Here is a 263,681-nt window from a genome sequence, read left to right as displayed (position 1 = left end):
CGAACTCCTGACCTCGTGATCTGGCTGCCTCGGCCTCCCAAAGTGCTGGTATTACAGGCGCGAGCCACCGTGCCTGGCCAGATATATATATATATATTTAAATGGTGTACTCACATGCATCAGAACACATGAACAACAGTACTGGCAACACATTGTAACAGCCACAGACCAGGAACCAACAACATGCTCATCAAGAGTACAATGTCGTATAGTCATATAATGGAATACTATGCAAAAATGAAACATATGAACTAAAGCTCATACACTAGTAAGTGTAGTTAAAAGAAAATCATGGCTGGGCACAGTGGCTCATATTTGTAATCACAGCACTTTAGGAGGACAAGGCAGGAGGATCACATGAGGCCAGGAGTTTGAGACCAGCCTGGGCAACATAGCTAGATCCCAACTCTAAAAAAATACAAAAATTAGTTGGACGTGGTGACATGTGCCTGTAATCCCAGGTACTCGGGAAGCTGAGGTTGGAGGATCACTTGAGCTCAGGAAGTCAAGGCTACAATGAGCCATGATCACATCACTGCGCTCCAGCCTGGGCAACAGAGTGAGAGCCTGTCTCAAAAAAATATGAAAAAAGAAAGACATGGCCAGGTGCAGTGGCCCACACCTGTAATCCTAGCACTTTGGGAGGCCGAGGCGGGCAGATCACCTGAGGTCAGGAGTTTGAGACCAGCCTGGCCAACATGGTGAAACCCCGTCTCTACTAAAAATGCAAAAATGAGCTGGGCGTGGTGGCGGGCACCTGTAATCCCAGCTTCTTGGGAGGCTGAGGTAGGAGAACTGCTTGAACCCAGGAAATGGAGGAGGTTGCAGTGAGCCGAGATCATGCTACTGCACTCCAACCTGGGCGACAGAGCGAGACTCCGTCTCAAAAAAAAAAAAAACGAAAAAGAAAAACATTTGTTTCCTCTACTCACACTTTTGACACCAAATGTATGAGGTTTTCCTTCACACTAAGCAATCCTCCAACCCTGGTGACAACAGATGAGTAAACTACAATTCAATTATGACACTAAGTACCCTGAGCTAGTGGACACCCCACAGGTTAAGGGCTCAGTCCCACAAGACTGCTCCCCTACTTCAGATGCCAGTCACAAGTCCCAGGTTATCACCTGAGCTTCTGACAAACTGGCTATAAATCAGGGGTTCCCGCAACCCCACATGTTTGACAATTTGCTATAATGGCTCATAGAATGCAGGGAACACATTACTTATGTTTACTGGTTTATTATAAAGGATATTACAAATGATCTAGGTGAGGAGGTACATAGGGTGAGGTCTGGAAGGGTTCTGAGCATGGGAGCTGATCTTCCCATGGAGTTTGGGGTCTGCTACCCTCTTGCATGTGGATGCATCCTTTTTCAGCAACCCTGAAACTCTCTGAGCCACTTTAGTTAGGGCTTTTATAGATGCTTCATTGCATAGGCCCAGTTGATTAAATCATTGGTCACCAGTGATTGACTCAACCTCTAGCCCTTCTCCCATTCCCAGAGGTGTGGGCGGCTGAAAGCGCCAATCCTCTAATCACATGCTTGGCTTCCCTGATGTCCATTTAATGCTGTGATGAAGGAAAAGCTGAGGATAGGTAATTTATAAGGAAAAGAGGTTGACTTGGCTCATGTTTCTGCAGGCTGTGCAAGAAGGATTGCACCAGCATCTGCTTCTGGTGAGGGCCTCAGGCTGCTTCCAGTAATGGCAGAAGCTGAAGGGGAGCCATTGCGCAGAGATCACAGGGTGAGAGAGGAAGCAGGAGGCCGGGAGGGGCCCATCCCTTCCTAACAATCAGCTCTTGTGGGAATCAACAGAGTGAGAAGTCACTCATTACTGAGAGGATGGCACCAAGCCATTCATAAGAAATCCACCCCCATCACCCAAACACCTCCTGTAGGCCCCACCTCTAACACTGGGAATTACATTTCAACATAAGATTTGGAGGGTCAGATATTCAAACCATAGCACATGGCAACCAGCCCCCACCCTCCAAGAGTCAGCTTATTAGCATAAACTCCGATTTGGTTGAAAGGATTTGTCATGAAAAACAAAAGACATGGCTAGGCGTGGTGGCTCACACCAGTAATCCTAGCACTTTGGTAGGCCGAGGTGGGTGGATCATCTGTAGTTAGGAGTTCAAGACCAGCCTGGCCAACATGGTGAAACCCTGTGTCTACTAAAAATACAAGAAGTAGCTGAGTGTGGTGGCACATGCCTGTAATCCCAGCTACTTGGGAGGCTGAGGCAGGAGAATCACATGAACCTGGGAGGCGGAGGTTGCAGTGAGCCAAGATGGCACCACAGCACTTGAGCCTGGGAACAGAGGGAGACTCCATCTCAGGAAAAAAAAAAAAAAAAAAAAAAAAAGACATTCCTTTCACCCTTCACCTTTATCACTTAGGAATTAAAAGAATTATGGGCTCTCTGGCCAGGAGCTGGAGATAAAGACGAAGGTACATACTTATTATATCACAATACCACCGTTGTATAAACAAAGTGCTGAGCAAAAGAAACCACAGTATATAATTCTATGTACATAGAGTTTAGTAACAGGCAAAATTACAGCCTATTGTTTTTATTTAATGATAAAACTAAACAAATAAAGAAAATCGTTACCGTAGAACTCAGACTAGTAAGTACCTCTAGGGGTGGAGAGGAGGTTATGGTTGAGAAGGGACACGTGTAGGGATCCTAGGGTGCTTGCAATGTTTGATTTTCTGCCTTGGATCACAGTGACACCGGTGTTCACTAGATCAGTAACACAGGGAAAAACATGGAATTCTGTGTTCCCAAGTTTCATGTAAGTCGAATGTACTCCAGGTAAAGGTTTTATGCTAGGTTGATTTGAAAGTGATCACTTTTCTAGAAAATTACATAAAAGCTGTACTTCACTAAAAACAATTATCTGTTACTAAAAAAAAATCTATAACTCACTTCTCATAAAGGCTATTTGAAATTCTGTAAGGGAAGAAATGCGACTTTAGCTTTATGAAGGCAGCTTGCTTCTTTCTGTCTAAACACTCTGGAGACAAATGTTGAAATATATTGGCCAAACACAATGTGTAGCTTGGTCTCCTCCACAGAAACAGATAGTTTTTAATGACTGCATGATATTTCTTTTAGATATTGTGCTTTATATAGTAGTTAACAGTTATATAGCAGTTACAGGCTCACTACTGTAATCCCAGCACTTTGGGAGGCCAAGGAGGGAGGATTACTTGAGCCCAGGAGTTTGAGACCAGCCTGGGCAACCCCATTGCTACAAAAAAAATTAGCTGGGCATGGTGGCATGTGCCTGTGGTCCCAGCTACTCAGGAGGTTGAGGCAGGAGGCTCACTTGAACCCAGGAAGTTGATGTTGCAGTAAGCCATGATTGTGCCACTGCACTCCAGCCTGGGCAACAGAGGGAGACCCTGGATCTAAAAAATAATAATGTTGGCCAAGCACAATGGCTCACACCTATAATCCCAGCACTTTGGGAGGCTGAGGTAGGTGGATCACGAGGTTGGGAGTTTGAGACCAGCCTGGTCGAGATGGTGAAAACCCATCTCTACTAAAAATACAAAAATTAGCAGGGCATGGTGGCAGGCACCTGTAATCCCAGCTACTTGGGAGGCTGAGGCAGTAGAATGGTTTGAACCTGGGAGGCAGAGGTTGCAGTGAGCTGAGATCGTACCATTGCACTCCAGCCTGGGCGAGAGGGTGAGACTCCATATAGAATAATAATAATAATAATGTTAATAATAAAAAATAATCTATTGTTGAATGTTTAACATTGTTTCGAATTTCTCACTTGGAATGTTCCATTCATGAATCTCTTCACAGTAATAAATGTATCTAATAAACATTCATTTTGCGAGCATTGTGGACTACTATTCTCAACAGTGGTGATATAGCAGTGAAAACAAAACTTATAACAACAACAACAACAACAACAAAAATTCGGGGAAGTCCTCATTGAGGAGGTGACAGTCAAATAAAGGTTTGAGGGAGATGAAGGAGCAAGCCCATGTGGATATCTTCTAGACCATTCCTGGCAGAAGTCCAAAGATACTGACCCAGGGAGAGCCTGGTGCATCTGTGGATCTAGGCAGCCAGTGTAGCTGGAATGGAGTGACCAGATGGGAGGGTGGGAGGAGGTGAGGTCAGATATGGAGGTGAAGCACATCACAGGGTCTTACTGCCACCCAGGCTGGAGTGTAGTGGCACAATCATAGCTCACTGCAGCCTGGAACTCCTGGGCTCAAGCAATCTTCCCACTTCAGCCTCCCAAGAAGGTGGAACTACAGGTGTGTGCCATCATGCCTGGCTGAATTTTTTTTTTTTTTTTAATTTTTGTAAAGATGGAATCTTGCTATGTTGCCCAGACTGGTTTCAATTTTTGTAAAGACAGAATCTTGCTATGTTGCCCAGGCTGGGCTCAAGCAGTCCTCCTGACTTGGCCTCCCAAAGTGCTGGGATTACAGGCTCACGCCATTGTGCCTGCCCTGACATAAATTTTGAAATCAGCAAGTATAAGCCCTTCATATTTACTTTTTATCATGGAAAATTTCAATGCAGACAGATATAGGGGAAATAATTCAATAAACCCTCATATCCTCTCAGCCAAGTACCAAAACAATCATCGACTCAAGGATATTGATTTCAATACTTTTCTCTATCTCTCTCTTTTTCTTTTTCTTTTTTTTTTTTTTTTTTTGAGACACATTCTTGCTCTGTCGTCCAGGTTGGAGTGCAGTGATGCAATCTTGGCTCACTGCAACCTCTGCCTCCTAGGTTCAAGTGCTTCTCCTGCCTCAGCCTCCCAAGTAGCTGGGATTACAGGCGTGAGCCATCAGACCTGGCTAATTTTTGTATTTTTAGTAGAGACAGGGTTTCACTATATTGGCCATTTCTCAAATGGCTAACCTCAAATGATCCACCTGTCTCGGCCTCCCAAAGTGCTGGGATTACAGGCGTGAGCCACTGCGCTTGGCCCCAATACTCTTCTCTTAATCTCTCACCCTACAGAAATATTTTGAAGCAAATTCAAGACATCATATAACATCATTATAATATAAAAAATATAACTGTATCATTATCCTGCCTACAAAATTGACAATAAAGATTTCTGTGGCTCATGCCTGTAATCCTAGCATTTTGGGGGGCTGAGGCAGGCAGATCACCTGAAGTCAGGAGTTCGAGACCAACCTGACTAACATGGTGAAACCCCGTCTCTACTAAAAATACAAAAAATTAGCTGGGCATGGTGGCGTGCACCTATAATCCCAGCGACTCAGGAAGCTGAGGCAAGAGAATCGCTTGAACCCGGGTGATGGAGGTTGCAGTGAGCAGAGATGGCACCACTGCACTCCAGCCTGGGCAGCAGAGCAAGACTCCGTCTCAAAAAAAAAAAGAAAAAAAGAAAAAAAAAGTTTTCTGCTACTACCAAGATGGAGTAACAGGGATCTCCCACCTGAAACAACTAAGACAACAGGACCAAAAACACGAGACAACAGTTCTCATCAGGACATCAGGAAAGTAAGAACCATAAACTCTAAGCAATGTGAAACCTGGCCAGGCACGGTGGCTCACACCTATAATCCCAGGACTTTGGGAGGCTGAGGCGGGTGGATCACGAGGTCAGAAGATCGAAATCATCCTGGCCAACATGGTGAAACCCCGTCTGTACTAAAAATACAAAAATTAGCTGGGCGTGGTTGCGTGCATCTGTAGTCCCAGCTACTCAGGAGGCTGAGGCAGGAAAATTGCTTGAACCCGGGAGGCAGAGGTTGTAGTGAGCCAAGATTATGCCACTGCACTCCAGCCTGGGCAACAGCGCAAGACTTTGTCTCAAAAAAAAAAAAAAAAAAAAGAATCCTGAAATTGCCTTAACTTATAGCTTATGATAACTTTCTAGGGGCTGGGTGTAGCCCTTATACCTCTAATTTCAGCATTTTAGGAGATTAGATCTCTCTAATCTCCTGAATTGCCTGAGATCAGGAGTTTGAGACCAGCCCAGACAACATAGCAAGACCCTGTCTCAAAAAAAAAAAACTAGTTGGACTTGGTGATGTGCACCTGTAGTCCCAACTTCTTGGGAGGCTTAGGTGGGAGGATCGCTTGGACCCAGGAGTTCGAGGTTGCAAGGAGCTATGATCGCACCGCTGTACTTCAGCCTGGGTGACAGAGTGAGACCCTGCTGCTAAAAAAAAAATTAAGTAATTAAAAATGTGCAGGCCATGGCTGGGCACAGGGGCTCATACCTGTAATCCTAGCACTTTGGGAGGCCAAGACGGGCAAATCACTTGAGGCCAAGAGTTTGAGACCAGCCTGGCCAACATGATGAAACCCTGTCTCTACTAAAAAAAATACAAAAATCAGCCAGATATGGTGGTGCATGCCTGTAGTTCCAGCTACTCGGGAGGCTGAGGCAGGAGAATCACTTGAACCCAGGAGGCAGAGGTTGCAGTAAGCTGAGATCGCACCACTTTACTCAAGCCTGGGCAACAGAGTGAGACTCTGTCTTAAAAAAAAAAAAAAATGTGCAGGCCATGATGTAGAGAGGCAGAGCACAATGGCCCCTCCAGAACTGAAGAGGCAGCGCTGGACAATTGAGGAAGCCAGTGTGGCTGCTTTTTACGGGGCAGGATACCTGAAGGAGACAGTTACAGAGAGAAAATTCTGAAGACCTGCTGAGGGTCGCCCTCAAGTATTCAGTTGCATAACGATCAGTGTATGTATTGGAAGAATAACCAAGGATGGAGAAAGGATCACACAAAGGATTAGATGAGGGAATTCCTGAAGCTCACACACGGTCACGGATACTGCCTGTTCAGATGGATTGCTTGGGCCCAGGAGTTTGAGGCTGCAGTGAGCTATGATCATGCCACAGCACTCCAGCCTGGGTGGCAGAGCAAGACTCTGTCTTTAAAATAACAACAACAACAACAACAACAACAACAACAACAACAAAAATACTGCTTGTTTTTAGTTTTTACCACCTACAGTGAGAAATCTTAAAATTCACAGGGTATCAGGTAGAGTACGCAACAGGGTCTTCCCTTAGTTGTGGGGTGAAATTATCCCAAATGTAGACATGGTTGGGCAAGACCCAAAGGGATCAATCTGCTTCCAATTAACTTAACTGTACCCTGTTAAAAAGTTCAATAATTATTTTAGAAATAGAAAGATATTCATCATCCAGTAAAATAAAGTTCACAATGTCTGGCATCCAATTTAAAGTTTCCAGGCACACATAGAAGTAGGAAAATTTGACTCATTATGAAGAGGAAAAAATTCTATCTCTCAAAACCAACCCTGAACTGACACAAACATTACAATCAACAGACATGGGCACTAAGACAGTTGTAACTGTGTTCTTATGATCAAGAAGCTAGCAGAAATATTCCACATGTTAAGCAGAGAGATGGAAGATGTCAATACAAAAATAAATTTAACCTCTAGAGATTCAAAAATACACGGGATGGCATTAGCAGCACATTAGACATTCTAGACAAAAAGATTCATGAATTTGAAGATACTAATAGAAATTATCCAAAATGAAACTGAGAGAAAAGATTGGAAAGAGATCCACAGAGCATCCGTGAGCTGTCAGACACCCTTAGCTCAGTAATATCTGTGTAACTAGAGTTCTCAGAGAGGAGTAGAAGGATAGAAAATAATATTTGGAGACATAATGGCTACAGTTTTTCCAAAGTGGAGAAAAATTATAAAACTACAAAGAAAGCCCAAAGAAGCCCAAGCACAAGAAATGTTCAAAAAATACATGACAAATCAAAATCAAATTGCTCAAAAGCAGTGATAAAGAGAAAATCTTAAAATCCACCAAAAAAGAAGACACATTAGGTATAGAAGAACAAACCTGGCTGGGCGGTGGCTCATGCCTGTAATCCCAGCATTTTGGGAGGCCGAGGCGGGTGGATCACCCGAGGTCAGGAGTTTGAGACCAGCCTGACCATTATGGTGAAACCCCGTCTCCACTAAAAACACAAAAATTAGGCTGAGCGCAGTGGTCATGCCTGTAATCTCAGCACTTTGGGAGGCTGAGGTGGGTGGATCACCTGAGGTCAGGAGTTCGAGACCAGCCTGACCAACATGGAGAAACCCCATCTCTACTAAAAATACAAAAAAAAAAAAAAAAATTAACCCGGTGTGGTGGCGCATGCCTGTAATCCAGCTACTCTGCAGGTTGAGGCAGGAGAATCGCTTGAACCCAGGAGGTGGAGGATGCGGTAAGCCAAGATCACGCATTGCACTCCAGCTTGGGCAACAAGAGCGAAACTCCATCTCGGAAAGAAAAAAAAATTAGCCAGGCATATTGGTGGGTGCCTGTAATTCCAGCTACTGGGGAGACTGAGGCAGGAGAATTGCTTGAACCCAGAAGGTGGAGGTTGCAGTGAGCTGAGATCACGCCATTGCACTCCAGCCTGAGCAACAGAGTAAGACTCCATCACAAAAAAACAAAACAAACAAACAAACAAAAAAACCTACAGATGACAGCAGATTCTCACTGGCAGCTGCAGTGGGCAGTCTCACAGATGGTCCCTAAGGAGCCTCTTGGAATTCATACCCGTGTAAAGTCCCCTCCACTCGAGTGTGGGTTGACTTCATGACCAGCTTCTAATGAATAGAATATGGCAAAAGTGGCCAGACCTGTAGACCCTACTACTTGGGAGGCTGATGTGGGAGGATCACTTGATCCCAGGAGTTTGAGGCTGCAAGGAGTTATGATCATGCCTTGAACTCCGGTCTGGGTGACAGAGTGAGACTCTGTCTCAAAATAGAAAAAAAAAAAAATAGCGACAGTGATAGCACGCCACCCTGAGATTGCAAGACTGTGACTTCCACCATGTTTGCCCCGCTGCTCCTGCCCTTACGTCTCTAGGAGCCCTCATTTTGAGGGAAGCAAATGGCCATGTTGTGAACTGCACTATGCAGAGGCCAATGTGGCAGGAAACTGTCATATCTGGCCAGTAGTTGGTAAGGACCTGAAGTGTGCCAACAGTGATGTAAGTGAACTTGGAAGCAGATCTTCCCTTCGCCCAGCTTTTTTTTTTGGCAGGGTCTCCCTCTGTCGCTCAGGCTGGAGTGCACTGGTGCGATCTCAGCTCACTGCTGCCTCTGCCTCTTGGGTTCAAGTGATCCTCCTGCCTCAGCCTCCCCAGTAGCTGAGACTATAGGCATGCACCATCATGCCTGGTTTTTAAATTTTTTATAGAGATAGGGTTTTTGCTATGTTGCCCAGGCTGGTCTCAAACTCCTGGGCTCGAGACATCTCCCACCTTGGCCTCCTAAAGTGCTGGGACTGGCCTGGCACAGTGGCTCACGCCTGTAATCCCAGCACGTTGGGAAGCCGAGGTGGGTGGATCACCTGAGGTCAGGAGTTAGAGACCAGCCAGACCAACATGGTGAAACCCCACCTATACTAAAAATACAAAATTAGCTGGACATGGAGGTGGGTGCCTGTAATCCCAGCTACTTGGGAGGCTGCGGCAGGAGAATCGCTTGGACCCAGGAGGCGGAGGTCACAGTGAGCCGAGATGGTGCCACTGCACTCCAGCCCGGGCAACAAGAATGAAACTCCGTCTCAAAAAAAACAAATACAGTGCTGGAATTAGAGGAGTGAGCCATTCTACCTGGCTTTTTGTTTTTGTTTTTTTGTTTGTTTTTTCTGTAATCCCAGCTACTTGGGAGGCTGCGGCAGGAGAATCGCTTGGACCCAGGAGGCGGAGGTCACAGTGAGCTGAGATGGTGCCACTGCACTCCAGCCCAGGCAACAAGAATGAAACTCCGTCTCAAAAAAATAAATACAGTGCTGGAATTAGAGGAGTGAGCCATTCTACCTGGCTTTTTGTTTTTGTTTTTTTGTTTGTTTGTTTTTTCCTTATCAAAAGTCAGTAATATTTTTGTGTATTTCGTCCTAAGAGGTTTTTCTACACATATTTTTACATTGTGATAATTAGATTTTATATACAATTTTGCATCCTACTTGTCACTTGACATATCCTCATGTTATTTATTGTAAATGCAACATCCCATCTGGAGGAACATTCCAAATTTTATTTAACTATTTATTGCTGGACATGGAGATTATTTTTTATTTTTCTCTATGTAATGTGGCATGCCCCTTTATGCATACAAGACCTTTCTGCAGGTAGGATTACTTCTTTGGGCTAGTGAAATTTTTTTAAGGCTTTGACACATATTGCCAAATTCCTTTTTCAAAGAGGCTGTACCAAGGCACACTCTGGCAGTTGTGTTGAACATGCCTGGTACCAAAGTTGTAGACACCCTTGCAGGAGTATGGGAGTGTGAGTGAAGGTAATTTGCTTAACTCATCTCGTATTCTATTTAACGTCTTCCCTCATTCTGGTTTTTTGTTTTTTGTGTTTTTTTTTGAGACCGCATCTTCCTCTGTTGCCCACGCTATAGTGCAATGGCACGATCTCTGCTCACTGCAACCTCCGCCTCTGGGGTTCAAGTATTTCTTCCTGCCTCAGCCTCCCAAGTAGCTGTGATTACAGGCGTCTGTTACCATGCCTGGCTAATTTTTTGTATTTTTAGTAGAGACGGGGTTTCACCACGTTGGCCAGGCTGGTCTCGAACTCCTGACTTCAGGTGATCCGCCTGCCTTGGCCTCCCAAAAGTGCTGGGATTACAGGTGTGAGCCACCATGCCCAGCCAGTCTTCCCTCATTCTTATGTGATATTTTAATGACAGTATAACACATATATAGAAAAATACAAATTGTAAGTCAACAGCTACACAAATGATCACAAACAAGACACTCTCATGACACCCTCTGCACCAAATTACAGAATATTCCCACCGACCAAGCTGTCCTTGTGTCCCCTCCCAGGCACTCCCCCAAGGGTAATTATGTTTTGCTCGTTTTTGAACTTTATATGTATAGGCCATGCTGCATCCATTTTTGTGTCTGGCTTTTGTTCAATACTATATCTACGAGAATTACCAGTGTTGTATGTAACAGCAGTTCATTTGCTGTCACTGCTGAGTAGCGTTCTATTTTATGGATGTGCCACAACCTCTTTATCCATTTTACTTTAATGGATATGTGAGTGGTCTCCAGTTTTGACCCTTATATACAGTGCTACCGTGAACATGCTAATGTATGAGCTTTAGTGAACACACGCGTGCTTTTCTGTTGGGCATATATGTAGGAGTGGAGTGGCTGGGTCATGGGATATATGTGTTTTCAGGTTCCTGCTCCAATTTTTAATGGATCATCTTCAGTTGAAAGGAGACGGAGCTTCAGCAGCAATGATCGCATTGAGGAGTTGGGAATTCTGATCCCCAAGGCTTACGACCTATGGGGGAGGGTAGGGGTCTGGGAGTGGGTGGCAGCTGACAAGTATTATCTGTCCCTAGCCCCATGCTAGTTGCTAGGGGGGAAGCGATGGGAAGAGAGTCCCTTCTAGGAATTCACCTGAGAAAATAAGATCCTAGTCTAGTTTTGAGATGACTACAGCCAGGACAGGCATCTGGATTGCAGCTTTGTGAGAAAGTTTGAGCTGGAGGGACCAGCTGAGCAGCGTCTGCATTCCCAAGCCACAGAAACTGTAAGCCAATAAATGTGTGTTCTTTTATGTGGTCAACTTGGGGATTAATTTCTTTTTTGTTGTTGTGTTTTTTGAGACGGAGTCTCCCTCTGTCCCCCAGGCTGGAGTGCAGCGGCATGATATCGGCTCACTGCAACCTCTGCCTCCCGGGTTAAAGCAATTCTCCTGCCTCAGCCTCCCAAGTAGCTGGGACTACAGGCGCCCGCCACCATACCTGGCTAATATTTTGTGTTTTTAGTAGAGACGGGGTTTCATCATGTTGGCCAGGATGGTCCTGGGCTCCTGACCTCGTGATCCACCCGCCTCGGCCTCCCAAAGTGCTGGGATAACAGGAGTGAGCCACCGCGCCTGGCCGCAATTTCTTTCATAGCAATAGACAAGAAACACAGAGGACCGGGCGCGGTGGCTCACTACTGTAATCCCGGCATTTTGGGAGGCCAAGGCAGGTGGATCTCCTGAGGTCAGGGGTTTGAAACCAGCCTGGCCAACATGGCAAAACCCTGTCTCTACCAAAAATACAAAATTAGTCAGGCATGGTGGCGCATGCCTGTAATCTCAGCTACTCGGGAGGCTGAGGCAGGAAAATCACTTGAACCCAGGAGGAGGTTGCAGTGAGCTAAGATCACGCCACTGCACTCCAGCCTGGGCGACAGGTTGAGACTCCGTCTGAAAAAAAAAAAAAAGAAAGAAGGAAAGAAAGAAAAACGAAATATAGAAAAAATGCAAGGCGGAGGAAACTAGAGCAACCCCTTTAAACAACTGAAAGAAAACCCCCAGTGAAAATGTGTTTCAAAAATGGTGGCAAAGTACTTTTCAAGTTATAGAAAAGCTGAAGGAATTCATCATTAGTAGACTTTCAGTACGAAACACGTTAAGGGACATCCTTCAAGCAGAAGGAAAATGATATGAAACAGAAATCTGGATCTACACAAAAGAAGGGCAACAGAAATGGTAACTATATTGTAAAATATAATATTTTTATTCTTATGCAGTCCTCTTTAAAAGATTAGTGACTGCTTAAAGCAAAACAAAAGTGTATTATGGGTTTAAATAACAGTTGTAGATTCAAAATATAGTAGCATAAAGCATGGGCAGGAAGAATGAAGATATACTGTTGGAGGCTCTTACACTACACTTGAAGGGGTACAATATCACTTGAAAGCAAACTGTGGTAAGTTAAACATGTAAACTATAAACCGTAAAGCAACCACTAAAACAACACAACAAAGAGTTATCACAAATATATCAACAAAGGAGATAAAATGGAATACTAAAAAATACTCAATTATTCCAAAAGAAGGCAAAAAAGGAAAAAAGGAACAATGAACAGATAGAACAAATAGAAAACAAATAGCAAGATGGCAGATTTAAACTGGCGATACAAACAATTGTATTAAAGGTAAATGGCCTAACACACGGATGTGAGTTGGATCTGTGTCCTTGACCAAATCTCATACTGAATTGTAATCCCCAGTCTCACAGGTGGGGCCTAGAAGGAAGTGATTGGCTCTTGGGGGTGAATTTCTCGCGAATGGTTTAGCACCATCCCCCTTGGTACTGTCCTCCAGGTAGACAGTGAGTTCTTGTGAGATATGATCACTTAAAAGTGGGTAGCATGGGGCCAAGTGCAGTGGCTCACCCCTGTAATCCCAGTACTTTGGAAGGCCTTGGTGGGCAGATCACCTGAGGCCAAGAGTTCGAGACCAGCCTGGTCAACATGGTGAAAACCTGTCTCTACTAAAAATACAAAAATTAGCCAGACATGGTGGTGGGCGCCTGTAAACCAAGCTACTTGGGAGGCTGAGGCAGGAGAATTGCTTGAACCCGGGAGGTTGCAGTGAGCTAAAATTGTGCCACTGTACTCCAGCCTGGGCGACAGAGCAAAACTCCGTCTAAAAAGAAAGAAAAAAGAAAAGAAAATATTCTGAACTGAATAAAAAGAAAAACGTAGTATGTAAAAATTTGCAAGATTTAGGTAAGGTAGTACTGAGAGGGTGTTTTGTTTTGTTCTGTTTTGTTTTGAGACTGAGTCTTGCTCTGTAGCCCAGGTTGGAGTGCAGTGGCACAATCTTGGCTCACTGAAAATTCTGCCTCCTGGGTTCAAATGATTCTCCTGCCTCAGCCTCCTGAGTAGCTGAGAGTACAGGTGCCCACCATCACGCCCAGCTAATTTTTGTGTTTTTAGAAGAGACAGGGTTTCACCATGTTGGCCAGGATGGTCTCGATCTCTTGACCTCGTGATCTGCCCGCCACAGCCTCCCAAAGTGCTGGGATTACAGGCGTGAGACACTGCGACCGGCCCAAAATTTCAACTTTTTAAAAATACAAGTTGATGAGCTGGTTATAAAATTCATATGGCAAAGAATCCAAATAACAAAAACAAGTTTGAAAAGGAAAAGAAATTGGAGGACTCACACTATGTGAGTTCAACATTTCTTGTAAAGCTACCACAATCAAGGTAGGGTGTTACTGGTGTCAAGATACAAATATAGATCAATGGAACCAAAAAGGAATCCAGAAATAAATAGACTTACACATTATACTCAATTGACTTCCAACAAACATGTACAATGCGGTTCAGTGGAACAAATTTCCACTTTTCAACAAATGGTGCTGGAACAGTTTATATACCCACACACAAAATAAAAAGAAAGCAAAGAAACTTCAATCCATATTTTACACTACATACCAAAATTAAGCCGAAATGGATAATAAACCTAAATGTAATATATAACATTATGAAACTTCTAAAAAAAAAAAAGCACACACACACACAAAAAGGAAATCTTTGTGACCTTAGGTTAGAAAAAGATTTGTTAGATCCAAGACAAAAATTAAGAAATTCTGCACTTTGAAAGACACACTACTAAGAAAATAGACAGCCAAGCAACAGACTGGGAGAAAATATATTGCACATCAATTATCTAATAAGGTGTTTTTTTTTTTTTTTTTTTTTTTTTTTTTTTTTCTGAGATGGAATGTTGCTCTGTCGCCCAGAGCTGGAGTGCAATGCCATGATCTCAGCTCACTGTAATGTCCACCTCCTGGGTTCAAGCAATTCTCCTGCCTCAGTCTCCTGAGTAGCTGGGATTACAGGCATGTGCCACCATGCCTAGCTGATTTTGTATTTTTAGTAGAGACAGGATTTCACCATGTTGGGCAGGCTGGTCTCTAACTCCTGACCTCATGATCTGCCCACCTCGGCCACCAAAAGTGCTAGGATTATAGGCATGAGCCACCACATCCAGCCATAAAGAACTTTCATCTAGAATACATACAGAACTTTCAAAATCAATAATAGAAAAATAAACCCAATAAAAATGGGAAACAATTTGAACAATAATTCCATCAAAATATATATGTATGGCAAGTAAGAACATGAAATGTTCATCAAGAGGGATGAACATTAATACCACAAGATATCATTATATGCCATTAGAGTGGCCAAAATGAAACAGACTGACCAAATCAAAACCACAGTAATACCAGTTCACACCTGCTGGAATGACTAGAATAAAACAGATGGACCCAAGTATCGGCAAGGATGTGAGGGAGCTGAAAGTCTCCTACACTGCTGTTGGGAATGTAAAATATACAACCAGTTCATAATATAGTTTGGCAGTTTGTTAAAAATGGCCGATGTGGTGGCTCATGCCTGTAATCCCAGCACTTCAGGAGGCCAAGGTGCATGGATTACCTGAAGTCAGGAGTTTGAGACCAGCCTGGCCAACATAGTAAAACTCTGTCTCTACTAAAAAATTATAACTTAGCCAGGTGTGGTAGCGGCCTCCTGTTATCCCAGCTATTCAGGAGGCTGAGGCAGGAGAATCGCTTGAACCCGGGAAGGGGAGGTTGCAGTGAGCCAAGATCTCACCACTACACTCCAGCCTGGGTGACATAGTTAAGCACAGGCTGGGCACAGTGGCTGAGGCCTGTAATCCCAGAATTTTGGGAGGCTGAGGCGGGTGTATCATGAGATCAGGAGATCAAGACCATTCTGGCTAACATGGTGAAACCCCTTCTCTACTGAAAATACAAAAATTAGCTGGGCTTGGTGGCACATGCCTGTAATCCCAGCTATTTGGGAGGCTGAGGCAGGAGAATCACTTGAACCCGGGAGGCAGAGGTTACAATGAGCCGAGATCGCACCACTGCACCTCAGCCTGGGGACAGAGTGAGACTCCGTCTCAAAATAAACAAATAAATAAAAAATAAAAAATAAAAAATTAAGCATATGACCTACCTATTCCACTCCTAGGTGTTTACCCAAGAGAAATGAAAGCAAATGTTCACAGGAATGCTTGTAAACAAACATTTAAAGTGACTTATTTGTAACAGCCCCTAAACTGGAAACAACTCAAATGTCTACCGCAGGCAAATGCATAGGTTGTGCATTCATAGTAACACCCATATAATGGGTCCTACTCAGCAGTTAAAAGAAATGAACTATGGGTGCATATGGCATGGATACGTTTCTTTTTTCTTTTTTTTTTGGGACGGAGTCTTGCTCTGCCGCTCAGGCTGGAGTGCAGTGGCGCGATCTCGGCTCACTGCAAGCCCCGCCTCCCGGGTTCACACCATTCTCCTGCCTCATCCTCCTGAGCAGCTGGGACTACAGGTGCCCGACACCATGCCCGGCTAATTTTTTGTATTTTTAGTAGAGACAGGGTTTCACCGTGTTAGCCAGGATGGTCTCGATCTCCTGACCTCGTGATCCGCCCTCCTCGGCCTCCCAAATTGCTGGGATTACAGGCGTGAGCCACCACGCCTGGCTGCTCGCATGGATAAATTTCAAAATAATTATGTTGAGTAAAAGAAAACTCAGGCAAAATGAGTACGTACTATATGATTCCATTTACATAACATTATAGACTATGCCAAATAATCTAGTGACAGAAAGCAGAATCATTGTCGAGAAATGGGGGTGAGTATGTGGGAGCTTGGAGGGACTAGAGGAATGACAAAGGGGCCTGAGCAAACCTTAACTGGGAGTATGAACAGTTCATCACCACACACACATGTGTATTCATATTTTGGACAATATCCTTAAAATATAGTCCCCCAAGCTGGGTGCGGTGGCTCACCTGTAATCCCAGGACTTTGGAAAGTTGAGGCAGGCAGATCCCTTGAGTTTAAGAGTTTTGAGACCAGCCTGGGCAACATGGGGAGACCCCATCTCTACTAAAAATACAAACATTAGCCGGGAGTGGTGGCACATGCCTGTAATCTCAGCTATTTGGGAGGCTGAGGCAGGAGAATCTCTTGAACCTGGGAGGTGGAGGTTGCAGTGAGCCAAGATCATGCCACTGCACTCCAGCCTGGGCAACAGAATGAGATCCTGTCTCAAAAAAAAAAAAAAAAAAAAAGGCGGGGGGTGGGCCACGCAGTGACTCAAGCCTGTAATCCCAGAGGTGGGCGGATCATGAGGTCAGGAGATGGAGACCATCCTGGCTAACATGGTGAAACCCGTCTCTACTAAAAATACAAAAAAATTAGTTGGGCGTGGTGGCAGGCACCAGTATTCCCAGCTACTTGGGAGGCTGAGGCAGGAGAATGGTGTGAACCCACGAGGTGGAGCTTGCAGTGAGCCGAGATCACACCACTGCACTACAGCCTGGGCAACAGAGCAAGACTCTGTCTTGGAAAATAAATAAATAAATAAATAAATAAATAAATAAATAAATAAGCTGGCAGGAGGATTGCTTGGGCCCAAGAATTTGAAGTTACAGTGAGCATTGTTTGTGCCACTGCACTCTAGCTTGGGTGACAGAATGAGACCCTGTCTTATGAATAAATAAAGTCCCTCAAATTAGGCACCAGGGTACTTAATATTTTATATATAACTTTTTTTTTTTTTTTTGAGACTGAGTCTCACGCTCACCCAAGCTGGGGTTCAATGGCGTAGTCTCGGCTCACTGCAACCTCTGCCTCCTGGTTTCAAGTGGTTCTCCCACCTCAGCCTCCCAAGTAGCTGGGACTACAGGTGCGTGCCACCACACCCAGCTAAGTTTTGTATTTTTAATAGAGACAGGGTTTCACTATGTTGGCCAGGTTAGCCTCGAACTCCTGACCTTGTGATCCACCTGCCTCGGCCTCTCAAAGTGCTAGGATTACAGGCACGAGCCACCGTGCCCGGCCGACATTATATATATAACTTTTTTATAGCTTATGTTACGTGCAGTTAGATACCTACCAAAAGAAGTATGAGTGTTAGTTGTGGCTTCGAACCTACCAGATTTCAGTGTGAACAAATTCAGTTTCTACCTCAGGTTTTGTTCACACTGAAGTCATGTACCTGACTGTTGTGTACCGTGAACATGCTTGGCATAGAAATCAGAAAATAGGGAAAGAGTTCACTTCAGAAGTATGGTCCTCATAACAGACATTTTCCTTCGAGTCCAGAGTGGCAGCTGTGTAACCTGGTCATCCTACCACTGAGAATTGCAGTGTGTTCTGTCACCCCATGGACCTGGTCTTGTCCACGACAGTTTTGACAAATAAGAGACGTGATGCCATGTGGTTTCCAAGGCTGGGTATAAGAAGCTGCAAAGCATTCACCTGGGTCTCTTAGGACTCTTGCTCTAGGGGAAGTTGGCTGCGTGGAATAACTCACCTAGTCATTTTGTGAGAAAATCTAAACAAGTCCTAGCATGAGCTGTGTGGAAATCTCCAATGCGCCTTGGAGGTGCCATCCATATCAGCCTGGGTGCCAGGCATGTGGGAGAGCAAGTTTTCAGATGACTCTGGCCTCACACGTCATCTAACCTAACCACACCCAAATGGGAGATCACATCTGAGAACAGCGGAGCCTGAGCTTGTCTCCAGACTCAGGAGGGATAATAGGTTGTCTGAAGACCCTAGGTTTTGGAGTGGTTTGTGATACAGCAATAGATAATCAGAACAGTAGCAAAAATATATTTAAGGCAAACCTGGCAGGCCTTTGGCTGGGGAACACTTATTTTTACATGGTTTTGCTCTGTTGCCCAGGCTGGAGTGCAGTGGCATGATCTTGGCTTACTTACACCCTCGACCTCCTGGGCTCAAGTGATCCTCCTGCTGAGTAGCTGGGACTACAGTTGTGCATCACCATAACTTCCATTGTGAACTTTAATGCTTAATTAATATGGGTATCTCCAAGCAAATGAGGAAAGAAAACTTGTATTTATTTTTCTGACATTAAAATGGGTACTATTTTGGCTAAATGTATACTAGTTTTATTTTGCTGCTAACTTCACTTTGGAACTAACAAGTTGATATTTAATGTAAATATAATCAACTTCCATTCTGCTACTACCATTTTAAAGAACACCAAAGATGCCAGATTTCAATGATTAGGAGATAGCTGGGGGAAAAGGATAAATTGTAAGGATCTAAGAAGGCAGGAAAAGTGCATTTATTGCCTAAATAGGGTGTCAACAATGCTTTACGTTGTGACATTAAGTTTTCACAAAGAATACCATACTCTGGCAAAATCAATCATGGCAATGTGCTAGCTCTAGAGAGAAGCAGTCATGTTTCATTTTTATCCTCAAAGGCTAATCAGCTTACAAACATAAAATACCAGCCTAAATCAACATGAAATCTACCACCAGTACTGGAAAAAACCCAAAGAATACTTCTGACTTACGCTCACTGCAACCTCTGCCTCCTGGGTTCAGCAATTCTCCTGCCTCAGCCTCCCAAGTAGTTGGGACTACAGGTGCATGCCACCACGCCCAGCTAATTTTTGGATTATTTATTTACTTACTTGCTTATTTATTTATTTATTGAGATGGAGTCTCGCTCTGTTACCTAGGCTGGAGTGCAGTGGCACTCTCGAGCAATCTCGGCTCACTGCAACCTCTGTCTCCTGGGCTTAAGCAATTCTCCTACCTCAGCCTCCTGAGTATCTGGGATTACAGATGTGTGTCACCAAGCCTGGCTAATTTTTGCATTTTTAGTAGAGACGGGGTTTCACCACATTGGCCAGGCTGGTCTTGAACTCCTGACCTCAGGTAGTCCGGCAGCCTCGGCCTCCCAAAGCGTTGGGATTACAGGCATGAGCCACTGTACCCGGCCAATTTTTGTATTTTTCGTAGAGATGGGGTTTCACTGTGTTGGCCAGGCTGGTCTTGAACTCTTGACCTCAGGTGATCTGCCTGCCTTGGCTTCCCAAAGTGCTGGGATTACAGGCATGTGCCACTGCTCCCAGCCAGTGACATAATCTTTAAATTGATAGGACACAATGGCAAGTGTCAAAAGAAAGTGGAAGAATATCACCAATTATGAAGTACATTTGTCAGAGTTTAAGAGCAGAAAAAAGAAATCTAAGCTGAATTTTTATACAAGTCTTTATTTACAACTTGTTTAACAACTGTACACTTTTTGCAGCCTTGAAAACATTTTTGTACTTGAATGGGAAAATATAGTTTGACCAAATCTTAACTTTATTCTTCATATACATATACATATCTTATATGCATACATATAAACACATACATATAGTTAATACCATAACAAGTTGGCAGTCGTAAAATTAAAATGAGTAAGTGATATCAAAAGGAAATACAAGATTTCAAAAACACTAAAAATCCATCTTCTGGTGGTTTCCTGGACTTTATGGTTTTGTGATTTCAGTTGAAATTTCTTACTGAGGCTCTTTAAGAAGTCATTCACCTCAGAAAAACAGCAAGAAAACCCACCAACCTCAACACATAGTAAATGGTTGGAAAACTCAGTAAACAGGTGGAAAAATGCTTGGACATCATTATGTACAACATTGCTAAATCTGTATTTCATTTTTGAAGTGAGAAGTTCCAAGACCGATGTGGACATCGTTTTTGGATTATAATGACAAAGAATGAAATTGTGAAAATGTAAATTCAATACTCAATCAGAAAGAAGAATATACCTAGCAATATCCTTTTTGCAAAGACTAAAATGCAAGGTGGATTACTACAATGTCAAATATGAAACTAACAACAATTCACAGAACAATCAATAGTACTTAAGACATGAATATAAGGCTTCAGAGGTGGGGCTGTACTCAATACAGTTCCAGCTCCAATGTACTAAGGTTTCGTCCAGCTCATCTAAAAAGTTTTAAAAATAATACAAGGGGGAAAAAAAGCCTCTTTCTATCCCCAAATTTTTTGATATAATTTATTAATCAAACTAAGGCAAATTATTATTAGATATGTTTAAATTTTACTATTAAATAATAAAAAACTGAGTGTTCTAAATGGTGGGCAATTGTTAAAACATGAAAACTGCAAAACAAGATAAACCTAGAAATTATTTTCTAAGTACAAAGCATTCTGAATTACACAGAACCTGTAAACAGCAAAGTTCATGACAGCGATGATATTTTAGTGCATTTGAATTATAAATAACTAAGGCTGTTAAAAAATAAAAGATTTGGGCCAGGCGCAGTGGCTCACGCCTGTAATCCCAGCACTTTGGGAGGCCAAGGCGGGCAGATCACGAGGTCAGGAGATCGAGATCATCCTGGCCAACAAGGTGAAACCCCGTCTCTATTAAAAATACAAAAGTTGGCCGGGTGCGGTGGCTCAAGCCTGTAATCCCAGCACTCTGGGAGGCCGAGACGGGCGGATCACGAGGTCAGGAGATCGAGACCATCCTGGCTAACACGGTGAAACCCCGTCTCTACTAAAAAAATACAAAAAAACTAGCCGGGCGAGATGATGGGCGCCTGTAGTCCCAGCTACTCGGGAGGCTGAGGCAGGAGAATGGCGTGAACCCGGAAGGCGGAGCTTGCAGTGAGCTGAGATCCGACCACTGCACTCCAGCCTGGGCGACACAGCGAGACTCTGTCTCAAAAAAAAAAAAAAAATACAAAAGTTAGCTGGGTGTGGTGGCGTGTGCCTGTAGTCCCAGCTACTTGGGAGGCTGAGGCAGGAGAACTGCTTGAACCCAGGAGCGGAGGTTGCAGTGAGGCAAGATCGTGCCACTGCTCCAGCCTGGCGACAGAGCAAGACTCCGTCTCAAAAAAAAAAAAACAACAAAACATAAAATAAATAAAAGATTGCTGTTAAAAATATTAAAAGGCCCCAAATCACTGATTGGCATTTGTGTACAGTCATTTCTTGTATTTAGAGTAAAATGCTATTTCTTATTTCAAACATACTGAAAACGTCTCTTAACTAATATGAATCGCTACAGAAACATACTAAAGTAGGTCACCAAGAAGATAATAAACTGAAGTCACACCACTTACTCATTTGTACTTGAACTACAATAAGAATTTCATCATAACTTGCTTGACACTGCTGGATCAAGTCTGTTGCTTGACTACAAAAATTTAAAGAGAAAGAGGAAAGCATCAAGCCTTCCTAACAAAATAATTCTAAGCACCAAGCTGACTCAAAAGGATTATGGTTAGTCCCTTATTTCCATTAAAAAATTTAGACATATTACTATAGATCCATCTGGTTATGTTAAGCACTTTAGTAACAGGCCAAGTAAATTAATACATATTTTTAAATGTTTTCATTAGCTAAGTCACTGGAATAGTAAATGCCTCATACATAAAACTTAATTTGATTCATAATGTAAGTTAATAAGAGGAGGAAGTTATGAAGATAAACAAAAAAATTGCATCTTGATGTTCCTTTGAGGTGGACTTCCAGGAGAAATGTTTAAGGGACAGAAACAAAAAAAACTATTGGCAATGTTTATTAGATCTATATAAATTTAAAAGGAAGGATATCATCATGAAATGTATCAATCTTTATTTGAAATAAGCATTCATATCAATTTGCTTGATAAATGTTAACTATATAACATCAATTTATATTGTATATTTTTTAGAGACAGGGGTCTTGCTTTGCCACCCAGGCTGGAGTGCAGTGGTGTGATCGGACCTCACTGCAGCCTGAACCTCCTGGGCTTAAGCAATCCTCCTGCCTCAACCTCTGGAGTAGCTGGGACTACAGGCATGAGCTACCATGCCCAGCTAATATCAATTTAAAAAGAGTACATAAAAAGGGAAAAAACACTGAAGATATTAAGAAATGATTTATAAAATGATTTTATCACTTGAAAAATAAAGTATTGAGAATCTGTTCTTAGAAAAATATACACTGAAGACTAGCTTAAAGGAATGGGGTTTTGATTTTTCCCAAGGTCTTTAAAAAGGATTGGTATTAATTTTTATAAGAGAAAAACTTTCTCTAAGTATGGTGGTAAAATCTCAGAGTTGTCATAAGTTACTTCACTGCCTTTATTTTGTCCTTATTTTCTCTCTGGGCATTAAAAGTACTGTTGAATGGCATTTTCGGCAATACTGGAAATGTTCTATACCTGTACTGTCTGACAGGTGACCACTATCCACATGTGACTTTGGAACATCTGAAATGTGGCTAGGCCACTAAGAAACTATAGTTTTAATTTTACTTAATTTTAACTGCCACATATGGCTACTGAATTACCTATAATCTACTCTTGTCTAGGTTAATAAGAAGACAATGGAAATTAAGATACTTAGAGACTTAATCATTCAACAATTAATTAGTGGAAGATATTCAGAACACTGTATTTTGTCCTTATGTGTTATGTTTCACTTTTAACTTTTTAATTTGGGAGAGAAAAAAAGCAGTCCTTTCCCTCAAAGGCCAGGGTCTAGACTTCTCTATTCTAGCATTGCTCTCTTCTAGATGAGCTTCTTATGCAAAGCACGTCAGTAAAACAGGGGATAAGGTAGAAGAGAAACGTTTTGTACTATAAAAGCACGTCTCTCATCTACAAACAGAACAAAACAAATGATAGAATGTTCTTATGAGCAAATCTCTCTATTCTTTGGCAGTAATTGTGTCCATATTTATGTAATGTAATAAACAAATATTTCAGTATTTTTGAACTATGATTTGAATATTAATATACTCAAGTTACAAACGGAGAAGTCCTGGCTCCTAAAGAAAGTCTCTTGGTAGAACAAGCTGAAAACTTTGCTATATATGAATGTAAGAAAATGGCCAAGTTCACTGGGCGTGGTGGCTCAGGCCTATAATCCCAGCACTTTGGGTGGCTGAGGTGGGTGGATTACCTGAGGTCAGGAGTTCAAAACCAGCCTAGCCAATATTGCAAAACCCTGTCTCTACTAAAAATACAAAAATTAGTTGGGCATGGTGGCGGGCACCTGTAATCCTAGCTACTCAGGAGGCTGAGGTGGGAGAATTACTTGAACCCAGGAGGTGGAGGCTGCAGTGAGCCGAGATTGTGCCATTGCACTCCAGCCTGGGCAACAGAGTGAGACTCCAACTCAAAAGAAAAAAAAAGAAAAAAGAAAACAGCCAAGTTCATAAAACCTATCTGTTACAGGGGAACTCAGAATGCTTTTGCAGCCTGCCATCTTTAGTGCCTGCCTTTCCAGTCACCTCTTCTCCACCATTTTCCTGATCCTCCGACTTGACAGCTCCTGGAACCTGGCTTTCCTGTCTTTAGGTACATGCAGTCACGGAGGCACTGCTGAAGTTAGGGGCAATCTGCAGGTTTGTATTTCAGGAGGCAGGCAAACCAAAGGTAAGAACATCTTCTGACTAACTGTAAGATGGGATAATTTTTATGAATACAACTTCAGAAACCGTCAATTTTCAAGGGTGTTTGCATTTGAAAGGATCTGGCTTCTAAGTATTACATTATAAAAGAATCTTCTTAAAGAGACATGTAAAAAGTAACTCATGTCCAGTAGCTCCAACCCAGCTTCCAACAGATTTCTAGACTTACACCTTTAGATTCCTGACTCTAAGATAATAGAAAATGCCAGAAAGGTAGAGGGGAGGAGGGAAAATAATGATCTAATATTAGTAAAGTGCTACAAATTTTGCAGTAAAATATACTACATAAATGACTAGAAGTAACAGTAAATAATATTAAGATACTATATAAAGACTATATATTCAGACACTAAATAAAATAAACACACTATAGAATGTACATGGAGTAATCACTACCCATGGGTTGACAAATATATCAGAATAAACACAAGTCCTTTTTATTAATTTTACAACATAACTGCTAAAGTAATTATTTTCCTTCATCAAGTTAGTTACCACTCAAGTGATAATGCCTACCTGGAAGTCTCCCATGTTAAAGCCTCAACATGCTTTGGTAGTTTTCTTTTTCTCATGTAGGAGTTGCTTTTCTCATGATACCTAAATCCTCCTCTAAGCTCTAAGTAGATATAATTCAGATTTGATAGTCCCATGGGCCCAAACTTTGAGGCTGTGAACACCTCTGATTTCACCTTTATCAGGTACATAATGGCGCAATGTTGAGTATACTTTAAAAATGTCTACTTTTGCCTTCTTTTAAAACAAAACTGTGTGGGGCTACTGTGTGTAAATAAGAGGGACATAAAATTGAGCCTATGGCTTGCAAACTAGATAAGGCAGATCTAGATAACACCAAGTTGCTCACGATCTTCAGTCACCACAGATTTCTTCGCATCTCATCAAATCACAGTATCCTTAGCGACCTAAAATCACTTTCTGAGCTTTAGTAATAGCCAAACAGTCTCAAAATGAAAAAAAGTGTTTTTCCCTTTACTAATAAACATATACAACTATATTATGTGCCTAGTTAATACTCAATGAAGGCAAGGACCATTAGAAAATAAATTAGATATTTGTTTACTCTTTTACTGAATAATCATGTAATACAGAGGATTTTAGGCAAACTATTGCTTTGGGAACATCTGTTTAGATAATCCAAGTTTTCATTATATTAGGACTTCTCTCTGCCTGCATATTTGTTTATAATTAAGCTATTTCTTATCCCAATGATCCATTCCACTTCCTAGGAATGAATTTGCCTTAATAGCCTTCCATTACGTTCTTAGGTTTCTATTGTCATGCAAACACACACAGCATGCAAACCAAGTCTTACAGAGTATTACTGGAAATTATAAGAAAACAGAAAACTTCTGAAGAGACATCAAGTAATTCCTGATCTATATCTATATATTTATCTATCATAGGAAAACATTTATAACCACAATCACCAAAACTCATACACTTGCCATAATTAGGTTCAGGTCTCTTGTTTCTCAAACGAACATCCTTTTCTCTATCATTTCAGTGCAATGTGGAGAATCCAAGGATGCTCATGTTTTAAGTCAACATTAATTAAATATGTTTTATAAGTTTCTATAGTCATAAATATAATACATGTGAATTGGTTCGATAAAAGGCTATTTAAAAAATAAAATCATCTACATATACTTCCCCAGAAAATCATCAGTGATTTAAAAGAGATGGATGCCACGCCATTTGTGCTGCCTCTTGTTTTCTAGAAAGGAAGCTAAATATTAATACTTCGGTAATTTGAGGGATTGGGTGGAAATTAGCTCTGTTAGTGGCATATTATGTTTTTTAGGCTTCTGGGAACTGAACAGCATTTGCTGCAAAACTTTAGACCACTTCTGTGCTAAAACTGGACAATAAAACATTTTCAGCAAAAGGAACATATACCAATTATTATTTAAATATTCTTTATAGATAGAAAGTAAAAATTAGATGACAGATGCATTGAGAATAGCCTTCCTCATAGAAAAAACTTCATGATATATAACATTCAAAGCATTATTATAGCTATCAAGAATAAGCCCTGAAACCTCTAAATGTAACGAAACTAGGTTGGATAATTACCAAAAGAAACTGCCATTCTGACAGAATTGTAGGAAGAGAGATTATCCTTATTGAATGGAAAATTCTTCTAATTTATAAAAATGAAAAAATAGAAAAATGATAAAATAATTTTTGAAGATTCTGACATCCCATTTTATTTTGCTCAGAATAGTCTTTCATCCTACTGTTTGGTATCACACAGGCTTCACTGTTAAGAAGTACAATGCTACATCAGTTTGATGGCCACTGCTAGGCAAAGAATCCCTTCATAATATAAGAATAAAAACTCAAAATATTCTTCTACAGTTTCATGAATAGACAACAAAAAGCACTTTGTCTTCATGTTGTTATTTTGCCCTCAGCAAAAAGCAAGATACCAAGCACTTTCCTCTCACTTTAGAAACAGAGATGTTCTTATCCACATGGCTGTAAACTAGCTGGGTTTCCACTAGCTGTGGGTTGTGGATGCTTTTTCAGATAAATCACACACGATCCAACTGGGGATAACTGGAGTTATCCTGGAGTCAGACATTTGGATAATAGAAGACTAAATGCAGAGTTAAGATAATTTTTAAAAGTAATTTAGATTTTTGTTTCAAGATGATTATTGTATTGGGATAAAGACTTCCAAGTTTTTAACATGCTATTATCATTAAAACAAGAGGTGAATTTTTGTGAGGGAGCAGGAGAGGCTGAAAAATATTTCAAACGATTACTTAGCTAACAAGAATAAACCAAACTGCTACTTTTCAAAAGGGGATAGGAGGCTGGCGCAGTAACTCATGCCTGTAATCCCCGCACTTTGGGAGGCCAAGATGGGCGGATCACCTGAGATCAGGAGTTGGAGACCAGCCGGGCCAACATGGTGAAACCCCATCTCTTTGTATTTTGTAAAAATATAAAAATTAGCTAGGCGTGGTGGCAGATGCCTGTAATCCCAGCTACAAGGGAGGATGAGGCAGGAGAATCGCTTGAACCTGGGAGGCAGAGGTTGCAGTGAGCCAGGATTGTACCACTGCACTCCAGCCGGGGGGAGGGGAGGGAAGGGGAGGGGAGTGGAGAGAAGTGGAGGGGAGAGAAGGGGAGGGGAGGGGAGGGGAGGGGAGGGGAAGGGAGGAAAAAGGAAGGAAGGAAGGAAGGAAGGAAACAAAAAGAAAAGAAACGAGAAAAGAAAAGAAAGGAAGAAAGGAAGGAAGGAAGGAAGGAAGGAAGGAAGGAAGGAAGGAAGGAAGGAAGGGGAGACAGTAAAATGGCTCATCAATAAAATATGTATTTTCTTCAATCTAGCTCATCTTTCACTTAACAATCACTCACTACTGATCTATTTGCCCAGCATGGATTTTCATTCTTCTGTGAGAACTGCTGGAATATACAGATTGATGTTTCTTTCCTTTTTTCTTTTTTTTTTCTTTTGAGTCTCACTCTGTGGCCCAGGCTGGAGTGCAGTGGCACAATCTCGGCTTACTGCAACCTCCACCTCCTGGGTTCACGTGATTCTCCTGCCTCAGCCCCTCGAGTAGCTGGGATCACAGGTGCCTGCCACCATGCCTGGCTAATATTGTATTTTTAGTAGAGATGGGGTTTCACCATGTTAGCCGGGCTTGTCTTGAACTCCTGACCTCGGTGATCCGCCCGCCTTGGCCTCCCAAAGTGCTGGGATTACAGGTGTAAGCCACCGCAACTAGCCACAGGCTGATGTTTCTGACTGGATAACATTTAGCTTAATTTTGTACAGTTGAGCTTTTATTATACTAACAATAAAACCTCAACAAAATTACAGACAGCAAGTTCATCCTTATTATAGTCTAATAATCTAATTAAAACCATTATATCAGGTTAAGGATGTCTAATAGAAATGTCAATCTTGGTAAATTTCGGAACACAGGGTCTTTAGGGACTTCTTTTTCTGCATTACTATCAAATAGACAAATGGTAAAAGATATAACAGAGTTTTTCAAAGTTCTTTAAAAATATGTACAATTGTACACTTGATTCTCTTTTCAGATATTATACACTACTATATTTTCTGGATTACAAACTTTAAAAATACACACTGTGGAACATAAATGCTAGGTTTTAATATTCTTTAGTTCTTTTCTCACCCTGGTTAGAAGGAAAACAGAAAGTCATCTTCCTGTTTATAAGACTTCAGACACTGTGGTGACAGCGTGCTGCAACCCAACACAGCAACCCTGCAGTTGCTCCATGCTGGTGCCTGGACAAGCTCCACTGCACGAGCCAACGTGGCCCCAGGAAGGTGCTGTATGCGGGAGTTTGTAAAAATACAGCACAGCATCACTCATGATGAGGCAAAGTTCCTAGTGTCTTTAAAAAATTTCCAGATAGACGATACAACATCGCAAATCTCCTGAGGAATCATTAATCATTACTAGAGAAACAGAATGTCATAAACCCTGTCCAAAGCCGGACACCCGACATGGAGTTGCCACCATTACAGTTAAATTTTATTCTTGGCTTTCTCATACCTAAAGTATATTCAGAAGCTATTTTTTTTTTTTTACAAAAGCCTGTTTTGTTTTTAAACATCATAAAATGTTTAGAAATATAATTTCTCCTATGTAATGAAACTAATATACTAAATTTTATAGGTACAGTAAAGGAGAATGAAAATTATAAATGTAGGCTGGGCGGCCGGGTGCGGTGGCTCATGCCTGTAATCCCAGCACTTTGGGAGGCTGAGGCGGGTGGATCACGAGGTCAGGAGATGGAGACCATCCTGGCTAACATGGTGAAACCCCGTCTCTACTAAAAAATACAAAAAATTAGCCGGGTGTGGTGGCCTGTAGTCCCAGTTACTCAGGAGGCTGAGGCAGAGAATGGTGTGAACCCAGGAGGTAGAGCTTGCAGTAAGCGGAGATGGCACCACTGCACTCCAGCCTGGGGAACAGAGCCAGACTTAGTCTCAAAAAAAAAAAGATAAGAAAATTATAAACGTTAACATCAAAATAATAGCATACAATAGATGCTGAAGAAAAGTCAGAAGTACAACTGGGTGCGGTGCCTCGTGCCTGTAATCTCAGCACTTTGGGAGGCCAAGGTGGGTAGATCACGGGAGACCGGCCTGGCCAACATGGTGAAACACCATCTTTACTAAATTACAAAAATTAGCCGGGCATGGTGGTAGGCACCTGTAATCCCAACTACTCTGGAGACTGAGGCAGGAGAATTGCTTGAACCCGTGAGGCAGAGGCTGCGGTGAGCCGAGATCGCGCCATGGCACTACAGCCTGGGTGAGGAGCAAGGCTCCGTTTCAAGGGAGCGGGGTGGGGGAATTCAGAAGTAAAACTCCCCTCTAAAGGCCTGGCACCTTTCCAACCCAGTTAGAGAAAAAAATATCTGGGTAGGTGGATGGGTAGGAGATTAGGACTGGGCCTGTAAATAGAAAATGAAAATGAAAACCTCTCATCTCACAGAACAAAATTCATTCAGTGAGTAGTTCACAGACTTTTTTTTTTTTTTTTCTTCTTGAGTCGGAGTTTCGCTCTTGTCACCAGGCTGGGGTGCAATGGCGCCATCTTGTTTCACTGCAACCTCCGCCTCCCAGGTTCAAGCAATTCTCCTGCCTCACCCTCCCAAGTAGCTGGGACTACAGGCACACACCACACCTGGCCAATTTTTTGTATTTTTAGTAGAGACAGAGTTTCACCATGTTGGACAGGCTGGTCTGGAAATCCTGACCTCAGGTGATGCGCCCGTCTCGGCCTCCCAAAATGCTGGGATTACAGGCATGAGACACTGCACCTGGCTCTTGTTTTCATCCATCATATTCTGCAGGTACAATTTTCCCAAAATTTTAACTTACCAAGGTTAGTGCTCACATCCCAATTTGCTTTATTGATTGATTGATTGATTGATTGAGACGGAGTCTCATTCTGTCGCCCAGGCTAGAGTGCAGTGGTGCGATCTCAGCTCACTGCAGTCTCTGGCTCCCACGTTCAAGTGACTCTCCTGCCTCAGCTTCCCAAGTAGCTGGGATTACAGGCACGTGCCACCACGCCCAGCTAATTTTTGTAATTTAGTAGAGATGGGGTTTCACCATGTTGGACAGGCTGGTCTCACACTCCTGACCTCAAGTGATCCACTCCCGCCCAGGTCTCCCAAATAGTGGGATTACAGGCTTGAGGCACCATGTCTGGTCCCAATTTGCCTTAAAATTAGTTGGATCCTCAGGCTATTTGTGAAATACAGGTAGGGGTAAGAACAGTCTGAAAGTTTTTAATCTTTTACTTTGGAAACTTTCCAGTTGATCAGGTCTGCGTAGCCTCCTGAAGCCCTACAGCAGTTCTACTCATGGCTACCTCCGTTTATCCCTAACTCTTGCTGCTTTGTGGTCTCGTCAGGCAGAAGCATTCATGCTGTGTTCAGACTTCTGCACTTAACGTAAAAAATTAGCCATAATGTATGGCTCCACTTCTGTGTATACTCAAATCTTTCTTCAACTACGGCTTCTGAGGACAAACAAATACTACTGATTTTTGGGTCATCTTTCTTATTAAAAAGTAAGAAAGAATTTAAAAATCAAACACTTGAATATAGTTTCTAAAAATTCTTAATTACATTTAACTTGATTTGAGGTTACTTGTATTTAACATAAAGAACTAAATGAAACCTGAACTTCCAAATAGCAAGTACATGAGAAAACATCCTCCTATATTAAGTAACCTATCTAAAAATAAACAAAAAATACCATGACCTAATTTCAGAAACTTTTTGCTTTAAAAAAATGGGCTATGTTGCAAGAAAAAAGACTTAAATATAATTTGGGACCAAATACATAAGTCAATATGGAAAGTTAGAGGGCATTTCATTTTTAAATGAATATTTCGCACTTACATAGCACCTTATATATACAAAGTGCTTTACAATGATTACTTGACAGCCCATTCATCGATGTAAATAAATGTGGTTTACAATCTGTTAACAAATGTAAGCACTTTGAGGCAACCAAATACCCAAGAAAATCTATTTAGTAACAAATTCCTGGACTAGCAGATAGATGTGAGAAAAAACGTAAAGAGATCTGTCATAATATAAAATACAAGAAGTTACTAATGTTAATGACTGATATTAAGATGTCAAGTGTTAGGAATTATTAAAAAATGGAAGGGTTTATATTAAAGAATAAGTAAAACACATGGGGCATAAGTCAACAAACAGCCCAAAAATAAGACTACCAATAACTTGTACATATATGAAAGAAAACTCTTTTAGATGTGGAGAGCAACTGAAGGTATGTCAACCACATTGCTAGAAAATGATCCTCAGTTACTAAGATATTCCAAAACAACAACAAGAAATTAATGCAGTGCCTGATTTTTTTCTTTTGTAATTTATCCCAAAATAACCTCACCAATACATTCACTTCTGCCAGCAAACAAGATAGCAGGAAATAATGAAATTTTATGTATTTATGTTTTAAAAATAGTCTCCAAATCTTTGGACAAATTTAATTTCCTATAAAACAATGTGAAAACTCGTTTTTTCCTCAAATAATTCTACCAGGTGCCTTAGGGAAGATGTGATTAGCACCTCTGCCAATGTATTTATGTCTTTGCAAAAAGAACACTTGTCAACCATTTTGTATAGTAAATATGCAAGTTATTTGAACTGTACTTGGAAAACAATTGAAAACACAGATTAATACATCATAAAAAGATTAATTCCCTTTAAACAAAGACATTCTTATAAAGCATGGTAACACACAGGCACAATAAAGAATATAAATTGTATTATCAATTATTGGCAGAAAATCTAATTTATTACAAATCCTACACCTTTGAGGAAGAGGACATTTTCATACAAAGAAAAGTATTACACTATTATACAACATTTTTAATTGAACATGTACAAATTTTTGGCACATTAAAAAGAACTGAAAGGACTACAAAATAAAAACCAAACAAACTAAAACAAAGATATGGGAGAGAGAAAAAGTCCTCAAAATGAGAAACACTAAGTATTGACACAGAAGAGAAACAAAAAGTAAGCTGGCTGAGTTTCCTGAAATGTTGTTGTGTGTAACAGAAGTATGCTGTGGGTGCAGGGGTCTGTGTTTGAGCAGCAGGACTTCTCTACCTTGCTGTGGCCGGCTGCACGTGGCCTGGGTACGATCTTCTGCTGCTGGTCGCTTGCCTCTGCCTTGCCAGAAACGACTGCCCTGAGCCTGTGCTTGCCAGTCTGTCTTCAGCTGCCTTTTTATGCAGAGTCATTCCCTGCAACATTAAAATAAAAAAAGGAATCAATGAAAAAATAGTGGAACATACTTTCACAAAATAAAATTTCATCATGCAAAATTTGTTACACTGTATCATAAAGCACAATTAGGAATGTTAATACTACTCACTATAGATTAAAATCTCATAGAGGCATTTTAGTTCCCACAGTTAGGCACAAATTTTCTTTTGGAAAAATTCAGGCTTAATTGTCTGATTTTACAACAAACAATACAGGAGATGATAGAGACAGACATTACCCACACTCAATCATACTTCCTTTCAAATTAAATGTAAAAAGTGATTTTTTTCCAAGGAAAAGAGCATGATTGGTAGCAGTTGATTCACTCCGGTGGTGGAAATCACAGGGTTTATTTAGAATGAAAAACACAAATGCTTGTGTTGTTTCTTTAGGTGGAAAGCCACACTAGGTACTGTACATACCACCATGCTGTTTTTCTTCACTTCAAGGCAGACTTGTATTCTCAAACAAATTAAGAAAACTTCCTTACAGTCCACAACAGAGGGCCCAAACGAGAGAAGGGGGTCTTTCTTGAAGACAGGAGAAGGATCGCCTACTAGCTTAGAAGGGAGAGGAGGCAACTGCTGGACCTAAAGCACTTTAACAGGAGGGAGGAAACCTGCAGGGCACTCCCTGACTGTGGAGGAATGACAAGAATATGATAATAACACTACTTACTAAAGGCAGAAGTCTATGAGTAGATCAGGAAAAAAGCAGTTTTTTGGTACTCATTTAATAAGACAATGAAGAATCCTAGCCAGAGAAACATTAAGAACTGAGAGATGGCCAGGGTAGTGGCTCATGCCTGTAACCCCAGCACTTTGGGAGGCTAAGCTGGGAAGATCACTTGAGGCTAGAAGCTCAAGACCAGCCTTAGCAAAATAGTGAGAAACCCCCTCTCTAAAATAATAAAAAAAAAATTAGCTGGGCATGATGGCATGCCCATAGTCCCAACTACTTGGAAGGCTGAGGTGGGAGGATTGCTTGAGCCCAGGAGGTTGAGGCTGCAGTGAGCCGTGATTACACCACCGTACTGCAGCATGGGAACAGTGCAAGACCTTGGCTCAAAAACGGTAACAACAACAAAAATGAAAGAGCTGTTGTTTAATCTCACTAATGACTGAATGCAAGTAAACTGCTGGGCATAAGTAGAAGCTGGCAGCAAGGAAGAAAAAAGCAATCAAGAAGATTGCATTATTTTATCTTTTTTCATTTTTTTTTTTAGACGGAGTCTTGCCATGTTGCCCAGGCTGGTCTCGAACTCCTGGGTTCAAAAGATCCTCCCACCTTGGCGACTCAAAGTACTGGAATTGCAGGCGTGAGCCCATGCGCCCAACCTCAGCTTTGCATTTTTAATACAATTTCAGTCTATCCTATCAATCCAAATACATAATATTTTCCAAATAAGAAAAATCTAAAACATGTTTTTAAACTCAATTTGAAATCAGAGCACTTAAAGTTTTGAATAAAATTGACAAATGTTTATTGGTAATCTTTAACTTATACATTTGGCTACATATATTAAAATTTATATTTTATTTAAATATTCTGATTTTTCCACTTTCACATTTCAAGCAATTTATCCAAATTCTTCACACAGGTTAAAGACCTCAATCTATTGCAAGGGCATTCCCTGAGCTACTTAATATCTCTTCCCTGCACTCATCATTTCCATTTCCATTTAAAGTTACCTGAGATGCAGAACTTTCTGAATGTAAGCATGATGGTTTACTTATCTGAACGTAACTTCTGGGAGTCTATTTGGATTTATTCCTTCACTCTCTAAGTTAAAAATTAAGACTATTCTGGCCGGGTGCGGTGGCTCACGCCTGTAATCCCAGCACTTTAGGAGGCTGAGGAGGGTGGATCATGAAGTCAGGAGATCGAGACCATCATGGCTAACACGGTGAAATCCCGTTTCTACTAAACAAAATACCAAAAATTAGCCAGGCGTGGTGGTGGGCGCCTGTAGTCCCAGCTACTCCGGAGGCTGAGGCAAGAGAATGGCATGAACCTGGGAAGCGGAGCTTACAGTGAGCCGAGATCATGCCACTGCACTCCAGCCTGGGCGACAGAGCGAGACTCCATTCAAAAAAAAAAAAAAAATTAGGACTATTCTTTAGTATCACTTCACAGAATAAATCAATCTGGTTCCATAAGAAACACAATATGTGAAGTCATAAAAATCAATCCAGAATATGAAACTATTGGGCTCGGCGGGGTGGCTCATGCCCGTAATTCAGCACTTTTGGGAGGTTGAGACGGGTGAATCACAAGGTCAGGAATTCAAGAACAGCCTGGCCAAGATGGTAAAACCCTGTTTCTACTAAAAATATAAAAATTAGCAGGGCGTGATGGCAGTCACTTGTAATCCCAGCTACTCAGGAGGCTAAGGCAGAGACTTGCTTGAACACGGGAGGCAGAGGTTGCAGTGAGCCAAGATTGTACCACTGCACTCCAGCCTGGGCGACAGAGTGAGACCCTGTCTCAAAACATAGTAATAGTAATATGAAATTATTAATAAGGCCTGAAATGCAGAGCTCCCAGATTGCTAACACTAAGGTTCCAGGAGGACAGGGAAGAGACAAAATAGTTTAAAAGTCAGGACTAATTCCCAGAGAATGTCCTTAAATATATAGTTTTATTTTTTCTATTTTTTGAATTTTAATTTTCAAGAAATCTGTATCTGTTTGTTTTCTGAGATGGAGTCTCGCTCTGTCGTCAAGGCTGGAGGGCAGTGGTGTGATCTTGGTTCACTGCAACCGCCGCCTCCCGGATTCTCCTGCCTCAGCCTCCGGAGTAGCTGGGATTACAGGCACCCACCACCACACCCTGCTAATTTCTGTATTTTTAGTAGAGATGAGGTTTCACCATGTTGGCCAGGCTCGTCTCCAACTCCTGACCTTAGGTGACCCGCCCACCTTGGCCTCCCAAAGTGTTGGGATTACAGGTATGAGCCACCGTGCATGACCTATATTTGTCAATAATAGTATTCTAACTCTGATATGATTTCCTCTTTGGTTTTTAAATTGCAATAAAATCTTTGATATGCAGTTTTTGTTTTTTAGTTTTTGTTTTTTTTGAGACAGGGTCTTAGTCTGTCACCCAGGCTGGAGTAAAGTGGTGCAATCCCAACTTCTGCCTCCTGGTTTAAGCAATTCTCGTGCCTCAGCCTCCTGAGTAGCTGGGACTAGAGGCGCGTGCCACCATGCCTGGTTAATTTTTGTATTTTTAGTACAGACGGGGTTTCACCATGTTGTGGCCAGGTTGGTCTCAAATTCCTGACCTCAGGCGATCTGCCTGCCTCAGACTCCCAAAGTGTCAGGATTACAGGCATTAGCCACTGCACCCAGCCACAGATATGCAGTTTTGACCAAGGCAAATACAGATGTGAAAATAATATATAATGAAATTTAATGAATTTTTGACAAAGATCAAATCACAGTGTTCAGAGGCCAGGGACACTAACCTTTAAGAGGCAGTATCAATTATAACTGTAAAACAAAAACAATGGTACTGTGCCAGTAACAGAGCTACAGGGTCACAGGGGGATGTTAAAAGGAATCTGGGGAGGGGGAAACTGGGCGCAGTGGCTCACGCCTGTAATCCCAGCATTTTGGGAGGCTGAGGCAGGTGGATCACAAGGTCAGGAGTTAGAGACCAGCCTGGCCAACATGGTGAAACCCCACCTCTACCAAAAATACAAAAATTATTCGGGCGTGGTGGCAGGCATCTGTAGTCCCAGCTACTTGGGAGGCTGAGGCAGAAGAATTGCTTGAACTCGGGAGGTGGAGGTTGCAGTGAGCTGAGATCACACCACTGCACTCCAGCCTAGGGTACAGAGTGAGACTCTATCTCAAAAATAAATAAATAAGTAAATAAATAAATAAATGGAATCTGGTCCCATTTCTTGTGTCAGACAACTTTTTTTTTTTTTTTTTTTAATGAGACAGAGTCTTGCTGTGTTACCCAGGCTGGAGTGCAATGGCACAATCTTGGCTCATAGCAACCTCTGCTTCTCAAGTTCAAGCGATTCTCCTCCCTCAGCCTCCCAAGTAGCTGGGATTATAGGCATGTGCCACCATGCCCAGGTAATTTTTGTATTTTTAGTAGAGATGGGGTTTCACCACGTTGTCCAGGCTGGTCTCAAACTTCTGACCTCATGATCCGCCCGCCTGGCCTCCCAAAATGCTGGGATTACAGGAGTGAGCCATCACGCCCAGCCAACTAACATTTTTTAAAGGCAGAAGTGGTCTTATTGGGAAGAACAAAAAACAAAAGGAAGACAGAAAGTCTTGGAAAAATACTGAAAGAAGTGCAGCACTCTTTAAAATCCATAAGTATTCACATCTCAACCAGGATGCTCATGAGCATTAGTTTTTGTGTTGGGATATTCAATTTCAAAATCTGCAGTGGTTCAGGGTCTAACAATGTGAACATTTTCCAAATCCCATGAGATAAACTACCCCCAATCAAATACCATCCTGCAAAGACACTGAAATAATCCCACAAAACAAAAACTATTGCATCTGTGTTTAGATAGTATTAATGTCCCTTCGCTTACAATAAAGTCTCTGAGGGACAGAAATTAGACTGACATTTATCTTTCTATCCTCTAGAAATAATGTTTTCAAAATGCTCTAACCCTGTTTACAGTGGTTCTCATATTTGCTTTTCAGTTCAGAAATAGCATTAAGATTCTGTTAGTGTATATTAGGATAGCAATTACTTTCAGATTCATTTGGTAGAGTGACTTCTACAGTAAAGGGAATATAATAAGTATTACATATTCATTGAACTTTTCTTTATGCTCCAAAGTACTATTTTCTTACCATATTGTACCAGGCACTAACAATATATTTCTCTTCCATCTCTCTTTGACTCTTTGTTTTCTCATATTCTTTCTAAAAAAAGCACATGTAAATATGTAAAGATATAAAATAACTCGATATAAATAAAATACTTAAGTTAATTGTTAAAACCCAGGGACACAATTGTAAAATATAACAAGGCTCCCAGAACATTAAAATCAAAACACAATTATTTTATTGTACAGTAGAGTAAATTACCTCTAATGAGTGGAACAGTCGATCTCGTTCCTGGAGCTGATTTTTAAGAGCTTGGATTTCTGGTGCTGCTCCTTGATTCTGTTTAGGATCTAAAGTACGAATAACCTGTAAAAAATAATAAAAGAAAAATTCAAAAAGTCTCAAACTTAAAGAACGTAACGTTTAAGAAAAGAATGACTATTTTTTTAAAATAAAAGGATAAACTTATGAAAAATCAAAGGTTATCTTACAAGGGTATTTTAAAAAGTAAATGTGGCCTGGAGTGGTGGCTCATGCCTGTAATGACAGCACTTTGGGAGGCTGAGGCAGGTGGATCACTTTAGTTCAGGACTTTGAGACAAGCCCAGGCAACATAGTAAGAACTGTCTCTATAAAAAGTATTTAAAAATTAGCTGGGTGTGGTGGTGCACCCCTATAGTCCCAGCTATTACTAAGGAGGCTGAGGCAGGAGGATAACTTGAGCCTGGGAGGCTGAGGCTGCAATGAGCTGAGATCAGGTCACTGCGCTCCGGCCCGGGCAACAGAGCAAGAATCTGTCTAAAAAAAATAAAAAGTAAATGTATAAAATAGTATTAATTGTTGTAACTTAAAGTAAAAATTTGTTATGGGTACATAATATTTGTGCAAACATAAAACTTTTTACTTATATAAAGAACCAATTATAAGAAGTAATTCTGGCTTAAAATTAATAAATGCAGTCATGTACCACATAATGATGTTTCAGTCAGTGATGAACCACATATATGATGGTGGTCCCATAACATTATAAAGGAGCTGAAAAAGTCCTATCACAAAAATAACTTACCATTGTGTATTTCCTTATACTATTCAGTACAGAAGCAATACTCCATACCATATAGCCTAGTTGTGTACTAAGCTATAGCATACAGGTTTGCATAAGTACACTCTACAATGTTAGCACAATGACAAAATCGCCTAAGGATGCATTTCTCAGAATGTGTCCCTGTTGTTAAATGATGTGTGTCTGTAAAGCAGACACTACTGACAGTGGTCTATTCTTTTCCTTTCCTCTGATCTGGTCTGCTAGCCTTCTGCCTCTAATCAGATAGGCACTTTGGGGGAGAGGGTCCTGACTGGTGTGTAAGCCTATCACTGTGGCCCCATTTCTTTCTCTGCCGGCAATCCTGTTTGGGCATGGATATTGGATGTGATTCTGGCTGGCCAACTAGAGGACTGCTGGGAAAGGTCTTTTTACTTCTCCACCCAATATTTTCATTTAGTTTTATTTTATTTTTAAAGACAGGGCCTTGCTCTGTCACCCAGGCTGGAGTGCAGTGATGTGATCACAGCCCACTGCAGCCTTGAACCACTGGGCTCAAGTGATTTTCCTGCCCCAGCCTTCTGAACAGCTAGGATTACAGGTGCATGCCACCATGACCAGCTAATTTTTTAAAACATTTTTTTGTAGAGATGGAGTCTGGGTATGTTGCCTAGACTGACTTGAAACTCCTGGGCTAAAGCAATCCTCCAGCCTTGACCTCCTACAGTGACAGGATTACAGACGTGAGCCACTGTGCCCAGCTCCCCTAATATTTTTACTATCAAAATGTGCAAGCCCATAGAAAACTTGAAAGGGAAGAAAAAAACCCATTTACCCTTAACCTAGACTCACCAATTGCTTCGTTGCCATATTTGATTTCTCTCCACACACACATGCTGTTACTTATTTGGGAGGCTATTTTAAAGTCTCCCAAATAAGTTATTCAGGTCTCATAACGCAGAACCTTTAAATACTTGAGCACAAATCTCCTTAGATTAAGAATATTAACCTACATAATCACAAACCATTATCTGTAAGAAAACTGACCCCCTTAACCCTCAATCCAGGACTCAGAGGTGAATGTCTTGATTCGGCAACTAGAAGGGGGCTCTTTTCAATTAGAATGGGTCCTGTGCTCTCCCACAATCCATGGCCTGTTCTTGTTTTCATGACAGTGACTTCCATTCCAAATTTTGGATTTACCTGATGGTTTCCTGAATATGTTATTTAGCTTGTTCCAATAAACCTTATTTTGCCTGTGAACTGGAAATAGAAGGTTGCTTAAATTCAGGTTAATTATTATTTACAACAATACTCCATCAGAAGGCACAGGATATCAGCTGTCCTATCACTAATTAGTGTTGTTAATTTTGATGACTAATAAGGTGGCAAGTGCCACTCATTTCCCACACAAAGTACATTTTCTTCTTGGTAATTAGTAAGTAATCCATGCAATGACCTATTTTGACCACTGCTTCTTGCTCAGGTTCTTTTTGTTATAAGATATGTTCTTCTCCTGAGAGTTTTCTGCATAAGAAGTTGCTGTAGTGTCCATCCATTATATTTGAGACTTCACTGAAATGTGATCAGAAGGTAGAGTGAGATGCCTACAAAATTCATACTTACACTTTTGGCTTTCTCTAAGTATTTTTTATATCGTTCTTCCATTTGCTTCATTTCTTCCTCTTTCTTTCGTAAAGCTTCCTGTAATTCTTCAATTTTTAAGGCTGCAGATGAAACATAGTAAAATATATACAGATTATAATATATATAGTTATAATATAAATACATTTATTTTAGATTACAACAATTTCAAAAATATTTTAATTGACTAATAACAAATAGTTAACAGCTTTGAGAGACTGGTCTATTTTTACACATAATTTTATTTTTAAAAAATTCAGATTTTTTTTTTTTAACAAAAATGTTTTCTTATAAATAAATAAAAACTCCAGTATGGAAGTACATAAATAAAGAATCCATGAAGGATGAATGGATAAACAAAATGTAATACATAGATATAACACATGCTTAGTTATGACACATGCTATGATATGGAGACATTATGTTAAGTGAAGTAAACCAGATACAAAAGGATAAATATTACAGGATTCTACTTATATGAGTGACCTAGAATAGTCAAATTCACAGAGACAGAAAATGGAATAGTGGTTACCAGGGGCTGGGAAGAGGGAGGAAGGGACAGTTATTGTTTAATGCATACAGAACTTCAGTTTGAGATGATACAGTTTTGTAGATAGGTAAAAGTAATAGTTGTGCTGTGTGAATGTCCTCAACGTTACTGGACTATACACTAAAAATGGCTTAAAATGGTGTGTTTTGTATATTTTACCACAATAAAAATAAGTCTATTCTCTCACCTCTTACCTCTTTATTAATACAAAAGAATTAACAAAACCAAGCTACCCACAGGAGTAAATATTTGGGAAGCACAAGTCTGGATGACTTACATGGAACTACATTATGAAAATATCTTAACATCATATAATATTCATTAGAATACAGAGTTAAGGAAAAATTCAAAGTACAATTAGAAAGTAAGACATTATAAAGATGATTATATACTCCCTATATATAAATAGAGCCTATTTCTTTCTTTCTTTCTTTTTTTTTTTGGAGACAGTCTCGCTGGAGTGCAGTGGCGAGATCTCGGCTCACTCCAACCTCTGTCTCCTGGGCTCAAGCGATTCTCCTGCCTCAGCCTTCCCAGTAGCTGGGATTACAGGTGTGTGCCACCACTCCTGGCTAATTTTTTGTATTTTTAGTAGAGACAGGCTTTTGTCATGTCGCCCAGGCTGGTCTCAAACTCCTGAGCTCAGGCAATCCACCCACCTCGGCTTCCCCAAAAAGTGCTAGGATTACAGGAGTGAGCCACCGCACTGGCCTTCTTTCTTTTTTTGTGAGACAGGGTCTTGCTGTGTTCCCCAGGCTGGTCTTGAACTCCTGGGCTCAAGCGATCCTCCTACCTTGGCCTGCCAAATTGCTAATTACAGGTGTGAGCCACCATACCCAGCCAATAGAGCCTATTTCTTAAATAAAAATTTAATATAGGCCAGGTGTGGTTGCTCACATCTATAATCCCAGTACTTTGGGAGACTGAGGTGGGCAGGTGACTTGAGCCCAGAAGTTCAAAACCAGCCTGGGCAACATGGCGAAATCCCATCTCTATAAAAAATTATAAAAATTAGCTGGGCAGGGTGGCTCTTGCCTGCATCCCAACTACTGGGGGACTGGTTAGGTAGAAGGATGGCTTGAGCATGGGAGGTCAAGACTGCAGTAAGCTGTGATCATGCCATTTACTCCAGTCTGGGCAACACAGCCAGACCCTGTCTCAAAAATAAATAAACAGTTTGGGCGCAGTGGCTCACGCCTGTAATCTCATCACTTTAGGAGGCCAAGGTGAGCGGATCACGAGGTCAAGAGATCAAAACCATCCTGGCTAACATGGTGAAACCCCATCTCTACTAAAAATATAAAAAATTAGCTGGGTGTGGTGGCGGGCGCTTGTAGTCCCAGCTACTTAGGAGGCTGAGGCAGGAGAATGGCAAGAACCCAGGAGGCAGAGCTTGCAGTGAGCCAAGATTGCGCCACTGTACTCCAGCCTGGGCGACAGTGAGACTCCATCTCAAAAAAAAAAAAAAATAAAAAATAAATAAAATAAAATAAAAATTATGTAAACTCACTATCACTATGGCAGTATACAGCAAGCCCATTTAAAAACTATCATAATTAGGAAAACTCACAGCTGTTGTTAAATCTTGGCTCGAGATCTTCAATAATGGCCCTCTTCTTCTGTAGTTCATTATTGGCTTCATGCAGCTTCTCTCTGTAACAAACAGGTAAATATCACTGACTACTGTTTCTGTAATTTTTTCCAGTTCAAATTAAAGATCTAAGTTCTTTATATTTGGATTACACTTGCATTGCACGCAAGTGATATGAAACAGATATGAAAAGACAAAACACAAATTTAATATATTTTAAAAATAAGTAAAAAATATTCCTCTGTTTGAAAAAGTAGTCATTTTAGTTTAGATAGACCTGCATAAAGAGAGGGTATAGATTTTTTCTAGGAATAAGAATATTGAAATAACTTTGCAAAGGTTTTACCATGCAAAATCTTGTTGCAAAAAAATGAAGTTCTAAAAATAAGAATTAACAAATAGTACATATCAATAAAAAAATGAACTAATGATATACGCAACCACATGAATAGATCTCACAGAATGTTGAACAAAGAAAGTCAAAGGGGTAACAATGTGCGATTCTGTTGGTATGTTAAAATGAGTGGAAGATGATACAGATCAGCTGTGTGGCTTGTTTTGCCTTCAATCTACTGGGAGGAAGAACGAAGAATCCTGGTAGGTTACTGGACATATTCCATATGTTGATCTGGGTCACCTAGGTTTGGGAGGCCTTGGCAGGCAGATCACTTGAGGTCAGGAGTTCAGGACCAGCCTGGCCAACAGGGCAAAACCCAGTCTTTGCTAAAGATAGAAAAATTGGCCAGGTAAATCCCAGCTACACAGGAGGGAGAATCGCTTGAACCTGGGAGGCGGAGGTTGCAGTGAGCCAAGATCGCGCCACTGCACTCCAGCCTGGATGACAGAGTGAGACTCTGTCTCAAAAAAAAAAAAAAAAAAAAAAAATCTAGGAACTTAAGATGTGTACTTCATATGTTATATTCCAATATAAAGGTATTTAAATAATTAACTGAAAGTGAGATTTTTCCCCTCGTATCTGTATAATATGTGTAATTTTCCCTTTATCATATTTAATATGGCACTATATAACGTAACTAGGAAAAAAGGCTGTAAAAATGGGAAGATATAGAAAATCACTAATTAAAAAAATACATCACTTTATGTCTTTCTGATCTTTTCCATGCATGAAATATGCTTTAATAAACCTTTTTCTTTCTCAGTAAATTTTTTGAGGATGTGACTTGTATGCATTTATGACCTATGACAAAGAACATATACAATATAACAGTTAAAATAATAATAAAACTAAGCCCAATGAATCACTACCATGTTAAAAAATAGACATTGGCTGGGCACAGTGATTCATGCCTATAATCCTAGCACTTTGGGAGGCCGAGGTGGGTAGACTGCCTGAGTTCAGGAGTTTGAGACCAGTCTGGGCAACATGGTGAAACCCCATCTCTACTAAAATACAAAAAATTAGCCAGGCATGGTGGTGTGTGCCTGTAGTCCCAGCTACTCAGGAGGCTAAGGTGGGAGAATTGCTTGAACCTGGGAGGCGGAGGTTGCAGTGAGCTGAGATTGCACGACTGCACTCCAGCCTGGGCAACAGAGTGAGACTCCATCTCAAAAAAATAAATAGGCCAGGTGCGGTGGCTCAGGCCTGTAATCCCAGCACTTTGGGAGGCCAAGGTGGGCAGATCATGACGTCAGGAGATCAAGACCATCCTGGCTAACAGGGTGAAATCCCATCTCTATTAAAAATACAAAAACTTAGCCGGGCGTGGTGGTGGGCGCCTGTAGTCCCAGCTACTCGGGAGGTTGAGGCAGGAGAATGGTGTGAACCCGGGAGGCGGAGCTTGCAGTGAGCTGAGATCATGCCACTGCACTCCAGCCTGGGGGACAGAGCAAGACTCCATCTCAAAAAAGATAAAGAAATAAATAGACCAGGTGCAGTGGCTCACATCTGTAATACCAGCACTTTGGGAAGCCAAGGCGGGTGGATCATAAGGTCAGGAGTTCAAGACCAGCCTGTCCAACATGGTGAAACTCTGTCTCTACTAAAAATACAAAAAGCCAGGCATGGTGGTGGGGGCCTGTAACCCCAGCTACTCGGGAGGCCGAGGCAGAGACTTGCTTGAACCCGGGAGGCAGAGGTTGCAGTGAGCCGAGATCATGCCACTGCAGTCCAGCCTGGGTGACAGAGTGAAATTCTGCCTCAAAAAATAAGTAAATAAATAAAATTTAAAAACATAAAAATAAAAATAAATAAAAATCATCCCAAAAACTTAGAAGTCATGCATGTCTCTATACTCTTCCCAGAGGTAATCAAAGTCAGAATTTGAATCATTCTCATGATTTTCATGATGGTTTTGTCTTTGTGCTATTCCTAAAAAATATATTGCTTAGGCTGGGTGCGGTGGCTCACGTCTGTAATCCCAGCACTTTGGGAGGCCGAGACGGGCGGATCACGAGGTCAGGAGATCGAGTCCATCCTGGCTAACACGGTGAAACCCCGTCTCTACTGAAAAATACAGAAAACCTAGCCGGGCGAGGTGGCGGGTGCCTGTGGTCCCAGCTACTCGGGAGGCTGAGGCAGGAGAATGGTGTGAACCCAGGAGGTGGAGCTTGCAGTGAGCTGAGATCGCGCCACTGCACTCCAGCCTTGGGGACAGAGCAAGACTCTGTCTCAAAAAAAAAAAAATTTAAATTGCACAAAATTTTATGTATATATATTTTTTATGAGCAAAAAAATTTTTAAATTGCACAAAATTGTGTGTGTGTGTGTGTATATATATATATTTTTTTTTTCTTTTTTTTTGAGATGGAGTCTTGCTCTGTCCCCAAGGCTGGAGTGCAGTGGTGCGATCTCAGCTCACTGCAAGCTCCGCCTCCTGGGTTTACGCCATTCTCCTGCCTCAGCCTCCCGAGTAGCTGGGACCACAGGCGCCTGCCACCTCGCCCGGCTAGGTTTTTTGTATTTTTCAGTAGAGACGGGGTTTCACCGTGTTAGCCAGGATGGTCTTGATCTCCTGACCTCGTGATCCGCCCGTCTTGGCCTCCCAAAGTGCTGGGATTACAGGCTTGAGTCACCGTGCCCGGCCGCAATTTAAATTTTATACATTAATCATTATGTATTATTCTGACTTGCATCTTTCACTAAACACTACGTTCTTGAGGTTCATCTGTGTTGATGTATTAGCCATGGTTTATTTTACATTTCCCCTATTGTCTGGTATTCTATTGTTTGAATATACCTCATTCAATCATTTTCCAATCGGTGAACATTTGCGTATTATTTTTACTTTTCTGTGATTACAATGTTCTTCTATACTTTCTTCTACACGCCTCCTAGTATGCACAGACAATATTTCTAGGAATCTAGGATATATATATAGTAGAACTGAGAGGTCACAGAATATGTGGCATGTTCAGGTTTACTAAGCAGACTGATGTATACTCCTACCAGCAGTGGATGAGAACTGCCATTGCTCAACATCTTCAATAATACTCAATATGTTGGATTTTTAAAATGATGTGTAAAATGGTCTCCATTGCAGTTTGTTTTTTTTTTTTTTTTTAGACGGAGTCTTGCTCTGCCACCCAGGTTGGAGTGTAGTTCCATGATCTCGGCTCATTGCAACCTCTGCCTCCCGGGTTCAAGCAATTATCCTGGCTCAGCCTTGCGAGTAGCTGGGATTAGAGGCATATGCCACCATGCCTGGCTATTTTTTGTATTTTTAGTAGAGATGAGGGTTCACCATGTTGTCCAGGCTGGTCTTGAACTCCTGACCCTGAGTGATCCACCTGCCTCGGCCTCCCAAAGTGCTGGGATTACAGGCGTGAGCCACCGCACCCGACTTTTGTCTTTTTCTTTTTTTTTTGAGACAGTCTCGCTCTGTTGCTCAGGCTCGAGTGCAGTGGTATGATCTCGGCTCACTGCAACCTCTGCCTCCTGGGTTCAAGCAATTCTACTGCCTCAGCCTCCTGAGTAGCTGGGATTACAGGTGCACGCCACCATGCCCTGCTCATTTTTGTATTTTTAGTAGAGACAGAGTTTCACCATGTTGGCCAGGCTGGTCTCAAACTCCTGACCTCAAGCGACTGACATGCCTTGGCCTCCCAAAGTGCTGGTATTACAGGCGTGAGCCACCATACCCAGCCCATTGTCACTTTAAATGTGCATGACGCTGGCCCTATTTGGAGATATCTGTGGCTCCTGTGGTGGGCTGAATTGTGTCTCCTAAAAAGAAAAATTGAAGTTTTAATTCCTAGGATATGTGAATGTAACAATATTTGGAAATTGGGTGTTTATAGATATAATTAGTTAAGATGAGGGCACACTGGATCAGGGAACGCCCTAAATCCAATGATTGGCATCCTTATCAGTAGGTCACGAGACACAGGCATACAAAGAATGACATGTGAAGGTGGAGAAAGAAACTGGAGTGATCTGTCTACAACCAAAAACATCAGGACTGCTGGCGGTTACCAGCAACAACAAGGAGCACAGAGCAGAATGTCCCTCCAAACCTCTAGAAGGAACCAGCCTGCTGCCACCTTGGTTCTTCTAGCCTCCAGAACTATGAGAGAATAAATTTATGTTGCCATAAACCATCCAGTGTATGGTAATTTGACATGGCAGCTATAGGAACTAACAGTCTCCATCTTCACTAATAAATCCTTTCTGATGAAGATTTTTCACCATGTAAATGACTGAGCACAGAATAATGGTCAGTTGGTAGTTTTATGAAATGACAGGCATTATATTTTTTGCCATAAAGGAATGAGAATTTTTTTTTAAAGGACAGAATTCAGTACTAAATTCTCATTGCAGGTAATCTCACGAAAGGCAAAAGTAATATTTTCTGTTCTAGTACATTAAGAATCTGCCCACTGCTAGAATTGCTAGCAAATCTGTTGCCAGGAGTATCTTGTGTCTCCCGTATTTACCATTTAAAACACAAAAACACCAACTGGATAGCATGAGGCAAATTGCCAGAGAAGAGAATTTCTTTCCCATCCTAGTAGAATAAATCCAAATTATCTTTGTGGTACTGAGGATGTCTGGTTTAGCACAGTGTAAAGTTGTAACACTTTAACGGGCTATCAATTCATAGTCACTAATTCAATGCTTGCCAGGAGTTTTGCTAGAAAAGGATGAGAAGGGGTGCAAGAAAAATTATGAAACATTTCTAATATGGTCAACCTCAGTTAGAGATAAAGAGAGAAGATTTCTTCTTCATGAAAAAACAAATGTGAATATTTTAAAATTTACTTTACCTTTTATACCAAAAAGTTCTTGTTTGTAACTCAAGGAAATATTTGAAAATCTACTGACAAGTTTTCACAGACTTTAAAAAATTTACTTAAGAAAGAATATTAGACTGCGTGTGGTGGCATGTACTTGTAATCCCAGCTACTCAGAAGGCTGTGGCAGGAGGATCACTTGAAACCAGGAGTTCAAGTCCAGCCTGGGCAACATAGTGACCCTGTCTCCTAAAGACCTTAGAGTCTCTTAAAGACAGGGTCTCTTTTTTAAAAGACCCTGTCTCTTAAAATTTTTTTTTTAAATAAATAGATTAAGCTGGCAATACTTTAGAGCTGGCAAGCTATAGTCCATGGGCCAAAACCAGCCTGCTGCCTGTTTGTATCTATAAAGTTTTACTACAACATGGTCACAACCATTAATTGATGTATTGTCTATGGTTGTTTTCAAGCTACAACTGCAGAGCTCAGTGGCTGTGACAGAGACCAGCTTTCAACTCCTAAAAAACAATTATTATCTGACCCTTATAGAAAGAGGTGTCTGACCCATGATCTAGAGTGTCTCAAACTCCTAACTATGATTATCACAAAGAGAGAAAACCCTAAAGTCTCATTTGAGAAGGCAGTTCTAAAGCAGTCATTATTCTGACCTGAGAACCTTGGGCGGGAGTGACCCTTCAGACTCTCTTAATATATATTATAATTTTCTATCTCTTCAAGGGCCACCTATGCCAACGCCTAGACACACCCATAACTACCTAACACAAAGCACGTCTGTTCCACTATAGAAGAATCAGCCTCAACAGCTTTTATACTTACAGATGTTCTTCAAGCTTCTTTTTTAGAAGGACTGACTAAAAATGAAAAACAAAGTTAGTTTATTACCTCATATTTTAACTAAAATAATATTTTTTTAAGTTAAAAGTACAATAGTCAGAATTTTGAGTGAGCTCTCAGTAATTTGTTTGGTCAAAGAGCTGAAAACACACAATGTACCCCAGTTTAAATCTCTTTAATAAAAGGAGACATGTAATTAGATTATAATTACATCCCCCTAAGGGATGACAATCAGTATGAAATACCCACAACTTGGATATATATATGAATTCTCTATTTATAATCAGGCAGATGAATAAAATAGGAATGAAAAAGCCACTTAATTATAGACCTAATATTCCTGGATTTGGTAGGCAGACAGGACCCTAGTAATAATAGATTTCCTTTAAGACACTTATCTGCTATTTTCCTTGAGTCATGATAAAGTATTGGGTCAGCTTCTATAAATACGTCTGACTTAATCAGTGACTTATGAAAATGCACAGGTTACAAATAATTTATGCAATGGTATGGGAATGTGAAGGATAGCATATGCACAACCTTTAATATGTTGGAGAATGTAGCTTTCACTGGGTAAAAAAAAAAAAAAAAAAAAAAAAAAAAAGGCTCCTGAAAAGCAGATCAAAATTGACCTAAAAATAAACAATAAAGACATTCTCTATAAGACCACTAAATTTCATAATTAAACTTACACAGTACATACTATTAATCAATTTTATGAAACATTTTGAGATAAATGGTTATATAATTAATTCAGTCAAAACCCAATTAATATAGGCTTATAAAACAAATTGTCCAATCAACGCCAGTGATGAGGGAAAAGGAACCCTCACACTAAGTTCTTTTGATAATAATTACCATAAATTTTTATTCATTTCCATTCTAACACAGCTCTGTAATACTTCAACTTTCACTTCTTTCCTCAATATGTTAACTATAGTTACCTCAGTAGATCCACATGTCCTCTATCACCGCTTTCCAAATATACAAAAAGATAACCCTGTTAACTTTATTTTATAAAAAATAAAAAAATAGAAACAGGGTCTCACTTTGTTGCCCAAGCTGGTCTCTAACTTGTGGGCTTCAGTGATCCTCCTCCCACCCTCGGCCTCCCAAAGTGCTGGGATTACAGGTGTGAGCCACTGCACCCGGCCAACTCTATTAACTTTCGATTACTGCTCATTCCTTCTTTAGCACAGGGGTAAAATGTAAATACTTTTTAGAAACTTTAATTCTGTGCTTATGATTTGATTAGAGTCTAGCAAAACTTTAACTCTGAGAAGATATATAATAAAATGGTTAAATGGGTGGTTAATATGCCAAACAATGCTCTAAATCGTGTCATAGACACTGTCATATGTAAACTTCACAGCCTGTGTAACAATAGCCCCACGTTACAGTTGAGGAAGGACAGGCTGGAGAACATTTAGTAGCTTTCAAGTGGCAGATCCAAAACGCAGGTCTGCCAGACCCCAGAGTCCATGCATGGCCTTCAACTCCATGCTTCCTATGCTGCAGTGCCTCTCCAAACTGAAGACTGTTCCTACCAAAGCACGGGGCAGAAGGAGGGTAGACTGTATCAAGATAATTTATATAAATGAATTAATTATAATAATGGGATGGAACAGGAGTGGAATGGGGAATAAAACCAAGAGCAGACTTCTTGTCGGTTGACTCTTTAAGAGTTCGATAACCTTTAAGTATCTTAATTGTAAAGGTCCTAAACCTACAAGGCAAGTAATCCAGATATTCATTTTGTACAAAACTACCTTAATAAAATTTTCCATACCATCAACTATGATGGCAGTCTAAATCCAAAAACTGCTCACTATATAAAAATGAAAAGGAAGCCATACTTACAATAGCCTTGAGCAGAAACCATGCCAAGAGACAGAGAGGACAAATTAGTATGAAGCAAACACAGCAGCCAAGAGAAGGAACGATTTAGTAATTCATGAACAGAAATAAAAGATATGCACTTTTTTTTTTTTTTTTTGAGATGGAGTCTCGCTCTGTTGCCCAGGCTGGAGTGCAGTGGCACAATCTCTGCTCACTGCAAGATCTGTCACCCGGGTTCACGCCATTCTCCTGCCTCAGCCTCCCGAGTAGCTGGGACTACAGGCACCCACCACTATGCCCGGCTAATTTTTTATGTATTTTTAGTAGAGACGGTGTTTCACCATGTTAATCAGGATGGTCTCAATCTCCTGACCTCATGATCCGCCTACCTCGGCCTCCCAAAGTGCTAGGATTACAGGTGTGAGCCACTGTGCCCAGCCCAAGATATGCACTTTTTTAAAAGAAATGTACATTTTTCTTTTTTCTACTGTCTCCTCATCCTGTCTTGTGTTCTAAAGTTTTATATATTGTGGCTAGCTCAAATTATCCATATGGCTGGATATAACAATGTTTTTCTGCTTCCATGCTAAAAACAAATTACATAAAAATAATAATAAAAATGTGCAACCCCTTCTACTCTGACTTAAGATTACATGAAAGGACTGTGCTTTTGATAACAGAAGCTGGCAGAAGTTATGTTGTTCTTCTCCAGAGAAGACCATTTCCTTTGGCAGGTTGCTTTATGTGTTGTACATTCCCGAGATGCAACACTCTTAAGTTAGAGAAAGAGAAAAGTAAGACAAAAACATAAAAATATTTGCTGGGGCAAGAACCATATATCCTGTACTGTACTATTTATTTCTCTAAGCCATTTGGAGGCACGGTTTCAGCTATCTGAATCTTTTCTACATATAGAAAAGAGCTCAGAGCAAAGTTCTGCTTAGTTTACAGTAAGACATTGGCATCTGGACAATCAAATAAATGGACGAGTTTATGTAAATAGTACTTGACACGGCTGGCATCTCACTTCTGAAATACGTTCTGTTAAAGTAATGGCCCACAGCATATTTAATTAGATTTGATTACCATAGTGATACCTAATCAAGCTATGCCAAATTATCTTTTGAAGAATAAATGCTTTTATGTTTTAATGTAAGAGAACCATGCACAATGGCCATCATTGTAACACTGAAGTTTAAGTTGATTCTGATATTTCACCATTTTTACTTCCCATGTACCACATGCCCTTCCCTCACTCCCATAACAAATCAATAAAAGTCTCCTCAGACTTTTAGAGACCAGAATGGATTTTACATTTATCTCAGTTTAAAGGACCTAGTGATTTCACTGAATTAAGAAATGTTGCCCCATTCAGTTCATCTCTAAGATACTTAATTAGGCTTAGTAATATTTTAATACACTCATGTAGTTTTGTTTCACCTCTTTGTGATTTAGCATTTTGAATAAAAACATGTTTTAAATTTTAATAAGGGCATACGGAAGTTTAAATGTTGGTGACAATTTTAGGAATCAGAAATCAATCTGGGAATCTAACAAGGACTGCCAACGCATTGATTAAGGGATGAGCTAACATCACTCATGTTAGAATGAAGAACATGTTACCAATATACACAAGATGATGTCTGGAGAAACTCATTAAGCTAGGCCATGGATGAGCTTTTTGTATCTAGTATTCACAAATTTTAAGTAACATACTTAACTCCCTTTCTTTGGTTCCTTTTGTTTTTATATCCTCTTATGTTAAAAAGGCCAAATGGAATTGGCTACATCTATAGTTTTGAAGTTAATCCTCCAAAATGACTCTATCAATGGAAACAAACATTTATGCTCAAATGCCAGAGTTTACAGCAAATTACACTGGTAACAGGAAAGAAACAAAACATCTGGTTGAAGCAAAGACTGATCACCAAAATTTTGTTTTTTCTCCTCTTTACATTATTTTTGAACACTCTTTAAGTCTTAGCTCTGTTGTTTACTGTTCATTGAACATAAAGGATTTGCAAAATTTGACTTACACTTTTGCCAGAGATAGACGACTATGTGCTACCTAAGTACTGTGATAGAAGGTTAAAACGCAGGTGTGAAGAAAGGCAGTCCTTGGCTGATACATTTACACTATTCTAGTGCAAGTGTGCAGAGTTGTGACAGAGATGCAGAGTGCTGGGGGATGTAAAAAAAGGGCCAGTGTTGGGGAACAGAAGGAGTAAGAGGGATTCAGAGATTTAGAGAAAATGCAATTCTAGGGACAGCAGTATTTTCTTAAAATCACTTTTATATTAAAAATTTCTACTTGAACATTCCAAATTCCCACTAGCAATTTTTTTTTGACCAAAGGGGAAAAACCCTATACTTCATCTTTGAACACTGAGTTGAGCATATTTAAAACATAAAGCCTCAATTAATTCCTCAGTTGGTAACTAGAAATGAATTTCTAATTCCCAGCAGAGTTAATCTGAAGAGACAGATCTGGTGCTTTTTATAAGGAATGTTAGTAAAAAGGAAAACACTGTTTCTTTTCTATAACCAATATAACACTAAATTATTTTGATAAAAAACATCAAATAAAAAATAAAAGTTATTTCTCAACATTGTGAAACTGACAGACCATGGTTGGTACATATTAAAACTTACATCTTCTGCTTTTGAGCCTTGATCCTGTAAAGATTTTTGTAATTCTTCAACTTGTGACTGTACTTCCAGAAGTCTTTGATTCACCAGCCTAGAAATGAAATGTACATTAATTTTCCAAGTAGTGACTTATGTATGCCTTTTTTCCTTAGGTTGTCATATCAGTTAGAAAGTATAATTAACAAAATAAAGTCTCATGTTATAGCAGTAGTAGTATAGTAGTGGCCTAATGTCATGAGTGGCAGCTTACTTTTCTGATTATTTTTGGTATTGCTTGAAATTTCGAATGATGACTTCTAACACAGTGTTTGGGTGGGCACATATTTTAGAACCAATGTAGTTATGCATATTTCTCTGAAATTCACTTCAATACATGTTTATGAAGACTATGTCTCAAGGACTGTGCTCAGCATTAGTATTAAAAGATCTCTGCACTCAGGCAGGGCATGGTGGCCCATGCCAGCACTTTGGGAGGCCGAGGTAGACAGACTGTATGAGCTCAGCAGTTTGAGACCAGCCTGGCCAACATGGTGAAACCCCATCTCTATCAAAAATACAAAAATCAGTCAGGCATGGTGGTGAGCACCTGTAAGTCCCAGCTACTTGTGGGGATGAGGTAGGAAGATTGCTTGAGCCCAGGAGGTCGAGGCTGAAGTGAGCTGTGTTCGTGCCACTGCACTCCAGTCTGGGCAACAGGGTGAGACCCTGCCTCACACACACACACACACACACACACACACACACACACACAAAAGATCCCTGCCCTCACGGAATTAAAGCCCAGTGGGGAGGAAAAAGTGTAAACAAATAAAATACAATCAGATAAAAACTTCCAAGTGGTACATAGATGCATATAAAACTGATAGTTGGTCAAAGAAACAGTAACTCTCTGGACGAGTTAAAATACACTGGACTTGAAATGAGACTAGAATAATAAATAAAACATCTGTGGGTTATGAGTGGAAAGGAGATTCAAGACAGAGGTCAGTATGTCCAAAGTATGCAGAAAAATAAGAAGATGCAGTGAATTCAGGAATGGTATGATGATGAGTATGTTATGAGAGGAAGAATGGCTGGAGAGAAACTGGGGAAAAGGAGATCAGCACAACCATGTATGGAATACAAAGTGTCTGCTGGGATTACCCTGTAATCAGCAAGCCTCAAGCTGAAACTGGAATAACTCAGACAACCTTAAATAATGCTGACTCCACAGTTTGACTTTCTTTTATCTTTTTCTTTTTTTCTTTTTTTTTTCCTTGAGATGGAGTCTCCCTCTGTCGCCCAGCCTGGAGTGCAATGGTGCAATCTCAGGTCACTGCAACCTCCGCCTCCCAGGCTCAACCAATCCTCATGCCTCAGCTCCCTGAGTAGTTGGGATTACAGATGCGCACCACCACGACTGGCTAATTTTTGTATTTTTAGTAGAGATAGGGTTTTACTATGTTGGTCAGGGTGGTCTCGAACTCCTGACCTCAGGTGATCCACCCACCTCAGCCTCACAAAGTGCTGGGATTACAGGTATAAGCCACCGCGCCCAGCCCATGGTTTGACTTTCATAAATTCTCTAGGTCATGATGCAACATTCAGGAGACTAGCTTACTTCCAAAGGTGTTGGGTGATACTGAAGTATTGCAAGAAGGGAAAACATGGTTAGACAGATCATACAGGTAGCATGTCAGACAGATCACTTTGGTTTTACAATGGAAGATATTATTTAAAATGTTCAAGAGCAGGCATGAAGATGAATGCTATTATTACTATTATTATTACTAAATATGCCTGAAATAGAAAAGGACAGAGGAGGAAATAGAAAGGGACAGAGGAGGAACTATCTTGAGAAAAGGCAAAAGAATACAAGGATTTTGGTATTCACTGAGAAGGTAAGACAAAAGGAACAGGATAAGAAAGAAATATAGGGATCTGATTTTACATTTGTTGAAAATGAAATGCCTAGAAATTTGTCAAACAGCTAGATACCTTAATCTAAAGCACAGAGAAACCTGAGTTGAACATACAGATTTGGGAGCCATTTGGAGTTAACTGAGGCCATGAGCAAAAATGATATTGTCTAGAAAGAGTGTGAAAAACAGTGTAAAAGACTAACAAAGATGGCCCATGGCGGATCAACCAAGGAGTAGAAAGAGGAACCTCACCCTGAAGAATATCAGAGAATGACAGAGAATATAAGAGAAGGCCATTATTGAAATAAAAAATTTGAAGAAGGGGGAACTGAATAACAACACTGAATATAGTAGAAAGATGAGGAAAGATAAAGTCTTGAGTGCTGCTACGGGATTGGCCATTTAAGAGATGACCAGTTATCTTAGTAAGGAATACTTTCGTGAAATGGTAGTAGTAGAAGCCAGACTGCTCCAAATTAAGGAGAAAACAAGACAACAAGTGTTTAGAATCCAAATAGCCAAAAAGTTTAATGAGAAATTTTTTTACTTAAATTACAAGACATTATAGGTTTATAATTTAGAAAGGATCACAATAAAAATGTAATTAAAGCTATAATAACTTTTTCACATCAAGGTAAAAAAATCTGAGTGGTTTTGAGTAACAAAAGGATAAATTATCTGAAAAATCCACATTCAATATGGGGACACAGGTCCATAAACACATTACTAGTAATACCGTAATACTGTTCAGTCTTTTCAGAAAGCAAAGTGGAAATATGTATCCAACTAAAAGATTATTTCAACTATCCATCTTAGTCATTTTTGAGATTATTTCATCAAACAATATTGTAAGCCTACTAGGTGGAAGCCATTGTAAACATCATAAAACACAACCCAGTGTGTATCAAGATGGTCTTTGGAATGGTTTAAAAACAGCTAAATTCTCTCAATGGGGAATAGGTGAGCAAAAATAATAGTGGAACTGTTAAAGTATGAAGTATGTAAGTAACATAAATATAAGTAAAATATTTATGAAAAAAGTACATCTATAAAATACTAAAAAAACTGAAATAATACCAAGCATCTTCTCTGAACACAGTAAAACTAGAAATCAGTAACAAAAGAAATTTTGGAAACTATACAAACACATGGAAATTCAACAATATGTTCCTGAATGACCAGTGGGTCAATGAAGAAATCAAGAAGGAAGCTGAAAAATTTATTGAAACAAATGATAATGGAAACACAACATACCAAAACTATGGGATACAGCAAAAGCCGTAGTAAGAGGGAAATTTATAGGCATAAGTATCTACATCAAAAAAGAGAAAAACTTCAAATAAACAACCTAACAATGCCACTTAAAGAACTAGAAAAGGAAAAGCAAACAAAACACAAAATTAGTAGAAGAAATAATAAAGATAAGAGCAGGGTGGGCGTGGTGGCTCACACCTGTAACCCTAGCACTTTGGGAGGCCAACGTGGTTGGATCACTTGAGGTTAGGAGTTTGAGACAAGCCTGGCCAACATGGTGAAACCCCATCTCAACTAAAAATACAAAAATTAGCCAGGGGTGGTGGTGCACGCCTGTAGTACCAGCTACTCTGGAGACTGAGGCAAGAGAATAGCTTGAACCCAGGAGGTGGAGGTTGCAGTGAGCCATCGTGCCACTACACTCCAGCATGGGTGACAGAGACTCTGTCTCTAAATAAATAAATAAATAAATAAATAAATAAATAAGGATCAGAGCAGAAATAAATGAATTTGAAATGAAGAAAACAATACAGAAGAGCAACAAAACAAAAACCAGTTTTTAAAAAAGATAAATTGACAAACCTTTAGCCAGACTAAGAAAAAAAGAGAGAAGACCCAAATAAATAAAATCAGAGATGAAAAATGAGACATCAAAACTGATACCAGAGAAATTCAAAGAATTACTGGTTATTATGAGCACCTATATGCCAAAAAATTGAAAAATCTAGAAGAAATGAATAAATTCCTAGACACATACAATCTACCAAGATTGAATCATGAAAAAATCCAAAACCTGAACAGACTAATAGCAAGTAACAAGATGGAAGCCATAATAAAAAGTCTCCCAATAAAGAAAGGCCCCAGATCCGATGACTTCACTGGCAAATTCTATAAAACATTTAAAGAAGAACTAATACCAATCCTACTCAAACTATTCTGAAAAATAGAGGAAGAAGGAATACCTCCAAGCTCATTCTATGTGGCAAGTATTATCCTGATACGAAAATGAGACAAAGATGCATCAAAAGAAAAAACAAACAAACAAACAAACAAACAAAACAAACTATAGGCCAGGCACAGTGGCTCACGCCTGTAATCCCAACACTTTGGGAGGCCAAGGCAGGTGGATCACTTGATGTCAAGAGTTTGAGACCAGCCTGGCCAACATGGTGAAAACCTGGCTCTACTAAGTTACTGCACTCCAGCTTGAGCGACAGCATAAGATCCTGTCTTAAAAAAATATATATACATATAAGTATAGGCCAATATAACTAATGAATATTGATGCAAAAATCCTCAATAAAATACTGCAAACCAAATTCAACAACACATTAAAAAGATCATTTATTATGACCAAATGGGATTGATCCCAGGTATGCAAGGATGGTTCAACATCCTCATACCAACTAATGTGACACATTATATCAACAGAATAAAGGACAAAAACCATACGATCATTTCAATTGATGTTGAAAAAGCATTTGATAAAATTCAACAATTTATATAAAAACTCTCAAACAACTGGGTATAAAAGGAACATACCTCAATATAATAAAAGTTACATATGAAAGACCCATAGCTAGTATCATACTGAATGAGGGAAAACTGAAAGTCTTTCCTCTAAGATCAGGAACAGGACAAGGATGCTCACTATCATCCTGTTATTCAACACAGTACCAGAAGTCCTAGCTAGAGCAATCAGACAAGAGAAAGAAATAAAGGGCATCTAATTAAGAAAGGAAGAAGTCAAATTACAAATCAACATACAAAAATCAGTAACATTTCTTTCTTTTTTTTTTTTGAGATGGGGTCTCACTCTGTGGCCAGGCTGCGGGGCAGTGGCATGATCTCGGCTCACTGCAACCTCCGCCTCCGGGGTTCAAGCAATTCTCCTGCCTCAACCCCCTGAGTAGCTGGGGCTACAGGCATGCACCACCACACCTGGCTAATTTTTGTATTTTTAGTAGAGCTGGGCTTCATCATGTTGGCCAGGATGGTCTCGATCCTCCCACCTCAGCCTCCCAAAGTGCTGGGATTACAGGCAAGAGCCACCGCACCTGGCCAAAAATCAGTAACATGTCTTTTTTTTTTTTTTTTTGAGACAGAGTCTCACTCTGTCACCCAGGCTGGAGTGCAGTGGCACGATCTCAGCTCACTACAAGCTGCACCTCCTGGGTTCATGCAATTCTCCTGCCTCAGCCTCCCGAGTAGCTGGGACTATAGGTGCCCGCCATCATGCCCGGCTAATTTTTTGTATTTTTAGTAGAGACAGGGTTTCACTGTGTTAGCTGGGATGGTCTCGATCTCCTAAACTCGTGATCCACCCGCCTCAGCCTCCCAAAGTACTGGGATTACAGGCATGAAACACCAGGCCCAGCCAAAAATCAGTAACATTTATATAGGCCAACAGCAAACAATCTGAAAAAGAAATCAAGAATCCCATTTATGATCACTACAGCTAAAATAAAATACCTAGGAATTAAGCAAAGAAGTGAATGATCTCTACAATTAAAACTGTAAAACACTGATGCAAGAAATTGAAGACACAAAAAAATGGAAAGATATTCTATGTTCATGAATTAGAAGAACCAGTATTGTTAAAATGTCCATGCTGGGTGCAGTGGCTCACATCGGTAATCCTAGCTCTTAGGGAGGCAGAGGTAGGATGATATAGCTTGAGCCCAGGAGTGTGAGACCTGCCTGGGCAATTTAGTGAGACCCAGTTCTCCACTGAAAGGAAAAAACAACAACAACAACAAAGTACTCAGTATGTCCAAGTGCCATACTTTGGCCTATTGTTGGCCAGGCATGGTGGCTCACGCCTGTAATCCCAGCACTTTGGAAGGCTGAGGTGGGTGGATCACCTGAGGTCAGGAGTTTGAGACCAGCCTGGCCAACAGGGCAAAACCCTGTCTCTACTAAAAACACAAAAATTAACTGGGCGTAGTGGCTCATGCCTATAGTCCCAACTACTCAGGAGGCTGAGGCAAGAGAATCGCTTGAACCTGGGAGGTGGAGGTTGCAAAGAGCTGAGATAGTGCCAGTGCACTCCAGCCTGGGCGACAGAGACAGACTCCAACCCCAAAACAACAACAACAACAACAACAACAACAAAATCCATATTACCCAAAGCTATCTATAGATTCAAAATAATCCCTATTAAAATACCAATGATATTCTTCACAGAAATAGAAAAAACAATCCTAAAATCTATACGGAACCACAAACTACCCAGAATAACCAAAGCTATTCTAAGCAAAAAGAACAAAACTGGAGGAATCATGTTACCTGAGTTCAAATTATACTACAGACCTATAGTAACCAAAACAGCACGGCACTTACATAAAAACAGACACACAGATCAGTGGAACAGAATAGAGAAGTCAGAGATAAATCTATACATCTACAGTGAACTTATTTTAACAAAGATGCCAAGAACTTAACTCTGGGGAAAGGGCAGTCTCTTCAATAAATGGTACTGGATATCATTATGCAAAATAATGAAACTAGACCCCCTATCTCTTGCAATATACAAAAATCCAATAAAAATGGATCAAAGATTTAAATCTAAGACCTGAAAATAATAAAATGAAACTGGAGAAACGCTCCCTGGACATTGGTGTGGACAAAGATTTCTTGAGTAATGCTCCATAAGTCCAGGGAACCAAAGCAAAAAGGAACAAATGGGATCATATCAAATTAAAAAGCTTCTGCACAGCAAAGGAAACCACCAACGAAGTGAGAGACATCCAACAGAATGGGTGAAAATACATGCAAACTCCCCATCTCACAAGGGATGACTAACCAGAATATATAAGGAGCTCAAACAACTCTACAGGAAAAACTCTAATAACCCAATTTTAAAAATAGGCACAAGGAGGGCCGGGCATGGTGTCTCATCCCTGTAATCCCAGCACTTTGGGAGGCTAAGGTTGGTGGATTGCTTGAGCCCAGGTGTTTAAGACTAGCCTGGGCAACATGGCAAAACCCCATCTCTACAAAAAAATAGAAAAAATTACCTGGGCATGGTGGCACATGCCTGTAATCTCAGTCACTTGGAAGATGAGGTGGGAGGATCACTTGAGCCCGGGCTGTCAAGGCAGCAGTGAGCTGTGATTGTGCCACTGTACTCCAGCCTGGGTGAAGGAGTGAGATCCTCAAAAAAAAAAAAAAAAGACAAAAGATCTAAACATATTTATTCTAAACAGATATTTATATCTCAAAAGAGGCTGGACATGGTGGTTCATGCCTATAATGCCAGCACTTTGGGATGCTGAGGTGGGAGGATCCCTTGAGTCCAGGAGTTTGAAACCAGCCTGGGCAACACAGGGAGATCCTGTCTCTCCAGAAAATTAAAAAATCAGCCAGGCATGGTGGTGTACACCTATAGTCCCAGCTACTCAGAGGCTGACATGGACGGATAGCTTGAGCCTGGGAGGTTGAGTGTGATCATACCACTGCGCTCCAGCCTGGGTGACAGAGTGAGATCCTGTCTCAAAAAAATAAAATAAAATAAAAAAATTAATAGGCACAGAAAATGTGGTATATGTAGATGCAGAACACAATGTAGCACTATTTAGCCATAAAAAAGAATGAAATCCTATCATTTGTAAAAACATGCATGAAACTGAAGGTCATTATGTTAAGTGAAATAACAGGCACAGGAAGACAAACTTCACATGCTCTCACTTATTTGTGGGAGCTAAAAATTAAAAAAATTAAATTCATGGAGCTTGAAAGTAGAAGGATGGTTACCAGAGGCTAAGAAGGGTAATGGGAAGAGGTTAATGGGCACATGAAAATAGAAAGAATGAATAAGACCTAGTATTTGCTAGCACAACAAAGTGACTATAGTAATAAATAATGTAATTGTACATTTAAAAATAACGAAAGTATAATGGGATTGTTCATAACATAAATGATAAATGCTTGAGAGGATGGATACACCGTTTACTCCAATATGATTATTATGCACTGCATGCCTGTATCAAACTATGTCATGTAACTCATAAATATATATACCTACTAGGTACCCACAAAAATAAAAAAAATAAAAAGTTCATCTACAAAATAAATGAGGATTATGATGCCTACCTCATGGGGTTGTTTAATAGACTAAAGTGTGCCTAGCAGAGCCCCTGCACATTGCAGGTATTCTATCAATGTGAATTGCCTCTACCTTCTTTCTCCCACACTTCAGGGATTGAGATAGTTAACATTTTAATCAAAGTCTAATTGCTGAATACATACAGCTGTGGGATGCAGGGACAGGGTGCACTTGAGATTATAGTACACTCTGAGAGGTACAGAAACAAGATCAGGTCTACTTTGGCAGAATTCCTGGGGAATCCTGATGTGGCTTCTCTCTCAACCCTCCACCCTCTTCTAATATTGTTTGAGGACTGGCAGGTATTACAGATATGCTAAAGTGCTCGCTCTTGGGAAAACTAATTGGAAAGGACTTTAGAGGTCTATGACAGACTTTGCTTTCTGACAGGTGATATACATGGGCAGTGAGCAAACTGTAACAGACTCAGTGGGACCCAATGTTGTAAACTAGTAGGATATTAAGCTAGAGTCAAGGTAATATAAATACTCATTAAATTCAGTAAGAACAAACTTAGGGTAAGTCACTTAGGACAAAAAACATCCTGTGAGAGGAAGACAGGAAAAGGAATAAATATTGTGCAAACATAGTACAAGATAAATTGGCAAGAAAGAGGGTATGGATTAGGTATGGAGGCTTTGGAGTCAGGCAGTCACGGTCTGAGTCTGAGTTCCCTCATCTGTAAAACTTTCATAAAGTAAGAAAGCATATTTAAGACACCTAGCACAATGCCTGAGACAAACAGGTGCTTAGTAAATATTACCTGTTATTATCATTATAGATCATAGTCAACCATAATCTAAGTTATTCATCATCGGTGTTGTAATTTAAGAAACAATCACAACACTAAGTTGTACCCAGCAGTAAGTCACACAGGAACTTGGGTGGTGATTAGTCATCCACAGACAAGGACACTGTATAAATGACAATTGGCTGTCCTGTCTCAGGGAAAAAGAGCAATAATTATAAAGCCTGTGAGAAACAATGCAAAGCAGTATGAAGAAAGTGTGGGTGTTTTCTCACTAAAAAAATATCAGGGTAGGGAGAGACTTTTCTGACTAAAATACAACCCAGAGGCAAAAGATGAATGAGGCGAACATCAAGACACTTGCACCAGAGGGACTGCCCGCCCGCCAGTTGCTCCTGCAATCTCCCCCGCTCCACTGTCTCCACTTCCCACTTTTTCTGAGTACTTTAAAAAATCCCTCATTCTCTAGACTCCTAAGAGTTGATGTAAAATTTTCTCCTTCTGTTTATGCTTGATGGTGCTCTTATAATCACTCTAGCATTTATACTGATTTACACTGTTTGTTGATTCTATCTTAGTAGCTTTAAAATGTAAAGCTACAGGAAGAAGGGTAGGATGTGTACAACTGTCACAGCAATTTTGCAGATTCTAAACTTTCAAAATAAGTCAGTTGTTCCTAAGATGAATTAGTTCCTTTTAGGGTCACAATAAATAACAGATTAGAAGAAAAATGCTTTGTCAATCCAATTACGAGGGAGCTACTGCTCTCCCCACACCAACAGAGCTCCAGCACACTCCTGTGGAAATGGTAAACTCTATTAGCCCGACAACAACTGTGAACTGAAATTCTGGTGAAAGACTGAATTATCAGATTTTTTAAAATCCTCTAGTTTTAATTAGTGATTAGAAAGGATAAATGGTAGAGCTGGTATCATTTTGCATGAAGAAGTAAAGAGGACACCATTCTAAAAAAGCCCAATGTTTTTTGGCAAGTCTGCCCAAAAGTGAAGAAATGGATTCAAGTTCTCTTAAAGGGAAAGAGAACAGCACATGGCCATTTTTCAAACTACAATTCAGATCTTTGTTGTTGGTTTTTTTGTTTTGTTTTGTGTGTGTGTGTGTTTTTTCTGTTTTTGAGACAGAGTTTTGCTCTATTGCTCAAGCTGGAGTGCAGTGGTGTGATCTTGGCTCACTGCAACCTCCACCTCCTGGGCTCAAATGATCCTTCTACCTCTGCCTCTTGAGTAGCTGGGACCACAGGCATGCACCACCATGCCTGGCTAATTTTTGCATTTTTTGTAGAGATGGAGTTTCATTCACCATGTTGCCCAGGCTGGTCTCGAACTCCTGAGCTCAAGCGATCTGCCCTCCTCGGCCTCCCAAAGTGCTGGGATTACAGGTGTGAGCCACCATGCCCTGCCAGTTCTTTGTTTAAGGGATTCAGAATCAAGGCAAATAGGGAAAACTTATAGCCAGATGCGGTCACCTATAATACTCTACCTATTCTCTGTCTCCAGTTCATTCTTGCGTAGATTTGCATCATCTAGAAGGCTCTGCAATAAGGCTATTTTTTCATTGTCCGAACCTTCTTGGTTAAGCTTTAACATCTTATTCTCATGCTGAAGACGAATAAGTTTCTCCCTGAATGAACAAAATAAAAACTAAATATTATATACACAGTCATTTGGTGCATCAATATACAACACAGGTATCAAATCCAGCTAAGCACTCTTACAAATTTAATACCAGAACAGAAATGAAAAATAAATAAAGTGCAACAAATTCAGCTATTATAGCTGGCAAAGACATTACATTTAAGGTTTTAAATATTTTCTTTATAGAAATAATACAGTCTCTAAATACAATGATTTGTAATAAATATGATTTCAAAATCCTATTTCTTCCCTGATTTAAATATTTAAACTATGAATGCATTTATTTATCTGTTATTTGATTCTTATTAGAGAACATAATCTCTAGTGCTATGCTCTTAAATTATCAACCATTTGGTGGCAAGATATTATATCCGACAAGAATCATTTCAAGACATTCAGACTACCAATTTCTGTAATATGTAAAATTAAATTCTTGAAACAAGCCAGATCATTACAATCAGGTTACCGGACTGCACTGTTTTGGACTCTGTATATGCCAAAAGCTTACATTAAGGGATATTAAAAACAGTATCCATACAGAACTTGCCACCATATTTACTGCAGGGACGATATAATTAAATGTTAGTTCATATGAAGACATACTTGTTGAAGATATAATTCCTTCTTTTCTTTACACAGGGTCATCTTTAGGGGGCCCCATGAAGACAGTATGAACAGATACCAAAGACTATGAAAAGCTGTGGAAAAGCTTCTTGTGGATAAAGAAAAATCAAAGTAAGAAAGAAACATGCACATACACGCAATGCTCTTATTTTATAAACATAATAAATCTTTTACTTTTGCTACTGAAAAGATGAACCAAATCTGTGATCTAATTCAAGCAACTATTTAGAATTTGATGTATTCTATTATGGGCAACAGGGACTTTCTTGTTTTTTTTTGAGATGGCCTCTCTGTCACCCAGGCTGAAGTGCAGTGGCACGATCTCGGCTCACTGCAACCCCCGCCTCCTGGGTTCAAGCAATTCTTCTGCCTCAGTATGGGCAATAGGGACTTTATATTTTCCAGAAAGTTACAAAGTAAACACACACTTTGTAAGGAAGACAAATGAAAAGAAAATATAAACCCTCCATAACTATAGTGCAAAATGACTACTGCCGAAATATAGCCTTCTAATTCTATGCACGTATACTCACATGCAAACATTTTTCAAACGGGATCACACAGTACAAATTACATTGGTACCTGCTATTTACACCTAAAATTTCACAATCTTTTTACATCATTAAATATACTTGGATATTTTAAATGACATAGCATTAAAATCGTTACTTATTTAATAAACACCCAATTATTGGGCATTCAGATTGCTACCAATTTTGAGCTTTAACAAGTTAATAAGATTAGCCTTATAAATATACTTTTCTGTATATCATTGGTTATTTCCTTTGGATTAACTCCCAGAAAAGTAATTTTTGGGTCAAAAGATAGGTGCACTTTTAGACTAACAGAGATTAGACATCCTGCCAATCTCCTCAAAAGAAAGGTTGTACCATTTTAACCTTTTGCCTTTGCCTTTAGTTTATGAGATTTCCAATTTCTCCACACTCTAACTCAATGAAAAGTATCAAATATTAACCCATCATCTAAAACATGTTGTAAAATTTTCATCCCAGTTTATCATTTTTCCTTGATAGTTCTCTTCTGGACACAGAGCATATTTTAATCTGTATCTAGTCATACTCAGAAAAGCCCTATTTGCTGAATCTTTATCATCACTGTTCTTTTTTTTTTTTTTTTTTTTGCAGACAGAATCTAGCTGTCACCCAGGCTGGGGTGCTGTGGCGCCATCTAGGCTCACTGCAACCCTGCCTCAGAGGTTCAAATGATTCTCGTGCCTCAGCCTCCTGAGTACCTGGGATTTCAGGCATGTGCTAGCATGCCCAGCTAATTTTTTTGTATTTTTAGTAGAGATGGGGTTTTGCCATGTTGGCCAGGATGGTCTCGAACTCCCAGCCTCAAGTGATCCACCTGCCCTGGCCTCCCAAAGCGCTGGCATTACACATGTAAGCCACCGCACCTGACCTATCATTGTTCCTAGTTTAAAAAACCAACTGTATTACCAATATGTTTCCTTAAAAATTGTGAGTTGTTTTGGACGTAACCACTTACTTATAAACGTTCATAAATATGTGTTCATTTATTCAACAAATCTTATTAGTTCAATTATAAAGTAGCATATCAGATGGCAAAAAAGAAAAAGGTACACAAGATACTTCCAGACTTGGTGCTGCCTTACACGCCTTTTGTTTGTACTTCTTCTTTTTTTTTTGAGATGGACTTTTGCTCTTGTTGCCCAGACTGGAGAGCAATGGTGCGATCTCGGCTCACTGCAACCTCTGCCTCCTGGGTTCAAGTGATTCTCCTACCTCACCCTCCTGAGTAGCTGAGATTACAGGCATGCATCACCAAACCCAGCTAATTTTGTACTTTTTTAGTAGAGACAGGGTTTCGCCATGTTGGTCAGGCTGGTCTTGAACTCTGACCTCAGGTGATCCACCCACCTTGACCTCCCAAGGTGCTAGGATTACAGTAGTGAGCCACTGCGCCTGGCCCGTTTGTCCTTCTTAAACAAATGTTAACCAACAACTACAAATTGTTTCCATTTATTCAACAAGTATTTGAAAGCTTATTTCAACTTTTACAGTGTATGAAACCCTTACACAAATGTTATTTAGTATCTACCAAGGAAGTTTATGAAGAAGCAAGGCCAGTGTCCATTTTAAAAAGGGGCAAATAGGCCCCAAAAAGGTAAAAAGCAATATTCAGAATTAATCAGTCTCCTTTTAATGGACATTTGGTGTCTCCCCCCCTTATTTTTCATTTTTATACATAAAGCTAGTTATGCATAAAAATAAATGAAACTGGCTGGGTGCGGTGGTTTACACCTGTAATCCCAGCACTTTGGGAGGGCAAGGCAGGCGGATTACTTCAGCTCAAGGAGTTCAAGACCAGCCTGGGAAACATGGCAAAACCCGGTCTCTACAAAAAATAGCCAGGCGTGGTGGCATGTGCCTGAGATCCTAGCTACTAAGCAGGCTGAGGTAGGAGGATTGCTTGAGCCCAGAAGGTCAAGGCTGCTAAGTAAGCTGTGACCACGCCACTGCACTCCAGCCTGGGTGACAGAGCAAGACCTTGCTTCTAAATAAATAAATAAATAAATAAATAAATAAATAAATGGAATTTAAAAAATGCTATGAATAAAAAATATAAGGTATGATTGAGGGAAGAGGAGTTTAAGATGGGGAGTCATTTCCTCCTGTCTATAGCATTATGTCTTTCCCAGACCTTTCCATGTGGTTAGCAGATAAATCTTTTTTTTTTTTTTTTTTTGAGACAGAGTCTTGCTCTGTCTCCCAGGCTGGAGTGCAGTGGCGCAACCTCAGCTCACTGCAAGCTCCGCCTCCTGGGTTCACATCATTTTCCTGCCTCAGCCTCCCGAGTACCTGGGATTACAGGTGCCTGCCACCACGCCTGGCTAATTTTTTGTATTTTTAGTAGAGACAGGGTTTCACCATGTTAGCTAGGATGGTCTCGATCTCCTGAACTTGTGATCCGCCCACCTCAGCCTCCCAAAGTGCTGAGATTACAGGTGTTAGCCACCAAGCCCAGCCGGTTAGCAGACAAATCTTAATAACTAATGATTTTGCATGCTGATAGCTAAGCACAACTATTGTCTACAGGCCAAATGTCTTCATTGCTTAATGTCTGCTGAGGATACTCAAGCTTAGGACATAATAATTGGCTTTGTATGTGTGAAAGATTGTCTTATTGAAGTGAGCAAATCAATTTTCCATAGGGCCAGCAGAAGAAAGATTCTAACATGTTGAAAACATAAAAATTTAACACTGAGTTCATGTTGAAAATGTTGGTTAGAAAGAATAAGGAAATGATCTTCTTCATATTGTAGAGAAGTACGTTTTCTCCAGGAATACTGTGCAGTGTAAATGTGAACACCACAATCTCCTTACCTGATTTCAGGTGTAACAATCTCTGCAGCTAGACTGTCTGAAGACTCCTGACTTCCAAGAGGCATTAACCCTGTAAATATACAAACATAAATATAAGGCTAATGGAAAACACAGTTATACAACTTTCGATATGAAACCCTACTTTGAGCATTAATTTTTAACAGCAAAAATAATTTTCAAGTAAAGGACCGTGTCACAGTGGTCTTAAAATATTATTAAGTGTGGTCTTAATAAAAATACCATTTTAAGTATTTTTAAGTATACAACAGAATGGCATTCAGTATATTCACAATGTTGTGTAACCATCACTGCTACGTATTTTCAAAACTTTTTCATCATCCAAATCACAAACTCTGTAACCATTAAGCAGTAATTCCCTATTCCTCCCTCCCCTATCCCCTGGTAACCTCTATTCTATTCTATTTTTTTTTTTTTTTTGAGACGGAGTCTCGCTCTGTTGCCCAGGCTGGAATGCAATGGCACGATCTCAGCTCACTGCAACCTCTGCCTCCTGGGGTCGGGCAATTCTTTTGTCTCAGCCTCCCGAGTAGCTGGGATTACAGGTGCCCACCCAACTAATTTTTTGTATTTCTAGAAGAGATGGGGTTTCACCATGTTGGCCAGGCTGGTCTTGAACTCCTGACTTCAGGTGATCCTCCCGCCAGAGCCTCCCAAAGTGCTGGGATTACAGGCGTGAGCCACTGTGCCCCGCCTTACTTTTTAAATGTAATGATGTGGCTGGGCACGGTGGCTCAAGCCTGTAATCCCAGCACTTTGGGAGGCCGAGACGGGCGGATCACGAGGTCAGGAGATCGAGACCAGCCTGGCTAACACGGTGAAACCCCGTCTCTACTAAAAATACAAAAAACTAGCCGGGCGAGGTGGTGGGCGCCTGTAGTCCCAGCTATTTGGGAGGCTGAGGCAGGAGAATGGCGTAAACCTGGGAGGCAGAGCTTGTAGTGAGCTGAGATCCGGCCACTGCACTCCAGCCTGGGTGACAGAGCGAGACTCTGTCTCAAAAAAAAAAAAAAAAAAAAAAAAATGTAATGATGTAACATACATATTACTCTCTGTCAGGTGTATAGAAAATATTCCTTATTATTATTATTATTTTTTTGAGATGGAGTCTCACTTTGTCACCCAGGCTGGAGTGTAGTGGCATGATCTTGGCTCACTGCAACCTCTGTCTCCTGGGTTCAAGCAATTCTCCTACCTCAGCCTGCTGAGTAGCTGGGATTACAGGCACCTGCCACCACACCCAGCTAGTTTTTGCATTTTTAGTAGAGACAGGGTTTCACCACGTTGGCCAGGCTGGTCTCGAACTCCTGACCTAAGGCAATCTGCCCACCTCAGTCTCCCAAAGTGCTGGGATTAAAGGTGTGAGCCACTACACCCGGCCACCTTATTCTTTTAAATGGCTCTACTGTATACAGTTGAACAAGAATACTATTCCTGTATTGCTGAACTTTCAGGCTGTTTCAAAATCTCACTATTAGAAACAATGCTTTAATTCATTAGGGTAAATTTAATTCGTAGAGCAAAAGTGCTAGGTCAAAGGATACATAAACAAAGAGGGTGTCCTAATCCTTTTTCTGTTGCTTATAACAGAACTGAAACTGAGTAATTTATAACAAACACTATTTTTGGCTGGCTGTGGTGACTCATGCCTGTAACCCCAGCACTTTGGGAGGCCGAGGTGGGTGGATCGATTGGGCTCAGGAGTTCGAGACCAGCCTGAGCAACATGGTGAGACCCCATCTCCACCAAAAATACAAAAAATTAGGTGAGCGCCATGGTGCATGCCTGTATTCCCAGCTACTTGGGAAGCTGAGGTGGGAGGATCACTTGAGCCCAGGAGGCAGAGGCCAGACCATGCCACTGCATCCCAGCTTGGGTAAACAAGTGAGACCTCATCTCAAAAAAAAAAAAAAAATTATTATTTACAATTCTAGAGGCTGAGAAGTCCAAGACTGAGGGGGCACATCTGGTAAGAGCCTGCCTGCTGGTGGGGACTCTACAGAGTCCCGAGGCAACACAGGGCATTACATAGTGAGGGGGTTGAGCATGCTCACTTGTTTGCTCAGGTCTCTCTTTCTTTTTATTGAGGAGTTTTACTCTTGTCACCCAGGCTGGAATACAGTAGCACGATCTTGGTTAACTGCAACCTCCGCCTCTCATGTTCAAGTGATTCTCCTGCCTCAGCCTCCCCAGTAACTGGGATTACAGATGCCCATCTCCACACCCAGCTAATCCTTGTATTTTTAGTAGAGACCAGTTTTTGCCATGTCAGCCAGGCTGGTCTCAAACTCCTGACCTCAGGAGATCCACCCGCCTCAGGCCTTTCAAAGTCCTGGGATTACAGGCATGAGCCACTGCACCAGGCCCTCTTTTTCTTATAAAGCAACCAGTACCACTCCCATGATGACGCATTACTCCATTAACGTATTAATCCATGGATGCATTAATCCATCCCTGAGGGCAGAGTCCTCATGCTTTAATCACCTCTTGAAGGCCCCACCTCTCAAAACTACCACATTGGGTATTAACTTTCAATATGAGTTTCAGAGGGGACATTCAAACTATGGCAGCAAGGTTAAAACATATAGGTTTATAGGTGCAAAGAAACAAATGTGACAGTTTACATGAAAGGGCTTATGGTTTCTTGATTATATCAGAGCTGAGAGAAAAAGGGTTAAACTTCAGGTGAGATTCTTGAAATTGCATAAAAACTCATGTAGAGGCTGGGTGCAGTGGCTCATACCTGTAATCCCAGCACATTGGGAGGTCAATGCAGGCAGATCACCTGAGGTCAGGAGTTCAAGACCAGCCTGGTCAACATGGTGACACCCTGTCTCTACTAAAAATACAAAAAATTAGCTGGGTATGGTGGCGGGCGCCTGTAATTCCAGCTACTCTGGAGGCTGAGGCAGGAGAATCACTTGAACCTGGGAGGCGGAGGCTGCAATGAGCCTAGATCACACCACTGTGCTCCAGGCTGGGCAAAAAGAGCAAAATTCCACCTCAAAAAAAAAAAAAAAAAAAAGAAAAAGAAAAAACAACACTCATGTGGAGATGCTTAGAGATATCTGAAAGAACTGTGAGGCAGCAATGAGGATGCAGTTATAATCACAAACGATATACTTTTGGTGAAAAAAAGAAAGATATATAATAATTTCCTTAAGTTGTCCTTGGTAATCTAGAATAGAGAAAAAAAATTTGGATATCTCAATTAGGGTTTTACAGCTTGGTCTAGAAACAGGTCAAGAGAATAAAGAAGGGGAGTGGTGGTAAGAACAAAATGAAAATGGTTTCTGTGCAGCTGGGTAAACTGGAAAATGAAGCAAGAAGACAGCTGATTAATAAGACAACAGAGAGAGAGCAAGGAGGTGAAATGAAAGAGAGGAGCAGGGAAAAAAGAATGTTGTAGTCAGAGGAAAAGAAAAATTCCAGTTCCAGGTAACTAAAAAGCCACAGGCTGGTTACTAGTCTGGGAGTGAACTGTGAAGCCAAACAAGCGATCCATCAGCCTCCACCATCCCCAGCTGATGACAAAGGAGTGGGAGGGGTAAACCTTGAGCTAAGTGTGGTTCTTTTCCTGGGAGAAAGAGCAGTTTTCTCCTTAGGATCTAAGTTCCTTAATGGATTGACACCTACTCAACTTTTCTTAGTTGAAAAAAAATCACTGCTTTAGGAAGTCTGATGTACTTAAAAGAAAATTATCATTTTCTTTTAGAGACAGGGTCTCGCTGTCACCCATGCTGGAGTGAAGTGGCACAGTTTTGGCTCACTGTAACCTCAAACTCCTGGGCTCAAGTGATCCTCCCATCCGAGCCTTCCAAGTAGCTGGGACTACAGGTATGAGCCATTGCACCTAGTCATTATTTTTATTTTTGTAATACATATTTAGAGACAGATGGAGTCTCAATGTGTTGGCCACGCTGAACTCAAGCTCCTGGACTCAAGAAATCTTCCTTCCTTGGCCTCCCAAAGTGCTGGGATTACAGGCACGAGCCACCATGCCTGGCCCATATTCTATTTAATATTTGAAATAATTGTGTTAAGTGTGCAACATTAAATTACCTGCCACTAGGTGTGATCTTAGGGCACCAGCAAAACTAGGTCACCCTGATTTGTCAAGAGTAAATGGTTATCTGGTCGGGCGCGGTGGCACACACCTGTAATCCCAGCACTTTGGGAGGCCATGGAGGGCAGATCACCTGAGGCCAAGAGTTCAAGATCAGCCTGGTCAACATGATGAAACTCTTTCTCTATTAAAAATGCAAAAAGTGGCTGGGTGCGGTGGCTCATGCCTGTAATCCCAGCACTTTGAGAGGCCGAGGCGGGTGGATCACCTGAGGCCAGGAGTTCAAGATCAGCCTGGTCAACATGATGAAACTCCTTCTCTATTAAAAATGCAAAAAGTGGCTGGGTGCGGTGGCTCATGCCTGTAATCCCAGCACTTTGAGAGGCCGAGGCGGGCGGATCACCTGAGGTCAGGAGTTCGAGACCAGCCTGGCCAACATGGTGAAACCCTGTCTTTACTAAATATACAAAATTTAGCTGGTCGTGGTGGCAGTTCACCTGTAATCCCAGGTACTCGGGAGGCTAAGGCAGGAGAATCGCTTGAAACTGGGAGGCGGAGGTTGCGCTGAGCTTAGATTGCGCCATTGTACTCCAGCCTGGGGGACAAGAGCAAGACTTCGTCTTAAAAACACTCCAGTCTGGGCGACAAGAGCGAGACTCCATCTCAAAAAAAGAAAAAAGAAAATAGTTATCTGATATCTTCTTAAGAAAGAGTATCAGAGTATTACAGCCAACTTTTCTGTATTACATTTAATACAGCACAACTTTTTCTATATTACATTTAATACTGTTTTCATTTAAAATTACATACTGGGGAGTGCTTTGCCTTACTAAGAGCATCTAAAACTCTTCATCTGGCTCTGGAGAAAGAAGTTATGATTCTCATTTTGCAGAACAAAACAAGTCTTGGAGAGTTTAGTTACTAGCTCAAGCTGCAGGGCAGAGACCATTATGATGGTATTCAACATTTATGACACCTTATGTTTATGATGGTACATACCAGTTTTCTTTTTAAAGTTGTGAATCTTTTTGGGCCTTCTTTAATGGTTAAGTGTTTTGGTTTTTTGGGGTTTTTTTGGAGACAGTCTCACTCTGTTGCCCAGGCTGAAGTGCAGTGGTGCTACTTCAGCTCACTGTGGCATCCACCTCCCGGGTTCAAGCAATTCTTGTGCCTCAGCCTCTTGAGTAGCTAGAATTACAGGCACGCACCACCATGCCTGGCTAATTTTTCTATTTTTAGTAGAGGCGGAGTTTTGCCATGTTGGCCAGGCTGGTCTCCAACTTCTGGCCTCAAGTGATCCACCTGCCTTGGCCTCCCAAAGTGCTGGGATCACAGGCGTCAGCCACTGTGCCCAGTCTAATGGTTAAGTGTTTTAATCAAATAAAGTATACCATAAAGTTAACCTAAATATGTTTTGGGATATCTCCACACATCTTTTTTTTTTTTTTCCTCTTAGTGATTGAAAGTTTGAATGATACGGAATCATCAGCCCACCTAAATGATTGAGCTTTGGGTCTTTTTGGGTCAACCAAGGGAAAGTGAGAAGGAAGTCAAGGAAGCCAAGAAACTACTCTCACGCCCTTCTGTGGTTGGTTGTATTTGCAAGACAGGGGGTCCCCAAGTGTCTTCACTTTTTGATCCTTAGCATGGTTCCCATTTTAGAAGCTGAAGTCCCAGACTCCTTTCTGCTTATATAAGGGGTGTCAGGCAACAGAGTGTTATTTAAGAAAATTTTTTCTGTAAGTCATTTCATTAATACTTCTTGAGGACTGTATGATCTCACACTGATAACAAAGGGGATGACAGAAAGGTGAGATACAAACATGTTCTCCCAACATGTCCCAACAGTGAGGAAATGAATTTTACCTTACATCTGCCTCCATTATTCTATGCCAGAGGGCCTAAAACATTGATGTGCACAAAAAACATCTGGGGCACTGTTTTAAATTTCACCTTTCTGAACCTTGTCCCCCGAGTCCCTGATTTGTAGGCATGAGTGGACCTGGGAATCTGCATCCCAGGTGATTCTAACATTATCCACCATGCTGTAAGAAACACTATTCTTTTTTGTTTTGTTTTGTTTTTCAAACAGAGTCTTGCTCTGTCCCCTAGGCTGGAGTGCAGTGGCACAATCTCAGCTCACTGCAAGCTCTGCCTCCCAGGTTCACGCCATTCTCCTGCCTCAGCCTCCCAAGTAGCTGGGACTACAGGTGCCTGCCACCATGCCCAGCTAATTTTTTGTATTTTTAGTAGAGATGGGGTTTCACCGTGTTAGCCAGGATGGTCTTGAACTCCTGACCTCGTGATCTGTCCACCTCAGCCTCTCAAAGTGCTGGGATTACAGGCATGAACCACCGTGCCTGGCCAAGAAACACCATTCTTACACAAACTTGATGAGGTTTAAAAAACTCAAGTTGCAATTAAGTCTTTGTTTCTGTCATCCTTGCCAAATTATCCTATTACTAAATTGGCCCTTTTCTTTTTCTTTTTTTTTTTGTTGCCCAGGCTGGAATGCAGTGGCGCAACCTCAGCTCACTGGAGTGACCTCAGCTCACTGGAGACTCTGCCTCCCAGGCTCAAGTGATCCCCCTGCCTTAGTCTCCTGAGTAGTTGGGCCCACAGGCACATGCCACCATGATCAGCTAATTTTTAAATTTTTTTTTGTGGGGGGGTGTCTTGCTATGTTGCCCAGGCTGCTCTTGAACTTGTAAGCTCAAGCCCTCTGTCCACCTCAGCCTCCCCAAGGGTTGGGATTACAGGTGTCACCACCATGCCTGGCCTAAATTTGTCCTTTTCTACAAAACACTGACAGCCCCTAACCTGAATAGCATTGCTGGATCTAAGCTTAAATTGTCTGCCCAAAGCAATTTACAACAAAGTAGGAATTAGATTTAAAACATCTTTTATGGCACTTGGATTAAAATATATATATATACACATCCACATATATACACACACATCTACATCTACATCTACATCTACATCTACATCTTGGCCAGGCGCGGTGACTCACACCTGTAATCTCAGCACTTTGGGAGGCTGAGGTGGGCGGATCACACAGTCAGGAGATTGAGACCATCCTGGCTAACACGGTGAAACCCTGTCTCTACTAAAAATACAAAAAATTAGCCGGGCGTGGTGGCACACCCCTGTAGTCCCAGCTACTAGGGAGGCTGTGGCAGGATAATCGCTTGAACCTGGGAGCCAAGATCTCGCCACTGCACTCCAGCCTGGCAACAGAGTGAGACTCCGTCTCAAAATATGTATCTATCTTAAGGGAAGTATTAAGAATACCTCTATTACACTACTTTTGTTTTTCCTTTGGAGAAATTAGCACGGCAGCATCGTCTAATTCAAAAGCTGTAGAAGTCAACATCCACTTTTTTTCATGGGCCTGTTAAAGCCCTATCATTCATTCTTGACTCATCCTATGTCTTTGGGAAGCCTTTCTGGGTAAACCTATCCACAAGGAAAATCCTTTATGTCACTACCAGCCCTTGCACACGTTTCAATTATAGCACTTATTATCTTGTACCACAATTGCCTAATTTATTTTTGTATCTCCAGCTCTAATACATACAGTGCCTGGCAAACAGCAGGCGCTAAATAATTGTGGGATGAATGAGTCCGCGGCAAGAGACTAGGCCGGGAGTTTTAAAAATCAATGCTGACTGAGAAATGAAGTACGGAAATGTCAAGGGCTGCAATAAAAATAATCCCTAACAGCACAGAATCCTCATTAAGGGAACACAGGTCAGGCACGTGTCCCAGCCCGTCGGCGCTGAGGGGTTGGTGGTGTCTTCATTGTTAGGAAACATGTGGGCTCTCTCCTCCCCGCAACCCCCCAAGAGCCCGGCCTCCCAGGTTCCCACTCTTTATGTGCGCCCCACCCGTGACCGACTCTCCCCAGGCCGCTGCTTGTCCTAGCCAGAGCCACCCCTTCCAGTCACTACGCCAAGGAGGGGCGTTCAGATCCTCCAGTGAGGGCCTAGGAGGCCTTTCATGGCCAATCAGTAGCCAGGCCCTGCAATTTGGGAGGGACTCGGCATCCACACGGACAGCTGGACTGCTGGGCGATTCCTTAGGGTGCTTGTTTTACACAAGGCTTAGAGGTCAAAAATAAGGGGACACAGTACTCTCAGAATGGAAGGGAGCCACACAGACTGTCTGGGTTGCCCATTTTCTAAGACGAACCAACTGCTTTTCAGATTCCTCTCCGCCTTTTACGCATTCCTCTGAAAAAAGCGGGTGTGACTGATTTGGCAATTGGCTCAGTGACTGAGGGTTCAGACCACCATTTGGACCAATAAGAAAAGGCAATCGCTGGAGCCTGGGCTTTGCGAAGAGGAGTGCAAGTGGGCCCAATGTTTCATTTTTATCTATTGGTACAATCATGTTCAAGTGAACCAAATAGTTTTATTTATACTATTAGAAATAAATCATCTGGCTGGGCGTGGTGGCTCACGCCTGTAATCCCAGCACTTTGGGAGCCAAGGCGGGTGGATCACCTGAGGTCAGGAGTTCCAGATCAGCCTGGCCAACATGGTGAAACCCTGTCTCTACTAAAAATACAAAAATTAGCCGGGCGTGTTGGTGTGCCTGTAATCCCAACTTTTGGAAGGCTGAGGCAGGAGAACCACTTGAATCCGGGAAGCAGAGGTTACAGCGAGCAGAGACTGTGCCATTGCACTCCAGCCTGGGCAATAAGAGTGAAACTCCATTTCAAAAAAAAAGAAAGAAAAGAAAAAAATGAAAGAAAGAAATCATCTGGTTTGTGCTCCCAAAACGTTTTTACCTTGAGTTGTGAGCTGCCCTTCTTGAGCTTGTACACAACGAAGCTCTTCAATGGTTTCCTTCAGAGAATCCCTTTCTGTTCTCAGTCTCTGGAGAGACACAAAAACATGAAGGGTTAGCTTCACGTTTTAAGAATTTATTCACCAGACGCCTTTGTCTTACCTAATAGAATGATAAACAATAGTGAACATGAACATGTTTTACCTTTTGCTTTTCTATGGAAAGATCATAGAAGGAAGAAAAGATTAAAACAATTTTTCCCATTTAACAATACTGGATATCTACTATGTGCAAGGCAATATGCTATCCACAGTTAAACAAAACTGTCTACTCCATCTTTAACAATTAGTAACTAATTTCTTTCTTTTTTTTTTTTTTTTGAGACGGAGTCTTGCTCTGTCGCCCAGGCTGGAGTGCAGTGGCGGGATCTCGGCTCACTGCAAGCTCCGCCTCCCGGGTTCACGCCATTCTCCTGCCTCAGCCTCCCGAGTAGCTGGGACTACAGGCGCCTGGCACCTCGCCTGGCTAGTTTTTTTTGTATTTTTTTAGTAGAGGCGGGGTTTCACCATATTAGCCAGGATGGTCTTGATCTCCTGACCTTGTGATCCGCCTGTCTCGGCCTCCCAAAGTGCTGGGATTACAGGCTTGAGCCACCGCACCCGGCCACTAATTTCTTAACATTCTTTTCACTAGACATAAAACATTGAAGAACAAAGACAATAAATATTCATAAATCATGAAAAAGTAGAAATATTTTTAAAAGATTTGAAATATGCTGAACAACAAAAAGTCCTCTATTAATCATACAGAAAACAAGAAAGCTACACAAACTTATAGAAAGTCATGAGCAGAACAATGTAAAGGAGACAACAGTGGTAGAAAAGATAACTATATAAAAAATAAATCTGAATGAAGTATTATAAAAATATTCTTTAGACTTTTTTTGCCTTATTTCTGAAACACAAATGGAATTCTCCTATAGCTTAAAAATAAACAGGATTTCTAATTTTTAAATTCATAAATAAATTAATGTGGCCAAACATGAATTAAACATAAATGCCTTAATTTTAGCAGCGCTCAAAACCAAAATGCCTAATACATATACTCACATCCTTTTCTTTTTGAAGACTGTCAACTTTTTCTTTTAGCCGCTTATATTCAAAATCTAGTTTATCTGCTTTCTTTGATTCTTCGGATAATCTATTTTGTAGTTCTACTACCTGATACAGAAAGATACCATTACTTATACATAATCTGAAACATTAGAAATTATCACTATTTTCTTCTATAGGTTTAAGAAAACCAAACCCTCTCCCACCAGTACTCAAATGCATATGATCCAGCAGTCTAACACAGTGGAGAGAACTAGGAATAAAAACCTGCCCAGTTACTATGGGTTCCCAACCAGAATCATCCAGTGTAACAATGTTCAAAATCATACAAGAATCTATAGGATTTTCATTTCCAGCAATAGAGATAACTGGTAGTCTGAAATTCTTTTTGTATAAAACAAAATAAATGCTGGAGTGGGGCAGGGGGATTCCAATTGCATAGCTAAGCTTACAAGAAAATAAGGGAAATCCTCAGAGGTTAAAACCAGAATGAGAAGTTCATGCAGATGCTCTGGGTACCATGAGGTGTCAATAGGAACCTAGAGCTTTAAAAGGAGATGAGTGGTTGTTAAACCACCCTGGGCTCTCAAAGGTAACAAATCAGCAAATAGGTGCATTAGGAAAAAAAAATTTCATCAGCTGGAAAAATAAACTGAGTGCTTTGGGATTAAAAAAGCATAACTTGGGGGTTAAGTGCAGTGGCTCACGCCTATAATCCCAGTACTTTGGGAAGCTGAGGTGGGAGGACGGCTTGAACCCAAAATTTGAGACCAGACAAGGCAACATAGTGAGACCCCGTCTCTATAATTTAAAAATTAGCTGGGTGTGGCAGCACATGTCTTAGTTCCTCAGGCGGCTGAGGTGGGACGATCACTTGAGCCCAGGAGTTCAAGATTGCAGTGAGCTATGACCATACCATTGCACTCCAGCCTAGGAAACAGAGTGAGATCCTATCTTAAAAAAAAAGTAAGAATAAAAGAAAAAAGGGTAACTTGGAAGTTTGTAATCACAGCCTGTTAATAATACGTGGACTTGTGTTTGAATTTTTACTACTTGCATTGTCTGGGAAAACCTAAGCCAAGCAATTAGAGGAGTATTAGTTGGTAATGCTGTGGAAAATCTGCCATAAACAAACACACATATTGACCACAGAAACAAAACCTCAACCCATGAGCCTCAGGATTCCCCAAGGTAAAGATGAGCTAATGAAAGAGCAAAATCCAAAATTATAAAGGCCATAAAGAAATATGTCACAATGAACAAGACTCTGTGGAAAACATTAACAGCAATAACAACCAAAACATAATAGAATAAGATCTCTAAGGATTTCAGATTGGAATTATCAGATACAAAATACACATACTTAAAAAAATAAAGAGAAAAATCTAAATTTTAAAAGCAGTAGGAGGCCAGGCACGGCAGCTCACACCTGTAAGCCTAGCACTTTGGGTGGCTGAGGCAGGCAGATTGCCTGAGCTCAGGAGTTTGAGATCACCCTGGCGGCAACATGGTGAAACCCTGTATCTACTAAAATATAAAAATTCAGCCGGGCTTGGTGATGCACTTCTGTAATCCCAGCTACTCGGAAGAGTGTGGCAGGAGAATTGCTTGAACCCGGGAGGTGGAGGTTGTAGTGAGCTGAGATTGCACCACTGCACTCCAACCTGGGCCACAGAGCCAGACTCTGCCTCAAAATAAATAAATAAATAAATAAAAATAAAATAAAAAACAAAAAGGAGTAAGAGACCATCAAAAATAACCAGGGAGATTTGAAAAAGCACACAAAGAAGGCTTGTAGACAAAATATTATCATTTAAAAAATGAAGTGGCCGGTCACGGTGGCTCACGCCTGTAATCCCAGCACTTTGGGAGGCCAAGGCAGGTGGATTACCGGAAGTCAGGAGTTCGAGACCAGCCTGGCCAACATAGTGACACCCCGCATCTACTAAAAATACACAAAAATTAGCCAGGCATGGTGGTGGGCGCCTGTAATCCCAGCTGCTCAGGAGGTTGAGGCAGGAGAATCACTTGAATGTGGGAGGTGGAGGTTGCAATAAGCAGAGATTGTGCCACTGCACTCCAGCCTGGATGACAGAGTAAGACTCTGTCTCAAAACAAAACAAAACAAAAAACCAAAAACAAACAAACAGACGAAAACAAACAAACAAAAAACATATAGCAAACTGTAATATACTGGCAAAATAAAACATTCTGTATGTAATCAACAAGGAATGCTTTCCCACCATTATTGTTTTTCCCTCCAAGTTGTACTGAAATCTGGGTATGCTGATTAAGAAGAAAAAAAAGGATATGGAATAGAAAGGGAGAAATTGGGCTGGGTGCAGTGGCTCACACCTATAATCCCAGCCCTTTGGGAGGCCGAGACAGGAGGATGTCTTGAGCCCGGGTATTTAAGACCAGCCTGGGCAACATGATGAAACCCCATCTCTACAAAAATTACAAAATTAGCTGAGTGTGGTGGCACACACTTGTGGTCCTAGCTACTTGGGAAGCTGAGATGGGAGGATCACCCGAGCCTGGGGAGGTCGAGGTTGCAGTGAACCATGGCTGCACTACTGCACTCTAGCCTGGGTGACAGAGTGAAACCCTGTCTCAGAAAAAAAAAAAAAAAAAAGACATAAATTCCTTTTATTTCTTTACTATATCCCTTCTGACAAGAGAATCTACAGACATTATCAGAAGTAATATGAGAATTTGGCAAGGTTGCAGAATCAACATATAAAAGTTAATTTCATTCATATAAATTAGTAATAAAGTGAAAATGGTATCTCTATCTAACTGCATTCAAAAAACAACCCAAAACACAAAGCACCTAACAGTAACTACAATGAAATATGCACAAAATCTTTAGAAGAACATTAATAAACTTAACCGAAAGACATGTAAGACCACGGAAAGGTCTCATGTTCAGACAGGAACAACTCTCCCCAAATTGATCAAGAGAGTCGAAGTAATTCCAATTCCCATGAGTTTGGAGTTTAAAGGGAAAGCAAAGGGCTGAGAACAGACTTCTGAAAAAGGACAAAATATGAGAGTCTGCACTACCACCTATCAAAATTGCTAAAAATCTGTAAAACTTGAGTGTGATATTGGTGTAGGAACAGATAAATATACCAAGGGAACAGAAGAAAGTGTCCAGAAACAACCCATAAACAACATGGATACTTTAGATATACAAGATAGAACTGCAGGTCATTGTGGAATAAAGGACTATTAAATAAATGGTGGTAGGCTGACTGGTTATCCACACAGACAAAAAGAGTCTCAAAGGGATCCCTACTTCACACCCTACACAAAAATTAATTCCAAGTGGATTAAATACCTAAATGTGCAAAACAAACTTTAAATCTTTGTAAAGAAAATAGAGAAGATTAGACTATAAACTTATGTAGGAAATAATTTCTTAAAATATAAAAAGTACAAATCATAAAAGTACTTGAAGTTCATTATGCTGAAATTATCAACCTCAAAAAAGTAAAAGGCCAAGTCATAGACCTATAGGAGATTAAGTAAAAATATATGCAAGTGATGAAGAATATCTAGAACATATAAACAACCTTTAGAAATCAGTAAATGATTTAATCTTTTAAATGGGTAAAAGATAAAAATAGGAAATTTACAAAAGAAATATGGTCAGTCAATATATTTGTAATCAGAGTAACACGAAGTATAATTAAAAGGAGACACCATTTTATACCTATGTAATTGGCAAATTTTACTTATTTTTTCTTTTCTCAAGACAAGGTCTTACATGTCCCATGTTGCCAGCAGAGTCACATGCAGCACAAAAGCAAAGCTGGAGTGCAGTGGTGCAATCATAGCTCACTGTAGCCTCTGAGGCCCGGGCTCAAGCGATCCTTCAACCTCAGCCTCCCAAGTAGCTGGTACCACAGGTTCATGCCACCATACCCAGCTAACTTAAAGTTATTTTTAGAGATGGGGTCTTGCTATGTTTCCCAGGCTGGTCTGGAACTCCTGGGCTCAAGCCATTCTCCTGCCTCAGCCTCCCAAAGTGTTGAGATTACAGGCGTGAGACACTGTGCCAGGCCAGCAAAATTTAAAGTTTGCCAATACTGTGTGTTGGTGATGATGTGAAGCAACAGTAATATAAACTGCTTGTTGGTAACACAATAACTTTAAGGAACAATCTGCTAATATCTAACTATATTGATGATACTCTTAGACAGAAATTCCATCAAGTTGTAAAACCTTCACACATGTATAGTAGAGGACCTGTACAATACTATTTATATGGCATTTCTTTTAATACAGGAAAAAAAGCTGAAACAGCCTGTAGGACTCTTAACAGGAAAATGGGTAAATTTTGGTACAGAGACTAACTGAAATACTATACAGCAGCGGAAATGAATGTTATAAAGCTATACCTATCGTGATAAACAAATCTCACTGAGCAAAAGAAAAAAAATTTATATAAAGTTTTGGAACATGTCAAAATGCTATAACTTTTTAGGGATAAATATATATATGTAGCAAAAGTATAGAGAGACAAATGGGAATGAAAGCTGCAGCATGGAGGCTGCCTGTAATGAGGAGGGGGAGAGAATGTTTTATTCAAGCATGAATATTTACTGAACTATGCTTTTACATTTGTGTATTTCTTAAGTATTACATAATAAATAAATAAATAAATAAAAATAAGTAAATAAAAATAAAAGTACCTGCTATGGAGAGTTTAAAGCTCTTTAAATATAAGATAAATATAAATAAATACAATAGGCCGTGCATGGTGGCTCACAGTGGCTCACACCTGTAATCCTAGCACTTTGGAAGGCCGAGGCTGGTGGATCACTTGAGCTCAGAAGTTCAAGACCAGCCTGGGCAACACAGTGAAACCCCGTCTCTACCAAAATACAAAAAATTAGCTAGGTATGGCGGCATGCGTCTGTAGTCCCAGCTACTCGGGAGGCTGAGGCAGAAGAATTGCTTGAACCTGGGAGGTGGAGGTTGCAGTGAGCTAAGATCACGCCACTGCACTCCAGGCTGGGTGACAGAGTGAGACTTAGTCTCCTAAAAAAAATAAATACAATAAAGAAAAGATAAAAAATAGAATACCATGAAAACAAGTCAGTAATTTTGGTAAGCTACATGCTATAACTGAGAGCTTGCCTGAAACCATCATCAAGATGCTGTGTTTCTTTTACCTGTCTCTTGTAGGTTTCAAGTTGACTTCGCGCTGCGTTGGCCTTTCTTAACTCTTCCTCTAGACTGACAGTGTTCTGCATATACACGGTATTCTTCTCTTCTAAGAGTTTAACCTGCCGCCTTAAATCACCAAGGTCTTCTAGCTTCTTTTTATAAGATTCTACTTGACCTTCTAGTTTAGACACTTTATCAGAAGAATGTCTAGAATTAGATGGGAAATTAAAAAATCAGAAACACATCCACACTTGTAAAATTGTTTCAGTATTAAGAAGGATTGCCAGGAAACACACATCTAATGAAATAAGACAAAAGTGATTCCAGGTTAATTTTCTGCACAGGTTAAAATATATGACCTAAGTTACAATTACATGTTTAATGGAGAATAATAATTTAAGAAACCAAGCAGGAGAGGGCAGCCAGCAGAGTCACATGTGGCACAAAAGAAAAGTAAGTTTAACAGTGTCCAAATAATCTGGCAATTATCAGTGACGATCGGAATAGCAGCTTCAGTGGGGCAGTGTGGGCAGATAGTAGGGTCGAGGAGAGAACGTCAGTTTTACCTTATGTAATCTAAGTTTGGTTCTGGTGGGAAGGAGAGAGTAATAACTCCCTCTCTTTTTAAGATTAAAGAGACCTAAATGTGCATGTGCATGTACAAAGGAGAGAGATCCAAAAGGCAAAAGAAATGAGGATTGATGTAACACAGTCCCTGTGTAGGCCAGAAAGGTGGAGGTCCAGAGCACTGAAGAAAGAATTAGCCCTGAACAGGAGGAAGAGTAACAGGTTTACACTCTCTAAAGAAAGGGTGGATGGGAACCCAGTGAAGTTTAGAGGTGCAGGAGACAAAAGACAGGGAGAGTCCGGCAGTTCATGGCCTCTTTCTTCCCTGCTATAGGAGACAAGGTCATCTATTGAGACTAAGGCATGGGAGGTGTGGGGGGAGGGCAGCCAGGGGAGTAGAATCCTGAAGAATCGGAATGGCTGTGAGTGAGACAATGAGCAGGGGGAGGGCGGGTCATTGGGAAGAACCCAGCTCAGAAGGAAGCCACCGACTGGCAGCAGCACAAAACTATCAATTACGCATTTCCCCTGTTCTCAGTATTCAAAGAGCAAAAGTAGAAAATGTAGATGGTTGAGATAATCAACAGAGGATAGGAGACTGTACAAGAAGAGGAGTGAAAAAATGAGGTGGCAGGGAGTGAGGCACCTCATGAGAGAACTGAAGGGATAACAACAAGGCCCAGCAAGAAAATGAGGCCTTGCGGGCGTGGCGAGAGAACAGTTCCAGAGCTGTGCAAGTAAGAAGTGATAGTCAGAATTTCTATTTTACAAACACTTGTGTATCACTTAATTGCCAGACACTGTTGCAAGTGTTTACAAATATAAATTCACTCAATTCCTCATATAAACCTGAGGTAGGCATGTGTATTGTTTCCATTTTGCAGATGAGCAAACGGCCATACAGAGGTTGCATGAGCAGTAGACCCGGGATCTCAGCCCAGGTAGCCTGGCTCTTAAGCTTGCTAGATGCTCAGAAACCCTAGAGTTTCTAACACTAGAGCCAAACTGTGCTGGGCAGTGAAGGTGAAGGTGAGGTTTTTACCTCAGCACGTCGATCTCATCTTTCAGAGACTGAGCTTCATCTGCCAAAGTGGTCAGTTCATCATTCTGTTGCCGAAGTTCAGAGATCTCCTTTTCTAACTCTTCACAGCGTATTCGATAATCATCTTTGGCTGCTTCTAGTCTGTAACCAATACATAATAGATCAAGAAAGCACTATTTACTGCCTCCTCATTCTCCTCAGAACAGTAAAAGAAAAATATAAAGCATGAGAATAAAGCCTTCTTGAATATGTCTCCCATGTTAGTGGCCACAAGCTGCATTCTCAAATATTAACTGTCATAAAAATGGACTCCACTGTCCCAAGTCTTGGGAACGGTGACAACTGGTTACTATTTCCCTACCAGAAGGCAAGACAACATGCAATGCTTTTCAGAACTGCAGATACAATTTATTTAAGGGCTTTTAAAATTATAAAATTAACACATATGGTCTGGCACAGTGACTTACAGTAATAAACCCATTATGTTAATAAAAACAACATACTGTTTACGAAAAATAACTATTTTCTAAAACAAAAAAGTGAGAAGAGTGGCACTGTTTTACATTTTTGTGATTCTATTATCTGTTTTAATAGAAGACAGCTGGGTTCTCATATTTGTTTCTACACTCATCTGTTGGTGACATGTTGTTTTTGGCTGAAGTATATGAAGAAAATCTAGCCTTGCAGACACATAGTTGGAAAACAGAGGGTCTTGCAGATTCTTCAAAATGGTCTCAGAGGACCTCCAGGAGCCTCGACCATTCTTTGAACTACTGATGTGGACCAAAGGGAATGGACTGTTTCTAAGGTTTCTAAGGAGCCTAAGAAAAGTTTATTACTTTTTCCTGTTAAGGTGAAAGAAAAAAAAAATCCAGAAACATTTCACTAAGGAATAACGAGAATAGTAGTTATGTTACCATACTCAGTTACTCAGTAAAGTAAAAATCTAATTGATGTTTAATTTCTCTGTTTTAACACTAGAAATCTATGGCTAGGTAAGAAACAAGTCATGATGCACTTTTTAGTAAACCGTAACAAAGTATTTTCTTCAGACTCTTAATAAGTCTTTCAATTTTGTGCTTCTGTCTTATCTTGCAGAACATATTTTCCTTTTTCTTCTTTTTCCTTTCACCACCCAAAGGTCAAAGGGCCCTTCTTCCTTTCTTTTGGACTTTTCTTCCCACAGAATATGTCTGAAATATTGTTCCTTTAAATCTTGCCTGTCCTTTTAAATCAGCTCACCCCTTTAAATAAGCCTATTTCTATAAACACACACATACACACACACACATATATATAGATTTCTATAAGTCTATAAATCCATCTGTCTTTTAAAAATCCCTGCCTGCAACTTTTCATGGCATCTGGCTCTTCCCGAAGATGTGCTTATTTTGAAACCCCTAATCTGTGGTTTATGGTCTACTCTGACCATTACTTTTCCAAACAAAAGTCATTTCAGATTTTCAGTGAAATTTAATCTTTCTGGTGATCATGCCAACTCGCCTGCAGGCCGCTTCACAAATGTTCTTCCTCAGTCTTTCTTGAAAGTTTCCTCAGTCACCTTTGTTTCCCAGAGGGGCAGGTGTGGGGTGGAGGGCTGGTGTCTGATTTCTTCCTGTCACTCAGTTATTCTGGCATTCTGTCTTCAAGTAATAAGGAAGGTGGCGCTCTGATAGAACATTTCCTAGATGTGAAGTAGTTTCATGTTGTATGAGGAGATTCTGAGAAGTTGTTCATTATGGAGCCTCAATGGTCTACAGTTTCCCAGAAGTCCTAACATTATAATCTTTTTTTTTTTTTTTTTTTTTTTGAGACAGTCTCGTTCTGTTACCCAGGCTGGGGGTGCAATGGCACGATCTCAGCTCACTGAAATCTCCACACCCCCAGTTCATGCAATTCTCATGTCAAGCCTCCCGAGTAGCTGGGATTACAGGCACCCGCCATCATGCCTGGCTAATTTTTGTATTTTTAGTAGAGATGGGGTTTCATCATGTTAGCCAGGCTGATTTTGAATCCCTGAACTCAAGCAATCAGCCCGCCTCAGCCTCCCAAAGTGCTGGGATTCCAGGCATGGGCCAATGTGCCTGGCCAATATATTCTTAACTTTAAATGACAGCTAACAAATTTTTAAAAATCAGATTTTAATGAGTTGTCTTTTACCTGAATGTTTCTTCTTGGAGCTGTTCTAATTGAGTCTGGAGCTGCAAATGCCTTCTTCCTGCTGGACTGTTAGGGTCTTCTATAGAATCAGATTGATTGAGTCTTTCCATTAATACCTGATTCTCTGCCAACAAACTACTTTTCTCTTCCTGCAATGCTGCAACCTGTTGGAATACAGGACGATGGCAGTTATTTCTTCTAATTACACTGGCATCAGCTCAATCACTTGTGAATTACCATTACAAATTAAAGCCTATATATATATTTTTTGAGGTGGAGTCTCGCTGTCACTCAGGCTGGAGTGCAGTGGCATGATCCCGGTTCACTGCAAGCTCCGCCTCCCAGGTTCATGTCATTTTCCTGCCTCAGCCTTCCGAGTAGCTGGGACTACAAGTGCCCACCACCATGCCTGGCTAATTTTTTGTGTTTTTAGTAAAGACGTGGTTTCACCGTGTCAGCCAGAATGGTCTTGATCTCCTGACCTCATGATCCGCCCGCCTCGGCCTCCCAAAGTTCTGGGATTACAGGCGTGAACCACCGCACCGGCCATTAAAGCCTATTTTTAAAGAAGTACAATCAATCTCCACTTAAAACATTTACATCATTTTGGAATACTGCACGTGCAGAGCAAGATATAAGAGTGACAATTCATTCCTACTTCGTATTTGAAAAAACACCTCACCAGACAAGATACAGAGATGGCAAATAAGCACACTAATAAATAATCATTAGCTATCAAGGAAATGCAAATTAAAATCACAATATTATATAACTACACTCCCACTAGAATAAACAAAATTAAAAAGACTGACTGTACCAAATATTGGCAAAGAAACTTGTGGTGAGAATATAACATGTTTCAAACACTTCGGAAAATAGTTTAGCAGTTTCTTAAATAATTAAACATGCAACAACCACATGACTGATTTAGCCATCCTACTCCTAGGTGTTTACTCAAGAGAAATAAAAGCATATGCCCACACGAAGACTTAGGAAGAATGTTCATAGCAGCTTCATTTATGATGGAGGAAAACTGGAAACAACCCAAACATCTGCCAACAAGCAAATGACTGAATGATTTGCAGTATATCATATAGGTTGAACATCCCAAATCTAAAAATCCAAACTGAGAAATGCTTCAAAATCTGAATGTTTCTGAGCACCTACATGATACTCAAAAGAAATGCTCATTCGAGCCATTTCAGCTTTTGGATTTTTGGATTTAGGACACTCAACCAGTAAGTATATAATGCAAATATCCCCAAATCCAAAAATATCACGAATTTCAGATATGGAATACTCAACCTGTATAAAAGAAAACTACTCAGCAATAAAAAATAATTAAGAATTTACAGCTACAATACAGATGAATCTCAAAATAATGTAAGAAGTCAGACAAAAGGCCGGGCACCGTGGCTCACGCCTGTAATCCCAGTACTTTGGGAGGCCGAGGCGGGTGAATCACCTGAGGTCAGGAGTTCGAGCAGCCTGGCCAACATGGTGAAACCCCATCTCTGCTAAAAATACAAAAATTAGCCAGGCATGGTGGCAAATGCCTGTAATCCCAGCTACTCAGGAGGCTGAGGCAAGAGAATCACTTGAACCTGGGAAGCAGAGGTTGCAGCGAGCTAAGATCTTGCCATTGCACTCCAGCCTAGGGGACAAGAGCAAGACTTAGTCTCAAAAAAAAAAACAAACAAAAAAAACACCATAAAAAAAGAAGTCAGACCAAAAAAAGTCAATATATATAGCAGAACTCCATTTTACACACAAACAACAGACAAAAAGAATCTAATTTTCAAAACAAACATGGCTGGCATGGTGGCTCATGCCTGTAATCCTTGTACTTTGGGAGACTGAGGGAGGAGAATTACTTGAGCTAGGAGTTGGAGAACAGCCTGGGCAACACAGTGAGACCCTGTCTCCACAAAAAATAAAAAATTAGCTGGGTGTGGTGGTGAATGCCTGTGGTCCCCACTACTTGGGAGGTTGAGGCAGGAGGATTGCTCGAGTCCAAGAGGTCGAGGCTGCAGTGAGCCGTGATCACACCACTGCACTCCATCCTGGACGACAGAGCAAGACTCTGTTTCAAAAACAAAACAAAACAAAACAAAACAAAAAAAAACAGGGCAGGTACAGTGGCTCATGCCTACAATCCAAGCACTTTGGGAGGCCAAGGTGGTACGACTGCTTGGGGCCAGGAGTTTGAGACCAGCCTGGTAGCATAACAAGATCCCATTTCCACCAAAAAAAAAAAAAAAACAACAACAACAAAAATTAAGCCAAGCCTGGTGGTACGTGCCTGTGGCCCCAGCTATTTGGAAGGCTAAGGTGGGAGGATCACTTGAGCCCAAGAAGTTGATTGCACCAAGCTGTGATCATGCCACTGCACTTCACCCTAAATGACAGACAGAGCATGACCCTGTCTCAAAAAACAAAATGATGAGCCAGACGTGGTGGTTCACACTTGTAATCCCAGCACTTTGGGAGATGGAGGTGGGCAGATCACTGGAGCTCAGGAGTTCAAGACCAGCCTGGGCAATATGGCGAAACCCCAACTGTACAAAACATAAAAAAATTAGCTGGGCGTCGTGGTGTGCGCTTGTAATCCCTGCTACTCAGGAGGCTGTGGTGGGAAGATTGCTTTAGCCCAGGAGGCGGAGGTTGCAGTGAGCCAAGATTGCACCACTGCACTCCAGCGTGGGTGACAGAGTGAGACCCTGTCTCAAAAAACAAAACGAAACATAAACATGATTATTTAAGAAAATAACAAAGCAAAGGGGCTTATAACGAACGAAAAGCTACAGTTTCCTATGGAGTTTTCCCACTCTCCAGAGAACAGTTTTTACTGTTCCTAATTTTACTGCTTTTGGTTGTTACTTTCCATATCTAAATAATGTTACACAATTATTTCTTGACTTATCAACCTTAGACATTACCTAGTGACTCTCTCCTCTGACATGTTTGATTACAGCAACTTGTGCCATTCCTTCCTACCATAAATATAATCACTATTCTCACTTCCTTCACTGATCACCTCTGCAACTTTAAACTACTTATTGATATTTCACTCAGTCACCCACCCACTCACTCATTCACTCACTCACCTACTATGAGCTAGGTATGGTATCCTTGCACTTTTCTAAGTGCAAGGGATATGGAGATGAAAAAAGGGAAGTTCTTACTCATGTGTTATATATTCGAAGCAAATTATAAGTAAAAACAAATCATTGCACAAGAAAGTAAATTAATAAATACATGTAAAAACTAGAAATAAAAAGTGCTATGCAGTGCTATGCAGAGTGATATGGTTTGGATATTTATCCTCTCCAAATCTCATGTTGAAATGTAGTCCCGAATGTTGGAGGTGGGGCCTGGTGGGAGATGTTTGGATCACAGCACTGGATCACTAATGAATGGCTTGGTAGTGTCCTCATAAGTGAGGGAATTCTTGCAAGACCTGGTTGTTTAAAAGCGTATGGCAACTTTCCACCCCTTGCTCCTGCTCTTGCCATGTGACACAGCTGCTTCCCCTTTGCCTTCTGCCATGATTGGAAGCTTCCTGAGGCCCTCACCAGAAGCAGATGCTGGAGCCATGCTGGAAAGCTTGCAGAACCGTGAGCCAATTAAACGTCTTTTTTCTTTATAAATTACCCAGCCTTGGGTATTTCTTTATAACAATACAGCCTAGTACACAGAGAATTAAAATAAGAACAACAAAAAAGACTGGTTGATTATTTGGGATTACTCAACATGGAAGGCCTTCCTGAAGAGACCTACTTTAGACCTACTTCAGTGCCTGATGCATTCCAGTGCCTGACATTTTATGACAAATAAATCAGGTGATTTTTGAGCTGAGGTTGGATGACAAGGAGCAGTTAGCCATGTAATGATTGTCTCCCTGTAGAAGTAGTTCTAGATGTCCTACTTGGTAAGATGAAAGCCATCATTTCTGGCTGTCCCTTTCCTTCATCACTCCTGTTTTACTTCTCAAACTCTGTCATTGGCATCTTAACTTTTACAATAATGTTTCTCTATAGGACAATTCTAAATGTTGAAAACCAATAAAGTTTACATTAAAGATTACATGCTTATGACTGTGTTGCTGTTTTCTCCACAGCAAAACATGCTGTAGGACTACCTCTTCTCTTCTCATAACCTCTCTGCAACACTATCATTCATTTTGCAATCTGTCCATACCTGAGATTGGCAAACTGTTCTGGTGTAAAGGACCATATTGTAAATGTTTTAGGCAAGTACTCCACTCTGTCATTGAAGCCTGAAAGGAGCCACAGACAATACATAAAGGAGCCATGATAAAATTGTATTTGTAAAAACAGAAAGCAAGCCGTAGTTTGCCAATCTCAGTATATAAATTTAATTTTATGTTACCAAAGATACTTATATTCTGCTTATAAAAATAATGTAATCTTATAACTCTTAGCATTTGTATATAAATTCTAAAATCTGAAATGCAATTAACAGCACTTACATTATGACTTTGTAAATATTATTTCCTAGATAACCCAACAAGTGTGATGTGATTACTTTCTTCAATATGCATCCAATGCAATGACCAACTCATATGCCTTTCAAAGCAAAATGCTTCTTCTATTACAAAAGTATTATGAACTCTACATATGCATAACCTAGCTTTAACAAGTACCAAAACATGGCCAACTATGTCTCCCATGTATGTCCCCCACTTTAGTCAAAGTAAATTCCAGACAAATAATCTTATTCTTGTATGTTATTTGTGAAAGGTATTCTCAACTTTAATTATGCTCTTGAATTTTTTTGTTTGGACAATTCTACTTAAAATTTTTTTTTTTCGAGACATAGTCTTGCTCTGTCACCCAGGCTGGAGTGCAGTGGCACAATCTTGCTCACTGCAACCTCTGCCTCCGAGGTTCAAGCAATTCTCCTGCCTCAGTCTCCCAGGTAGCTGGGATTACAGGCGCCCGCCACCACACCCGGCTAATTTTTTGTATTTTAGTAGAGATGGGTTTTCACCATGTTGGCCAGGCTGGTCTCGAATTCTTGAGCTCAAGTGACCCCCCACCTCAGCCTCTCAAAGTGCTGGGATTACAGGTGTAAGTCACTGCGCCCAGCCATTTTTTTCCCTAAAAAAGAGTTGCGTTATAGTTAAGATGTACTATATGGCAGTACACAGCACATTTGGTGGTACTAACAGTGGTATGTTTCAAAGAGGCAGTGCACAGAACAAATTTCCTACCTGCATATCCAATTCATGGCATCTTTGAGCAATTTCTTCCTTTGCTGACAAAGCTTCATTTAGTTCCTCTGTAGTTTTCTTAAGCTGGTTAGAAACAAAGAGATAAACATTTTAATATGAAGTGGTAACAATTACTTTGTATGTTCAACACAGAATTAAAACATTTCTCCCCTTTCTTTCTTGAAGAGGGAAGGGTACAGGAGGAAATCAAGAATCCTGTGGAAGAGTACAAAGACAGCACTTTTAACTTTAATTTCTTTTACTCTGTCTTGTCTTTTCCGTCCTTTGAATTTGGCTCATTCCCCATATCAAGTTTTTTTATGCATCTTTTTTGATCTAGACTACCTGGTTCTTGGTAAGGATAATTCTTTAATAACTGAGAAATTTTACCTTCGTAAAATACGTATGTGCTAGAGGAATAGGGATTTTAATTGTTAGAATATGCAGCTAGAACATTTCAACACAAGTGTTTTAGTCATATTAAAACCTTACGCTGAGGGTGGGCGAAGGAGAGTCATACCAAAATCTTATGGAAGGGCAAGGGGAGGGATAGCATTAGGACAAATACCTAATGAGTGCAGGCCTTAAAACCTACATGATGGGTTGATAGGTACAGCAAACCACCATGGCACACGTATACCTATGCAACAGACCTGCACATTCTGCTCAGGTATCTCAGAACTTAAAGTTAAAAAAAAAAAAACTATCAAAAACTCTCGTGAAAAGAGTTAGAATATGATGAAAATTTGCATCTCCTGAGATTAAGAAAACAAAAATATTTCTGAAGGAAAAAATCTTATGTTAATTTGTGTAGCACCATTAAAAAATTTATTTACTGTCAACATAAACCAAACATTCCTGAGTTGTATCTCATTACTATATAAACTCTTTAAGTTAGCAAAAGTATGAAAAAAATTGATTGAAAGAAAATTTTATTGTCTCTTCATTTCATGTGACCAAACCTCTGTGTAGTAGACAAAAAAAAAAAAAAAAAAAATTAAAGCTTGGGTGAAAATTGCAACATGTCCAAAGGTTTTTCTGCAAAACATTTTGAAACCATGGGGAGGGAGTGAAAGAAGACAAAGAAAACAAAGATTTCTATTCATGTATTGCGTGAGATGTACAAAACAGCTTGAACACAGAACTTGACAGTGTAATTAACACTTCATTAAGAAGTGATATTTAGACCAGGCGCGGCGGCTCACGCCTGTAATCCCAGCACTTTGGGAGGCTGAGGCTGGTGGATCACAAGGTCAGGAGATCAAGACCATCCTGGCTAACATGGTGAAATCCCATCTCTACTAAAAATAGAAAAAAAATTAGCTGGGCATGGAGGCAGGCGCCTTTAGTCCCAGCTACTGGGGAGGCTGAGGCAGGAGAATGGTGAAAACCCAGGAGGCGAAGCTTGCAGTGAGCCGAGATAGTGCCACTGCACTCTAGCCTGGGCGACAGACTGAGACTCTGTCTCAAAAAAAAAAAAAAAAAAAAAAGGAAGCGATATTTAAAAGTACAAAGTAACTTTTCTGTTAAAATCATAAAAATACATTGCAGGATTCCTTTAAAAATATAGTAGTTCTTCAGAGCATTTAATTATTCACTACTTCACAGAAATGAGGGGTGGGATCGAGAAGACATCTTCAACTGACAAAAGGAAATAAAAGGTAAGTATCTTTTGCATTAGATACAAATCATAAAAATAAATTCATGTCATTTTCCAGGAATCTGACATGTCATTTTTCAAGAAAATGACAACTGTATATTTCATTTTTCTAGCAAATGACATGAATTTATTCTTATGATTCATATAATCATAAGCTGTAACATCTATTGTGTTAAATGTGGCACATTGCTATCACTAACAGAAAAATAAAAATTCATGATTAGAAAACAGGAATCACAATAAACTAAAAAATTAACCTATTTCAAAGTAGGTTATGCAATGGCACTTTAATTGCAAATGCATTTTATTACAAATTACAAACTTAATTATAAATGTGTAAATTCCATTAGTAAAATAGCTTATGTACTTAAAATTTTAGGTAAAATATAAAGAATTATACCAATATAATCCAAAAGCAATTTTAACCCATTCTTCTCATTAACATCTGAAGCTTATCCTTTTCAACCTTTTCATGAATAAAAACAATGTAAAATTATATACCTGGCGATCAAGGTCAACATAGGCATCATTTCCAGCAGAGACAGGAGATTCTTTACTCATCAGCTGAAATCAAGATTTAAATGACTATAACTATAAGACAAAAAAGACATTCTACATAAAATACTTAACATAAGAAGATTAATACCCAGCCACTATAGAAATATAAAAATTAAAATGAAAACACACATGTAAAACACTTTGCATTACATTAAAGCTTCTGAGTCTGGAACTTTTTTTGTCCCCACTCCAGAATAATGCCTTCATTTAAAATTAGAGGGCTGGGAGGCAGAGGAGGGCAGATTATGAGGTCAGGAGTTCAAGACCAGCCTGACCAACATGGTGAAACCTGTCTCTATTAAAAATACAAAAATTAGCCAGGCATGGTGGCGCCCACTGGTAATCCTAGCTACTCAGGAGGCTGAGGCAGGAGAATCACTTAAACCTGGGAGGCGGAGGTTACAGTGAGCCGAGATGGCACCATTGCACTCCAGCCTGGGTGACAGGGCAAGATTCCTCTCAAAAAAATAAATAAATAAATAAATAAACAAATAAATAAAATTAGAGGGCTATCAGCACCATAAGACAGGGCAAGAAAAAAAGAAGTAAATAAAATAATAAATTGAATTAGAGATCTAAATCCTGACGCTCTTTTTCACTGCAAGCCTAGTAATAACAATCTAGTATTACTTATTCTTATCACAAAAACAAGTTATTAAGATTAAAATGTGGCTACATACTTAAAAATAGTGGCTTCTCACTAAAAATAGCAATACCATTTATTTCTAAAGAACAAATGTGGACAACATCAGTATTAGCAAAAATTACTGGCTAATGTTTAATGATAACACACACACACTGACGCCCTAACCCTTACGTTGCAAAGAGAGAAGATCCAGAGATCTTCTGGATCTCTGGGGAGAAGGGAACAGAATTCTGGTTATGACAACTGTCAGGGAGAGACTCAAATGGTCCCAGTCGCCTGTTGTTTCCTTCTTATATTCTGTTTTAAAGACAAAAGGGAGAGGGACAATCAGTAATGTGGGGATGTATAACTGGGTGTTGTGGTACACACCCTTTAGTTCCAGCTACTCGGGAGGCTGAGGTGGATGGAATGCTTGAGCCCAGGAGTTGGAGAATACAGTGAACTGTGATCACACCTGTGAATAGCCACTGCACTCTAGCCTGGGCGACGTACGGTTGAGATCTTGTGATTCCAGCAATAGCTCTCAATAAAAACCTAGGTATCCTACTTTGAGCACAACCATCTCTCATCGTAGGCCTCTCATTATATTTTATCTGTTCCTCAACATCAATAAGACTTCTGGGCCCCATCCCTCTTTACTTTCTCCTTGTCTTTCAGTCGTAGCCCACCGTTTCACTTTCTTCCTCACTTAGCTCAGACTTGATAGTGAATGTAGTTGATTTCTTCTGCTAACATTGTCTACCATTGTCCCCTCCCTATTTTCGATTCCTAGGTTCATCACTTGTTTAATCAATTATTTTCTCTAGATTTCATGTCTTTCTATGACTTTTGTCAATATTCTCTAATCTCCTCTGACCTCATTTTTTCTGTCAAAATCTCAATCCAAGATTAATCCAGCTACAACTGCCTATACGCTACCTACACCCTGACTGCTAAAGTCACCCCACGGTATAGATGGGGAACTGGTTCTAGGACTCAGGCATATATCAACATGCACACACACTCAAGTCCCACAGGCAGCCCTGCAGAACTTCCCTATGTGAAAAGCTGGTCTCTGTACATGTGAGTTTCACATCCTGCAAAGACAGTATATTCCATCTGTGTTTGGTTGTAAAAAAAACAAAAAAACAAAACTGCGCAAAAGTAGACCTGTGCAATCCAAACCTGCATAAAATAGACCCATGCTGTTTAAGGGTCAACTGCATTGAGAAGGTAAAAAAATTTAAAAACCACAAAACTGGTGTCATTATTAATAAAGTTTTCAATCTCAACTGGGGCTTCAATGCTACTCAAAAAGCATAGCTGTTTTCCCCAGCCAACAGCCTCATTTTCATCAGAGATTATTCCACACTGTTCCTGCTTCTCAAACCTCACCAACTCACCCACACTCATCATCAGACTATCTTGCCTTCAGATAAGAATTTCCAATACCCTAATTTACAAACTTAGTGACAGGCATGCCCACCCCTTCCTTTCTTCATTTCTGTTACAACACAAGGGCTCTTCTTCTCACCCAAGGCTAATCCCTGACTGTGCTTTCAACTCCATCTCTTCCAGCATCTCCTATGAGACTTATGCTTTGTGAGGCAAGAGACCATGTCTATCTTTTTCATGGTTGTATCCGTAGTGCTGACTACAGTGCTTGGTACATACTGGGTACTCAATAAGTATTTGCTAAATGAATATGCAAATAATAGACATATTAAAACTCTAATTGGGATTCTATTTTACATACAACTTTATATCTTGTTCTGGTCATTTGACATTTAAAATTTTTTCCTTCTGTTCTAAGATACCCTTTCACACATTTTTATCAACTATGTAATATTCCATCATATGGATGTACCACAATTGAAACACTAGCTTACCAATGGATATACATTGTTTTCACGTTTCTGTTAATATAGAATAGTTTGATAAACATTGTTGTGTCCAGTCTTGGTCTGAGTTTTTAAATAATTCCTTGGGATAGGTTCATAGAAAGTCACTTGGTCACAGATTTAATTTAAAAAAATTCCTGGTTATAGATATACCACCTGTTATTATAGAAAAAATTTAAAATATAGAAAAGGGTAAAGAAAATTCGGGATAGGTTCATAGAAAGAAAGTCACTTGGTCACAGATTTAATTTTAAAAACATTCCTGGTTATACATATACCACCTGTTATTACAGAAAAATTTAAAAATATAGAAAAGGGTAAAGAAAATTCAGCTATTTGGAGAGTTAACATTAAGTAAGTTTATTTGTTTTCCTTCATCTTAATTTTTAACAGAAATGGGATCATATTGTTCATGTGCTTTCTGTCTACCTTTTTAAACCTAGTATGCGTTTTCCCTTATGTCATTAAATATTTTTCAAAGATATGCTTCAATATCTATGCCAGTATATTGGTATACCATAATTTATTTATCCATTGTCCCACCGCTGGGTAGTTATTTCTAATGCTTTAGTACCAGTAAATAATACTGAAGCACACTATATTGAGGGGATATAGCACAATGGTTGTAGGTATGGGCTCTGCACTCAGACTGCTTAGACCTGAGTGCTATCTCAGTCACTACTTCCTGTGTGAACCTGAGCAAGTTATTCAAACTCTGTTTCTTTTTATAAAATGAAGACAATAATATACACCTCACAGGACTGTAGTGAATTTTCCTTTATACTGTGATAAATATACATGACAAAAATTGCCATTTTAACCATTTTAAGTATAAATTTGGAGGCATTAATTGCAAGTGTACAGAAATTTAAATGGGCTAACAAATGGAAATTGCTTAGTCACAGCCCAATCAAATGCTTGTTATGACCATTATGTATCTTTGTATTTTACTTTTTCTTTCTGAGATGGAGTCTCGCACTATCACCCAGGCTGGAGTGCAGTGGCGCAATCTCAGCTCACTACAACCTCCACCTCCCGGGTTCAAGCCATTCTCCAGCCTCCCGAGTAGCTGGGATCACAGGTATGTGCCACCACGCCCGGCTAATATTTGTATTTTGAGTAGAGACGGAGTTTCACTACGTTGGCCAGGCTGGTCTTGAACTCCTGACCTCGTGATCCACCCGCCTCGACCTCCCAAAGTGTTGGGATTTACAGGTGTCAGCCACCGCGCCTGGCCATATTTTACATTTTTTTTTTTTTTTTAGGATAAATTCCTAAAAGTGGAATTACAGGATCAACTACAGTAAAGCAGAATGGTTGGCGGTCCTCTTATTCTTTTCCCTGCTCTTGCTTAGTAACAGAAGCCTGGAATTTTGGTTGGGTCCATGACTATCTAGAATAAGGACCCCATTTCCCAGACTCCCCCATGTGGCTAGGTGGGTAATATCTGGCTAACAGGAGTGAGAATTCCTGCAAATTTACTTGCAGGAGGTGGATAAACCTTTCCTCAATCCTTTCTGCTGGCTGGAAATACAAATGTGAAAGCCAGCACTGAACCACTAGCTGGGAATCACGTATTAAGAACGGCACAGCAGCAAGATGGAAGAAAGCTGGGTTCCTGATGACTATAGAGCCTCCACACCAACCCAGGACCACTTGAGAACAAATTAAACTCGTATCTTGGTTGGGTAACTATAGTTTGGTATTTTAACATGACCAATCTAATCTTATATTATATAAAAGGGGATAACATTTTTAAAAGATACACCAGTTTGCATTCCTGCCATCTGGTGCTGACTACTGACTGCTAAACTAATGAACTCGTTAAAAGCTTTGCTGGGTAATAAAGAATTTCCCTAGAGATAGGAGTTGTCTTTGCTATTCGCAGTGGGCCCCTAGATAGTTTAAGCTAACGAGATGACTCCAGATAGGAGCTGGCCACTCCAGAAAGACCAATCATGTGATCAGAAGGCTGGGGCTTTGTTATCGGCCTGACCTCTGGGAAACAAAGGAGGCTGAAAATTGATTTGGACATCATGGTCACTGATTGAATCAAACATACACATGTAATGAAACTCCAACAAAGATTCTGGATATAAAGGCTCAGGTAAGCTTCTCTGGTTGGCAATACTCTGCATATTGCTACCATAGGGTGGGGGACAAAAGAAACTGCATTTGGGACCTTCCCTGACCTCACCCTATGCATTTTTTGGTTTAACAGAAACTTAATCCAGAAATGCATTTAATTTTATTTATATACACTTGCTGTAATAAAGCTGTTATCCTTCCTGACTTCTGTTAGTTGTTCCAGTAAATTACAGAATGCGTGGAGATAGTGGGAATCCTTGAATTTGTAGGCAGTTGGTCAGATGGCAGGGTGGACTGGAGACCCCTGAGCCTGGAGCTGGTGTCTGAACTGTGGGCAGTCTGTAGACAGTGATACCTTTAAATCTGTGAAGTTTGGCCTAACTTTGGGTAGTTGGTGTCAAAAGTCATTGGAAGATTTTTTAAGCACAACTTCATCTTAATTTGCATTTAATTGATTATTTTTCATGTTTTTCTTTTGTATTTTTTGCTTTTTTTTTTTTTTTTTGAGATGGAGTCTCACTCTGTCACCAGGCTGGAGGACAGTGGTGTGATCTCAGCTCATTCCAACCTCCGCCTCCTAGGTTCAAGCAACTTTCCTGCCTCAGCCTCCCGAGTAGCTGGGACTACAGGCATGTGCCACCACACCCAGATAATTTTTGTATTTTTAGTAGAGACGAGGTTTTACCATGTTGGCCAGGATGGTCTCAAACTCTTGACCTTGTGATCCGCCCGCCTTGGCCTCCCAAACTGCTGGGATTACAGGTGTGAGGCCATCGCACCCGGCCTGTCTTTTTGTATTTTTCAATGTTAGGTGCATATTCGTGTCCTGCATACACTTTGTGATTTCCCTTAAGGGTTTCTTCCACTGCTTTTATGATTAAAAACATTCTCACATCCTGAACTTGACCAGCTATTAATCTCTATTTTATTTTTACTTTTACAGTTTTAGGTTTTACATTTAAAACGTAAATATTCATGTAGAAATTGCTTTGGGAATGGCTGGAGGTGAAGATTCATTTTCTACCAAACAGGAAACCACTAGTTAAGTGTGAGGAAGACTGCTGGTTTAAGATAGATATTATTTGGCCAGGCGCCATGGCTCACGCCTATAATCCTAGCACTTTGGGAGGTTGGGGAGGGTGGATCACCTAAGGTTCAGGAGTTCGAGACCAGCCTGACCAATATGGTGAAACCCTGTCTCTATTAAAAATACAAAAACTAGCCAGGCATGGTGGCATGTGCCTGTAGTTCCAGCTACTCAGGAGGCTGAGACAGGAGAATTGCTTAAACCTGGGTGGCAGAGGTTGCAGTGAGCCAAGATCACGCCATTGCACTCCAGCCTGGACAACAGAGTGAGACTCGGTCAAATAAATAAATAATAGATATTATTTATTATTAGCTTTAGGAATTAGTCTATTACTATTTCATTAAGGGCACTTTAAAAAATTAGGAACAGCTGGCTGGGCATGGTGGCTCACACCTGTAATCCCAGCACTTTGGGAGGCCAAGACGGGCAGATCACGAGGTCAGGAGATCGAGACCATTCTGGCTAACACGGTGAAACCCCATCTTTACTAAAAATACAAAAAATTAGCCAGGCATGGTGGCACACACCTGTAGTCCCAGCTACTCGGGAGGCTGAGGCAGGAGAATCACTTGAACCCAGGAGGCAGAAGTTGCAGTGAGCCTAGATCGCACCACTGCACTCTAGCCTGGGTGACAGAGTGAGACTCCGTCTCAAAAAAAAAAAAAAATTTTAGGAATAGTTATATCTATATCTGCAAAATAAATGTTTAAGATTTAAATAAAATCGGAAAATTTAAATGAGTATGATTTTTTAGAACAAAAACAAGAAAAGTTATATCATAAATGCAAAGTAAAAACTCTTTAAAAATGAGGAAAATCTCTTTCAAATTTTTCTACTTGTATTATTTATACTCACGTTCACTCCTTTAATTTTTCATAAACTATAAGCATGAAGCTCCAACATACCTCTTGAATGGCTGTCATGACAACATGTTGAACAGATTCCTCCATCATCATAATGGCTTGGATGTACTCTGAAAACAAGAACAATCTGGAATGTCACTGTTCAAGTTAAACATGGTCAAGGCAGCTAAGGCTCATACTTCATAAATCCTTATAAGTCGTTCCCCTGTGTTTTGATTCTTCGTAGGAATCCCACATACACCATTAAATGTATTGGTAAAGTCCGAAAATCACACTATTTATCTTTCCTTAAGATCTTTTCTTTCCCTTTCAACATTCCTTCTAAAGTTGAGGCTACAGCTACAGGTCACGAGAATGGAATATTGGCATGAGTACGTGCCATGTAAAACGATGAAATGGTAAAGCCTGAAACCAGGATGGAAAAAACTCCGTATTTTTTTTTTCTAAAATCTAAAAATTACCTTTCACATTACTCTTTGCTATACAGTTAAAAAAAAACCCTGAATTCTGTGCTTTATTTTTATGTGACATCAACGTGCTGCATTAATTTCTGCCTTAATATTTCCTTTCTTTTTTTTAGATGGAATCTCACTCTGTCGCCAAGCTGGAGTCCAGTGGTGCAATCTTGCCTCACTGCAACCTCCGCCTCCCGGGTTCACTCAATTCTTCTGCCTCAGCCTCCCAAGTAGCTGGGACTACAGGCGTGTGCCACCACGCCCAACTAATTTTTGTATTTTTAGTAGAGACCTGGTTTCACCATGTTGGCCAGGATGGTCTCGATCTCTTGACCTCATGATCCGCCCGCCTCGGTCTCCTAAAGTGCTGGGATTACAGGTGTGAGCCACCGTGCCCAGCCTGCTTTAATATTTTCTTCAACAGCAAATAAAAAAAATGAAACTGAGAGCTGCTTAGGACAAAGAATTGAGATGAATTTAACATACAAATTGATACCATAGTTAAACAAATATTGTATAATTCCAGGCTTTAAAATAATTATTGACTGGTCTAAGGGTAGTGAGTTATCACAATTGACTGTTCACGGTTACAGATGAACTCCTTGTTCTACTACTTCCCCCTTCTCACTAAGGCACTTGAACAGTCAAACACAAAAAATAAAATGATCCACACCTCCAATAAGCTAAAGCAGCAACTTCATCAAATTCATCCTCACTACTGCCAAAAAATAGAAAGATCTCTTTGTTATTAGTAATGACAAACTTGAAAATAATTTCTTGCCTTCTAAAAGAGCCCCGGAAGCAGTTTTCATTTCTGAATCCAACAATGGATTACAAAAGTAATATTAAGGATAAAAAGGCAACAGCCCAGGTGGACTCCAACAAATACGGTAAATATGTTGCAGTAAGAAACACGTAAAACAGTAAAGTAATTAGGAAATTTTAGGCTCAACGTACCTCTCCAACCCCATATATCCAAACAACGTACACAATAAAACCTCACTCCTTGAGGGGTCTTACCATGAAAGGCCCCTCAAGAGTACTTTAGATAGTTTCAAAGTACTCTTTTGACAAGAGATTCATGTAGTTGAAATGACAGTTGTAATCCTCTACCCAATAGAGGATTTAAAATAAATGAGGTATTTTTACAATACTATTAAATTATGACTTCTGGTTAATGCTAAAGCTTTAGTTTATCAGAAACATGTTTTTAAGGAAGTATTGTCCTAAGGCTACTTGTACCCAATCAATTGTTTGGTTGTAAGTACAAACATACATAACACGACTAAATCATAGGCATTGTTCTTAGGCCAACAATAGGAATATCATAACTTAATCGCTATTTAGTAAAAAAAGAATTCCTTTAGTCTGAGCTCAATTTTTAGTTTTGTTTTCTTAATGAGAATCACCCTATGAGTGTTGGAATACAGAAAGGGAGATTTTAGATGCTCTGTTCAAAAGTATCGAACACAGAATTCAAAGGCTATGAAGAAACCAGCACAGGTAGGATGATTAAACAGCTCTAAAAGTGACACTGTGAACATGGAAGAGAAGCAGCAGCGGCACTGATAATGGGGAAGAAGAATTTAATGACAGCCTGTTGAAAGTGAAGGAAATAACAGTGGACTCGAGGGGTGAGGGGTTAGTAGGTGTGAGAGGGGAAGCGTTAGTTAAGAAGCGGTGTTGCCACGTCAAGGCCCTTCCCCGCGAACACCGTAAAATGCTAAATGATAAAATGATGATGAGAACTAAATTACAGTACAGTTTTTTAAATAAAAAAATTTATGAATCTTTAAAAGTCCAAAATACAAATGATATGATATTACTGGGTGTGTGTCTATGAGGCAATGCTGGAGAATGAGGTGTGCTATGTGAGGCAGCTTATCCTGAAGGCTTCACTGTCTAAAATTCACAGCATAGTTTATCACAGGGAATATTAAGTTTAAATGTGGAAGAAACATGAGTTTTTGTCCTTGTCTAGCCTATCACAGGTAGGAAGTATTGGGCAAGTCACATAACACTTACGAGTCCCAGCTTCCTGGTCTGTAAAAAGCATTTTTAGGTACCAGACAGAAGGAAGATAATAAATAACAATTATTATTAGTGTGTCTTCTACTACTAATCTTTGTTTTTTCAAATTTACCACCATTTTATTTGCCCCAATTTGAGAAGTAAGATAGCCAAGACAAATGTGCACTGAGTCAACATCCCTAACAGATGCTCCTCACTTCTTCTAATTAGGAAACACATTTAAACATAAGCCCCTTTTAATCTGTACAGTGTTTTATGGAGTACAAAGCACACACACACACAATTTCATTCACTCCTCATGTCAACCAGCTTTTACATCCTTACTGTGCAGACAAAGACACAGGTTAAGTATCTCATCCCAAGTGAGTCAGGTAGTAAACAGCAGAACTGCTTTAGTGAGTTTTATGTTATATACCATAAATATGCAGTGACAGCTAATATTTAACCACTCAGACACTCATGTACTTGATTCATAGCACTCTACTGTGTTCCTAAGAGCAGAGGATGTCCTGAATCTAGACAAATGAGATGTTAAAATTTTGTTCAATAAGTTTCCATTATTTACACAATTTTGGGGGGAAACTCAATCTAGGTGTTCCTACAGAAAATTTGTTCTGAGTGAGAACTTCAAAAAGTATTATAATTGACTATCTTCTTTCCCATTGGAATATGCATATAGGTAACATCTCTGTCTTTTCCTAGTCCTATTCTGTAGTAAATATAATTAGCTGACTCTCAACAGTTATGCACTTCCAAAGACCCCTACATATTAAGGAGAATTCCAGAAGTCAATGAATTTCCTAAAGGGATACATAAGAAGTTATTATCTGATATTAATCAACTTTAATTAAATAATTTCTATCCCTACCTTAAAATCAAAGCATCTACTCAGAGATTTAATGTCTCAAATCTTACGTATACTAATCTCCTAATCTATGACAGAAAACTTGTTAGACACTTCAGGAATATACATAGATCACAATTTCAGAAAATTCCATATTTAATTCTTGAGTTAAATTGAATAAGCAAACTAAAATTTACCGTAAGAAAATGGTGGCTGGGCGCGGTGGCTCACGCCTGTAATCCCAGCACTCTGGGAGGCCGAGGCAGGCGGATCATGAAGTCAGGAGTTCGAGACCAGCCTAACCAACATGGTGAAACCCTGTCTCCACTAAAAATACAAAAATTAGCCAGGCGTGGTGGTGCACGCACCTGTAATCCCAGCTACTCAGGAGGCTGAGGCAGGAGAATTGCTTGAACCTCGGAAGCAGAGGTTGCAGTGGGCCGAGATCACACCACTGCACTCCAGCCTGGGTGACAGACTGAGAATCTGTCCCCCGCCCCGCCCAAAAAAAAAAGAAAGAAAGAAAACAGTATGATAAAATAGGAATGGGGCTAGAGAGAAATACATTGTTTTAAAAAATACTGAATTAGAGACCAATAAAATTAGTCATAGCTTCAAGAAAATAATGCTGTCTATTATTAAACATACCACGGAACACCAAAAAAGTACAAACAACAAGTTAATAGAAATCTGCTTTGCACTACAAGGGGTAAAGGGTGCGGAAACAAGAAAAAAACCTTTGGGCTTAAAAAAAAATCCATCATCTTCAACATAAGTGATAGTTACATACTGTGCTGTCATCACTTATAATAGCCCCTATCTCCTGCCTAATTTTCCTTCATCCTTTTCTCACTATACCCCAATTATAGTTTGGCGGGTTTTCTAATTCCTCAGAGATAACCTAGGTCTTTCCTACATTCAGTTTCTACTATTTACATTACTCTTAACCCACTGTCTTCCACAGTTTTACTTAAATAACTTCCCTGACCCCAAACCCAGGCTATCTCCCTTTAAGCTGTAGCTGCAGAACACTCGCCTCTGCGCTCACCATACAGGTTATCTGTGGCATTATTTAATGTCCTTCCACTCAAGTTCCTCCAGGGCAAGCACTTGTCTGTTCTGTCTAACACTGTGTTCCTAGCCCCTAATGTAATGTATAAGTTCAATATTTGTGAAATAAATTGAATATAGAAGAAAAAATGAATTTAAGGTAAAATTCATCTACTTTATTGCATAAATTTGAACTGCAGCTTTTAGAAAACAAGTGATTTCTATGCAAATCAGTAGTTGTCAATAGAGGAAAAAAGCTATTTAAGATTAGATAAGCACTCTGGAAGAACTATAAAAAGATATTAATTACATTATTATCTATATATCAAGACTGGTCTTCAAGTAGCTTCAACAAAGTGCAAATCTGTCAACTTGGACTTGCTGTACACATAAAACTATATTTAATTAACAAAATCTGTAAATTAAAAGTTAACTTACTGAGAATAGCCTTCTCTAATTCTACTTTAGTGGTTTTACTAATTTACATTCCATTTATTGATAAAATAAATATAATCATTGCACACCACCTAATGACATTTAAAAAACTGTGGCTACTGCCGGGCGCGGTAGCTCACGCCTGTAATCCCAGCACTTTGGGAGGCCGAGGTGGGTGGATCATGAGGTCAGGAGATCGAGGCCATCCTGGCTAACACAGTGAAACCCCGTCTACTGAAAATATAAAAAATTAGCCGGGCGTGGTGGCGGGCGCCTGTAGTCCCAGCTACTCTGGAGGCTGAGGCAGGAGAATGGCGTGAAACCGGGAGGCAGAGCTTGCAGTGAGCTGAGACCGTGCCACTGCACTCCAGCCTGGGCAACAGAGCGAGACTCCGTCTCAAAAAAAAAAAAAAACCAAAAAACAAACAAACAAAAAAATTGTGGCTACCTGAAAGTTCACAAAAACACACAATAAAACAATTGAACAAAAATGTTTTAAAATACTATATATAGGCTGGGGTGGTGGCCCATGCCTGCAATCCTAGTGCTTTGGGAGGCTGAGGTGCATGAAGTCAGGAGTTCGAGACCAGCCTGACCAACATGATTAAACGCTGTTTCTACTAAAAATACAAAACATTAGCCAGGCATGATGGTGCACGTCTGTAATCCCAGCTACTCAAGAGGCTGAGGCAGGAGAATCGCTTGAATCCAGGAGGCGGAGGTTGCAGTGAGCTGAGATCATGAAACTGCACTCCAGCCTGGGCAACAGAGCAAGACTCTGTCTCGAAAAAATAAAATAAAATAGAATAAAATATTATATGTAAAACTTATAATGTGTTCACGTTTCCTAGTAATAACTAATGTTTTGTGAACCACTACTATGTGCAAGACACTGTACTGTTCTACATACACGATCTTATTTAGTTTCCACAATAACCTTAGGAGGTAGGTACTATACTGAATCTCTATTTTACTAAAAAACTAAAATACAGAGATTAAGTGATCTACTCAATGTCCTTCAGATTGTCTGCAAGAGGTAGAAACGAGTGGAAATTCACGGGTTGAGGCACACTGCAGCTCATGCTCTTAATCTTGTACTTCAATGTAATAATAATGATATAATATATTGGGTCATTTCAGCTCTGGGAGCTTAAAATGGGGTATTTTAGATTGCAATACAAAGGACATGGGAAAAAATAAAAGACAGTTTTCAGATTTACATGCTTAGCGAGAAATTTTTCTAGCAGTGATAGATAATTTATTTTATTATTTTTTTCTGAGAAAAAGTCTCAATCTGTCGCCCAGGCTGAAGTGCAGTGGCGCGATCTTGGCTCACTGCAACCTCCACCTCCCAGGGTTAAGTGATTTTCCTGCCTCAGCCTCCCGATTAGCTGGGATTACAGGCGCCCACCAAGGCGCTCGGCTAATTTTTGTATTTTTAGTAGAGATGGGGTTTCACCATCTTGGCCAGGCTGGTCTCAAACTCCTAACCTCGTGATCCACCTGCCTCAGCCTCCCAAAGTGCTGTGATTACAGACCTGAGCCACTGAGCCTGCCCCCATTAATTTTACAAGCCTGTTTATCGATGTGAAAATTAATCCCAAGGTTTTCCAGGTTTTTCAAGGTTTTCTTGCCAGAGAATGTGAATACAAAATATCCTGTGGTATTCCTTTTCTCTTTTTTTGAGACATGGTCTTGCTGTCGCCCAGGCTGGAGTGCAGTGGTGCGATCTTGGCTCACTGCAACCTCCGCCTCCCAGGTTCAAGTGATTCTCATGCCTCAGACACCTGAGTAGCTGGGATTACAGGAGTGTGCCTCCACACTCAGCTTATTATATTTTTTTTTCCTTTTTTTTCTAGTAGCGATGAGGTTTCACCATATTGGCCAGGCTGGTCTCCAACTCCTGGCCTCAAGTGATCCGCCCACAGTGGCCTCCCAAAGTGCTGGGATTACATGCATGAGCTACTGTACCCAGCCTCCCATGGTATTTCTAAAAGTTGTACAATTATTTTAAAATAAATTAAACAATTTTGATATACATAATACTATTCTTTCCTTTAAAAGATAGTCAAGGCAACATCTAAAATATAAGTCAGGGAGTAATTTCTTTTTTATTTATTATTATACTTTAAGTTCTAGGGTACATGTGTACAACGTGCAGGTTTGTTACATATGTATGCATGTGCCACGTTGGTGTGCTGCACCCATTAACTCGTCATTTACATTAGGTAGATCTTCTAATGCTGTCCCACCCCTCTCCCCCTACCCCACAAGAGGCCCCAGTGTGTGATGTTCCCCTTCCTGTGTCCAAGTGTTCTCATTGTTCAATTCCCACCTATGAGTGAGAACATGCGGTGTTTGGTTTTTTCTCCTTGAGGTAGTTTGCTGAGAATGATGGTTTCCAGCTTCATCCATGTCCCTACAAAGGACATGAACTCATCATTTTTTATGGCCGCATAGTATTCCACGGTGTATATGTGCCACATTTTCTTAATCCAGTCTATCATTGATGGACATTTGGGTTGGTTCCAAGTCTTTGCTATTGTGAATAGTGCTGCAATAAACATACGTGTGCATGTGTCTTTACAGCAGCATGATTTATAATCCTTTGGGTATTTACCCAGTAATGGGATGGCTGGGTCAAATGGTATTTCTAGTTCTAGATCCTTGAGGAATCGCCACACTGCCTTCCACAACTGTTGAACTAGTTTACAGTACCGCCAACAGTGTAAAAGTGTCCCGATTTCTCCATATCCTCTCCAGCACCTGTGGTTTCCTTTTTAATGATCGCCATTCTAACCGGTGTGAGATGGTATCTCATTGTGGTTTTGAGTTGCATTTCTCTGATGACCAGTGATGATGAGCATTTTTTCATGTGTCTGTTGGCTGCATAAATGTCTTCTTTTGAGAAGTGTCTGTTCATATCCTTCGCCCACTTGTTGATGGGGTTGTTTTTTTCTTGTAAATTTGTTTGAGTTCTTTGTAGATTCTGGATATTAGCCCTTTGTCAGAGGAGTAGATTGCAAAATTTTTCTCCCATTCTGTAGGTTGCCTGTTCACTCTGATGGTATTTTCTTTTGCTGTGCAGAAGCTCTTTAGTTTAATTAGATCCCATTTCTCAATTTTGGCTTTTGTTGCCATTGCTTTTGGTGTTTCAAACATGAAGTCCTTGCCCATGCCTATGACTTGAATGGTATTGCCTAGATTTTCTTCTAGGGTTTTTATGGTTTAGGTCTAACATTTGTCTTTAATCCATCTTGAATTAATTTTTGTGTAAGGTGCAAGGAAGGGATCCAGTTTCAGCTTTCTACATATGGCTAGCCAGTATTCCCAGCACCATTTGTTAAACTGGGAATCCTTTCACCATTTCTTGTTTTTGTCAGGATCCCACAGAAATACAAACTACCATCAGAGAATACTATGAACACCTCTATGCATATGCAAATAAACTAGAAAATCTAGAAGAAACAGATAAATTCCTTGACACACACACCCTCCCAAGACTAATCCAGGAAGAAGTTGAATCACTGAATAGACCAATAACAGGCTCTGAAATTGAGGCAATAATTAATAGTCTACCAACCAAAAAAAGTCCAGGACCAGATGGATTCACAGCTGAATTCTACCAGAGGTACAAGGAGGAGTTGGTACCATTCCTTCTGAAACTATTCCAATCGACAGAAAAAGAGGGAATCCTCCCTAACTCATTTTATGAGGCCAGCATCATTCTGATACCAAAGCCTGGCAGAGACACAACCAAAAAGAGAATTTTATACCAATATCCCTGATGAACATTGATGCAAAAATCCTCAATGAAATACTGGCAAACCGAATCCAGCAACACGTCAAAAAGCTTATCCACTATGATCCAGTGGGCTTCATCCCTGGGATGCAAGGGTGGTTCAACATACGCAAATCAATAAACGTAATCCAGCATATAAACAGAACCAACGACAAAAATCACATGATTATCTCAATAGATACAGAAAAGGCCTTTGACAAAATTCAGCAGCCCTTCATGCTAAAAACTCTTATTAAATTAGGTACTGATGGGACATATCTCAAAATAATAAGAGCTATTTATGACAAACCCACAGCCAATATCATACTGAATAGGCAAAAACTGGAAGCATTCTCTTCGAAGACTGGCACAAGACAGGGATGCCCTCTCTTACCACTCCTATTCAACATAGTGTTGGAAGTTCTGGCCAGGGCAATCAGGCATGAGAAAGAAAAAAAGGGTATTCAATTTGGAAAAGAGGAAGGCAAATGGTCCCTATTTGCAGATGACATGATTGTATATCTAGAAAACCCCATCGTCTCAGCCCAAAATCTCCTTAAGCTGATAAGCAACTTCAGCAAAGTCTCAGGATATAAAATCAATGTGCAAAAATCACAAGCATTCCTATACAAAAATAAAGACAAGCAGAGAGCCAAATCATGAGTGAACTCCCATTCACAACTGCTTCAAGAGAATAAAATACCTAGGAATCGAATTTACAAGGGATGTGAAGGACCTCTTCAAGGAGAACTACAAACCACTGCTCAACAAAATGAAAGAGAATACAAATGAATGGAAGTACATTCCATGCTCATGGATAGGAAGAATCAATATTATGAAAATGGCCATACTGCCCAAGGTAATTTATAGATTCAATGCCATCCCCATCAAGCTACCAATGACTTTCTTCACAGAATTGGAAAAAACTACTTTAAAGTTCATATGGAACCAAAAAAAGAGCCCACATTGCCAAGTCAATCCTAAGTCAAAAGAACAAAGCTGGAGGCATCACGCTACCTGACTTCAAACTATACTACAAGGCTACGGTAACCAAAACAGCATGGTACTGGTACCAAAACAGAGATACAGACCAATGGAACAGAACAGAGCCCTCAGAAATAACACCACACATCTACAACTATCTGATCTTTGACAGGGAGTAATTTCTTAAGGAAAAGTATGTACCAGATTTTGGGTTAGGAAACCCAATTCAAAATTTCTTTTTATTATTTAAACATTGCATATAATGATACTCTTCCCTCTCTTTTTCCCCACAGCAGAGGCAAACTTGCAAATGTTTTCCAAATACAATATGCCTAAAAAAAGAAAAGGAAAACCTGAAGGCATCTGTTACAGATATATGTTGGGATGGCAGACCTGAATATCTATTAAACTGCTGTATGTCTCTGCTCATTTTTTCCAGATTAGGTAGATGTTGTCAATTTACCAGCAAATTTCACTGCATTCAGTGTCATTATCTACTCAAGGAATTGTGTGGTATTGCACAAAGGAAAAAATATCACCCCAATCAAATTTATTTTAATGTGCAAAATTCATTTAAGCTTAAAAACAAATTACTAGTAAAACTGTAGAAAATGGCATTCTTTGGGGGTGGCCTTAAACAGATGTTACTGTTGGTACTGGTGATTTATATATTAATATACAATATACAATACTTTCCTTCATTATTTTAAATGCAAACATGAACTTGAAACAAATTACCTTGCTTCTGTTCACAGTTCACAGCACAGCCTAAGATGAGCTGAAGCATCCTTCCAAGCTCTGCTGCATCAGAATGCTCCCCAATAAGGTTGACATCAGGAAGGGTAAAGTCATTAATTTGCTGTCCTAAAATCTGAATGGAGATAAAAGGATTATAATTGCATTTACATTTATATGACCAAAAAAAAAAAAAAAAAAAAACTTGATCGAGGTTAGTTTGTTTTACCAGAAACTCATTGCCAAGGACAGAATGATTATGTTCCATTTCACTCCCAATTTCTATTTTTACCTACCATACCCTAAATTATAACTATCTTGAGTTACAGCAACTTAGTTCCTAGTCTGGTATGTGGCATGTACATCGAGATAAAAAACAAAACAAAACTGAGTACTCCAAGAAGAAAGGTGTGTATATTCTTTGAAGAAGTAGACCTAGAGAGGTTAAGAACTAGGGGGAACCAGAAAGACCTGAGATTAAATATAAATTCATGTCCCCAACAGTAAGATTCTTACTAGTCACCTTCACTCCATTTGATTGCCAAAACACTGGCAGCAAAATACGTATGTCAGGGAGGAGCATGAAGGATTTCTTTATAGGGAAATTGACTGTTCCCACATGAAATGATTCATATGCAGACAAATGGGCAGGTCTCTGCCTGACAATCCTACAGTGAAATGTACCACTCAAAAAGCACCCCCAACTCAGATTCCAATCAGTTTTTGATAGTGGTTTACTTTTAAATGTCAACAAACAACCAAGGACCATTAAAATATTTGAGACGTTTCCAACATCAAAAATAGACAAAAACAATGAAAGCAAACTCAGAGAAAAGCAAATAATGCAGCAAATGAAAGAAAATAAAAATTTAAACATCCTATAACTAGATGTACACACAGGTGGTAAAACTATCAACACAAACAAGAAAATAATTATTTAAAAACCTGGGAATCATGGTTTTCCCTGGATAGGAGGTGAGGAAAGAGGTTGTGATCAAGAGGTTGTGATCAAGAAGGTAAACACAAGCCCTGGTAGGTGCTGGTGACATTCAACTGACCTATGTCACATGGCTGCTCACTTCACAATTACCTTTAAAATGTACATGTACATACAGTACGCTTTTTTGAATGTATGTTTATTCTACACTGAAAAACTACTGGGGGTTTTGGAGGAGTGGGACTGGTATTTTATTTTTTCTTTCTTTTTTATTTTTTGAGACTGAGTGTTGCTCTTGTTGCTGGAGTGCAATGGCATGATCTCGGCTCACTGCAACCTCCCAGGTTCAAGTGATTCTCCTGCCTCAGCCTCCCAAGAAGCTGGGATTACAGGCGTGTGCCACCACACCCAGCTAATTTTGTATTTTTAGTAGAGATGGGATTTCACCATGTAGGTCAGGCTGGTCTCGAACTCCTGACCTCAAGTAATCTACCTGCCTGGCCTCCCAAAGTGCTGAGATTACAGGCGTGAGCCATTGCACCTGCCCAAGGGATTGGTATTTTAGATGGATGGTCAAAGAAGCCCTCTATGCTAAGTTTAAAACTGAGCAGAATCCTGGAATGAAGAGGCAGACCATACAGTTATAGGTGGGGGGATGCAAGACAGAGGTTACGACGGGCAGAGTTGTGAGGTAGCAGTGCACTTGATAAACTCCAAGAACAGTAAGGTCAGTGTGGCTGGGGAAGGGGTAGAAGACAAGGTCCAGGGGTCAGGATGGGGGAGGCATGTCACTTAGGTCCTCAGAAGTTACGTCAAGAATGGGGGTTTTATTCTAAATAATAAGGAAAACAAATTGAATTAAATGAATAGAAATATACCACCAATCAGATTAAATTAAATTTTTTTCCTTTACAAGCAAATGCTGAGAGATTTTGTCACCACCAGGCCTGTCTTACAAGAGACCCTGAAGGAATACAAAAATCAGTTCCTAAAAGGACAGAAAAGAAATTGCTGGCCAGACACGGTGGCTCACGTCTTATTTTTTTTGTTTTTTCAGACACAGTATTGATCTGTCGCCCAGGCTGGAGTGCAGTGGCACAATCTTGGCTGACTGTAACCCCTGCCTCCCGGGTTCACGCCATTCTCCTGCCTCAGCCGCTCGAGTAGCTGGGACTACAGGCACCCACCACCACGCCTAGCTAATTTTTTTTTTTTTTTTTTGTATTTTTAGTAGAGACGGGGTTTCATTGTGTTAGCCAGCATGGTCTTGATCTCCTGACCTCGTGATCCGCCCGCCTCGGCCTCCCAAAGTGCTGGGATTACAGGTGTGAGCCACTGTGCCCAGCTGGCTCACGCCTTTAATCCCAGCACTCTGGGAGGCCGGGGCGGGTGGATCACCTGAGGTCAGGAGTTCGAGGCCAGCCTGACCAATATGGTAAAATCCCGTCTCTACTAAAAATACAAAAATTAGTTGGGTGCGGTGGCAGGTGACTGTGGTCCCAGCTACTCGTGAGGCTAAGACAGGAGAATTGCTTGAACCTGGGAGGTGGAGGTTGCAGTGAGCCGAGATCGTGCCACTGCACTCACTCCAGCCTGGGTGACAAAGCAAGACTCCATCTCAAAAATAAATAAATAAATAAATAAAATAAACAAAATGAAAAGACCAAACCTATGTTTGATTGGTATACCTAAAACTGACAGGGAGAATGGAATCAAGTTGGAAAACACTCTTCAGGATATTATCTAGAACTTCCCCAACCTAGCAAGACAGGCCAACATTCAAATTCAGGAAATACAGAGAATGCCACAAAGATATTCCTCAAGAATAGCAACCCCAAGACACATAATCGTCAGATTCACCAAGGTTGAAATGAAGAGAAAAATGTTAAGGGCGTCCAGAGAGAAAGGTCAGATTGCCCACACAGGGAAGCCCATCAGATTAACAAGAGATCTCTCTGCAGAAACCCTACAAGCCAGAAGAGAGTGGGGGCCAATATTCAACATTCTTAAAGAAAATAATTTTCAACCCATAATTTCATACCCAGACAAACTAAGCTTCATAAGCGAAAGAGAAATAAAATCCTTTACAGACAAGCAAATGCTGAGAGATTTTGTCACCACCAGGCCTGTCTTACAAGAGACCCTGAAGGAAGCACTAAATATGGCAAGGAAAAACTGGTACCAGCCATTGCAAAAAACATACCAAATTGTAAAGACCATTGACACTATGAAGAAACTGCATCAACTAACGGGCAAAATAACCACTAGCATCATAATGACAAGATCAAATTCACACATAACAATATTAACCTTAAATGTAAATGGGCTAAATGCCCCAATTTAAAGGCACAGACTAGCAAACTGGATAAAGAGTCAAGACCCATCAATGTGCTGTATTCAGGAAACTCATCTCACATGCAAAGACACATATAGTCACAAAATACAGGGATGGAGGAAGATTTACCAAGCAAATGGAAAGCAAAAAAAAAGCAGGGCTTGCAATCCTAGTCTCTGATAAAACAGACTTTAAACCATCAAAGATCAAAAGAGACAAAAAAGGCCATTACATGATGGTAAACGGATCAATTCAACAAGAAGAGCTAACTATCCTAAATATATATGCAGCCAATAAAGGAGCACCCAGATTCATGAAGCAAGTCCTTAGAGGCCTACAAAGAGACTTAGACTCCCACACAACAATAGTGGGAGACTTTAACACCCCACTGTCAATATTAGACAGATCAACAAGACAGAAAATTAACAAGGATATTCAGGACTTGAACTCAGCTCTGGACCAAGCAGACCTAATAGACATCTACAGAACTCTCCACCCCATATCAACAGAATATACATTCCTCTCAGTACCACATTACACTTATTCTAAAATTGACCACATAATTGGAAGTAAAACACTCTTCAGCAAATGCAAAAGAATGACAATCGTAACAAACAGTTTCTCAGACCACAGTGCAATCAGATTAGAACTGAGGATTAAGAAACTCACTCAAAACTGCACAACTACATGGAAACTGAACAACCTGCTCCTGAATGACTACTAGGTACATAACGAAATTAAGGAAGAAATAAGTAAGTTCTTTGAAACCAATGAGAACAAACATACAATGTACCAGAATCTCTGGGACACAGCTAAAGCAGTGTTTAGAGGAAAACTTACAGCACTAAATGCCCACAGGAGAAAGCAGGAAAAATCTAAAATCGACACCCTAACATCACAATTAAGAGAACTAGAGAAGCAAGAGCAAACAAATTCAAAAGTTAGCAGAAGACAAGAAATAACTAAGATCAGAGCAGAACTGAAGGAGACAAGACATGAAAAACTCTTCAAAAAAAAAAAAAAAAAATCAATGAATCCAGGAGCTGGTTGCTTTTTTAATGATTAACAAAATAGACCACTAGCCAGACTAATGAAGAAAAGAGAGAAGAATCAAATAGACGCAACAAAAAATGATAAACAAGATATCACCACTGATCCCACAGAAATACAAACTACCATCAGAGAATACTGTAAACACCTCTATGCAAATAAACTAGAAAATCTAGAAGAAATGGATAAATTCCTAGACACATACATCCTCCCAAGACTAAACCAGGAAAGAAGTCAAATCCCTGAATACACCAATGACAAGTTCTGAAATTAAGGCAATAATTAACACCTTACCAACCAAAAAAAGCCCAGGACCAGACGGATTCACAGCCAAATTTCACCAGAGGTACAAAGAGGAGCTGGTACCATTCCTTCTGAAACTATTCCAAACAATAGAAAAAGAGGTACTCCTCCCTAACTCATTTTATGAGGCCAGCATCATCCTGATACCAAAACCTGACAGAGACACAACAAAAAATGAAAATTTCAGGCCAATATCCCTGATCAACATCAATGCAAAAATCCTCAGTAAAATACTGACCATCTGAATCCAGCAGCACATCAAAAAGCTTATCCATCACCATCAAGTCGGCTTCATCCCTGGGATGTAAGGCTGGTTCAACATACTCAAATCAGTAAATGTAATACATCACATAAATAGAACCAATGACAAAAACCGTACGATTATCTCAACAGATGCAGAAAAGGCCTTTGATAAAATTCAACATCCCTTCATGATAAAAACTCTCAATAAACTAGGTATTGATGGAATGTATCTCAAAATATTAACAGCTATTTATGACAAACCCACAGCCAATATCATACTGAATGGGCAAAAGCTGGAAGCACTGCCTTAGAAAACCGGCACAAGACAAGGGTGTCCTCTCTCACCACTCCTATTCAACATAGTGTTGGAAGTTCTGGCCAGGGCAATCAGGCAAGAGAAAGAAATAAAGGATATTCAAATAGGAAGAGAGGAAGTCAAATTGTCTCTGTTTGCAGATGACATGACTGTATATTTAGAAAATCCCATTGTCTCAGCCCAAAATCTCAAGCTGATAAGCAACTTCAGCAAAGTCTCAGGATACAAAAATCAATGTGCAAAAATCAAAAGCATCCCTATATACCAGTAACAGACAGAGAGCCAAATCATGAGTGAACTCCCATTCACAATTGCTACTAAGAGAATAAAATACCTAGGAATACACAACTAACAAGGGATGTGAAGGACCTCTTCAAGAAGAACTACAAACCACTGCTCAAGGAATTAAGAGAGGACACAAACAAATGAACAAACATTCCATGCTCATGAATAGGAAGAATCAATATTGTGAAAATGGCCATCCTGCCCAAAGCATTTTATAGATTCAATGGTACCCCCATACAGCTACCACTAACTTTCTTCAAATAATTAGAAAAAACTACTTTAAATTTCATATGGAACCAAAAATGAGCCAGTATAGCCAAGACAATCCTAAGCAAAAATAACAAAGTTGGAGGCATCAAAATACCTGACTTCAAACTATACTACAAGGCTACAGTAACCAAAACAGCATGGTACTGGTACCAAAACAGATATACAGACCAACGGAAGAGAACAGAGGCCTCAGAAATAATGCCACACATCTACAACCATCTGATCTTTGACAAACCTGACAAAAACAAGCAATGGGAAAAGGATTCCCTATTTAATAAATGGTGCTGGGAAAACTGGCTAGCCATATGCAGAAAACTGAAACTGGATCCCTTCCTTACATCTTATACAAAAATTAACTCATGATGGATTAAAGACTTAAAGGTAAGACCTAAAACCATAAAAACCCTAGAAGAAAATCTAGGCAATACCATTCAGGACATAGGCATGGGCAAAAACTTCATGACTAAAACACCAAAAGCAACTGCAACAAAAGCCAAAACTGACAAATGGGATCTAAGTGAACTAAAGAGCTTCTGCACAGCAAAAGAAACTATCATCAGAGTGAAAAGGCAACCTACAGAATGGGAGAAAATTTTTGTAATCTATCCATCTGACAAAGGGCTAATATCCAGAATCCACAAGGAACTTAAACAAATTTACAAGAAAAAAACAACCCCATCAAAAAGTGGGCAAAGGATATGAACAGACACTTCGCAAAAGAAGACATTTACATGGCCAATAAACATATGAAAAACAGCTCATCATCATTGGTCATTAGAGAAATGCAACTCAAAACCACAATGAGATACCATCTCACACCAGTTAGAATGGTGATCATAAAAAGTAAGGAAACAACAGATGCTGGAGAGGATGTGGAGAAATAGGAATGCTTTTACACTGTTGGTGGGAGTGTACATTAGTTCAACCATTGTGGAAGACAGTGTGGCGATTCCTCAAGGATCTAGAATCAGAAATACCATTTGACCCAGCAATCCCATTACTGGGTATATATCCAAAGGATTATAAATCAATCTACTATAAAGACACATGCACACATATGTTTATTGCAGCACTATTCACAATAGCAAAGACTTGGAACCAATCCAAATGCCCATCAATGATAGACTGGATAAAGAAAATGTGGCATATATACACCATGGAATACTATGCAGCCATAAAAAAGGATGAGTTCATGTCCTTTGCAGGGACATGGATGAAGCTCAGAAACCATCATTGTGAGCAAACTATCACAAGAACAGAAAACCAAACACTGCATGTTCTCACTCATGGGTGGAAACTGAACAGTGAGAACACATGGACACAGGGAGGGAACATAACCCACTGGAGGCTGTTGCGGGGTGGGGGGCTGGGGGAGGGATAGCATTAGGAGAAATACCTAATACAGATGACGAGTTGATGAGTGTAGCAAACCACCATGGCACGTGTATAGCTATGTAACAAACCTGCACATTCTGCACATGTATCTCAGAACTTAAAGTATAATAATTTTTTAAAAAATGGAAGTAAAAAATATCTTCTATGATTAATATTCTCATAGAGATAAGAGACACTATATATTCATAAAGCAAGAACAGGATATAAAAGTTATATTCAGAAAACAAAAAGTACTCTTGCAAATTAAAAATATGATAGCAGAAATGAAAAATTCAACAGGCAAGCTAGAACAAGGTGTATAATCATCTCAGTAAGTAGAGCAAAAACACAAGAGAGAAAAAAGGAGAGACAGGGTTAGATAATTAAAGGATTAACCCAGGAGGTTCAATAGCTAAATAGTTCAGAAAGAGGATAGAGAAAGTAAAGAAAAATAAAGTAGTAAAATAACTAACTAACTAAACAAATAAATGAGATAAAATAAATTATAATAAGAAAATTTCCTAAAACTAAAGCTAGTAGGCATTCAGACTTTAAGGGTGTGCTAAGTGCCAAGTACAATAAAACAAATGAAAACAACAACAAAAAAAACTCCTTCTCATACCAAAGCACAGCAGCATGAACATGGAGATAAAAAGGACCTAAAAGGTTCCAGAAAGTGAACAAGTTACCAACAGGGAGTGGGAGTCCACATGAGAGATGTCAGCAGCAGCATTGGAAGCCAGAGGGCATCGGCATGGAGCAATGATTTCAAAATACGGAGGAATGACTTCCAACCTGGAATTCCATATTCAACTCAACCACAGTGTAAAGAGAACTAAGATTATTTTCAGATTTGTGGGGCTTAAAATAAGTATCTATCATGTATTTTTCTGAAGATGCCACCGGAAAATGGACTCTACCAAAACATGAAAGTAAACCAAGAAAAAGAAATACACAGAATTCAGCAAACAAAATAAGACAGGAGAAAGACAAAGGAATTCCCAGGAGGAGGGTGAAAGGTAATGACAGAACCATGAATGTATTCTTCTTGTTTATCCTAGAGTGAATAATCTTACATTTTGCTGCAGAAATGTTAATATAATGGAATAATGGTGTAACCCCAGGCCCCACTGGGGTATTTACACAATATGTGGTGTATGCATCATGTTACCTTTCTAAAAATCTGAAAAACTCCGGATTCCAAAACGAATGTGGTCTAAAGGATTGGGATCTGAAATTGTGGACCTGCATATACATTTTTATAAACACATTTATGTATATTCACATAAAACTGGTATCATATGGCATATACAATCTCACACTTTTATCCTATTAAAGAATATTTATACATACGTATTTTCATGGCTGAATGGCATTTGTCCTACAAAATGTTTCATAATTTTCTTATTGTTAGACATTGGGTTATATTCAGTTTTTGCCTACTATGAAATAATGGTGAGGTGGATAGCCTAATGTAGATCTTGAAGACCAATTTCTAGAAATAGAACTATGATGTCAAAGAGGTATGCATCTGCAAAACGTTTAAATTTACAGGCAAGTACCTTCATCTAGTTTATGAAGTAGAACACACAAAATGAATTAGTAAATGCACAAATAAATATATAATTCAAATCACAGTAAGCAGTAAGAAGGAAAAGAACCTTGGGCTATGAGAATAAATGGGGAAACTGATACTGAATCATACAGGTACGGGCTCACTAAATGGCAGTGTAGGCTCAAATTAAGCAAACTGCAACTACACATACTAATTTTAGTTTTACTCATGCTCCAACTCTTTCTCCTAATCATGTAGTAATGAATATAATTAGGTTTCTAAAAGGGCATAAGTTCCAAAGACACCACACGATTTTCAGAGAGTGGATTTCTTCTTCCTCTCAGGCACGCTCAGGCTAGGGGATGCTATGTGGGGCTACAGGTAACACCAGCAGGCCTAGGACCCAAAAATGTCAGGGGGCTGGGTGAGGGGGAGGAAAGAAAGGAAAATTACAAGAGGGGAAGATAAAGAGGTACACATGTGCCTCGGTTTCTTATGTATGAGGCGAGGATAATGGCTCGGACTTCCTCTGGGTGGCTTCCACTGAGCGAAAGAGTTGGCTCAGGATGACACTCCTGAAACAGCATCACTATCTTCAATGCCATACATTTTCTATTCTTTTTTATTGTAATACTTTTTATAAAACTACTTTTTTTTATATATAATAGGCATGATGCTCAGAACAAAACTGATCCCTTCTCCTAAGCCCAAAAGATCTAGTAAATGTAAGCACTTCTGGACGAAGGAAAAAAAAAAAAAAAACACTTTTTGTCAACATGTCTAATACCAACCCTATGTTCACACTTACATGTATCTTAAATATGTTTTTCTTGGAAATTAACATTTATTTGACGTGATTAGGAAACTCTGAGTGCCTGCAGTGTGATAGCACTGTCCTGAGGGCTGAGATGTACCAATGACTACATCAGGTCTGGGTCCGGCCTCATTTCATGGCTCTAAGAACATAATGGGGTGGCCAGGCACAGTGGCTCATGCCTGTAACCCCAGCACTTTGGGAGTCCAAGGTTGGTGAATCACAAGGTCAGGAGTTTGAGACCAGCCTGGTCAATATGGTGAAACCCTGTCTCTACCAAAAATACAAAAATTAGCTGGGCATGGTGGTGCATGCCTGTAGTCCCAGCTTCTTGGGAAGCTGAGACAGGAGAATCGCTTGAACCCAGGAAGCAGAGGTTGCAGTGAACCAAGATTGCGCTACTGCACTCTAGCCTGGGCGACACAGCAAGATTCTGTCAAAAAAAGAGAAGAGAAGGCCGGGTGCGGTGGCTCATGCCTGTAATCCCAGCACTCTGGAAGGCCAAGGCGGGCGGATCATGAGGTCAGGAATCGAGACCATCCTGGCTAACACGGTGAAACCCTGTCTCTACTAAAAATACAAAAAAATTAGCCTAGCGTGGTGGTGGGTGCCTGTAGCCCCAGCTACTTGGGAGGATGAGGCAGGAGAATGGCATGAACCTGGGAGGCGGAGCTTGCAGTGAGCCAAGATGGCACCACTGCACTCCAGCCTGGGCGACAGAGCGAGACTCCGTCTCAAAAAAAAAAAAAAGAAAAGAGTGTAATGGGATGAGACAACCAAATAATAAACCAACAAATAAAGAGACTGCTGATATGGCCAGGATTAAAGGGAATAAACAGGGTGATGTGACTAAGTAAATGGGGCTGAGGGGTGAATGTGGCCCTGGCTGAGACAGCATATGCTCAGGGAAATTCTCTGTAAGGAGGTGACAGAAAGTTCAAATAAGCAAGAGCAAGAAATGCCAGGAGCTGAGGGAAGAACACTGCACATGGCAACAGCAGTGGGGCAAAGGCTAAGGAAGAAAAGGACTTGGCAGATTCCAGGCACAGAAGGAGAGGATGTGGCTCCAGTGCCTTAGGTGCAGGAAAAGTAGTTAGGAAGTCGTTCATGGTAAGAATGTGGATGTGATTCTCAATGCAAGGAGAAACCACAGAGGACTTTAAGGAGACTGATGAGATCACCTTTGAATTTTTAAAAATTACACAACAGTGAAATCAGGGTCACCAGCAAGACTACTTTAGTAACCTAAGCAAGAGTGAATGATGGCTTGGCATAGTTGGTGGCCACACAGCTGAAGAAAGCTCTATTTTGAAGGTTTGACTAATGGGTCTTGCAGATGATATTAGAAGAAAGAAGGATTGTAGGAGGATTTCTAGGTTCTGGGGTTCAGTAATAAGGTGAATGGTAGCGTCACTTACTGAGATGGGGAAGATCAGTGCTACGGGTATAAACATGGGTACTAAATGCAGGTAAGCTTGCGGGAAAACACAGTAGGGAAATAACTAGGGTATGGTATTGTGTCCATTTGGCATCTTTGATTGTGAAATTTAAAGTAAAACTAGTTATTTTCCACTGCCTGATTTCTTCCCCAGCAATGACTGTTCTGATGCAGGCTCAGAGGACAAACTGAGTTCATCTAGGCATGGGGGGTTTGCCAAGGAATAAAATGAAAGTAGACAATGGTGCATGAACTCTAAAACTATCTTTACAAGGAAGAAAAGACAGAATTAATAGATGACATGAAGTAAAATTTGACATTAATTAGTAATCATTTACAAACTACCCATAATACAGTGAAAAGGATCATCCATCTATTAACTGACTCACAGATGGTTGGTTGAACCATCATCCTATTACAGAAACTATAAAATGAAGGACAAACTGATGATTAATTTTGAAAGCAATTTTTCCTTAACTTGAAACTATTATAAATTAAACTATCCTATAGTAATACTTCTAAGCAGAATGAGAAAAAAGTCTTTACCTCATGATTATAATCCAAGATTCCTTTTAAAATTTTCTTTAAATTGCTTATCTGTTTAAAGAGAGAGAAAACAACTGGGTAAAAGGCATGACAGATGAAAACATAATTTAACACAAAAAATTTCTGAGCCAACCAATCACTGCAGTTAATCATAAAGTAAATATTAAATAAAATTCAAAGGCATATTTGAATTATTATCATCATCATCAAAAAGTACTATTATGGCTTTATATAATCCAAGAGATTTATAAAACAAATTATGTTTCCAATTATGTAGAATTTTCAATGTTATGACCACACTGACAACAACTGGAGGGTAACTGAATGAGACTTAACAATCAGATTAAATTATTTAGGTTTTCTGTGGGTAAAGTAAAAATATGCCATCCTTAATGAAGACTTGAGTTCAGAGCTATTCTCCCCAGAAAAGTCAAACTGCATCTACATAGAAATTAACTTCTAAAGAGAGTATTAAGCGAAAATTATAGTAAAATCTCTTTAAAATAACCCATAAAGTATAATGTCTTTAAATTCTTCCCCTACCAGAAAAAACAAACAAACAAACAAACAAACTACTGTTTCTTCAGTTGATCATCAAACTAAATGTTTATGAGCCATGTTAGGTGAAGAATGGGCAGAATCACCTGCCCTATTTATTGTAAACTATAATTTTTTCTTTTTGTTTGACCCAATTCATACAGTTTTGTGTTAGGTTAAATGGGTATGTGATATAGCTCTATTGATTTTATTTTATTGATCTAGCTTTCCCTGGCTGGTGTCTGTAGTTGAGACATCCTAGAAAACAAGCTTGTAGGGACTGAGGCTTTCAAATAAGAACGTGAATCACAGCAACGTGATCCAGTACTTAATTAAAGGCATATTTATTTGAAAGGAAGAAAATAAATTGAAAACTTGCTTATTTATTTTTACAGGTCTCATAAAATTAACATGCTTAAATGTCTGTAAAAATTTGTAGATATGGAAAACGCATAATATGCTTTATCTCTTTCATTCTAGGATGTTCATTTTCCCATATTTTTAATGTTTGAAATTAAAATGCCTTGAAAATCAACTGCCATTCATTTAAAATGGTAGTTTTTTAAATCACATCACAAAAAGCTATAACTTATCTTTATTTATTTATTTTTTGACACAGAGTCTCCCTCTGTTGCCCAGGCAGGCTAGAGTGCAATGGCGCGATCTCGGCTCACTGCAACCTCTGCCTCCCAGATTCAAGCAATTCTTGTGCCTCAGCCTTCTGAGTAGCTGGGATTACAGGCACCTGCCACCACACCTGGCTAATTTTTGTATTTTTAGTAGAGATGGGGTTTCACCATGTTGGCCAGGCTGGTCTCGAACTTCTGACCTCAGGTGATTCACCCACCTTGGCCACCCAAAGTGTTGGGATTACAGGCGTGAGCCACCGTGCCCGGTCATATATCTTGTCTTTAATCAATGGCATCATAAAATTGAAGTATAGCATAAAATAAAGTATAGAGAATAAGAAGTTCAGTCCTGAGTGTTAAGACTATGATAAACTTTTCTACCCGTCTCCATATACTACCACTGCCCTACTCATGACACTGGGGACAGCATATGTGGGTATGTATATCTATCTGTGTGCCTGCTGGGAGGAGATATACAACTCCTGATCAAGCCAGTAAGCAGACACAAAATGATTAATAGCATTATTTTAAATATCATAAATTGTTTTAAACATGCTGTAACATTAAAAAAAATTTTTTTTTTTTTTTGAGACTGAGTCTTGCTCTGTCACCCAGGCTGGAGTGCAGTGGCGCAATCTTGGCTCACTGCAACCTCCGCCTCCTGGGTTCAAGCAATTCTCATGCCTCAGCCTCCAGGGTAGCTGGAATTACAGGCACCCGCCAAAAAACCTAATTTTTTTTTTTTTTGAGACCGAGTCTTGCTCTGTCACCAGGCCGGAGTACAGTGGCGCCATCTCGGCTCACTGCAACCTCTGCCTCCAAGGTTCAAGTGATTATCCTGCCTCAGCCTCCTGAGTAGGTGCGACTATAGGTGCGCAATACCACGCCCAGTTAATTTTGTATTTTTAGTACAAATGGGGTTTCACCATGTTGGCCAGGATGGTCTCCATCTCCTGACTTGTGATCTGCCCATCTCGCCCTCCCAAAATGCTGGGATTACAGGTGTGAGCCACCGTGCCTGGCCTAATTTTTATATTTTTACTAGCAACGGGGATTCACCATCTTGGCCAGGCTGGTCTTGAACTCCAGACCTCAAGTGATCCACCTGCCTTGACCTCCCAAAGTGCTGGGATTACAGGTGTTAGCCACCGTGCCTGGCCTGCCAGGTTGAGGCAGGAGGATGGCTTGAGCCTAGGAGTTCAAGACCGGACTGAGCAATATAGCAAGACCTCATCCCCACAAAAATTTAAAACGTTAGCCTGGTGTGTTGGCATGCACCTGTGGTTGAGCTCAGGAGGTGGAGGTTGCAGTGAGCTGAGACTGTGCCACTATACTCCATCCTGGGTGACAGAGTGAGATCTTGTCTCAAAAAAAGTAAATAAAAATTAATAAACTGCCTGTCCTTGAAAGATTGTTTAGAAATTAAAACAGGGCCGGTCGGGCGCAGTGACTCTCGCCTGTAATCCCAGCACTCTGGGAGGCCAAGGCAGGCAGATCACCTGAGCTTAGGAGTTCAAGACCAGCCTAGCCAACATGGCAAAACCCTGTCTCTACTAAAAAATACAAAAATTAGCCTGGTATCATGGCGTGCGCCTGTAGTCCCAGCTACTCGGGAGACTGAGGCAGGAGAATCTTTTGAACTCGAGAGGCGGAGGTTGCAGTGAGCCGAGATTGCACCACTGCACTACAGCCTGGGTGACAAGGTGAGACTCTGTCTCAAAACAAAACAAAACAAAACAAAACAAAAAACAAAAAACCCCAGTGCCATTAAACAGTTTTCATTTACTAGCTTAGTAAAAAGAAGGAACTAGATTTTGGCAAACCCAATACTTAAGCAATAAATAAATATTTGTGTTATCAAACATGTTTCTTGGGGAAAATATAAAGATAACTCAAGCTGAACATGTCTTAAGTTCAGCGCCTTGCATGCTTAAATCATTTGTATGTCTGAGTCTTCACCAGTCTGTATCAAGAAGAAATGGTTGCAGGTTTCTCCACTGTTAGACAGGAAAACTATTGGGTCATAACAATCAATTTAATGTTAAAATCACAAAGATGGAGAACAAATTACGGGTTGCATGGGATTAGGGGTGGTGTGGATGTGGATATAGAAGCAGCACAGGAAGCTGTGTGGTGACGGAATAGTTCTGGGTCTTCACTGTGGTGGTAGTTATAAGAAGCTACATATGAGACAGAGCTACACAGAACTGCACGCACTAACACAGACTGCAAGTAACCTTGGTGAAATCTGAATAAAATATGGACTGTACCAATGCCAGTTCCCTAGTTTTGATATTGTATTATAGTTATGCAAGATGTTACCACTGGAGAAACTGGGTAAAAGGTACACATAACCTCTTAGTACACGTTTTTTGCAACTCCTTGTGAATCTATAATTATTTCAAAATATAGGCCAGGTGTGGTGGCTGATGCTTGTAATTCCAGCACTTGGGAGGCCAAGGCGGGCGGATCACCTGAGATCAGGAGTTTGATACCAGCCTGGTCAACAGGGTTAAACCCCATCTCTATAAAAATGCAAAAATTAGCTGGGTGTGGTGGCGGATGCCTGTAATCCCAGCTGCTTGGGAGGCCGAGGCAGGAGAATCACTTGAACCAGGGAGACAAAGGTTGCAGTGAGCCGAGATTGCACCACTGCTCTCCTGCCTGGGGGACAGAGAAGACTCCATTTCAAAAACAAAAACCAAAATATAAAGTTAAAAAAATAATTTAGTGGATTACAACAAACATTTTAAAAAATAAAATGCAAACATCACTGCCTAACATAAGGGCAAATACCTGTTCAGCTATATATATGCACACATTTAGGTGGGAAATTGGTTGCAATGTAAACTTTTTTTCTTATTGTAAGTTTTGGTTAAAGAAGCTTGTAAAATACTTAAAGGTTACTAGGAAGGAAATGGAAATGTTTCATTCTCTGAGTGTTTAGGATACAGTTAATAATGAACAATATTATCTTATTATAACTACCACATGTACTGTTCTAAGTACTTGGCATAATAACTCATTTCTGTGAGGCAGAAGCTATATTAATCCTCATTTTACAAATGGGGAAACCAAGGCAAAGGAAGGTCACAACACTTCCCCATAGACAGTAAATGGCAGAGCTATGATGTGGACACAGGCACACTGGCTCCATGCCCTTGGTCGCTATGCGTTACTAACTCATATTACGTTATGCATAGGTGCACAACTCCAGGTGAGTTCAATCTTCAATTCTACATTATTTCATTGCAGGCTACCTAAGTTTCTAAAGCTCACCGGATACATTAGACCAAAAAAATCAACAGATACTATACACATACAAATATTTAAAGATTTAACAGATGGAAAAATAAAATACCTTTAGCCTCCAATTATCTCCTACTTCAGTTTTGATTCTGTTTAGCCAATTTTCATCAAAATATGCAGGATCTCTGCAAAATAAGAAAAAGCTTACATATTAAGATCATGTAGCTATCAAGCTAAACAAAGAAAATTGAATCTTATCGCATATTATCACTTAACTGCAACATAAAAATGTATTTGACACATATCAGCCACTAAATAACTTTACATGTTAGTAACAGTCAAGTTGGCCAGGTGTGGTGGATCACCCTGTAATCCCAGCACTTTGGGAGGCGGAGGTGGGCCGATCACTTGAGGTCAGGAGTTCAAGACAACACCTGGCCAACACGGTGAAACTTTGTCTCTACTAGAAATACAAAAATTAGCCTGGTGTGGTGGGACACACCTGTAATCCCAGCTACTGAGGAGGCTGAGGTGGGAGAACCCCTTGAACCCAGGAGGCAGAGGTTGCAGTGAGCCAAGATTACACCACTGCACTCCAGCCTGGGCGACAGAGTGAGACCCGGTCTCCAAAAGAAAACCAACAAAAACAACAATAACAAAAAACAGTCAAGAATCTACCATAATTGCAGATTCTCTTAAAAGTCAACTTGACTGTTAACACATAATTAATGACACATTTTTTGGTTGTTTTTTTGTTGTTGTTGTTTTGAGACAGAGTCTCACTCTGTCACCCAAGCAGGCTGGAGTGCAATGGTGCGATCTCGGCTCACTGCAACCTCTACCTCCCAGGTTTAAGCGATTCTCCTGCCTCAGTCTCCCAAGTAGCTAGGATTATAGGCCCATACCACCATGCCCGGCTAATTTTTGTATTTTTAGTAGAGACGGGGGTTTACCATGTTGGCCAGGCTGATCTTGAACTCCTGACCTCAGGTGATTCATCCACCTTGGCCTCCCAAAGTACTGGGATTACAGGCGTAAGCCATTGCCCCTGGCCAGTGACGCAGTCTTTAAACTGATAAATATATAAAGAAAGTTAAAATAAGTTTTTCAGTTAATATTTCAATGAAATCCATCACCTAATACTTCAAAGGTCACCAATAACATCACTAAATTCCGATGTATTCAAATAATATAAACTGAGAATCTATTTCCTCAGATGTAGTACTAGGCTTTGGACACATCTGAACACCACTGTTGTTTGCAAAAGACTTAAAAAATTTAAGATAAAACACCAGTATGGACAAACACATCGAAACGAGGATAGAATCTGAATATCCTTTATATTTTCCCAGGAAAATTTTCTATGGGAAAATTTCCCATATTTCTAATAAACACTAGGAAGGAAGGAAGGCAGGAAGGGAGGGAGGGAGGACAAAACTTTTCAAACTCAGCATGAGCCTCATTTTACAGGTTTTGAAATTGATCCTCTAAAAATTAAATTATTTATCTAAGACCACAGACAGAACATCTAAGTTTGTCCTGCTTGAGCAACTGCTAAGTCCAAAAATCTTTCCATAACACTACAACTGTCTCTATTCACCTCAAAAAAACAGAAAGACAATGAGACTGATAGGTAAAGAAAAAAACATATGTTTCGACTTTTACTGTAACCCATACTGATAAATACACAATCAGTATTAAATTTTATTCAAATTAGCTTAAAATGAAGCAACATGATATTCAGAATTTTTACCTATTATGAAAAAAGAAAACTGTATTTATTTTAGGTAATAAGCATGTTTTTTTAAAGTTACAACTAAGTTATCTCTACAGAAATCTGTTATGATTATTTTTGAAGCCTGTCTCATATCATTGGATAACATATTAACTTCATTATCTATTTACTTTTAAAAACAGCTTTATTGAGAAATAACCCACATGACACAATTTACCCATTTACAGTAGACAATGCATTTTAGTATAGCCAGAGTGGTACACCTATCACCACAATCTAGTCTTAGAGCACTTCCATCTTTCCAAAAAGAAACCCTATCTCCATTAGCCATCACTCCCGTTTCTCCTTCTATCCAGCCCCTGAAAATCAATAATCTACTTTCTGTCTCTATGAATTTGTCTATCCTGGACATTTCATATAAATAAAATCATACACTATGTGGTCTTTTGTGTCTGGCTTCTTTCAATCAGCACGTTTTCTAAGGTTTATCCATATTACAGCATGTATCAGTACTTCATTCCTTTTTGTGGCTAATTAATATTCCATTTATAGATATATCACATTTTGTTTATTCATTTATTTGCTGATGTAACTTGGGTTATTTCCACTTTGGGGCCATTATGAATAATGATGCCTTGAACACTGCTGTACTAGTTTCTGTGTGGACATTTGTTTCATTTGGGTATATACCTAGCAGTGAAACTGATGGGTCCCATGTTTAAAATGTGAGGCAAGGCCAAACTCTTCCAAAGCAGCTATATTTTGCATCCTCACCAGCAATGTATGTTCTCTACAGCCTTGCCAACACTCATTATTGTCTTTTTAGTTATAACCCTCCTAGTGGATGTGAAGTGGTGTCTCACGGTGGTTTTGATCTGCAATTTCCTAATGGCTAACGATGCTGAGCATCTTTACATGTACTTGTTGGCCATTGTATATCCTCTCTGGACAAAAAGCCTACTCAATTATTTGCACATTGAAAAACTGTTGCCTTTTTTATTGAATTGTAAGAGTTTTGGTTTTTTGTTTGTTTTAATATTCAGGATACCAGCCAACAGACATATGACATGTGAATATTTTCTCCCATTTTGTAGGCTGTTTTTCCACTTTCTTTTCTTTTTTTTTTTTTTGGAGACAGAGTCTCACTGTGTTGCCCAGGTTGGAGTGCAGTGACACAATCTCAGCTCACTGCAACCAATTCTCCTGCCTCAGCCTCCCAAGTACCTGGAGTTACATGGCATGCACCACCATGCCCAGCTAATTTTTGTATTTTTTAGTAGAGACAGGGTTTCATCATGTTAGCCAGGCTGGTCTTGAACTCCTGACCTCACCTGACCTCAAGTGATCTGCCCACCTCAGCCTCCCAAAGTGCTGGGATTAGAGGCTTGAGCCACTGTGACCGGCCATGTCTTTCTACTTTCTTGATGGCATATTTTGCAAACAAAGTTTTTAATTTTTTTTTAAGAGATAGGTTCCCACTCAGTTGCCCAGGCTGGAGTGAAGTGGCATGATCACAGTTCACTATAACCTTGTATTCGTATTCCTGAGCTCAAGTCATCTTCCCACCTCAGCCTCCAGAGTAGCTAGTGGTAAGACATACTACCATGCCTGGATAAAATTTTTTTCTTTCTTTTCTTTTTCTTTTTTATTTTTTGGAGAGATGGAGTCTATGTTGCTCATGCTGGTCTCAAACTCCTGGCCTCAAGTGAGTCTCCTGTCTTGGCCTCCCAAAGTGCTGAGATTACAGGCATGAGCCACTACACCAGGTCACCGGTGTCAAATTTTGATGAGGTTCAATTTATCTATCTTGAACTTTCTGTGTCACATCTAAGAGGCTCCTGCCTAATCGAAAGTCATGAAGATTTATTGGTATGTTTTCTTTTAAGTTTTATATAACTTGGCTCTTACATTTAGGTCTATAATCCATTTGTGCATGGTGTAAGAAAGGGAGCTAACTTCATTGTTTGGCACGTGGATAATCATACTCATCTATTATTATTTTAAGCTACTTTATTTGAGGTTCTTCTGAGACCTAATACCATAAAAACCCTAGAAGAAAACCTAGGTAATACCATTCAGGACATAGGCATGGGCAAAAACTTCATGTCTAAAACACCAAAAGCAACGGCAACAAAAGCCAAAATTGACAAATGGGATCTCATTAAACTAAAGAGCTTCTGCACAGCAAAAGAAACTACCATCAGAGTGAACAGGCAACCTACAGAATGGGAGAAAAGTTTTGCAATCTACTCCTCTGACAAAGGGCTAATATCCAGAACCTACAAATAACTCAAACAAATTTACAAGATAAAAACAACCCCATCGAAAAGTGGGCAAAGGATATGAACAGACATTTCTCAAAAGAAGACATTCATACAGCCAACAGACACATGAAAAAATGCTCATCATCACTGGTCATCAGAGAAATGCAAATCAAAACCACAATGAGATACCATCTCACACCAGTTAGAATGGCAATCATTAAAAAGTCAGGAAACAACAGGTGCTGGAAAGGATGTGGAGAAATAGGAACACTTTTACACTGTTGGTGGGATTGTAAACTAGTTCAACCATTATGGAAAACAGTATGGCGATTCCTCAAGGATCTAGAACTAGAAGTACCATATGACCCAGCCATCCCATTACTGGGTATATACCCAAAGGATTATAAATCATGCTGCTATAAAGACACATGCACACGTATGTTTATTGCGGCACTATTCACAAGAGCAAAGACTTGGAATCAACCCAAATGTCTATCAGTGACAGACTGGATTAAGAAAATGTGGCACATATACACCATGGAATACTATGCAGCCATAAAAAAGGATGAGTTTGTGTCATTTGTAGGGACATGGATGCAGCTGGAAACCACCATTCTCAGCAAACTATCACAAGAACAGAAAACCAAACACCGCATGTTCTCACTCATAGGTGGGAACTGAACAATGAGATCACTTGGACTCGGGAAGGGGAACATCACACACTGGGGCCTATCACGGGGAGGGGGGAGGGGGGAGGGATTGCATGGGGAGTTATACCTGATGTAAATGACGAGTTGATGGGTGATGACGAGTTGATGGGTGCAGCACACCAACATGGCACAAGTATATATATGTAACAAACCTGCACGTTATGCACATGTACCCTAGAACTTAAAGTATAATAAAAAATAAAAATTAAAATTAAAATAAAAAAAAAGAAACCAATTTGAGCAAACTTATGCAAAAAAGGCAACTTACTGTAAGATCACTGATATTATGGTACTAAAGATAGCTGGGCCTCACCAAGTATTGGACAATACTGTCTGACTTTCATCTTTGTTTCTTTCTATCCATCTACACCATTTTCTCTCCATAGACCAGCCTTTTCCTATTTCTCCATAAACAATACTAAAAATGGCTGCAAGTATGTTCCAAGCCTGTATCACTTCAGTCCAAGCAATTTGTTTGAAGACCAGCTGTCATTCAGTCCCAATTCTAAATCCCCAGGAAAACCTCAATGATCCAGAAAGTCTCTTTTTTCATTCCTGGTCCAATTATATGCAGCGAAAAGGATGGGGGCTGCAAGGAGGACACACAGGACTTTAGGGACCAACTGAAGTGATTTCTACTAAAACATTAAAGAGTTATAAAAATCAATTCAGAAGTCAAAAAATATTCAATATTATTTTTGATCCTTAACCTAAAAAGCTATCACTTAAAAAGCATAATCATTAGCAATCAAGTATTGCTTTCCAACTAAAAAAGACTCACACATGAATCTGGTGCCCTGCAGCTGATGACCATCCAAAGCCAAAGAAAGGCATGAACCCACCAGAACCTACCACCCGAGAGGCAAGTCAGGTTCACTCAGTTGAAGGACTTAGTGTTGCTCTCACCAGAAAGACCTTTACTTAAAAAAAAAAAAAAAAATTTACAATGTCCAAGAAATTATGTACTCCAAGATCTCCGAGGTTATAAAACACTTCATGTACAATTTAGAGTAATACATCTTATGAATAAAAGAACTCAGAGAAGTTCAAATACAATGTTTCAAATCAGGCATGATACAGCCTGCTTATTCCTTGAAAGAATACCAAATCAAAACCTAAGGATCATGTCTGAGCTCAGAAGGGTAGACAACAAAATCAGTTGCTACTATCATGTATGCCATGTATGACACCAGTAACATCTGTATTATATCAGCAACATAACAGGCATTGAACCAGGCACTGCACATTCACAAAAGCACTGCAGGGAAGGTAGGTATTATTATCCTTATAGTTAACGAACATCAGACTCAGAAATTAAGTAATTTTCCCAAGCTCAATCAGACAGTTAACTGTCAGAGTTGATAGTATAATTATTTTTGTTAAAACAGATCAGGAGAGTTCAACACATAACCAGTTGTAGTAAAACACTAAGGTCCTGTGGCTAATTACCCCCTTCATGCTCTGTAAACTAGGTCACAAGTAGAAAAAGACCAGCGTCACTCTATTACCTTCTTGTTCATGAAGGGCAGGCATTTCCTCTTATTCCTTGCTATCCTTCCCAATCCCTTGTGGCTGGCACACAGCAGCTTCTCAGTAAATTTGGTTAAAGGGACGGCACTTAAGAAGTTTCCAATCTACTACTCAGGCAAAATACACCAAGAATGGTAGTCTTAAGCCTTCTCATATTCAATATTACTTTCCCTGGTAAATTCTGAAGCCATATAGGCAGGCATCTAGCCGTAGCTTCCATTGCCATAAGTACTTCACAATTTCAGTAATGTTTTCTAAAGATTCCTTAATTAATGGTCGCAGGCTAGAACAGAACAATATAAAGGTAACTTTCTCAAAACTCTTAAGAGATGACAGTTCTGCATAGATATGTAAATAACAAGTGGTAATCTTACTGGGGAAGCTCTTCATGAGTAAGAAGCTATTATTAGCTTCTCGTTATGTCTTAACTCCTGCTAAAAGAAAATACACAAAATCATTTCCTTAATTTGCCAGTAACACATTTACTTGTTTATAACTTTTGTACCAGTCATAGCTTAAGCTAAAGGAAAAGCCCACTAATTTTAATTCTTAGAAAAATTCCAGAAGTATATTGTCTTCTTACATCAAATGCCTTCACAGAAATTAAAAAAAAAAAAAATTAAATTTTACTTCTACTGCTAGAATTATTTAAGCAATGCAATCTTCTTTCTTTTCTTTTTTTTTTTTTTTTTTGAGAGAGAGAATGTCTCACTTTGTTGCCCAGGCTGGAGTGCAATGGTGTGATCTCTGCCTCGGGGGTTTAAGTGATCCTCCCACCTCAGCCTCTCTAGTAGCTGGGACTACAGGCATCCACCACCAGGCTGGGCTAATTTTTTATATTTAGTAGAGACAGGGTTTCACCATGTTGGCCAGGCTGGTCTCGAACTCCTGACCTCAAGTGATTCACCCACCTCGGCCCAATGTAATTTTCTTAATGAAAGCAAATTAAGATGGGATCCAAAACAAACGTATTTGGTTTCATTTCTTAACCAGAGCATCTTTACTAGCAAATTTTAGTGTTTTTTACAGATACGTTGATTCTTAGGCATGACTATTTCCTAATAACCTTTTAATGACCTAAAATAATCTTGGTACTCTGCCATTAAATATGTGTTAGAGTTGACTATAATAAAATTTCACATCCATAATGACAACAAAAATTTGGCAATTTACACTAAGGCCCTAAGTCAAAATAAACAATACAGGTACATAAGGGATAGATTCCAACAGACAACTTAGTGTACGACAAAAAATATCCATTTATGAGACATTCCAGCAGGGGCCACAGCTTGACTTTCATCCTATTTTCTTTTCCCCCTTCTCAAACTTTGAAAACAAAAACCAGTGGCACTTGGAGGCACAACTTGGCACTTCTGACCTTTACTCTTTCAATCAAGCATGTGGTTGTGTTATAATAAAAATTATATTTGGTCTCTGTCCCTTATTTCCTGGCACTGATCTCCTAAACTCTTGGAATTTCCTGAGTGGAGTGTCTTTTGTAGTTCATAAGGAGCTCCTTTAAACCATAACACAGTTTGTCGGCCCCTTTATTGCTTCAGGATGGGGGCTTGTCACAGAGGAACCAACCTTATTAGAGGTTGGAACATTCAGCCCCAAAGGGAAAGGGAGGAGGTACTGGAGACTGAGTTCAATCACATGACCAATGACTTCAATCATACCTATGTAATGAGATCCCAAATAAAAACCATTAAGAACAGGGTTTGGCGAGCTCCCAGGCTGATGATCACCTCAACGCGCTGGGTGGGAGGCATGCCCAGAGAGGGCAGGGAAGCTCTGCACTGCCCCCAGTTTTGTTTTTTGCCATATGCTTCTTTTACATTGGCTGTTACCGAGCTGTATCCTTTATAATAAAACTGATTGTAATTATAGTGCTTTCTGGAGTGCTGTGAGTCATTCTAACAAATTATCCAACTTAAGGGCCCTGCTCTTAAAGCCCCTGCTGGTCATGGGAACCCTTGAATCTGTGGTTGGCTGGGTAAAATACAGGTGGCACTGAGGACTATTTCCAACTAGTTGTCTTTTGGCACTGGGACCTTAACCTGAATTTGTGGGGTCTGTACTGTCAACCCAAAACGAAGAGGATGAAGCACAAAATATGATTTAAAGAGTTTACCTGAGCCAAAGCAAAGACAGCTGCCGAAAACACTTAAACCCAAGTAACCTTGGATATGAGCTCCATTTGGCTTTGGTTATGTGCAGGTTTGTATTTAAAGGTTTCAAAAAAGTGGGGGTGGGGAGACAGAGAGTAGGTTGATACAAAGTTGTTAGGAATTCTCACTGATTTACAGAAATAGCATTGATTAGTGACTGGCTAGACACCTTTAAGTTACAGGTGTGGATTAGACTGTCCGGTGCGGCTTTATTAGGTTAACGTACAGCTACTTGTGGCAACAGCAAGCACTTTCATGAGATGAACACACAGTGCAAAGCGGGAGTAGGATGTGACTGCTGATCCATCTTAATGTCTCTCTGGGTCTTATAATTTAAAAGGACTCATTCCTCAGATAAAAGTTCTTTTCTCAATACTTATTCTGTGTAGTTCCTGTCAGAATTGAAGGATTATGCCCTTAACTTGTGAGGTCTGAGCTAACTCAGGTAATTAGGATCAGAATCCAATGGAACTACAGGGCACCTAATTGGTGTCAGAGAAAATGTTGACAGAAAACAAGAGTGGTAAACCCTTCTTGAAAACAAAAGGCCAAAAAAAGATAAATTAGCTTTCTTTTAATTTTACAGTTAAATTGTGTAATTCCATATTCATTTATTCAACAAATATTTTCCAGACACCTACAATAGAGCAGGATAAGAGGAGGTGGCAATATTAAAAAGGGTGGGCAGGGCAGGCTCCACTGAAAAACTTACCAATGTCGGGGGCACTGGAAGGTGGTGAGGAAAGTGGGAAGGGAACACCTGATAGAGAGGCAGAGGATCAGCCACACCAAAGCATTTAGGCATGAGATATTTGGTGGGCCTGGGATGAGCCAGGGAGCCGCTGTGGGAAAGGATGCTGGGTGAATGAGGCCAGAGTGGTGACAAGTGGCCCACATCACTTAGGATCTCATGTACTACTGTAAGTACTTCGGTTCTTAGCCTGAGTGAAATGGGACACTAATGCAGGGTTCTCAGGAGAAAATCTGATTTTTTACTAAAGAACCACTTCAGTATCCTGGAAGTCAAATTTTAAATGTGTTACAAGGAGGTAAACATGATAAGTGTTATCAAATGACGCTGACAGGTTAGGAGAAGAACTGAGAATGGACCATTAAAGTTAGCAATGTATGGCTGGGCACGGTGGCTCATGCCTGTAATCCCAGCACTTTGAGAAGCCGAGACGGGCGGATCTCCCGAGGTCAGGAGTTTGAGACCAGCCTGGCCAACACGGTGAAACCCCTAAAACACGGTGAAACTCTACTAAAAATACAAAAATTAGCTGGGCATGGTGGCGGGCACCTGTAATCCCAGCTAACCGGGAGGCTGAGGCAGGAGAATCACTTGAACCCGGGAAGTGGAGGTTGCAGTGAGCCGAAATCATGCCAATGCTCTCCGGCCTGGGTGACAAGAGCAAGACGCTGTCTTAAAAAAAAAAAAAAAAAAAAAAAAAGCAATATATACATCATGGTAGCCCTGACAAGTGCAGGTTTTTTGGGCCTTGTTTTGTTTTGAGACAGAATCCAGCTCTGTTGCCCAGCCTGGAGTGCAGTAGCACAATCCGACTTCTAGACTCAGTGATCCTCCTGCCTCAGCCTCCCAGGCATGGGAAGTTAGGACTACAAGCATGCGCCATCATGCCCAGCTAATTATACTTTTGTAGAGACTGAGGAAAGCGAAAATCACCTGGTGACCACTGGACAGACCCTGGAGACAAAAACTTCTCATCTGAGGAATTTAGAAGGGAGCAAAGCCCACCCAGTGACTAACAGGCCACCAGGAGGCAAAACTCCTTATCTGGGGAAAATTAGAAGAAATCAAACTTTCCTGGTATCTAAAGTCGGCATCTAGTTCCTGGCCTCTTCCAACTTTTATAAGTAATTTCTATACATCTCTGGAATGCCATACTGAAACTCAAGTGATGGGATTTTGGGTGCCCATGTTGGCCAGGCTGATCTTGAACTCCTGACCTCAAGTGATCCGCCCATCTCCACCTCCCAAAGTGCTGGGATTACAGGCATGAGCCACAGCGCCCAGTGGAGAAATATTTTTAAAGATAAAAGAAATAACAATTTGCTTCTATGCTTAAGGATATGATCCAGTAGAGGAGGGACAACTGATGATGCAGGAAAGAGGGGAGAACTGGTAAAGAGATGATTCTGAGTAGATTTAACCAGAGTTGTGGTACTGTCAAACAAATACAAAGAAATACGAGAAGAGCCAAGGAACTAAAAATGTGTACAAAGAGCGAATACGATTGGCCATGGAATCTCAACTGACTAAAAGGAAAGAGACAGAACAGCATACAGGTGAAGGGCCATGTTGAAGTCCCATCAGTGCTAGAGAACTGAAGAATTCTTGGCATCTTGGTACCAGAGCAAGTGACAGGGAATGACAGGAAGTAGTGATCAAATAGAGGTAAACAGAAAACTGAGATTGTTGAGGGATTACATATTATTCATAATTATAGGGTATAGGGCATAATCACGGGAATGAGTAGGTGAAGATGGAAGTTGAGTGGAAGACAAGATTAATGGAGAACAGCTCAAGAAACAGAGGCAACAATATGAAAAATCATCTAAGTGCATACTTAAATCACTAAGAGTTTAGACAAGAGTACTATATCCATCCAAATTGTTGGGAAATGAGGGAGAATTACAGTAACAATGAAGGGCAGAGAATGTTGTCACAAGATTCAAAATTATAGGGCTTTAGGAAAAATGAAGGTGTGGCTAGAAGCAATATGGAGAAGCACCACCATGAGTTTCCTGGTATATGAAGCCTGTGGGAGAAACAACAGCCATCACTTGAGAAGTCTGACAAAGTAGTCCTGTTAGGAGAGAACCAAATTTCTTTCAGATCAAGGTAAAGGGAACCAAAGTTGAATCAGGGCAAAGCATTCACTGTATTTCTGGTATATGTACTGTGTAGGTTCACCAAGAACTAACTACAAATTCTACAGCATCAACAATGAATTTAAATTCTTTTTTTTTTTTAATGACTGGCAGAGGAAACATCATTAATCATTATTGAAATGAAAATTAAAACCACTAGACAGCCACTAGAATGGCTAAAATGAAAAGACTGACCTTAGCAAGTGGTGGTAAGACTGTGGAGCAACAGGAATCCTCATACACTGTTGATGTAAATTTAAACGTCACACTGGCTTTGGAAACAGTTTGGCAGTTTCTTGAATATTAAGCATAGACCTACCATATGATCCAGCCACCCCTCTCCTAGGTGGAACAGAATACACCCAAGGGAAATTGAAGCATATGTTCATACAAAGAATTGTACACTAATGTTCACAGCACCTTTATTTGTAATAGCCCCACTGGAAATAACCCACATGTTCATCAACAGATGAATGGATATGTAAATCGTGGTATATCCATACAATGGGAAATGTACGAACTATTGATACAGATAACAACATGAATCACAAAATTATACCACATGAAAGAAGTCACATTTCTTCCCTCAAAACACACTGAGTCCATTTATATAAAATTTAGAAAATACAAATTAATCTAAAATGACAGAAAGCAGAGCAGTGTTTGCTTGGGGATGGGAAAGAGGGTAGCAGGAAAGAAGGGGTTACAATGGGACATGAGGACACTTTTAGAAGTGATGAATGCCTTCATTGCCTTGCTTGTGGGGATAGCTTCACAGGCATATACACAGGTCAAAATTTATCAAATTGTATACTTACTATGCAGACAGTAGATAAAAAGATTAGGGCTTCCCGGGTTTGGGGAGACGGATAAATAGGCGGAATACACAGGATATTTATGGCCGAGAAACTATTCTGTTATACTACAACGGTAGATACATAAAACACATTTGTCAAAACCCATAGGATGTACAACACCAAGAGTGAACACTAATGTTCACGATGGCCTTTGAGCAGTATTGATGTGCCAGTGTTGGTTTATCTATTGTAACAAATATACCACTGTGGTGGGGGAAGGCAGTGTGTGGTGGGCAAGGGGGATGTAGGAACTCACTGTATTTTCTTGCTCATATTTTAAAAACTTTTTAAACATTGTAAAATATACGCAACATAAAATTTACCATTTTAACCATTTTAAAGTGCACAGTTCAGTGGTATCCAATACATTCATACTGTTGCACAACCATCACCACCACCCACCTCCAGAACCTTTTCACCATCCCATACTGAACTCTTTTCCACTCAATTTTGCTCTGAAGGTAAAACAGCTCTTAAAAAGTCTATCAATTTTTAAAAACCTAAGTAGGGGACATGAATCTGCATAGACAAAAAGAATGAGAGAGATGTCAAGAGCAATAAAATTCTGAAAGCTGTAAAGCAGATAAAACAACTTAAAAGACCAAACAGATATAAAAACTTGCACTAACAAAGAGCATACTTAGATCCATTCACATTTCAAATTTCTCCTAAAACTACAAAATGATGTCTCACTTGTCAGCTCAGACAAAATGAAAAGGACTGATGTTTCCAGTAAAATCCTCTTTTTGGCACCCACACTCACCTGGCTTTCCTCCTACCCCTCTGGCCACGCTGCCAGTTGCTCCTCTACCCAACAATTAAAGGCCAAAGTTCAAGGCTCAGGGGACAGATTTTTTCCTTCTTACCCAATATTCTCCCCTAAAGTGATTTAATCTACACTTACAGCTTCAATTAAGAGATAGCCAAAGAGATATCTCCAGTTCGGACTCCTGTTCTGAACTCTAGACTGTCAGTTTCACATTTCCTCTTGATTTTTCAATACCATTCGGATTTGATGTCCCCCAAACTACACTCATGACACATTCAGGTTCCTTCCACAGCAGATCTTCTTTCAGTTTTCCAATATCAGTGGTTTATACCCTCTGCAGTGTATTTGCTTAAGTTAAAAACATGAACGTCAACTCCCCCCATACCAACCATCAAAATATGCTGATTTTATATACCATTTTGAGTCCACCCAATTGTCTTCATATTCTTCAGCACCTCCTAGTCTAAGGTACCACTATCTCCCTTCCAAAGTATTACAAATTTCTTCCTAACTAATTATCCCTCATCACCCTGGCCTCTTCCAATTAATTTTATACCTGCAGCCAGAATATTTTTCAAAATGTAAATGCAATTCGTTAATCCCCCCAACCGCCAAGCCTTCAACTGCTTCTTATAGCCCTTAGATTATGTCTTTTTTTTTTTTTTTTTTTTTTTTTTGAGACGCAGTTTCGCTCTGTTGCCCAGGCTGGAGTGCAATGGCACAATCTCGGCTCACTGCAAACTCCACCTCCCCGGTTCAAGCTATTCTCCTGCCTCAGCCTCCCTAGTAGCTGGGATTACAGGCGCGCGCCACCACGCCCGGCTAATTTTTTTACTTTTGTAGAGACGGAGGTTCACCATGTTGGTCAGGCTGGTCTTGATCTCCTGACCTTAGGTGATACACCCACCTTGGCCTCCCAAAGTGCTGGGATTATAGGTATGAGCCACAGTGCCCAGCCTCTTATAGCCCTTAGAAAAAAGACACGGCTCTGCATGGTCTGGCTCCATCTACCTTTTCATTCTGATCTGTACAACGCTCACCCTCTGTGCAGTAAACACTTGCACCTTTCCTTTCCATAGCAGTGCTCACCATATTCCACCATCCTGCAGGGTCTTTGAGTAAGTTCTTCCCTCCATGAAGGTATCGGTGACTTTTAGATTTAAATATCCTTTACTTTCTCAGGTAAAATGTTCACGACCTCCTAAACTAAGTTAAAAATATACCCTGTGTAAACTTTCATAACATTGTACCCTTCTCTGTACCACTTGTTACAACAGCAGTTTTGTTCTCATAGTTAATTAAAATGTTTTCCCCACTTATGAACCTCCTGAGGGTGGACACCATGTCTATGTGGCTGGTAGTTTTATCAGGGATGCTGGACACAAAGTAGCCATTCAATAAATATCAAATTGACAAAGAAGGAATCAATGTTGGTGAGGCTGTATATATCAAACAACTATTTAAAATAGATACTGTGTAACAATATGGATAAATCTCACAGACATTATGTTGAATTTAAGACAAACACGAGAGTACATACTGTATGATTCTACTTACAAGACATTCAAGAACAGGCAAAACTAATTAATGGCAGGGAAGTCAGAATCATGGCTATCTTTGGCATAGAGGTATTGAGTAGGGAGGAGCTGGAAATGTTCTGTATCTCAATCTGAGTAGAGGTTATAGGAGATATGCAAAACATACATGCAAAATTATCACTCTTTGTAGAATGCTTTTCTGTGTGTGCCATATCTCAACAAAAGGGAAAAAAAAAAAAAAGGAAAGCATTCTAGGAAGAAAGAAAGATTGAAAACTGAGTATTGATAAGAAATATGCCTATAAGACTTTGGTAAATGAAAAGACCACTTTGCGGAACACAATGTATATCTTGTTTATTTCAATTCATGAAAAAAAATTTTCAAAATTTACATTGACAAACTGTATTTATGGGTACAAACTGATATTATGATATATGTATACAATGTGGACTTATTAAATCAAGCTAATTAATATCCATTGCCTCAAATTTTTGTTTTATGGTGAGAACATTTGAAATCTGCTCCCTCAGAATTGCGAAATACACATTATTAACAACTATGGTCACCATGCTTTGCAATAAATCTCAAAAAACTGTATTCCTTCTAACGGAAACTCTGTGCCCTCTGACTATCATCTCCCCATTCCCCTCGCCCCCCTGCCTCTGGTAAACACCATTCTATTCTCTGCTTCTATGAGTTCAATTGTTTTAGATTCCACATAAGTAAGACTTATTTGTCTTTCTGTGCCTGGCTTAGTTCACTTAGCACAATGTCCTTCAGGTTTGTTCATGTTGTTGAAAATGACAGAATTTCCTTCTTTGGCAGCATGGGCACGTTGGCTTATGCCTTTAATCTCAGCACTTTGACAGGCCAAGGCAGGAGGACTGCTTGAGCCCAGGAGTTCAAGACCAGCCTGGGCCACACAGTGAGACCCCATCTCTACCAAAAAAAAAAAAAAAAAAGGCTGAGTGTGTGCATGCCTGTGCTCCCAGAAGCTACTAGGAAGGCTACAGTGGGAGCATCATCTGAGCCTGGGAGTTTGAGGTTGCAGTGAGCCCTGGTCAATCTACTTCACTCCAGTCTGGGTGATAGAGTGAGACCCTATCTCGATCAATCGATGAATAAAGGCTGAACAGTATTTCATTGTGCACATATACACCACATCTTTTTTATCCATCCATTAGCTAATCGGCACTTATGTTGCTTCCATAAACTGGGTACCTTGAATAATACTGCAAGAAATGTGGAAGTGCAGGTATCTCTTCAACATACCAGTTTCAAATCCTTTGGCTATATACACAAAAGCAGGATTGCTGGATCATATGGTAATTCTATTTTTAGCTTTTTGTACAGTTTTCCATAATGGCTGTACTAATTTACATTCCCAACAACAGTGCATAAATAAGGGTTCCCTCTGCTCCACATCCTCACCAACACTTATCTTTCACCTTTTTGATAATAGCCATTCTGATAGGTGTGAGGTGACACCTCATTGTGGTTTTAATTTATATTTCCCTGGTGATCAGTGATGAGCATTTTTTCATATGCCTGTTAACCAGCTGTATATCTTCTTTTGAAGATGTTTATTCAGGTCCTTCATGCTTTTTAAATTCAGTTATCCGTTCTCTTGATATTCAGTTGCTTAAGTTCCTTATACAGACTGGTTAGAAACCTCTTATTAGATGTATGGCTTGTAAATATTTTCTCCAATCTGTAGTTTGTCTCTTCACTCTGTTGCTTGTTTCCTTTATCATGCAAAAGTTTTTAGTTTGATGTAATCCCATCTGTCTATTTTTGCTGTTGTTACCTGTTTTGGGGTCAAATTCAAAAAATCATCTCCCAGACCAATATGAAGAAGCTTTCCCCCTATGTTTCCTTCCATTCGTTTTTCAAATTCAGGAGGTATGTTTAAGTCTTTAATCCATTCTGAATTGATTTTTGCATGTGGGGTGAGATAAGGGTCTAACTTTATTCTTCTGCATATGGATATCTACTTTTCCCAACACCCTTTACAGAAGAGACTTGTCCTTTCCTCATTGGGTGTTTGTGGCACCTTTGTGGAAAATCAACTGACTATAGATGTATCGGTTCACTTCTGGAATTTCTATACTGTTCCACTGGTCAATGTGTCTATTTTTATGCCAGCACTGTGTTGTTTCAAATACCAAAGGTTTGCAATAGAGTTTAAAATCGGGTAGTGAGATTTCTCCAGCTTTGTTCTTTTTGCTCATGATTGCTTTGGCTATTTGGGGTCTTTTGCCATTTCATATGAATTTTAGGTTTGTTCCTTATTTCTGTGAAGAAGGTTATTGGAATTTTTATAGGGAATACATTGAATCTGCAGATCACTTTGGGTAGTATGGACAGTTTTTTTTTTTTTTTTTAATACTTTAAGTTCTAGGGTACATGTGCACAACATGCAGGTTTGTTACATATGTATGCATGTGCCATGTTGGTGCGCTGCACCCATCAACTCATCAGTACCCATCAACGCATCATTTACATCAGGTATAACTCCCCATGCAATCCCTCCCCGCTCCCGCCTCCCCACAATAGGCCCCGGTGTGTGATGTTCCCCTTCCGTGTCCAAGTGATCTCATTGTTCAATTCCCACCTATAAGTGAGAACATGCAGTGTTTGGTTTTCTGTTCTTGTGATAGTTTTCTGAGAATGATGGTTTCCAGCTTCATCCGTGTCCCTACAAAGGACACAAACTCATCCTTTTTTATGGCTGCACAGTATTCCATGGTGTATATGTGCCACATTTTCTTAATCCAGTCTGTCACTGATGGACATCTGGGATGATTCCAAGTCTTTGCTCTTGTGAATAATGCCGCAATAAACATATGTGTGCATGTGTCTTTATAGCAGCATGATTTATAATCCTTTGGGTATATACCCAGTAATGGGATGGCTGGGTCATATGGTACTTCTAGTTCTAGATCCTTGAGGAATCGCCGTACTGTTTTCCATAATGGTTGAACTAGTTTACAATCCCACCAACAGTGTAAAAGTGTTCCCATTTCTCCACATCCTCTCCAGTACCCGTTGTTTCCTGACTTTTTAAATGATTGCCATTCTAACTGGTGTGAGATGGTATCTCATTGTGGTTTTGATTTGCATTTCTCTGATGGCCAGTGATGATGAGCATTTTTTCATGTGTCTGTTGGCTGTATGAATGTCTTCTTTTGAGAAATGTCTGTTCATATCCTTTGCCCACTTTTCGATGGGGTTGTTTTTATCTTGTAAATTTGTTTGAGTTATTTGTAGGTTCTGGATATTAGCCCTTTGTCAGAGGAGTAGATTGCAAAACTTTTCTCCCATTCTGTAGGTTGCCTGTTCACTCTGATGGTAGTTTCTTTTGCTGTGCAGAAGCTCTTTAGTTTAATGAGATCCCATTTGTCAATTTTGGCTTTTGTTGCATTGCTTTTGGTGTTTTAGACATGAAGTTTTTGCCCATGCCTATGTCCTGAACGGTATTACCTAGGTTTTCTTCTAGGGTTTTTATGGTATTAGGTCTAACATTTAAGTATCTAATCCATCTTGAATTAATTTTCGTATAAGGAGTAAGGAAAGGATCCAGTTTCAGCTTTCTACTTATGGCTAGCCAATTTTCCCAGCACCATTTATTAAACAGAGAATCCTTTCCCCATTTCTTGTTTTTGTCAGGTTTGTCAAAGATCAGATGGCTGTAGATGTGTGGTATTATTTCTGAGGGCTCTGTTCTGTTCCATTGGTCTATATCTCTGTTTTGGTACCAGTACCATGCTGTTTTGGTTACTGTAGCCTTGTAGTATAGTTTGAAGTCAGGTAGTGCGATGCCTCCAGCTTTGTTCTTTTGACTTAGGATTGTCTTGGCAATGTAGGCTCTTTTTTGGTTCCATATGAACTTTAAAGCAGTTTTTTCCAATTCTGTGAAGAAACTCATTGGTCGCTTGATGGGGATGGCATTGAATCTATAAATTACCTTGGGCAGTATGGCCATTTTCACAATATTGATTCTTCCTATCCATGAGCATGGTATGTTCTTCCATTTGTTTGTGTCCTCTTTGATTTCACTGAGCAGTGGTTTGTAGTTCTCCTTGAAGAGGTCCTTTACATCCCTTGTAAGTTGGATTCCCAGGTATTTTATTCTCTTTGAAGCAATTGTGAATGGGAGTTCATTCATGATTTGGCTCTCTGTTTGTCTGTTACTGGTGTGTAAGAATGCCTGTGATCTTTGCACATTGATTTTGTATCCTGAGACTTTGCTGAAGTTGCTTATCAGCTTAAGGAGATTTTGGGCTGAGACGATAGGGTTTTCTAAATAGACAATGATGTCATCTGCAAACAGAGACAATTTGACTTCTTCTTTTCCTAACTGAATACCCTTGATTTCTTTCCCTTGCCTGATTGCCCTAGCCAGAACTTCCAACACTATGTTGAATAGGAGTGGTGAGAGAGGGCATCCCTGTCTTGCGCCAGCTTTCAAAGGGAATGCTTCCAGTTTTTGCCCATTCAGTATGATATTGGCTGTGGGTTTGTCATAAATACCTCTTATTATTTTGAGATACGTTCCTTCAATACCGAATTTATTGAGAGTTTTTAGCATGAAGGGCTGTAGTATGGACATTTTAACAATAATTCTAATCTATGAACACAGAGTATCTTTCCTTTATTGGAGACTTCAACTTCTTTCATCAATGTTTTATAGTTTTCAATGTACGGATCTTTCACCTTGTTGGTTAAATGTATTCCTAAGTATTATATTTTACTTGGTAGCTACTACAAAAGGGATTGTTTTCTTGATTTCTTTTTCAGATAGTTTGTTGTTAGTACTTAGAAACACTACTGATTTTTGTAGGTTGATTTTGTATACTGCAACTTTACTATATTCATTTACCAGGTCTAACAGTTTTTTCTGGAGTCTTTGTGGCTTTTTGTATGTAATGTCACATTGTCAGGAAACAGTGACAATTTCATGTCTTTCTTTCCTGTTTAGACACCTTTTACTTTTTTATTTTATTTTACTTTATTTTGCCTCATTGCTCTGGTAAAGAGTGCTGAACAGAAGTGGCAGAGTCGATATCCTTGTCTGGTTCCTGAAATCTTGTTTTGATGAAACTATATATATATATACTTTCTTCCTTCTGGTTTCTCTAAGTGATAAAGATCCTACTCAAACTAGCTTAGGCAAAAAAAAAAATCATGTATTGACCTATACCTGTAAAGTTCACTGAGCTAAGCCCACACGCTCAAATAATTTTTATTAAGAACTTCTAGAGTGAAACTCTTCAGACAATGGGAAGGCTAAAATTAGGGCACCACTCAGAGGGGACCATGAAAATGACAAAATTACTCTTCTCAGAGTGCTCAAACCAGGGCAGGACAGGTTTCCAACAAGCCTTTTTTTTTTTTTTTTTTTGAGACGGAGTCTTGCTTTGTCGCCCAGGCTGGAGTGCAATGATGCCATCTCGGCTCACTGCAAGCTCCGCCTCCTGGGTTCACGCCATTCTCCTGCCTCAGCCTCCCCAGTAGCTGGGACTATAGGCTCCCGCCACCATGCCCAGCTAATTTTTTTTTTTTTTGTATTTTTAGTAGAGACGGGGTTTCACTGTGTTAGCCAGGATGGTCTTGATCTCCTGACCTTGTGATCCGCCCGCCTCAGCCTCCCAAAGTGCTGGGATTACAGGTGTGAGCCACCGCGCCCGGCCCCAACGAGCCTTCTTGAGCTTCATTAAAAAACCTGTGTGCCTATATATCTGGAAAAATGTACCATGCGCTTTAAGTTATAAAAGAAAGTAAAAACAAGCTGTAGAGTTCAAACATGAGTACCCAGTTCTAAAGGCAAAGAGACAGATAATCTGAAATGTTGGCATCTGAGCTCTATGGCAACTCTATGTAGCTAATTGCAAAGTATACCAATAATTCACTTAATAATGACACTGATTTTCAACAGAAATGCGGGGCAACCCAGCTAGTGATATGTAAATCTTTTTAAATCATCAGGCCGACAAGTGTTCATGGCTTCAAAGTATAAAAGTATCAGCAAATTACAACAAACCCAATGACTTCTTAAATTCACACATAATCCTTTATTTTAAAAAATTCCTAGGTCAAAAGTTGATAGTCATATAATACCAATTTCATAACTATTATGTTTTCAAAGTACTTAGAAGAATTGGGTATGTTTTATATATCCCAAACAAATACGCCTTCCTTTAGTCACTCAACAAACATAAGCACCCACAATGCATATTAAACTAGGAGGAACTGCTGATTTTGATTATTTTTACCTATAAAGAAGAGCAATTTCATATGGTTCAACATGAAACCAGGCATTTGCCTGTTGCTTGTATACAACAGTGAAAACAAATTCCCTGGCTCCATGTAGAGTTTACATTCTGTGTGTATGTGTTTGGAGATACTGGGGCATATAAATGAACAACCAAATATATGGTATATCAGATGGTGTTACAAACTTGAAAGAAGAACACAAAAGCTTAAGGGGGATAGGAAGTATAAGGGAATTGTCATTGCCATTTTATGTGGCTACTCAGGGCAGGTGTCACTGATGAGATGATATTTCAGCAAAATCCTAAAGAAAAATGGAGTAAGCATCTTAGATACCCCTTTAACAGCAAAATCTGGCTACTAACAAGAAAATTTCTGCCAAGTTTATGCCAAAAAATACAAGAACAAATAATTCTGCTAAAACCATTAGAGTACTAAAACAATTACAGCCCTTATTAAACTTGCAACCCAATCTATCCCTAACAAGTACATTCCATCAAAACTAGTGCTGCTGCCACCTACAACTCTTACTTTACACACGTTTCATGTAAGTACTTTATTTTTTAATCCATGTTTTCAAACTAATAAATATCCATGTGTAAGAATATACATAAAGATAAGCAATTTATTCTTACATCTTTTGAAGAACCTGGGCCATCACAACCCCATTCGTTAAATCTTCCACGGTCTGCCATGGTGCATCCACATTAAATGTCTGGATCTGAAGGGAAAAAAAGGGGGTGGGAAGAGATTCTGTGGTTACCTATATAGAAAATTTCTTAGGCTTTTTTTTTTTTTTTTTTTTTTTTGATTTGAGACAGAGTCTAGCCCCATCACCCAGGCTGGAGTGCAATGGCCCGATCTCGGCTCACTGCAACCTCCACCTCCCAGGTTCAAGTGATTCGCCTGCCTCAGCCTCCCAAGTAGCTGGAATTACAGGAACACGCCACCACGCCCTGCTAATTTTCTGTATCTTTAGTAGAGACGTAATTTCACCATGTTGGCCAGGCTGGTCTTGTACTCCTGACCTCAGGTGATCTGCCCGCCTCGGCCTCCTGAAGTGCTGGGATTACAGGCGTGAGCCACAGCACCTAGCTGAAAATTTCTTAGGCTTTTTTTTTGGGTGATTATCTCATATTAGGAATTGGAATACATTTCAAAAAGAAGTCTTAATTGGAAACTTTTGCCTTTAAGGGAAATGTCCTGCCAAGTATTACCGTAATTTTTCCCCATCAGTAAAAGAGAAATCGTGGTGGATACTGGGTGGCTTTCCAGCATCCATTCTACTCACACAACATCAATCTACAAAAATCACGGCACCTTCATCCCCTCTACCAGTGACTGACTCAGGGACACACAGGGAAAAGACAATTTGAACTAAAGAGAGATAAGGAGATGCTTCTGGGAAAGAAAAGCCAATCTCCTGTTGATTTAAGTATGCTGCCTCCATTACTGTGAACAGTCATCTCATGACTACAAAGGCAATCATCTTAAGATTAGGCCAATGCAGTGAAAGGCAGAGAGAAGAACTAGAAAAAACTACATCCCCTGCACCATGGCCCCCACACCAAAAAAAAAAAAAAAAAAGAAAGAACTATGTCCTTAAGGTAAAAACTGTACTGAATTTAAAGAATCTTGATGCCTCCTGGTATGTGAGATGAATTCATTTATTATTTACGCCTGGTGAGGTTCCAGTTTCTGTTACTCGGAGGTCAAATATGTTTATAAAGATGTAGAAGTCACTTTTAGAATAGTTAAGTTAAATACTCACTTCATTTTGATTTCAAATATATTCTGAAACTTTGTACTAATCAACATGATGTAGCCAAGAAATGTACTTTCCCTAACAGCATAAATTATCTCTCAAAGTAAAAAAATGTAGCTGAGCCAACAATGATTATACCCAGTAGTGTACTCAGGATTTAGCAGGAAATCAATCCCTGAGAATAGACACAGGCCATCCTCTCATAGAACTTACAACTAGGAAAAATGAAACAGTATAATAGAAGTGTCAACAGCAGGCACAAAGATGAGAAGGGAGAGTGGGATGCAATCTAGGTATGAAGAGCAGCTTGGTATAGATTGGGTAGGGGTAAGAATTGGAGGAAGAGACAGAACAGGGGAAAAATAAAACGGTGAAAGACAGGGCAAAAAACTGAAGAATTAACATGTAAAACCTTAGAAGCCACATTAGGACCTTATCCTTTGAATAAAGTAAACAAAGGATTTGAACCAGGAGAGCAAGCCATGAGGTTTGCATTGTATTAATATAAAATCTGGCCGGGGGCAATGGCTCATGCCTGTAATCCCAGCACTTTGGGAGGCCGAGGCGGGCAGATCACGAGGTCAGGAGATCAAGACCATCCTGGCTAACACAGTGAAATCCTGTCTCTTCACTAAAAATACAAAAAATTAACCAGGCGTGATGGCACGAACTTGTAGTCCAAGCTACTCAGGAGGCTGATACAGGAGAATCGCTTGAACCCGGGAGACGGAGGTTGCAGTGAGCCAAGTTCATGCCACCCACTGCACTCCAGCCTGGGCGACAGAGCGAGATCACAAAAAAAAAGAAAAAAGAAAAAAAAAAGATCATACCGGCTGCAGTATGAAGGAAGGAGTAAAGGGAAAGAGACAGGGAGACCCATTTGAGTAGGTTTACATATTAACATCGATGAAGCTAAACTCAGTACTGACAATGGGAATACTGGGAATATCACTCAGGTGACCATATGTCTTCACACATATTTTTATTTATTGGGTTTGAAAAGAAGTAAAATTGCTAAGTCAAAAAGTGTATGAACATTTTAAGGTTTTTGATAAAACTATCAAACTGCCCTAAATATACACTGTAGCAATTTATTCTCTTACTAAGGGTGGATGAGTGGCTACTTCTCTGCACCGTATCAATTATCAAATCTTTTTTTTTTTTTCGAGACAGTGTCTCGCTTTGTCGCCCAGGCTGGAGTGCAGTGGCGCAATCTCGGCCCACTGCAAGCTGCGCCTCCCAGGTTCGCGCCCTTCTCCTGCCTCAGCCTCCAGGGTAGCTGGGACTACAGGTGCCCACCACCGTGCCAGGCTAATTTTTTGTATTTTTAGTAGAGACGGGGTTTCACCATGTTGGCGAGGAAGGTCTCAATCTCCTGACCTCATGATCCACCTGCCTCGGCCTCCCAAAGTGCTGGGATTACAGGCGTGAGCCACCGCGCCCAGTCAATAGCTGTCTTTTAAAGATTTGATAAATGAGGTCTCTACTAAAATGAGGTCTCTACTTTAGTAGAGAAACCCCATCTCTACTAAAAATACAAAAAATTAGCCGGGCACAGTGGTGGGTGCCTGTAGTCCCAGCTACTCGGGAGGTTGAGGCAGGAGAATGGCATGAGCCCGGGAGGCGGAGCTTACAGTGGGCCGAGATCGCCCCATTGCACTCCAACCTGGGCGACAGGGCAAGACCCCGTCTCAAAATAAATAAATAAATAAATAAGACAACTATTAACAGTACAGTCAGTAGCTTCTTCATATATAATATAGGAGAGTCTTGCAGGTAGAGACAGTTATGGTGGTAGAGGCCCAGGGAATTATCTTAAAGATCCTCATAGCAAGTTTTTACTTAAGTGTCTATTTGGAAAGGTGATAAGAAGATCCTTCCAAGCTACCCTGACATAAACCTAATACCTGGTAGAGATGCAATAAATGATTAGTAAATGAATAAATGAAACAAATAAACACCATCTGTGGGAACTGATTTTGAATTTTACTCCATACTATCTCCAGCTGCCTGCTCACTAGTAAAAGAAATAAGCACTTAAAAGAAATAAGCACTTGCTTTCATTTTATAGTTGCTAAGTCAATGACCCATTTTCAAAAAAAAAAACCAATCTCTTTCTTGTAGGTTTGTTTAGAAGGAAAAATAGGGGCAGCAGTGAGGACCATGTCTCATTCTTCTCTTTATCACTGACCTCAGCACAATGCCTGATACGAACAAGCCCTCAGTGAACGCCACTTTGAATGAAAGGAGCTAATTCTAATCCCTACTTTTGCCCTGTAAATTTGGACAGGCTATTTCATCTCTCTCAATATCAGTTTTTTCATATAAAGAAAGATTGGGGAAAAAATAGCTTATAGAAGGGTGTGTTGCTTCAGAATGAATGCCCATGAGGTATTTTGCAAAATCTAAAGCAATGGTCCCAAACCTGGGTGTGCAGGGGAATCATCGGGGAGATTTCCATTTTGAAAATACACATTTTGGCTGGGCATGGTGGCTTATATCTGTAATCCCAGCACTATGGGAGGTCAAAGATGGAGGATCACTTGAGCCCAGGAATTTGAGACCATGCTGAAAAACATGGCAAAACTCTGTCTCTACAAAAAATACAAAAACTAGCTGGGTGTGGTGGCTCATGCCTATAGTCTCTGCTATTCAGGAGGCTGAGGTGGGAGGATCACTTGAGCCCGGGGGGGTCAGGACTGCAGTGAGCTGTGATTGCACCACTGCGCTTCAGCCTGGGCAATAGAGTGAGACTGTCTTAAAAGAGAGAGAGAGAGAGAAAGAATATACACATTTCTTGGCTCCCCCTACTGAATCAGAATCTGTGTGTAGGAAGCTGGGGATCTATTTTTAACAAGCTCATCAAATAATTCTTACACAGCTGGGCACTGGTTTGGCATTTGGAATCCTATGATCTAAAGTACTACTAAAGGGAAGGGATGCAAGATTGGAAACCAGACTCTGGCCAATCAGAAGCAGCAACTCAACAAACAGGTAATTCAAAAAAGCAAGTAACTTGGTTGTTAAGACTTGATCTGGGCCCAGCGCGGTGGCTCATGCCTGCAATCCCAGAACTTTGGGAAGCCAAGGCTGGCAGATCTTCTGAGGTCAGGAGTTCGAGCCCAGCCTGGCCAACATAGTGAAACCCGTCTCTACTAAAAAATACAAAAATTAGCCGGGCGTGATGGTGCATGCCTGTAATCCCAGCCACCAGGGAGGCTGAGGCAGGAGAATTGCCTGAACCCAGGAGGTAGAGGTTGCAGTGAGCTGAGACTGTGCCACTGCACTCCAGCCTGGGCAACAGGGCAAGACTCCACCTCCAAAAAAAGAAGACTTGATCTGTTTTTTCTCTTGGGACTTAGGGAAAGCTAAATTTTCATTTGTTTTTAAAACGTGGTTTTATTCAACTATTTTCTCTGTATTAGCCCTGGAGGTACATAGTTGCTCATAAGGGTCAGAGATGTCCACCTCTGCTGCAAGACCAAAGTGAAACAGATCCTAAAGAAAATTTATCCCCTACAGAGTTTATTTTTGGGGTGATGAAAGTGTTCTTGGAACTAGATAGTCATGATGACTGCACAATCTTGTGATCATACTAAAAACCAATAAAGTATACACTTCAAATGGATGAATTTTATGGTATGTAAACTGTACCTTAATTTTTAAGAATCTGTCACATACCAGTTCTCTGAGCGGACATCTATGGAGTATTTCGGGATAGCAATACAGTAAAACTGAAAGACAATTGCACCTAACTGCATTAAGGCATGAAACTCTCTACCTGAAGGGTTCTAATCTTTCTTTTAATTCCAAGAAGCTCTATTACCACCACCCAACTTCTACCTCCCCCTCCCCAACAAAAGCATGAAAAGAGTAAAGCATGAGATCACCTGGAATTACTATCTCTAGAGTAATGGATAATTTTGCTCCGGAGGAGACATTTTTGGCTGTGAGTTGGGTGCTATTGTCATCTAGCTGGTTGAGGCAATGGGATGCTACTATTAAACGTAACACATAGTGCAGTGCCCACAGCAAAGAACTGTCCAGTGCAAAATGTCAAATAATTTTCTAGAGTCATGGTTCTCAAAATGTGGTCCCTGCATCACCAACAATGGCATCACCTGGGAACCTATTAGAAATGCAAAATCTCAGGCCCAGCCCAGACCTACAAAACTAGCAACTCTGGGCATCCGCGCTTTAGCAAGCTTTCCAGATGATGCAGATCAACACTAAAGCATGAGAATCTCTGAAGTCAGCAAACATAAAGTTAAATATCAACGCAATCAAAACACAGAGGTAAAGTTACAAAGTCACCTACAGTTAGTATAGAACAAAACCAGGATTTGAACCCAGGCTGCCTAATGTCAGAATCTGTATGTACTCTTAGGCTATACTATCTTTTAAAGTACTTTAACTTTTGTACAGCAGTGACTTATTCTTCCATTAGAGGACAAAAGTTGTTGGCAGAATCGAGTTAGGCAGAGGAGGATGGAATGGGGGAGATACCACCATAATAATTATACCACCCCCAATTCTATACACTAGTATGCATTTTATAGGCTGCCAATAAGTAATATGAAAACAATAAGAATATATTAATGTTGTTAGATTACCCCAAAGTGTACTGAACCTATGTGATGACTTTTTTTGGTCATAACTCGGTAACATCGAAGACTTTGTTTTTCAGTCTCTAAAACCTGGAAAAGTCCTATTTCTTCATTGAGATTCACGTACAGTTCAAGAAATTAGGCTTGACAGATGTAGTAGGCAGGGCAGATTTTGACTCAGAGGGTGGAGAGGAGACACAGTGGAAATTTTCAAGCATGTCCTGCTGAACTTGCTTGCATAAACTTTGATTTGGAATTTAAGCTTAAGATGTTTCCCCTTGGTAGGATGATACTTAACTGTAACTCTCTTTCAACAAAAATTTGGAACTATATGGTTCTTGGGCCAGTAGGCTGTCTGATAAAAGGGCAATTTATCCACCATGTGAGGCAATGAGACGTTCCATTGAGTTCTATATAGGTGACAGAATCATCCCTTTAAGTGCTTGAGCTTTTATTACTTTAGCCATTTCTAGAGGAATAATTTCTAAAATGTACTATATACATCTGTCCAATCTCAAACTAAATGCTATGTAGTGAAAACAAACTTTTATCTCATACTCAGGAATATAATTATGATCTTCAAAAATTGAACATGGAGGCTCTAAAAGTACATAAGGCTGTCATCCCAAAGACGGAATCACTCAGCTCTTGGATCTTGTCTGTCTCTTGACAGTTGTCTGCATTTTGCTGAGTGTCACAGTCACCTTCTAGCTTACTGTGTGAGAGCAAAACCCCCCACACAACCAAATTGACTAGAAGTTGACATAAAATCAAGAAAATTAATCTAAATGAGTCTTTTCTTTGGAGTGTACATTTTTGCTTGCATTTGGTTTTAGAATTGTACTTAGCATTAATCTGGCTTACAGATAGGAGGGGTGATATTATACATTTAAATGTCATCAAACATTGCTCATTGAAACATTTATTCTGCTTTTTATAATGACAGCTAAAAGAAAACAAACCCAGCATTTAAACTCTATTTTGAAACGTGTTTTAAAGTGTTTCCAAATCTTAGAACTGTACATCTTCAAGAACACTGCCCTCCAGTTTTGTCACTGATAATCTCTAATCTTATCCAGAAATTTTCATTGATGAGTTTCCAGTGACATTTCAAAAAGACTATTCTACGATACCACACTCCCTGACCTCTCTACAGCTGATAGTGTGGATTACCCGTTTTCTTGACATTTTAGGAGATTCTAAATAGATTCTCTCATGTTGTCAGGTTCTGTCAGTAGCCCTTCAAACTTCTAAGATTTTTCCTCTATATTTTTATCAGCATTTCTCACTTAAATAAACGCAATTACTACGTACCATATTTTGTGGATGCCATTCAAATACAGACGGTCCCCAGCTTAGGATGGTTTAACTTGAGACTTTTCAACTTTACAATGACGCAAGAGATACACATTCAGTAGAAACCATACTCTGAGTACCCATACAGCCATTATATTTTTCATTTTCAGTACAATGCTTAATAAAGTGCATCAGATATTCAACACTTTATTATAAAATACGTTTTGTGGTAGATATTTTGTCCAACTGTAGACTAAGGTAAGTGTTCTGAGCACGTTTAAGGTAGGCCAGTCTAAGCTACGATGTTTGGACGGTTAGGCGTATGAAATGCATTTTCAACTTACAGTATTTTCAACTTATGATGGGTTTACCGGGATGTAACCCCATCGCAAGTTAAGGAACCTCTGTACACCTCTTTATTTCCATGTCTTCCCCCCCCTCCCAGATTTTAAACAATGTAGCCCTACTTAGATTCAATTAGCTTCATCTTTGCCTTCTTGCTTCTTTTTCTAGCACAAAGGGAAGCACTACTTGCACACTCAAAAACTTAAATCTTAAGTTTCTCAGCACTCTGTTTACAGATGTACAGATTCTGCCAAATCTATTCCTTCCACAATATCAAAGAATTTAGTAATTCTTTCCTCTCTCTCTCCCCTGCCTAGTCAAACCTCGGCCACATTATGCAACTTACCAGTTTTCCTCTCTTCTGAAATACAGCAGTGAAAGCCATCTCCTTGCCTGGAGGCAGAACTCATCAGAAGTGTAAGCTGCATGCTAACTACATACTGCTGCTAAAGATGTGAAATCCCCGAAATGGTCTGATATGCAACTGGCTACGCAAGCTCTACCAAGTCTATGTTTCAAGGACAGAAATTGATTCGTGACGTAGCCAAATTATAAAAACCTCAGACTATTTTTACTAATTTTTTTAACAACCAACGTAAGGCAATACTTCTCCAGTCTTTCCAGCAAAGTGCCTTGCACAGGATCGTGACGTCTACACTCCAAGGATCCTGACTCGTAACCCAAGACACCGCTAAACAGAATTTCTCTCACATCCGTATTTTACCTTTAAAAGTAATACAAATGCTGTAGTCGCCTCCATAAACACATCCGTAAACATTTAATTAACATTCTCAGCAATGAGTGAAACGGAGGCTCCCGAAGGCAGCGCGAGGTCCGCCCCGGCTCTGTGCATCCCTCTCCCTCCGCGGCCGACGCCGCGGCAAGAACGACTAGAACCCGGGCGTCGGTTCCCCGGCCGCGTCCTGAAGACCCGGCTTCAGGAAGGAGCGGCCGCTGACGTGAGAGGTGAGTGTGTATTTACTTCAAAGTGTGAGAAATCTAAAACCGTTTAAGAATTCAAAATCAGAATCCCACACGCTGTACCCCAAGGCCTTCGAGTTCCATTGTTGACGCCCAGACACCTCCAGAGTCCTTTAAACGTCTGCCCGACGCCTCTGACAGGCGTCCGCCCCTCGCTCACTCCCATCCCCAGCGGCGCCTCGCATCGGAAACTGGGTCCCCGGGCGCCTCCCGCATTCTCCCCACGCTCCCTCACAGGTGCTATCAGTTCCCGGGCCGGGGCCGGGCCCGTCCTCCGCGAACGCTGCAACAAAGGCGAGGAGCCGCGGCGGGTCCCGGGCGCGGGGCAGTCAGGCTCGGCCGCCCCCGGAGCTCGGCGCAGCCCCAGCTGCGAGGAGCCGCGCGGATCCCAGAGTCGCCCGCCGCGTCCCCAGCCCAGCCCTGGCCGGGGTCCGCCCGGAGTAGGAAGCCTCAGGCCCGGCAAGTTTCTCTCGGACCCTGGGCCAAGCCTCCTCGCCCCGCCCGCCCCGGGCCCCGGATGTGACGGAACCTTCGCCCGCAGCGCTCGCCCCCCGGGCCGCGCGTGGAGGGTCCCGGTAGGTTGGGGGGGATGGGGTCTTCCCGCCAGCCCGCGGCCCCCACATACCCAAGTGAGGAGGCTCTCGCACAGCTCCGCCCGCTCCAGCGACTCTACGCTGAACATCTTCCCCGCCGCGGCCGGGCAGCGCCTCCCGCCTGGCCAGACACCGCCGCCGCTCGGTGGGGGGATCCGGGGGCCTGCGCAGCTGACTCGGCCTCAGGCCCGCTTGCTCCTCGGATTCGGCCGCCGACTCTCGCCCAGCGCTGGCAGCGGCTCCGCACCGTCACCCCCGGCGCCCCTCCTTCTCTTTTCAATCGGGACCGCGCGCCAACCGCGCGCGACTCCGGCCACGCCCGCCGGCCCGCGTCCCCGCCCCCGGCCGCCCACACCGCTCCTCCCCGGCGCCGCCGCCCTGGCTGGAGCCGCGGCCGAGGAGCCACTGCGCACGCTCGCGCCCCGGCCGACCCGCGCCGCCGCCGCCGCCGCCGCCGCCGCGCGCGCCCCCGCCACCAGCTCGCTGCGTGTCGAGGCGCGCGCGCGCACGAGCACGCGCCCCGCCCTGGAGGCTGCGGCGGCGGGTCTTCCTCCGCCGTTCGGTCGCGCCCTCGCGGAAGCTCGGCAGTGCGCGTGCGCCCGCACCCGCACTCCAAATTAGAAAGGGGACGTGTACTGGGTTGCCCGGGAGGGGTGGCGGGAGCGGTCCCGGAAATAATCTGTCCTCTGTCACCGGGAACTGGCGAGGTAGTTCCTTCGCGGTGGAGAGGTACGTCCGGCGCGCGGCGGCCACGCCCACCCTATCGGGGCCAGCGGAGCCGCGGACGGCGGGGCCTGGCCGTCTTGGGGTCGCTCTGGCCGCCGAGGCTCTGCGGGTCGGCGGGAATCGCCGCCTCCTCCCCCCCTCCTCCCCGCCCTCCTCTGGAAGCCCCAGAATCGCTCCGCGGCTGTCCGGAGTCGCCGGCGACAGTGGAGGGGCCGACGCGGAGAGCGGCTGTAGTGGGCTTGGCCGGCGGCGAGGACACCGCCGCTCCCTCTAGGGTCGCTCGGAACGCGACCCTGAGAACTCTCCTTAATGCAGGAGGGGTGTGCGCCCGTTCGCCAATCCGTAAGGACCCCGGCCGACCCCGGGCCTGCGTTTCTCAGCGTTCGGAGTTGGCTTCGCTTAATGGCGAGGCGGATCGTTCTGGAGCTCCCGCCTCTTTAGAGGCACGATCTCTCTGCAGGGCTGCCGATAAATTTTTAACAGATATAGCATACGCAAAAAAGTGCATACGACATACACGTTTAAAGAAGAATTAATAAAACACCCAGATAAAAACGAAAAGGGCATTGCCGGCACCCCAGGAGTTTCTCACCCATACCCTGTGCTCCTTTCGGAGCCTGATTCTCTCAGCCTGATTAGTGTGATCTTTTCCTTACAGTTTTATCATCTGTGTGTGCATGCAATCTCGTTTTCCTTTGCCTGTTTTCGAACTTTTGCGGGTAGATGACAGTGTGTTGTTTTGTGGTTTTCAATCAGTATTAAATTGGTGTACTGTGTATCTATAGGTAATTTTCATTGTTGCCTAGTATTCCAGTGCGAATAGAACAGTGAATCCATTCTACTCTGGGTGGGCGTTTTGTTCAGACTGATGCTACTCAGAACAAGGCTGTAAACATTCTGGTGTACCTGGAACCTAGTGCAAATGTGTTGGAATTCCAGGACATGCGCCTTGGAGTCCTTAGAGAATTGTCGATGCAAACAGAGAGTATGCATAACTACCAGCCAATGCCGAGTTTTTATTTGGAGTGCGACAAAGCTAACTTCCCAGGGCACACTTTCGCTTTGCTTTGTAGTTCCTGGAACCCCTTTCCCCCACTTTTTTTTCCATTGAGAGTAGGTTTTCTCATTGAGCACTCAAAACTACCAAGACAAGGCCGGGAGCGGTGGCTCAAGCCTGTAATCCCAGCACTTTGAGAGGCCGAGACGGGCGGATCACGAGGTCAGGAGATCGAGACCATCCTGGCTAACCCCGTGAAACCCCGTCTCTACTAAAAAATAAAAAAAAAAAAAAAAAACTAGCCAGGCGAGGTGGCAGGCGCTTGTAGTCCCAGCTACTGGGGAGGCTGAGGCAGGAGAACGGCATAAACCCGGGAGGCAGAGCTTGCAGTGAGCTGAGATCTGGCCACTGCACTCCAGTCTGGGCGACAGAGGGAGACTCCATCTCAAAAAAAAAAAAAAAAACTACCAAGACGGCATTGATTGGGGTTTTGGTGGTGGTGGTGGTGGTGGTGGTGGTGGTTTTTGAGAAAGGATCTTGTTCTGGAGTACAGTGGCGCAATCTTGGTTCACTGCAACCTGTCTCCTGGGCTCAAGTGATCTTCGTACCTCAGCCTCCCAAGTAGCTGGGACCACAGGTTCAGGCCACGATGCTCAGCTAATTTTCTTATTTTTTGTAGAGAGGGGGTCTCACTATGTTGCCCAGGCTGGTCTCAAACTCCTGGGCTCAAGTGATCCGCCCGCCTTGGCCTCCCAAAAGTGCTGGGATCACAAGTGTGAGCCACCGAGCCTGAGCCAGCATTGAGTTTTTAAGGATGCCTTACAGAGTACCACTTGATAGTTGACCCCTGATCCTTTAGCATTTTGTAAGTGTAAAAAAAAAAAAACTTACCTGAAGTATTCTCAATGGTCTTTTTTTCAAGCATTCTTCCCTACACCAAGGGCAGAGAAACCTTTAGAAATTACACATATGTGGCCGGGCGCGGTGGCTCGCCACTGTAATCCCAGCACTTTGGGAGGCCAAGGCCAGCGGATCACGAGGTCAAGAGATCCTGGCCAACATGGTGAAACCCTGTCTCTACTAAAAATACAAAAATTAGCTGGGCGTGGTGGCGGGCGTCTGTAGTCCCAGCTACTTGGGAGGCTGAGGCAGGAGAATCACTTGAACGTGGGAGGCTGAGGTTGCAGTGAGCCGAGATCACGCCACTGCGCTTCATCCAGAGGACAGAGCAAGACTTTGTCTCAAGAGGGAAAAAAAAAAAGTTACACATGTGTATATTGCCTGTCTTTGGTTCCCGTGTTGGTGCCTCTGGATATTTGTCAAACTAGAGTTCCTACATTCCTTATCAGGTTATTTCTATCGAATTTCTAGCACTTTTAAGTGACCTATAATCTTGTAGGCAAACAAATGAAGTCAGTGAGTATGTGTCACATTGACTTACGCCGGACTCACATGCAGCTTGTCTTTAGATGGGCAGACAAGATGCTGGCCGTACTGGAGTGGCTGTGGCTGTGCTGTCCTGAGCACCCTTCCTCCAGTGGCCCGGGTTTTCAAGGCTTTGACACAATTGACCTAAAGCCTCCTTTTTCAAGCGTGGCTGCATATCCACAGTGCTTTTGTGCATGATGTTGCGTTGTTCTGGAGGTTTCATTTTGTAATTCCAGTTATCTTTGATGAAAGAAATTAGTAAAAACGTTTGGATGTGAGTAATTGCAGAAGCCATGTGGCTGTCAAGTTTCTACATGAGCCTTAGGGTAAAAAGGCACTGAGATTCTCTCCTTTGTTCCAGGAAGTCCTGGAATTTCCTATTTTTCTCTTATTTTCTCTATGTGGTTTATTTTTTTCCTTCCCTGAAAACTTTGGAAATGCCTGAGGAGAGGTGAGTTGAACTTGTCTTGGCTGTCTCTTACTCCGGTTAGTTGGAGGCTGGTTCTCACCCACAGCTGCTTATTGGATTAAAGAGGGCATGTCCTGTGTGACAGTGCTCCAGATAGCATCCTGTCTTCTCAGGGAACACATACTTAGAACTGTGATTAAAGAGAGTTTGAGATGCTATGTGGAGCAGCTCTGGGGCAGGCATGGCTAGTTTTTATCGTAGTTCTGCTGAGTCCTTGGCAGTTGTTAATAATATTAACCAAAACACTGTAGCTTCCATTTACTGAGAGCCTATATGATGTGCCAAGCAGTATTCTAAATGCCTTACCTTCATTATCTCATTGTAAACTTCACAAGGCAAGGCACTTCCCCCCATACCGCCTGCCCCCAAAAAGAGTGGCAGTTTGATATGGTTCAACCTAATGCCTTTTACATATGAGGAAGCTGCGACAGAGACTTTATGTAAGTCCAGGGCTGTCTGACTCTGGAACTTGTGCTGCTTTGCTGTCTGAAGATACTGCTCAATAAGATGTAGCCAGCTGAGCAATAGCAAAGCCAGTTTCTTTGCAAACTTCTATCAGTTATACTGCACAGTTTCCAAGATGGATGGGGTTCAGTTTTTGTAAATCTTAAAACAGTTCAAAACCGAGTATTAGTAACTCTTCTTTTCATATTTTATAGGATACCATGAAATAGATTACATTGCATGTTTTATGCATTTAATAACGTTTTTGGGTTTAATGTAAATAACATTTAGTGGCCACTACAACATGTAAGACCCTGCTCACTACTAACAGGAATAAGAAAGGATTCCTGACTGAAAGGAGTTCATTATTTAAAAATGTATTTTTAATTTTTACGAATGTATAATAGTTTTACATATTTATGGGGTACCTGTGATATTTTCATACAAATATATACAATGTGTAATGATCAAATCTGGGCAGTTTTTTGAGACGGGGTCTTGCTCTGTCACCCAGGCTGGAGTGCAGTGGTGTGATCTTGGCTCACTGCAACCTCTGCCTCCCAGGTTCAAGCAATTCTCGTTCCTCAGCCTCCCGAGTAGCTGGGATTACAGGCATGTGCCACCACATCTGGCTAATTTTTGTATTTTTAGTAAAGATGGGGCTTCACCAAGTTGGCCAGGCTGGTCTCAAACTCCTGGCTTCAAGTGATCCACCCACCTTGGCATCCCAAAATGCTGTGATTACAGGCATGAGCCACTGCACTGGCCTGAATGTCCAAATAATGTGAAAAAATAAAATAAATAAATCCAGTAAGATGTTACTTTATATGCTTGGAACTAAGTGCTTAACATTCTGTGATTAATAATAAATTTTGAAGGTGAAGCAATTGAGCACAGTATCTACATATTCTAAAACTAAACTATAGTCACTTGTAGATTCTGTAAATATTTGGCACCAATAAACATTTTTGGCTGGGCATGCTACTTCACGCCTGTAATCCTAGCACTTTGGGAGACCTAGCTGGGCAAATTCCTTGACCCCAGGAGTTCGAGACCAGCTTGGGCAAGATAGTGAAATTCGTCTCTACAAAAAATAAAAAAATTTTAGCTGAGCTTAGTGGCGCACGCCTGTAGTCACAGTAGGAAGATTGATTGAGCCTGGGAGGTCGAGGCTGCTGTGAGCCAAGGGTGCGCCACTGCACTCCAGCCTAGGTGACAGAACAAGACCCTGTCTCAAGAAATAAATTTTAAAAATTAATTTATAAACATTAATTTGAGCAATATCTTTTTCAGAAAGGAAGTTCATGGTGTAGTGAGAGTGTTTAGCAGTTGACATGCCAGTCATGCCACTTAGGTCAGTGTAGGTGCCTCCGGAGTAGGCACCGTCAGGAAACTGAGCGACTGGGTGGTAGATGAGAATGGTCACTGACCGGACATTGAAGCTCCATTTGCATACCAAGAGAGGAAGCAAGTATTGGCTTTATTTTTCTTGTTAAAGTAATTCATACTTGAAAGAATTGAAACTGAAACTGTGTCCTAGGGAGGGTGTTGGTCTGACTTTGCCAGTCCAGCTGCTCACTGATAACCACTCTAATGCTAGCTTTGATCTGGCCTTTTCTCTATTCTGAAACTCTGAATCAGAGAAATTTAGCAGTAGAAGGAAGTGAAGAAATAAAGTCACAGTTGTTAAGCTAAAATAATTTAAAAGGTCAAAATTGAGTTTAAAGAGAGTTTAAGTGTAAAGGTTGAGGACAGGCCACCTGGGAAAGGACAGATTTAAAAGCATGGAAGTCAGTGCTCTTAGTTATAGACATTTGGGATTGTTTATATAGACAAAATCCTATATTTAACAGAATTTTAATATCTTAATGTAAGGCTTAATGTACAGTTATAATGATCTGATTAGTCAAGGTGTCTTTTTTAGGGGAGAAAGAGTGTAACTGTCATGAGATCCCTGTTTGGGGCACCATCTGGTCTGAGTTCCATACAGGACAATAAAAGAGGCAGTTAATCTGTAATAAAGATCAGCAGTTAGAAGGAGGAGATCTGGTCTCTTTTAAAAAAAAGACTTAGTCTTTTCTTAGTTGTTTATAGAACAAGAACAATCAGGAAGAGTTAAGCTAAAAATCTAAGAAACAGAATTGTAAACCTGTTACATGACCCAGATCATAGTCACATCTCTCTCAAGGCTTAAGGCGTTTTAGAGGTTCTAACAACTTTTAAATTTTATTTACTTTTACACAGTTGTTGTGACAGAATTGGAACTAAAATTCAGGGCTCTTCATGTCCAAGCAACAACTGCTTGGGCTTCAGTTTACAGCCTGTATGGTTGGACAGAATCAGCAGCACTGTTTAGTTCTGGATAATCACTGACTGAACAACAAAAGTTGGAGAACAGAAGTCCTCGATTTTGGAATTCATTTTCAGGACTGAGGTATATGTCATCTCCCCAAGTAGGAAATTTTGTTTCCTATTTCTCTTCTGGAGTTTTAAATCAGACCAGCCTCTTTCCAAACTGAAGTGATGGTACAATACCTCATTTTTAGGCACTAGCACCTACAGTTGCTTTTTTACTTCAATTTTATGAGAAACTATGGCAGAAGTTGTGCTATAGAAGCCCCCAACAAGCAGGTCAAACGGCATTAGTAGATCTCCATTTGACAGCCTGGCTTTTGTTGGGATTTCCATGGGACAAGAAAATGCGGTGCCCTTCTCTTTTCCTCTCAACACTGCTGGGAATATCTGCTCTCAAATGATGCAAATGAAATAATATGGCCATGCAATACTTAAATATCCTGGATCTCTGAGCTCTTGGAAATGTACATGAAGCAATATTTTAAGAGTATAATCGCAGGCCAGGCACGGTGGCTCACACCTGTAATCCCAGCACTTTGGGAAGCTGAGGTGGGTGGATCACGAGGTCAGGAGATCGAGACCATCCTGGCTAACACGGTGAAACCCCGTCTCTTCTAAAAATAGAAAAAATTAGCCAGGCATGGTGGCCGGCGCCTGTGGTCCCAGCTACTCGGGAGGCTAAGGCAGGAGAACCCAGAAGGCGGAGCTTGCAGTGAGCTGAGATCGCGTCACTGCCCTCCAGCCTGGGCACAAAGCAAGACTCCGCCTCAAAAAAAAAAAAAAAGCATAATCGCATAGTAGTCAAATATAATATATATTATATGTATATGTTGTATAGTATAATTTATTTGCATTACCATTGATCGCACCTTGAAGGACATAGAAACAAATGTAATGCATTTTTTTAAGTACAAAATAATAAACTGCCTAAATGTATGGCGTAGGAGAAAATGTGAGTAGGAATAATTACAGTGCATTTGTTTATAGACTTAACTTACAAAGCACTTTCACCTCTGTTAATTTTTTTTTTTTTTTTGAGATGGAGTCTCGCTCAGTCGCCCAGGCTGGAGTGCAGTGGCCAGATCTCCGCTCACAGCAAGCTCCGCCTCCCGGGTTCACGCCATTCTCCTGCCTCAGCCTCTCGAGCAGCTGGGACTACAAGTGCCCGCCACCACACCCGGCTATTTCTTGTATTTTTAGTACAGACAGGGTTTCACCGTATTAGCCAGGATGGTCTCGATCTCCTAACCTCGTGATCCGCCCGCCTGGGCCTCCCAAAGTGCTGGGATTTCAGGCGTGAGCCACCTCGCCCAGTCTGTTAATTTGTTTTAACCTTCACAGCTCTGTGGGATAATTAGAGGTTGGAAATCTTGACATGGGGGATAACATTTGGGTTATCTTTGAGCAGATGCAAGTAGTTCTCACTGCCCTTAGGACTTTTGAAACAGCTATAGCATCTCTAATTTTAAAAGAGGAAACCTGATGAAATAAAAATCTAAATTGACTCCATGGCCCACCTCTAGCTTATTTGAGGCTCTTCAGTTCAATTGGCAGCTCATTTAACTGTTCTTTTGAATAAAAATACTGCAATTAGAGCTCTTTCTGTGAGTTTCTTGGTGTGCCCCTTCGTAATGGCTATTTGAAACCAGTCATTAAAAGTTGCATGTATCAGGCCATTACTCCGTGTAAAGCTGATGAAAGCTGCCTTTCATCTGTTTGCGTAGGTTTCTTCCAGGAGCGATAATTTTCTTACTAGCAGCCAGTTCAGATTATTTTCAAAGGTGTTGAGACGTGTATACTCAAAATACCTGACTAGTGATGATATTGAATAAAACTTATTTCAGCTCAGTAAGTTACATAAATGCAGAACTTTATTTTAATTATTCATATATATTTAATTGAATATTTCCTTAATTTCTCTTTAGGTGTATTATAAGACTTTGACACTTCCTGTTTTGTCTGAAAAAAATGTGAATTACCTGTGATATTTGGACTCCAGTGTGATTGGGCTATCTCCCCTCATACCTATAGAATTGGGTACTACCATTTTTCTCTAGTGTAGAGTATGGGAAGGAAAGTTTCTTATCCTCCCTTTTCTCTTTATAAGGAAATGCAGCATCAAAGTGATTCTATATTCCAAGCAGTTCAAAGAATTCTGAACCATAAGCTGAGCTTAGTTTCAGGTGGGCAAATAGTTTTTCAAGCACCAGAATTTTCATTATTTCAAGTAGTTTTAGTATAACTATAAATGTTCTATAGCCTAAATGTCTTTTACTTTTCAAATTACTAACACTGTAAGTATGGTAAGTCACTTTTATTTAAACAAATATCTGTTAGGTCCTATTATGTACAGGGTATATGCTAGAGAATATGAGAATGCTTACAGAAGACTATAATATATTTTCTTTCCTGTCAATACATGGGTAATGCCACAAGACATACACATGCTGTGAGGGGGAAGAGGGATCTGATCTATGTAGAGAATTTATTTGCTATTCAGGAATAAGAAAAGAGCAGTTGGACAAGAATGGCTTTTATTTATTTATTGTTTTTGGCGGGGAGGGGGACAGGGTCTTGCTCTGTCTCCCAGGCTGGAGTGCAGTGGCGCTATCTGGGCCTCACTGCAACCTCCGCCTCCCAGGTTCAAGCGATTCTCCTGCCTTAGCGTCCAGAGTAGCTGAGATTACAGGCGCATATCACCCGGCTAAATTTTGTATTTTTAGTAGAGACGGGGTTTCACCATGTTGGCCAGGCTGGTCTCAAATTTCTGACCTCAAGTGATCCACCTGCCTTGGCCTCCCATAGTGGTGGGATTACAGGCGTGAGCCACTGCATCCGGTCCAAGAATGGATTTTTTTTAAAAGGGGTTAAGCTTGAAGAGGAAAAAACATTTTTAAAAACTACATAAATAAATGATAAATTATGGTAATTGTTTTCTTTAAAAGAAATAGAATTTGACTGGGTGCAGTGGCTCATGCCTGTAATCCCAGCACTTTGGGAGGCTGAGGCTGGTGGATCACGAGGTCAGGTGATTGAGACCATCCTGGCTAACATGGTGAAACCCCATCTCTACTAAAATACAAAAAATTATCCAGGCATAGTGGTGCGCGCCTGTAGTCCCAGCTACTTGGGAGGCTGAGGCAGGGGAATTGCTTGAACCCAGGAGGCGGAGGTTGCAGTGAGCTGAGATCCATACCACTGCACTCCAGCCTGGCAACAGAGCAAGACTCCATAAAAAAAAAAGAAAGAAAGAAAGAAAAGAAAAAGAAATAGAATATTGTACTCCACAAAATAATGTGTCTGGCAAATTTTAAAGAACTCAATGATGGGGAATCCCTACTGGAGTTGTACTTAATTGCAGCCTATCAGAAACTAAATATGTTAGAAGTCAGTTATATTTACATTGTTTTTATTAGTATATTTCATTTTCACTGTGTCATTTGTAACTCTCATCTTGTTTCTTCTTATTTTAGACCTGGAATGGCCAAATATCAAGGTGAAGTTCAAAGTTTGAAACTGGATGATGATTCAGTTATAGAAGGAGTAAGCGACCAAGTACTTGTGGCAGTTGTGGTCAGTTTCGCTTTGATTGCTACCCTGGTATATGCACTTTTCAGGTAAGACTAAGGACAAAAGAATTGAATACATTTGCAAGGATTGCTGACTTTTTGACCCCTAATAATGTATAATACTTAATATGAAAAGCAAGTAACAGAGCTCAGTGATTGTAGATGTTTACTAAGGTATGTTATTTTCCACAGGGCTTTGAATCTAACACATATATTTTCTGTCATCAGCTGTCTTACCAGATAATAATTAAATTCATCATCCACATTTTGAATAAAATATTAGTATTTTCTATTGGTATATGACAATTAAAAAAACTTTAATTTTCATAATTAAATCCGTCAACTTGTAGGTGATATAGATAATAAGTACAAAATACCTTGTTTTAAATGGAAAAATTAAGGCAAAAAAAGACTTGTATAGTAAAAAGGGAACTAATGTTAGAATTAATTTAATTTTTTAACTTATTTATTTATTTATTTATTTTTTGAAACAGAGTCTCACTATGTTGCCCAGGCTGGAGTGCGTGGCACTATCTCAGCTCACTACGACCTCCACCTCCTGAGTTTAAGCGATTCTCTTGCCTCAGCCTCCCAAATAGCTGGGATTATAGGCACACACCACCACACCTGGCTAATTTTTTTTTTTTTTTTTGAGAGAGTTTTGCTCTTGTTGCCCAGGCTAGAGTGCAATGGCACTATCTCAGCTCATTGCAACCTCTGCCTCTGGGGTTCAAGCAATTCTCCTGCCTCAGTCTCCTGAGTAGCTGGGATTACAGGCATGCGCCGCCATGCCTGGCTAATTTTGTATTTTCAGTAGACATGGGGTTTCTCCATGTTGATCAGGCTGGTCTCGAACTCCCAACGTGAGGTGATCCACCTGCCTCACCCTCCCAAAGTGCTGGGATTACAGGCATGAGCCACTGCACCTGGCCCTAATTTTTTCATATTTTTTGTAGAGATAGGGTTTCACTAGGTTGGCCAGACTGGTCTCAAACCCCTACCTCAAGTGATCCACCTGACTCCGCCTCCCAAAGTGCTGGGATTACAGTCATGAGCCACTATGCCCAGCCTATTTATTTATTTTAGAGACAAGGTCTCGCCGCGTTGCCCCAGTTGGACTTGAACTCCTGGACTCAGGGAGTCCTCCCATCCCAGCTTCCCAGGTTGCCGGGACTACAGGTATGTACCACTGCACCTGATTCTAAAATTAATTTAGGCTGGATGTGGTGGCTCATGCCTGTAATCCCAGCACTTTGGGAGGCTGAGGCAGGCGGATCACTTGAGGTCAGGTGTTTGAGACCAGCCTGGCCAACATGGTAAAACTCTTGTCTCTACTAAAAATACAAAAATTAGCTGGGCATGGTGGCAGGTGCCTATAATCCCAGCTACTTGGGAGACTGAGGCATGAGAATCACTTGAACTCGGGAGGCAGAGGTTGCAGTGAGCCAAGACCGCTCCAGTGCACTCCAGCCTGGGCAACAAACTGAAACTCTGCCTCAAAAAAAAAAAAAAAAAAAAATTAAATTAATTTAAATTGACTATTATAGACTCAAGAATAATATTTAAAAGGCTCAGCTGTCTGTCTACCAGTATGTGGAAACTAGATAATAAAGTAGAAATTTAAGAGTTAATACATGAAGATAGGTTAAATTTTGTATAAATTATAGAAAATAAATTTTTAAAATTATAAAATAGAAAAATGATTCTAAAAATTACAAGTAAGTGTATTTCCTGTATAAATTATAGAAAGAAGTATTAAACAAAATGTGAAAACTTAAAAAATTGGTGATTAATTTACTTTTTTACCTCTGTATTGATAGTCTCTTTTTAGGGTAACATTATCTTGATTACAATAGGGTATTTTATAGAGTGATAATCCAGAGTGATTGATACTGGTGATACACTGTGCATATCATGGGGGAAATAATGACTAGATGATAGCAGAGTTAAGTGAACTCCACCAAGCAGGTTGTTCTTAGGATTCATGACTAATGTTTTAATATACACCAAATAGAAAATATTGTATATTGCTGCAGGGCTCTGTCCTTGGGCCTTTTCTATTATTATTATTATTTTTTTGAAACCAGGTTTCACTCTGTAGCCCAGGCTGGAGAACAGTGGTGGTATCACACCTAGCTGCAGCCTGGACTTCCCATGTGCAGGTGATCCTCCCACCTCAGCCTCCTGAGTAGCTGGGACTACAGGTGCACATCAGCATGTGCAGCTAATTTTTTTGTATTATTATTATCATTATGTTTTGGTCAGATGGGTTTTTGCCATGTTGCCCAGGCTCATCTCTTAACTCCTGGGCTCAGGCAATCCACCTGCCTCAGCCTCCCAAAGTGCTAGGATTACAGGTGTGAGCCACTAATTGTCAGTTGGGAGGGATAGCTAACATTGGTATAACAGAATTAAGATTCAGAAATAGTCAAGCCATATATCTATGGTCAACTGACCTTTGACAAGGGTGCCAGGACCACTCAGTGGGCAAAGGTTTCAACAAATAGTGCTAGGACAATTGGGTAGCCACATTCAAAAGATTAAAGTTGGACCACACCACACCAGATTAACTCAACAATCTAAATATCAGAGCTAAATGTAGGGGTAAATCATTATGACTAAATTTAGCAAAGGATCTTAGATATGATAACAAAAGCATGAGCAACAAAAGAAAAAGTAGACAAACCAGACTTCATCAAAGTTAAGGTATTTGGACAGGTACAGTGGCTCATGCCTGTAATCCCAGCACTTTGGGAGGATCACTTGAGCCCAGGAGTTGAAGACCAGCCTGGGCGACAGAGTGAGACCCTGTTCAGGCTGGAGTGTAGTGGCTGGATCTCGGCTCACTGCAACCTCCACCTCCCAGGTTCAAGCGATTCTCCTGCCTCAGCCTCCCGAGTAGCTGGGATTACAGCCACCGCACCCAGCTAATTTTATATTTTAATAGAGATGGGGTTTCACCATGTTAGCCAGGTTGGTCTCGAACTCCTGACCTCAGTTGATCCACCCACCTCGGCCTCCCAAAGTCAGGGGGTTACAGGCGTGAGCCACCACGCCCAGCCTACCAAAAATTTTAAAATTAGGCGGGTGTGGTGGTGCACCTTGTAGTCTCAGCTACTTGGAGGCTGAGATGGCAAGATCACTTAAGCCTGGGAAGTCAAGTCTGCAGTGAGTTATGATCACACCACTGCATTTCAGCCTGGGCAACAGAATAAGACCCTGTCTCAGAAAAAAACAAAACAAAAAAATAAAAATACACGCAAAGGACCTATATAGACATTTTTCAAAAGAAGACATACAAATGGCCAAAAGGTTTATGAAAAAATGCTCAACATTACTAATCACCAGGGAAATGCAAATTAAAACCACAATGAGAAAAAACCTTATATCTTTTAGGATGGCCGTTATCAAAAAGATGAAAACAATAAAGATGAAAGAAGCATTGGCATGGGTGTGGAGCAAAGGGAACTGTGGTGCACTTTTTTGAGGAGTATAAAATGGCACAGTTGTTGTGGAAAACAGTATGAAGGTTCCTCAAAAAGTTGAAAATGGACTACCATATGATCCAGCAATCACACTTTAGGGTAGTATATATCAAAAGGAAATTACATCAGTATGTTGAAAAGATATCTGTGCTCCCATGTTCATTGCAGCATTATTTACAATAGCTGAAATATGGAATCAAGTTAGGTGTTCACCAGTGAATGAATGAAGAAAATGTGATATGAGTATATAGATCTCTCTGTATACACAATGGAATGCTTTTCAGTCCCTAAGAAGGAAGGAAATTCTGCCATTTTCAACAACATGGATGCACCTGGAGGACATGATGTTCACTGAAATAAGGCACAGAAAGACAAATACTGCACAGTCTCACTTAACTGTAAAATATGAAACATTTGAATTCACAGAAGCAGAGAGCAGAATGGTGGCTGTCAGGGGATGGAAAGATGTTAGTCAAACAGTGCAAAGTTTCAGTTACACATATGCATTTTTAAAAAGAGAGGCGGGGCACGGTGGCTCGTGCCTGTAATTCCAGCACTTTGGGAGGCTGAGGCAGGCGGATCACCTGAGGTCAGGAGTTCAAGACCAGCCTGGCCAACATGGTGACTCTGTCTCTACTAAAAATATGAAAATTAGTCAGGTGTGGTATCATATGCCTGTAGTCCCAGCTACTCGGGAGGCTGAGGCTGGAGAACTGCTTGAACCCAGGAGGCAGAGGTTGCCGTGAGCCCAGATCGTACCACTGCACTCCAGCCTGGGCAGCGACAAGACCAAAACTCCCATCTTTTTTTTTGTTTTGTTTTGTTTTGTTTTTTGAGACGGAGTCTCGCCCTTTTGCCCAGGCTGGAGTGCAGTGGCGCGATCTCAACTCACTGCCAGTTCTGCTTCCTGGGTTCAGGCCATTCTACTGCCTCAGCCTCCCGTGTAGCTGGGACTGCAGGCACCCGCCACCATGCCCAGCTAATGTTTTGTATTTTCAGTACAAACGGGGTTTCACCGTGTTAACCAGGAGGGTCTCAATCTCCTGACCTCGTGATCCGCCCGCCTCGGCCTCCCAAAGTGCTGAGATTACACATGTGAGCCACCGCGCCCGGCCCAAAACTCCATCTTAAAAAAAAAGAAAAAAAGAAAAAGATCACAAAACCTTAAGTAACCTATTATGTTTAAAATTATATTTATAAGACTTTTTTTTTTTTTTTTAAATTTTGAGACGGAGTCTGGCTCTGTAGACCAGGATGGAGTGCAGTGGAGCAATCTCGGCTCACTGCAAGCTCCGCCTCCTGGATTCAGGCCATTCTCCTGCCTCAGCCTCCCGAGTAGCTGGGGCTATAGGCGCCCACCACCATGCCCAGCTAATTTTTTTGTATTTTTAGTAGAGACGGGGTTTCACTATGTTTGCCAGGATGGTCTCAATCTCCTGACCTCGTGATCCACCCGCCTTGCCTTGGCCTTCCAAAGTGCTGGGATTACAGGCATGAGCCACCGCACCTGGCCAAGACTAATTTTATTTTAAATATTTTTCTATTATCTTCTGATTTCTCTACTATGAATATTTATTATTTGCATAATAAAAGTTTTTTTTTTCCACATCACCAGACTAGAATGATGTGAAGCCCAAACTAAAAAGTTTCCATTTTTGCTGGCACAGTGGCTCATACCTATAATCCCAGCACTTTGGGAGGCTGAGGCAGGTGGATCCCCTGAGGTCAAGAGTTCGAGACCAGCCTGGCCAACATGATGAAATCCCCTCTCTACTCAAAATACAATAATTAGCCAGGTGTGGTGGTGGGTGCCTATAATCCCAGCTACCCAGGAGGCTGAGGCAGGAGAATTGCTTGAACCCGGGAGGCAGAGGTTGCAGTGAGCTGAGATCGCACCACTACACTCCAGCCTGGGCAACAAGCAAAACTCCATCTCAAAAAAAAAAAAAAAATTCATTTAATAAGGCAATTGTATATTGTAGATGCTGAAAACTTTATTGGCTACTTTTATAAAATTAATAGCTAAAGGTCAAATCTGCATTATGTTCAGTTTGGGACTAGCATTTTAAACTGGAAAACATTCAGGGGAGACTGTCAAAATAGGGAAAGCTGAGGAAACAAATCATAAAATGCTTGAAGGAAGGAGGGATGTCTAGCTTAGGGAAGGGACTCTTGGACAGTAAAACTGTCTTTGTGATGAGGGCTTGGTCTTGTTAAAGAATAAAATTTTAATTTGTGCAGCAGCAATAGAAAAAAAAAAAAAATTAGAGCCAGGCTCAGTGGCTCACGCCTGTAATCCCAGCACTTTGGGAGGCTGAGGTGGATGGATCACTGGAGGTCAGGAGATCAAGACCAGCCTGACCAACATTGTGAAACTTCCGTCTCTACTAATAATATAAAAATTAGCTGGGTGTGGTGGTGGGCGCCTATAACCCCAGCTACTCGGAGGCTGAGTCAGGAGAATCTCTTGAACCTGGGAGGCGGAGGTTGCTGTGAGCCAAGATCACGCCACTATATTCCAGCCTGGGTGACAAGAGCAAAACTCCATCTCAAAAAAAAAAAAAAAAAGAATTAAATTTATTCTGCATGGTTTCATGGGCAGAACTGGGGCCACTGGGACAGTGAGTGGAGATAAATGATGAGATTTTCACTCAGCCTACAGTGACATCTTTTCAAGTTACATAATGTGCTCCCGATTACTTGGACATTGTCTTGAGGTAATCAGTGAAGTAATCGTGATTACTGAGGTAATCATGATGTGTTGGGGAAGGGATGGCATGTGTAGTTTAAAATTCAGACAGGTCTCTTTTTTTTTTTTTAGACAGAGTCTCACTCTGTCTCCACCCAGGCTGGAGTGCAGTGGCACAATCTTGACTCACTGCAACCTCCACCTCCTGGGTTCAAGCGACTCTTCTGCCTCAGCCTCCTGAGTAGCTGGGACTACAGGCACACATCACCATGCCTGGCTAATTCAGACCATTTTTAAGTGTGTAATTCTGTGGCGTTAAGTACACTCATATTGTTGTGTAACCATCATCACCATCTACTTCTAGAACTTCCTCATCATCCCAAACTTTATTTTATTTTTTTATTTTTAAATTTTAGATTTTGGGGGTGTGTGTGCAGGTCTTTTACATGGATATATTGCGTAATGGTGAGTTTGGGCTTCTAGTGAACCCATCACCTAAATAGTGAACACTGTACTCAATAGGTAGTATTTCAACCCTCACCCTCTTTCAGTCTCCCCACTTTTGAAGTTCCTGATGTCTATCATTTCCATCTTTATGTTTAGCTCCCACTTAATAAGTCAGAACATGTTATTTTTCTTTCTTTTTTTTTTCTTCTTGAGACAGGTTCTCTCTCTGGCGCCCAGGCTGGAGTGCAGTGGCACAATCTTGTCTCACTGCAACCTTCGCCCCCAGGCTCAAATGATCCTCTCATCTCAGCCTCCCAAGTAGCTGAGACCACAGGCGCACACCACCATAGCCAGCTATTTTTTTGTATTTTTGGTAGAGACAAGGTTTTGCCATGTTGCTCAGACTGGTCTTGAACTCCTGGGCTCAAGCAATCCACCCACCTCAGCCTCCCAAATTTCTGGGATTACAGGTGTGAGCCACTGTGCCTGGCCTGACCATGTGGTGTTTAATCTTCCCTAACAGAAACTTTATGCCCATCTAAGTAACAACTACCATGGTTCAGCTCTGGGTAACCTGTGTTCTACTTTGTGTCTCCATTAATGAGCTGATTTTATGCACCTCATAAAGTAGAATCATACAGTATTTGGGCTTTTGTGTTTAACTTGTTTCACTTAGCATAATGTTTTCAAAGTTCATTTATGTTGTAACACGTATTAGAATTTCCTTCCTTTTTATTGATAAATAATATTTCATTGGGTATGGTGCTCACACCTATAATCCTAGCACTTTGGGAGGCTGAGGTAGGAGGATTGCTTGGGCCCAGGAGTTGGAGACTAGGCTGGACAACAGAGCAAGACCTTGTCTCTAAAAAATATTAAAATTTAAAATTTTTCATTGTATGTACATACCATATTTAGTTTCTCCATTCATTTGTCAGTGGTCATTTGGGTTACTCCCACCTTTTGGCTGTTGTGAATAATGCTGTTAGGAACTCTGGTGTACAAGTATCTGTTTGAGTCTATGTTTTCAACTGGAATTTCTGGGTCATAAAGTAATTTCTATGTTTAACATTTTAAGGAACCTCCAGACTGTTTCCCACAGTAACTGCCCTGCTTTATATTCCCACCAGCAAGGCACCATGGCAGTTTCTCTACGTCCTTGCCAACACTGTTATTCTCTGTGTGTGTGTGTGTGTGTGTGTGTGTGTGTTTTAAATAATAACTATCCTTATAGGTATGAAGTGGTAACTCATTGTGGTTTTGATTTGTATTTCCCTACTGAGTAATTATGTTCAGCATCACTTCACATGGTTAGTGGCCATTCATCTGTCTGGTTTTTGAGGTTTCTTTTTGAGATAGGGTCTCATTCTGTTGCCCAGGCTAGAGTACAGTGGCGTGATTATGGCTCACTGCAGCCTCAAACTCCCAGGCTCAAGTGATCCTCCCACTTCAGCCTCCCAAGCTGGGACCATAGGTGTGCATCACCATGCCCAACTAATTTTTGTATTTTTTGTAGAAATGGTGTTTCACCATGTTGCCCAGGCTGGTCTCAAACTCCTGGGCTCAAGCGATCTGCCCACCTTAGCCTCCCAAAGTGCGGAGGTTATAGGCATGAGCCACCGCTCCTGGCCCTAGTATTTGATTTTCTGTTTCTATATTACTTCACTTAGGAAAATCACCTGCAGCTGCATCCATGTTGCTGCAAAGGACATGATTTCTTTCCTTTTTATGGGTGCATAGTATTCTATGGTGTATATACACCACATTTTCTTTATCTAGTCCACTATTGATGGGCATCTAGGTTGATTCCATGTCTTTGCTCCTGTAAATAGCAACACCAGAGTTTTGACCTGCTCTGTTTTCATCCTGGGCCAGTTCACTCCTCCTTAGGCAACCTGATGGTGCCCTGCTCCTGGGACGTCATCATATTGATGCCAAAGTTAGTGGGGACACCCAAGTGGCATATTGCATTACAGCTTAGAACTCCTAGGCTCAAACAATTCTCCTGCCTCAGCCTCCCGAGTAACTGGGACTACAGGTGTGCACCACCATACCTGGCAGTTTGTCTGTCTTCTGTGGAGAATTGACTATTGAAGACATTGTCCGTTTTTGAATTGGGTTGTTTACTTTTTTGTTTTTGAGTTATGAGTTCTATATATATTCTGATATTATTATCAGATACAGTCATACCCCATAGATATTTCAGGTTTGGTTTCAGACCACTACAATAAAACGAATAAAGTGAGTCATATGAATTTTTTGGTTCCCTAGTGCATATAAAAGTTATGTTCACATTATATCATAGTCTTTGAAGTGTACAATAGCATTATGTCTAATAAACAATATACATACTTTAATTATAAAATACTTCATGGTTAAAAAATGCTAACAGTTATCTATCTGAACCTTCAGCAAGTCGTAATGTTTTTGCTGGTGGAGGGTCTTGACTCCATGTCAAGGCTGCTGACTGATCAGGGTGGTGGTTGCTGACAGTTGAGGTGGCTGTGGCAGTGTGATTTTTTTTTGAGACAGAGTATCGTTCTGTCGCCCAGGCTGGAGTGCAGTGGCATGATCTCAGCTCACTGCAACTTTCACCTCCTGGGTTCACGCAATTCTCCTCCCTCAGCCTCCTGAGTAGCTGGGATTAAAGGCGTGCACCACCATGCCCGGCTAATTTTTGTATTTTTAATAGAGACGGGGTTTCACCATGTTGGTCAGGCTTGTCTTGAACTCCTGATCTTGTGATCCGCCCGCCTCGGCCTCCCAAAGTGCTGGGATTACAGGCATGAGCCACTGCGCCTGGCTGGCAGTTTCTTAAAATGAGACAACAAATAAAGTTGCCACATTGACTGACTTTTCCTTTCACAAAAGATTCCTCTGTATGTAGCATGTGATGCACTTTGATTGCATATTATCCACAGACTTTCTTTTCAAAACTGGAGTCAATCCTCTCAAACCCTGCCTGGCTCTGCTGTATCTACTTTGTTTATGTAATATTTTAAATCCTTTGTTGTCATCTCAACAATGCTTACAACGTCATTACCAGGATTAGATTCCATCTTGAGAAACCACTTCTTTTGCTCATCCATAGGAAGCAACTCCTCATCTGATCAAATATGGTCATGATGCAGCAGTTTGGTCACATCTTTAGGCTCCACTTCTAATTCTAGTTTCCTTGCTGTTTCCACCATATCTGCAGTGACTTCTTCCTCTGAAGTCTTGAAACTCTCAAAGTCATCCATGAGGGCTGAAGTCAACTTCTTCCAAACTGCTGTAAATGTTGGTATTTTGATCTCCTCCCATGAATTAAGAATGTTCTTGGAGGGGCATGGTGGCTCACGCCTGTAATTCCAGCACTTTGGGAGGGCGAAGCAGGCAGATCACTTGAGGCCGGGAGTTTGAGACCAACCTGGCCAACACTGGTCAGCACAGGGCGAAACCCTGTCTCTACTAAAAATACAAACATTAGCCAGGCATGATAGCACACACCTGTAATCCCAGCTACTTGGGAGACTGAGGCACGATAATTGCTTGAACCTGGGAGACAGAGGTTCCGCCAAGCCAAGAGTGTACCACTGTACTCCCAGCCTGGGCAACAGGGTGAGACTGTGTCTCAAAAAAAAATAAAAAATAAAAATAAAAAAAAGCTGGGCGCAGTGGCTCAAGCCTGTAATCCCAGCACTTTGGGAGGCCCGAGATGGGCGGATCATGAGGTCAGGAAATCGAGACCATCCTGGCTAACCTGGTGAAACCTCATCTCTACTAAAAAATACAAAAAACTAGCCAGGCGAGGTGGCAGGCGCCTGTAGTCCCAGCTACTCGGGAGGCTGAGGCAGGAGAATGGCGTAAACACGGGAGGCAGAGCTTGCAGTGAGCTGAGATCTGGCCACTGCACTCCAGCCTGGGCGACAGACAGAGCGAGACTCCGTCTCAAAAGAAAAAAAAAAGTTATTGGCTGGGTGCGGTGGCTCACGCCTGTAATGCCAGCAGTTTGGGAGGCCGAGGCAGGCAGATCACAAGGTCAGGAGATCGAGACCATCCTGGCTAACACAGTGAAACCACGTCTCTACTAAAAAATACAAAAAAATTAGTCAGGTATGGTGCGGGTGCCTGTAGTCCCAGTTACTTGGGAAGCTGAGGCAGGAGGATGGCATGAACCCGGGAGGCAGAGCTTGCAGTGAGCCGAGATCACGCCACTGCACTCCAGCCTGGGCGACAGAGTGAGAGATCTGTCTCAAAAAAAAAAAATTTTTTTTGTTATTGAGCATAGCCAGCCTTCGTCAATGATCTTAGCTATATCTGGATAACTTGCTGCAGCTTCTGCATCAGCACTTGCTATTCCTAAAATAAAAGTTTGGGCTTCGTCTTTCCTTAAATGTCATGAACCAACCTCTGCTAGCTTTCAACTTTTCTTCTGTAGCTTCCTCTCCTCCCTCAGCTTCACAGAATTGAAGGAGGGAGGGACTTGGTCTAGATTAGGCTTTGGCTTAAGGAAATGTTGTGGCTGGTTTGATCTTCTATCCGGAGTACTCAAACTTTCTCCATGTCAGCAATAAAGCTGTTTTGCTTTTTTATCATTTATGTGTTCACTTGACTAATACTTTTAATGTCCCTCAGGAATTTTTCCTTTTAATTCACAACTTGGCCAGCTAGCACAACTTTTGCCCTAGCTCGACTTTTGACATGTCTTTTTCACAAAACTTAATCATTTCTGGGTTTTATGTGAAATGAGAGACATGCAAGTCTTCCTTTCACTTGGACACCTAGAGGCCACTGTAGAGTTATTAGTTGACCTAATTTTAATATTGTCAATGCCTCAGGGAATAGGAAGGTCTGAGGAGAGAGAGAGAGAGACTGGGGAATGGCTTGTCAATAGAGCAGTCAGAGCATACACAATGTTGATTGATTGATTGATTGATTGCAAGTATAACCAAAATGTGACACAGAAACATGAAGCAAGTGCATGCTGTTGGAAAAATGGTGCCAATAGTTTTGCTCAACACAAGGTTGTCACGATCTTCAGTTTGTAAAAAACACAATATCTGCTAAGTGCAATAAAGGGAAACAAAATCAGGATTTCCTGTATATGATTTGCCAATATTTTGTCCCTTTCTGTGGATATTCTTCTTACTCTCTTAAGTGCCCTTTGATATACATAGTTTCTAATTTTGAGAAGTCATCTTTGTGTTTTTTTCCTTTTTTTGGCCTGTGCTTTTGTCTTATATATAAGGAATCATTGCCAAAATCCAGTGGCATGAATATTTTCTTGCTTTTTCCTATAATCTGTATAGTTTTAACTCTTAAGTTTAGCCCTTTGATGCATTTTGAGTTTTTATATTTTTAATATGGATATTCAGTTTTCTGGCACTTATTTGTTGAAAGAGGATACTTTCTCTATTGAATGGTCTCGGCACCCTTGGCACCCTTGTCAAAAAGTATTTGACCATTGTCTAAATCAGTTTGGCTTGTTATAACAAATAACCATAGGCTGGGTGCGGTGGCTCACACCTGTAATCCTAGCACTTTGGGAGCCCGAGGCAGGCAGATCACTTGAGGTGAGGAGTTCAAGACCAGCCTGGCCAACATGGTGAAACCCCGCCTCTACTAAAAATATACAAATTAGCTGGAGATCACTTGAACCCGGCAGGTGGAAATTGCAGGGAGCCAAGATTGTGCCACTGCACTCCAGCCTGGCAACAGAGCAAGATCTGTCTCAAAAACAAATTTGTGGCCAGGCGCGGTGGCTCACACCTCTAATCCCAGCACTTTGGGAGGCCGAGGCAGGCGGATCATGAGGTCAGGAGATCGAGAGCATCCTTGCTAACACAGTGAAACCTCATCTCTACTAGAAACACAAAAAATTAGCTGGGCTACTCGGGAGGGTGAGGCAGGAGAATGACGTGAACCTGGGAAGCAGAGTTTGCAGTGAGCCGAGATGGCGCCACTGCACTCCAGCCTGGGCGACAGAGCAAGACTCCGTCTTAAACAAAACAAAACAAAACAAAAAACAAGGCTGGGCATGGTGGCTCACGCCTGTAATCCCAGCACTTTGGGAATTCAAGGCAGGCAGATCATAAGGTCAGGAGACTGAGACCATCCTGGCTAACAAAGTGAAACCCCGTCTCTAGTAAAAATTAAAAAATTAGCAGGGCATGATGGCGTGCAGCTATAGTCCCAGCTACTTGGGAGGCTGAGGCAGGGGAATTGCTTGAACCCAGGAGGCAGAGGTTGCATTGAGCTGAGATTGTGCCACGGCACTCCAGCCTGGGCAACAGAGCAAGACTCCGTCTCAAAACAAAACAAACACACACACACACACAAAACAAACCCCCCCCCAAAAAAACAAATAACCATAGACTGGGTGGCTTAAACAACAAACATTTATTTCTCACAGTTTGAGAGCCTGGGAGGTCTAAGATCAAGGTGTTGTCAGATCTGGTGTCTGGCGAGACTCGGCTTCATGGGTTGTGGATGGTGGTTTTCTTGCTGTGTCTTTATACGGAAGAGAGTAGAGCAGGGAGCAGGTTATCTCATGTATCTTTTTGTAAGGGCAGTAATCCTATCACAAAGGCACCACCCTCATGACCTAATTACCTCCCAAAGGTTTTGTCTCCAAATACCATCATCATGGGAGTTACAGGCAGTATTTAGCAGCTTGGGCTATTTGTTCTTGTTTGGCTTCACAACAAGATGTAGGAATTCCTAAATCTGGTGGTAGAATATTTTAAAAAATATATTCTATTTAAATATATTTTAGGCCGGGCGCGGTGGCTCAAGCCTGTAATCCCAGCACTTTGGGAGGCCGAGACGGGCGGATCACGAGGTCAGGAGATCGAGACCATCCTGGCTAACACGGTGAAACCCCGTCTCTATTAAGAAATACAAAAAAAAACTAGCCGGGCGAGGTGGCAGGCGCCTGTAGTCCCAGCTACTCGGGAGGCTGAGGCCGGAGAATGGCGTGAACCCGGGAGGCGGAGCTTGCAGTGAGCTGAGATCCGGCCACTGCACTCCAGCCTGGGTGACAGAGCGAGACTCCATCTCAAAAAAAAAAAAAAAAAAAAAAAAAATATATATATATATTTTAAATTTATATATATTTTAACATATAATTAAATAAATAGAATATTATATATTTTAAAAATACATTTAAATAGGATATATTTTTTAAAATATTCTACCACCAGATTTAAGAATTCTTACATCTTTCTTATAGAAAGAAGCCAGAGGAGAGGCTTTCCAGTCACGTGGTTCATGTCTGTACTCTGAAACGTCATCACGATTTTTTTTCCAATGAAAAGGGAATGGTTTTCTACTCTCAAAGAATGGAGAAATGCCATTTAGCTAGGTATTCACTGGTATTTAAATGAGATGGTTCCTCTGCTAGTTAGATTGCTCCTTGACAGGGTGCTTTCATATAGTGAGTGCTTTCTTTCACAGATCATCTGTTCAATCGTAAGAATGTGCCTTATTTTAAAATGAAGAATGCATCAAGCTTTAACAGGTTTAGGCCGGGCACGGTGGCTCATGCCTGTAATCCCCACACTTAGAGAGGCCGTGGCAGGCAGATCACCTGAAGTCAGGATCGAGACCAGCCTGGCCAACATGGTGAAACCCCATCTCTACTAAAAATACAGAAATTAGCCAGGTGTGGTGGCACATGCCTATAATCCCAGCTACTCAGGAGGCTGAGGCAGGAGAATCGCTTGAACCTGGGAGGCGGAGGTTGCAGTGAGTTGAGATTGCGCCACCACACTCCAGTCTGGGTGACAGAGTGAGACTCCGTCTCAGCAACAACAAAATAAGATTTAACAGGTTTAAACAGAGTTCAGATTGTTTCATTGTTTAGATATTTGACTTTAAATTGCTTTTATGTCTTCTGTGAACTAACAGTTATATTTAGTTGATTTCTTTTTCTAAAATTTGCAGTTTTTTGCTAACAATTGAATAATCATAGGATAGATTTCTATACTTCTCCCTATCACATTCGAATATGAGAGTTCTTATCTCTGTTGGATATTGGCTTACCCAGAGAGTAAAGGCTCTTCTGTGGAGTAACCTTGGGACTGTGTAGACTTAAAATATTCTTGTTTAAGACATTTATGTTTAGAAGATACATTAATAGCCAAATGAAATTAAGCTGTGATAACATGTAACACTTTGCCCTCACCCTACCTACCAGCCTGACCAACACATCTTTCTTTCTTTTTTTTCTTTTTTTTTTTTAAGACAGTTTTTTGCTCTTGTTGCCCAGGCTGGAGTGCAATGGCACAATCTTGGCTTACCACAACCTCCACCTCCCGGGTTCAAGCGATTCTCCTGCCTCAGCCTCCCGAGTAGCTGGGATTACAGGCATTTGCCACCAAGCCCGGCTAATTTTGTATTTTTAATAGAGACAGGTTTTCTCCATGTTGGTCAGGCTGGTCTCGAACCCTGACCTCAGGTGATCCACCCACCTCGGCCTCCCAAAGTGCTGGGATTACAGGCATGAGCCACCGCGCCCAGCCAACATCTGACTTTCAATATGGGATGTTTTATCCCATCCATTTATGTTAGCCACTAACCGCTTGCCTTTGATTCACCATTTTAATTGTTAATGTCAAGATATTAGTGACATGTTAAGTTTTGGCTTTTCTGCCTTTTTTTTTTTTTTTTTTTTTTTGAGACAGAGTCTTGCCATTGTCAGCCCAGGCTGGAGTGCAATGGCGCGATCTCAGCTCACTGCAACCTCTGCGTCCTGAGTTCCAGCAATTCTCCTGCCTCAGCTTCCTGAGTAGCTGAGATTATAGGCACCCACCACCAAGCCTGGCTAATTTTTGTATTTTTAGTAAAGGCAGGGTTTCACCATGTTGGCCAGGCTGGTCTCAAACTCCTAACCTCAGGTGATCCACCTCAGGTGATCGGCCTCCAAAAGTGCTGGGATTACAGGCGTGAGTCACCACACCTGGCCAAGTTTTGGCTTTTCTACATTAAATAATTTTAGTTTCTGCTCTGTTCCCCTCCCCTAATACCTGAAAATTAGGAGAAGGATCTAATTAGATGTGGAAAAGCATTCAAATGCATAATAGTAGGTAAAATTAGATAACTGCTTATTTTGAAGAAATTTCACCAAAGAAACAAATGTTCTTTACATTATTTGTAAGCTTCCATTTACAATAGATTTCCAAGGTACTAGGCCTCTGGATTTTACCATTTGCCACTTAAACCTGAAATTGGCTAATAATCAGTGATCTCAGAAGAACTCACCACAGGACAGCCTGAAACGTACAGTCCCGGAAGTGAAGTGCTTGTATGCCATCAATTACATTAATTACCAGTAGTTATAAGTCAGAAAGTAGACCCATGAATAAAATGGATTCATCTGATAATATTTTCTATTCAAAATTTATTATATTCTATTCAACAGAAATGTACATCAAAACATTCACCCAGAAAACCAGGAGCTAGTAAGGGTACTTCGAGAACAGCTTCAAACAGAACAGGTATTGTATATATATTTATTTGAGGAGTAGATGTGATAGCTCCCTTTGCATGTGAAATTGTGATAGAACATTAGTAAATTACTTTTAGGAAACATGGGCTTCTTTCCGGCTTCAAATTACCTTATATTATTTTATAGATTGTATATTTGCAGAATGGGCAAATTGCCTAGCCTTAATCTATTCAGATGTCTTCATGTTTGTTTATTATTAATTTGCTTTAAAATATAGCAGTTTTCCTATTGTTTATTAGTGTAGAAATAATTGCTGTCTAATTGACCTTAATGAAATGTAGTGGAAAAACCCTTTTTTTCTGACATATATTCCCTAACATCTACAAAGAAATAACTAGAAGAGGTGGCTGTTTTGGTTTTTTTCTCCTTTTTTCTTCAGTTGCCAAAGTTGTAACAATAAAACTAGCTAGGCAAAGAAAAAAATTAATTTCTTTCCTGTTTGTTCTTTGCTTTTTACCAGATGGAATCTCTAAGAATTGGAGATATACTTTATGAAGCCTGGAATAAATAGGATATTGTACACCTTCATGCCGAGATATCTAACATCAAGAAACAAAATTAAAAATTCCTTTCCTACTGATCAAACTTCACTTCCAATAAGGGTTTCGTTTTTTTAATTAAAAAGAGACAGGGTCTCACTATGTTGCCCTGGCTGCTGTCTAACTTTTGAGCTCAAGCACTCCTCTCACCTCGGCCTCCCAGAGTGCTAGGATTACAGTCTGGGCATGGTGGCTCACACCTGTAATCCCAGCACTTTGGGAGGTCGAGGCGGGAGAATCACTTGAGCTTAGGAGTTCCAGACCAGTTTGGGCAGCATGGCAAAACCCCCTCTCTACTAAAAATACAAAAGCTAGCTGGGTATGGTGGTGCACAGCTATAGTCCCAGCTACTCAGGAGGCTGAGGTGGGAGGATCTCATGATCCTGGGAGGTTGAGGCTGCAGTGAGCTGTGCTTGCTCCACTAAAACCAAAGTGCTGGGATTATAAGTGTGAGCCAGCACGCCTGGCCCCAATAAGGGTTTTATAATTTATCCATTCACCAAATATTTTTTGAACATCTACCACATGCCATACATTCTCTAGGCATTGGGAATTCAATCGTGAATTAAACAGACAAAAATTCCTACCCTCATGGAACTTATATTCATTGATACAAGAATAACTTAAGCAGGGCCAGGCACAGTGGCTCATGCCTGTAATCCCAGCACTTTGGGAGGCTGAGGTGGGCGGATCACAAGGTCAGGAGATCAAGACTCTCCTGGCCAACATGGTGAAACCCCATCTGCACTAAAAATACAAAAATTAGCTGGGCGTGCTGGTGCACACCTGTTGTCCCAGCTACTTGAGAAACTGAGGCAGGAGAATCACTTGAACCCCGGAGGGGGAGGGTGCAGTGAGCTGAGATTGCGCCACTGCACTCCAGCCTGGTAACAGAGAGCGAGACTCCGTCTAAAAAAAAAGCAATACTTTAAGCCTATTAGTAGTACTCTGTTCCATAACAATTGTTACCCATAATTCATGTTGAGATAGGTTTTATAATTTACAAAGTGATTTCCCAAACAACAATCGTATTTAATCTTTAGACATAAGTAAGGCAATTATAATTATTCTCATTAACATATGAGACTGCTAAGATTTGCTAACACTGACACTAGCGATTTCATGACTGGGTTCAGCTATGGAGGGGCCCCAGATTGAAGTGAATCTTCCAGGTCTCCTTGCAGCAGTGTCCACTCATCTGCCTCACCTCTTCCTGAGGCCCGGCACACAGCTCTCAGAGTGAAAATAAGGGTGGCGATGTAGTCTATTCTTTGCTGTCTAGTATGACAGCCACCAGCTACCTGTGGCTATTCAAGTGAGTTAAATAGAATCTGAAATTAAGTCTTCTAGTCACACTGGCCACATTTCAAGTACACAATGGCCACATGTGGCTCGTGGCTACTGTATTGGACAGCACTGATAAAGATTTCAATTACTGCAGAAAGTTCTATTGGACATCTCTGTTAATTGATTTTTGTCAGTTTCTTTAAAAATTAATAAGGAGAAGGCTGGGTGCAGTGGCTCACGCCTGTAATCCCAGCACTTTGGGAGGCTGAGGCAGGCAGATCACCTGAGGTCAGGAGTTCAAGACCAGCCTGGTCAACATGGCGAAACCCTGTCTCTACTAAAAATACAAATTTAGCCGGGCTTGGTAGTGGCCACTTGTAATCCCAGCTACTCCAGAGGCAGGAGAATCACTTGAACCCGGGAGGCAGAGGTTTCAGTGAGCTGCGATTGTACCACTGCATTCCAGCCTGGGTGACAGAGTGAGACTCTGCCTCAAAAAGAAAAGAAAAGGTGGAGAAGGGAACATAAAGTGCTGTACACTTTTTGTAGCATTAAAACTGACATAAGTGACTATAACATCAAGGTGTAGCCTTGGATCACAGAATATTCTGGTGATTTAGGGCTATTTTGGAAGTATGACCTTTTAGTTATGTTTATTATTATTTAAATTTATTAAATTTGTTTATTAATATTGAGTGGCAAAAATCTGATTCACTTAAGAACAGTTCCTATTTAGTAAATTTGATACTTTTTCTGTAATTAGATATTTTTCATGCTGGCAACTTTATCTGCTGGGTTCCATCAAAACAAGTTTTGATAAATAAGTATTTTTACAATACAATAACATAAGATATACGTTATGTAGACACTTCTTTTTTTTTGAGACAGGGTCTCTGTTGCCCAGGCTGGAGTGTACCAGTGTGATCTCGGCTCACTGCAGCCTCCACCTCTTGAGTTCAAGTGATTCTCCCACCTCACCCTCCCAAGTAGCTGGGACTACAGGTGCACGCCACCATGCCCAGCTAATTTTTGTATTTTGTGGTAGAGACAGGGTTTAACCATGTTGGCCAGGCTGGTCTCAAACTCTTGACCTCAAGTGATCCACCCACCTCAGCCACCCAAAGTGCTGGGATTACAGGTGTAAGCCTCCGTGCCCAGCCATGTAGACACTTTTCTAAGTCCTGAGGTACAATGAGTCCTACAGATAAATCCCTTGCCCTCATGATCCATCCTAGTGAGGTCATTGATATCTGGATGTTTCTTGCATACATGCAACACTTTTAAAATGAAAAAGACGTTGAAAATGAAAAAAGTGAAGACTTAGAAAACAGTTTGACATTTGATATTGTTTTCTTTTTGAGACAGGGTCTTGCTCTGTAACCTAGGCTGGAGTGCAGTGGTGCAGTCACGGCTCACTGCAGCTTCAACCTCCCAGGCTCAGGTGACCTCCCACCTCAGTCTCCCAAGTAGCTGGGACTACAGGTGCATGCCACCACCACTCTTGGCTAATTTTTCTATTTTTTATAGAGACAGGGTTTGCCATGTTGCCCAGGCTCCTCTGGAACTCCTGGGCTCAAGTGATCCACCTGCCTCGACCTCCTAAAGTGCTGGGAATACAGGCATGAGTCACTGCACCCGACCTCAATATTTATTATTGTTAGGTTATGCACTAGCTCAGCCTTGTGTTACTCAGAATAATTTATGTATTCCAGTAGAGTAAAAGATGAACTCTTGAGTTAATCTAAGTTTTTGTCTTTAAATTGTGTTTAGGAAGGAAAGTGGAGACCATGCAGCTTAAATAAAAACAATATAGCCTCATAATGTTCTTAAAATTATAACCTTAAACTATTGCACGTTTACAGTGTGATGAGGGTTACACACTGTTGACTCTGTTCTCAAATATAATTTAACATGAGATACTGTTGAGGACTACATGTGTTGTATTCCAATGTGTGCACCTGTGTTCTTATTAGGATGCACCTGCTGCTGCTCGACAGCAGTTCTACACCGACATGTACTGTCCCATCTGCCTGCACCAAGCCTCCTTCCCGGTGGAGACCAACTGTGGACATCTTTTTTGTGGTAAGCAAACAACACTATACTTGGGAAAAGTGACTGTTTAGACCAAGACCAAGACCTCTATGTGAACAAAGGCTGGATTCCTAATTTTCTCTTTGTCACATTTTGTATTTTGCGAGTAGGGTAGATTACCTCTGATATCCTGCTCTACTTGTCAACCAAGTATACTTAGCATCTAAATAATATACTTACTTATTTACTTTCTATTTAGTTTGTCCATGTAGCAGCTATGGGTTCAGAATTTAAAGAAACTATTCAGCTTCCCCATAAACAGAAGTGTGTTTCTTTGGACAGTAGTTCAAGTACATCCATAGCATGAGGGATTCACTGAGTCCCTCTTTGTTCATCACTCTTTGGGAGTTTCATTTATTATTCATCCTTCCCAGGGCAGGAAGGTTCTTCTCTCAAGAACCTGCCCAAGACCCTGCATTGCCCTCCTGCCTCTTTTGACTCTGAGTTTGTACTGAAAGTCTTAAAGGTCTTAGTCTCAGTATGTTTGTCTCTGTCTCTGTCTGTCTCTCTCTCAACCTCTTGAGGTTTAATGAGGGAGAATGAGAACCCTAGAGCATGCCTTGGGGTAAGAAGGGAATAATTTCACACTTACTTAGTATCAGGAAGGAGTGCTTTCCACCACTCCTCATTTTTCCTGAATCTGCAGATTCAGGAAAATCTTCTATGGCTGATTATGCCATAGCAGGTTGAGGGGCAAAGTATCAGTTATTACAAGCCTATGTATTGGACATTAATATACTTCATCTAACCCCACCTATGAGGAAACAGGCTTTAGAGATATGAAGAAATGTTACAAAGAGACCAGGCACTGTGGCTCACACCTGTAATCTCAGCATAGGCAGGAGGATTGCTTGAGCCCAGGAGTTGGAGGCCAGCCTGGGAAACATAGGGAGACCCTGTCTCCACAAAAAATAAGAAATTAGCCAGGTGCAATAGCTCACATGTGCAGTCCCAGCTACTGGGGAGGCTGAGGTAGGAGAATCGCTTGAGCCCAGGAGCTTGAGGCTGCAATGAGCTGTGATCATGCTACTGCACTTCAGCATGGGCAGCAGAGCAAGATCCTGTCTCAAAAAAATAATAATAATACATTTTACAAAGAGTAGGCCAGCTGTTAAGTGACAGAGCCAATTTTTTTTTTTTTGAAATGGAGTCTCACCTTGTCACCCAGGCTGGAGTGCAGTGGTGTGCTCTCAGCTCACTGCAACCTCCGCCTCCCAGGTTAAAACGATTCTCCTGCCCCAGCCTCCCAAGCAGCTGGGATTATAGGTGCCTGCCACCATGCCCAGCTAATTTTTGTATTTTTAGTAGAGATGGGGTTTCACCATGTTGGCCAGACTGGTCTCAAACTCCTGACATCGTGATCCACCCACCTTGGCCTCCCAAAGTGCTGGGATTACAGACGTGAGTCACCACACCCAGCCCAGACAGAGCCAAAGATTTTAAACCTAGGTTTATCTTCAATCCCTGTGCTCAGTTCTGCATGATTAGTGGTTCATACAATAGTAAACACTCGAAGCCACTTTGATTTGTCCAGTCACTAGACCTAGTTTTTTATTGTTTCTGTTTAAACAGTTGTGTTCAAGATAGGGTCTTATTGCTCCCAAAATGTAGGAAATTTTCATATAGGGACTAATTTAAAATGTAGCATATAATCATCCTGTAAATTGTGTTGGCCCTTTTGTCTAACTTCATAGTATAGAATTATTAGATACAGTGTTATTTGTGCAGTTGGAGATGGCATATTTGGAACCCATACCATGTAATGGCAGGGTTTTCTGTACCTTGTGCTCTTTCAGTAATCCAGTCTCATCATTGCTTCATCCACTCATTCCAGTCTCTTCTTTAAGGTTTTCACTTAAGTAACTAACAAAGTATAAAACGCTTATTTCAGTTTTTAATCTTTTAATTTTCTATTGGAAATGCTAATCACCAGGCAAGTTATGAAAGATTGGGCAGGGAAAATTAAATGGGCATCAGAGAAGGTAGATACATTTCTCCTCTTGAACCTAATCCACGTGACACTCCTTTCCGACATTTGCTCTTGCTGTTCTTAAAACCTGAAGTGTCCTCCCTCCTGTTTTCTGCCTATCTAAATCTCATCTGTCCTATGAAGTTCAGTTCAAATCCTTTGTTCTCTACAAGTTACTCTCTAATGCATACTTCTCTGCACTCCTTTTTTGTATTTCTTCTTTTTTTTTTTTTTTTTTTTTTGTGAGACGGAGTCTCACTTTGTCACCCAGGCTGGAGTGTAGTGGCACAATCTGGGCTCACTGCAAGCTCTGCCTCCCGGGTTCATGCCATTCTCCTGCTTCAGCCTCCTGAGTAGCTGGGATTACAGGTGCCCGCTACCACCCCCAGCTAATTTTTTGTATTTTTTAGTAGAGATGGGGTTTCACCATGTTAGCCAGGATGGTCTCGATCTCCTGACCATGTTAGCCAGGATGGTCTCCACCTGCCTCGGCCTCCCAAAGTGCTGGGATTACAGGTGTGAGCCACCGCGCCCAGGCCTTTTTTTTTTTTTTTTTTTTTTTTTGAGACAGAGTTTCATTCTTGTTGCCCAGGCTGGAGTGCAATGGCGCGATCTTGGCTCACTGCAACCTCCGTCTCCTGGGTTCAAGCAATTCTCCTGCCTCAGCCTCCCAAGTAGCTGGGATTACAGGCATGCGCCACCAAGCCCAGCTAATTTCGTATTTTTAGTAGAGACAGGGTTTCTCCATGTTGGTCAGACTGGTCTCGAACTCCAGACCGCAGGTGATCTGCCTGCCTCGGCCTCCCAAAGTGCTGGGATTACAGGTGTGAGCCACTGTGCCTGGCCCTTTTTTTGTATTTCAAGTTAATATGACACAGTTGAAGATTTGCCTTCTACATTGATTTGAGTATGTCACCTGGGTCTCCTCAATTGGATTGCCATTGCTTGTTCTGAATTCTGAACACTTACTTGATCTGGAGGAATAAGGAACACAGGAGGGCTAAGCCAGGTTGCTCAGGCAAGAGCAAGAATACACAGAGGTTCCTGGAGGGAGAAGGGACACTAGTTCAGCACTTAGCACTTAGTTCAGATTCACAGTGGGACCTGGATAGTTGAAGATGCAGGTGTCCTACAAAAAAGAAAGTGGATTGGCTCCTTAAATACCAGACAGTGTTCAAAACTATTCCTTCACCTGTTATTGGCCTAAAGTTTGGTGCTTATACACTTGGCACACCTGTGCCTTCTTGAGGTCGCCAGACTCTGCCTTCAGGCTGTGTTGCCCATCTTCGGCTGGCTTGCTGCTTGTGAATACCTTCAAGCAGAAAAATCCAATCCCTCTAGTGCAAGAGTTGATTCGATTCTTGAACTGGACTATACACTTCATTAGGGCAGAGCATATAATCTTTTTGTGTCCTTTGATTCCTTGCTTGTACTATTTTTTTTTTTTTCTGAGATGGAGTCTTGCACTGTCACCCAGCTATAGTGCAGTGGTGTCATCTCAGCTCACTGCAACCTCTGCCTCCCAGGTTCAAGCGATTCTCCTTGCCTCAGCCTCCCAAGTAGCTGGGATTTATAGGCACCCGCCACCAAGCCCGGCTAATTTTTTTGTATTTTAGTAGAGACGGGGTTTTACTATGTTGGCCAGGCTGGTCTTGAACTCCTGACCTCATGATCCACCTGCCTCAGCCACCCAAAGTGCTGGGATTACAGGTGTGAGCCACCGTGCCTGGCCACTTGTACTATTAATACCTAATTACTATTAGTTAATACATTGATAATTTGGTTTTCTAAACTCTTTTAAAAGTTGTGTTTTGTAACATAGCAAATTTAGAACTGAAAATTTATGCTCTGATTTGTTGGTTGTTATATTTACAATGATGTTTAATTATTGTTTTATTTATATTACATAGGAAATATAATATTTTGTATGAAGCTTCATAGTATTAAGGCAGTTAATGTATACTTACTTTTGATTGTGTACAACTGTAGCTTAACTTGGAGGTTTTTTTTTTTTTGAGACAGAGTCTTGCTTTGTTGCCCAGGCAGGAGTGCAGTGACACGATCTTAGCTCACTGCAACCTCCAGCTCCCAGGTTCAAGCAATTCTCCTGCCTTAGCCTCCCAAGTAGCTGGGATTACAGGCGTGTGCCACCACACCTGGCTAAGTTTTGTATTTCTTTAGTAGAGATGGGGTTTCACCATGTTGGCCACGCTGGTCTCAAACTCCTGACCTCAAGTGATCCACCCACCTTGGCTTCCCAAAGTGCTGGGATTACAGGCGTGAGCCACCGTGCCCGGCCTTAATCTGGAATTTAAATTAAAACAATTTTAATGGCTAGGAGTTCTTACTAGATATGAATTTGCCTGAAGGTTGTCTGGATGAAGTAAAAAGTATTTTTAAATAAGGTGGTACTGTGAAAATATTTCAGATAGTTGAATCTTTCTGACGATATATGGACTTTAAAACCTCAATATTAATGGATTGTTTGTTTTGTTTTGTCTATTAGGTGCCTGCATTATTGCTTACTGGCGATACGGTTCATGGCTTGGGGCAATCAGTTGTCCAATCTGTAGACAAACGGTAATGTTTTGCGTGCAGAAAGCATAATTTATGCTATTTTGTACATTTTTATAGTTTTTGTATCTACATTTGGAATTATTCTTTTTAGCAGAACTTCATTTATCCAAATCTTCTTTGATGTTACTCTATTGTTTTTATTACTTTTTTTTTTTTTTTTTGAGAAAAGGTCTTGCAGTGCAGTGGCATGATCGTAGCTTCCTGCAGCCTCGACCTCCTGGGCCCAAGCAGTCCTTCCACCTTAGCTTCCTGAGTAGATGGGACTATAGGCATGTGCCACCATGCCTGGCTAATTTTTTTAATTTTTAGTAAAGATGAAGTCTCCCTGCATTGCCCAGGCTGGTCTCAAACTCCTGAGCTCAAGCAATCCTCCTGCCTCACCCTCCAAGGGTGCTGGGATTACAGGCTTGAGCTACCACGCCCAGCCCATGATTTTTTTTTAACTGTACCTGGCCCATGATTTTTCTTTTTAAACTGTCATTGAGATACCACTGAAAAAGGGAATCCTATTTGAAATCCTACAGTTGTAGTGAAAGACAACTGGTAAATGAATCCTTCCCAAAAATCCCAATAAAGTCTTTGTAGCAGTACCAGCAAAGGAATAACCAAACTACGTAATCAGACTTGAACATATATCCTCTACATACACTTGTTTTGAAAAAAATTTTTTTCCTTTTCAATTTATATTTAATCTGTCTTTTTCCAGTGAGGACCCAGATAGCTTTAAATGGTATATAATGACTTTTTTTAAATGTTTTGTTCCTTTTAGAGACATGGCCACATTGCATTGTCCAGAACAGCTTAAACCATGACAGTTAGCATCGAAGCCACCTCAGGAGGGAGGCAGTAAGTAAACATGAATGTGAGACTGAAATGTCACTGCAGATGAGACATGCCAAATTCTCTCCATTTCTTTGATAAACTGGAGAAATGAAATACTGAACAATTCTGAGAAACCAACAATCTCAGTTTTTAAGTATGACAACATAGGACATTTTATCAGTTATACACTGTTTTTCATAATTTCCTTTATATTTATTTTTCATTTAAAATAAAAAACAGGCTGGGCGCAGTAGCTCATGCCTGTAATCCCAGCACTTTGGGAGGCCAAGGCAGGAGGATTACTTGAAGCCAGGAGTTCGATACCAGCTTGGGCAACAAAATGAGATTTCATCTCTACAAAAAAATTTTTAAAATAAAATTAGCCAGGTGTGGTGGTATATACCTATAGTCCCAGCTACTTGGGAGGCTGAAGTGGGGGGATTGCTTGAGCTCAGGAGGTTGAGGCTGCAATGAGCTATGATCATGGGACTGCACTCCAGCCTGGACAATAGAACCAGATTATATCACTAAAAAAAAAGTATTCCTCCACTTAACCCGTGGGTGGAATGTTCACACACACACACACACACACACACACACACACACTCTCTCTCTCTCTCTCTCTCTCTCTCTCTCTCTCTCCTTTGGCCTTTATTGTAGCTGTCTGTTTCCCCTCAACTGCCCTCTTATTTTGGTGTAAAGAGGGAGGTCCAAGTCATTTTCTTACCATTCTTGCTTCTACATTCCCAAATTCTGCCTCTTTCATATTTTACTTGTGGTCACATGGTCAGGAGGAAAACTGATGTTTCTGTCTGCCTCTCTGGCTGATTTGATGTGTGACACAAGGCAATCAACATTGAAGCTTATGGCCGGGCGTGGTGGCTCACACCTGTAATCCTAGCACTTTGGGAGGTTTGAGGCGGGCAGATCACGAGGTCAAGAGATCGAGATCATCCTGGCCAACATAGTGAAACCCAGTCTCTATTAAAAATACAAAAATTAGCTGGGCATGGTGGTGCACACCTGTAGTCCCAGCTACTCGGGAGGCTGAGGCAGAAAAATCACTTGAACCCGGGAGGTGGAGGTTGCAGTGAGCCGAGATCGTGCCACTGCATTCCAGCCTGGAGACAGAGCGAGACTCCATCTCAAAAAAAAAATTAAAAAAAAAAAAAAAAAAAATTGAAGCTTATTTGCCAGTACCACCTCTTGGCATCTTTTGCTCTCAGTAAGCAATATCCAAACCAAGGAGTAGGTCTGACATTACAAAAATAGTTCCAGGCCCTCCCCCTTCTTGGTTCTGCCCATGGCTTTTCATAGGGCATGTGTACAGTAGCCGGTGGTATCCTGTGTACCATCCATAAATTGACTAGAGGCTCAGAAGGTCGAGATAAAGTTGTCTTAATATCATAGCTCTTGGTTCTCTAAGCGAAGAGTAATTCATCCTGGAGGCAAGATAGATGGCAAATGCTTGTTCTACCTCCTGTTTTCAGTAGGCCCCTTTAGTAAATGGTCATGGAAATAACAATACACAGGCCTTTGACTGGAACACACTCACTGCTTCTCCCCTTGAATATGTGTACACCAACCACAGTCCTACCACTGTTTCCAGGCTTAGCTCAGTATCAGGCTTTCTGACCACCCCAGAAAGAAGAGATCCTCGCTCTCACAGCAGCATTCTTGCACCTGCCCCAGGGCCATGTAAGGCTGTCAGCCAGGTCTGCGTCCCCTTTCATTGTGGGTGCTGTAGTCACCCTGAAGCAGGCTTGTGTCTTCATTTTTTTGGCATACCTAGCACTTAGCAGAGTGCCTGCCCCGCCATAGGTGTTCCATTAATGTGTATTGAAAGAATGCATTTTCATTAACAAATTTGTGAAGGAACCGATGGCTGCACCTGCTGTTCTCACCACCTTCTGTGCTTAGTCACACCTTCATTTAGCTGTTTGGAAAGCATGTAAGCAGTGGGAAGCCTTGGTTTTACAGCTGAACTGAGGAAGGATAAAACAACAACTAAATGATTTAAAACTAAATCGGCCACCACTCCTTCTTTTATGTCATCATACAATCATTAGTGACCATTTTCTGTAGGGGTGCTACATCCTAAAGTGTATTTATTTTTCAAGGTACTGTTTCACTGTCAGATTACCCCAGTATGGTCCTGGGACATTTGTATATCCTTGTTACCACAACCATGAAGGAAGCATGGTTAAATGTATTATGTTATATAACAATATCAAAAATTTCTTTTTTTTTATTTTAGTAGGAATTGGTGTTTGAGAGCTGGTCCCTGCAATAACATAATCTTTATATTATGGTTGGTAGCATTCAAAGATCTTTCAAATACCAGTAAGAATAACCAATCATTATTTTAATACTGAAAAAAAAAGTAATTTTTTTGTCTTAAAGTGACAGTTATATATTGTATGTCACTTTCCTCCTGAATGTTTTCTCATCATTCTTGCATCTTCAAATATCTGTCAGCCCAATTAGAGAACTACTGAATTTATCCCTAGTGTGGACAGGAAACTATTAGACCAGTAGTTGGATATGGTGCCTGTTTTATCTTATAGGAGTTCAAATTCTATGCTGCACTGGATTTTATTGCAAAGCAGTTACTTACTCCCCTCCTCCAGGTTGCCTTTATTTAAAAATGAGTGAAATATAAATATAGAAGCCTTTACCATTCTATTGAATAATAACACAAAATGAAAAACATAATGATGCAGAAAGTTGAAATATTTTTTTTTTCTGTAATATACAGGTAACCTTACTCCTAACGGTATTTGGTGAAGATGATCAGTCTCAGGATGTTGTGAGATTGCATCAGGATATTAATGATTATAACCGGAGATTCTCAGGGCAACCCAGATCTGTAAGTAATGCTAAAGCATGTTCAAAGTTAGAGGAAGACACATTTCTTCTCTTTTGTAAAGTGAGGTTTACCAACAAGTATTCTTTGACTATGAAAAATCTTGGCCAGGCACAGTGGCTCACGCCTGTAATCCTAGCACTTTGGGAGTCCAAGGCAGGTGGATCACTTGAGCCCAGGAGTTTGAGACCAGCCTGGGCAACATGATGAAACCCCATCTCTATAAAAAATGCCAAAAAATTGGCCAAGAGTGTTGGCACATGCCTGTAGTCCCTGCTTCTTGGAAGGCTGAAATGGGAGGATCACCTGAGCCCAGGAGGTCAAAGCTGTAGTGAGCCATGATCGCATTATTGCACTCCCACCTGGGTGGCAGAGTGAGACCCTTTCTCAGAAAACAAGAAAAGAAAAAGAAAAAAAATATATCATTATATGTGTTCGGTCAAGTTTTTACCTTCATTGCTGCCAATCACTATGTTACAGCTTTCCCAAGGACTACAATTTTCTTTCTTAAATAACAAATAGCATTATAAAAATTTTTATGAAAGAAAAACTAGCAGAAAAGCAATAGAAAAAATTAGAGGGAAATAGAAAATTATTTACTTCTATGTGATACTAAAACACCGTTTGTTTTTTGAGAAAAGTTACAACTGAAAACTTCAACAGTTTCACAGTTACGGTTTATTCTATTTGCCCTAGCCCCGTTTGAAATGTTCCCTTAAAAAATTCCAGGTTGGGGCCGGGCATGGTGGCTCATGCCTGTAATCCCAGCACTTTGGGAGGCCGAGATGGGCGGATCACAAGGCAGGAGATAGAGACTATCCTGGCTAACACGGTGAAACCCTGTCTCTACTAAAAATGCAAAAAAATTAGCCGGGTGTGGTGGTGGGTGCTGGTAGTCCCAGCTACTTGGGAGGCCAAGGAAGGAGAATGGCGTGAACCCAGGAAGTGGAGCTTGCAGTGAGCCGAGATTGCGCCACTGCACTCCAGCCTGGGCAACAGAGCGAGATTCCATCTCAAAAAAAAAAAAAAAAAAAAAAAATTCCAGGTTGGCCGAGTGCGGTGGCTCACACCTGTAATCCCAGCACTTTGGGAGGCCAAGGTGGGTAGATCACCTGAGGTCAGCAGTTCGAGACCAGCCTGGCCAACATGGTGAAACCCTGTCTCTACTAAAAATGCAAAAATTAGCTGGGTATGGTGGCTTGCGCCTGTTGTCCCAGCTACTCAGGAGGCTGAGGCAGGAGAATCACTTGAACCCAGGAGGCAGAGGTTGCAGTGAGCTAAGATCGTGCCACTGCACTCCAGCCTGGGCAACAGAGTGAGACTCCATGTCAAAAAAAAAAAAAAAAGTTTGGAGGGATATGTTTATATGTCATCTTAGCTATTTAAAAGCAGAACACTGTACAGATAACCTTTCTTCCCCTTACCCTAGAAGTATTTGATAAATCAAAACCTAGCACATTTTACTGACTCATTCTTGTTTTATCAAAATCTAACACATTCTTAGAAATGTAAAACTGAATAAGTACTTCAAAAACTAGAATGTACTAAATCCAAATTTATATGGACAGCCCAGACCTCTCCTCTCTGAGCTCCAGACTCTGTAGATCCAACGCTTCACTTCCATTTCAGCATGGGTGCTCCACAGGCATCTCTAACTTAACATGTGGAGTATTTAGCTGATTCCCTCCTTGACATAGTCTATTCTTTTCTCATTTTTTATTTCCTCCTCTTCTTCATTCCTCTCACCTGATCTATAAGTAATCCTATCTTTTCTTTCTATTTTTGGGGTATCCTATTATTTTTACTGCATCAACATATTCTTGCTGGCAGGGCACAGTGGCTCATGCCTGTAATCCCACTACTTTGGGAGACTGAGGCAGGCAGATCACTTGAGCTCAGGGGTTTGAGACCAGCTTGGGCAACTTAGCAAGACCTCATCTGTACCAAAAAATACAAAAATTAGTCAGGCATGGTAGTGTGCACCTGTAGTCTCAGCTACTTGGGAGGCTGAGGTAGAATTGCTTAAGCCCGGGAGGCAGAGGTTGCAATGAGCCAGGATCACGTCACTGCACTCCAGCCTGGGTGATAGAGTGAGACCTTGTCTCAAAAAGAACAAAAATGTCTTGACTGTGTTGTTGTTGTTGTTGTTGTTTGAGACAGGGTCTCACTCCTTCCCAGGCTGGAGTGCAGTGGTGCAATCACGTCTCACTGCAGCCTCAACCTTCCAGGCTCAGGCCATCCTACCGCCTCAGCCTCCCAAGTAGCTGGAACCACAGGGGTGCGTCACCACACCTGGCTAATTTTTTGTAGAGACTAGGTTTTGCCATGCTGCCCAGGATGGCCTCGAACTCCTGGGCTCAAGCAGTCCACCCCCTCAGCCTCCCAAAGTGCTGGGATTACAGGTGTGAGCCACCGTGCCCAGCCTGTGTCCACTTCTTTCAATCACTGTAGACATTGTACCGGTCCAGCCCTGTCATCTCTGCTCACAGCAACCACAGTGGCCTCCTCACTTCTACTTTTTTCCCTGCCACAGCAGCCTGATAAATATTTTCTGGACATAAATGAGACCATGATGCTCTTGTGTTTGAAAACTTCCATTTTGTTTGTTTGTTTTGAGGCTTGAGTGTGGTGGCGCAATCTTGGGTCGCTTGCAACCTTTGCCTCCTCGGCTCAAGCCATCCTCCCACCTCAGCCTCCCAAGTAGATGGGACTACAGGTGCATGCCACCACAACCCAGCTAATTTTTATATTTTTTGTAGAGATGGGGTTTCCCCGTGTTGGCCAGGTTGGTCTTAAACTCCTGGGCTCAAGTGGTCCTCCCGCCTTGGCCTCCCAAAGTGGTGGGATTACAGGCATGAGCCACCACTTGTGGCCCAATGTCTTTGAATGTTCCAACTCCTTACTGTGGCTTACAAGGCGCCACAGAATCTGGTCCTTCCTCCCTTTCCAAATTTCTGTTAACCGCCTCAATCACCACCCTGCAGCCACCCTGCTGTATGCTCTCAGCACACACACAAACTCCTTCCACCTTAAGGCTGTCACACCTGACACTTCCTCTGCATGAAATGCTTGTCCTTCTGCTCTCATGGTGATTTCCCAGTCTTTAGATGACAACTATCTTTTTTTTTTTTTTTTTATACTTTAAGTTCTATGATACATGTGCATAACGTGCATGTTAGTTACATATATATACTTGTGCCATGTTGGTGTGCTGCACCCATCAACTCGTCCTTTACATCAGGTATAACTCCCAAGTAGACCCTTCTTGGAGAAGCTTTCCCTGCTCTGTGGCTGCCCTCTGTACCTTTCCTTCATGGCGTTTATCATAGACAGCACTCAATTCTTGTTCGTTATCTTTCTCTCAGTAAACTAAAAGCTTCATAAGGGTAAGGTCCATTTTTATTTATTTACCATTGCCAAGTTTATTTATTCACCAGTGCCAAATTCAGTGCCTTAATGTGTGTTGAATAAATGAATGAATTACTGTTAAGGTAAGAATTGATACTGCTGCTCCCAGCCGAATATATTAAGCTATGCAGATGCTTCAGTGTTAAACAGACATGTGCTCATGCTCCATTGTTCCTTGTTCTGTGAGGTCGTGTACATTTCAGGGCATAGAGTTTCAACTGTTATGAATGATAATGGGTAGATTTACCCATTTTTCATTAAGCAGTAAAAAAACTTAATCTAATCATGTTGTCCTCCATAATTATTTGGGAGCCTCTTCTGCCATTTTGATCCAGCAATTTTTTTTTTACATATCCTCTGATGACATCAATAGGATGGTTCTTTAAAAATGCAACCTGTTTCAAATTTAAGAGCTACCACTGAACTTTAAAAAGTCATTTAACATTTTTCTTTTCATTTCTTTTCTTTTTGAGAGAGTCTCGCTCTGTTGCCCAGGCCAGAATGCAATGGCGTGATCTCAGCTCACTGCAACCTCTGTCTCCTGGGTTCAAACAATTCTCATATTTCAGCCACCTGACTAGCTGGGATTACAGGTGTGTGCCACCATGCCCAGCTAATTTTTGTATGTTAGTAGAGATGGGTTTTTGCCCTGTTTGCCAGGCTGATCTCAAAACTCTTGGCTTCAAGCAGTCTGCTAGCCTTGGCCTCCCAAAGTGCTGGGATTACCAGTGTGAGCCACGGCATCCGGCCTTTAAAATTTTTCCTTCATATTTTTAAAATGTGAAGCATACTATTACTCAATTATTATTTTTTGTGTCAGATATTTAATGAGTAAAAAAGCCTGGTATGTGATGAAATTATAACAGAATAAAGGCATTTAGCTCTTTAATATTCTGCCTCCTTCAAATTTGGAGTAAGTTTATGCAGAAACATTTCTTACTAAACCATTTCATATTTCTTGTCAAATTATTAAAGATTTTGTATAAATGATGATACTATATTACAAGTGAACAAAATAGCTCTGAAAAAGGACAGAAAGGTATTCAAAAGACATGCTGGCTGTTTGTTAGAGTATCTAAAGTCATTTATTATAAACTTTGTGAAAGTGGTAAGGCTATTTTGCTTTAGATATTAGTTCTTCCACAGAACATAGGAAGTGATTATGAAACAACCATTCTTGTACTTTGGTGATCATTGTTCCAAAAGGAGTCACAAGATGGTTTTCTCTTGGTCTGGGGGTTTAAAAAACTATTTTCTCCTCACTTGCTCAGTTCTTTGTGTTTTTGTCTCTGTCTCCCTCTCAACTTATTTGGCACTTGTTACATAAAACGCCTATCTAGAGTTTGGGTGTATGACTGTTAACACAGAATGTTAAACATAGCAGAGGAATGACCAGAGGAAGTGATTCGCTGGAAGGAATCAGTTTCACTGCTATTCTTAAACTATTTAAACCTTCAAAGTTCCTATGTCTTTAATATATAATCACTTCTATATTGTCTGGCAAGTTATAAAGGTCTTTCATACACAGTATCTCTTTTAGTTATTTTTTTCTTTTGAATTTTCGTTCTTAACAGTCCTTGCACATACTCAGTTAGTTGTTGAATTATCTCTAGTAGGTTAAGCAACTGTTCCTAAGATCACCTGGCTAATAAGTGATTGATTTTGAATTCAAACCCAGATCTGTCTGACTTTAAAGCTGAGACTTACGCTCAAGTCTCAGACTCTAATCCTGTGCACTAGGTTCTTTGGTTTATTTTACTAACAAATCAGATGTTACTTGAGGTTTGCATTACTTTATCCCATATTTTAAGCTTGATGACACTTTAGTTGCTTTTCAGTTATCTGCAGTAAGATCTATTCTGTAAGAACTAGTATTCAAAGAGCTATTTTTAAATACAACGCATAATTTAAAAATATGTTCAATCAATGTGTAACTCATTAATTCATCTTAACTAATCTTAACAATGTTTACACATAGTAAGAAAATTACATTATTTTGAAACCTGACACATTAGATGCTAAATCATAATATTTGTTTTTCCTTCTACCAGATTATGGAGAGAATTATGGATCTACCCACTTTACTGAGGCATGCATTCAGGGAAATGTTTTCAGTCGGGGGCCTTTTCTGGATGTTTCGCATCAGAATAATACTTTGTTTAATGGGAGCTTTTTTCTATCTTATATCTCCTCTAGATTTTGTACCTGAAGCCTTGTTTGGAATCCTAGGCTTTCTAGATGATTTCTTTGTCATCTTTTTATTGCTTATCTACATCTCTATTATGTATCGAGAAGTGATAACCCAAAGGCTAACCAGATGAAAAAAAAAAAAAAACTGAGTTTACTAGGCTATCTGAGCTAACGTAGAACATCAAACAGAAGGACCCATGGCAGTATAAAGCAATGAAGTAATGGAGTATTATCTCACAAATATAAAACCACTATAAGACAAACATTTGATTATCATTTGACAAATGCCTAGGAATATATAACTGGAATTTTCACATGTTGCAAGTTCTAATACTAAGTTTAGAATTATAATGATCTACAATTGTATCTTGATTCTATGTTGTCTGGAAAAAATAAGGAATTATATAAAAAGGGATGCTTTTATATATTTTTCTTTTCCCCAGAATTACTTAGATTAATTGGATGTATAGTAAAATATTGTTAAATGTCAGTTTATCTACCTTATCCTTCTCAGTGGGTACCTATGTGATAATATATAGCTGTGAAACTCATCTAAATATTTTTGTTACAATAAAATATTATATACTATTGGGGAAAATTCAGTATTTCTTTTAGTGCTAGCTAAGTTTTGTGCATTTGGAGCAGTTCTGCTTTTTCATTCTGGTATAATTATTTGTTATCAGCTGAAACTGAAAGAAGAAACTTGAACTTCATACTTCAATATCATATTTTAGTTTACAGAACATATTTTAATCAATAGAAGAATTAAGATGAAAAACATGGCCGGGCGGGGTGTTTCACACCTGTAATCCCAGCAGTTTGGGAGGCCAAGGCAGATGGATCATGAGGTCAGGAGATTGAGACCATCCTGGCTAACACAGTGAAACCCCGTCTCTACTAAAAACACAAAAAATTAGCAGGGCGTGGTGGCCGGCGCCTGTAGTCCCAGCTACTCAGGAGGCTGAGGCAGAAGAATGGCGTGAAACTGGGAGGCGGAGCTTGCAGTGAGCCGAGATTGCAGCACTGCACTCCAGCTTGGGCGACAGGGTGAGACTCCATCTTAAAAAAAAAAAAAAAAAAGATGAAAAACATTTATCTCCAGTCAGCACACTTGATGTTCACAGTTAGACATTTAAACGAGCTCATCCTTTCATAGTAGATATAAAAGTAATTTGTAAAGGGAAGATTGTTTTAGGAACCTGGGCGATGCTGCAAACAGAGTAGCCTGAGGCATTTCTGAGGAAGGTGGATTTGAGCATCAAGCCCATAGGAAGGTACTGGGAACAGTATCTACATTTGACAAAAGAAATTACTGGTTAGCTATAGCAACAGATTGGACAAACTTGGTTAGTTTTCTGTTGTCAGAAATTTTTATAGTATTGTCTCAGGAAGGCAACACACAGCTCAGATTCATGTCTTGAGCCAAACAAGTGAATATATCTGAGAAGACTCAATACCACATGGTATTGGGAGATCTTACTCACTTTGGCTGGTGTTGGTCATTACTGAATGTATAACAGCAGGATATGACGGGATGCCCAGGAGTCAGTGTTAGCATTGTCATCTGAGATCACTGCTATTAATATCATCCATTAATTTATTAGTGAGCTTCACTATATGCAGACTGGGAGATAAGAAGAAAATCTGTCACATTCTGTCTAGTTAATCAGATCAGCTACCAATTAATGAGATTCTGAATTAAATATCAGTATGTGTTTTTCTAATTTGGACCTAGGACAGAGCTGTTGCTTGTCATAGAGAAAGACAATAATGCTTAAACATAGCACACTATAATTAAAGCAGTTACTCACATACTTTTCATTTTATCCTTTGGACAATTTTGTGAGGAACGCTGGGCACCAACTTCCCTTTCATAGATAAAATCCCTATGCTATTGATGAAAGTGTTTTTGAATGAAGTCATACAACAAATAACTGATCAAAGTGGCATTAAACCAAAATCTTTTAGTAGGACTCCTGCATAGAATGTTTAGATAGACGTGGAAGTTGTTAAGAGGAACGGCAAGAAAGAAACTGGTTCTTTGGAAGTCTTTCATGCTACATTATACCTCCATCAGAGTAAGACAGCTTAGGCACTCCTAAGAGGAAAGGTCTGTGGAGATGACACCTGAAGATTGCATGAATCCGAATTCTACACTTCCAAATCAAATAGGTAAAAGGGTAGTATACATCACAGAAAATGCTTGCTGTCACCAACTTGAAAAGCAAATGAGTAGGAGTTTGTCACACTGCCACATACCAGGCTGAAAATGCATTTCCTACCAGTTATACATTTGGTGTGGGGGAATGGTGATGTCATTTTTTGACAGCATTTTATTTGTGTGCATGCGTTCTGCTCCAAGTGTCACAATTCTGGTTACAATAATTATAATATTTGGAGTTACTACTAAGACTTTCCTGAAAGAGGTGTACTGTACCAAATTTTGTAACGTAAAAAAAATACTAAATGATCTTAAGCTTACTAAATTGTGAAAAGGATACGTGCTAACATCTCAGAACTTTAGGCCTGCTTATTGTCATCTTTACCGATCTCTGATCATAAATGCAGAAGGGATCTGAGAGTTTTTAAAGCAAGTAGAGTCAATCAGTGTTTTGAACATTATAGTAATACTTCTGTGATTCAGAGTTAGATCATATAAATCAAAGTAACAATTTGGATTTTTTTTAAACAACAGTATCATAACTGTCATAAAACAGATGGTCCAACCCCAGGAGCAGACAATAACTTGGGCAGCTCTGTGGGGAATAAGATGGGGAAAACAACTGTTCTAACTGCCCACTAGAACAGTGGTTTCAACTACTACAATTCTCAGTGTTTGAGAGGTACAAGGGAAGAAAGGACTGTGTGGATCCCTTGTGGCTATGCAGATACCTACCTCACAGAGTTGTTGTAGAAGACTGGTGGTTTGGTTCAAACCTTGTGATTAAAGAGTTTGTCAAGCATTTTATTCTTTTGAATAAAAGCAACATATATAAAAAATTTTAAAGATGTTATTTTTCTGTTTCTTTAACATTTGTTTGCTTTCAGAACTCCTGAAAGAGCATTCAGTATAATGGGTGCAATGGCTTTCGTTATCACTAATGGACATCCAATATCTCATCACATTTCTAATTAATTTTGTTAGGTTTTTTATTTTGTTTGTTTGTTTGTTTGTTTGGTCAGAGACAGGACCTCACTGTGTTGCCCAGGCTGGAGTGCAGTGGCACAATCATAGCTCACTGCAGCCTCGAATTCCTGGGCTCAAGTGATCCTCCTGTCTCAGCATCCCAAGTAGCTGGGACTATAAGTGTGTGCCACCCTACCTGGCTAATTGAAAAAAAAAAAAAAAAAGGTTTGTAGATGCATGGTCTGACTGTGTTTCCCAGGCTGATCTCAAACTCCTGGGCTCAGCCCTTCAAAGTGCTGGGATTACAGGTGTGAACCACCATGCCCAACGCTGAAAATTATTTTTCTATTAAGCAAATAAATTAATTTGCAGACCACAGTGAAAATTTAGTCACAGGGATATTTTACAAAGAAAAATTCAACATTCAGTTCAATGCAACAAATTTTGTTTTAAATTGTATGTAATTTGGCTGGGCACAGTGGCTCACACCTGTAATCCCAGCACTTTGGGAGGCCAAGGTGGGAGGATCACAAGGTCGGGAGTTTGAGACCAGCCTGGCCAACATAGTGAAACCCTGTCTCTACTAAAACACAAAAATTAGCCGGGTGTGGTGGCATGCGCCTGTAGTCCCAACTACTTGGGAGGCTGAGATGGGAGAATCACTTGAACCTGGAAGGCAGAGGTTGCAGTGAGCTGAGATCACGCCATTGGACTCCAGCCTGGGTGACAGAGTGAGACTCCGTCTCAAAAATAAATTTAAAAAAAAATGAATAAATAAATTATATGTAATTCACCATACCAATGATAAGTTTACCATTTTGAAATAAGGAAATATAAGGATTATATTCAACAGGTAATAAAAGTATATATTTCATTTCCAAGTTACGGATCACTGGAAGACAGGAAACAAGAAAAGGGAACGAGGAAGAGAACTTGGCTGAGGGACGCTACACTGACCAGTTTCATTCTAGATGGATTAATGATCACAGACACCAACAGGGCACCCTGCTGGCAGGCGATCCTTGGGTGCTGTTTGAGTGGCTTGTGCCCCCAGCTTCTCTGAACTATAAGTCTTATACGTTCATTCTCTTCTGACATTCCTGCACCTCCCAGGTGACAACCTAGTTTTCCTAAATCACTTCTCCCCCGCCAAGGCCTTTACTTTGCTGACGGAAATAGTTCCCTTTTTATTAAAGGCTGTTTGCATCTCAGTAAAAGGAACCACCATCCATCCATTAGCTCAAGCCAGGCCAGCATGGTGGCTCACACCTATCATCTCAGCACTTTGGGAGGCCAAGGCAGGAGGATCACTTGAGTCCAGGAATTTGAGACCAGCCTGGGCAACATAGTGAGACCCCGTCTCTACAAATAAAATTAGCCAGATGTGGTGGTGCATGCCTGTGGTCCTAGCTACTCCAGAGGCTGAAATGGGAGGATCACTTGGGCCCAGAAGTGAAGGCTGCATGAGCCTTGTGGCTTGCACCACTGCAGTCCAGCCTGGGCGACAGGAGATCCCATCTCAGAACAAAACGCTAAAGCCAGAAATGCAAGCTTAAGTCTGTGTTAATATCTGAATCACTCTCTTATTTTCTCTCTTTTTTTTTTTTTTTTTTTTTTGAGACAGTCTCACTCTGTCACCCAGGCTGGAATGCAATGGCACAATCTCAGCTCACTGCAACCTCCGCCTCTTGGGCTCAAGCAATTCTCCTGCCTCAGTCTCCTGAGTAGCAGGGACTACAGGTACCCACCACCACACCCAACTAATTTTTGTATTTTTAGTAGAGACGGGGTTTCACCATGTTGGCCAGGCTGGTCTTGAACTCCTGACCTCCGGTAATCCGCCAGTCCCGGCCTCCCAAATTGCTGAGATTACAGGCTGAGCCACTGTACCCAGCCTCCTCTCTTACTGTTATAACCATCTATCAACAAGCCCTGGCATTTCTACCATTGACATGTCGATTCCCATCACTCTATACCCTCTGCCACCACCACGGTCCAAGGAGAGTTCTGTGTGTCCAGGAGCCCAGTGGGGGCTGTGGTGGTAGAGCCCAGGGAGCTGGGAGGGGAACATGAAGTGAGGCTGAAGAAGCAGGAAGACTGTTGATTTGGATTTAAGTGCAGTGGGAAGACATGATCTAACAAACATTTTTAAAAGGTCATCTGACTACCGTGTGTAGGGTTCATCAGAGGAGAGCAGCCGTGCAAGTGAGCAGACCCATTAAGAGGCTGTTGTGTGCCTGGACACACAGAACTCTCCTGCCTGAACAGTCAGACGCAGGTCAGGGCCTCAGCATATACCCCATGACTGAATGCTCCCTTCAGCCTCACCACTTTTATTCTTCACATTGCTAGACTGTGTTTCCATCCTTTGGTTCTCAGGTTAAATGTTCCCTCCTCACCCAGACTATCCAATCACTCCAACAAAGGCGGCAGTGACCCTCCCCTCCCCTTACCCCGGGGCACTCTGAGGCATTCAGACATCTCAGCACAGCATCATTGTATTGACATTTTAATTGTCTGTCTGCCTCTCACTAGAATACAAGTTCTATGAAAATGTTATGACAATGTTAGTTTTGCCCACCTGGATATTCGCGATGTACCGTCACGCCTGCCACCACAGTAGTGCTCAACACCTAAAGATTAATAAATAAAGCAAGGGAAAGACAGGAAAGGGCAGAAGACAAGGAAAGATCACTTCTTACTCCGTCGTGGCTGCCGCCCAGGTCTAAGCCACCCTCATTTCTCACCTAAAGGATCACAGCGACCTTCCGGGCAGTCTCCCAGGCCCCAAGTGCCTGGCTACCTACATGCAACGCAGCCCAATGATCATCTCAGGTGTGACTGCTGGAAAGCCTGCTCTCCCTTTCTCAGAGAGTAAAGGTAAAGTCCTCACGCCAGCCTGCAAGGCCCCACATGACTTTGGTCGCTCATTTCTCTCTAACTTCATCTCACATTTGTCCCCACAGCTCACTCTGCTCCAGCCACCCAGTCCTCCTTGCTGTCCTTTGAGCAGGCCAAGGATGCCCAGCCTCAGGAGCTCTGCCCTGGGCAGTCCCTCTGACTGCCAGGCTCCCCCGCCCGGGGCATCCTTACAGTCAACTCTCACCAACTCCAGATCTTTGCACAATAGCCATTTCCTCTGTTAGGCCTGTCCTGTCCACCATAAGGCAACCTGCAACTCCCTCAGCCCACAGAGCACCTCTCACCGGCTAACATACTCTGTGGTCACATGTTTGCTATCTGCCTCCCTAATCCCACAAGAATATTAGCTCTCTGAGGGTAGAAATCGCCTTCACTAATGTATCCCAAGCCCCCAGAACTATGCATGCAGCATAGTCAGTAACTATTTGTTGAATCAATTAATGAGAAAACAATTTCAGGGAACTATAAGTTGAAATACACTTTTTCAGTTCACAATGTTATCCATTCTGACATTTATCAGACACATGCACAGAGGACCTCAGAGATATGCCCAGTGGCCTCAATACCCATGGTAATGCTAATAAACTACTATTCTGGTATTTTGATACCGGCAGACCTCATTTTATTGTACTTTGCTTTATTGATTTTTGCAGATATTGTACTTTTTACAAACTGAATGTTTGTGGCATCACTGCTTCCAGCAAGTACGTTGGCACCATTTTTCCAGCAGCACGTACTCAAGTCATGTCTCTTTGTCACATTTTGGTAATTCTTGCAATATTGCAAACTTTCTCATTATTATTATAGCTGTTATGGTGATCCGTGATCAGTGATCTTTGATGTTACTACTGATCTTTGTTTTGGAGTGCTACAAACTGCACCCACTTACGGTGAGCTTAATTGATACAAGGTGTATGTGCTCTCACTGACTGGCTATCCCCTAGACTCACTCTCCTTGGGCCTCCCTATTCCCTGAGACACAACAACATTGAAATTAGGCCAATTAATAACCTTACCAATGCCCACTAAGTCCTCGCTAAGATTCTTACTTTCAATCATAAGGTAGAAATGATCAAGCGTGGTGAGGAAGGCATGTTGAAAGCCATGACATGCTGAAAGCCAGGCCTCCTGTGCCAAACAGCCAAGTTGTGAATGTAAAGGAAATTTTTTTTTTTTTTTTTAACACAGAGTCTCGCTCTGTCGCCCAGGCTGGAGTGCAGTGGCACTATCTTGGCTCACTGCAACCTCCACCTCCCGGGTTCATGCCATTCTCCTGCCTCAGCCTCCCGAGTAGCTGGGACTACAGGAGCTTGCCATCATGCCCGGCTAATTTTTGGGTTGGTTTTTTTTTTTTTTTTTTTTTTTGTATTTTTAGTAGAGACGGGATTTCACTGCGTTAGCCAGGATGGTCTCCGTCTCCTGATCTTGTGATCTGCCCACCTCAGCTTCCCAAAGTGCTGGGGTTACAGGTGTGAGCCACCGCACCTGGCGTAAAGGAAAAATTCTTGAGGGAAATTAGAAGTGTTAGTCCAGTGAACACACGAATGATAAAAAAGCTAAGCAGCCTTAATGCTGATATGGAGAAAGTTTAAATAGGCCGGGTGCCATGGTTCACACCTGTAATCCCAATACTTTGGGAAGCCAAAGTGGAAGGATCACTTGAGGTCAGGAGTTCGAGACCAGCCTGGCCAACATGGTGAAACCCAGTCTCTATTGAAAATATAAAAATTAGCTGGGTGTGGTGGTGCGCACCTATAATCCCAGCTACATGGGTGGCTAAGGCAGGAGAATCGCTTTAACCTGGGAGGTGGGGGTTGCAGTGAGCAGAGATTACGCCACTGCACTCCAGTCTGGACTACAGAGCGAGACTTGGTCTCAAAAAGAAAAAAGTTTAAATGGTCTTCCCGTAAACCAAATCCCTAACCACACCCCCCCCCCCAACTCTGTTCAATTTTGCGAAGGCTGAGAGAGGTGAGGAAACTGCAGAACAAAATTGGAAGCTAGCAGAGGTCGGTTCAGGAGGTTTAAGGCAAGAAGCCATCTCCATAACATAAAAGTGCAAAGTGAAGCAGCAAGTGCTGATGGAGAAGCTGCAGCGAGTTTTCCAGAAGATCCAGCTCAGATAATTAATGAAGGTGGCTACACTAACAGCAGATTTTCAATGTAGATAGAATGGCTTCTATTGGAAGAAGATGCCATCAAGGACTTTTAGTAGCCAGGAAGGAGAATTCAATGCTTGGCTTCAAAGCATCACAGGACTGGCTGACTCCCTTGTCAGTCAGATGCAACTGGCTGATGCAACTGATGACTTTAGGTTGAAGCCAATGCTCATTTACCATTTCGAAAATCCTATTGGTCTTAAGAACGATGGTAAATCTACTCTGCCTGTGCTCAACAAATGGAATAATAAAGCTTGGATGACAGCACATCTGTTTACAGCATGGTTCACTGAATATTTTAAGTCCACTGTTACACCTACTGCTCAGAAAAACAGATTCCTTTCAAAATAATACTGCTCATTGACAATGCACCTGGTCACCCAAGAGCTCTAATGGAGATGTACAAGGAGATGAATGTTGTTTTCATGCCTGTAACACAACATCCATTCTGCAGCCCCATAAATCAAGGAGTATTTTGACTTTCAAGTTTTATTACCTAAGAAATACATTTTGTAAGGCTATAGCTGCCATGGATAGTGATTCCTCTGATGGATCTGGGCAAAGTCAGTTGAAAACCTTCTGGAAAGGATTCATTATTCTAGATGCCCTGAAGAACATCAATAATTCATAGGAGGAAAAATATCAACATTAACAGGAGTTTGGAAGAAATTGATTCCAGCCCTCATGAATGGCTTTGAGTTGTTTAAGACTTCGGTGGAAGAAGTCACTGCAGATGTGATAGAAACAGCAAGAGAACTAGAATTAAAACTGGATCCTGAAGATGTGACTGAGTTGCTGCAATTTCATGATAAAACTTGAACAGATGAGCAGTTGCTTCTTATAAATGAGGAAATAAAGTAGTTTCTGAAGATGGAATCTACTTCTGGTAAAGATGCTGTGAACATTGTTGAAATGACAAGGGATTTAGAATATTTTGAATATTACATAAACCTAGTTGATAAAGCAGTGGCAGGGTTTGAGAGGATTAACTCCAATTCTTAAAGAGTTCTACTGTGACCAAAATGCTATTAAACAGCATTACTTGCTACAGAGAAATACTTAATGAAAGGAAGAGTCAATCGATGCAGCAAACTGCATTGCTGTCTCATTTTAAGAACTTGCCACAGCCACCTCAACCTTCAGCAACCACCACCATGATCAGTCAGCAGCCATCAACATCAAAGCAAGACTCTCCATCAGCAAAAAGATCACCATTTGCTGAAGGCTCAGGGGATCATTAGCTTTTTTTTTTTTTTTTTTTTTTTTTTTTTTTTTTTTTTTTTAGCAATACATATCTATGTGTGTATGTGTATAAAATTTAGAGATGGGATCTCACTGTCATGATCATAGCTCACTGCAGCCTCAGACTCCTGGACTCAAGGGATCCTCCTTGCCTCAGCCTCCCAAGTAGCTGGAACTATAGGCATGCACCACCATACCCGACTAATTAAAAACAATTTTTTTAGAAACAGGGTCTCACTATGCTGTCCAGGCTGCCTTGAGTCCCTGCCTCAGCTTCCTAAGCCCTGACACCCAGCTCGTGGTAACTGTTGGTTTGCTGTTGCTCAGGCTGGAGTACAAAGGCATGACCACAGCTCACTGCAGCCTCAACCTTCTGGGTTCAAGGGATCCACTCAACTCAGTCTCCCAAGTATCTGGGACTACAGATGTGTGCCAACACGCCTGGCTAATTTTTGTATTTTTTGTAGAGACAGGGTCTCACTGTGTTGCCCAGGCTGGTCTTGAATACTTGGGCTCACGTGATCCACCTGCCTCGGCCTCCCAAAGTACTGGGATTACAGGCGTGAACCACTGCGCCAGGCCATTAAGCCACATCTTAAGGGTGGACAGGTCAGGGATGGGCATTTCAAGTCAAGAAAACAGCCTATTTAAAGAAACCACAAAAGAGCCTGCCCTCTAAGACATGAAGCTGGAACAGAGGTAAAGACAAGTGGAGGGAGATGATGGTGGAAGAGAAGTACCTGGTCCTAAAGAGCTTTATAACTCACCATAAGAAGTTTGGATTTTATTCAGTACAGCAGGTAGCCTTGCAAAGATACGAGCAGGGGCATGGCAGGCATGCACAATCCTTCTATGGAAGATAGAATGGAGAGAGGTAAAACTGGAGACTAGGATAGTTAAGAGGTTGCTGCAAGGTTAAGACCATGAGAGCTTGGTCAAGAACAGTGAGGAAGCAAGGCGCCGTGGCTCATACCTGTAGTCCCAGGACTTTGGGAGGCCCTGGCTGACCGATAGCTTAAACCCAGGAGTTTGAGACCAGCCTGGGCAACATAGTGAGACCTCATCTCTATTAAACATAATAATAAAAATAATTAAAGAACAGTGAGGGTTGGGCGCGGTGGCTCACGCCTCTAATCCCAACACTTTGGGAGGCCGAGGCAGGCGTATCACCTGAGGTCAGGAGTTCAAGACCAGCCTGGCCAACATGGTGAAACCCCGTCTCTATAAAAATACAAAAATTAGCCGGGCATGTTGGCAGGTGCCTGTGATCCCAGCTACTCAGGAGGCTGAGGCGGGAGAATTGCTTGAACCCGGGAGGCAGAGGTTACAGTGAACTGAGATCGTGCCTTTTCACTCCAGCCTGGGCGACAGAGCGACACTCCCTCTCAAAAAGAAAAAAAAAAGAAAAAAAGAACAGTGAGGAGACATGCAGAGGGATGGATTTAAGAGGCATTTATTTATTTAGTCTATAAAATTAACCTGGTCATCAAAGGATTTTATGGGTGACAAAAACTAATCCAAGATGACTCCAAGGTTTCTGGTTTAGGCAACTGTTGAACAGATAATTCACAGATGATAATCCCAAAGGCAGAACGGATATACAAAGGAAATAAAACATGAGAGAATTATGGTATTTGGTTCAGTTTAAGGAGCAGGGTGTTTAGGAGTTACAGGAGGCCAGAAGATGGAACCCTGGGGAAACACCAACATTTAAAGGGGCAGGAAAGGTAGAGAATAAGGGCGAAAGGATTACTCAACATTTTGCTCTCCAGGTTTGCCTGGCTCAGATCTATATAAAGAAAAGGAGCAGGGAATGAAGTAAAACTGTTACAGGAAAGGGGTCCCAATCCAGACCCCAAGGCAAGGTTCTTGGATCTCATGCAAGACAGAATTCAGGGCGAGTCCACAGTGCACAGCAAAAGCAAGTTTATTAAGAATGTAAAGTGGTGAAAGTACAGCTACTCCACAGACAGAGTGTTCCCGAAAGAAAGAGAAGGAACGCATCCACCCTAAGTACAACACTTAGTTTATATATAGAATAAAAAAAGATCATGGGGACATGTGCTGTGCTACAAGGGTTTGTGATAAAGGATTAATTACTATATTATGTAAGAATCGATATCTTTATTTATTTATGAGACAGAGTCTTACTCTTGTCGCCCAGGCTGGAGTGCAGTGGTGCAAGGACGGCTCACTGCAACCTCCGCCTTCCCAGATTCAAGCGATTCTCCTGCCTCAGCCTCCAGAGTAGCTGAGATTCGAGGCATGTGCCAACCACACCCGGTTAATTTTTGTATTTTTAGTAGAGACGGGTTTCACCATGTTAGCCAGGCTAGTCTTGAACTCCTGACCTCAAGTGATCTGCCCGCCTCAGCCTTCCAAAGTGCTCGGATTACAGGCGTGAGGCACTGTGCCCAGTCCATTATTATCTTTAAAGCAAAATTAGGAATGCTTCTGTTCTCAAAATATCGAGATACCTGGACACTTCGAAGTCTGGGTCTGTTTAGTAAACATTATCAATCTGTTGCCTTAATGGTATACATCTAGAGGCTAGGAACACCTAACTTTCCGGGAATGCAGCCCAGCAAGTCCCAGCCTCATTTTCCTAGCCCTCACTCAACACAGAGTCGCTCTATTTCGAACCCCTCTGACATATTCTCTCTCAGATGTGAAAACTGCTGCAGCAGCTCCCTATTTGCAACACCGCACATGGAAATCACAGCAATGGACAGCCCTTCACAAAAGCTTCTGGGGAGGGAGGGCCTGGTGGCTCAACTCCCGTAATCCCAACCCACTGGGAGGTCGAGATAGGTGGATCCCTTCAGCTCGAGTTCTAGACTGGCCTGGGCAACGTGGGGAGATCCTGCCTCTATTTTTTTAAAAAATTACATATATATATATACACACACACGTATATATGCATACATATATACATATATATAATGCTTCTGCGTTGGCAATTCAGATGATTTGGCGAGTGTGTCTTTTTTCATTGCTAAAAACCTGTCACGTTGGCTCTCAGAGACTTGTGATGCCTGAAGACACAGGTAATGGGAAAAAGATCAGCATTCTGGGAAAAGGTTCCACAATTTTATTAATCATACACCATCTGTGTCCGCCCTTTTAGAGAAATGGGCGCAATCAGACAACGACCTCGGCTTTACACCTGTTCTCCATGAGGCCCTAGTTGTTTCCTACTGTAAGCCGCCCCAGAAAAGCTCCGCATCAATTAACCCACGGGAACAGCCCGGGCTGGAGGATGCCCCTGGAATCCAGCCTCCCGCCGCGCCTCCTCCCCCGCAAGCTGTTTCTTCCTGCCTACCGGAAGTTCAGGGCTCCGCCCACTTCCGCAACTCTGAAGCCACCGCCGGAAACACCTGGCCTCAGCCAATAGTTAGCTTCCCAGGAATCGTTACCTCTGACCTCGGGGCTAATCAGAGACAGTGGGACGCACCCCTCGCGAGAGGTGAGGTTGAAGCTGCCTCCGCCATCTTGGAGATGGGAGACGGGCGATGGCTGTGGTCCTTCTGCTAATGCAAACAACAAAACGGGCACACTAGTCACCCCCGAGGGAGGCCACCATCACTGTAACTGTTGGCCAAAGCTACAAAAGAGCGAGGGTGTCCAACCGAGCGCGGCGACACTGAAAGCAGCTTCCCCTGCCTTCTGCGGCGGCAGAAGTGAAGTGCCTGAAGACCGGAAGGATGGTGCAGTCCTGCTCCGCCTACGGCTGCAAGAACCGCTACGACAAGGACAAGCCCGTTTCTTTCCACAAGTGAGGACCCTGCGCGCCTCGCGGGGCCGGTCTTAGCCAGGGTGGGGGCGCGCGACCGGCGGGGCCGGGGGCGGAGCCAGGCGCGTGTCCGCGCGAGGGGCGGGTGGGGTCTGGGGCCGGCCGCGCGAGGCGTTTCCCGCCGCGTCCTGCTGGGAACCGTCGCCCGATCGCGCGTTCTCGGCGCGCGTCTCCGCGGCGGTTGTTTCTTGCGCTCTCGGAACAGGTCCTCGTTGCAGGCTTCGCTCCAGGCCTCGGTTGACGAGTTTGGAGCCCGCGGGCGATGCCTATGGTGGCGCGGGTTTTGCCGCCACCAGGGTCACGAGCAGCCAGGTGTTGTAATAACGTCTTAGGGGTAAATTTGAAATATAAACAAAGGCCTTCAAACGAAGAAATCACTATTTTTTCCCTTGTCGTGGATGGGAGGCCAGCATCGTAGCAATTAAGGGTTTTTTGGCTGGGAAATCCTGGAGAATTTTTGCCCCAAATCTCTAGGAACTAAGCTTTAAGGACCCTGAGTTTTGAAGAAAGCTTCAGGTACTGCCAAGATAAATCGTTATCTTTTCAGCACACAATAATGATAATATGGATAGTTACAACATGGATCATAATAAAATGACTCACACTGATCTTTATTTATTACGGCATTACCTGTGCATAGAGGAAGCTCTTTCGAAAGAAACTGCCCCACAGCTTTCAGAGCTGTCTTATCCAATAGGTAGCACAGTTAAGAGTGCTAGGATCAAAAATATTCTCTTGAAAATAGGAAAAAAAGTGCAAAGTTGCAATTATGATAATCAAACGCTTGTAAAATGTGACATAACATTCAGCTGAATTTGTTTACAAATTTTAATTACATTTATGTTAAGTTTTCTTTGTAAGAATTCCTGACAACTATATGCAGATGATAGCTAAGAAATCAGATCCAGGGGTAAACTATACAAATTAGTCATAGGTAATTAGCTAATTATCTTTTATAATTAGGTAATTACAAAAGCAAAATGTTAAATATCCTTTCAATTTTTTTATTTTGGTGTGGAGCCATCTATGTTTACTAGGGGAGTGTCCATGCATTTTTTAAGTGTTTGATATCATGTGAGATGGAACCTATAGAAATAAGAGAGTGTAGAACATAGGTCTCCAGAGTAATGATGTTACCCCTTGGCGAAGGGGGTAGAACACTTACAGGATTCAGTTCAGGATATCCTAATATTGTCTCTTAATTTAATTGGAATTTCTGTAAACATGTTCTTTCGAAATGTAGGAAAAGGTCAGGTGATGGTAACAGGATTACATGTGCAGCTCCCCACCCACATTTCTGATGGCATGGCAGAAGGAATCTAAAATTATGGAAAATGTTTCACTGGCACTGGAAACAAGTTTAAGGAGGGTATTCACACGTCAGAAATAACTGTGTTTTTGGCCAGGCACAGTGGCTCATGCCTGTAATTCTCAGCACTTAGGGAGGCCTAGGTGGGCAGATCACCTGACGTCAGGATTCAAGACCAGCCTGGCCAACATGGCAAAATCCCGTCTCTACTAAAAATACAAAATACAGGCGTACGCCTGTAATCCTAGCTACCTGGGAGGCTGAGGTAGGGGAATCGCTTGAACCTGGGATATGGAGGTTGCAGTGAGCTGAGATCTTGCCCTGCACTCCAGCTTGGGTAACAGAGCCAGACTCCATGTCAAAAAAAAAAAAAAAAAGAGAAATAACTGTTTCTGCTAGGTGTTAAACACATACGGATTGAATCAAAAGAAGAGCTAACCTGCATCTTATCCCTTATCTAAAAGAGCAGGTTTAGGGAGAGTAGATGGGAAAGATTTTAACAGAATCTCACAAACAGCTGTAAATTTGTGGTCCTTGTGCCAGGAGGCCCTAGGTACTGACTGAATTTTAGCAGCAAATGCTACCATAGTTTATGCTTACAGAGCCAGGAGGCCATAGGTACGGAATTTTACCAGCAAATGCCACCCTAGTTTATACGTATAGAGGCCATTTCCAGCTGAGATTTTCTTCTTCTCCTTTTGAGATGGAGTCTTGCTCTGTCACCAGGCTGGAGTGCAGTGGCACGATCTCGACTCACTGCAACCTCTGCCTCCCCGGTTCAAGCGATTCTCCTGCCTCAGCCTTCTGAGTAGCTGGGACTACAGGCGCGCAACACCACGCCCAGCTAATTTTTTTTTTTTTTTTTTTTTGAGACGGAGTCTGGCTCTGTCGCCCGGGCTAGAGTGCAGTGGCCGGATCTCAGCTCACTGCAAGCTCCGCCCCCCGGGTTTACGCCATTCTCCTGCCTCAGCCTCCCGAGTAGCTGGGACTACAGGCGCCCGCCGCCTCGCCCGGCTAGTTTTTTGTATTTTTTAGTAGAGACGGGGTTTCACCGTGTTCGCCAGGATGGTCTCGATCTCCTGACCTCATGATCCGCCCGTCTCGGCCTCCCAAAGTGCTGGGATTACAGTTGTGATTACAGGCCACGCCCAGCCCCAGCTGAGATTTTCTAGGAGTACCACTTATCCCACCGTCTGCATAGTGGCAGCAGAGAGTGCTATGTTGTACAAAGAAAAGGGACTGTCATAAAGATCTCTTACTAGCAGAGTCAGGCTCTAGCATATTGTACATGGAAGAGAAAACTGTGAAACGTAAATTCAAAACCCCCTTCCTTTGTTTTTTTTTCTAATCCCCCCAGTTTACCAAATCCTTAATTTGGAAGAGTAAAACCACAATAAATTTAAACTCTCACTATCCCCGTTTACCTGGGCCTAATGGACATCCCAGTTGATTAGAAAATAAATACTTTTCTTTCATTATTATCTGCCTTTAATTCAAATTTACCCTGTTCGTATTTGTCCAGACTGATGCTAAGAGAACTAGAAGCCCCTCTTTCCCAGTACATAGATACAAATGTGCAATGTTTGTCTTCCTGTGCAGCACACAGAAAATTACTGGTAAAAATAGAATACAGTTTTTTTCTTTTTGAGACAGGGTATGGCTCTGTCACTCAGACTGGAGTGCAGTGGAACCATCTCAGCTCACTGCAGCCGTGACCTCCCAGGCTCGAGGAATCCTCCCACCTCAGCCTCAGCCTCCCAAGTACCTGGGCACATACCACTATACCCAGCTAATTTTTGTATTTTTTGTAGAGACAGGGTTTTGCCGTGTTGCCCAAGCTAGTCTTCAACCTCCTGGACTTAAGCAGTCTCTTGGACCTTGGCCTCCCAAGTGCTGGGATTACAGACATGAGCCACGGGCACATTTATTCTATAGTATGTATTTTACTTGAATCTTTTGGTGAACTCACTATAAAAAGTTAAACATTAATAAATGAGGGCCCAGCGCAGTGGCTCACGCCTGTAATTCCAGCACTGTGGGAGGCCAAGGTGGGCGGATCACGAGGTCAAGAGATCGAATCCATCCTGGCCAACATGGTGAAAGCCCGTCTCTACTAAAAGTACAAAACTTAGCTGGGCATGGTAGCATATGTGGTGGCAGGCGCCTGTAGTCCCAGCTACTTGGGAGGCTGAGGCAGGAGAATCACTTGAACCCAGGAGGTGGAGGTGCAGTGAGCCAAGATTGCGCCACTGCACTCCAGCCTAACAACAGAGCAAGACTGTGTCTCAAAAAAAATTTTTTTTAATTAATAAATGAGATAGATAACTAGAGCTAATCTTTAATCCAGTATGATAATACCATTGTAACATCTTTAATACCAATGTAAGATCTTTCCTACGTTGGAAAGTTTGGGTGCCTTTATTTTAAAAAAATCAGCACAGATAATTGAATTATGCCTTCTTCTTAGGTTTCCTCTTACTCGACCCAGTCTTTGTAAAGAATGGGAGGCAGCTGTCAGAAGAAAAAACTTTAAACCCACCAAGTATAGCAGTATTTGTTCAGAGCACTTTACTCCAGACTGCTTTAAGAGAGAGTGCAACAACAAGTTACTGAAAGAGAATGCTGTGCCCACAATATTTCTTTGTACTGAGCCACATGACAAGGTAATATGCGTTTTAAAATATTGGGTTGCTTTCTGTTTATCAAACTGATATGTTCATTGATTAAAATGTGGAAAACTCAGTTAAAGAGAATAAATGTGCCTGGAACTTTGTGTAGTTAACAGTGATACACTTCTGAAAACACAAAATGCGGTTTATTTAAGATAAATATCCTCACACTAAGAAACTTAGTCCAGCCCTTGTAACTTACTTAAAAATCACTCTGTACTGCCAGTTATATATTGATAAGTTTTGGGTTTTCTTTATCAGTGACAGTTTAGTTTCAAAGCATTTTTTTCTCCTCAGTGCTTAGTATTTAATTGGATCTGATTATTCATTTTGTCTCTTTCTTGCACCGTCCCTTTATTGCAGGTAGAAAAGTTTATTCAAACTGAAACTGTTTTCTCATTTTGGAATGTTTCTGTACCACTGATTCACCACAAAAGTCTAATATTTCTTAAATTCCACAGAATATTTATTTATTTATTTATTTATTTATTTATTTATTTATTTTTGGGAGACAGAGTCTCTCTGTCACCCAGGCTGGAGTGCAGTGACATGATCTTGGCTCACTGCAACCTCCGCCTCCTGGTTTCAAACAATTCTCTTGCCTCAGCCTCCCGAGTAGCTGGGATTATAGGCATACACCACCACACCCGGCTAATTTTTGTATTTTTAGTAGAGACGGGGTTTCGCCATGTTTGGCCAGGCTGGTTTCAAACTCCTGACCTCAGGTGATCCGCCCACCTCTTCCTCCCAAAGTGCTAGGATTACAGGCGTGAGCCACTACCCCTGGTCAGTCCACAAATTGTTTTAAACTGTTATTTTTAGTTACTAAATTCAAACATACTTTGTACTTTTGTTTTAGAAAGAAGATCTGGAGCCACAGGAACAGCTTCCTCCACCACCTTTACCGCCTCCTGTTTCCCAGGTTGATGCTGCTATTGGATTACTAATGCCACCTCTTCAGACCCCTGTTAATCTCTCAGTTTTCTGTGACCACAACTATACTGTGGAGGATACAATGCATCAGCGGAAAAGGATTCATCAGCTAGAACAGCAAGTTGAAAAACTCAGAAAGAAGCTCAAGACCGCACAGCAGCGATGCAGAAGGCAAGAACGGCAGCTTGAAAAATTAAAGGAGGTTGTTCACTTCCAGAAAGAGAAAGACGACGTATCAGAAAGAGGTTATGTGATTCTACCAAATGACTACTTTGAAATAGTTGAAGTACCAGCATAAAAAAATGAAATGCATATTGATTTCTAATGGGGCAATACCACATATCCTTCTCTAGCCTATAAAGGAGTTTCATTTAAAAAAATAACACTTGATTACATATATAAAAACAGTTCAGAATATTTTTTTAAAAAAATTCGATATATACTGTAAAAGTATAAATTTTTTTGTTTGTAATTTCAGGTTTTTTACATTTTAACAAAATATTTTAAAAGTTATAAACTAACGTCAGACCTCTAATGTAAGTTGGTTTCAAGACTGGGGATTTGGGTTTTTTCTTTTTTAGTATTTATAGAAATAATGTAAAAATAAAAAGTAAAGAGAATGAGAACAGTGTGGTAAAAGGGTGACTTCAGTTTAAAACTTAAAATTAGTACTGTTTTATTGAGAGAACTTAGTTATATTTTAAATCAGAAGTATGGGTCAGATCATGGGACATAACTTCTCAGAATATATATATATATGTACATATTCTCATATGTAAAGTCACATGGTTCATTTATGTTTCTGAATCAGTTATCAAAGATAAATTGGCAAGTCAGTACTTAAAAAGAAAAAAAGATTTGATTGTCTTCACAGCAGAAAAGAGTCATTGCGTATCTGATCAATATCAATAACTTTAGATTCTAAGAGTGGATTTTTTTTTTTAATGGGCTCCTATTTTTCCCCCTACTGTCTAGCATTATAAAATTAGAAGTGTATTTTCAGTGGAAGAAACATTCTTCAATAAATAAAGTAAGGCATTGTCATCAATGAAGTAATTAAAACTGGGGCCTGATCTATGATATGCTTTTTTCTTTCATTACCCTCTAGCTGAAGGACATCCAGTTCCCCAGCTGTAGTTATGTATCTGCCTTCAATGTCTCTGACAAATGTGCTGTGTTAGTAGAGTTTGATTTGTATCATATGATAATCTTGCACTTGACTGAGTTGGGGCAAGGCTTCACATAAAAAATGATTTCTTCACTTTTAACACAAGTTAGAAATTATATCCCATTTACTTAAATGAGTGATTTATATTCAGAACAACCTACTATGTAGTGTTTATTTTACTGAATGTGGAGATTTAAACACTGAGGTTTCTGTTCAAACTGTGAGTTCTGTTCTATATTTGTGAGAAATTTTACATATATTGGAAATGAAAATATGTTCTGAGTAAACAAATATTACTATAGGAGTTATTTAGATTTAGAATAACTGTTCCAATGATAATTATTACTTTTATATTTCAAAGTACACTAAGATAGTTGAAGAGTAATAGACCCTTTAAGACAGTATTAAAGGTGTGAAACAATGGTGTTCAAAGTGTCTTTTGTAGAACTGGTTTTCATTGTAGTTCACTGCCATGCTGCCAGTGGATAGCACTGTGATTCATGGATATTTGATGTTTTATGAACCAGTATCTCAAAAATAGAAATAATGATTGGAAGATTACTTGAAGTTGGGCTGGGCACCATGGCTCACGCCTGTAATCCCAGCACTTTGGGAGGCCGAGGCAGATGGATCACAAGGTCAGGAGTTCGAGACCAGCCTGGCCAATATGGTGAAACCCCATCTCTGCTAAAAATACAAAAACTAGCAGGGCATGGTGGCGAGCGCCTATAGTCCCAGCTACTTGGGAGGCTGAGGCAGGAGAGTTGCTTGAACCTGGGAGGTGGATGTTGCAGTGAGCTGAGATGGCACCACTGTACTCCAGCCTGGGCAATACAGCGAGACCCCATCTCAAAAAAAAAAAATTACTTGAAGTTACATAGTCTGATAACATCATTTAGAACTAATGCTGATCAACCAGAAGACTTTTACAGATTATTCATGGAACTCATAACTGTTTTTAGAGGCTACAAAGTATTCAAGTAGTTTGGTTTTATATGTTGTCTTTCTAGCAATTCCTGGAAGTACTCAGGAATATTTAGATTTATTCCTGAATACTTTGAAAAGTATATACCTTTGGCTGGGCACGGTGGCTCATGCCTGTTATCCCAGCAATTTGGGAGGCCGAGGCGGGCAGATCACCTGAGGTCAGGAGCTCGAGACCAGCCTGACCAACATGGAGAAACCCTGTCTCTACTAAAAATACAAAATTAGTGGTGGCGCATGCCTGTAATCCCAGCTACTTGGGAGGCTGAGGCAGGAGAATCATTTGAACCTGGGAGGCGGAGGTTGCCGTGAGTGAGGGCGGCGCCATTGCACTCCAGCCTGGGCAACAAGAGCAAAACTCCGTCTCAAAAAAAGAAAAAAAAGAAAAAAAAGAAAAGTATATACCTTCAATCTAAGTACTCTTCTACATAAAAGATAAATCCTATGTGTGTGTCCCAGAATGAAGAATCCAGGTTAGATTATAAAAATGGAAATCATAATTACTTAGCATATTAGCATTATTATTTAACCTCAAGCTACTTTCTTTTCATAACAGACATAAATCCCCATTTGGAGAGAACTAAGCAAGCAGCATGTATGCCAACTGCTTTCATTTAAATAATCTATCATAGTAGTTAAACAGAAGTTTGAGGCGCAGGTACTTATTTCTGAATTGACTATTGTATTGTTTATAACATTGCCAAGAAAAGAAGGTCTGCCAAGAAAAGTAGGTTCTGTTCAGGCATAGTGAAACAGTCTGACACAAACAGGGACAAGGACTCAATTTTTTTTTTTTTTTTTTTTTTGAGAAGGAGTCTCGTTCTTGTTGCCCAGGCTGGAGTGCAATGGTGCAATCTGGGCTCACTGCAACCTCTACCTCCCGGGTTCAGGGGATTCTCCTGCCTCAGCCTCCCGAGTAGCTGGGATTACAGGCATGCACCACCATGCCCAGCTAATTTTGTATTTTTAGTAGAGACGGGGTTTCTCCATGCTGGCCAAGCTGGTCTTGAACTCCCGACCTCAGGTGATCTGCCTGCCTTGGCCTCCCAAAGTGTTGGGAATACCAAGCGTGAGCCAGCACGCCCAGCCGGTCTCAATCTTTTAATACTGCCTTATAATACAAATATAAAGGTCACTTGAATTGCTGGTTGGCTTGAATTATCACATTCCAATTGAAGTTTTAAGTTTTTAACAACTAATTTAAATGTTTACTAATTGTATACGAGTTATGTGTACTAAAAATAATTCTGTTGTTGCAGTGAGAACATAGCAAAACTTTGTACTTAGAAATCCAAGTACATGAGGGGATTTTTTTTCTTTCAGTTGTAATTTATGTGATCCCTTTCTTAGAATTATAATAATTGTGATGGCAAATGAAAGTTTCACGTGATATGGGCTTTTTAGCTTGCATTAATATTCCCTGATCATCTTTTAGTGCTAAAAAAAAATACATGTGTGGCCAGGTGCGGTGTCTCACACCTGTAATCCCAGCACTTTGGCAGGCAGAGGTGGGCAGATCACCTGAGGTCAGGAGTTTGAGACCAGCCTGGCCAATACAGTGAAACTCCGTCTCTACTAAAAATACAAAAATTAGACGGGCGTGGTGGCGTGCGCCTTTAGTCCCAGCTGCTCAAGAAGCTAAGGCAGGAAAATCACTTGAACCTGGGAGGTGGAGGTTGCAGTGAGCCAAGATCATGCCATTGCATTCCAGACTAGGCGACAGAGCCGAGACTCCATCTCAAAAAAAAAAAAAATACATGTGTACACATATCCACCACCTATAGCTTTTAGAAAGTTGATAGTAAACAACGTATTTTAAAATCCATTTGTGTTCCAGAATTTTAAAAAGATAGTCCACCCTGAATAGCATTTAAAGAAAAAGAATAAATTTTCCAGCTGATGGTAAATGGTGTTGCTTGGCATTATGATTTTATATAGTCTTGTGTTTTAAAGTACAGTCACTCAAATGAAAGAAAAATACTGAAGAGCAACAACAGTGCTTTGCAAATAAGCAATACTATTATACTTAAAAGTAATAGAAAAATTTGCTGAAGGTAATGTTCTCTTATAATTCTATGTCTTTTTAAACCTTGGATATAGCTTTATTCTACTGAGATTTTTCTGAATGATAAATATTTTTTAAATTAAAAATCTGTTGAATTTTTATTTGTTCTCTTTAAATTCATAGTATTTTATGTCTTGAGATTATAAAAAATTTATTTTTAAAATATCCTAAGGGATACAAATAAACTTCATTGTTTTAGTTTTTAGTAAAACCGTAGAATACAAACAATAATTTAATAGAAAAATGACTTCCAAAGTGTATTGGCAAGAAAAAAATTTTTTTAAATAACCATTTAAAGTCTCTGCCAATTGTCCTAAGGGAATATAGCAAATGAAGAAATGATAAGGAAAGTTTACTAAATCTCTATAAGGACATTGAGTCTGTAGCATTTAGGCTACAACCCATTTCTCCCTAACCAAACCCCCTATCCCAACTCGGTGCTATAGAAGCTCTACTCTGAAGCTCCACTCAATCTTCTTGGATATGGTCAAGAAGATCGTACTCCCTTAACTCCCAATCAAGGGCTATGGTATCTTTCAGGGAGGGGCTGGTTGCCAGTATTTTCATGTCCCTCTAGCTTTGTGTTGCAGAGACTAAATTCCAGGAGGGTCCAGCCAAGAGGTCAGGGACTCCCTACAACCAACTTCCACTCTAGGTGGAGGGTCTACCATAGGTATGGCAGGCCAAGACAGAGGGCCTTGATCACCTTCTCCAAGATGAATTTTCCATGCCAGGAGAAGTAAGCCAAGAACCCCAGAGGTTGTAGTCTCAACTGAGGATATAGTCTCAACTGAGCCCATAAAGCAGGCATGTAACTCCCAGAGAAGCAGGCCACTTTCCTCACTCCTAGCTCCAGAGCAATGACTCAGATTTTCCCAAGGGAGATGCAGGTTATAAGAACAGAGAGCTCTGGCTGGGCGTGGTGGCTCACGCCTGTAATCACAGCACTTCCGGAGGCCGAGGCGGGCGGATCATGAGGTCAGGAGATCGAGACCATCCTGGCTAACACGGTGAAACCCCGCCGAGACGGTGCCACTGCACTCCAGCCTGGGCAACAAAGCGAGACTCCGTCATCTTAAGAAAAAGAATAGAGAGCTCTGAAGCTATTTCCGAATCTATTTCCAAACTGACAATTTGGAACACTGGGAAAGTTCAACCCTAAGGATGCTCTCAAAAACAATGGAGAATTTAGTGGTAAACAAGAGGAAGTTAGTAGCTCCACAACAACAGCTAAATTGTAGGTTAGTAATTTACCAGAAAGGACCAAAGGAAGAGACAGCTAAGAAGGGCCCTCCTGGGTCAGAGGCTGGCACTGTGGCTCACACCTGTAGTCCCAGCACTTTGGGGAGCCAAGGCAGGTGGATCACCTGAGGTCTGGAGTTCGAGACCAGTCTGACCAACATGGAGAAACCCTGTCTCTACTAAGAACACAAAATTAGCCAGGCATGGTGGCGCATTCCTGTAATGCCAGCTACTTGGGAGGCTGAGGCAGGAGAATTGCTTGTACCCAGGGTGCAGAGGTTGCAGTGAGCCCAGATCGCGCCATTGCACTCCAGCCCGGGCAACAAGAGCAAAACTTGATCTCAAAAAAAAAAAAAAAAAAAAAAGCAGGGGCCAAATTTAATAGGATCACACTGTGGAGCCATTCATGCCTTGGGGCATTGTCAAAAACAATAGAGAAATCAACGGGAAATTGGAGACTTAACAGCTGAGTGTGAAACCAACAAACACAGCAAAATAAGCAGTCAAAGACAGACCTGCTGAAACTACTGTTATCCCTGGTGACTGTATACCTAAGGCTACACCTTTTAAGGAATGAAATCAGAGACTTCACACTGAAGAAGATATAAACTTAATTAGTGCAGCCAAGTAATGAAATAAAGGAGCAAACAGGGCCAGGCACAGTAGCACATGCCTGAAATCCCAGCATTTTGGGAGGCTGAGGTGAGCAGATTGCTTTAACTCAGAAGTTTAATACCAGCCTGGGCAACATGGTAAAACCCTATCTCTACAAAAAAAAACCCAAAAAATATTAGCCAGGCATGGTGGCTCATGCCTGTAATCTTAGCACTTTGGGAAGCCGAGGTGAGCAGATTGCCTGAGCTCAGGAGTTCGAGACCAGACGTGGTGAAACCCCATCTCTTCTAAAATACGAAAGAAATTAGCCAGGTGCAGTGTGGTGCCCCTGTAGTCCCAGCTACTCAGGAGGCTGAGGCAGGATAATTGCTTGAACCCCGGAGGTGGAGGTTATAGTGAGCCAAGATCACACCACTGCACTGCAGCCTGGCCGACACAGCAAGACTCAGTCTCTACAAAAAAAAAGAAAAAAGAAGCTCAACAGTAGTTCAAGCTGGCAGAAGAAAAATCAGTAAACCTGAGGTAGAGATCATGCTATCTGAAAAACAGGAAAAAAAAAGAATGAAGAAAAATGAACAAAGCCCCAGAGAAATACAGGACTCCATTAAACACACCAAATATGCTTAATGAGAGTACCAGAAGAAGAGGGGCAGAGGGAGAGCAGAAAAAATATTTGAAGAAAAAATGACTAGAAATTTCTCAAGTTTGATAAAAAAGCACACACTCAAGAAGCTCAATAAACATCAAGCAGAATAACTGCAAAGAGATCCACTCCCAGACATAATAGTAAAAAATGCTGAAAACCAAAGACAAAAATTTGAAAGTAGTAACAGAAAAATGACTAGTTCCAAGGGCAACAGCTGACTTTCTCAGAAAAAAATGGAGGCCAAAAGGCAGTGGATGGCATATTCAAGGTGCTGAAGGGAAAACTCAATCAAGAATCTTCTATGTAGCAATATTATCTTTCAAGCATGAAGGTAAAGGGGGCTGCTTCTGGGAAGATGACAGAGTAGGAAGCACCAGAAATCTGTCTCACTACCTACACTACAGTGGGACTGGCAAAATTTGATGTAACTATTTTGGAACTCTGGAGTCTATTGAAGGCTTGCAACTTCTAGTGGTAAGGCTTGGATTACAAACTGTGATTAATTTTGGTCAATTTCAGCTCTCGACTTGGTAGCAGTTACTCATCTCCCATCCACAACCCCATGGCAAGTAGTGCACAAGCTACAGGAGCAGCTTGCATGTGACTTGACTTGTGGAAGCCAAGGTGGGCAATATCCAAAATTCAAATATCAGGATTAATGTCTGATCACTGATTGCTGCTTAGATCAAGGACATGCAAACACAGGTGAACAGCCTTTGTGACATCCACCCCACAGACAGTTGCAAGTCCCTTCCCCTTTAGCTAAAGCAAATTCCAAGGAAGTTAAAGGGTTGGTGTCTTCCCCTCACTCCCTTCGTTTTTCTTTTTTTACCCTTTTGAGAGCCAGGCATTAAATCAAAAACAATTGCACATATAAGGGGGAATTAGAAAGTCACTGTGCATAGTCAGAGAAGGGTGCAGGTTCAGAAGAGACCTGAGAATATGTTAAGTTTACACCTCAGTCTAATGCTTGCCACAGAGACAGCTTAAAAGCATAAAAGCCAAAACAAGACAAAAATAAAAAACAACCAACCTTGAAGAGGGGAGAGAACCTAATTTCCACGGTTTACCACATCATAAAATTCAAATGTCCAGTTTTCAACAAAAATCACGAGGCATACAAACAGGAAAGTATGGCCCATTCAAAAGGAAAAAATAACCCAACAGCAACTATCACTGAGAAAGACTATATGGCATACCTATTTTTAAAAAATGTTAAAATAATGGTGTTAAAGATATTTAGAGGAAGTATCTTTACTTATTAATTTTTGAGACAGACTCTCACTCTGTTCCCAGACTGGAGTGCAGTGGCGTGACCTCGCCTCCCGGGTTCAAGCAATTCTCCCGCCTCAGCCTCCTGAGGAGCTGAGACTACAGGCACATGCCACCATGCCCAGCTAATTTTTTTGTATTTTTTGTAGAGATGGGGTTTCACCATGTTGGCCAGGCTGGTCTCAAAACTCCTGACCTCGTGATCTGCCTGCTTTGGCCTCCCAAAGTGCTGGGATTACAGGTGTGAGCCACCGTGCCCAGCCTAGGAAATATCTTTAATGGAAGACATGAAGAAAGTCAAGAAAATGCTGTATGAACAAAATGGAAATATCAATGAAGAAATAGAAAACCTTAAAAAAAAATCTGGTGCTGAAAAATACAAAAAATCACTAGAAGAATATAAATTTGAGCAGGCAAAAGAATCAGTAAACTTGAAGATGGGACAATTGAAATTATCAAGTCAGAGTAAGAGAAAGAAAAAAGACTGAAGAAAAGTGAACATCATAAGGGACCTGTGGGACACCACCAAAGGGATCAATGTACACTTTGTCCCAGAAGAAGAGAGAGAGAAAAGGGCAGAGAAGTTATTTGAAGAAATAATGGCTGAAAACATCTCAAATTTGATGAAAAACATGAATAGAAACATTCAAGAGACTCAATGAATGTCAAGTAGAATAAACTCAGAGACAACACTAAGACTTTCAGTCAAACTGTAAATCATCTTAAAAGAGCAAGAGAAAAACAATTCATCACACGTAAAGGATCTTCAATAAAATGATCAGCAGATTTCTTAACACAAACTTTGGAAGCCAGAAGGCAGTGAGCTAATATATTCAAAGTGATAAAAGGAAAAAACTGTCAACCAAAATCTCTAAAGAGAAAAATCAGGACCTTTCCAGATAAACAAAAGCTGAAGGAGGGAGTTTGTTATACTACTAGACCTGCCATATAGGAAATGCTGAAGAGAGTCCTGCAGGTTAAAATGAAAGTACCCTAGGCACTGACTTGAAATTGCCTGAAGAAAAAAAATCTAAGTAAAGGTAAATACATGGGCAGAAGCTGGTACTGTAAAAGCTGATATTGTTGTAACAATGGTTTGTAATGCCACTTATTGTTTTGTACATTATTGAAGAGACTAATACATTTAAAAGGAGATGATTATTAGTCTAAAGGTTAGTATTATTGTAACGGTTTGTAACTTCACATATTTTCTATATAATTTAAGAGACTAACGCATTAAAAATAATTATTAGTTTTTATTTTTAGACACACAATGTATAAAGATGTAATTTTGAGACATCAGTAACTGAGTGAGGATGGAACTGTAACAGAGTAGAGTTTTTGTATGGACTAAAGTTAAGCTGACATAAATCAAAATTAGAGTGTTATAACCAAGCTGACATAAATCAAATTAGAGTGTTATAACCTTAAAATGTTAAGTGTAATCCGCAAGGTAACCACAAAGAATATAGTTATAGAATTATACACAAGAGAAAAATGAGAAAGTAATTAAAATATTTCACTATGAAAAAAGTCAACTGAACACCAAAGAAGATTCTAATGCAGGAAATAAGGGACAAAAAAGCTATAAGACATTTATAAAACAAATAGCAAAATGACAGAAGTAGATCCCTCCTCATCAATAATTACTTTAAATGTATTGGATTAAACTTTCTAATTAAGAGATAGAGATTAGAAGAATGGATTTTTTTAAAAAAAGAACGAGAGACCCTGCTGGGTGCGGTGGCTCATGCCTATAATCCCAGCCCTTTGGGAGGCTGAGGCAGATAGATCACCTGAGGTCAAGAGTTTAAGACCAGCCTGGCCAATATGGTGAAAACCCATCACTACTAAAAATACAAAAATTAGCCAGGCGTGGTGGCAGTCACCTGTAACCCCAGCTACTAGGGAGACTGAGGCAGGAGAATTGCTTGAACCCAAGAGGTGGAAGTTGCAATGAGCCGAGATTGCACTATTGCACTCCAGCCTGGGCAACAAGAGCAAAAAAAAAAACAAGACCCAACTATATGCTACCTTTAAGAGACTCATGTTAGGTCCAAAGACACAAAATAACAAGTGAAAGGATGGAAAAAGATATTTCATGCAAATAGTAATCAAAATGAGCTAGTTGGTTGTATTAACAGAAGATAAAATAGACTTTAAAAAAGTTACAAGAGACAAAGCAGGCATTATATATTAATTAAAAAGTTTAATACACCAAAATACATAGCAATCATAAACATTTTTGCACTTAATAACAGACCACCAAAGTATATGAAACAAAAATTGGCAGAATTAAAAGGAGAAACAGACTGATCTACAAAAATGAAGATCAAGCAGAAACATTCTCAGAAAAAGAAAAACAGAATCTGTTGTTAGCCAACCCACCTTAAAATAAATACTAGAGGAAGCTCTTCAGGCTGAAAGCAAGTGACACCTAACAGTAATTCAAAAAAGCAAAGATTGCCAGTAAAGATAATTATGTAAGTAATTATAAAAGACACATAGCTGCATCTTTTTTCTTATTTAAAAGCAACTGCAAAAACTATATATATATAACTTTAGTGTTAGGCCTGTAACATAGAGAAATGTAATATGTTTGATAGTAAGAAGCAGATGAGAAGCAAGCTGCACTGAAATAAAGAAATAACACCAGATAAGAACTTAAATCTATAGGAATAAATATGGAGAAACAAATAATAAAGATTGATTAAACTATAAATACATACTTGCGGCCAGGCATGGTGGCTCAGGCCTGTAATCCCAGCACTTTGGGAGGCTGAGGCGGGTGGATCACAAGGTCAGGAGTTTTGAGATCAGCCTGGCCAACATGGTGAAACCCCATCTCTACTAAAACTACAAAAAGTCAGCCGAGAGTGGTGGTGGCCACCCGTAGTCCCAGCTACTCAGGAGGCTGAGGCACGGGAATCACTTGAACCCGGGAGGCGGAGGTCGCAGTGAGCTGTGATCGCGACACTGCACTCCAGCCTGGGTGACAGAGCTAGACTCTGTCTCAAAAAAAAAGAATTAAAAAATAAACATATACATACATAATTGCTCAGCCTTTTTTTGAGCTTCCTCAGAAGACATAAAATTATTAAAATAATAATTATAAAAATGCATTATTGGTTTGTAACATGTAGATGTAACATGTATATTAATGATAGTACAAAATGGGAGAAGAGGTAATAGAACTATATATAGCAAAATATCTCAATGGTAAGTTGAAGTAAATTATAATAAGATATATATGGTAAGCCTATAGCAACCACTTAGAAACTTAAGTCCAAAGTGTAGTGAAGAAAATCATTAAAATAATTAAAATCTTAAACTAGAAATGTTTACTTAATGTAAAAGAAAGCAGTTGAAGGAAGACTAGAGAAATAAGACATGAGACTAAAAGGCAAAATGGCAGATGTAAATCCAGCTATACCAATAATAGCATCTAATGTGAACTGATCTAATCAAAAGGCACAGATTGTCAGACTGGATATGAAAAACAAGCTTCGTCTGTAGGAGACACACTTTAGCCTTATGATAAAAGTAAAAGGATGGAAATGACAGACTATGCAGACAAGGACTAAAACAGACGTGAAGTGGGTATGGCAATATGAGGCAAAATAGGCTTTTAAAAATGTTATTAGAGGCTGGGCACAGTGGCTTATGCCTGTAATCCCAGCACTTTGGGAGGCCGAGGTGGGTGGATCTCTTGAGGTCAGGAGTTCAAGGCCAGCCTGGCCAACATGGTGAAACCCTGTCTCTACTAAAAATACAAAAATTAACTGGGCATGATGGTGCGTGCCTGTAGTCCCAGCTCCTCAGGAGGCTGAGGCAGAAGAAATGCTTCACCCTGGGAGGCAGAGGTTGCAGTGAGCTGAGATCATGCCACTGCACTCCAGCCTGGGCAACAGAGCAAGATTTCGTCTCCAAAAAAAAAAAAAGTGAACAAGCAAGAAACATGGAAGAGCATGTTTTCTCATACAGGTAGTTCTAAATTTTGAGACTTCACCTCAAAAAAAGTAAATAAATAAATAAATAAATGTTATTTGATATAAAGGAAATTTTGTAATGATACCAGAGTCAATCTATCAGGAAGATATAAGAATTATAAACACATATGCAACTAACAATAGAGCCCTGAAATACATGAAGCAAAAGCTGACAGAAATGGAGAATTCAACAAAAATTGAACAACAGTTGAAGACATCAGTACTCCACCTTCAATATTAGACATAACAACTAAGCAGGAGATCAACAATGATAGAGAAAACTTTAACTGTGCTATAAACAAAATAGATCTATCCGACTTCTATAGAACATTGCACCCAACCATAGAGAATATATATTTTTTTCAAGTCACATGGAGCATTCTCCAGGATAGACCACATACTGGGTCACAAAACAAATCTCAGTAAGTTTTAAAGTATTAAATCATATAATTTAGAGATCCCCAACCCCAGGGACACAGATGGGTACCAGTCTGTGACCTGTTAGGAACCAAGCCACACAGCAGGAGGTGAGTGGTGGGCGAGCGAGCGTTACTCCCTGAGATTCACCTCCTGTTAGATCAGTGGGGATATTAGATTCTCATAGGGGCATGAACCTTATTGTGAACTGTGCATGCGACGGATTTAGGGTCCACGCTCTTTATGAGAATCTAACTAATGCCTGATGATCTGAGGTGGAACAGTTTCATCCCGAAACCATCCCCCACTCCCAGTCCATGGAGAAACTGTCTTCCAAGAAACTGATCCATGGTGCCAGAAAGGTTAGGGGCTGCTGACGTAATGTATATTCTCTGACCACAATGGAATAAAATTAGAAATCAATAACAATAAATTAGATAAACTCACAAGTGGAAATTTAAAAACACATTTAAACAACCAATGGGTCAAAGAAGAAGTCACAAGAGAAATTAGAAAATACCTTGCCATAGTTAAAAACGAAGACACAAAATACTAAAACTTCTGGTATGCAGCTAAAGCAGTGCTTTGAGGGAAATCTGTAGCTGTAAACACCTATATTTTTAAAAAGAAGAAAGACATATCTTTATCTTTAAAAAGAAAAATTCAATAACCTTAAGACACAGAAAAAAGAACAAACCTCTTTTAAGGTGAAGGATTAAGTTGTTGCTTCTGATCCCTCCTACAACCAAGAATGAGGCACAATGCCAAGTTGGTCTATTTAGATTTTGGAGGCAACGTATTCCTCCTTTTGGGTGTGTTATGCTGGGTCATTCACGAGTGATCCAAAAATCTGCTAGTTTTGAGTAGTATCCAGAATAGGAGAAGGCTCTACAATGGGTCCAGGCTGTTGTGCCAGCTTTGCCACTTGGGCCATATGATCCAGCAGATCTAATGGTGCGTGTGGTGTCTGTGTCATACAGGGATGCTGTTTGGAGTCTTTGGCAGGACTCTATTGGTGAATCACAGTGCAGGCCTTTAAAACTTTGGAGCAGGGCCCTGCCATCATCCACAGATAAATACTCTCCTTTTGAGAGACAGCTCTTGACCTGCTAATGGACTGCAGTAGAAACTGAATGTTTGACCATAGGCCGCCAAGTTACCATGCAACCTGAGCTGCCTATTATAAACTGGATGTCATCTGACCCACTAAACCATAAAGTTGGGCATGCAGAGAAGAACTTCATTATCAAATGGAAGTAGTATAAACATGATTGGGTCCAAGCATGTCCTGAAGGCACAAGTAAGTTACACAAAGAAGTGACCCCAATGGTTCCTATTTCCAGTTCCTATTTCTGCTACACTGCCTTTTCTCTCCCAGCCTGGGCATTTGGCCTCAAGGGAAGTACTCTATGATCTGTTGACAAAGGAAGGAGAAGATGTGCACCTGGTTTATGGTTCTGTGTGATATTCAAGTACTAGCTCCTGAGTAGTTGGGATTACAGGCACCCACCACCATGCCCGGCTAATTTTTGTATTTTTAGTAGAGAAGGGATTTCATCAGGCTGGTCTCGAACTCCTGACCTCAGGTGATCCACCCACCACGGCCTCCCAAAATGCTGGGATTACAGGCATGAGCCCATAAACTTTCTTAAAACTTTTTTTTTTTTTAAGCTTATCAGCTATCATTAGTGTTAGTGTATTTTATTTGTGGCCCAATACAATTCTTCTTCCAGTGTGCCCCAGGGAAGCCAAAGATTGGACACCCTGTGCTAGATATATATGGTGAAGAAAACCACGCTTATCATATATGGCAGCGTTCTTTATAAAAGCAAACAATCTGGAAAACCAGGGCTTAACTAGGGTTTCAGATTCTTAAGAATAAGAAACGGTTACACATTTCTAATATGCCGAATTCCAGCTTTCCCTGATGAAGTATTTTAAATACTAGAAGCAGTTTGGAAATGACTTCGTGAACTTATTTGCACAAATTTCAGGACACGTGGAAAGTTTACGAATACTTGTGCAAAGTTGAGTAATATCTAAGAGCCTGAACTCCAAACACTCACTATTTCTTGGTGTCATTTTCTACCAGTGCTTCTGTTGGGGCCCTTTCACCTAAAAACTGCTCTGCTGGCAGATGAATTATGCATCTGGGGACAGAGAACTGGATTTTCTGTTCTGTACTAACTCCTCAGGGAAGTTTTCCAAGGTTGAGCTGCAAGCTGTACGCCCTTGAACTTGCTTCTAATGTCTGCAGAATAGGCTCACAGCTATGAAAAAATATGAGTTTATTTGGTTCATAAATGGACACACACAAAACCTGGGGCAAAGAATTGCCCTTCCCCATCTTCAATGCACTGTAGACTTAGTCTACATTTTTAGATCATGTCTAGAAAATGTCAATGTCAAAAAAAAAAAAAAGACCTCATTCGCAAAGATATTCTAGAGGCTAAAACACGTGGGTGACAAATTCAAATTTTAATATATACATCATCGTTTTTTTTTTTTTTTTTTTTTTTTTAGACAGAGTCTCGCTTTGTCGCCCAGGATGGAGTGCAGTGTCGTGATCTCGGTTCACTGCAAGTTCCACCTCCCAGGTTCATGCCATTCTCATGCCAGCCTCCTGAGTGGCTGGGACTATATGCGCCTGCCACCACTCCCGGCTAATTTTTTGTATTTTAAGTAGAGACGGAGTTTCACCGTTTTAGCCAGGATGGTCTCCATATCCTGACCTCCTGATCCGCCAGCCTCGGCCTCCCAAAGTGCTGGGATTATGTAGGCCGGGCGCGGTGGATCACGCCTGTAATCCCAGCATTTTGGGAGGCTGTGGTGGGTGGATCACCTGAGGTCTCTACTAAAATACAAAAAATTAGCCGGGCGTGGTGGCGGGCGCGTGTAGTCCCAGCTACTGGGGAGGCTGAGGCAGGAGAATGGCGTGAACCTGGGAGGTGGAGCTTGCAGTGAACCGAGATCGCACCACTGTACTCCAGCCTGGGCGACAGTGAGACTCCATCTCCAAAAAAAAAAAAAAAAAAAAAAAGCTGAGGGCAGACTTTGGCCCTTTATAAGGAGAAACATTTAAATAATCAGACTTGTCCAAGAATGTCATGGATCACGTTGTGAAGTAATGAGTTTGCCATCCCTGGGCATGATAAAGAAGACCTTAAATGATCATTGGTTTGGGACATTGTGGAAGGAATTCCTGGCTTGAGAAGAAAGCTGTTTATGCTAAAACAAGGTGGTAGGTAAGCAGGGGAGAGGGGGGAGGAGGAAGGGGAAAGGGGGAAGCAGGGGAGGGGGGCAGGAGGAAGGGGAAAGGGGGAAGCAGGGGCAGGCCTTGGCTGGAAAGAAAGGAATCAGTCACTTTGTAAACCACCGTGGCCAAGTTCCAAGCTCCAAGATGCTCAGCGTCATCCTGTATGTATGTTGTTGACCCCAGGACCTTCCCTCTTGATAAAATACTGCAGTCTCTGGGGACCTTAGGCATCCCTGAGACTTTGGTTTCTGAGTGGCCTCAGGGTATTTGTGGTTCTAGCTTTCCCTGATTTTTCTTTACAGACAGGGTCTCCTGTCTCCCAGGCTGGCGTGCAGTGGTGCAATTTTACTCACTGCAACCTCCGCTTCCCTGGCTCAAACAATTCTCCAATCTCAGTCTCTCAAGTAGCTGGGACCACAGGTGCACATCTCCATGCCCAGTAGGGACAGACTTTCGCCATGTTGCCCAGGCTGGTCTCAAACTCCTGGGCTCAAGCGATCTGCCCGCCTGCACCACCCAAACTGCTGGGATTACAGATGTGAGCCACTGTGCCCACCAATTGTGATTTTTTTTTTTTTTGAGACAGTGTCTCACTCTGTCACCCAGGCTGGAGTGCAGTGGCACTATCTTGGCTCACTGCAACCTCCACCTCCCAGGTTCAAGCTTTTCTTCTGCCTCAGTCTCCAAAGTAGCTGGGACTACAGGTGCATACCACCATGCCCAGCTAATTTTTGTATTTTTAGTAGAGACGGTTTCACCATGCTGGCCAGGACGGTCTCAATCTGCTGGCCAGGATGGTCTCAATCTCCTGACCTCGCGATCCATCCGCCTGGGCCTCAAAGAGTTGGGGTTACAGGCGTGAGCCACTGCGCCCAGCCAACTGTGATGTTTTCAACGTGGGCCTCAAAAGAAGGGCATTATAATTTCACCAGGAAATCTCACCCCAGTTCTTCCTGTATGGATATTTATCATTCTTTCTGGCTGCCCCACATCTGAGTCTCCTGTTTATATTTGGAGAATTCCTTCTTCTATGAGTACTGGCCAGAGACCAAGCCCATTTGATACTATAAAGGCCAAAAATGCCAGATGTTTGTTTCCCAGTTTCCCTCTGTGGCAAGGGCATTAATACCCACAATAGTCTTTGTCTGAAAAGCTAATAATGCACAAAGGTGAGAGATTGTCTCCAGCAGGCTTTACAACCCAGCTAGACAGAGGTCTGGTCAGTATTGGCTAGGACGCGGGGAGCAGCGGGACAGGGCTGTTAGTGGTGGGAGCGTGAGATGGTAGTGGCTGAGGGTGGTGGTGGTGGAGCCATGTCCACGTTATAGCATTTTTCTGCATGATTTTGGGCATTCTTCCTGGCTTCTTGACCTCAGCTTGGTTCTTCAGCCCTCTTAATGATTCTTTAGGACGTTAAATGTTCAATGAACTACTATTTCATATCATTCACTATGAAAGAAAAACAGCTGCCAATTTAATAATGAAAAAATGCCTTCTTAGGCCGGGTGTGGTGGTTCACGCCTGTAATGCCAGCACTTTGGGAGGCCAAGGCGGGTGGATCATGAGGTAATGAGTTCAAGATTAGCCTGGCCAAGATGGTGAAACCCCGTCTCCACTAAAAATACACGTGTTTTGAAAAATTAGCTGGGCGTATTGGCAGGCGCCTGTAATCCCAGCTAATCAGGAGGATGAGGCAGGAGAATCACTTGAACCTTGGTGGCAGAGGTTGCAGTGAGCCAAAATCACGCCACTACACTCCAGCCTGGGTGACAGAGTAAGACTCTGTCTCGAGAAAAAAAAAAAAAATGACTGGGCGCGGTGGCTCACGCCTGTAATCCCAGCAGTTTGGGAAGCCGAGGTGGGCTCTACTAAAAATACAAAATTAGCTGGGCGTGGTGGCACATGCCTGTAATCCCAGCTAGTCAGGAGGCTGAGGCAGGACAATTGCTTGAACCTGGGAGGCGGAGGTTGCAATGAGCCCAGATCGTGCATTGCACTGAGCAACAAGAGCAAAACTCCATCTCAAAAAAAAAAAAAAAAAAAAAAAAACAAGGCTTCTTATTACCAGGAATTTTTAACTTATATATTCATCAAAAGTATTTTTAGACTTATTTAGACATAAGGCCTTATCATATATCACTTGTGGAAACATAAAATATTATCAAAATAGGCCAGGCGCGGTGGCTCATGCCTGTAATGCCAGCAGTTTGGGAGGTTGAGGTGGGCGGATCACCTGAGGTCAGGAGTCTGAGACTAGCTTGGCCAAGATGGTGAAATGCTGTCTCTACTAAAAATACAAAAATTAGCTGGGCATGGTGGCACGCACCTGTAATCCCAGCTACTTGGGAGGCTGAGGCAGGAGAATCGCTTGAGGCCGAGATTGCAGTGAGCTGAGATTGCGCCATTGGACTCCAGCCTGGTTGACAAGAGCAAAACTCAGTCTCAAAACAAACCTATATATATATATATTTTTAAAAATCAAAATAAATTATACAGTTTCAAATAAATAGAAGGAGGGTATTGAAACTTCCCAAAACAAGGATGTGATAAAGGTTTGAGATGAAGGATATGCTAATTACCCTTATCTGATCACTATACATTCTATGTACTGAAATATCAGCTGGGCGTGGTGGCTTATGCCTATAATTCCAGCACTTTGGGAGGCCGAGGCGGGTGGATCACGAAGTCAGCAGATGGAGACCATCCTGGCTAACACAGTGAAACCCATCTCCACTAAAAATATAAAAAAACTTAGCCAGGCATGGTGGCACACACCTGTAGTGCCAGCTACTCAGGAGGCTGAGGCAGGAGAATCACTTGAACCTGGGAGGCAGAGGTTGCAGTGAGCCAAGTTTGTGCCACTGCACTCCAGCCTGAGCAACAGAGCAAGACTCTGTCTCAAAACAAACAAATAAATAAAAAATAAATAAATTTATGACTAAGTAAAACAAATTAAATTAAAAAAAATAAAACAGCAAAATAAAATAAAACAAGGCTGGACGAAGTGGCTCAGGCCTGTGGTCCCAGTTACTTGGGAGGCTGGAATGGAAGGATCACCTGAGCCCGGGAGGTCAAGACTGCAGTGAGCTATGATGGTGCCACTGCACTCCAGCCTGGGTGACAGAGTGAGACCCCATCTCAAAAAATAGATAAAAACAAAATAAAATAAAAATAAATTGCCTAAGGCCTAAGGAGTTCTTAAAACTTCTCCCCATTCAGAGGTTTTTTTTTTTTTTTTTTTTTTTGAGACAGAGTCTAGCTCTGTCGCCCAGGCTGAAGGGCAGTGATACAATCTCAGCTCACTGCAACCTCCGCCTCCCAGGTTCAAGAGATTCTCCTGACTCAGTATCCAGAGAAGCTGGGATTACAGGTGCCCGCCACCATGCGCAGTTAATTTTTTTGCATTTTTAGTAGAGATGGGGTTTCACTGTGTTGGCCAGGCTGGTCTCGAACTCCTGATTCAGAGTATGATCTTTAAGAGTCCTTAACAAACATTTTTTCCCCATACAACATTGTTCTCTGTGTTATTAAGAACTTGGGTGATGCAGCATTTATTAAAAGAGTGTTCTAAGCCTGGGCAACATAGGAAGAGTCCATCACTACAAATTTTTTTTTTTTTTTTAATTTCCTGAGCATGGTGGTGCACACTCATAGTCCCAGCTACTTGGGAGGCTAAGGAAGGAGAATTGCTTCAGCCCAGGAGGTTGAGGCCGCAGTGATGTCTGATTGCTCCACTGCACTGTAGCCTTGGCCACAGAGTGAGACCCTGTCTCTAAAAACAAAGACATAAATAAATAAATAATAAAATAATGTTCTACTATTGTCTCCTGAAGTTTCTTCCAAGTCCCTGATAGCAATTATTGAAGCTGTGATAGTAACACTTTCTTGATCTTACTAGAAGGTGTTAAGAGAAGATTCTCAGACAAAATCCAGGACTCATGCTCTTTCCTCAAATAGACCTTAAAATGGCTTCTTGGCAGAGCCATCCAGGGCTGCAGTTTTTCATCCTGCCAATTGGAAAATCAACCAAGTTCGCATATGTTGATAGCATATGGCAACTGTCATGACTGTACCTGGCCAACAGCAGTGACAAGGCATCATCTATTGGAAGATGCTTCTGATTTCAAAAGGTGTTGAAAGTGTAAAAAAAAAAAAAAAAAAAAAAAAAAAAAGGTGTTAAAGAATTAATGAAACACGGGCATTTCTTTATGTGTGTAAGTTACCCAGATCTGATTTCTGTTCACCAAGAACCTTGACTGGTACACTTCCTAACTTACGCATTCAAATTTAACATTCAGAATATATAAGGTCCTAAAATAGAACTCATTTGGCAACCGGGTGCTCAGGAGGCTCTACAGTGTGCCCACCCCATCCCTTCTCCATTCTACCATCTAAGGCAGGACTCCTGGTTGTCAGCTGGGTCCTCTTCTCCATCTCAAGGGGACCCTGTGGAGCCGGGTCACCGCTCAGCTTGCTCAGACAGATGCATCAAATGGCCCTGCCAGCTGATGAGGCACGGGGGGTTTGGGCTTCTTACCTACATTCTCATCTAGGGAGTTTTGGGAAAATTTCAATAATTGATCAACTTCTGGCTTGGGACAATTGCTGGATACTGAGTGATAACCATTGACTAGTTCCTCTGTCACTTTTTATTTGAAACTCTGATTCTTTCCTGACTTTTGGAACGTCTAGAAAAATCACGACTCATGTTTTCCCTTGGGGGCCTGATGGCAGCACTAGGTCAGAGTAGGCCATTTGGAGGGCCAAGTGTCTTATGTTCATATCATCTGATACAAGATGCCTGGAGGGTTAGCACTTGCTCATCCTGGGACTGCTGGCCGTACTGCTATGATATAGGACACTGACGATCAAGGCGAAGGCTGTTTAACACTTTAACAACATACTTACAGCTAGGTCATTTGATCGTTCTCACCGATAAAAAGGCAACCACACAGAATGTAATTAATGCATATGCACTGGATGAGATAGTTCATTTTGCTATCATTTTATCCTAAGAGAGATCTAGACAAATGCTTCTGATTAGAAGAGGCTCATGATGCTTCTCCGTGGGTCAAGATTTGTAAGTAGCTCTTCGTTTTTTTATTTTTGAGATGGAGTCTCACTCTGTTGGCAGGCTGGAGTGCAGTGGTGTGATCTCGGCTCACTGCAACCTCCGACTCCCTGGTTCAAGCAATTCTCCTGCCTCAGCCTCCCAAGTTGCTGAGATTACAGGCATGTGCCACCACGCCTAGCTAATTTTTTTTCTTTTTTTTCCTTTTTTCTTTGTATTTTTAGTACAGACGGGGTTTCACCATGTTGGCCGGGATGGTCTTGATCTCCTGACCATGTGATCCACCCGCCTCAGCCTCCCGAAGTGCTGGGATCACAGGTGTGAGCCACTGCACCTCACCTCTTCTTTCATTTATTAATCTTCTAGAAATATATGGTGACTATTTTATTCTCATCGGTTCATATTAACAGTAAGAGTAGCCCGGGCACGGTGACTCACACTGGTAATCCCAGTGCTTTGGGAGGCCAAGGCAGGAGGATTATTCGAGGCCAGGAGTTCAAGACCAGCCTGGGCAACATCGTGGGATCCCACCTCCACAAAAAGTTTTAAAAATTAGCTGGGCATGATGGCGCACACCTGTAATCTGAGCTACTCAGGAAACCGAAGTAAAAGGATCACTTGAGCCCAGGAGTTTGAGGCTGCAGTGAACTGTGATCACACCACTGCACTCCAGCCTAGAAAAGCCCAGTAAGTGTAGTTGCTGTAAGGGAGAATATGGTTAGGCTCAGTTTTACATTTTCTTAGTGAAAAAGGCTGCTATTTAGGAATTTCAGCTACTTATCAGTCCTCCTTGAACAGATTTTTCTCTAATCTGGGAAGAATCACCTATTGTGTATTAGGTAAATGTGTGCAGATAGGTACTGCATGCAAAGAGGAAACATGTCTGTGTTTTTGGTTTGACTAGGTTGCCCTGTGACAGAATTTTTTTTTAAGAAACTGATAGATAAGAAAGAGGTAAATAGATCTGTATAAAGACCAGGGATTTCCCTGCAAAGTAAGAGACTAAAACCTGGGCCCTTTCCCTTTCTCTCTTTAAAAATAAACTTTTTAATTTCAGAATAATTTTAGATGTATAGAAAATTTGGCCAGGCCTGGTGGCTCACACCTGTAATCCCAGCACTTTGGGAGGCCAAGGCAGGAGGATTATTCGAGGCCAGGAGTTCAAGACCAGCCTGGGCAACATAGTGAAACCCCATCTCTACAAAAAAATAAAATAACAATAAAAAACTTAGCTGGGTGTGGTGATGTGCATCTGTGGTCCTAGCTACTTGGAAGGCCAAAGCAGAAGGATCTCTTGAGCCCAGGAGTTTGTGACAAGCCTGAGCAACAGAGTGAGACCCTGTCTCTACAAAAATAGAAAAAAAGGAGGGAAGGAAGGAGAAAGAAGAAGGAAAGAAGGAAGGGGAAAGAAAGAAAGGAAGAAAGAAAAAAAGGAAGGGAGGGAGGGAGAAAGAACATTTGTGAAGTTCCTATGTATTTCCCATCCAGTTTTAGTTTCCTTTAATGATTTCAGTTTCCTTTAATGATGAGCAGGGTAGCTTTGTCAAAACTAAGCAACCAACACTACTGTATTACTCTTAACTAAATTCCCAACTGTATTCTGAGGTCACCGCTGTTCCCCTTAGAGTCTGTTCTGGGAGCCCCACTGCGTTCTGTCCTCACACCAGACTTTGTTTTTCATGACCTTGGCAGTTTCAGGAGAACTATGGACTCCTTCCCCTTGGAGACCCAACAGTATCAGAACTTCTTGAGGGACCGAGTGCCGTCTATAGGCAGGGAAAGCCCCAAGGGGTTCTCCAGGGAAGCGCAGTCTGAAGAAAGGGAGCCCAGGCCTGGTGAGAGAGAGCCCACCCAGGGCAGTGGGTGAAAGTCTCGCTTTATCTTCCTCCACCTTAGAGGGGTGTGCTTGGGCGGCATCACACCCAGCCAGCCCGAGTGTGAACTCAAATGCACGACTGGGCTGCAGCTGAGTGAGGGGTCACCGTGCAGTGGCTGTGATGGGGAGTGGTCCTCGCTGTGGGGTCATAAAGGAGCAGGGGCCAGTGCTGTGCTGTGGCTGCCCCAGGGCAGTTAGTACTGACTTGGCTTCCCCACCCCTTCCCCTGCAGGCTGTTTGCACTGCAGGTTTGGTGCCTGCCTGCATCTGATTCTTACTTTGGGACAGGAGCCCAAGAGAAAGATCATGGACTGACGTGCACGTGGTGAGTTGAGTGATCACTCAGAAATAAACATGAGGTGGGGTGATTTAAGTCACCCTGGTGAAACGGGCCACACAGCTGCCATTTATGAGGTGCCTGCTGCTACACTGCAGCCTCGTGATAACCTCGTGAAGCAAGTGTTAATATTAACCCTCCGGAATCATAGACGAGCTGAGGGGAGACCAGTCCAGGTGGCTCCAGAGGGCAACAGCCTATTTGGCAAGAAGTTGACCAGCAGGCCCTACACATGGAAACTGGAGGCTGCGTCTGGACGTCCCTCATTCTAAAAAGGCCACTTCCTAGTATTGGAGGTTCCCATAGTTATGGCTTCACTTAAGTGTTCCCTCTGCACCCCCTAGCCCTCCACATATTATGTTAATATGGGAGGGATGTCCCCTACTGGGCGCTTGCATGGTGAGTCCAACTAGCTCAGCCCATTTTGTGTTGCTATAAAAGAATACTTGAGACTGGGTAATTTATGAAGAAAAGAGGTTTGTTTAGCTCATAATTCTGCTGGTCGAGAAGTTCAGGGGCATGGCCCTGGCTTCTGGTGAGGGCTTTTGTGCGACGTCACAACATGGCAGAGACGGTCAAAGGGAACTGGACACCAGTGAAGAGGGGGAAAGCTGAGGAGTCTCCTGGCTTTACAGCAACCCAGTCTCATGGGAACAAATCCATTCCCATGGAAACTAATCCAGTCTCAGAGAGCCAGAACTCACTACCCTGAGAGCAGCACCAAGCCATTCCTGAGGGATCTGGAGCCCAAACATCTCCCACCAGGCCCCCCACCTACCAAACACCACCACACTGGGGATCCAATTTCAACATGAGCTTTGGGTGGGGACAAACAAACCATATGCAGACCATGGCACTAGCCACCCCTGCCCAACCCAGCTTGTAGGTGGCACAAGGACAGGGAATCTTTGGAGTCTGTGGTCTTTCTCCCTGTGAGTTTCCAGATAAACACTATTCTTCATGTATACCTCATGGCCCCAGTAATGGGTGGATATATGACCCTTTTCCACGAAGGACTCACAGAGAGAGGTTCATGAACTTACCCAGGTCTCACAGCTAGCAAATGGGATTTGAATGTGTGTTCCAAATGTCAAATTTCCTCATTCTTTTTTTTTTTTTTTTTTTGAGATGGAGTCTCGCTCTGTTTCCAGGCTGGAGTGCAGTGGCGCGATTTTGGCTCACTGTAACTTCGGCTCACTGCAACCTCCGCTTCCTGGGTTCAAGCGGGTCTCCTACCTCAGCCTCCCGAGTAGCTAGGACTACAGGAGTGCACCACCACACCCAGCTAATTTTTTTTTTTTTTTTTTTTTGAGAAGGAGTTTTGCTCTTGTTGCCCAGATTGGAGTGCAATGGCACAATCTTGGCTCGCCGCAACCTCTGCCTCCCAGGTTGAAGCGATTCTCTTGCCTCAGCCTCCCGAGTAGCTGGGATTACAGGCATGTGCCACCACGCCTGGCTAATTTTGTATTTTTAGTAGAGATGGGGTTTCTCCATGTTGGTCAGGCTGGTCTCAAACTCCTGATCTCAGGTAATCCACCCACCCTGGCCTCCCAAAGTGCTGGGATTATAGGTATGAGCCATCACGCCTGGCCAATTTTTTTTTTGTTTTTTTAGTAGAGACGGAATTTCACCATGTTGGCCAGGATGATCTTGATCTCCTGACCTCATGATCCGCCTGCCTTGGCCTCCAAAAGTGCTGGGATTACAGGTGTGAGCCACCATGCCCAGCCTCCTGATTCTTTCAGATGCCATCAGCTGCCCACTGCCTCTTATTTTTTGCAAAAAAAGCATAACACAATTTCTTATACTTTACAGCATTTCTTCATTCCAAGCCGGGATGTTGCTGAAATGTTGATATTACACAAAGCACCTAAGTGGCCCTTCAGAACAGCATGAACAGATTAAAGGCCATAGTGAGTGGCTGTGACAAGTGAAATGACCTGCTGTTTTATGCCTTCTTGCCTTTGATCGGTTCTCCAGCAGCAGGGCAATGGCTCCTACCTTTGTGGTCTCCTAGTAGACCTGACTATCTCCTCCTCAGTGCTCCCCTGAGCTGTGTGTAGACTTTTTGTCAGGCTACCTGTAGTATGTCACTGAGCTTAGTTGTTTATCTGGCTGGCTTTTTCTTTTTTCTTTTCTTTTTTTTTTTGAGACAGAGTCTCGCTCTGTCACCCAGACAGTGGCGCGATCTCGGCTCACTGCAACCTCCAACTCCCGGATTCAAACAATTCTCCAGCCTCAGCTCCCCAAGCAGCTGGGACTATAGGCACGTGCCACCACGCCTGGCTAAATTTTTTGTATTTTTAGTAGAGATGGGGTTTCACCATATTGGCCAGGCTGGTCTCGAACTCCTGACCTTGTGATCCACCTGCCTCGACCTCCCAAAGTACTGGGATTACAGGTGTGAGCCACCGCTCCCGGCCATCTGGCTGTCTTTCTCTACAAAACTTGATACTTGAAAATGAAGTCAAGTTTTATTCACCTTAGTCCCCTACCAGAGTGCACAGCACACAGTAGGCATTCAACAGTTAAACTGTTGAGAAAAGTTATCCAAAACATGGAAATAAGGCAAAGGATGACTGCACGTCCCTTCCATGCCATGCCAGAGCACATCTAATGGGCCCCCTCAAAGACTGTTAAGTTCTCTAAGAAATTGTGCCTTTTGTTTAATTTATTATTTACTCTTGATCCAAGACTAAGAGTCTTTGAAGTTGCATGCTAACTGGCAGATTTTTGTGAGTATGGATGCATACGATTTCTGTTCAGTAAAAGAGATAACTCTAAAGGTTGCAGTTTTATCACCGGGAGGATATTAATCTGTTTCGTATCTAATGGAGCCATTGTATTCCAGCATGTCTTTCAAACACTCTGAACCAGCCTTTTTTTTTTTTTTTTTTTTTTTGAGATAGAGTCTCGCTCTGTTGCCCAGGCTGGAGTGCAGTGGCGCTATCTTGGCTCTCTGCAAGCTCTGCCTCCCGGGTTCACGCCATTTTTCTGCCTCAGCCTCCCGAGTAGCTGGGACTACCAGTGCCTGTCACCATGCCTGGCTAATTTTTTGTATTTTCAGTAGAGACGGGGTTTTACTGTGTTAGCCAGGATGGTCTCTATCTGCAGACCTCGTGATCCGCCCGCCTCGGCCTCCCAAAGTGTTGGGATTACAGACGTGAGCCACTGCGCCTGGCCTGAACCAGCTTTATCATCCTACTGGTACCCTCATGAACAAGTTAAACAATCTTTGACATATGCTCACTTTATATTCATGTGAAAGTCATGCTTTAATTAAAAAAAAATTACCCCAGGCAACATAGCAAGTCCCCATCTATACGAAAAATAAAAACTAACCAAGCATGGTGGTGCACGTCTATAGTCACAGCTACTTGGGAGGCTGAGGTGGGAGGACTGCTTGACCCTAGGTAGGAGTTTGAGGCTGCAGTGAGCTATGATTGTGCCATTGCACTCCAGCCGGCACAACAGAGACCCTGTCTCTAAAAAATAAATGAATGAATAAATAAGTAAATACTTTGACAGGTTTTTTTGACAGTTTTGGAGGCCCCACCAGAATGTTCATGTGGATTTATCTGTCAGAATCAATTAAACTGTGGTGCCCAAGAAATGCACGTCATGGATTGTTTAGCCCTGGGCACATCTTTCTCTAGCTTCCAGAATGAATCCCAAGTGGAAATAGAACTTGTCCTTCATTGACTCTCTGTTTTTTACTTTGTTTATGGTTCTTGGTCAAGTCTGTTAGTCCTTTAATGGTTTGGGCTCTGATCCTTTTCACAGCTGGGTCCAGGGACTGGTGTATGGTGGACCACTGTACATCAGCCTTTGTGAGTAGAATGAGAACATTCTACGTTTATATAACTATAATTTGGACATGGCAAACAAATCATTCCTCATTGGCAGCAGCAATATCTGACAATCTATTTTATGTTCTGACCATTTGGTAATCTCTGTTGAGATGCTGGTATCTATTCTCTGTTGGATAAGACATAACAGATAATATGTTTTTGTTTATTTGTTCATCTACTTGTGACTCCAAATTAATTATGAAGATATCTTGTCATTTAGACTGAGTTTTTGTTTGTTTACTTTTTTTGTTTTTTTTTGAAACAAGATCTGGCTCTGTCACATAAGCTGGAGTGCAGTTGTGTGGTCTCCTCTCCCTGCAGTCTCTGTCTCCTAGGCTCAAGTGATCCTCCCATCTCAGCCTCCCAAGTAGCTGGGGCTACAGACATGCCACCACACCTGGCTTTTTTTTTTTTAACTTTTGTAGAGATGGGGTCTTGCTATGTTACCCCGGCTGTTCTCAAACTCCTGACCTCAAGTGATCCTCCTGCCTCAGCCTCCCAAAGTGCTGGAATTCCAGGCATGAGCCAGCATGCCCGGCCCCTCTTTCTTTACTTCTGACCTGTGACTGACGCTGTAAAATTGAAGCTGTGAGAACTCTGGGTATTTGGCTGTAATGGAGAAAAGTCCTTACTTTTCTTTATGTGTGTGAAATATTTTCCTACCTCTGAAACATATTCAGAAATTAGGTTGACAGTCTCTTAAAACTGGGGTTCTGGCTGGGCACGGTGGCTTACACCTGTAATCCCAGCACTTTGGGAGGCCTAGGCAGGCAGATCACTTGAGGTGAGGAGTTCAAGACCAGCCTGGCCAACATGGTGAAACCCCATCTCTACTAAAAACATAAAAATTATCTGGTCATGTCAGCACAGAACTGTAGTCCCAGCTACTCAGAAGGCAGAGGTGGGAGAATCCTTTGAACCCAGGAGGTTGAGGCTGCAGTGAGCCGAAATCGTGCCACTGCACTCCAGCCTGGGCAACAGAGTGAGACCCTGTCTCAAAACACAAAATAAACAAGTTGGCCGGGCATGGTGGCTCATGCCTGTAATCCCAGCACTTTGGGAGGCTGAGGTCAGGAGATCAAGACCATCCTGGCTAACATGGTGAAACCCCGTTTCTACTAGAAATACACAAAAATTAGCCCAGCAGGGTGGCAGGCGCCTGAAGTCCCAGCTACTCGGGAGGTTGAGGCAGGAGAATGGCATGAACCCGGGAGGCGGGGCTTGCAGTGAGCTGAGATCACGCCACTGCAGCCTGGGCGACAGAGCGAGACTGTCTCAAAAATAAATAAATAAATAAATAAACAAACAAGCAAACAAACAAAACAGGAGTTCTCCTCTGATTTGTTTGTAGAGACTGATTAAGCACTTCCGTAAATCTACTGTGCCCAGAATTCCCAGCAAATAAACAGAACTTCTAATATGTTAAAAGCCTTTTAAGAAAGCCTTTTAACTGACGGGCGCAGTGGCTCACACCTGTAATCCCAACACTTTGGGACGCCGAGGTGGTCGGATCATCTGAGGTCAGGAGTTCGAGACCAGCCTGACCAACATGGAGAAACCCCGTCTCTACTAAAAACACAAAAAATTAGCCGGGTGTGGTGGTGGGCGCCTGTAATCCCAGCTACTCAGGAGGCTGAGGCAGGAGAATGGCATGAACCCAGGAGGTGAAGCTTGCAGTGAGCTGAGATTGTGTCACTACACTCCAGCCTAGGTGACAGAGTGAGACTCTGTCTAAAAAACCCCAAAAAACCTGCTAACTCAGAAGCAATTTTCTATAAGAAAACAAGTTCACGTAATCAAGGTGAATCCTTGGACAAATCAGGCTGGTTTAACATCTCATGTCAGAGAAGCAAGTCTTTTTTCTTATTTCTGACCCATAATTTAGTAGACTATGCATTTATAATGTGAAATGAAGTAATCTTTAAATGTTCTCACTGACCTCTCGGAATGCAGGATCAAATATTTCTACTGAATCTTTTAGTAAGAGAATGTATCCCAATTTATTTGGTTGATATACCATAACCAGACAAAACTGCAAGAAAATTACATACTAAGCTCACTTATTCTGAGCTATTAAACAAAATTTATCCCAAAAATGCAGGGATAGTTTAACTCTTGGGAAGAAATCTATAATGTGCCAGGCACAGGGGTGCATGCCTATAGTTCTAGCTACTTGGTAGGTTGAAGCAAAAGAATCAGGAGTTTGAGGCTGGCCTGGGCAACATTTGTGAGACTCCGTCTCTGGAAGAAAAAAACGCAACGAACTATAATATAACTCACTAGATTAGTAGAATAAAGGAGACCAAATAGAACTGTCATTATCTGCAAGGTCAAAAAGATAGTTTTTGTTTTGTTTTGTTTTGTTTTGAGACAGGGTCTCATTCTGTCATCCAGGCTGGAGTGCAGTGGCACCCGGCTAATTTTTATATTTTTAATAGAGACGGGGTTTCACCGTGTTGCCCAGGCTGGTCTCAAACTCCTGACCTCAGGCAGTCCGCCTGCCTCGGCCTCCCAAAGTGCTAGAATTACAGGGGTGAGCCACCACACCCTACCAAGAGTATTTCTTAATAAGATCAAGGGCTATACACGGGTGCTGATTTTCACCATTTCTATTCAACACTCGATTAGGTCCTAAGCAGCATAATAAGGTAAGAAAAATAAAGGAAATGAGTTTGAAAGGAAATAAAGAATGTCAAAATTCATAGAAAATGATTGTTTTCATAGAAAATCCAAAATAATTACAAATAAAGTGTTGGGGGTTAATGAAATAATTTAACAATGTTGATGGACACAAAATCAAAATTAAAAATCAGTTGCATTAATATAGTCCAGTTAGGGTATCAAAAAATTAGTTAGGAAATGTCATTTTGGCCAGGTCCAGTGGCTCACACCTGTAATCCCAGCACTTCAGGAGGCTGAGGCGGGTGGATCACTAGAGGTTAGGAGTTGAGACCAGCCTGGCCAACTTGGCAAAACCCCATCTCTACCAAAAATACAATAATTAGGCCGGGTGCGGTGGCTCACGCCTGTAATCCCAGCACTTTGGGAGGCCGAGACGGGTGGATCACCTGAGGTCAGGAGTTCGAGACCAGCCTGGTCAACATGGTGAAACCCCGTCTCTATTAAAGAAAAATACAACAATTAGCCGGACGTGGTGCCAGGCGCCTGTAATCCCAGGTTCTCGGGAGGCTGAGGCAGGAGAATTGCTTGAACCCAGGAGGCAGAAGTTGCAGTGAGTAGAGATCGCGCCATTGCACTCCAACTTGGGGGACAAGAGCGAGACTATGTCTCAAAAAAAAAAAAAATTCACAGGAAGGGGAACATCACACACCGGGGCCTGTTGTGGGGTGGAGGGAGGGGGGATGGATAGCATTAGGAGATATACCTAATGTAAATGACGAGTTAATGGGTGCAGCACACCAACATGGCACATGTATACATATGTAACAAACCTGCACGTTGTACACATGTACCCTAGAACTTAAAGTATAATAAAAAAGAAAAAATAAAATGTTAATTTTTAATTATTTGCCAGCCGGGTGTGGTCATCCCAGTTACTTGGAAGGCTAAGGCAAGAGAATCACTTGAACCTGGGAGGTGGAGGTTGCAGTGAGCTGAGATTGCCCCACTGCACTCCAGCCTGGGCGACAGAGTGAGACTGTGCCAAGAAAAGAAAGAAAAGAAAAGAAAAGAAAAGAAAAGAAAGAAAGAAAGAAAGAAAGAAAGAAAGAAAGAAAGAAAGAAAGAAAGAGAAAGGAAGGAAGGAAGGAAGGAAAGAAAGAGAAAGAAAGAAAGAAAGAAAGAAAGAAAGAAAGAAAGAAGGAAAGAGAAAAGAAAGAAAGAAAGAAAGAAAGAAAGAAAGAAAGAAAGAAAGAAAGAAAGAAAGAAAGAAAGAAAGAAAGAAAGGAGGGAGGGAGGGAGGGAGGGAGGGAGGAAGGGAGGAAGGGAAGAAAGAAGGAAAGAAAGAAGGAAGGAAGGAAAGAAGGAAGGAAAGAAGGAAGGAAGGAAGGAAGGAAAGAAAGAAGGAAGGAAAGAAGGAAGGAAAGAAGGAAAGAAAGAAGGAAAGAAAGAAGGAAAGAAAGAAAGAAGGAAGGAAAGAAGGAAGGAAGGAAGGAAAGAAGGAAGGAAAGAAGGAAAGAAAGAAGAAAAAAAGAAGGAAAGAAAGAGAGGAAGAGAGGAAGAAGGAAGGAAGGAAGGAAAGAAAAAGAAAGAAAGAAAGAAAAAAGAAATGTCATTTTAAAACAATACACTTACAATGCTTTAAGAATATGAAATAATGAATGAATCTAACAAAAAAAATTGCAAGGTCTCTACAGAGAAACTTATAAAACTTTATTCAAGATGACCTAAATAAATTATGTTTGTGTATGGAAAGCCTCAATAGCAAAAGTTCTCAAGTGGATTTCCACGGCCCATGCAGAAGTCCACCAGGGTCATAAAACCATAGAAATAGCGTTACACACCCACCTGAACTGCAAAAATCCAGAAATCAGACCATAGCAAGTAGGGATGACGATGTAGTGCAGTGGGAAACTTTATGCACTGATGGTCAGCGCATAAATCGCTACAACTATTTTGGAGCACAATTTAGAAATGACAAAGACTGGAGATGTGTTTATGACAAAGCAATTGCATTACTGCCGTCTACCTAAGAAATCCAACACTTACACATGGGGACATATTGTAGAATGTTCGCAGAAGCAGTACTGGTATTAGTAAAAAATTAGAAATCATCTAAATGCCCATCAACGCAAGTATGGCTGGGCATGGTGGCTCACGCCTGTAATCTCAGCAATTTGGGAGGCTGAGGAGAGAGGATTACTTGAGCCCAGGAGTTTGAGACCAGCCTGGGAAACATAGTGAGACCCCATTTTTACCAAAAATTAAAAAAACAAAACAAAACAAAACAAAAAACAGGTGTGGTGGTGCAAGCCTGTAGTCCCAACCACTGGGGAGGCTGAGGTGAGAAGAGCTCTTGAGCCTGGGAGGTCCAGGCTTCAGTGAGCTATGATGTGCCACTGCACTTCCAGCCTAGGTCACATGAGACCCTGTCTCAGAGAAAAACAAAATGAGTATGAACAAATAAATGATGGCAGCTCCATAAATAGAATTCTAAACAGCAGTGAAAATGATTATACTGATAAATGTAGATGACTCTCATAAACATGTTGGTTTTAAAAGTAACCTACAGAAGATTCCATATAATTATATCATATAAATTTTATGCAGAACAATACCACTGTTGCTTAGTGATACACACATATGGAGAACAATTATAAACAAATGTATTGGGATGATAAACATATAGTTCAAAGTACCGGATACTTTCGAGTAGGAGGGAGATGCAATTAGGGAGGGGTATGCAGATTTCAAACTTCATTACTATTTTATTTATTGGCCAGGAGCGGTGGCTCACACATGTAATCCCAGCACTTTGGGAGGCCGAGGTGGACGGTTCACTTGAGGTCAGGAGTTCCAGACCAGCCTGGCCAACATGGCTAACCCTCGTCTCTACTAAAAATACAAAAATTAGACGGGCATGGTGGCATTAGCCTATAGTTCCAGCTACTCGGGAAACTAAGGCGGAAGAATCACTTGACTCAGGGAGGCGGAGGTTTCAGTGAACCGAGATCGCGCCACTGCACTGTAGCCTCCCGGCTGACCGAGCGGAGCGAGACTCCGTCTCAAAGCAAAACAAACAAAAAACATCGTAAATGTCGATGTGCACACCCCCCAGCTTAAGAAAGAATTTCCTCTGTCGCCCAGGAGGCAGTGGCGCGATCTCGGCTTACTGCAGCCTCCGCCTCCCAAGAGTTAAAGCGATTCTCTGCCTCAGCCTGCCGAGTAGTTGGAAATACAGACGTGTGCCACCAGGCTAATTTTTAAAAATTATTTTCACAACAACCTCTAGTTCTAATATACCACATCTTATTCAGAATTTTTTCATTGCAAGCAACAGCCAGTAGGTGGCAGGAGAAGCTTGGTATTTGCTGTGTCTGACAAAAAAACACAAAACAAAACCTTCTTCCCCCCCAGCCACATAAACCAAAGGCTTCCTTTAAAGTCCCTCATCACATGTCACTTTCCAAATAAAATGAATTAACTAAAACCATTGCTTTCCTTATTCATGCATATTTGCATTCTGGTATTCATTGTTCCTAATAGTAACACTGTGATCTTTTGAAACATTATTAAACTTTCCAGTGGAGCAACTCTGGTTTTTATCCCCTGGTGCCACTACTGCAACGCTTCTGTGAAACAGGCTGCCACCGCAGGTTCCGACAACAGGGTTATTGCAGCATGTGCATGGCGGTGCAGTAGGGGAGTGGGACTGCAAAAACGGCAGCCATCTTATGCCTGAGTTCCTTCCCATCTCGCTGACCTTAGGTGCAGACAGTCAGGCACATTGCTGAAATCTGCTTTCACACTCTCTCCCAAGAACGTTCTACTTTTCTATTGGGGGTGAGGGATGGGGGTGTGGAGGTGGCAAATGCCACATAAATATCTTGCTTTATGTCGAGCAACTAAGCAATACAGACTAGCTTAGCAAAATGATCTGTCTGCATGTTTTCCTAAATAAAACAGCAACCTAAGACATCTTCTATTTTCTGCTTAGGGCAAAATTAGAAAATTATTGCAGGCCGGGCGCGGTGGCTCATGACTGGAATCCCAGTACTTTGGGAGGCCGAAGCGGGCAGATCACTTGAGGTCAGGAGCTCAAGACCATCGTGGCCAACATGGTGAAACCCCATCTCTACTAAAAATACAAAAATTAGCCAGGCGTGGTGGTGCAGACCTATAATCCTAGCTACTTGGAGGCTGAGGTATAAGAATCGCTTGAACCTGGGAGGCAGAGGCTGTAGTGAGCTGAGATCACACCACTGCACTCCAGCCTGGGCCACAGAGTGAAACTTCCTCTCAGGAAAAAAAAAAAAGAAAAGAAAATTATTGCGGGTCATGGTCTGAATCTGGCTGGTGGATTTATTTTGTGGGGCTACTGCCATTTGAAGTGTTTTTTTTTTAATTGGTCAAAATTAAAATTCAGGAGGGATCACATAGAATTAAGATTTTAGGTTTCTCTTTAAAAAAACAAAAACCAAAAAACAGATATTCTGGCAATGCCTTTCCATGTGGCCCAGTGAACAGGAACAGAGCCGAGCTGGCCCTGCCTCTGGAAGGGGAATATGTAGCTGTCTCACCCAGGCCTTGTACTCCTGGCTGTCTGTTGTTTTGCCCTGACAAAGACTCTCTCCTTACCCAAACTCTGGCCAGGCTCCTCTGAGCCCTTTCTCCACTGGACCTCGATGTTGGCCTAGAAAGAGTTGCGCAAAACATCGACCCAGTTTCTAGCAGCTTAAAGCCACTTCTCTAGGATGTCCCCAGAGGAAAAGTGCCTGCCTGAGGAAACTCAAGCTGCCAAAAGAATTACCGACTCCCAATCTCCGTGGGGACACAGGAGCCTAACTTGGGTAACACCAGCCCCTCATTCTTGCTTTTCATAACTTTTCACTTCCCTCAGTCTATTGAGCCCCTGCTCACTCACTTCACTGCTCCCTCATTCTCCTCTTTAAACCTCCCAGTCACCTCTGTACAAATCGAGGTTGAGTTCAACTCACGGTAGACTCTCTCTGTTACTGAAACACCATGGGTTCAGTCTCGGTCCTGCCACAGGCTGCACAGAAAGCCAATGACTGAGACCACCAGTGCTGCCAAGGAAGAAGGCTTAATCCGGTGCTGCAGCCGAGGAGATGGGGGCTCAGCCTCAAAACCATCTCCCTGACCCACTAAAACTAGGGGTTTCTATATAGCTGAAAAGGAATGTACCAATGTGTAAGAAAATAGGAACTCGGAAGGGCCAAGGAGGCAATCATGATGAATTATGGGTCCATCTTATTGTCAAGATGTGGTGATCTGGTGAGTTTCTGTTCCCTGATACTTTTTTTTTTTTTTTTTTTTTTTTTTTTTTTTTTTTTTGAGACGGAGTCTCGCTCTGTCACCCAGGCTGGAGTGCAGTGGCCGGATCTCAGCTCACTGCAAGCTCCGCCTCCCGGGTTCACGCCATTCTCCGGCCTCAGCCTCCCGAGTAGCTGGGACTACAGGCGCCCGCCACCTCGCCCGGCTAGTTTTTTTTGTATTTCTTAATAGAGACGGGGTTTCACCGTGTTAGCCAGGATGGTCTCGATCTCCTGACCTCGTGATCCGCCCGTCTCGGCCTCCCAAAGTGCTGGGATTACAGGCTTGAGCCACCCTGATACTTTTTTTGAGCAGCCTGAAGGTTCATTCCTGAGGAAAGAACTCAGATAAAACAAATGTAAGCTTCAAGCTTTAAGACCAGAAGGGTCCATTTCTATGTCCATCCAAAAAAACTGGCTGGGTGTTGTGGCTCACGCCTGTAATCCCAGCACTTTGGGAGGCCGAGACAGGTGGATCATGAGGTCAGGAGTTCAAGACCAGCCTGACCAAGATGGTGAAACCCTGTCTCTGCTAAAAATGCAAAAATTAGTCGGACGTGGTGGTGGGCGCTTGTAATCCCAGCTACTCAGTAGACTGAGGCAGAGAATTGCTTGAACCTGGGAGGTGGAGGTTGCAGTGAGCCGAGATCACACCACTGTACTCCAGCCTGGGCAACAGAGCAAGACTCCATCTCAAATTTGCCCTGCCCCCCCGACCAACTTAAATGTCAATAAGACTTTTTTTTTTTTTTTTTTTAAGAGACAAGGTCTTGCTCTGTCACCCAGGCTAGAGTGCAGTGGTGCAATCATAGCTCACTATAGCCTCCACCTCCTGGACTCAAGCAATCCTCTCACCTCAGCCTTCTGAATAGCTGGGATTACAGGTGTGCACCACCACATATGGTTAAGTTTTTTATTTTTATTTTTATCTTATTTTGAGATGGAGTTTCGCTCTTGTTGCCCAGGTTGGAGTGCAATGGCGCCATCTCAGCTCACTGCAACCTCTGCCTTCCAGGTTCAAGCGATTCTCCTGCATCAGCCCCCCGAGTAGCTAGGATTACAGGCGCCCATCATCACACCTGGCTAATTTTTCCGTATTTTCAGTAGAGATGGGGTTTCACTATGTTGGCCAGACTGGTCTCGAATTCCTGACCTCAGGTGCTCCACCCACCTCAGCCTCCCAAACTGCTGGAATTACAGGCATGAGCCACCATGCTTGGCCTAAGTTTTTTATTTTTAGTAGAGATGGGGTCTTGCTAGATGATTTTTAGTAAAGATGGGGGCCTTGTTGCCCAGGCCTGTCTTGAATTCCTGGGCTCAAGCAATTCTCCCGCCTCAGCCTCCCAAAGTTCTGGGATTACAGGTGTGAATCACTGCACCTGGCTGAATTTTTTCTTAAACACAAGATTTTTGTAGCAGATAATTTAGAATTACCTGTATGAGAAAACATGCCCGTTTGTGTTTCTTGCTTTACTTTTTTTTTCTTTTTTTGAGATGGAATCTTGTTCTGTCACCCAGGCCGGAGTGCAATGGTGCAATCTTGGCTCACTGCAACTTCCACTTCCTGGGTTCAGGTGATTCTCCTGCCTTAACTTCCTGAGTAGCTGGGATTACAGCTGTGTGCCACCATGCCCAGTTAATTTTTGTATTTTTAATAGAGACAGGGCTTCACTGTGTTGGCCAAGCTGGTCCTGAACTCCTGACATCAGGTGATCCGCCTGCCTCAGCCTCCCAAAGTGCTGATATTACAGATGTGAGCCACCGTGCCTGGCCTCTTGCTTGTTTACTTTTTAAGTAACCAATATGACCAGGTCTTTTATTCTGTTTAATAAATTCACTTTCTCTTTACTATCTCATATTAAGCCCTAATTTTAGATGGGGCTAGATGTGTTATTGTTCTTCTTCCTTCCGTACTTCTGTTCTCAATAACGCGAGCAACTCAAGGACACGAGATTAGCATTTTCAGTCATCTGCAGTTTTGTCTTTTTTTGTTGTTGTTGTTATTACCAATTTTAATTTCAGACCCAAACTTCACTTGATTAAATTTGTTAGAATTTGTTAGAAGCTCTCTTAATGCCTTGCAAAGCAGAACTGGGGTTTCCAAATGAGTGTCTCTGATGTATGTGTAACCCACAGTCAACAAAACAGCCCAAACTTTCTGGTCCAATCCAATCTTGCCATTGCTGTATAAATATTACGTTAAGACTAGAGGTCTTGAAGTTATTTGATTTGGTGCTTAGCTTTCAAGCTACCATAATCCTGTCCTTTAGCTCCTTGACATTTAAAACGCCATTTCACACAGAAAGTCACTGATACTGGTTAGTGATTCTGGCAGAGTAACCAAGCCTTCAAGTTTTTCTTCCCCCTCCCACCCACCCCATGATTCCAGGTCTTGTCTGAATTATTCAACCTTCTTTCCCATCTTGCCTTTACCATCTCACTATTTTGTGCATAAATATGGTCTCTGTGCATTGTATTTATGTAATAGGTCATTCCCTCAGTCAATTGTAAAGATATGAAGAATCTATAAAGTAAGACCATGGCCTTCAAGAGGTTACCTTCTGATTTGAGTACTGGTTTGGAGTTTGAATTTCCAAGCCCTAAGTAAGTTTGTTGAAGGTGACCACTGTGTTTGATCTGAAACATCCACTCCACCCCAGATGATTAAGCTCTAACCCAGGGCGGCAGCCCTGCTCTCCGGCCTGGTGGGTCAGTTTTAGAATCTGGTGCATGAATTAGTTCTGACAGTGGAGATGAAGGGGAAGTCAGCCGAGGGAGTCTCTGGGAAAGTTCTCTCTCCTAAGAGAGAGTCACAAGAGAAGAGCTTCTTGTTAAATCTGGTGGATTGGAAAAATGCCTCTCATCCAACAGAAGCTCCATTAAAATGCTATAAAAGGCTGGGCGTGGTGGCTCATATCTGTAGTCCCAGCATTTTGGGAGGCTGAGGCAGGCAGATCACAATGTCAGGAGATCTAAACCATCCTGGCTAACACAGTGAAACCCTGTCTCTACTAAAAATACAAAAAAAAAAATTAGCTGGGCGTGGTGGCAGGCGCCTGTAGTCCCAGCTACTCGGGAGGCTGAGACAGGAGAATGGCATGAACCTAGGGGGCAGAGTTTGCAGTGAGTTGAGATTGCACCAAGGCACTGGGCGACAGAGTGAGACTCCATCTCAAAAAAAAAAAAAAAAAGCTATAAAAGAGATTTGAAACAGTGTAAGTTCACAAGGGCAAAGATGATGGGAGAAATGGATAACATTTTGGAAGCGAGGAGAGAGAGAGGACTGATGATTGACCCAATGAATCCAAGAAGGCAGAAACCTCAGCCAGCAGTGGAGAAAGCCCTAAAGGAAGTCAGGTGGTGTTGGGTACCCCAGAAAGGCCCAAAAACTGGGGCACCGAGCACTTGTGAAATGGGGGTGCATGTGGTGATAAAAACGGGAACTTTTCTGAATGTGTGTCCAACAAGCACTAGACCCCAGATCTCCCTTCTTCCTCCAAGCAAAAGAGTAGCGTTCATTCTCTCAAGACACTGAGCCACAGGGACCCAGGCTGGCTGAGGATGAAGATACGAAGTGGGTACTATGGTGAAAATAGGGAGATAAAGTGAAACGCTTTGTGTTGAGTAAGATCCTTCCCACAGGCAAAATGAGTGAGGCACTTGTAGGCACAAAATTTAAGGGAGCACCAAAAACTCAGTAATCTAGAGAAATAGTATTCATGCACATCAATCCACATGTTTTTTATTTTCTTTGCTTGTGGTTTCTTTTTTTTTTTTTTTTTTTCCTGAGACGGAGCCTCACTCTGTCACCCAGACTGGAGTGCAGTGGCGCAATCTCGGCTTCACTGCAGCCTCCGTCTCCCGGGGTCAAGTGAATCTCATGGCTCACCCTCCCAAGTAGCTGAGATTACAAGCATGTGTCACTGCACCTGGCTAATTTTTGTATCTTTAGTAGAGACGGGGTTTCACTATGTTGCCCAGGCTGGTATCAAACTCCTGACCTCAAGTGATTTGCCTGCCTGGGCCTCCCAAAGTGCTGGGATTACATGCATGAGCTACTGCACTCAGCCTCATGGTTTCTTCTTTCATCTCTGATCTTCCTTATGTGATCATTTCCCTCCTTTTGAAGTTACTATAGTGAGGGCCACTTTGTCAACTCTTAGATTTTATTAACTCTTTCTGAAAAATGTCTTCATTTCATCCTGTTTTTGAAAGATAGTTTTACTGGGCCAGGTGTGGTGACTCGCCTGTAATCCCAGCACTTCAGGAGAGGTGGGCTGATCACTTGAGCTCAGGAGTCCAAGATCAGCCTGGGCAACATGGCAAGACATCACCTCTACTAAAAATACAAAACATTAGCCTGGCATGGTGGCACGTGCCTGTGGTTCCAGCTACTTGGGAGGCTGAGGAGGGAGGATCACCTGAGCTCAGGAGGTCGAGGCTGCAGTGAGCTGTGATCAGACCACTACACTTCAGCCTGGGCAACGGGAGTAAGATCCTGTCTCAAAAAAAAAAAAAAAAAATAGTTTTACTGGGTTTGCAACTCTGGGTTGACTCTTGTTTTTTCTAAGCATTTTGAAGATACTATCCCACCATCTTCTGATGTCCATTGTTGCTGTAGAGAAGTTTACATTCAGTCTAAATACTACTTCTTTGTTCATGATTGGTCTTTTCTGCCTGCTTGCTTTTGAGATTTTTTTCCTTTGATGTTATGCAGTTTTACTGTTGTGTGGATTTCTTTTTCATTATCCTGCTTGGTATATGTAGCCATTTGTGAATCTGATGTCTTTCACAGATTCTATAAAATTTTCAGCCATTGTCTTTTCAAATTTCTGCATCAACTCTCTTCTTTTTATCCTCTCTTTCTGGAATACTAATAAAATGTATTTTAAACATCGAACTCCTGGGTTCAAGTGATCTTTTCACTTCAAGCTCCCTAGTAGCTGGGGCTACAGATACATGCCACAACACCCAACTAATTTTTTCTTTTATCTTTTTTTGTAGAGACAGGGTCTTGCTATGTTACCCAGGCTGGTCTTAAACTCTTGGCCTCAAGTGATCCTCCTGTTTGACCTCCCAGACTGCTGGGATTATAGGTGTGAGCCACTGCGTTTGGCCATTGCTTCTCTCCTTAGATCAGTGTTTGACCAAGGGTAGTCTGAGAACTCCTGCCTTATGTACCTGGTAAAAATTGGAGTCTTTGGGGCTGAGATACTGGCATTTGCATTAATTAAAAAAAAAAAAATCTTGGCCAGGCGCAGTGGCTCACGCCTGTAATCCTAGCACTTTGGGAGGCCGAGGCAGGCAGATCACGAGGTCAAGAGATCGTGACCACCCTGGCCAATATGGTGAAACCCCATCTCTACTAAAAATACAAAAATTAGCTGGGCATGGTTGACGCGCACCTGTAGTCCCAGCCGCTTGGGAGGCTAAGGCAGGAGAATTGCTTGAACCCAGGAGGCAAAGGTTACGGTGAGCCGAGATTGCGCCACTGCACTCCAGCCTGGCAACAGAGCGAGACTCCGTCTCAAAAAAAAAGAAAAATCTCCAGGTGAGTCTTAAACTCCTATAAGTTTGAGAACTTTCTAGATTTTAAATATATGAGGATACAGATGACTATTATTTATCTTAGTAACCTTCTCGCCCTACCCCAATCCCTTACATTAAGTGGATACTCTGTGAACAATTTTAAATGAAAATGGAACATTAAATGTATGCTACCAAAACACAATACATTAGACTGAACCATTAAAAAACGGCCATTTCTGTAGGTCAAAACAGTTGAATAGCAGCAATTTCCTTTAGTGTCAAAAGACAAAATTACAGCAAACTTAGTTTAAAAATCTGATTGGGTTTTATCTGTGATACTTGAACTGGGAAACACTTTATTCCATAAAATAGACTAAGTACTCTGATGAGCTGAGCAGAGGAGCTTGGCTTTACATCCAGAAAAGGGCTGAAGAAAGCAGGAACAGAGAACAAAAAGTGAATTGGTCATTTCAATGTTACTTTCCTTCTAAAGGTTAAAGCAGAGAGAATTTCTTTATCATGCCAGTTAAAACTGACCTGTTTAGGGAGTTGGCTAAACAAGTCCCTAATCTCCAATTCTTTCTCTCTCTCTCTCTTTCCTGATTTCATGGAAGATCAGATGAACCAGTTAGTTTTGGCTTGGTGGCATGGAACTTTAGCATAAGTAACTCCATTTTGGTTACATCTATTGACCCTAATGCAGGAGCTTAGTCTAAACCAACAGCTTTCTGTAATTTTTTTCTTTTCTTTTTTTGAGACAGGGTCTCGATCTTGCTCTTTCACCCAGGCTGGAGTGCAGAGGCACAATCACAGCTCCCTGCAGCCTCAACTTCCTGGGCTCAAGCAATCTTCCTGTCTCAGCCTCCCAAGTAGCTAGGATCACAGTTGGGCACCACCATGCCAGGCTAATTTTTGTAGAGATGGGATTTCACCATGTTGCCCAGGTTGGTCTGGAACTCCTGGACTCAAGCAATTCACCCACCTTGGCCTCCCGAATTGCTGGGACTACAAGTGTGAGCCACTGCACCTGGCCTAGATTTTATTCAACAGGTTCAACCTAGTATTTGTTAAAGAAAGTGAAAAAGTCTTGCCAATTTTCTCATAATCTAATAATTAAAGAAATGTATGAACCATAAGATGTCAAGTAATTAGACTTCTTAGTTTTGAACCTTTTGGAGAGCATATGGAAACCACCTAAACACATAATTAAAGTCTTAAGTTATACATTCCTAAAGTTCAAACTAAAACATAAAAATGGTTAATAGCATACTATTTGTTGCAGTAGTCTTTAATGTTTATTATAAGCTATGAGAGCACTGAACTAAAAAACGAGCACTGGGCTTTAGAGTCTTGGTGATAGATGCAGGAGGCAGATAAGGTGGAGGATCCCTGGAGAATGTCTGACTTGCTTGCACACAGGGAGGACAGGGTGGAGCCATGGGAAGCTTGTGCCATTTGCATAGGGGAGGAGCCTAGTCTCTTCAGTTTCTGCATGAAACTGATTGATTCCTGTGTCCTGAAATGAATCTGTGAGGTGGGGGCCTGTTAGCAGGAACTCCTCTTGCTTTGCTGAGAGGTTTTTTTTTCCCTTTTAGCTGAACCCAGATTTAGCTGAACTAAAAAGCAGAAATTCTGCAACACTGGGATGTCTAAAGGCACCAAGAATATTCATTGGGGAAAGGACAGTCTTTAATAAATTTGTGGTGGAAAAACTGGATACCCATATGCAGAAGAATGAAACTAGATTCCTATCTCTCATTATATACAAAAATCAACTCAACATTGTTGAAAGGCTTAAGTGTAAGACCTGAAACTAAAAAACTATTAGATGAAAACTTTGAGGAAACCCTTCAGGACATTGGTTTGGTCAAAGATTTTATGAATAAGACCTCAAAAGTAAGGGCAACAAAAGTGAAAATAGACAAATGGGGTTACATCAAACTAAAAAAGTTTCCACACAGCAAAGGAAACAATTAACAGAGTGAAGAGACAACCTATAAAAATGGGAAAAAATATTTGTAAACTATTCATCTAAGAAGAGATTAATATTCAGAATATACAAGAAATTCAAACAACTCAACACCAAAAATCATCTGATTAAAAATGGGCAAATGAGCTGAACAGAAATCTTTCACAAGAAAATGTGCAAATGGTCAACAAGCTATATGTTAAAATGCTCAAGATTACTAATCATCAGGGAAATGCAAATCAAAGCCACAATGAGATGTTATCTCACCCCAGTTAGGATGACTACTATCAAAAAGATTAAAAAATGAACACTGGCAAGGATAGAGAGAACGGGTAACTCTTATACACTGTTGGTGGGAATATAAATTAGTACAGACATTATGGAAAACAGTATAGAGATTTTTCAAAAAAACTAAAAATATAACTATTATATGGATACAGGAGATAAAAGAATTACTTAGGCAGTTAGTGAGGGTAAGAGATCCCTTGGTAAGGCTTCTTTTTTTAGCAAAAAGCAGCCCCCAAATAATTTCTAACAAAAAGCAGCCTGTAAAATCGAGCTGCAGACATAGATAGGCAAGCTGGAAGTTTGCATGAGTGAATGCCGGCAATTGTGCCAATAGGAAAAGGCTACCTGGGGGCCAGTCAAGTTCAACGTGGAGGCTCCACCTTCCCTTTCATTTTTTTTTCTTTTTTTGCGGGGCGGGATGGAGTCTCGCTCTGTTGCCAGGCTGGAGTGCAGTGGCACGATCTCAGCTCACTGCAACCTCTGCTTCCCAGGTTCAAGCAATTCTCCTGCCTCAGCCTCCTGAGTAGCTGGGACTAAAGGTGCCCACCACCCCGCCCAGCTAATTTTTGTATTTTTAGTAGAGATGGGGTTTCACCATGTTGGTCAGGCTGGTCTCCATCTCTTGACCTCGTGATCTGCCCGCCTCAGCCTCCCAAAGTGCTGGCATTACAGGTGTGAGCCGCCGTGCCTGGCCCACCTTCCCTTTCTTTGTCAACCACATTTACATAAAGGAACAGGCAACACAGGGCCGGCCAGGTACAGACCCCTTCTGCATAATAAAAGATTAGGGTGGAGTGGCCATCTTCTTTGTGCACTCTGCAAATGGCAAACCTGGTCCAACCAATCTCTCAGGCTCTATGTAAATCAGACACCACCTCCTCAAGCTCATCTATAAAACCCTGTACATTTCATCATGGAACTGGAAGACCCACTCGGGAGCCCCTTCTTCTCTGCAGAAGAGAGAGCTTTTCTCTTTTGCCTATTAAACCTCTGCTCTTAATCTCACTCCTTGTGTATCTACGTCCTTGATTGCCTTGGCATGAGGCAATGAACCTCGGTATTACTCCAGATGATTGACACTGCTTCAATATAATCCAGGAATTTCACTTGTCAGTATACATCCAAAAAAAAGGGAAACCAATATTGTTACCAAAACACCAGGGGTTCAGTCTTGATCCTGCCGCTTACTGCAAAGAAAGCCAATCACTGAGACAACGATTATTTTCAAGGAAGGCTTTGAGTGGTGTGGCAAAGGAGAAGGGAAATCAGTCTCAAATTCATCTCCACCACTGACTAAAATTAGGGGTGTACAGAGCAGAGAAGAAATGTAACAATGTATGGGAAGACAGGAACTTGGGAGGGGTGAGGAAACAATAATGATGAATGAAGGCCCTGGCATCTGATTGTATGAATATGGTGACATGGTGAGTTTCAGTTTTTTGATACCTTCTGAGAGGCCTGGGGGTCCTTTCTTGAGGAAGGAACTCAAATAAAATAAAGGTAAGTTTCAAGCTTTAACACCAGAAGAGTCAATTTCTATGTTTATCCCCCAAAACTGTCGATGGGACTGTTGGGTCAGTTTCAATATGTTGAAGAGATACCTGCACCTCCATGTTTATTGCAGCACTCTCATGATAGCCAAGGTCTAGAATCAACATAAGTGTCAATCAACAGATGCGGGAAAAAGAAATATATACACAATGGAATACTATTCAGCCATAAAAGGAATGCAATCCTGTCCTTCACAGCAACATGGATGAAACAGGAGGTCATTACGTTAAGTGAAATAAGCCATGCACAGAAAGATAAATACTGCATGCTCTCATTCACATGTCAAAACTAAAAAAGTTGATCTCATAGAGTAGAATAGCGTGAATTAGAAGCAGAGAGTAGAAGCTGGGCGCAGTGGCTCACACCTGTAATCCCAGCACTCTGGGAGGCCGAGACAGGTGGATCACCTGAGGTCAGGAGTTTGAGACCAGCCTGGTCAACATGGTGAAACCTCGTCTCTACTAAAAATACAAAAAATAAGCCAGGCATGGTGGCGGGCACCTGTAATCCCACCTACTCAGGAGGCTGAGGCAGGAGAATCACTTGAACCTGGGAGGCAGACGTTGCAGTGAGCCGAGATTGTGCCATTGCACTCCAGCCTGGCTGACAACAGCGAAACTCCATCTCAAAAAAAAAAAAAAAAAAAAAGTAGAGTAGAATAGAATAGTGGTTACTGGAGGGGATGCGGGTGAGATAGTGAGAGGTTGATTAATGTATAAAATTACAGTTAGATAGAAGGAGTAAGTTCCAGTGTTCCATAGCACTGTAGGATGAGTCAAACTGACAACAATTTATTATATATTTTCAACTAGCTAGACGAGCAAATTTTGAA

At 41.3% G+C, this 263,681-nt stretch overlaps 3 protein-coding genes across 19 annotated transcripts; 2 read left to right on the top strand and 1 right to left on the bottom strand.

Annotated features, from left to right (window-relative positions):
- Nucleotides 1-31,946: 31,946 nt before the first annotated feature.
- Nucleotides 31,947-156,990, bottom strand: HOOK3 (hook microtubule tethering protein 3). 4 transcript variants are annotated; one of them, XM_005563239.5, is made up of 22 exons: nt 156,802-156,990; nt 147,818-147,903; nt 126,556-126,628; nt 122,029-122,079; nt 110,566-110,698; nt 100,290-100,357; nt 93,627-93,689; nt 91,466-91,549; nt 86,230-86,393; nt 84,070-84,210; nt 82,466-82,667; nt 77,280-77,390; nt 76,172-76,259; nt 67,293-67,362; nt 63,146-63,286; nt 52,639-52,726; nt 48,130-48,164; nt 42,082-42,164; nt 39,944-40,044; nt 37,537-37,641; nt 37,300-37,371; nt 31,947-32,445 (listed from the first exon to the last, which is right to left on the bottom strand). In XM_005563239.5, the coding sequence occupies exons 1-22, from the start codon at nt 156,856-156,858 to the stop codon at nt 32,305-32,307; spliced, it is 2,157 nt and encodes a 718-aa protein (XP_005563296.1). In that variant the 5' UTR covers nt 156,859-156,990; the 3' UTR covers nt 31,947-32,304. The 4 variants fall into 4 exon arrangements, 3 of the variants coding, with proteins under 3 accessions (XP_005563296.1, XP_065375241.1, XP_065375240.1); XM_065519169.2 differs by having other exon boundaries at nt 156,412-156,873; XM_065519168.2 differs by lacking the exon at nt 156,802-156,990 and adding an exon at nt 155,542-156,670.
- On the top strand, nt 156,341-203,617 carry RNF170 (ring finger protein 170). Of its 12 annotated transcripts, XR_012416409.1 has the most exons (9): nt 157,517-157,837; nt 163,078-163,267; nt 166,662-166,805; nt 182,782-182,857; nt 186,668-186,776; nt 191,261-191,334; nt 192,101-192,177; nt 194,912-195,022; nt 200,479-201,395. XR_012416409.1 is itself a non-coding variant. In XM_015454736.4 (8 exons), exons 3-8 carry the CDS (start codon nt 166,669-166,671, stop codon nt 200,746-200,748), a joined length of 777 nt encoding a protein of 258 aa, XP_015310222.1. In that variant the 5' UTR covers nt 157,517-157,837; nt 163,078-163,267; nt 166,662-166,668; the 3' UTR covers nt 200,749-203,617. The 12 variants fall into 12 exon arrangements, 7 of the variants coding, with proteins under 7 accessions (XP_045254145.1, XP_005563291.1, XP_073854848.1 ...); XR_012416411.1 differs by lacking the exons at nt 157,517-157,837; nt 163,078-163,267 and adding an exon at nt 156,341-156,751 and having other exon boundaries at nt 200,479-200,762; XR_012416408.1 differs by lacking the exons at nt 157,517-157,837; nt 163,078-163,267 and adding an exon at nt 157,271-157,498 and having other exon boundaries at nt 200,479-200,762.
- Nucleotides 203,618-213,535: 9,918 nt separating this feature from the next.
- Nucleotides 213,536-220,360, top strand: THAP1 (THAP domain containing 1). Of its 3 annotated transcripts, none has more exons than XM_045398211.3 (3): nt 213,536-213,842; nt 217,637-217,832; nt 218,698-220,360. In XM_045398211.3, the coding sequence occupies exons 1-3, from the start codon at nt 213,772-213,774 to the stop codon at nt 219,067-219,069; spliced, it is 639 nt and encodes a 212-aa protein (XP_045254146.1). In that variant the 5' UTR covers nt 213,536-213,771; the 3' UTR covers nt 219,070-220,360. The 3 variants fall into 3 exon arrangements, with proteins under 3 accessions (XP_045254146.1, XP_015309848.2, XP_005563290.1); XM_005563233.5 differs by lacking the exon at nt 213,536-213,842 and adding an exon at nt 213,944-214,172; XM_015454362.4 differs by lacking the exon at nt 217,637-217,832.
- Nucleotides 220,361-263,681: the final 43,321 nt, after the last annotated feature.

This window comes from Macaca fascicularis, chromosome 8, assembly GCF_037993035.2.
Source record: "Macaca fascicularis isolate 582-1 chromosome 8, T2T-MFA8v1.1".
Taxonomy (NCBI): domain Eukaryota; kingdom Metazoa; phylum Chordata; class Mammalia; order Primates; family Cercopithecidae; genus Macaca; species Macaca fascicularis.
This window is presented reverse-complemented; position numbering and strand designations above follow the sequence as displayed.

Bases quoted from the DNA above. Each gene is read 5' to 3' on its own strand.
- HOOK3 (XM_065519169.2), bottom strand. From the start codon at position 156,858: ATGTTCAGCGTAGAGTCGCTGGAGCGGGCGGAGCTGTGCGAGAGCCTC. The intron at 67,363-76,171 runs GTAAAAACGTTT...GTATATTTACAG, and splicing joins AGGGCAGCTCACAACTCAAG to GGTTAATGCCTCTTGGAAGT. The intron at 63,287-67,292 runs GTAAGGAGATTG...TTGTTCATTCAG, and splicing joins ATTGTTACACCTGAAATCAG to GGAGAAACTTATTCGTCTTC.
- RNF170 (XM_045398210.3), top strand. From the start codon at position 166,669: ATGGCCAAATATCAAGGTGAAGTTCAAAGTTTGAAACTGGATGATGAT. The intron at 186,777-191,260 runs GTAAGCAAACAA...TTTGTCTATTAG, and splicing joins CTGTGGACATCTTTTTTGTG to GTGCCTGCATTATTGCTTAC. The intron at 195,023-200,478 runs GTAAGTAATGCT...TCCTTCTACCAG, and splicing joins TCTCAGGGCAACCCAGATCT to ATTATGGAGAGAATTATGGA.
- THAP1 (XM_045398211.3), top strand. From the start codon at position 213,772: ATGGTGCAGTCCTGCTCCGCCTACGGCTGCAAGAACCGCTACGACAAG. The intron at 213,843-217,636 runs GTGAGGACCCTG...CCTTCTTCTTAG, and splicing joins AAGCCCGTTTCTTTCCACAA to GTTTCCTCTTACTCGACCCA. The intron at 217,833-218,697 runs GTAATATGCGTT...CTTTTGTTTTAG, and splicing joins GTACTGAGCCACATGACAAG to AAAGAAGATCTGGAGCCACA.